The following is a 268,237-nucleotide window of genomic DNA, read 5'->3' on the forward strand; positions in this document are numbered from 1 at the left end:
ATAATTGGACCAAAACCTGAAAAAAAGAACGAAAGTAAATCTACGCATGTGGAGTTTACGTATAATCAGATCGTAGAACCATTAATAATAAGTAATACCAACATTCCATGTTGCAAGACAAATTATAGGTTAGTCTGCAACACTAGTAACATTTTCTCGCTTTATGTATTCTTTATACATTAATAAACACCTAGTAAAATATAGATGGTAAAAATATTCTTTGTTTTTTTATACGAATTTGATTTTTTACTTGAAAAAGTACATACAATTCACGCCTCTACTAATATCTATAAGATGATACCACGAATTATATAAATAATGTATATGCTAATAAAAAAGAAGAATAAAAATGGAACATCCTTCCATCCAATGATCCAATAAATCAAATGTTTTCTTGCTTTGTTTGAAAATATTTTATTCCGTGTTGAGAATATTATGGAAGATGAACGAACAATGATATCACAGTATAAGTATTTTTAACGAATAAAATCCAATTTCAAATAATCCTCTGGAAAATGGTTTTTAAGCTTACTACGACTATACAACTAGGCATCAAGAAGCTATTCATACATAAATGTTAGTAGTTTTTAATTAGTCGTCTTTATTTAATATCACTGATGAATTATTGTTATATTATTTCACATGTAACACGCATTTTAGCTGAAATGTATTTAAACCATTGTAAACAACAGAAATAGATCGATTCGAGCGTTAGCATACTTAGTGCTACAACGTTTCTGGATTTGTTGAGGCTTCCTAGTCGTTCTATAAATATAATATTTACAGTGTTCTAGAAATAACACATTCGGTTCGAAAAATTTATGTTTTTTTAACAATGTCAATGTTAATGTACCAGTTGTCTAGGTCATGGTATTAAGTTTTGCGATTAGATTTTAGAATTTGATGAATTTTGATATTGAAAATTAATTGAATTGGACTGCAAAGCAGCGGTTAACCTATTGAACCTAAGGTTAACCTATATGTTATTCTGTCATATTAAAATTATAAAAAAGAATTAGAGATTAGTACACATATATTTTTTAATGGGTGTTCATTGAGAGTTTAGCGTAAATGATGTGGCTCGGTGAATGGAGGTAAAATTAAATGAAACAGTGGTGTTTACATTATGTGACCGCTATTTATTGGCTATATAAAAAAATGTGAAAAATACAATGAGATAAGACGGATGGCAGCGGTGTTACCTGGTGACGAGGCTTGGGCAGTCGATGGGGGCACGTCTAAACCAAACGAGGGTTGAGCACTTAATGAATCGAAATACCCTTCAAAAACATCCCAGATAAACGTCTCGGGGTTGCCGCCAGCTATTCGTTATCGGGTTCTAGTTGACGCTGCTGGTACCCCGCCCGTGTTCAACATCTGGGATTATATTTCTAGGTATTTTGTAGACCGTTATTCCACGATGTAAAATTCGACATGCCTCAAGGTCGCTACAAGAGGTTCTCTTTTGAGGTGTATTTCCAGAGACGCAAATTTCATTCGATACAACAAACGTATGTGTACCTAAGCTTCATTCGAAAAATCTAAGAAGCAAATGTATATATGGCAACATTGCCAGCAAGAATGTTTATCTCTTGATTATTATTTTTATCTTATGACGTCTAAATATCATTTAAATCAATTTTAATTCATTGATAGATGATGTGATGATAGTGATAGAGATATTAAAAGCTCTATGTTTTCAAAAGATTGTCGAAAAAATATAATTTGGAAGAGAAATTAAAAAAATTAAATGAAATTTTTGAAAGTTCGAGCACTAGAACTAAAATTAATGGGGAACTATCTCATGTAAGTTTGTAATTATTGAATGAAAAAATACTTGGAAAGAAATGTATGGATATTCGAAAAAATACTGTCAGAAAAAATATAACGGTCTCTTAAACTCACGATTTTGTAAAATTATATAGCTCGATGAATGGAGATAGGATAAATCAAACATTGGTTCGGTTTTTCGAACGGTTTTCGTATTTGGATTCAGACAGCCCCCCGCGCCATTATGTTATTGTAATCTTGTTTTTGAAATAATAAAGAATTTGAAAATTTTTTATAATAGACAACGATCAATCGTCAACTCATGGTGAGACTTGTTTACTTGTCCCATCTTTCATTCATAATGTATATAGTGGATTAATAAAAATATACGCGGGTTCATGGTACAACAGATAAAATCTATGTTTAAAATAAACGCTACTCTCTATAAATAAAATATGTTTCGTTAACAAAATAATTAATCAAGCCATTGTATGTCATAACTTTATTGAAGGGAATTTCACGTGTACAACATCAACATTCCTGAAAGGCGAAACTGTCGTGACAGTTGCGGGCTTACGTGGCCGGAATCTCCTTCTCCATCTTCGTCAGTTCGATGTTACGGTCGGTATCCGACTTGGCCTCGCCAGACTGTTCGCGTTTCAGTCTGGCTCGCAGGTCTAAACATCGTATGTCGGTCATCAACGACTGGTTCTTGTTATTCAGATCTCGGTCGATAATCACCTGCTGATCTTCTAGCGCGTTGTACGTCGCTTTCGCACAATTGATCTTGTCTAGCAGGTCTTTCCTCGTCTGTCTGAGCTGCAGCACCTCGTCTTTGAGGCCCTGTTCGGATTCGTCCCTGGCCAGTTCGAATCCTGGTCTGTATGATCTGAATAATAAAATATTCATGTTAATCATCGAACATGATAAAATTGATTTAAATAATAAACGGTTTCGTCTACGTCTATTTATAATAAGTTAAACATATTTATACAGCGATAATGATTTTTTAATTATAAGTAGAATAACAAGCAATTTTAGTTTGCTTTAATTTTGGTAGTATAGAATGTATACTATTGGTACTAAGGTTGTATATTATAGGTAGTATAGTATTGATAGTATAGTATAAGTAGTGTAGTATAATTTGTATATTATAGGTTGTATAATATAGATAGTATAGATTGTATACTATAGGTAATTAGTATATGTTGTATATTATAGATAACTAGCGACCCGCCCCGGCTTCGCACGGGTGCAATGCTGATACTAAATTAAATACACTACAGAAAAAATATGAACGTTGTATATAAAAACATAGCGGCCCGCTCCGACTTTGCACGGGCATAAAATATATATGCCTATGTCACTCAATGAAAACATGATTAAAATCGATCCAGTATTTTTGGTTCATTCATTACTGCCCTTGGCCTGCACGCATTAAATTTGGAGTAAAACAATTCCTCTTCCCCTATACTTACTATGAAGATTTCCTGCTATCTTTGGAATATCTAAATTCATACAATTTTTATTACATTACACATTTTTAAACGCAAATTTTAAATTTGTAATATCTCCGAAAATATTTGTTTAATTTACATGCTGTAAGGAACCATATTGATCTATATTAATTGCACACTGTATTTAAGGTACTTAATTCGATAAGGATTAATGCCGTATTGCTTAAAATAGCTTCGTAAATAAGCCATTTTCTCACGTAAAAAGTAAACAATAAAAATGGTTAATGTGGGTTATCCCTAAAAGATAAACATATACCATCGCGGAATAGTGTGGGTAGTATAGTATAGGTAGTATAGTATAGATAGTATAGTATAGGTAGTATAGTATAGATAGTATAGTATAGGTTGAATAGTATTGGCAGTATAGGTTGTGTAGTATAGATTGTGCAGTATATGTTCTGGTTAATTGGTTGGATTAATGGAGATAAGTTCGGTGACAAAAATTGACGAATTCAATTTTTGTTCTGGAGGATGACTAAATGCTTTATCTTACAGTAACAAAGCTTTTATTCGAAGGTTTTGTTCTATTAAAAAATATTTTATCTACAAATTAAAAACAAATGTAACTCGAAATTTTCTTAAATCATTGTCAGACCTGAGGGACAAAGCGCTTGTCAAAAAACTGGAGGAATATACTGGTTCTGAACCAAGCGGTTTTTTGAACAATCATAATCAACGGTATATTAAAGTTTTTAAATGAACGTGCTTTTCCTATTACAATTAGCTTAATGTTGCATGATACTTTAGCATTAGTATAAGCTAGAAACGTTATTCGTTGTCTCTCTGCCTTCCTGCCCAAACCAGATTTTTCAAATGATGCACTATATTTTTGTTTATTTTTAACAAATTTTTTTCTGGATAGTTTCATTAATTTTGGTTGTCCTGATAATTTTTCACCAGATATAGAGAGCTGTCGTTCAACAGAGTCGTCTAAATAAAGCATGTAGTTAGCAACGTTTAAGATTTCTGTCATCAAGGCGTATAGTGTGCACCATGAAGAAACATGTCCCATGCAACTTGTAACAAAGCAGAATTTTCGTTAAAATCAGTCTAGTCTGGCAACGCAATCAGATCGTAGCGGTACATTCTCATCAGTTCAGTATTCAAGTTCAGAGTGATAGATTTTCACCTAGTATCTCATCAAAAGTTGAGCCTTTCGCAAATCTAGTTTTCAATATTTTGTAATATTTGTAACATAACATTTTTTTGTAACCTATCTTAATCAAACTTATCTTATATATTATTATTTTCTATCTGTAGTTGTAATTTAGGTTGTTTATAAATAAACGTTTTAAAACCAAATACATCTTTAATTAGCGCAAAGGAGAGAAAAATACACAGAAATGCGCATTTTTTAATCCAACGTATGTTCCTGTCCTACACTAACACTTTTCTACATCCTAACCGTTGGGGATATAGTAAATATTGTATCTGCATTCGGAATTGTAGTAAGCAATGCGCAGTTTTTAAAAATGTGATGCAGGTTATGACAAGAAACTGCAACCGAGGTCAACAAGTGACACACTCGCTAACTAAATCAACATAAAGCAAACGAATATTGCACCAGAATTGTTTTGTTTATATCGTTTGAACATTGTGTTACGTGATGAAATGGAACATGTGACGACAACGCAGCAAATTAAGATTGAGAGCAGTGAATAAGCGCTCAAATACTCTTACATTTTCTGCATAGTTTTTTTTTGTAAATTCAGATTATTTTCATTTAATTTGAAGAAATTTCATCTACTCGGAAGAGTACTTTGATGGATGAAAAAATTCAACTCGGATGGAATACTAAATATTAAAAATATTAATAGTGGCGTTACATATTCTCGAAATTTTGGACTGTGAACACCAATCGTGCTTTCTTGACCTTCCGTCTTCGCAACTATCGCAATAGGATTTAATATCGTATAGTACATTTTCTTAGACGGCTATTGTCGAATTCTCGGTCCAATCGGACTCATAGTTTTGTCCTCACAGCGTATGGAAGCGACCCTGTTCGTATTAATAATAACGTATATTGGTCAAATGTATAAAGAACAATCGCGCAGCGAAATCAAGGAACACTTGGCTGCTGTGTACGGTGAAACCTCCCCTTCGATCGCGACCGACAACAATTGATTTAACGAGTTTCAACGTCGCACGTCGGTTTTTGATGAACGAAGCTCAGGTGTCCTGAAAACGGCTACCGCGGAGGATAACATGACAAAAATCCAAGATCTCGGACTGCTAGACCACAGTTTGAAGGTGCGCGTGATAGCTGAAATAGTGGATATCTCAAAAGACCGCGTAGGTCATATCCTGCATGTAATTATGATCATGAGGAAGTTATTGGCGCGATGGATGGAACAAGCGCAACCGTCGATCACTTCAGGGCATTGTTTGACGCTGTTTAAGTGCAATTCGAAGGAGATTCTGCGTTGTTTCATGACCGTCGTCGCCATGTATCATGCTCCGACGAAGGCGAAGACTGTCCTATCGACCAGAAAGGTGATGGAATTTCTGGGATTCTCGAGGAGTGATCTACCTCGATTACCTTGAGAAAGGAAAAATGATCACAGGGCTGTACTACACCGAATTATTGGGACGATTCGACGAGCAAATGCAGAAAAAACGTCGCCATATGTTTTGTTAATCAAAATTTAGAATGTTGATTCATCGGTGCATACCTGTAAATTAATAGAAAGCCTGTAAATAGTTCAACAAAAGTTGTACTGGCTCGATTTCAGTCTACATCAGTCATATTTTGATGTTTTCTAGCCCATTGTAGTCGTTTCTTTTTCTTGCTATCTGTTTATGATTCTATTCAATCAACCGTCTGAGCATTTTCCTCTTCGAAATCTTTACACCTTCGTCGTTTATTGTCGTAGTCAACTAAGCAACGCTCTTTTTACGATTTTCGATGCAGATATTTCTAATTTTCGATCGGTACAAGATGAGGTGATTCTTTTTCTTTTACATTCAAGAGGTTTTTTATTATCAATTTTAATTTTAATTGATTGACGACACGACAGACTTTGAAACTCCAATAATAGCTACGATCCCTCTTTGGAAACGTGTGGAGTGCAGTAACAACGTTTGTCTCTCTCTACATTTTCTTGCTGCAAAACCTCAACCATTCTGAAAAGTTGAAAATTTCAAGTAATCGCATCTAACCATTACTAAAATACAAATTCATAGACAAAACATAGCAAAAGTGTTATTATACGAAGCATTTCTTGCCTTTTGATTGTTTTAGATACAAAAGTCGGTTAAAAGTAACGAAGTTTTAAAATCTAGACAACACAACAACAATACTGCAAAGTGCTCGTTTTAGTGAATAATGACTGAATGAGAACAAACGTTACACAATTGACAATTGACGGGCGTATACTGTGTTGCCACTTCACGAAACCAATAATAATGATACCAGTGCCTATTTAAGATAAAATATTCCTTTAAAAACAGCATAATTTATTCAAAAAAATATAATAAAATATAAAGTACATAAATACGAGTACTGTCCCTAATAGTTTGGCCACACTGCAAATAGAAAACGTACCTGTTCTCCAGACGAGTCTCAGCCAACTTCAGAGCATCGGTTTTTGCTTGGAGAGCCTCCTCCAATGCACGTATCTCTCTCTCCACCTGCAACGAATCGATTAACGAATCAGCTCGAACAATATCTTCCCATAGTCTCCTCTACCTTTTGCATCTCCTCTCGCATCTTCAGCTGTTGCCATTCGATCTCGTTCCTGGCTTTCTGGGTTTGATAGATGCGTTTTCGCAGGATGAAGTCGACGCGGTCGCGCTGCGCCAACATGTCATTACGGGCACGTTCGCGGACTACAAAAAGACCTTCGCGCAATCGCAACGTGTCCGCTAATTCGTTGTCGGCCAGTAGTTTGACGCCGCGGCTGTGGTCCAACCAGGACTCGTAGGGAATTGAGCTGAAAATCGGGCATATTATAGTGCGATATTCAAAAACAAAACCTTTCTTACTTTTTCACTAAACGTAAGGGATCGGTCTTGAAACTGATATTAGCGCAGTTCTTGTCCAAAGTCAACTGATCCGTGTCGATTTCGATAGCTTCGTGCTTGTCATTGATGTCCAGGTTCAATTTAAATCGTACCTCGTTCAGCTTGTTGATTTTCTCCCAAGCATCCTGGCATCTCTCTATCAGCATTTTCTTGACTCCCTCGACAACGCACAGTTCCTGATATAACAAGAAATTCCTTTATTTTGATTAATACACTTTTACTAGATCTTATTAGGTCCGATAACTAGGAAAATTAATTTGGTTTTTAGGGTGGTGATAATTTAATTTAATATTAATCCATCTGGCTTCATGTAGAACTCAGCATTTCATTCAGCTATTTTATTTGTTATTAGGCAAGTTATAGTATGTGAAAAATATTATTTTATTTAAGGGAAAGAAGAGGCGGAAAGAACGTCTCACGTCTTCACCATTCAGGTAGTCAAAAAATAGATGGCCGGACAGTCTAGGCTGCATTACATAACACCTCCTTGGTATAGAAAACGCCACAGGGGTGTATGTGGTAGTTATTCTATCTAGGCGACTTATAATCATTGTAAAATTATGTTTGCGTATCGCCTGTACTTTCGCCCGCTTAGTTTGCCTTTGAAAGTTGTAAAAATGACACTGTTTCTACTCAAAGTTCCATGATATCCCTCTATGGAATGGTTTCCCAATTTTAGTTACCCCATATTTCAATAGTCTACGGCGTAGAAAGTGTGCTACTGCAATGGGCTTTTTGTAGCCATTCACCCTAAACTGAAAGCGTTTGTCCAAATTCCCGTAAATATGTTAATTCACGGAAAGTCAACCAGCCTTTGGTAGCCTTACACTTAGAACTATGATGCATATGACGGGAATCCACGGCCTAGAGGTGTTCTTCAAAGCCTGAATACTTCTTACTTGAAATAGTTTATAGCTAAGGGTTGTTGAGCATCTTCTATCTATCTTTAGTTACCGTCAGTTGCTATATTTTTGCTCGAACTCCACTTAACTACACCAAGCAACGCTTCGAGTCAGTGCGGAACGATTGCCAAGCCAATGTCAACCTGTCCTCTATTCTAGGCAATTAATTTAACTCCGGTTAACTGAAGGAATTCAAAAGATAACAGCCTTATGATATCCTGGAATCGAACTGACTGGGCCAGTTGTAATATGTGAAAAGGTTTAGCAAACAAAACCTATTAATTTACTCGAAAATATTGTTTTATTTAACGGAAAGAAGCAACTTGTTGAACGGCGATACAAAGCGACACTGAGGTAAAACAAAAAAATTCAGGTAGACAAAAAAGAGATGAACGGATAATTTTGGCCGTATTACAGTACAGAGGCGAGTGGGTAGCTCTATATACGAGTACAGATTGAACAAATGTCCTAATGGAAAGAGTTTCGATGATTTTGACTTAGCATTATCGATTTTCCGAGCTTGAATATATCAGCTTTACAAATACTTGGTTAATACTCGAATTCAACATTTTGAAAATCAAACTTTGATGCCACTGTATTTTTGATTGCCTCTCTGCCTCATTGATTTGCACTTCAACGAAACTCCTTTTGCGGGCAGTTCTACATAGCGTTTCAAATTTAAGAAAAATAACTAAAAGCTCTGATGGAGATTTGTTAGAAACAACAATCGTCAACTTAAAAACAGCAGTTTTTGCGTTTTAGCCAAAAACGTTTAAGTGTATTTGTTGTTTGTTAAATTTCAGTGCTCTCTTCTGCTTCAAGATGAAATAAATGTAGAGCTTAAATAGCATCAAACGCTAACGTCTAACGCTTGTCTCGTCCATTCTTCTGTATTGCTCAGAGATTTAGTCACTGTTACAGATTGACCTTTGTAGGCTTCAGGCCTTTCAAAGGCCGTGCTTATGGTACCTCCTACATGTTTCTTGCCGATATCATGTTAGAAATAAGCTCAATCAATTAAGATACGATAATTACTTGTACAATGCAGGAATGAATTCACGAACGCAGATTACAATGGAATGAACATGTCTATCGAATGAAAAGTTTGAAAACAAATTCTTCACATACATCTATAGCGAAATCGATATTTTGGATGGAGGATACAGCAAACAGCTCCGAAAAAATAGGGCCCAAGACTCGTAGTTTTCATCCTATTGAAAAATATATGTTATATATCTTGTACAAACCGAATGGGGACAAGATAAGCAAAAGCAAGGTAAAACAAGTAAAGCATATTAAGACACTTACCTTCTTCAGTTCCGTATCTCCTTCATCATAAGTTAGCTCGGCACCCTGCCTATTATCTCGCATTGAGATACATTCCGATATAATACCTAGTGGAATACCCAGTCCATCAATTTCCTTTTCCGTTTCGTATTTTTCCTCTTTGAGTAGACCAACTTCCTTGTCGATTCTACGAAGACATGCTTCCAGCGTTTCCTGAAAATATATTTTTTTGAAAAACCATAACACAAACCAGAAAGTCTGACGATTATAATTTGACGAAAAACATCGTTTTACTTTCAAATAGATTTTTAGGTTATTGAATCGATGTACTTATAGTTTACTCAAAGTTTATTTTTATTTGCGTCATCAAGATATTTAATGTATTGCCAGCCGAAATTTGTAAATTCGTTTTAGAATCATACAATATTTTCCTTCTCATTTTATTCTAATGAAAAACAGACACACTGATGACTGATTAGTTCGAACATTTAAACGAATGAGCCTGTCAAAGTCGCCCAGTTGCCAGACGTATGCAAAATTCTTGAAAGCAATATTGATAAGATGTTATAATTCTAACCTATTAACTATGTGGCTGTGGCTGTACAACTAACCGTAGTTAAATGTACTATGATGTTAAAATAAATTATATTTGATAGCATTTTTGTTCAATTACTTTATTTAAAATTTTGTTGTATGTTAAAACCAAACTGATCTGAAACTCACAGCTGATGTCATTCGTTTTGACGTCACACATTTCGATGACGCATATACAAATAAACTTTGAATAGACGATATCAAAAAATTCCTACATTTGTATGAAATATACGTCATGGTAAACTACACGGTAAACGTTCACTGGCGAGAAATTATGTTTAATATTTAGTACATTATATATTCTAACCTCGATTTTATAATAAAGGCCGGTAGTTTTAATCAGTAATCAACATTTCTAGTCACAAGTCACAAAATGATTTTCCGACGGCACCCATCTACCACACAAATCAACCCAGAAAAGTCGTGCGGTTGTCGAACGGAAAATATTTTTAATATGGACACGGTCTCTAAAATATCTCAAAAAATGAAAAATATAATCTTGGATTCACTGAAAAGAAACCGTCCTCACACGAAGCAGGTGACGAATCAACATTAGCTTGGTGTTAGCTCTATCAGATATCAAATGTATAAAATCAGTGAGCAGTTTTTTTAATATAATTATTTCAAAGGAAGCCGTTAGCCTGAAAAGTTTATGGATATAGTTTAGATATATGCAGCTCTTTGAGAGATGTAGTTATCTTCGCACACTTTTGGGTAATATAGGATTTAAATGGTGTAAAGATAACCTATGGAGAAGTCTAATGGAACTTCCAGCCATTGCTTTTGGTATAATACAATTTCTAAAAGCATATAATAAAATCAAGGAATATTTATTATTTGTTGAGACATGGATATTTCAGATTAGGATATTGGGTCACTCATAGCAAGATGATAATAAAAATAATGTTAAGACAACAGAACTTGGCGGGAAAAGATAGACGTTGGAATAACAATTAATTATGTTTTATTAGTAATAACATTTTTCAATAGTTCATTGTAGATATATTGTTCTTCATTCTGGAAACAGGAATGGTTAATAACATCTTCGGTTTGGATGAACTCAATGTGTCTAATTGAAGAAGAAATTGGCAAATGATGGAATTATGAATAAATATTAGATAGATTGGAAACTAACAGCTTAGCTATTCACTTGAATGAAACTTTCTGAATGTGGGATTATCGTTCAATGCTGACAATCTTCAAAACAGGATGATGAGAGAGGAAACAACTAAAGGTGGGTATATAATAAATATACGATTACTGTAACTCATTGTATTGTGAACGATTTATGAGTACAGATATCGGAGGATGTTAAAACGTTTTAGTCTACTCGCTTCACGATCATATCGCATATTTAGCTCATTAGCGAGCACACTGGAGTGTATAACACTCATTTAAAGTACTTTACACAAAACATTTAAATTGCACTCATTATGAGCTATAGAAGGATATCACTTCATTAGATACATAGTAAGGAGGATAATACTAGTTGAAATTATGAACATTTTCGTAAATAGATACCCTGTAATGATTTTTTTTTTAATTTCTAGCACATATTCAAGCTTTCCTACTAGACAATTATTCAGAATAGCTGCGAGTTAATAATTACCTTCCAACGATCAAGCTCGGTGATTCGATCTCCTAGCCGCACGTTGTTATGATAAGTATCCCACTCTGTTCGAATGCGTGTCTCGTTCCTGAGCTGGCGTGCTTCATGGCGAAGATTAAAGGCATCCGCTCGTCTTGCATCATTAGTCTGTTGGATCTCCCACTGTTTAGCATACCAATCAGCTAGGCCAATATGAGGAAGGGGCTTCTCGTAAGTCACAACAGACATGTCTCTTTTCTGCAAAACAATGACCTTGTTACGGCAACATTAATCTTCTATATATTAATTGGCTTAGCGAAAATTTTGCTTCCCTTTTTGAGCTTATATCGAGGAACAATTCTTAGGTCTAATATTTTTGTATAATATGCGCTACATATAAATATACTCCAATAAAACGAAAAACGCTCAAATCAAGCAACCGGGAATAGCCGTCAGATTACTGTCCCAACATATATAAAAAAGTATTTTAGGCTCTGGTCGACTCTCTATCAGCTCCAACTCTTATATGGTAGATCATTCGTTTCTGTTGTACGTAAATCGACAACGGACACGCAATTTTAAAATTAAAATCGTTCTTTTTCGTATTTTGAATCTTTAAATTTTACATTTTAAACGATATTAAAACAAAAAGCGAGTGTTTTTAAAACATTATTATCGATGTTATTTAATTTTTTCTGTTACTTTCGGTTGTTCCCCTGCTGTTGAAACTATTAAATAGTTGTGGTAAGTTTGGATGAAATACAATTAAGAATAGCATGGTGACGTAAAGTTATATTTTAGATTTTTTATAGTGAAAACAAATTAATGCGTTCGATTTATTGTTATTATATCGAAAGTTATATACAGCTGTTAAAGAAAAACCCGACGTATGTGAAAATGTCATCTCAACGTAGATTAATAAAATTCGAGAATAACAAGAATCGTCAATTTTCTTTTCCTCGTCTCTTTTTTTTTTGAAATCAGCTTTTGGTTTAATTTGATGTCTGGTGAACAGGGAAGGGCTAAGAAAAAAATGTTTTTGCGCAACGACTGATAGTAATTGATATGGTTCTGGAGACATAGTACCTCATTGTACTAGAGGTAATTGTAAAGGTTGTTAAGATTTTTCTGTAAATTTTAGTGCCAAACTTCTGATTCATTTCAGGTTTCATTAATGAATATACTTCTTAACAAAGAACTAACCGAATATTGAGTTAAAATGGATGTTGCATAGAAAATTACAGTTATAAAATAGTTTCGTGGAATTTCAATTCCTTATTTATTGGTGAGTTGTTAGTTCCCACGCGGGACATAAGACAAAGTATAGAGCTATAGATAAACGAAAATCATAGAAGACAAATTAGTACAAATAGAAGATGAGCTATCTGCAAGAGCGAGATGGAAGTGTGGAGTAAATAAGCAAAAACCAATGCAATTTTATTTAAAAATTTGGGTAAAGGAATTATTCTTTTAATCATTTGACATTATTTATTGTTTTTGCAATATATATTTTAGGTAAGAAATATTGAAAAAGGTAAGGATTATATGAATACATAAATGAAGTAATGAAAATATGCAGCAGTTAAAATGATATTAACTAATAAACTACTAAAACTAACTAAACTAAGACATAGGACAAATAGAACAAATTATGCATTGCTAACAGTTAGAAGAATCTTAAACGCTCCCTGGTTTGTCAGAAATAATCAAATTCATAGGGAAACTGACGCTCCAGAAATCAATCACTTCTCAATCATCCACAAACAACAACTCAGATGTGAAAATGCTGCTCGCTCTCGCTGAAAATGAGCTTGTTCGCGAGCTGGTCGATATGTTTGGAGCTTAGCACCGGGTTACCGCTAACCTCCCCTCTTTTCCAGGCTGAAACGACCTCATTCGTCGCTGCAGTCATAACTTTTGCCCACATACGACAATATCAAGTCGTGTGTTCACTCAAGTTTGCGAATTAATAGAATCGCCCGGTCCTCGTGCCCAATAACCGCTGCCCGATCAGCTGGTGCCATATCCCCAAATTTAATTCAGTAGCAGTAGCGATCCACAGGGGCCAACTGTGAGGCGGTTTCGGTTTAGTGTTTTGGTAAGCCCAGAGGCAGTCCCAGCCGGTCCAACTTATCACTCCAGGGCAAGTCTCCGCGACCACGTATGCGTCATGCATTTCACCGCCTGGTTTTAGACCAGAACAAAAAAAAGTATTGCTAACAGTAATTTAATAATACCAGCTCTGAATAATATAGCATGCGATAAAGATGATATAGAACGATATGATATAGATAAACACTTTGGGTTGAAAAGAGTTATTTTCTCATAAAACCAAACTGATAAGCATGTATTAGATTGTGTTCCTTTCCAATGCTACCAAACACTTTGCATCACCACTATTGACGTCAATCGCACCAGATTGTAAGGTTTGGTGCCGGAACCGTCAATTCAGCATATTTAATAATTCTTTATCATTTATACATTCAAATAACACGCTTATTAATAAAGTTTGTTACAATATTTGTTGAATTGTATAAATTGAATCAATTAACAACAAATTGTATTTGACCGCAATAATAATAACACCGACATATTGCTTGTATTAATTAGCATATCTTTGATTACAAACGTATCGCCACAGGAAGTAGAAATAAAAATGCTACATCACAAACAAATGGATCTCCTCTCGAGCTATATATCAATGATTATAACAAGTTATTATTTAAACATTTCGATAAAGAGTATTTAGTATTAATTCTTCGTAATGAATTATCTCAATTGAATGATATGAATAAGGTTTTATCGAAGTTACCATGTCAGCTTGAAATACTATTATATATCACTCATTGACACATTTCTAGATCTACAAAAAACCATTCAGATATCTCACTGATTTGGAATGAACCATATTAGGTGCTTGCATAAATTTTGATTATTAATATATATTGGAGAAATTTCGATGTATAAATGTAAACAGATGTTGCAGACGGGAAGCATGAGACATATATTGTACCAATATTTGAAGCATTTAACATTTACTTCGAGGTGATCAATTTAACATTTTTTATTTTTTTCTTAACTGTTGTCATATTAGTGTGGGATATATGCATACTGTATAGCTCATAAAAAGGTTTTAAAACTTTAAACAACAGGTTAATTTAAAAGTCTCCTGCCTGACACATAGATGGCTTTTGATAATTGGTTTGTTGGTTAGCCCTAACCCTCAAGAGATGCGTGTATAAATTTGACAGCTGTCGGATCATTAGTTTGTAAATTATAGCATTTTGAGTAAAGCAACTGTTGTTATTGTGAAAAAAAAGCATAAAAAGGAATTTCGCGTGTTGATAAAATATTGCTTTTTGAAGGGAAAAAATACAGTTGAAGCAAAAACTTGGCTTGATACCGAGTTTCCGGACACTGCGCTAAAAAAAACCAACCATCAAGTATTGGTATGCTAAGTTTAGACGTGGCGAAATGAGCACTGAAAACGGTGAACGCAGTGGACGCCCAAAAGACGAAAACATTTAAAAAATCCACTGAGAGTTTTTTCGCGGTAGTTTAACTCGTCAAGGTCTAATGGTTCAAAAAACTGTCCAGTGGGCAATAAGTATTTCTAATGGTAATTATTATATACATGACAAGTAGGAAATCACTTCATTACATTATTTCATGCGTAAAATATTATCTTAATTAATTAATCTCATTCTAAAGTTTATATATGTCCAATAATCAGAATGGCTTTAAGGCTTCTTTTTGCATGTAAAGACGTCTTATCTATTGCAGTGAGTAACCCCGATAACAAAATAAATAACCCCAATCATACCAAACTATATAGAAATAAATAGCTTAGCAATTTATCAGTATACTTCTAACTTTTTCGGTTATTGGCATTTTCATAAATAATTCGTACCGAATTTTTACCAATGAGTTACAATTGAGGAAACGCCTATCAATGATATACATTAGAATGTGTAATTATAACTCAAAACAATTGAAATAATCACCACGAAAGTATCAACATACAAATTGTCAAGTGTTAAAAGAAAGTATCACCACACACACGTCATTACACCTTTAGTATTTTAGCGCATACTTAAAATTATATTATCACCTTCAAAACGTCGACTTTTTATAGAAATACAAGTTATTTTCGATAATATCTCGTCGAGTAGTTTTTTAAAATTACTAATGCTTTGATAATACATTGTTTTTGAACATGTGTCTGATTTAAATCGTCGTTAAAGCCTCATAGAATGCTTTCACCACTTTGTCGCAACATCATTGACTGAATCACCCTGTTGAATAATAAAACATTTCCCATTGAAGAAACCGCTAAAAACCAGGCCGACGCTTACAAATAAAGGAAATTCTTGGAGGGAGTGCTTGCGAACAATTATAGTTCAGGTTAAAATAAAATATTACCTCGGCCGACGCATACGGAGCCATGAATTTCGATCAGTTACATTGTATTCGTTCTACTATTACGCATGTGGAATTTAAATTAAGAAGAATGTTGACCACTTGAATGAATCACTCGGAGATGATAATCGATTTTTTTAGCTTGACCAGCAACCGTTAAATGGAAAGTTCGATTGGGATTATGCAGTAACATCTAGCGATCTATGAGTAAGAAGATGCTATAAATAGAATTTTTATTCCTTGTCTATCTATTGCAAAAGTTAAGAGAGATATTTATTAAAGGAATCGATTACAACATATTAAATACGCTATGGCGTCAAATAATAATCGCCAATAAATAATCACTGGTTCTGTAACTATTAATAGAAAATTAATATAAGGCCTATAAATTCATTTAAAATTATTTACAACAGATGGTCTCATTTGACGATAAATCTTATCGGGAACATTTATAATAAACTTCATGTTGAAGCCTTACTCAGAAAAGTACGAAAAAAACGTGTTCAGTGCATAGAAAATGTCTGAATTTTTGGCGTGTAAATAGCATTTGTTCCGTCGATTTGAACATGTTGATTTGACGTTTTAGTGGTGCGACTTTAACGCCGAAGACAAAGAGCATTCTGGACAGCCAAAAGAAATTGAAAACGAGGATTTGAACACTGCAGTGTGCGAAAAACGGTCGAAATACGAGCAAAGAAACAACACTATAATTCTTAAGTACGACAACGCTCGACTTAACATGACATGTTGCAAAATTGGTGAAAACGTACATGAAAACATTAAAATGGGAAGTGCTACTACACCCACCCTATTCTCCAGGTCTTGCTACGTCTGATTACCCCATCTTTCGACATATGAGGTGTGATTTGTCTGAGCAATGCTTAACTTCTTATGGGAATTTTACATGCATTACACGGTCTACAAAATACCCAGAAATATAATCCCAGATGTTGAACACGGGCTCCCAGCAGCCCCAGCTAGTACACGATGAGGAATATCTGGCAAGTAGGAGACGTTTATCTGGGAGATTATTGAAGGGTATTTTCGATAATTCAATCACTGACCATAGTTCAATTCAGACCTGCCACCATCGACTGCCCTAGCCTCGTCTACAGGTAGATCCAGCGCCGATCCCTTTTATTTATTGTCATTTCTATTATATTATACTATATTATACTATATATTATACTATATTTTTATAACTTCAATAAAGTAACGGTCATAGGATGTAAACATAACAGTTTCATTTCGTTTTACCTCCATTCACCGAGCCAAATAAACAACGCTAAAATACATTGTACAGATTGTTTGCAATAAAGATTGAAATAAAAAATTCCTTGAAACTAATTCATAGGCGTAATAAAAAGATAACATTTTCAAAAGAGAAGGATACTGTTTTATGTTCTAAAACTAAGCGTTTACTTCCGTTATGACTTTTATACTTGAATATCTTATCTCGAAATATTTGCTACAACTACAAAACAAATAATCATAGTACTCATCATTCTGATTCAGAACGATGTCTTAAAATATATTGCACTCAATGTATCCAAATAATGTAAGAATGTTTACTTAAATCGAGATACCGACTGTTACCAGGAAATATCAAACTATTGCAACTCTCGTATGATACTCGAGCAAGCCGCAACCATATGTAATAAACATTATTAATGTAAGTAGTAATCACAAATAGATGGGTTCACCTAAATATAAGTAACGGAATGGAAAAGGGTTTTAAGTACAGAAAAATTATTAATTTACTTGTTGAACGGCGATGAAAGGCGACAATAAATTTATCTATTAAAAAACAGGCAAATCCCTTCTCACTTGTTTATCATTTAGGTATTTTTAAAACAGCCCTTTTTAGACCTTTGCACATGGCTGCTATAGTTAGTGCCGTAACCAGCATTATAAAATTGATTTTGAGTATCATGTGATGCACCACGTAGATATATTTGTTAGCCAACTGCAGGGGAGAAAAATCAAACTTACTGGAAATAAGAGACCATGTCGATAATTTTAAACGCAATCAGTATTATTGAAGTTAGAAACAATATTGATAACATCATTAGTGAAGCATCAAATATAATAAATCATGAGCTACCCCAAAAATAAACGCAACCTCCAGAAAACAGTAAATTTGATGATCGAATTTCTGCTTTAGAGGCGTGTGGTGTTACAATATGTTAAATTGTGCAAAACAACGGTTTCATTTTAAAGAGCATCTACTAGTTGCATTATTTCTTTGTTCGGGATACTTTGGAGAGTATTGCGATAAATTTCCTGAGGATAAACTCATTTCTGTATATTCCTTTTATGCCACACTTCATAAAGAACGATTACGAACTGAACTGTCAGTAATTTATTCAAAAAATGATTGCAGAACATTAAATGATGCATTACCTCTTCAAAATGTGTAATAGCAAACCATCTAGGGGACACATTGAAGAAGTCTAGACAATTGTCAGGAATTGTGGTAACAACTCCCGTAAAATCAGAGGCCAAAAGGTGTTTCTCAACCCTAAAGTGCATCAAAAGGTGTCTCAGAAATCCAGTGGTCGAAGATCGTTTAACAAAAAAAAGGCGACTGGACGGTCCACCTATTGTTGCGATAGTCACGGGTTCGAATCCTGCTGGTGCATGGTAAATTTATGTTTGAATATTTATGATTGTCCTAGACAAGAGGGCAAAATTCGACTAGGAAAATGATCCCAGTCATGCCAGTAACCAGGCTGGGTAAGACCGGATGTCTTCTGGGATGATTTCTAAAGTTGATCACTCCCCAGTCGATAGACTTAATGCCGAGGACCGTGGTTCGGATCCCACGTTAAAGTGTAGGTAGAGTCTAGATAAACCCCTAGTAGGTAAAAGGATACCTTAAAATGTAGAAAAAAAACTCCTTCCATGTTATCTATGGAAAAACAGTTTATCTCTGAAATAGACAATATTAATGACAAAGTGATTACTGAATCTGCGGATAGAAAAAAACGTAGGATAGACTTAATTTATAAAAAATAGTTTTTGCTAAAATTGCAGAACACCTTTTAAGTTTTTATTTTTAACTGGGGCCGCCACCGGGACGAAGCATAAAACTGTTACTATCTCAAGGTCATTACGCTCAGATGAGTACGATTGATATACAAGAACCTTAGACATTAATAAATGCAATGTTCTTATTAAAACCGACGGTTTGTGATGCGTCTCGTTGCTTTCAAATGACATTTTTTTCTCATCGTCCAGTAATATTGTGTAATATTAACTAAAACCAATTATTATACACCGACTTATCAAAAACTCGTGTTTATTATTTCCTGATTAATTTAATATCATGCAACATTGTGAGTCATCAATTGAAATGCCGTTCCCGCCAGACATTCATATTTACATAAAACATGTTTCTTCTCGTTATAATCTGTGATGACCATAGCCGCGCAGCTAGACTGCCGGACGAATGTTGACCTATTTATGTACAGCGATTGACATCATATTCCTCAATACATATAAAATTTTTCCAGTGTTGTCTCCATGGTTTGTTTTCTGTTGTCACTATTTTTACTGTTTAGGGATACCGAAAAAATTTTGTAATCTGATATTTTTAGATATTTTTTCAAAAAAATTAAATATATATCTTAAACATTATGAAATCATTTAACTATTTTTAATAAATTTTTTATTTTGGCACTTTAAAGGTTTATTTTAACTATATATATATATATATATATATATATATATATATATATATATATATATATATATATATATATATATATATATATAGTATGGGAACAATAGAAATGTTATTAGATGTAAAATCAGAATGATGGGAAAGACAGAACAAGACACAAGATAGATAAAGGGAATATGGTAAGCAAAAACAGAGGACGACCTGGGATAAAGTGAACCTGGGATAAATGAATCAGAGTTATACTTCGGAAGATAGTAAAAACACCGACCGAAGACGAAGCAGGGAAAGAATGGAACGAATATTATATCTTGCAGCGTTACTAAGAACCAATTGTTTTAAAACTGAATGATGAACGAGTGAGATAGGTTTGATATATTTTCTGATGGATAAAAACACTTAGTGTCGCTTAGCATGGGCGCTCAACAACCTCTTCCTTCTTCAGATTATTTTTCAATTTTTAGTGAGTTTCCCATTTATTTTTTGAAATCGGTCCAATATTTTTGTTAAAAATATTTTATTTTTCTCTTTTTAGTGTTAGATATTCACTCAATAAATTACGCAATTATTTTATTTAAAATTACAATGGATAGGCCAGTAAAGGTGCTCTTTCATCTGTATTTTATTCTTTGGTTCTGTATTTATCTTTGGTCTGTATGTCGAAAAATAGGAATAAAGAAACAATTATTGAAATTAAGGAACGCTTCAGGTTCCGGGGTTCGCTACCTAGCCTAGGTGATTTGACAAATTTTCTAACGCTACTATAAAAAAAAAAGTTATGGTCTCCGCCGGAAATCCAACCCGGGGCCTCCGTTTGACAGCTAAATGCTCTAAACATTACACCATAGAAGCAGTTGTCTATAACAACAAGCAAGTGTCTATAGCATTTCTACGAGTTCTTATATGCTATTAGCGCTTAAAAAGCAAGCTGAATGGCTTTTGTACACCGATCCCCGACCGACTCCCAATTTTCCGTCTATATATATATCTGATTATTTTAGATATATAAAAATTTGTGAAAATTTTGTACGTGCCTTTGAAATTTGAGCAACAAATATTGTTCAAAAATATTGTTGGCAAGCCTCTTAAATTGGTTTGTTTTTAAACTGTAATATTTTTGTTTATTTTGTATAATTTCACAACTGATTAATAATAACTAAACAGTTAATTAACTAAATCAAAATATTTCTAACGGTAACTTTTTTCCATATATTAAGTCCGATATATCAAATCAAACCATTTATACAGACTGTAATTATGAACACGAATCGTGTACACAGATTCTAAATATAGAAAGCTATTATAAAGTAGTTTAGGCGAGACGGTGATCAGATAGTTGGCATTTATCTCGAATTAGAAACGTCTAGGTCACGGTCGTTTGTGTTTACATCTAGTACGTAACAGATATTTCATTGATGCTGGCCGGTATTTTTTAGATTTAAATAGCACATTGTTAGAAGCGATTTCTCGATAGTCATTGTCATTGATGTTTTTTTGAAATCAGATTACGACAGTATTGAAATGTATCGATGTTTTTGTTCACTGAGTCATGAGCGAAAGATATATTTCATTGATGCTGACTGGTCTCTATTTAAATTAAGTAGCCCATATTTACAAACCATTTCGTATAGTCATTGTCATTGATTCTTTTTAAAGCAAATTAAAACAGTACACATCGATGTTTTTGTTATGGGAATTAAATATATCACTGAGTCATGAGCCAGTAAATTACTATAGCCCGTTCAATAAGACAGTGAACTCACGTCATCGAAACAGATACTTCATTGAGGCTGACTGGTCGGTACTTAAATTGAACTAGCCCGTATTAGGAACCATTTTTCTATAGCAAATTATAACAATGTGTCGATGTTTCTGTTATGGGAATAAAATATATCACTGAGTCATTAGCCAGTTAATTCCTGTAGCCCGTTTATTAAAACAGTGGAAGTGCACTGATGTCTTCTAAATTTATGAACGTTGTAATTTTTCCGTATCGACTCTGAGATTTAGTTCATTTTGGCTTTGACATATAACAAAATCCTAATCTAAATAAAATAATGGATGAAAAATATTGTTTACAAGTATAATTTATTTTAACATTATAGTACATCTAATGCCCATATTATCGAAGTACTTAAACTATAGTTAATTATACGGTAACAAGAGTTTGTAAGTAAATGATGTGTTTTATTATATTTACACTGAAGTTGTAGCGACCTTGAGGCAGGCGAATTTTACATCTTATTATTAATTAAGCTTGAAAATAATAATTAAAGAAACAATAAAATTAATTAGCCTGAAAATATTATCCCAGACCACTAAACGATAACGAAGATCTGGCAATCCCGAGACGTGAATTCTGGGATATCATTGAAGAGTATTTTGTGACGATTCAGTCACTGATCATTGTTCAGTTCAGATGGTATAAAACTTTCGTCATTTTCGCAAATTTCACACTACCATTTTTGGAAGGATTTTGCACGAGAAATAAAAACACTAGTTGAAGAAATATTTGTTTATTTCGATATTAAATGATAGATGTGGTCGACGGACAGGATATTGGGTTAAGGTATTAGGTACGGTTGCGATATGGAAATGGTACTGTTACAAGGGGATAGAGAAAAGAAAAGAGAGCGAGACGTCGTCATGGTGGTCTTTTATAGCCGGGAACCGCATGGTACAGATCCATCGGCGTTGCCAACCTTTGAACTTGATGTAGGTGAATGCGTGGTGGCCTAAAAGGTCGTAGCGGTCGCTACAGTACGAATTGTGTCCAAATTCTTGTCCATTTGCCAGATATCGCATCCTATAACTTCTGGCTTTTATAGATAAATTTTTTTCATGAAAGCTACTCAAGTCAATGTATTTTTTTTAATCGCTTGGCAATTGTACTGATTGTCCATTTCCACTAATCTAGTCGCTTTATTTAAATATTTTGTTTTTGTGATTTTATTGATATTTATATATGTTATCCCAATTTTCTCTGTATATATTATCTCAATTAATAATTGCATTAATAAAATACTAAATTAATTAAGTTTGACAGTTATTTAGGTGTAACAAAATTGACAAGATTATGTTAGGTAAGCATCTCCATCAATCTATAGATAGACATAGGTAGTCCCATCCCTGTGATAAGGACGATGTAGTTGTCCGTTTACAGTTGTCCATCCTCTCCAAGACCATCTCGGGAATTATAGCAAATAGCACTGTTAGTTAGTTCTATTTGGAACTTAAATCTAAGGGTGAGTGTGTGTTTTTATGAGTGTAACAAAAATTGACAAGTATGCAAAGATGAATCTGGTTTATTTGTTCGATAAACTGTATTATTTGGCCATTTTCTTAGGAATCAGAAATTGAACTTGGTTAGGGTTTTGAAACAAGAACGAATAATGCTCTCTTTCTACCAATATCGGTATAAAAAATGTTATAAAATGTGTAATCTACAAACTAAAGGGGAATATCTTTTATTTCTTTTAGGATATTTATTGAAGATGAATTGTTTAACACTAGACAGTAGTTTTTGAGTTTACTGCTACCTTAATGTGATGTACCATTTTCAATATTATGCCGATAGATAATTAATAAGGACCTTCCATACCTTTCCATGTCCAAATTATCTGGACATCAAAATATTGAAAACTCTTAATCCAATTCCCTACCATAATTCCGACTTTAATCGGTACTTTATCTCATTAAAGAAGGAAAATTACTAATATTCATATATCCACATTTACGATTTATATAGCAGATGATAATTGTGGATTCTATAGGAAGGAGGTGACTCAATTATTGTTAAGATATTTGTAATTATAATTGTTTTCATAATAACAAGGCTATAGGGATATAAAACATAGAAAAATTATACTTAGAAGATATAATTAACAGTTTATTTTAAGCAGCAATTACGGTAAAGATCATCTAATTAGTAACTAATTAAAAATCTAAGAACGAAACCAATATGTTCCAATAGGATGCATAGTTTTTTAAAGGATATTGATTTAAACCACAAATGGCTTTTAAAAGACAACAATGACAAACAGAAATAAATCTCCAAGTTGGTTACTGGTCAGTCGTTAGGCTTAATACCGAAGACCGAGGTTCGAAGCCGACATTAAACAGTAGGTCCAGTCCAAATAATCTTTAGTTGGTAAAAAGGAGACAATAACAAAAATATCAGTTCAATCAATTCCTTGTTACAAATAATATTGTTTTTTAATTAACGGCATGACTCTACAAAAAATATTGGACCGGATAATACTTCAAGTTAATTACGATTTCCATATATTTAAATGAGTACTTTTTATTTTTTAGATGAATCGACTTATTTGTTTTTATCCTAATAAATTATTTATATATCCATATTATTGTGGTTACGCTATTTCCGATGTTTATTACAACTTTGTAAGTAATATTGTAATGCCATACCAGGAGAATGATAGTCATTTATGGGTTTTTTAACCATTGCACAATACACCACGAACAGATAGTCTGATAAAAAATATTTCCTTTGTGTACTATAAATGTAATGATCTCAATAATTAGTTAATTTATAGGTTCTTGTTTTACCAAATAAGGCGCCAACAATTTTATATTTTTGTAATATGGTATTCTTTGTGTTTAAATATAGATTAATAATTCCCCGAAGTTACTTTTGGTCTACCAAGTCAGACACAAGATTAGTCATCTAGGTTAGTCACCTTTAAAGTCTCAACATAAGGATAGTGAATTCATTGATATATTTTTAAAAATATGTGTATTTGTTTTGTCCCTTTTTTTTACCAACTAAGGTTTATCTGGACTAGACGTACTGATTAACTTGAGTTCTGAACTACGGTCCTTGGCATTAAGCCTATAGAATGGCGAGTGACCAACCTGGAGATCATTCTAGAAGACATCCAGTTTTATCCAGCCTGGTTACTGGCGTGACTGGAATCATTTTCCATGTAGGATTTTATAGTTTTGCCTTTTGAACAATCATAAAGATAAATTTACGATTATGTTCCAACAAGATTCGAACCGGCGACTATCCTGACGCCTCGACCACTATCACAACCTAGCCGGTTGAATTTGAATTCAATGAGTGTTAGAAAAACAGTGCGGTACAGTTTTCCTGCTCTTTTTCGAACATTTTCAAAAAAATTAATATGCTGCTTAATAAGTTATAGCACCAATATAATAATGTACAGCGAATTTAATCCTCCCCATCTAGAACCTTTTCAATTGATCAAGTTATTATCTGCCAATTCTACGATGTGTTGTGTGAAACAATTTCCAGCAGTCTTTCTTCATTTGTTGTTGAAAGATGTATAAAATAATTGAGTTTGCTAGTTGTCGTTGCGAAATATTCATTGTCAATGATTCTCTAGGTTTAAAACACCTGGATTTGTCCTGTCAATCGTTAAAAAAGTTTGAGTTTAAGAAAGTTTCGATCCCTTTACATAAGACTAAACACGAAAAATAGATCAATACTTGAGTTCTACGTGAACGGATTGTGGCAAATTTGATGGGTTGAATATCCAATTGAGAATCGCTGAATTTAAATGAAATCGAGACAATTTAGAAGCGATAGGTTATGCACGATTAAAAGTAGATTACATACGATAATGTAGGAAAGACCAAGCCAGGTGATGCTAAATATTTGTTTAGTTCACGAGGTTCTTTGATTTATAGCAAATATGCTGTTTCCCATCACGACAATGCCAGATCGTATACATCTATAGTCACTCGATACAAATTGGAAGAAATAGGTTCCTACTTCTCCCAATCTCTGGAGAACCATTTTAATGGCATAAGTTTGAGCTCAGACACCTCTGAAGTTCTGTAGCTATTTAGTTAGTGTTGGAAATTTATATCACCTTTGAAGAACATGAAATATCCCAAATTATTTTTCCACAATCCATTATTTTCTACAATTTTTCTTAATTAATTTTCTAATTATTTAGGAAATGTTGGGTTCCTGACAGTGGAGTATTTACACTATTGTCACCCTTCCTGACCTTTGCAATCTCGGTATCCTAGTCCCTATTTAAGTTAATTACATATTTTTATCAATGATATTGCAACTCTATGATTTGTGCTTATTGACCTCATTACATCAGCTTTTTCCAGTTATTAGTTTGATTGTGAAATGGGAGATGGTCGTATCAGTTCCAAGATTATTTTTACAACTCACGATTTAGTGAAGATTACAAAAGAAATAGTATTTGAGTATTATGATTTAAGAAAAGCTCGATCACGTACCACTTATAAATTGTGGTAAGGTATATCTTAAACTACTTACACAATACATCTTCCGCAAAATAATACACGTTTGGTAAAAGTTGTCAAATGTTATTATACTTACAATTTAAGAACTCTAAGAATAATATATTCTATATATTTATAGGCTTAGCGAAAATACAGCTCCCTTTTAGATCGAAACGGGGGCACCTGGAGACCTGAAATTTAGCACGGTTAAAGCTTATATCGATGAAGAATGTTTAGTCAATTAGTTATCTACAAGGAAATCATATTTTGAATTAATGTAATGGACGGTGAACAGACAAAAGCAAAAAAAATTGCTCTTGCTGGGCTAACAGTAATTGATATGGTGCTGGAGACGTATATCATTGTTTTGTAGATAATTCTAAAGGTTATATAAGATTTCTGTATACTATTATTCATTTTTATTTGTAGTTCTTTATAAAATTTTAGGTTTCATAAATAAATGCATTTCTTAACAAAGCTATATAAATTTCTAACTGAATATTGCAAGTAATAAATACGTTAATTTGTACCTCAAGAGATTATTTGCTTTATAGACCTGAGTCCTGAAAATTTTGAAGTAAAGAAGGGTCATATATAATTATATTTGATGCTTGGAAGTTGTTAGAGTTCTGAAAATAGTGACAGAAACATGATTAACGTAATAAATCATGGTAGAATTTCGACCACAGGGCCATCACCAGTCCTTATTCAATTAACTGTTAAAAATCCGGTTGACCATGATAATAAACCCAATAAAGTTATCTGCATTTTATCTCGTTCGAATCTTGAAGGCATTCAGCTTTTTCTGACTTAAGGTAGGTCGTAGATGCTCTCTCACCTGACCAATTTGTTGGCGGTGTAGATCTAACCACATCCAAGTTTGGATAAATGCCTAATGTTTGGATCCTAACTCGAACTCAAGTTTATCGATGAGTACTGACAACGATGACGAAAGTATTATAGTATTATAGTAATAGATTAATTAATAAATGTGTAAAAATTACTGAATTTAATGTGTAATATTGAAACTCTATGGGAATATATTTAACGTACTAATTCATATATAACACTAAAGTATTACAATTGTTATTAAACTTTTGAAACTCGTTTCTTTAAGTCGTTGACAAATATAGAGGGGCAAAATTTACCGCCCCTTATAATCTGCTAAAAATTTCCAATAAATGTTCGCCTAGACGTCGTTTTTAATTATTAAAAAACTATTGATTTACTCTGTATATCTAGAAAATCTCTTGTATGATATTACATAAGTTACGATATCTGTTGTAAATCCCTGAAAATGAATTGACTTTCTTGGTAATTCAGCATGGACGAGGAACTTTTACCACAATGTAATTAAATATTGTAATATGTAATTCTTTGGAACTTTTTTAACGTCAATTTATAGATTAACGATAGATGCCACAATATCCTGTGGATTTTAATATATACTCAGGAAGAATCTTCATTTGGTTCTAATATTACCAGACAGTATGTTGCTATTGCATATAGGATCTAATTTCTCTAGTAAAAGTGATTCACATTATGAATCATTCTGTTAGTACGAAACTATCTCAAAACTGTTATTAAATTAAATATGTGACTAAATATCTTATTCACACGGTCCAGATGTTCCCCAGTTATTCCGATTACTACGTAACGTCAACAAAATGTTATGGCATTTATGCAATCATTTTCTTGAAAAGATTATACTAGGGATATGCTTTTTATAGTAGAAAAAAAATAAATGTTAACAATACGTGGAAAAAATTAATCAGTTATATAATATCAGAAAATGCATGACTAGCAAATAGGATGTCTCATCGGCTTGTTGTCGAGTATTCCGCATAAGGGGGGCGCAGATACCATGACTAGACGAAGCGTGTAAAATTTTTACCTGGTAGAATATCCCTTATGGTGGATATAACCATATACTTCAATAAGGCCCGTTCATGGAATATTTTAACATATTTAAGAATCCATATGTGTGAGAAGTTCCTAGCTGGAAAAGTCTTTCCCTCTCCGAAATCTTGAACGAGAGAGCATGTAACAGCCTCCTCAGTCACCACCAAGTCTCTAGGAGAGGAGCTTCAATGATAAAACACGATACATCGAGAGTGATAATGAGAATTAGCCAAAGAACAGTCAGAATATAAACAAGCATCAGACTTAATAAGAATGAAAAAGTTAACAACAATAAGCAAGACCGGAAACAGAATAAATATTTGTAAAGAAACAGAATCGGATCGCAATTTCCGAGTACAAACTCACATTAAGAAGAATAATAGAATTCTTATTTAGTATATTCAAAGTAGCACTGAACTCACGTCATAAAAATGTGTAATGTGTTGCCTATTGCAGTTTGTATTTGTATTGCCTCATTTGTTTTAATATCAGACAATATTTTCCTTTCCATTTTATTTCAGTTAAAAAGAGATATATGATGCTGTTTGATACGTTCGAACATTTAACTAGCCCATAAAATTCGTCCAGTTGTCAGATGTCTGCAAAAATCGTCAAAACTGTAGTAATAATAAGCGGTGATAAATCGATAAACGCTATTTTGGCGCTTTGTTTGATACATTTCAAATCGCTGCTTAGTATTTTTGATTGCTCTGGTTGAAAATGTCGACTCCACGTCAATGTTCAGTCAAAAACAAATAACTTCGACCAGAAACGTAATGGGGGCTCGTTCTTACCAGCAAAATGCATTAGAGTTAAGCATTGATATTATTAAATATAAAGCAGGGTTTTTTATTGGAAATATTGTTATTGTGTTGCAGCTGTACTGAATATTGGTGCGGTTAGTATAACTAAAATCTCACCCAAATTAAAGAAAAACCATATAATTTTAGATTCACTGAAACGAAAATGTACCTTGATGTTAGCTCTATTCAGAATTAAATGAAATGTTTAAAAAACGATGAACAGTTTTTTTCATTTTAAACATAAATAAGCCATTAGGGATTAAACGTAGGGATCTTTGAGGTATATAACAGGTTAATTGAAAAGTCTCCGACCCGATACGTAGATGGCGCTACTAGAATTAAATCCATATGTTTTTCAGTTAGCCTTAAGCCTCAAAAGATGCGTTTATAAATTTGACAGCTGTCGGATCATTTTATCAGTACTACAAATATGTTTAAAGATTTCCGTATATAGACGAATAAAGACAACACTCAAATCGAAATAAAATCTGCAAAAAATATATCAAGTTTGTTTGTTATTTTAGTTCGGGTAACTATTAGCAGGTAAGATTGCTACTAAAACCGGTCCATCTGTGGCCGAAATGTATATGACTCACTCTCTGTATTCATTATTCCTAGTAAATGTAACAGAATAGTTTGTAAAATATGATCGCATATAATGAACGCACTACAGAGTAATAAGACTTGAAATGGGAAGTTAAGTAGGAGACCTTGAGGCCATGATTTGTGTTTCAGGATCATCACAATAGCCAGAATAGTGTTTATTTATATATTTGAGATTTTGGTTTAATACTAGCGGGGCTTACTAAGCATAGTGGCAGGTTTGCGCACGTTTGCTTCCCTTGATATCACTGTAGCATTATTATTGTTAGTGTTAGGGTATAAGCTGGTAGGTCGTGCGTTACCTTCCCTTCGTACCGTGTGTAACAGGTCAATTGAAAAGTCCCCGGCCTACCATAGTTAAACAAATTTTTTTTGACAAAATTATTATTTTTTATTCAACATAATTCCTTTCAAGGGTGATACGCTGATTATAGCGACCCTCCAACTTTTTGATACCATTTTTGTAGTACGATTTGTCCTTTGCTTCAAAATAGGCCTCAGTTTCGGCGATCACCTCTTCATTCGACGAAAATTTCTTCCCAGCAAATATTCTTTTGAGATCCGAGAACAGGAAATAGGAGTAAATAGGAGTCGTTAAGGGCCAAATCTGGAGAATATGATGGATGAGGAAGCAATTCGAGGCCCATCGTTTTCACTGACTTGTGATACGGTATATTGTCTTGTTAAAGCAGCACTTTCTTTTTTTTAAATGCGGCCGTTTTTTGAGGATTTCGTCTTTGAAACGGTCCAATAAAGCTACGTAATAGTCTCTGTTGGTGGTCCTTCCTTTTTCAACGTAATCAATGAAAATTATTCCATGCGTATCCCAAAATGCGGACGCCATAACCTTGCCAGGACTGTTGCGTTTTCCCACGCTTTGGAGCGGGTTGATCGTGTGCAGTCCACTCGGATGACTGTCGATTGGAATTCGGAGTGAAATGATGGAGCCGTGTTTCATCTATTGTCACATATCGTCGCAAAGACTCGCATTTATTATGCTTGATCATTTTTAAACACCGCTCCGAATCATCAACTCGTCGTTGTTTTTGGTCAAAAGTGAGCTCGCGCGGTACCCACTTTGCACAGAGCTTTCTCATACCCAATATTCGTGAATGATATGATGTACACGTTCAGTTGACGCCTTTGGAGTCTCTGCTATTTCATTCTATTTTAATGTACGGGCTTTCCAAATCATTTTGTGGATTTTTTAAATGTTTTCGTCGGTAACACCCTCTTTTCTCTAACAGGGCGTCCACTGCGTTCACCGACTTCGGTGCTCATTTCACCACGTCCAAACTTAGCATACCAATCCTTAATGGTTGATTTTCCAGGGGCAGCCTTTGCCTTTGCCTTTGCTTCAACTGTATTTTGTCCTTTCAGAAAGCAATATTTTATCAACACGCGAAATTCCTTTTTATCCATTTTCTTCACAGTCACAAAAGTTGCTTCAATCAAAATGCTATCATTCACAAACTAATGATCCGACAGCTGTCAAATTTATACACGCATCTTTTGAGGGTTAGTGCTAAACATATGGATTTAATTCTAGAAGCGTCATCTATGTATCAGGCCGGGGACTTTTTAATTAACCTGTTATTCCTATAAATGAACTTAAAAACTTTAGGTTCAACAAGATTTGCTCAGAAGATCAGTTCCACCTCTTCGAAATCTTATTTACATATAGAATAGGATGCATTTTAATAAGCAGTGTTAATTTATTACTAATATTTATGTACAGGCATATTTTATATAACATTCCATTAGAGTTTATATGTTAGAATATAACGACGTCTTGACTAATCATATTGTCAATTTACATTAATTAATAAGAATCGATATATGGACCATTCTATTGTTTATTTTCTCTCACAGGATATTGGTTTAAAAAGATATTGTTATTTTCTTAGAACGATTATTTGCAAATACAATAATCATACTTGCTTTAGAGCCGATTGCATATTGCAAAATAATTCAAATATTAATATTATTGATAACAAATATCAATGCACCCAGAATTCCCAGACCAAATTTCAAAATCAACGACAAATAATATGTGCCTTTTCCTTGAATTTTTTTTACTAATGTATCTTTATTGTTGTAGCAGTGTTGCTACAAATATGCTTATTTAGTTATTGAATCATTGACTGAATATTTTTTAAATACCAAGTACCAAGTATTTGCCGAATTTGAAGAAGAGAACCTACCAAATGTTGCAGCAAATAAAAAATATGATAGGAAGAAGATAAAATATAAAAACTAAAAGTTATGTTAAGTCAAGTGTTTATAGATTATTATTTGGATTTTAGTGAAACACATTTTTTGGCAAAATTTGTTTCTTTTATTCAACATAACTCCCTTCAAGGGTGATACACTGATTATACGAAATAGTCGCTAGGGTCCAGATCTGGAAAATAAGGTGGATGAGGTAGCAATTCGAAGACCAATTCATGGATTTTTGACATCGTTTTCATTGACTTGTGATACGGTGCATTGTTTTGGTGAAGCAGCACCTTCTTTTTCTATAAATGCGGCCGTTTTTCGGCGATTTCGTCATTGAAACGGTCGAATACCGCTACGTAATAGTCGCTGTTGATGGTCCTTCTTTTTTCAATGTAGTCAATGAAAATTATTCTATGCGCATACCAAAATACAGACGCCATAACCTTTTTACGCTTTGAAAGCATGTTCATCGTGTGCAGTCCACTCGGATAACTGTCGATTGGACTTCGGACTGAAATGATGTTTCATCTTTCACATATCGACGCAAAAACTCGGGTTTATGATGCTAGATCATCTTCAAATACCGCTCCGAATTATCACCCCGTCGTTGTTTTTGGTCAAAAATGAGCTCGCGCGGCACCCACTTTGCACCGAGCTTTCTCATACCCAAATATTCGTGAATAATATGATGTACACGTTCAGTTGATATCTTTAGAGTGTCTGCTATTTTATTCAATTTAAATTTACGGTCATTCAAAATCATTTTGTGAATTTTTTTAATGTTTTCGTCGGTAACAATCACTTTTGGGCGTCCACTGTGTTCACCGTCTTCGGTGCTCATTTCGCCACGTCTAAACTTAGAATACCAATCCTGGATGATTGATTTTCCTGCGGCAGTGTCCGGAAACTCGGCATCAAGCCAAGTTTTTGTTTCAACTGTATTTTTTCCTTTCGAACAGCAATATTTTATCAATACGCGAAATTCCTTTTTATCAATTTTTTTCACAACAAGAAAAGTTGTTTCACTCAAAGTGCTATAATTCACAAACTAATGATCCAACACTTGTCAAATTTATTCATTAAATTTATTAATCAATTTATTAATAAATAATAAATAATAAATATATTAAATTTATTAATCATCAAATTTATTAATTATCAAGAAGCGAGTGCAGCGAAATTGGAGAATCTTCATGGCAAAAGTCACCTGTAATACTGGTATAAGCAAATTATATAAGCGTCGGTTCATCGAACAGCCAGAAAAGAGCTCAATCTCAAGGCAGAGCTCAACCTCATGACAGCACACACTCAAATATGAGGGAAAGCGGGTACGGCTCGAAAGATGTCGTGAACTGAAGCGTCGAGTCCCTACTTAGCGATGGGAGTCACATCTTTATGGGTGACAGCAAGCGCACAACCACCAAAATGACAAAATCTCCAGTCCGTCATGGCCAATTTCAGTATTTTCTTATCGAAAAATCGTATTACAAAATTGGTAGATAATATTTTTACTTTCGCAAGCCAGTTTGTACGAAATTCGGGACTGAAATGTATAAAATTCAATTTATTATTAGGTCCTATGATGGTTTAATTCGGTATGAATTATCACTTCTACGCCTTTATACATTTTTGAGATTCCACTACCTTTCTTTGCCTTGACGACGCCTTCGTAATTGGTGAGCTTTTGAAATATCTCCTAGTAACTTGCTTTACTGAAGACGACGCTACCATAGGCTTCTGAAACGTCTCACTATAGATTCTTATCAAAATAAAAAACTTACCGATAAAATACCCTTATTGGGCTGAAAATGCGAATGGAAGCAAATGAAAAATACGTGGTGCTCATACAAAATCGCTTATAGTTGAAGGTTATGTTATTGACATACATTTCCAATATTATATAATGTTTCAAATTAGACAATGCTATGTCACTTAACCGACGATGTCTTGATTTGTAGAACGGAAGATGCTTTATTTATGGAATATTTATTGCACTTAATTTAAAGTATCATGAATCACGCGGAAATGTAGTTTTAAAAACACATAATGCATCAGTCGCGGGAATAATAAAAAAGATAGATCGATTAACATGCGTCGCTCCAGGCATTTCTGCGAAAAGTTTAGCATATATTTTTGAAATATAGGACCGGATATACCATATTCTTATAGGATATAACTATTATTAAATTAATTGGGCTGCTGGACATATATTCATTCAGGCCAAACAAACTCTCATTCATAATTACACTTAGTTCAATCTTAATTTACAAATTTATATTATTAATATTTTAATAATTTTTTATTATTACTCTGTTGAACTTATACGAATACACAAGTAAGAAAAAATGGAGACTACATCAGTATGTATTTCCCATATTAATACTAAATTAAACTACCCAAGCTAAGTTAAGAGTAGCATTTATAAACTGTCCAATTTTATGTTGTTTAGTTATATGTCACGTTGCTGTGGTTTGATAACCTTATTTCATGTTATAAGATTGTTTGATTGTTTCATACTATAAGACTTCAGCAATTGACAATAGTCCTAAATGTCATTTCTCTGTCAAATGCTTGTGAGGAATTTTCAGGGTAGTATAACAGAAAATATTTATTTAAGTTTCAACGTAGTTTCTGAGGAAAATATACAAGGAATGCTGTTTTTCTTCTTTTTAATATATTTACTCGTAAGGAATTATAAGAAAATACGGAACAGGATTTTTGACTTGGTGAACACATGCCATGAAGAAGATTAGTAAATGTTATTCAAAAGTTCGTGGTAATAACGGGCAGTGTATAGTTAATGTACATTGACAATGTTGATGTGATGTTAACGGTGATCATATGAAATACATGTGTGGAATTCTAGTATCAAGATATTTTTGAAAAGAAATGGATAATTATTTGAATATTCTGAAAACTTTAACTGGATTGATGAAAAATGATAAAGTTATTTTGAAAAAAAGAACAATAATTCTCTCGATTTCTTGAAATGTAAAAGATAATATTCGTTTGATATGAAGTATTTTTACTTATTGATACTAGATATTGGGTTGCTCATCGTCTATTGATGTTTGGTTTAAATGTGAATAGAAAAAGAATACTAACTATTTCGCAGATATAGCAAATGCATTATGGAAAATGTATTGATTGAATCACTACGATAAAACTATCAAGAAAGATGTATACAGGTAGTATAGAATAAGCTGAGGAGGGAGGAAATACCAATGATACAAAAGTGACTTTACAAAACAAGACTGTACCGAAGAAAAGAAGAAACAAGCGTATAAGGTAACTATACACTCCATGAAAATTACTTGGATATAGATTTGTTAAATAGGTGGATTAAACCTTCGGGGGATACACTACTACATACAAACTACATAAAACTACATAAAAAACGCGCCTAGAACATAGAATATATATATATATATATATATATATATATATATATATATATATATATATATATATATATATATATATATATATATATATATACATATCTTAATTTATATTAATGATGTGATGAATGTGGCATCTACATTTTAAAAATTTGGTTTACATTAGAGTCAGCGTTGCCAATTTGTGGGAAATTTCTCAATTTGCGGGGAATCTCAAGTTGCTTGTTCATTAATTGCAGATTCACAATATAGTGAGAAAATGCGGAAATTTTGATATCTCATGGTAAATATAATATCAATAGCCCGGGTTGGAATACTTACATACTACAAGAACTCCAAATACCTACATAATTATATAAACAGATTTACAGAAAGAAGTAACGAAAATTTGAAAAAAGAAAAAAATGTACCTTTGCAGAGTTCTATAGGACATGTAAAGTATTTTCTATCCGCTGAAAATTCATCAGAAGCTACAACTTAAATCACTGCTGGTGCAACCAATATTTAATAAACTTCAGACAAAACAAAAAGTAGTTTTTTAAGTTTATTTAATATAATGTTACTATTCATTACCGACTAACCTACAATTCATCCTTCTCTCAGTCATATTTTCGCAAATTGTGCAATATGTGGCTAAGCATTCTTATGTTGTTTGTCACTTGTCTGATTGTACAGCGTCATATGCAGTTTGTAAACATCATTTCAATCCATAGTGGTCTCCAGATAATATTACGTAACTCCTTGCAATAGATACACAATAGATACTAATTTAGACTTATGGTTATTGGCATGTATCCATTTTTTGATAAGGAGTCACGAAATACTGTGAAAAAGGTATTTTTCATCGTCAAATTTTTCTGTATACTGGTACAGGTACTTTCGGTATATATTGTTCCACAAGTTTCAATAGAAATTGTAGGTGTTTAAACTATATATTCTTGTTAGATGATCATGAAAGTAGCAGTAATAATATTGAGCATAAACTTAATTTTTAATAAAACTAATTTATTTTACTCAAAAAGTGAAGCACAAAGCGATAATCAGGTTATACATATATTTTGACATATACGCAACGCAATGGTTAAAGCGAAACTGAGCTAAACGTCACATAACCAAGATGGCGAGCAATCAAATTGGTAGCGGTACATCGCCCAAATCAAATCTAATTTATTAAATTCACCAACAATCCAACAAGTCAAACTGGCCAAATTAGGGAGAAAAATTTGCAAATTCTCCTCAAAATTATTTCCATTCCCATGTGAGTCTTTGATTTTGTGTAGTGTAGTGTAGTGAGGAGCAGTTAATAGAAAAACTGCAGTGTTAATACATACGTTAAATATTATTAGACTAGTCTCTCGTTAGGACCGATGTGCCCTTCTAGATATATAACCAACATTAGGCTCTTGTAAAGCCAAATTGTAGATTAGTAACAATTTAATAAATGAATTATGCCTTTTACATCAAAAAAATAAAATGGTACAAGAACAATTTTAGCTAAAGGTGCTTTGAATGCGTCTAGCGAGGTATTTCCACTTTATAACATCTCGTAAACAATATTGAAAAAATCACACCTTAGAGTATGATGGTTGTATATGCTTTTGCTTTAACATGTGGTACCCATTTGTCAAAACGATTAAATTTTCATATTAGGCAATTGTTGTTACCTGTCGTAATAAATTCCCATAGAAAAAAAATCTTATAAAACATTTTTTAAAAATATTTATTTGATGAATTTGTTATATTATAATATGGATTTACATTATTATAAGCTCTCTGTTGTTTTTTTTTATTATCTATAGTAAATATAAGGTTCATGTATATTGTAATCAACGTATATTGTTATTATTCCTTATAATTGGCATTTCCACGTCTGTGATGTATAACAGAAACGGGATTTCCATGAATAGCATTACACCTTAACCATAATGAATTCCACTATTCCGCAGTGGAATTTCTATCAAAACAGGTTGATGACAACTTTATTGTTAAATTCCTTGATATCTAGCTGAAAACTGCATAAAATAAATATATAAGCTTTTATTTATATATGAATTAACACACGCGTCTACTAAGCAATTTTATTTCAAGAATAGTGGTTGTTGGATCCACCGCAAAATTGGGTTGTCGGCCTTTGCTTACTCTATTGTTTATTTATTACTCAGTCACCGATGGCAAATCGTCTCGAATCCGAAAGGAAGTGCATCAAAATAAAAAAAAATTATTAATAAAGTAAATATTCCACCGCAAAAATCCCTTTCAATGACGAAGGAAATTTGTGACTATATTAATATGTATAATCACTATATATAGGACTGTTTGTTAGTTATTCATGAAATTGTTATCCCATGAAAGATTAGCGTTGAAAAACGATAATAATCAGTTTCATTTGACATTTGATCCTTGCAAAATAGCTCTAGATGCTATATATCAAATGCCACGATGTATATTTTGAATGTATGTTTCGCAGAGGTAATTTTCTTATTTCTCCGCTTGAGTGCAAAATCAGACAAAGAAAATGATCCCAATCGGATGATCTCTAGGGTTGACCACTCGTTAGTCGGTAGGCTTAACATCGAATAGGTCCAGTCCAGATGAAATCTAGTTGGTAAAAAGAACTCTAAATATAACAACATTTTGGTTTTTCAAATTCCTTTTTTTTGCGGGGTTTTCTGCCGTAGGTTTAAACCGATAACGACGACATAATTACTTAGATTCGCCGAATATCAATATTCACTCAGCTTGCCCAATTCTAGTTCTATATCTATCTTCCCCTGTGTTAAAAAATTAACTGTAAAGGGTGGAAAGAACTAAACTATTTTCGTAATTCTTCAGCATTTGAAAAACGTATACCAACCAAGCTAGGTTGCATCGATTTGGACAATTTGTATTCAGAAGGCATTATGTCTGGTGACTATGCTGGGTATGACATAATCTGCAAGTGTATCCTTCACGACTTCTGCAATACGGGGCCGAGTATTGCCATGCAAGCATAACTTTATGTTTATGTTTATTACCGCCATTGTTGCTCTTTTTGGCAATAACACGTCGTTGAATTTGTTCAACTTGAATTGGTGGACTATTGATTTCAATAATTATTATTACTAATTGACCATACGCACAACAAAATTCCGCTTCGTTGTCGATGTGGATGATTCTCCTAGACTAGCCCATGAATTTGTACCTTTGTATATTTTGATTGTCGTAAATGATCTACTTTTCACAGTCATTACATTTGACATTAGTCACAACATGACAAGGAAAACTCTTTCTTTTCTATCTGACAAGCAATGAAACCGCTAAGTTGAAACGATTCGAAAAGGCATTTTCAGTAAATTCATTTAGTAGTAATGCTTCAATTTAGATCCCTTCCACGGCACGACATCTCGAAATAGTTGATTCAACAACTGCTAAGCTGTCTGAGCTATTAGATCGTGAAACCAAAAGCGACTGCCTCTGGCAATAAGAAGGAAAGTAATAGACATTAAAAAAATTAAACGTTTCACGATGATGTTCATGAATGTGATGATGATATTTCATGAATGTTACGCAGAATATTATGTAGAAACATGATAAAACCATCGAATGTAATAGTTAGGTTATGTTGTTTAATAGTTATTTACATTTATACTTCGCATTTTTACCAATAGAGCCTATCCAATATTCTAAATATATTAAAATAATAACCGATTAAGAAACGTCAAGCAACTAATTGTCAATATTTTCGGCATTTTGACAGTTGTAAATAGATAAAACATCCGGAAAATCCAGATATTTATAAATACTTTTAATGTGTTTTGAAAAATTTCTGATGGAATAGTAAGTTTCTGATAATATATCATTACCAAGAAATGTTATAATATAAGGGATACCTTTGGTTTTTACATACAATCATATTTATAACCTATTCAAAGTTTTTTTGTACATACGTCATTAAGATATTTAATGTATTGCCTGCCGCAATTTGTAAATTCGTTTTATAATCAGACAATATTTTCCTTCTCATTTTATTCTAGTCAAATAGAGACAGAAAGCTGTCTGATTAGTTCGAACACCTAAGCGAATGAGGCTGTTAAAGTTCTCCGGTTGTCAGACGTATGCAAAATTTTTGAAATCAATAGTGATAAGAGGTATTAACTCTAACATATAAATTATTGTGGCCACATAATTAACTGTACTTTTTAGGTGTACTATAATGTTAAAATAAATTATATTTGGTAACATTTTTGTTCAATCAGATTTTTATGACAACAAATTTAAGTGACGTATGTTCAAAATAACTTTGAACAGATTATATGTACTCGGCTTTTTATACTGTTCTCTATAATCTTAATCAATATCTTTTCACAGATGAATTTTTGCTCTCTTTTTCTTGACTAACATATTAAAATTAATGTGTCTTTGTACCTGTTCTTCAACTTCTCGTTATACCGCCCTTTTATTGATTATTTTTTGCGAAAAACATGTCGAATTTATAAAACGATAGAGCCCAGCGGTATCAAAATTTTGAAGCCCTATTGAGAGACAAGGGTTTGACTGATTTGGTATTTTATTGTCAACGTTCAATGTTGTTTTTAAAATATATTTTAAAGTCTCCTTTTACCAACTATGAGTTTATCTGGGCTGGGCCTAAAGTTTAACGTGGGCTCCGAACCACGGCCATCAGAATTAAGCCTACCGATTGGCGAGTGACCAACTTTAGAAATAATCCCAGAAGACATCCGCTCTTACCCAGCCTGGTTACTGGCGTGACTGGGATTATTTTCCTTGTCGGATTTTACACTCTTGCCTAGAACATTCACAAATTTTAAACAATCATAAACATAAATTTACGACCATGCCCAGCAGACCGTCCCATCGCCTTTACCACTGCACCACCAAGCCGACAACGTTCAATGTCAATATTTATTTTCCTTTATAGGGGTATGCTAGTCTAGATATCTGAAAGAAGTACATTATTTTGTTCATGTTTTCAAAGCTTAACCTCTTAAGAATATACCAATAAGAGAATATTTCAAGATTTAAGTTATTTTTGGAGATATATTTAATTTAGTGACATCTAGAAATTAAATTTTAAATTTTTTTCCTCGAAACTTCTTTTTTGAGAGGATTGACGTAATATCTCCAGTACTACTAAACAACATTGCTTGCAATTTGGCTTGTGATTTCTCTATAGAATTGCCTATAGTATGCGCACCTTTGTATCATTGTTAACTATCCAGAAATTCTTAAAAATGGTAACAAATTTCTAGTTTTTTTTCGAACAACCAACAAGTTTTGTATGACGACAGTACTTCTTTTGGTTAGGAATTTTATTATTTCTTGCTTCACATTACTAAGAAGGTTACAGTCGTATCAGCAAAGGCGCATCATTGTTTTGAGGGCCGCCACCTCATCAGCTTGTAGCTTTTTGAATTTCTTTTCTATAACTTTTCACTTTTTTATTCTTTAAACATTAATAAATATCTGGTGAAAAATTAATAATAAAAAGTCTCGTTACCAACGATGGTCTATCTGGATCTACTGTTTAACATGGGTTCTGCCAATTTCATTGACAAATCATTGTTTTGTGTTAATTTTTTGTATTAAATAATAAATAATTATATTACCTCAATAAACTTTTGTAAACATAAAATTAACCTAAACATTACATCCTAACCACAACTCTCGTAAACAACAACCCATGGATATGAAATCTGTCAAGCTGGTTTGGAGTAACTGAACATGGCCAGTTCTGAACAATCCACAAGCACGTCGGAGACATTTTACTGCCGTCTGAGATGGAGGGGTCTGTTTTCTAATAGATGAGAAGCCTCACTGTCGCTTTGTATCGCCGTTTCACAACGTCTTCTTCCCATTAAAACAAATCAGTTTTTAAGTAAAATAATATTTTTTATTTTCTAAACCCTTTGCTATTCTAGAATTCGTTCGTAACTGAATAAGATTATCTTTAAACTTTTTCAATAAATCAAGCAATGTCTGTTAAATATCAATAAATATATTAACATTAAGCATATTCTCTAAAGAAGCAAAATCTTCAACCAGGTATTAGTAAAATAACATATAACAAAAATTAAGCCTAAGATAAGGCTCTGGCTTATTCTCTGACAGAATCTTTACACTATATCATGTTATATAATAAAAGTTGCGTTATCTAGTATGAACACTTCAAAATGACTTTCCAATTTTAATAAAAATAATTGTTTTCATTTGGTCTAATAAATTGATATAAAATATTGACACTTGTGAGAAAAGTGGCTTGTTGAGTTAAACACAGTATGTTATAAATAAAACAGTATCTTATTGTCATATCCCAGTTATGTACTTTGGAAAATATACATCTTACATAAGTATTGAATTGTTATTCTTATCGTGTTAGATAATGTATTACAATTAAATAAGCGGCTTAAATATTCTGGATACGGTCACATTTATCTTCGTAGCAACAATTAAAAGTGGACTGAGTATGTTTAAATATGCTTTTCAAAATTTATAATGCAACGTTGCCGAACCAAATTTAATGTTTCCTTTATAAATCAATAATTATAAAATATTTGCAGACAACCTCGAGAGAATATTTCATTCGCATACTGCGGAACGTTATTCACATATCGTTACCATACTCTATTGAAAAGAAAAAAAATAAAAAATAGTATTAGCATAAAAAGGCTGCTGGTTTTTACCGTATTACCAGGAAAATATTAAAAGCACTTCCAAGAAAAGCACCAATTAAGATCATTAACGTAATAAAGCTTCATTCCGACTATAATATGTACCACAACTGTCGACATTATGGTGGCTGAAGTAATTAATATTCTTAACCAAGAAAATCCACCTACAACATAGCTATACCGGCTAATATCACTATTGCCGGCAATGTCCAAGTTGTTTGAAAACGTCTATTGTAAAGGATAGAACCAATCATTGTGGAAAAGCATGTTATTCTATATGTATAACATATATAATTTGATTTCAGGAAATATACCGCAATTGATCAGATACACACAATCACTAACGTCATCACTAAAAACGAAAAATCACTAAAATAATATAAAACTCGTTCTGCTTTATTTTTAGATGTAGCTTTCGATAAAGTTAGGTATGAGGATTTATAATATAAGATAAATACTTCTCCCTGACCAATATTCAAATATTTTTGGGTCATATATAACAGACCGATACTTTTTAGAGTCGAACAAGAAGATGCCTATTCAGACTTTGAATGAAACTACAACCAGGCATACCACAGGGAAGGGTATTGGGATTAATTATTTATCTGCTGTACACTGACACTGGACACTGCAATCCTGGCCATTGGATATAACAACACTAAATCAAGCGAAAAATTTCAAACAGAAAAATGGCATATCAAAATAAATCAGTGCATATTGATTTTACCAACAAAAGAATCAAGCACAATCCAATATATACAAATCAACAAAGAGTTCTATATGGAAATAACATATAGCCAAATGTCTAACATAAGCCACATGTTAAGGGTAGATATTCAGTCCTGTAACTATATAACAAGCTTTTACTTTACTTACAAGTAAGAAACGAAAGAAGTTCTTATTCAACTGCGGTTATACTGGCCAAAGCAATAGAAATATCATACAAATATTCCAGAACAAGGTATTGCGTTGATGATACTTTATTGTTTTATATTGTTGATATACGGTTGTTTCACAGTCAGACAATATATTCCTTCTCATTTTATTCTATTTAAAAAAGGGACGGAATGCTCTTAGGGAAGTTCGAACATGTAACCGAATGAGCCTGCAAAAGTTTTCCATTTGTCTGCAAAATTCTTCAAAATATAATTACGGGGTATAAACCGGCAAACGTTGTTTGTTGTTTTAATGTCTTGTTTTAATAAATTTTAAATCGCCGCTTGTCATTACTCTGGTTTAAAATGCCGAAGCCGTTACACAGTCAGAATCAAAAGCTGGTTGCTTCTGTAAATCAGTTAATTCGAACAGGAACGAGATAATAACAATTAGAATTTTGTTATATGGGTATAAGTCAAAATCGACAAAAACCTACAGTTGATGCGGTAACATTGCGACATTTTGACATCATCAGTTCAGATCACGTGGGTTCACTGCTGTTTTGAATAGACAACAGTGTAGTGAAGTTCTAAGTAAAACTCAGTGCGCGTTAAAAACGGTGACATAGATGTTAAGCACAGTCAGCAAATGTGTATCGTAGAATAAGTACTTAACTTTTAAAATCGCAAAAAATCAGGATTAAAAAATAGCTTATTAATGTTAATTTACTAGGTTGTTATTTTAGTTATTTTAGTCCAGAAGTCTCAAAAGATCCATAGAGATGGTTTTATATAGGAATGCGATAAAATATCAACAATCAAGACGCCAGATATATCATTGACTAGTCCTTGAGGTTTATACAACAAATTCAGATTGAAAAATATACTTTAAAAAACGAGATCACTTTCTCTCCCACTCACTAAATTAAATAGATAGCATGTAACTTTTATGGATATGTGATACTTTGGCCCTGTCGGCAGACTTCATCTCATCTTAAATTATTTATAAGGTTTGATAACATTATTTACTTATATTATATAATCATATAAAATTCCAAAATAAAGTTATTTTGCTAAATCATACATCATCTTAATTGGATCGCAGTTGTTTCAAGTACATGATGCAACGTCAGGCAAAATTGTAAAGAATAACTCAAGAGGTTCCTCTAAACTGTTTTTGTTCTTTTGTCTTAGGCAGATACTCAATTAAGATGTGAATATTATTATCTCCACACACTTGAACTTTTTCTCAATAGTTTGTGTTGGATGGATTTCCATGTTCCTTTTAAGATAAACTTACTTTCCATTAAACAATATTTCCCTTCTCCTTTCACTCCATCTAAAAAAAGATACAATGCTATCCGATACGTTCGAATATGTAACCGAATCAGCCTGCAAGAGGTTATAAGCAGACAAACCTCTCCAATGTAATCTCATTACTTCTATCAGGAACGAGGTAATGGCCCCTTCTTGTCAGTAAAATTGCTTACTGAGCTGAGCATCCTTATTGTTATATATTAAATTGTTGGAATTTTTATTGAAAATATTTTTAGCGTGTAGCAGCTGCACTAAATATATATATATATATATATATATATATATATATATATATATATATATATATATATAGAGTATGGGCATGGTCACTGAAATATCTCAAAAAATTAAAAATGTAATCTTCAATTCACCGAAAAGAAACCATCTTCATACGAAGCGGGTGATGAATCAACATCAGCTTGATGTTAGCTCTATTAGAGATCAAATATATGAAATGAATAAAAACAGTCAATAATTTTTTCAATATAAACATAATTTAATACAATTATTTCATAGGACACTGTTAGTCTGAAAAGTATTCATAAAAAGCTTACACATATGCAGCTCTTTGAGGAATGTAGATCATTCCTTCATTCATTCTTAATATAGGATTTAAATAGTTTAAACATAACCCACAAAGAGGTCTAATGGGACTTCCAGATATTGTCTTTAAAAGAATACACTTTCAAATTCAAAGCAAATAAAAAAATGAAGGAAGATTTATTATTTCAATTTGTGTATTTAGAAATGACATGGATATTACAGAATGTAACTGTTAATATACTCAATGGTCACTCATGGCAAGATGAAAAATAGTGTTGAGACAATAAATGTTGGCAAAGGTAAACGTTGGAACAAAAATTGATTAGGGTTTATTAGTCATAACATTTATTAACAATAACAACTTCGAACACATTCAAAATGAAAATGAATGAAGAACTTGAAGAACAAATGTTAGATAAATTGGAAATGAACAACTTAGATACCTATTTGAATGGATCTTTCTGAATATGGGATTATGATTCAATGCTGACAATTTCCGAGATAAGCTGATGAGAGAGGAAGTAATTAAAGGTGAGTATATCATTAATATACCAGATCACAGGATGTAGTAAAACATATTGTAGAGTCAAATATTTATTTGCATACATATGTGTGTAATTGTTCAGAATATACATGAGCATTTGGTTAAAATGAGTAAGGAGAGAAAGAATATTAACTGTTTTACAGATATAGCAAATGCATTAGGAAGAATTGAATGGGAGGATGCAATAGGATTAAGGAGAATGCAGTGATTAAATCAATTTTTATTAAGAAAAAAATATACAGGTAGTAACAGAACAAACTAAGGAAAAATACAGCGATATCAAAATTAGTTTAAAATTAATGAATTCTTTAATGAAAGTAATATATATTATTTGGATATATAATTGTTAATTAGGTGGATTAGACCTCCAGAAAATACCACAACATCAAAAAAACCCCTTAAAACTCTAACTCATAGGTGGTATAGGAAAGAGTTCATATATATTAGGTCTACCACAATGTTAAAATAAAGTATATTTGTTAATAGTATTTTTGTTTATTTAATTATTTTTATAGATTAGACTTTGTTGTTGTAACAGGTCAATTGAAACGTCCCCGGCCTACCACAGTGAAACACATTCTTTTAGTAAAATTATTATTTTTTATTCAATATAATTCGCTTCAAAGGTGATACACTGATTATAGCGACCCTCCAACTTTTCGATACCATTTTTGTAGTACGATTTGTCCTTTGCTTCAAAATAGGCCTCAGTTTCATCGATCACCATTTCATTCGACTAAAATTTCTTCTCAGCGAGCATTCTTTTGAGATCTGCGAACAGGAAATAGTCGCTGGGGGTCAGATCTGGAGAATACGGAGGATGCGGAAGCAATTCGAAACCCAATTCATGAATATTTGCCATCGGTTTCACTGGCTTATGACATGGTGTAGACAATACACATGCAGCACTCTCTTTTTCTTCAAATGCGGCCGTTTTGCGGCGATTTCGTCTTTCAAACGGTCCAACAACGCTATGTAATAGTCGCTGTTGATGGTCCTTTTTCAAGGTAGTCAATGAAAATTATTCCATGCGCATCCTAAAATACAGACGCCATAACCATGCCAGCCAACTGTTGTGTTTTCCCACTCTTCGGAGCGTGTTCATCGTGTGCAGTCCACTCGGATGACTGTCGATTGGACTTCGGAAAGAAATGATAGAGCCATGTTTCATCCATTTTCAGATATCGACGCAAAAATTAGGGTTTATTACGCTTGATCATTCTTCAAACGCTGCTCCGAATCATCAACACGTCGTTGTTTTTGGTCAAAACTGAGCTCGCACAGCACTCGCTTTGCATAGAGCTTTCTCATACCCAAATATTCGTGAATGATAAGATGTACACGTTCAGTTGATATCTTTAGAGTGTTTGCTTTTCATTCAATTTCAATTCACGGTCATTCAAAATCATTTTGTGGATTTTGTAAATGTTCTCGTCGGTAACGACCTCTTTTGGGCGTCCTCTACGTTCACCGTCTTCGGTGCCTATTTCACCACGTCTAAACTTAGCATAGCAATCCTTGATGGTTTTCCTGGGACAGTGTCCAGAAACTCGGCATCAAATCAAGTTTTTGTTTCAACCGTATTTTTTCCTTTCAAAAAGCAATATTTTATCAACACGCGAAATTCATTTTATCCATTTTTTCACGATAAGAAAAGTTGTTTCACTCAAAATGGTATAATTCATAAACTAACGATCCGAGAGCTGTCAAATTTATTCACGCGTCTTTTGAGGGTTAGGGCCAACTAAAACATATATGGATTTAATTCTTGTAGCGCCATCTATGTGTCATGCCGGGGCCTTTTTAATTGACGTATTATATCAAAGCCAATATAAACTAATACCTAGAGTTTATGCGGCAACATTGCGACACTTTGACGTCATACATTTAAATGACGTGAGTACACTGTTTTTTCAACTGTATATATCAACATGTCTAGTACTTAGATACGTTACAAATGATAGGAAATTATAAAACAGTTCGTATAATGATAGTTGTAACAAACCCTAACTAGTCTTTAGAGGCTGACGGGCCGACATATATAATAAATAAAAATTTGTTTAATTAAAAGAGTAATTTACATTCATATATTCACCCACAAGCAGGTACAATCGAAAGGAGTAACTGTAAAATAGATAAAATGTGAGTAACACAGAAACACATCAGTTTGCGGTTGGATCTTCCGCTGTTAAGCGGATCTATAAAAATACATACACACAATTGCGTGTTCGCATTTTACTATTACGGAATATTAGCAAAAAAAAGTCTATTTAAGGACATGGAATTTTGCGGTATATATTAAGAAGAATCTCATATTGTATGTATAAGATCGTTCATGCTAATATAAGGTCTTTTCTTAGATTGGGTTATAAAGTTATTACGTTATTATTTCCATATTTATGTGGTTTAAAATGTCTGGAAATTCAATTAAATTGCATAATTTTATAATGCATGTGTTCTAATTGTTTCTTCGCCTTAAAAAAACTATTTGTTGAGAAAAGTTGGTACATTATTTCTTAATCAAAATATTTTCCATCAATTTTTAAAACATCTGCAATATTCCTGGCTACGTAGCAATACAGCATCGAAAAAATACTGTCAAACTGTCCGATTGTAAGCTTTGTCATGTCTTGCGTAATTTTGTGTCTGTTACTCAGCATTTCATTTCGGGTATTTTTTACAACAATGCGTAATTTATATTATAAAAAAAATTTTTAAAACATCTTTATTAGATACGCTTAGTACAATCTTAATTATTATTATTATTATTACAATTAATTTATTACTACTTTTCCTATGTGCTTGGATTAATTAACAAGCAAAACGAGTGCGAAAAAATACATCAGTATGTATTCCTCAATTATAAAATTACAATTATTTATTAATTATTAACTTATAGCTATAGTTTACACTAATATACAAGTTCGTATGGTTTTGTTCGTTTCAATCTCCTGACATCCTGTGCGCTGTCCAGCAGTTGTATTGCTTCCACGTTAGAATGATTTAGTAATCTTCTTTCGTGTTTCAAGGCGAAACCCTGCACAACTTCGCAAATCCATTTGATTTCCAGGTCATTGTGCAGATCTTCATTGGTTACATAGCGATAGGCATTAGTAATCAATCGAAGAATCTTGTTTTGACAGCGCTGTATGACTAACTGATTTGAATTTTTAGTGCAACCCCATATTTGCACCCCATAGGTCCAAATTGGCTTTATAATTGTATTATAGATCAACCTCTTTGATTTTAGATCAAGTTGAGAGTATCTTTCGACTAACCAGTATAGTTGTTTTATTTTGGTTCTAATGTGTTTCAAGACCTGTGTGTACCGTCAAGATGGATTCCAAGGTATTTTGCTGATTCTGCTTGAGGAATCGGGCATCCATTGAGTGATATAATTAAGTTTTTATTATTTCGCCTTAATGCAAAATTAACGTGGACAGATTTGGAGCTATTAAGTTGAATTTTCCAATCTTTTGTCCATTTGTAGATTTTGTTGACTGCCACTTGCACTTTTTCTATTGCCCTAGGCAGAGATATATCTTTTGCCATAATAACTGTGTCATCAGCAAAGGTTCCAAGAAGTGTTTTTTTATTGTTGGAATGTCAGTAGTGTAGAGCAGATACAGGAGAGGTCCTAAGACGCTACCTTGTGGAACTCCAGCCGAGATATTTTTAAATGTCGAGAACGCCATTTCGTGCCATACTCTAAATTTTCTTCCGAATAAATATGACTCCAGCAATTGGCAATAGTTACGCGGTAACAATTTGCTCATCTTACAGATTAATCTCAAATGCCAAACCCGATCAAAAGCTTGTGAGACATCCAGGAATATTGCAGGGCAGTATTTCTTTTCTTCAAACGCTCTTTCAATAGCCGCAGTTACTCTATGCACTTGATCGATAGTTGAATGGTGATTTCGAAAACCAAACTGGATATTATTAAAATGACAAAATATATGTTTAACTATTTTTCCACTTTTTGTATCTTTCCCATCGCATGCAAGTATTTGAAATTAGTTGATTCACGAACTGCTAAGCTGAGCAACCTTATGCTGAGTTTTCTTAAAATAAATCTTATAATTCAGTGTCTTCGAATAGTCTTTAATCCTTCAGGTTTTTATTTGTTATTAACATAAATGTCGGTACTTTTAAATTATTGAAATCAAAATCAACAAGTGAGCAGCATCATCAAAAGTTTCTAAAAGAATTTGATGAGCTTCGGCAGTAGAAAAGTAATGAATGTTGAGAATACTATACGACAATATTTGAGCATTCCATTATTAGTGGATAGGATAATTAGCTGAAGATCAAGGTTGTTCCGGATGTAATAATGGAAGGAAAACAAGAATATTTTGCATGATACAGGTTGGTCAGCTAGAACCGATTGGTTTTTGACTGATGTTGCTTTGGGTTAAGAGTAAATATATTTGCGGGTGTATAAAATAACCTCAAAACTGCAAAACTTACGTTCCGCCAAAATAACTGCGTTATTAATTTATAATTGTTCGTAAATTGTCAAGTTTTTTTAAAGAAAAAAATCTGTCGGAGCTGCCATTTGCTGGTAAGCACATGCTTACAGTGAATATGCTTCAACCACAGGAACATGGTTTCTATAATTCAAATATGGTGATTTCAACGATCATGAGAGAGATCGTCATGATAGGCAGAACACGCTTGAAGATGTGGAATTGCAGGAGTTATTGGATGATGATCCAACGCAGACGCAACAACAGTTGGCACAAAAGTTGAGCATGAGCCGAGTCGCAATTTGTGAATAAGTACAAGCGATGAGGAAGATTAAAATCATGGGTGGCAAATTAATTTAGTGTTAGGCAAAAAATTGTCAGTGAAATGCTGCTTCTAAGGTATAAAAGTCATTTCTGCATCAAATAGACGAAGCCAGTCCATCGACCGCAAGGCCAAACTCGGCCAACAAACTGATGGGATCAGGTTGGTGTAGTATTATGAACTGTTCAAACCTGGAAAAATTATTATTACTGATGCTTGCCGACAATCAATAATCAATTTAAATTGCGCATTGATCGAAAATCAGCAAAACCAGACAACGGAGGTTTAGAGTCGCTTAGTTGGAAAGTTTTATAGCATTCGCCGCATTCTTCAGACCTGATAGCATCCGACTATTAACTTTTCGCATGGTTGAGACACTGTTTCTCATCATAATATTAGACTCGCACAGTTTAACTTATTCCTCAAAACTAAAACCCTAAAAATATGTTCCGAAAACTAAAGATACTTCGCGAACATCATTTTGGATCAACTGAAGCGATCGAAACAGAACTGAAGAACATTTTTAAGGTCGTTCCAGGGATTATTTCAGAAAACAACAGCTTTAAATACACAAATCAACTCAACGAAGATTACAGAGTAGAGAAAGAATTGGCCCCAATATACTTCCTAGTTATATACCTGCTACAGATACTTTTAATATAGAGCAGGTTTCCTCTTGTTTGACTCTAAATATTCTGGCCATAATGTAAAAGTTTAATAGTTCAGTTTGTTGTTTCGGTAACATTAGCTGTAGCTTATGAACAAGGTCATCATGCTATACCTTGTCAAAGGCTTGTGCCCCCTCTAAGAATATAACTGAACACACTTTTTTACTTTCACAGATTTTTAGAGTTATATTTGTAATTCTTTGAACCTGGTCAATAGTAGAATGTTTGTAATAAACCCAAACTGATGCATCAGTATTAAGTTTTTCTCTCTATAATTATATTACATTGATTATTATATAGTTATTAATAAAATGCATATATATTCTTTTCAATATTTAAACTGATATAAAAGTTAATCAGACCAGTTCACTTATTTTGGTTGATGATTTTGTTTAATGCTCTTAGATAAATATTCAAAGAGTTCAAAGATCATCACAGTAGTATATTAAAATATAGTTAATAATAAAATATGTATCAACACTATTCAGTATTTAAATTGATATAAAAGTTAATTAGTTAAAATCGGTTTATTTTAATGGACGGTTTTGTTTAATACTTTTTTATAAACATTCAAATAGTTCATAAGGTCAATATATAATTGGACATTGTATTGAATTTAATGGCATCGTTTGAGATATAATGGCAGTAATAAACTAGAGAAAATGCTACCAAAACAACATACCGAACTATTAAAATCATACATTACAACCAGAATGTTTAGAGTCAAGCAAGAAGAAGCTTACTCTACAATAAAAGAAGCTAAAGCAGGTGTACCACAAGGAAGTGTACTGGGACCAATGCTTTATCTACTTTACACTTGTGATATACCACAAATGAAAAATATCACGATGGCTACATTTGCTGATGATACTGCGATTATAGCTGTCGGAGACAATAGTGAAAAAGCCTCACGAAAATTACAACAGGCAAGTGACAATATAAATAATTGGACACAAGCTTGGAAAATAAGAATTAATAAAAGTAAATCTGTACATGTGCAGTTCACCTATAAGCAGACCGTACAAGCACCAATAACATTAAATAACACTATCATTCCATATAGCAACAACGCTAAATATCTCGGAATGAATCTCGATGCAAAACTTCGCTGGAAGAAATATATAAAGAAGAAAAAGAAAGGAACTGGAATTGAAATATAGGAAAATGTACTGGCTAATTGGAAGAAAATCACAATTATCAGTACATAATAAATTGCTATTATATAAGCAAATATTGAAACCTATATGGACATACGGAGTTCAATTATGGGGATGTTCTGCAAAGAGTAACATTAATAAAATACAAATTTTTCAGAACAACGTCTTGAGAGGTATTGTGGGTGCACCCAAATACTATAGGACTGATTACCTACATCGAGACCTTCAGATACCCACAGTCAGTCAAGAAATCAAGAAAATTGCAAGGGGCATGAGGAAAGACTCCATTCTCATACTAATATTGAAATATTGCAACTTTTGGATACCACCAGAACAGGACACAGACTCGAAAGAATCAAACCATCTGATCTTGTGTAGTGTTGGGTAGTGAGGTGCATATATTAAAAAATTCAGCAGTGACATGTATAAACATTATTTCACCAGAGACTGAGTTAGGGCCGATGGGTCCTCCTAGTTATATACCTAGATTTAAGTTAGCATAAAGACAAATTGTAGGTTAGGCGGAAACGACTAGTAACAATATATTAATTAAATAATAATAAAAAAATTATGTTAGTGTGTAACAGGTGACTGAAACTTCTTCTTCTTTTCTTAGAGAAGTACTATGGGAATATGCATATAATTATTGTAATTCATAATATCATCGAATGTACAAATTATATTCACCAAGTATTTTGTTTAAGGTGTAAGATTTTTACAGCGGATTACGACCAACTAATGCTAGTGACAAGATTTAGATTAAAATATCGTATGAGCAGACTGGTGCTTAAGTCAAATTTTAACGGTACTTGTAATTTAATATACTATTTTGTTGAAACTACAAGAGTTGGATGAAGACCCAACGAAAATTCAATAGAAATTGACAGAAGCATTAAATGTGACCCAAGAAACGATTGGCGACCGATTGAAAGCTGGGTGCCACATCAATTAAATGTCAGGCAAATGGAAAATCAAAAAATCATCTGTGAAATGTTTCAATAGTATGATCGCAAGTCATACTGCATCAAATAGTGACGGGTGATGAAGAGTGGGTTTATTTTTAAATACCTAAGAGTAAAAAGCATGGTTATCACCTGGCGAAGCCGACGACTAGATTACAAGGCCAAATCCTTTTGGTCAACAATATATGGTATATGCTCGGTATATGGTGAGACCAGAGGGGCGTGGTGTATTACGAACTATTGAAACCTGATGAAACAGTAAATCGTGAAGGCTGTCGATAACAAATGATCTGCCATTGGCAATAAAACAAACCATTTAAACTGCTTAAAACAAAACGAATAATTGGGATATAACCATAAGTATATCACCATAAGTTTCAATAAATGCTTGCTGGTCTTTGGCAATAAATACCCTCAGGCCAAATAATAAATGTAATTAAGATCGAACAACCTAATTAGACTATATAGTCTAATTAACAATTATTATTAATTAACTTATATAAGTTTCTTAATATTTTGTTTTATGTTATCGTGATATTTAAAGACTAAAATATTTCATGCATCTATATGTTTTATAAACATAATTCAAATAACATCACGTTAGACAAAAAGGTGAATACATTAGAACCAACTGTACTGGTTAGTCGGAAGATACTCCCAACTTGATCTAAAATCAAAGAAGTTCATCTATAATACAATTATAGAGCCAATTTGGACCTATGAGGTGCAAATATGGGGTTGCAGTAAAAATTCAAATGAACTAGTCATACAACGCTGTCAAAATAAGGTTCTTCGATTGATTACCAATGCCTATCGCTATGTAACCAACGAAAAACTGCACGATGAGCTGAAAATCAAATGGATTTGCGAAGTTATCCAAGATTTCGCCTTGAAACACGAAAGAAGGTTACTAAATCATACTAACGTGGAAGCAATACAACTGCTGGACAGCGCGCAGGATGTCAGGAGATTGAAGCGAACAAAACCATACGAACTTAAATAAATATACCTTTAGTGTATATCTTTAGTGTATACTTAAGTGTATACCTTTTAAACTATGGCTATAATTTATTATAATTTTATAATTGAAGAATACATATTGATGTATTTTCTCGCACTCGTCGTGCTTATGAATTAATCCAAGTATACAGGAAAAGTAGTAATTAATTAATTCTAAATTAAGATTGTACTGAGCGTATCTAATAAAGATGTTATAAAAAAAATAGTTCAAATAAAAAGGTTAAAGGTGGACCTTAAAATAAAAATAGATTAACTTCAAATGGAACAAATTCTTGAATTTAGAAAATTAAACTCAAATTTAAATCAATACTGTCGTTATATAATAACAGTATAAGTTTTTACTAAATGAATTAGCGACATATTTTGAACGAAGAAATATAAAATACAACCTTGACATTTAGAATACACTTCTTAGAACAAATGACATTATTAAAATAGAATTTTAACTATGCACTGAATATAGACTTACATTTAGCCAGTTTCAATTACTGTAAATTATTTTTTTATTACTTTTATTAGTTCCACAATCTGGACAGAGGACAATAAGTATTTGTTATGTTTATATTATATTATAGATACATATATATATATATATATATATATATATATATATATATATATATATATATACATGGCATGATGGCATATAGAAGATTACTGCATTAAGTGATATCTCGTAATTATTATTAAATTAATAAAATATTATTTTAATTGATTATTATGAAATTAAAATAAGAGTAATAAATTCATATTTATATTAAAAATATAATACTAAAACAAATAATTTAGTTAGAGCTTATTCAAAACTCTATATATGTTCTATAATCAGAACTCTATAGGCGTCTTAGTCTACGCACTGCACCGTCACTTCTCATATTTAGCTGATTAGCGAGTTAATTCGCATGCACTGACAATCATTCGAAGTTCTTCACACAAACACGTTGAATTATTCGTTATTGGTCCTAGAGAAATATCGCGTTCTGTCACTTCATTTCAAACATAGTACGGAGTATCGACAAAGGCACGCAACACTTTATTTTGGAACCGTTGTATGGTGCTATATTAGACTTGCTAAAGGTTCCCCATAGTTGGATTCTATATGATCAAATAGGTTGGAGTATAGATCTACACAGAAATATCTTGTTATGTAATGATAACTTGGATTTGCTCCCGATAAGTCAATATATTTGGTAGAATTTAAGTACAAGTTGTTTTCGTTTGGCGAGTATGTGCTTCTTCCAAGTTAGGCATCGATCTAGGTGCAGACCAAGATATCGCATCCTCTGCTTGCGGGAGTTGGGAGTTATTGATAAAGACTGGTGCACATGTTCTTCTATGGAGCGTAAAAGTTATATTCAAATGAAAAATAATTAAATAGATGAAAGCTATTTCATATAGAACGCATATAATCCATATTAGCTGTAAAATCTTGTTTCTCTTATACAATGAACATCTACATACGAATAGTTTATGCATAATTGTTACGTAATATAGTTACAATCACAGAATCATATTGTCTTTAATAAAAAAATAGATTATCGGTTATGAAGAACGCGTTAAAAACAATAGGAAAATACTGGAATATTCTGTGAAAAAAACCCGTCGTATTAATGGACATTTCTTAAATTGGACAATGCAAACAAGCTACAAACGTAAACAAGCTCATATGTTCCAAAATTAATCTTAAAAGCCAAATTACTGAATGGCCTTCGACTGTTTGCAGATACAGTAAATATTAGAATTATAAATTATGGAATTTTCAGTTTCATTGAATTGCACGTATTTTTTTGTGCTAATTTTGAAATATTTTAATACGAAATATTATTTTAAAAATCTCGCTGTTACAAAATTATGATTCAAGAGGATGGCCACTTCAGATGGTTTACAAGGTAAATATCGCGCACCCAATAATTGAGAATCACTTGAGATATTTTAGGATTGTTGCTAATAAGTTTGATATTTGGGTTTCAAAATTATTGGCGGCGATATCGTTTTGAAGAAACAATGAATCAAAACAAATGAATCTGAACTTAAACATAATCTACAAACGAGTGCAAGAATGTTCTCAACAAGATTAGTTACACAAGTTATATATATCGAAGTTAGTTATATATAGAAAAATATATCAATAAAAACAATTATAAGGCACGCAACTTAGTTAATACAACATTCCGATTAAAATATGTCCAGGATGTTTGGAAAATTGCTGAAATTATTATAATTCCGGTAAAAAACCTGGTAAACCACCAAATGAAGTAAAATATTATCGAGTAATTTTGCTGCGATTAGTATTACTCAAAGTACAGCTTGGTGTTATGAGCAAATACTGACAGGGTACATAAAGTCACAGACGTTATTGAAAAAGCCTAAGAATAGAGGAAAAGTTGCTATATTCTTGGACGCAGCGTAACCCTTCTATAACAAAGTATTACCGAAGCAATTTATTAAATATCTTCATAGACAACCGTCTTTAAACATTGGACTCTATCTTTTTAATAACTTACTTCACTTAAATTAAAATGATTTAACTTCGAAATATTTAAAATAAAACTAATGAGGCAAAGACAAGTCATAGAGAATAATGCGTATGAGAAAAGTATGAGAGGTTAGTAAAGAGCTTCTCATGCATGAAAAAATCTCAACACTAACAGGAACAAAATAAATGTCGAAATAAAATATAAGATTAAAGTGTAAAGGTAGATATCCTTTAAGACGAAAAATAAGGGAGAGTCATCCAAAAATTTTTGTTTATTAATTAATTATCACATTGTTACTTGTCGTTTCCGACTAACCTACGATTTGTCTTTATGATAACTTAAATCTTCCCCATAATTAAACTCCATATAGGTTTCAGTATTTGCTTATATAATAGCAATTTACTAAGTACCGATAATTGTGATTATCTTCCAATTAGTCAATACATTTTCCTATATTTCAGTTCCAGTTCTTTTCTTTTCTTCTTTATATGTCCCTTCCAGCGAAGTTCTGTATCAAGATTCATTCCGAGATATTTAGCCTTGTTGCTACATAGAATGATAATATTATTTATTGTTATTGGTGCTTGTACGGTCTGATTGTAGGTGCATATGCACAGATTTACTTTCATTCATTTTATTTTCCAAGCTTTTATCCAATTATTTATAGTGTCACTTGGCTTGCTTCTTCACTATTTGTGGTATATCACAAGTGTAGAATAGGTAAAGCATTGGCCCCAATACACTTCCTTGTGGTATACCTGCATTAGCTTCTTTTATTGTAGAGTAAGCTTGTTCTTGTTTAGCTCTAAACATTCTGCTTGTAATGTATAATATAAGTAGTTCGTTGTGTTGTTTTGGTAACATATTCTGTAGTTTATGAACAAGGCCTTCATGCCAAATGTTATCGAAGCCTTGTGCTACATCTCAGAATATAGCTGATCATCCTTTTTTTCTTCGTAGGCTTTTTCAATAACATCCGTTAGTTATCAATTGTTGAATGCTTGTTAATAAACCCAAACTGGCGTGTTGGTATTAGGTTTTTTCTCTCTATGATCGGTTTTATTCTTTTCAACACGAGTTTTTCAAAAACCTTAGATATTACTGGTAGTAGTGATATAGGTCTATAGACTTTTATTTTATTTAACTCTTCAGGTTTTGGGATCATTATAATTTCCGCCATCTTCCAAATGCCTGGGACATCCAAAAATAATTGAAATTATAATATATCTAAAAGAATCAAAAAGAAATCCAATTTAGGGAATACACGATAGCAGATGTTTGGGAAACGATAATAAATGAAGAAGTATGGAAATTGGAAGGAATAGAGAGAAATATTGATGAAAGGAATGGAGGAGATAAAGCGTTCGGAATAGTTGGATTTTAGTTCCTGTAGCTTCCCCAATTCGATTTATTATTTTCGGATTAGATGCCACTTCTTTCCTTGTATTATTGACCCCAAGTACTCGAACTCCTGCACTTACTGTAAGTGGATGCCATTGATATTTACAATTGCAAGTAAACTAGGGAATGATCATAGCAGTTGTCGATACTTGGGTGTTTTCTTAATTAATCCTAGGACAACACAACTCTGCCTGTTCTGCCTGTAAAGTCTCATTTTTTCCAACAAAGTTTTGCATTCCAAGGTACTTGGAACATGTTATTTGTAGGTGACTTCAAAATGCACTAATTTACTCTCGTTAACTTCATGTCTATGTCCATAGTAACATTTTCTATTTTCTTTCACATGTATAAAGCAGGTAAAGAACAAGTCACAAAACACTGCCTGGTGGCATACCTAGTTTTGTTGCTTTCATTGGTAACTAAGCTTCTTCTTGTTTCACTATAAAAACCCTGATTGAGATGTAGGAGTTTAAAAGTTTAATGTGTTGTTTCGGCAATATTTTATGGAGCTTATACATGAGTCCATTATGTCAGCTTGGAAGAAAACAACCTTTATTTCGTAGGTTTTTTAATAGTGTCTGTCATTTACCTGGTACCTAATCAACTTTTGATTATTTGCTCATAACGTCAAACTAATATGGTATTAGATGTTATATCTATGATTATTTTTAACTTTTCTATATCTATATGAATATTTTATTTCATTCGGTATTTTTCCAGGTATGGGAATCAAAATAACTTCAGCTATTTTAGAAATATCCGGGACATGTTATAATCACATAGTTGCATTAGTCAAATTAATGAGTTTTATAACTGCCTTTCTAGATGGATTTTCCAGCACTTGTCCAGTTATTATGTCACAGTCCGGAATTTTCTTTGGATTGATGTAAATTTTTATAACTGTGGTGACTTATTATGGTATAATAAATTTAATCAAAAGATGGTCACACTCGCTGATCAATAGATTATGTTCAATCCCAGTATCATTTGGATTGAAGATTCTTTCTGAATGATCAGCTTTTTATTGATTTTTACGTGTCCAATTTCCCTCTAATACGGCGGTAAAAGGGGCCATATTTGTAAACCATATAGAGGCCTACTGGATTTGATCTGACCATGACCAAGTCGAAGGAATGTCACTTTTTATAGCCAGGGTATAGGAATTTCATTAAGATAATCGAAATCTCAACATAAATGATTTTAAACGCACCAAAGTTTAATCTCGATTAAATTAACGGTTTTAGAATATGTGAATACGGTGAGTACAAACAATTTATATTTATTTATAGAAATAACTAACAGAATTCTAATTACATTTATTGTTAAGTTGATTGCCGAAACCTATAATATGTTTCTTGCGAAAAATTGGTTTACAATTATATATTACATTATTATCAACAGATCATTTTATTATATAACTGCCTGGATAGATGCCTCTTATAAAATAGAATTTGGAGAATATAAACCCAAAATAATCCGTAAGATTTTTGTGTATACGTGTAATATTTCCTAGAAAATTGCGAGGAAACATGACAAATGATGATGATAAGTAAAATGGATAACACAAACTGGGATTATCGATTCCTGAGTTGATAATGCACTATTATAACACATTATATCGCAATAAACTGAGAAGCTGAGACAATTTCCTTTAATGGTAATAAACAATGAAATCAATAATTTTTTGACATATATGGACATATCACAGTTTTGTATTAATTTCGTATATTTTTGTTTATGAATTATTACATTTTACAACAGTCCTTTTGAAATTCATTTATAGTATTTATAGTAAAAAACTAGTGCTAAAATAACGTAAGTGAAAAATGAAGTGCGTGAAATAAACAATGTATTTATTTTATTTTTTTTTATCATCTGGAAGTAAATAAAATAAAATATTAAAATATTAAAAAATGGCAAACCACAGCGATTCAACCAAATCACCTGCGCACTTTGATATAAGATTAGAACAAACAGCAATAACGCAAACTCCACCATCAGAATGGACTACAGTCATTAATAAAAAACGATTGAGAAGTCCAGAAGAAGAAATCGCGAGGAAACAAACAAGAATCAGTGACTATTGGTTGCAGAAACCGATAGAGACAAAAAACAGTTTTAGCAACCTGTCGGAAGAAATTGAAGAGAACATACAACCAAGCCCTGAAAAAGTTGTTCCCAAACCACCACCAATAACAGTCTATAAGGTAGGAATAATAAAAAACATCCATGACTTATTGAAAACCATTACTACGAACTACACAATTAAAACAGTGAGCTATGAAACAATTAAAATCCAATTGTTCGAAGCGGATCACTTTAAAGTTCTTATAAAAGAATTAGATGAAAGAAACACCCAATACCATACATTCAGGCCAAAATCCGAGAGAACATTTAAATTCGTATTAAAAGGATTACATCACGGGACAGACTTTAACACCATCAAGGTAGCACTAGCTGAAAAAGGCCACGAGGTCGTAAATATTCACAATATACGACATCACACGACAAAAAAACCTCTGCCTATGTTTTATATAGACATAAAACCTAATGGAAATAATAAGGCGGTGTATGAAATCACCAAATTGGAAAATAATATTATTAAATGCGAACCACCACATATAAAAAGAATTATACCACAATGCACAAGATGTCAAGCGCACGGGCACACAAAGACTTACTGTCGCAAATCATATAGATGCGTAAAATGTGCAGGAGAACATAAGACAGGAGATTGTACTCGTAAAGTTCGCGATGAAAAAGTGAAATGTGTCAACTGTAACGGAAATCATCCAGCGAACTACAAGGGTTGCGCAGTTCACAAGCAACTACAGCAGAAACTCTATCCTGCCTTAAGGGAAAAAAGGCATCAACAAAAACAATCCACTACTACTAATCTACCACTACCCACCAGAACAAGTCAACCAGACATAACTTATGCCCAAATAGTTGAAAATGGTTCAGCACAAAAACGAGAGACAATATCTCAACCTACTGAAACTAGCAACATCTCAAGATTAGAAAATATGATGGCCAAACTAATGGATCAAATGAGTACGATGCTTGGTCTACTCACAACCGTCGTAAGCAAACTTGCCTAATGCCTGAAACCAATAGCTACAAAATCGCCGTCTGGAATGCCAATGGGCTTCAACAACACGCCAGGGAACTAAAAATGTTCGTAAATGAACAAAATATTGACATTATGATGGTTTCCGAAACACACTTTACGGACAAGAATTATCTGAAAGTTCCTAAATATAAGATTTATCATACAAATCACCCTGATGATAAAGCACATGGAGGTACAGCCATAATAATTCGAGATGATATAAAGCATTTCGAAAAAGAAAAATTCCGCAAAGACTACCTGCAAGCCACCAGTATAACCATAGAGGAAGCCCATGGACCATTAACAATTTCTGCGATTTATTGCCCACCCAAACATAACAACAAGGCAGAACAATTTCAAGAATTCTTCAGTACGCTAGGTAATAGATTTATAGCAGGAGGAGATTATAATGCAAAACATTTAATGTGGGGCTCAAGAATAATAACCTCAAAAGGTAGAGAACTGCTCAAAGCCATAAGGAAAGATAACTTACAACATATCTCTACTGGTGAACCAACATATTGGCCTTCAGACATAAATAAAAAACCAGATACAATAGATTTCTGTATTACAAAAAATATTGATCCAAAAAAGTGTCAGGCAGAATCATGTTTCGACCTGTCTTCTGATCATTCACCAATAATAGTAACAATTTCTTCAAAAATTACCATCAAAGATAAACCCCCTTCTCTGTGCAATAATAGAACTAACTGGCCCTCATTTAGAGAAAACTTAGACCAAAATATCTCTCTAAACTTACCGTTACAAACTGAAATGGATATAGAAATAGCAGCAATAAATCTTACAAAAAATATACAGGAGGCAGCATATTCCGCGACTCCCAACATTGAAACATTTCCAAGAAAAAATACACATATATCATGTACAATACAGAAAAAGATAGCAGAAAAAAGAAAGTTACGACGAAATTGGCAACAGCAAAGGACTGAAGAGAATAAAAGAAAATTTAATAGAGCCATAAAAGAGCTGAGAGATCTAATTCAAATTGAACAAAACCAAGGCATTCAAGAATACCTAGAAAACTTGACATCAACTGAGGCTACAGACTATTCGTTGTGGAAAGCAACAAAAAAGCTTAGGAGATCCCAGCAGCATAACCCACCTATTAAAACAAGCGAAAATAATTGGGCGAGAAGCAATAAAGAGAAGGCCGACATTTTCTCAAAACACTTAAAAAATGTTTTTAAACCTTTCCAGTCTCAGCTACATAAAGATGACGAAAATAAAATTACTAGCTTTCTAGATTCGCCATTTCAAATGGATTTACCGCACGAGAAATTAACGGTCAAAAAAGTTAAACATACAATAATGAGAGAGATTAATATTAAAAAAGCTCCTGGTTATGACTTAATTACTGGCAAAATTTTAAAAGAACTATCAGAAAAGGCTATAAAACTATTAACATATATATTTAATGCTATGCTACGAATTAATTATTTCCCTAGTATCTGGAAAGTAGCTAAAATATTAATGATACTTAAACCAGGAAAAATACCAGAAGATGTGACCTCCTACCGACCTATAAGTTTATTACCAATAATCTCGAAAGTTTTCGAGAAATTATACATAAAAAAATTAAACTATATAATAGAAAAAAGAAAAATTATTCCAGAACATCAGTTTGGCTTTCGCAATAAGCATGGGACTATAGAACAAGTGCATAGACTTGTAAACCAAATAAACGCTGACCTAAATGCCAAAAGATATTGTTCGGCTGCTTTCCTAGACATATCCCAGGCTTTTGACAAAGTATGGTATACGGGCTTGCAGGTTAAACTAAAGAAACTTCTCCCTCATCCGGACTATCAGCTATTAAAATCGTATCTCACTGACAGACATTTTATTGTAAATCAAGGCGATGAACATACCGAATTAAATCCCATATATTCAGGAGTTCCGCAAGGTAGTGTACTGGGTCCAGTACTGTATCTTCTGTATACGGCTGATCTGCCCACCACAAAAATAACTACTGTGGCAACATATGCAGACGATACAGCAATCTTAGCATCCCATGAAGATCCAGTCACAGCATCAATAAACCTACAAACCCACCTGGATCAAATACAATTATGGTTGAAGACATGGCGCATTAAAGCCAATGAATCAAAATCCACGCATATAACGTTTACCCTGCGTAGAAGAACATGTCCACCAGTAAATATCAATCATCGTCAACTCCCCCAAGCAGAGCATGTTAAATATCTTGGTATGCATTTAGATCGACGCCTAACCTGGAAGAAGCACATACTCTCTAAACGGAAACAACTAGGACTAAAATTATATCAAATGTATTGGCTCATTGGGCGCAAATCCAAGTTATCATTAGATAACAAGGTATTGCTGTATGAGTCTATACTCAGGCCCATTTGGACATATGGAATTCAACTATGGGGTACCGCTAGCAAATCTAATATATCCATCATTCAACGGTTCCAAAATAAGGTGTTGCGTGCCATTGTTGATGCTCCGTACTATATTTCAAATAAAGTGATACAACGCGATATTCCTCTAGAACCTATAACGAGTGTAATCCAACGTGTATGTGTGAAGTACTTCGAAAGAGTGTCAGTGCATCCCAATGTACTCGCTAATCAGCTAAATATGCGACGTGTTAGTGAAGTGCGTAGACTAAAACGTTTAACACCACCTGATCTGATTACTGGACATATGTAGAGTTTAGAATAAGCATTAGAATAAGTCTAATTAATTAAGATAATATTTTATACAGAAGATTGCTTATTGAAGTGATTTTCTACATGCCATGTATATATAATATAAACAGAAGAAATACTTATTGCCAATAGGGCAGATTGTGGACTCACGAAGAGTAATAAAAAAAAAAAAAAAAAAAAAAAAAAAATGAATTATTACCTAACAACCTACTTCTTAACCTCAATAATTTTGATATTTCTATAGGTAAAATAACTTTCCTCATTTAGTATTTTTGAGACTTTAATTATTTTCATTGTTTGATTTGAAACAATTTGCTGCCGAAGCTCATCAAACATTTTTCGAAACGTATGGTGATTTTACATATTAAACGGTTTAAAAATATAAATTTTGATGTCAATGACGAAAAATAATAATAAATAATAAATATAAATAAGCTTGGAAAGGAAGGAAGAAGTTATATTGATTCGAATTTTCGTTTTAACATTTTATTTATATGGTGTTTGTATATGTCCTATGATGTACTACTTCTTTTCCTTTATTTATTGCAATAAAATTTGTTCTATGATATAATATTTCAATATGTCTGCATTATTGATCGACTCCTGGAATTTATATAAACCGAAAGAAATAATAAATCGCAAACCACTCCATTCCCTTTCTATTAATTACCTATTATATTTACGGTGTCCTGAAAACTTATAGCATTTATTAACAACACCTTTTCACATAAACATCTAGCATTTATTAAACTTTTGAAATATTTGCAAGATTAGAAGGTCATAAGTATAATAACAAATAAACAAAATACGTATGCGAATATCAGTATGTTTCATTCGTACCTTTACTATAATCTTCAAACAAATTCTGTTTTTATATTATTTAACATAAATAACATGCCAATTGAAAGGTCCCCGGCCTGACACATAGATGGCGCAACTAGAAATAAATCCATATGTTTTTTAGTTAGCCCTAACCATCAGAAGATGCGTGTATAAATTTCACAGCTGTCGGATCATTAGTTTGTGAATTATAGCATTTTGAATGAAGCAACTTTTGCTATTGTGAAAAAATTGATAAAAAGGAATTTCGCGTGTTGACAAAATATTACTTTTTGAAGGAAAAAATACAGTTGAAGCAAAAACTTGGCTTGATGCCGAGTTTTCGAACACTGCCCAGGAAAATCAACCATCAAGTATTGGTATACTAAGTTTAGACGTGGTGAAATGAGCACCAAAGACGGTGAACGCAGTGGACGCCCAAAAGAGGTTGTTACCGAGGAAACATTTTTAAAAAATCCACAAAATGATTTTTAATAACGTAAAATGAAATTGAATGAAATAGCAGACACTCTAAAGATATCAACTGAACGTGTACATCATATCATTCACCAATATTTGGGAATGAAAAAGCTCTGTGCAAAGTGGGTGCCGCGCGAGCTCACTTTTGACCAAAAACAAAGACGAGTTGATGATACGGAGCAGTGTTTGAAGATGATCAAACGTAATAAACCCGAGTTTTTGCGCCGACATGTGACAATGGATGAAACATGGCTCCATCATTTCACTCCGAAATCCAATCGGCAATCATCCGAGTAGACTGCACACGATGAATCCGCTCCAAAGCGTGGAAAAACGCAACAGTCGGCTGAAAAGTTTATGGCGTCTGTATTTCGGGATGCGCATGGAACAATTTTCATTGGCAATCTTGAAAAAGAAAGGACCATCAACAGCGACTATTACATAGCGTTATTGGACCGTTTGAAGGACGAAATCCCTGAAAAACGGCCGCATTTGAAGAAAAATAAAGTGCTGCCCCACCAAGACTATGCAGCGTGTCACAAGTCAGTGAAAACGATGGCAAAAATCCATGAATTTGGCTTCGAATTGCTTCCTCATCCACCGTATTCTCCAGATTTGGCCTCCAGAGACTCTTTCCTGTTCTCAGATCTCAAAAGAATGCTTGCTAAGAAAAAATGTAAATGAAGAGTTTATCGCCGAAACTGAGGTCTATTTTGAAGCAAAGGACAAATCGTACTACAAAAATGGTATCGAAAAGTTGTAGGGTCGCTATAATCAGTGTATCACTCTTGAAGGGAATTATGTTGAATAAAAAAACTAATTTTGCCAAAAAATGTGTTTTTCTATGGTAAGCTGGGGACTTTTCAATTGACCTGTTATACTCTTGTTCCATAGCAAAATTCATGTTACAAAACTATACCATTTCACTAAAAATTCATACCGAATACACTTTTTTCGTATTGACTTCTGCTAATTTTCTCTATTATATATTTATATGCCCTCAACAAATTTTTATATACATAAAATTAACCTAAAAATTACTTTCTAACCTCAACTCTCGTAAACAACAATTCATGGCTGTAAAACCTGTTAAGCTAGTTTAGAGTAAATGCGCATGAGCACTTCTAGCCTATCCACATGCACGCCAGTTATTTTTACTGTCGCCTGAAGGAAAGACCAAAGCATTAACAAATAATGGATTTTCTACTATTGTAAATCTCAACGGGTTGCAATTACAAGAAGTGCTAAAGTTCAAGTACTTCAATAATATAGGAGAAAAAAATCGGCACCTGTGAAAGAGAGGGAGTATTTCAATGAACAGTGAAATCCGCCCTTTTCAAATACTTATCTTATCAATCAAACCGTTATTGGGAAACTTCGGTGGTGTCTGCCTGATTATGCGACGTTGTCATTTACAAGAAATCAACAAGTTGAATCCAACGTACAACAACAGCCAATTTGGATTTGGCCTTGGCGTTTGTAGGAGGTCTGTTTTGTAAGGTCAAACATTTTAAATAGTTTATTTGTTCTTGTACTATGTGATTACCCATTCAGTTTTTATCTTTTTAAGTTTGGTTCGCTTGAAGAATTTTAAGATTGGGGATTCTTATTTCGATACCTCTAAATTTGATCAGCAATTCATAAGAGTTGGAGGTGAATGTTATGAAAATCCATATGATGCCATATTGGATGAAATACGAGCTAGTTTAAGTATTGGCAATTACTGCATTTATTGACTCATAAAAATTTATATAATAATTAGCAAACAAGCCAATTAAATTGCACAGGTTCAAAACATAAAAATGACGCTACGAGTGTTGGGACACGGTTAAATGAGATCAAAGATACAAGATCTGTGTTACATAAGCCACGATGTAAGTTTCTGAGTTCTAGTAGGGTACTACTATAAATAAAGAAAATTGTATGTTAATCATAATAAATGAAGGACAATATAAAATGGTAAAGAATATAAGAATATAAGGTTAAATAACTTAATAATATAAAAGCATAGACTTATAGATAGTAAGCTTAGATTAAATAGAACTTGAATTTCAAGTGAGATTTTATGTTAATTTGTGAATTCCAGAATATATTTATTATACCCTTCAAGTATACGAATAATTTGCAAGAACTATAGCTTTGGATTGTTATTGAAAAGATAATGTGTTGATAAATAATTACATGTTGTTTTATTTTCCTCTTTTTTCCTTTCAAAATTATTCTAAAATAAAAAATGTTTGTAAAAGGTCATATTACACTTTTTATATTATAGGGGACGAAAAACCTGTGAATTCAAGATAATTTATTATATTTATATTATATTCTTCAAATATGGGAATAATTTTCAACAACTGGCAACGTTGCAAACTCGACCTCTTGTGCGAATGCGGGGATTCTCCAGAACTAGACTCTTGGAATTGTGCACATTTTTCAGTCTGTCATCATTATGTTATTGTCCGTAAGCATGTCACCAAATCCATGTACATGTTTCTCTTCGAGATCATATTAGAAACAGAGTCAGATGACATTGACGTGGACATGTCTGCCGACTGAAAGGTGTATGAATTTCTCCCACGCTTCTCTTGCGAAATCGACCTTTCGTGTAGAATATGCAGCGAACAGATATGAATAAGACATACATCATCAGAAATGACCAGGAAAGAAGACGGAACAGCGCGAGCACTGCCTGATGATGAATTAATGATGATAATTCTGAAATATAATATTAGTTGTAATGTTCCATCGCTATTAGGTACTTAAAAATATTTAATGTAATTATATATCATTCAAATTGTTTGTATTAGATCTGGTTCTATATTACTCAGCGGTAACTTATCTACATGACTCTTTAAGCACAGTTTTTTAATTGCAACTTTCGCATGTTTCATGGCCGCTCTGATTTAAATCATCCATTTAGCTATTTAAATAAAAGATATCTTCCAACTTGAGTCACCATTTCTAAATTGCACACAATCAATATTTCTAAATTGTAATCGAAAAAGGTTCTTCATCTTTCATTTCAATAAACATGTTTGATATGAACGGATAAGCGCCTTTTGAACAACTCTTGTATATACAATAAATATTACATATGATATAGTAAATACGGCGTTATTTTGACGTAACAGGATATCTTGACGCAATGAAACTGTTTATGTTATTTTACCTTTGCTGGAAACGACAAATTCGAATTTATCCATCCAATATCATCATATCTCATATATCAATATATCATAATATTAATCAATAATATTATGATTAATTATTATATTTTTTAAGAGTATTGCGCAGATATATTCCTGAAATATATATACAATGTACAAAAGTTGGCAACGCGGCACTTAGGACGAATGTCATGATTCACTTTAAATAGACTCACAAAACATTGAAATCTGTATATTTTATGAATAGACTTTAGTGGAATAAATTCTAACCCAAACTAATCTTTCTTTCAGCGCATTTTCGCATTCCGGTATTCGAAAAATATTCTTGGTAATAAGTAATGTATAACGTATTTTCTTTTATAAATATCCCGATAGAAATTAATTTTTTTTCTATAAGAATCCAAAAAAAAAACTTTTATTATATTAAGCATTAAAAACAAGCTAAAGTATTTGCTATTATACGTAAAGACTTACCTATATTCAATATACTTTAACACATAAAAAACATTGACAAAACTTGACTGGATGAAATAGTATTTATTTGGTTTCCATGGAATTAAAATGTATGTCTAACAAGAATATCATAGTTTATATTAGGTTGAATAATACAAGTTTGTCTATATGCTTTTTGTTGTTGCTGTTTGTTTTGTCTTTTTATTTTTTGAAATTGTAGCATATATTTTTAGAATATATATTATGAAATTTTAAATATGTATTTTGATTAATTTGTTTACACACAAAAGGGTCAACCTTAGGGGAAGTACTTCGATTTATGATGCTTGGAATAAAAATAGTTAAATTATTTTTTAAACTTATAGGCAACCGAAAATATAAAGGCTTTATGTATACAAATATATCAACAAAGTTTTTATTTTAATTCTTTTATTACCTTGATGGACAGGTGTTCTTTCTTGTTAATGTTGGACATAATCATAATCTATAAAGTTTAGTAGTTTGAAATAATCGAATATATTTCTCTTATTTCGTTTACTATTAAAATGTTAATCCTAACATTAAAAAAGAACTAATCAAATCTATTACTATTATCCAGATACTCAAGTGTAAATATAAAATATATGAATGAACTGACATTACTAATCTGAATATAGACAACCCAAAATGATCTTTATTTGGTAAATAACCTCATATTCCTTCGGAATAACCTACTTAATATATTAAAAGATGTTCAGTTTTAATAGAAATATTTTTAGATTACAAACACACATTAAGTTTTTAGTATGTTTTTAGCTTGTTTTAAATGTATTATTATTTTGTCTCTTTTTTAGATAAGACATTTTACTAGTAGTAGTGCTAATAGTTTCTCATCAGTTGAAACTACATTTGAAGAAAATTGTGACAAAATTCTGCATATATTGAATACTTCGACCCCTGAAACTCTATTAAGGTTTGTAGTATATCATTATCTTGGCATTATAATTTTAATTATTTTATGTTTTAGATTGGAGGTTTCACACGCTCATGTTAAAGATATTATTAAATGCAGAACTGAAAGGGGATCTTTTAAATCTTTAGTTGATGTGTTACAAGTCAATGGTATGGGAGATAATATATTAAAGAAAATTTGTGATAAAATAATAAAACAGGATTATGCTAGATTACAGACAACTGCTAAGAAACAAATAAAGAATATTATCACACCTGACATTAAAGCTAGTATGATTTTTGTTAGTTTGTTTCTGCTTTATGAACTGTATTAGATCAAATAAGTATTTGTCAGATTTTAGAATCTTCAAAGTGCTGTGGCAATACATGTTGATACAATTGGTGTAAGTTGGGCTAGGTTATCGAAAACTGACAACACCTTAACAGATTGGCATTATGAACACTTCAGAAATATACCAGAAAAGTTATCTCCTGCTGGAATATTTGAACTTGTAAATATAATTTTAGTGAGAGTGTGACAGTTGATTTTTAAGTTTTACATTTTTTCAGGCACTTCATGTAGTAGAAAAAACACCTTCAGCAGATGTTTATGTTTTTGAAACACTCCCTGTCTTAAATATGCAGAACAAAAGTAAACCGTCCACTGTATATAGTCACAATCAACAAACAGAAATTTTATCAATGCTGTTAGCTTTGTTAAATACTAGTAAGGTCCATAATAAAGACTTGTGTGTGGGCACATCAGAAGATTCACGGCCTAAAATTGAGAATAAAGTATTTTACATAAGGTCTTATATACCCGCAAGGTACTCTACACTTCTATGGGTGTATACATACATTATATTGCAATAATTTTGTTTAAGATTATTTAAAACATTTATTGGCTCAGAAAAAGTATCCTCAACAGTCACTGTTAGTGAATTTTTAATACCAACATTTACAAGATCTGTAAATTTATGTTGCACCCCAGTTACTTTAACTAGTGACTTGAAGGAAATGTATATGAAACAAGGATCAGTGGGGAAGGAATTATTGTCTCAAGCAGTGATGTTGGGTTGTGCATTTATGGATTTGTGCATCTATAAGAATCAAGATACTCTAAAGGCTTTACAAGGAGGCAAGAAAAAAACCAAATAATGTTGAATTTGTGGAATTATGTATAAATATTCTCATGGAATACTGTTATGAAAATATATTTATTTTTAGAAATTACTTTGTTTTGGTTTTAATAAAATTATCAAAAACAAATAATTTGATGGTGCATTAAATTAAATATTTATACAGTGAAGCATTTAAACACGGACTATTTTCTACATTTTCAGTTATTAATACATCAGATTTGGTGTCCTATTTATATTTCACCAGTATTATAATACATATTGGAGATTTTCTCATCTAAATGTACATACTATCTAATCCAATTGTATATATTTTTTTTGCTAAATCGTTCAGCAATGTCTAATCACATTATTTAATATATTTGGTCTTAAAGAAGAAAATATCAGTTTTAATAATATTTGAAAACTAGTTGATTATTTAAAAAATATTAACGAAATCTGCAAATGCACAACATTCTTTTGTACCTTTACCAGAGCCTTTTTCAATAAAAATACCACTTTATTTATCATTAATCATGAATTGCCTGTAATTAATTTTTTAAAAATAAATTTAGTATTTGCCCCAGACGCCAGTTGGTAGGTTTAAGGTTGAGGACCATAATTAAGCAGTAGAATGAGTCCATAAAAACCCTAATTATTAAAAATCAGAAAATATAAGAACTAAAATGTCAGGTTCTAATGGTAATATAATACGGGTTTAATGCTTTAAACTGAACGTGACACGTTTGAAGGTTAAGACTAACAGGTTAGATTTAGGAAGGTTCTTGGTACCTAGTTGTAATGAACGCGATGTTGCCTATATAGTCTATTCAACGTTTTTTTGGGCCTACGTCATCAAGACGTTTAATGAGTTGCTTGTAGCAATTTCTACATTCGTTTTAGGATCAAACAATATTTTCCTTCTTATTTTATGCTAGTTAAAAAGAGACACAATGCTTTCTGATTAGTTCGATCATGTAAACAAATTAGTCTGTCAAAGTGGGCCGGTTGTCAGACGTATGCAAAATTATTGAAAGCAATAGTGATAAGAGGCTATAACCTATAAACAATTGTGGCTGTATAATTAACTGTAGTTTCTAGATGTACTATAATGTTAAAATAAATTATATATGATAACTTTTTTGTTTAATTATTTTATTTAGATTAGAATTTTGTTGTATGTCTAAACCAAATTGAACTAAAATTGACAGTTGATGCGGCAACATTGTTACGTTTTAACGTCATAAATATAGATGACGTATCTACAAAATAACTGAACAGGTTATTTAATTAATTAAGAGAGGTCATATAGATATAGAGAAGACATATTGCGATCTGAACCTTTTCATGCTGCATCTACTTTGATTCCTAATGATATTGGCATAATATTTGTTATATATTGATAAAAATACAAAGTGGGTAATAACAATTTTATTTGGTAACGATAAGTATAATAGCAAATAGTGGATACATATTTGATACAAATGAAAATGTATTATTATATTAAAGATACCCAAATTATTACAGAGAATAAATAATCACACAAAATTTATTTAATTTTATTTGTAATGTATACAAAATTACGTTACATTAACAATAAAATTATAAACAATACAGTATTATTTTCGGCGTGATATCTTACACAGTCTTAAAAATATTCTAAAGCTAAATCTACAATAGAACAAAGACTGTTCTTTATTATATGTGATTGCTTATAAAGTGGAGGTATATAGTCATAAGCATAAAAAGAGTAGTGAGGTTTCTGATTACGTGTCTATAATATTAGCTGTAGTTAGAAATGTAATCATAACATTGTTAGGTTATGTCATGTAATTTTGACAATGCATAACATGATTGTAATATAAACAGGCACTATTCTTATAGTACGATGATTGTAAGGACGGTTTATTCTAAAGTGAATGGTGAATTTGTATTGGGATATGTTTTTTTAGGTGCCGAAATTCGGTTAGTGTATCAATCAGCGTAATTAAAACGATACTGTTAACACTTTGGCCATTCAGAATGCTTTATTCACAGCCAGTAGAATTACTTATATTTTATCTAACATATACAGAGTGCGTATCTATTTCGTATTATTAACAATACAAAATATAAAATTTAAAAATGTTGGGGAAAATTTTAACATTTAACACTTTTAACAGTCTGTATGCAGTACTCTGTATACTTGACCCATTTAATATTGATTTTATGATGTATTTACCAGTTTTGGGTTGGGTTTGGTTAAAGCCCTAACTAGGAATGTTAAATAATCGAGTATAAAAGGTTCACGCTCGATTTTATCTTAATTTTAATAAACAACTCGGTTCTCACTAATAATTTTCCTTCTTAATCAGTGCGATAAGTTTCTTTGGTGAATGAATTGCTAGAAAAACTGCAGTTATCATTAAAGATCTTTGAAACGTTCAACAATATCTATAAAAAAATACCACAGGACATTTTTTGGCATAAAATGTGGAATGGATAGTTTTTTTTTTCGGTTTAGGTACTACAGTGTCGAACTGGGCGTCACTAGAAATTTAACACTCTTCGGTGAACGCGTCAGTCGTCAGAAGAACGGCCTGGGGACGTTATCGACAAATTGCCCGACAAAGTTACCCCTGGGATGATAATTGCATACGACGTACGTTTGACCTCTCTTGTTTTTTGCGATGCCGACTCCCAGTTCAGTCGAGTTCCTCCAAATGATCTGAGTGAAGTGGAGGCTACCTGCAGGTACCTTCTCCACGCCGAATACGTGTTTCTTGATTTCCTCGTACCATTCTTTGACGGCGTCTCGTGCTGTCGGTATGTGGCTGTAGTCTGACGAGTACATCGAGAATATGTTCTCGCCGTACTTGTTGTTCGCCCGGTGCTGTAAACTGGAGGTTCTGGAGCAGGTTTCAGCCCAGTCTTGAGCGTATTTACAAATCTAAAAGAAAATAAAATCATCTTATTTATTTTATATCTTATTTTTATATATCTATAGTTTATTAAAAGGTTTTTTGTACATACATCATCAAGATGCTTAATGCCGTATTGTGTAAATTCCTTTGAGAATCAGACAATATTTTCCTTCTAATTCTATTCTAGTTAAAAAGAGGCACTATTCTGTCTCATTTCGTCAGATGTATGTAAAATTTTTGAAAGCACTAGTGATAAGAGGTTAGAACTCTAACCTATAAACTATTGTGGCTGTATAATTAACTGAAGTTTTTAAATGTACTGTTAAAATAAATTATATTTGATAAAATTTTGTTCAATTATTTATTATATTATTTATGTACTATTTATTTAGATTAGAACTATGTTGTGTGTCAAAAGCAAACTGAACTAAAACATAGAGTTGATGCGGCAACATTGCGACGTTTTGACGTCACAAATTTAGATGGCGTATGTACAAAATAACTTTGAATAAACTATAAATATTAATGGCCTTAGTGAAAGTTTTGTGTCTCTTTGAGGAAAACGAGCATTCTTAGAGGCGTAGAAATTGTGTATTGGTTTTTGTGTAACATGAGATACAAATAAATAAAATTCACTTAAACGAAATATAAGTTAATAAATAAATATTTTAGGCTCTTGTCGACGCGTTGCCAGCTCTAACTCTTATACGGCCGTTTATTCGATGTTTCTGTTGTACGTAAATCAATTACGGACGCGTACTTTTTAAAATCGAAATCTAGCAACATTGCACCGTAAAATGCCGGCAGGCAATGTTGAATCGGGAGATAAATAACTAAATTTTACGTTTGACTCGATATGAAAACGGAAACTGAGTGTGTGTTAAAACATAATTAAAGGAAGATAATTTATTTTGAGCAGTATTAATTAAAATTTTGTGTTACTTTCGGTTATTCCTGTATTGTTAAAACTAATAAAGAGTTATGACAAGTTTAAGACTAGAGTGATCCAGTAAAGTTATATTTTACATTTTTTGTAGAGACAATAAATTAATGTGTCCGCTTTATCGGAAGGTATATGCAACAGTGAAAGAAAAAGTCGACATCTGCGAAAATTTCATCCCAATTTGCTCAAGGACTGATTATTATTTATACGGTTCTGGATACGGGTTTTAACACACTATTTTAAAAAATATGTCATTGTCTACAGGCGAGAGTGTCAAATACGATTAGGATCCATCAACCCAACTAGATAAAATGGATTTAGTTTAGGATTGTCTACAGTTAATCACCAATTTGTAGGTATAGTTTGTAGTTAGCGGTTTGCAGTCTACGTTAAGCAGTGGATATTATAGCAGGCTATAAGAGGATTTTTCAATATTTAAATTATTTTCGATGTTTTATCTGTTTTAGTGATGTGACCTCTAAAGCGGAGCTTTAAACGCTTTTCTCTCAAAACTACTTTTTCGAGACGCTTGACATGCTATCTCAAGTTTTAATGGACGGATTTATTTGAAATTTGGCGTGAGCCTTCTACATATAGATCTATAAATTCGTTTTTAAATCGGTTCAATGTATTTTATTAAAAGTATTGTCCATCGATATCCGCTACTTTTCCCATGGTTCAGACAGTTTACGGATTCTATCTTGAAAGAATGATGCACTTTTTGGGGCTATCCACTATCGGCCTAGGAGGAGCAAGATCTGAAGAATACGGCAGATGGGGTAGCCCTTCCCAATATATTCTCTCTGTAGAAATTCAGACATTTTCATTGCACTGAAATTTTTTTTATTAATGCTTCGACGAAATGACAAATATTGGAAAATGAAGCTTGTGATTGAGGATTTACCATGAAGTTGGTTACTAATGTACTTGATACGATTTTGTAGCGACCGCTACAATCCTTTAGGCTAGCACTATTATATCTACTTTAATTTCAAAGGTTGGCAACCCTAGTGGGTTGGTACCATGCGGTTTCCGTACTTCCTTAACCTAACCTAATATCCTGTCCATCCTCCCACCAAACACATGTAGTATTTAACACATCAAATAAACAAGTTTTTATTCAACCAATGTTTTCTGTTTCCGTGTACATTCCTTCCACAAAAATGGTAGTGGGTGTTCGGACAAACAATCGCATCGACAGCCACACATTCCACAATGAATATTCCCACAATTGGTAACCCTGACGTGATCGAAGTGCCTAACGGATAAACCAGTTCAACAGGATCCACTCGGTAGGTGCTCGACACGTTCACGGAAGGATTGCGCGAGGAACCCATCATCATCACATGGTCGACGATATCCCATGAGACTAACGCGATGGACGAAGACCACAGAAGCCCATCATGCATGACGTCAACGCATGAACACCCAAGCACCACGAAATGGGACATGTAAGGCGCCACACCTATAGGTACCTTCAAGCAAATCAGAACGTCCAAAGATGAACTACGTCCTACTGCTCCTACGATGGCTGCCGATCCCGAAAAACACCTGACTAAGATTGGATCCCCATCTCATAAGCTGTCCCTGGGCGATTGATTGCGTGATTGCGGGTGCACTCAGGAATCTGCACCATATGGAAGTACGTTCCACGGCAGCTCCACTAGGAGGGGAGTGATGTAGCGGGCGCTACAACCCTTTAGGTCGCCACGTATTCACCTACACTAAGATCAAAGGTTAGCAACGTTGGTGGATTGGTGCCATGCGGTTGACGGCTACAAAAGACCACCACGACGGTGTCTCGCTCTCTTTTCTTTTCTCTACCCCCTTGTAACAGTATCACTTCCACAGCGCTACCGCAGTTTTACCTAACTTAATATCCTGTCCATTCTCCCGTCGATCACATGTATCATTTAACATTTAAGTAAACAAGTTTTTATTTAGCCAGTGTTTTCAGTTCCCGTGGGAATTCATTCCACAAAAATAGTAGTGAGTGTTCCAATAAACAATCGCGTCGACAGCAACACATTCCCGCCGACAAGATGAACATTCCTACAATTTATTACACATTAGCCCAATCTGTTGTAAATCTTTTAAAATTAGATGTATAGGCCCATATATTCTTCTATTGTATCAAAGTAAAACTATAATAAAATTTTACTAAAAAAATTGTTTGACTCTTGTTGACAATAACGGCACTTCCGTAGACTAAGATTTTTTTTTGGTTTCGCAGATTAATAGAAAAATCACAATATTGTCAACAAGTGCACGCCATGTTTTGACAAGCTGTAAGCCACTTCATCAGCCTGTAACTGTTACGATTTTTTTCCAAATTTCTATTACGTATTTTATAAACATTAATAAATGTGTAATAAAAAATATATAGTAAACATATTGTTCGTTTCTTTCGAATTATACCTGTAAAAATATCAATAAAAATATTTTACCAAAATTTATGCATTTAACTATTTCTTTGTAATATTTTTACACGGGTAAGAATTGCGACTTGAGACAATATAAAATATCGTATTGTTTGAATGTCTGGTGAAGCTAGACCAATATGTGAAAGGCACCGAGCAAACATAAAACACTGGCTAGCAAAAAAGATGTCTCATCGGCTCGTTGTATAGTGTTCCGGATAATGGGTGTGTAGGTACCGTGACTAGACCAAACGTGTAAGAAGTTAGATCTGGTAGAAAACCCATTATGGTGGCTATAACCATTAACTTCAAGAAAGCTCGAGATCGTGGAACTTTCGAACGTTTCTTAAGAATCCGTAAAGCATGTGTTCCATCCACTCTGATAATTTGAACGAATCGGGATGCAGAAAAGGGTTTCTTGAACCAACCGTTTCAGTCACCACAAGAAACCAATGGAGGAACTATAAAACACCACGCACGTCCACAGCGAACATGAAGAATTAGCAAAACAACCAAGAACAGAACATAGAACAGAGTTAGAAAAAGAACAGCCAGAATCTAACCAAGCATCAGAATTAAGAATCAGATAAAAACAACAATAATCAAAAAACAAAAACAGATTAGTTAAGGGTAAAGAACAGTACAGTTCTTATATGTCGTGTATAATCATCAGTTGGGTCCGATGACATACATATGACAATATGACATAAGATTTAGGGAGTCATTTTAATTCACTTCATAATTCTTCTCTCCATTACGTATCGATTTATAATTTTTCATTATATATGTTTTTACATTATTAATTTAAATAAACAAACTTGTCTTTGAGCATTAACTTACGCAAAGAATAAAGAAAATAAATTGTACTCAAAACATTGTTTTCTCTTCTTAACAATTCAACAGGTCAATTGAAAAGTCCCCCGCCTGACACATAGATGGTGCTACTGGAATTAACTCCATTTTTTTTTAGTTAGTCCTAAACCTCAAAAGTTGCGCTTATAAATTTGAGAGCTGTCGGATCATTAGTTTGTGAATTATAGTATTTTGAGTGAAACAACTTTTGTTATTGTGAAATAAACGGATAAAAAGGAATTTGGCGTGTTGATAAAATATTGCTTTTTGAAGGGAAAAAATACAGTTGAAGCAAAATCTTGGTTTGATGTCGAGTTTCCGGACACTGCCCCAGAAAAATCAACCATCAAAGATTGGTGTGCTATGTTTAGACGCGGCGAATTGAGCACCGAAGACAGTGAACGCAGTGGACACCCAAAAGAGGTTGTTACCGACGAAAACATAAAAAAAAACACAAAATGATTTTGAATGGCCGTAAATTGAAATTGAATGAAATATCAGACAGTCTAAAGATATCAACTGAACATGTACATCATATCATTCACGAATATTTGGGTATGAGAAAGCTCTGTGCAAAATGGGTGCCGCACGAGCTCACTTTTGACCAAAAACAATGACGAGTTGATGATTCGGAGCAGTGTTTGAAGATGATCAAGCGTAATAAACCCGAGTTTTTGCGTCGATATGTGACAATGGATGAAACATGGATCCATCAATTCACTCCGAAGTCCAATCGACAGTCATCCCAGTGGACTGCACACGATGAACCCGCTTCCAACCGTGGGAAAACGCAACAGTTGGCTGGCAAGGTTATGGCGTCTGTATTTTGGGATGCGCATGGAATAATTTTCATTGACTACCTTAAAAAAGGAAGGACCATCAACAGCAACTGTTACATAACATTATTGTACCGTTTGAAGGATGAAATAGCCGAAAAACGGGCGCATTTGAAGAAAAAGAAAGTGCTGCTTTACCAAGACAATGCACCGTGTCACACGTCAGTGAAAACGATGGCAACAATCCATGAATTGGGCTTCGAATGTTTCCTCATCCACCGTATTCTCCAGATCTGGCCCAGAGCGACTATATTCTGTTCTCAGATCTCAAAAGAATGCTCGCTGGGAAGAATTTTTCGTCGAATGAAGAGGTGATGGACGATGACCTGACGGACGTGATACCTGAATGAAGAGGACGAAACTGACGCCTATTTTGAAGCAAAGGACAAATTGTACTACAAAAATGGTATAGAAAAGTTGAAGGGTCGCTATAATCAGTGTATCACCCTTAAAGGAAATTATGTTGAATTAAAAAAACTAATTTTGCCAAAAAAAAGTGTTTTACTATGTTAGGCCGGGGACTTTTCAATTGACCTATTACATTGTAACAAAATATCACTAATTACCTCGTCATTTAATATTAACTCAGGCACACCATGTTTTCGCCTGTATTCGTTATGAATGTTCAAAGCATCTCTACAAAATGCTTCCACATCAATCGAATCCGACCTCCTGGGTGCTGCATAATCTCCATTAGTCATGGCTATGGGTTTAGTCACACTGGAGCATCCGTCGTAATACATGGGCTTCAACGGAGGACAGTTTTCAATGTAATGACCAACGAAGTTCCCAGCAGGTGAGTAGTTTGCCACCACGTATATACTACCTTGACTGGACTTGGCCACGCCAACGCCAAGATACTCGCTCGACTTCCATATAACCTGAGTGAAATGTCCCGACTTCAGATTGCTGGGCTCGCGGCCGAACGGGTGGTCCTTGATTTCGTCGTACCACGTATCGACGGGCGTGTTGCCGTTGATGGTGAACGTGGGGTCGGACGAGTACAGGCAGTAGATGTTTTCGCCGTAGTTGCTCTCCGGTCGGTGTTCCAAGATGTTCCTGGAGGCGAGGTGTCGGGCCCATTCCTCCGCGCACTTGCATAGTTCCTTGTCCAGCTTTAGTGGCGGTACCCCGTGCCGTCTTCGGTACTTATTGTGAGCGTCTAGGAAATCCTCATCGAAATTGTCTTCTGTTATTTTCCTCAGCTCTCTGTTGGAGCATCGACTACTCAGAGACAGTCTGCTCATGTGACCTGGAATGATAATATTGCGAAATTAGTATTTTAGTGTCTATCGGGTTTAGTAAAAATGTTGGTATTAAATTTATCTATAAAATTGTATAACCAAAGTATCCCACAAAGAGAACAGACTAAATAATTGGGTTTTTACTCGGATAGGACGTTAAATTTGCAGAAGCACATAGGGACTCAGTGTGAACAACTTGACAGCAAACTCTGCAGTGTGTATTGGTTAACAGGTCGCCACTCACACTTCCAGGTGTACAATAAAGTTATAGCAGTTTTTTTTCGAAAAAAATACTATAAAAAATATCATTTTTAAGAAAATGGATTAAATTATTTGATTCTATACATTTTGCCCATCTTTCAGGCAATTCAAGGATGCCATCCCAAAAAAACTGTTTATCCTTTGAGCAAAACTTTTCACCGAGCCATTTTCTAACTACTTCGATATTGGCGAAGTGATGCTTTGCCAGTACATGTCCTATTGATGCTAAAAGTTGATGGTCGGACGAGGCAAGGTCTGGACAGTACGGCGGGTGCGATAATATGTTCCATTCAAGTGTTTTCAACGCTTCCTTGGTAGGTTTTGATTTATGGAACGGCGCTCATGCTGTAAAATCGCTTTATCGTGTCTTCAGGGCAATTCTTTTATTTAATGTAAAGAAAAGTAAAAAGCATCGAATTTAAAAGGTTGTTACGTTGATGCTTCGCATTTACACCAATCGCTGATGAACATTCCTTTGAGACATCCCACAAAAAGGAAAACAGAATAGAAATGGTAATCTTAATATATGCAGATTAAAGTACAAGTTTAATTAAAAAACTGTTCCTATGATCACATAATGATTAGATCGCCAGAAGTTGCAAAATATTTACAATAATCCAGCCAACTGGCAAGAATAAAAAAGTGTCATAACCATTGATTTTAATTTGGCTGCTTTCTCTTTCATGGTTGTCTACATTTATACTTCGCATTTTCGCCAATAGGTTCGCTGATTAAAGTATATTCAAGCACCTATAATAGAAATATAGAAAACAAGAACTTACTGTAAAATCCTACTTCGTTATTATTGTTCACCAGGAACCCACCAGGCGGCGGTACATTCTCGCTGAAGCTTCCTATGACATTTCCTGGAGGATAATAATTCGTTACCACCACTGCCTTTCCCTGGTGAGTGGCGACAGCGACACCTAATTGCCTTGATCCTTTCCACACGACCTGAGTGAAGTGTCCAGAAGCCAAACTACTTGGTTCTCCCCCGAACTGATGTACTTTAATTTCTTCGTACCTAAATGAAACCATCATATAACTGCTAATAGCATCATAATGTCCGAACTTACCAGCTATCAACCGCCTTCCTGCCAGAAAGAGTGAAATTGGGATTCGATGACTGCATCATGAACAAATTCTCTCCATACTCCCGATTGTTGCTATGAACCAGAACACCTCGTCGTATCAATGAATCGGCCCACTTCTGACTGATCCTGCATATTTCTCTACTGAGCGTGAGTGGTGGTACTCCGTGTTTTCTACGGTACTCGTTGTGAGCTTTTAGGCATTCATTTTCAAAGTCCATCTTTCCGTTTGGCCGTTTCTATAAAGAAAAGTTAAGTTTTAAAAGATAATTTTCACTGTACTGTCCAGTCCAACATTTAATGTAACCCGTTTTGTTTACGGAGTGCGAAAAAACGGTCGTTACTAATAGTGCGGATGTGCATATGCGTCCTTGTAACATTTTAGCTTAAATATTTCATAAAAAAAATTGAAGATGTTCCTCTCAATTAACCTTATGAATACTCGAAATACGAGAGGCGCGTCTAAAGTTTCTTTTTTCGATTGTTACAGATGAATGTAATAATAACATCCTACAGATATACACCTACAGAAACCCTTAAAATATATGAAATATGATACTGAGAGAATATGAAATGATAAGTCATAGTATTGGAAGGGCATTTCAGTATATGGATAAATTAATCGATAGCAATGGAAGCCAGGAGATGGAAATGCCAGAATTGGAAAGACCATAAATTCCGTAAGTACTTCGCTTTAAAAGAAAAATTTATTTATTAAAAGGTGATATCAAGCAATAGCAGAATGGAAGTGTACAAAGCATTTTACAGGCTAAAATTAACATTCGGCTGCAAGATGTCTGGACATGGGCTGAAATGTTCCGGACCTAACATATACATGGCGCTAGTTTTATTGCATACACCTCTTTTTCAGTTAGTACTAACCTTCAAACGAAAGCTGTTAAAATTTCATAATATTCTACTCATAACTTTGTGAGTTATTATCCTAAGAGTGGCACTATTTTTGTTATTTTCAAAACAATGACTTGAAAAGTGTTATAAGGACTCCGCTCTATCAGAAACAGAAATGAAACATTGGTTTGTTGACTTCGAACGTGGTCGTAGAGACACCGATGATGCAGAACCTAGTGGACGTCTAAATAAGGTGGTAACACCAGAAAACAAAAGAAATCCACAAAGTCGTTTTGAATGATCGAAAAGTGAAGTTGTGTGTGTTTGCTAATATCGTAAAGATATTAAAAGAATATGTTGGTTTTATATTCCATGAGCATTTGACTATAAGAAGCTTTGTTCAATGTGGGTTTGTTTGCCCTGTTTGCTCACTGTGGACCAAAAAACAAGAACATGTTGATGATTCTGAGCAGTGTTTGGCCATGTTTAAACGCAACAAATAGGAATTTTTACGATGATATGAGACAATGGATAAATCGTTCACTCTGTAACCAAAACCATCGTCATCTGAGTGGACAGCAACCGGTGAACCTCGTCCATAGCTTCCGAAAGTATAACAATTGGCTGAAAAGGTTATGGCCTCGGTAGTGTGGAATGTGCGTGGTGTAATATTTATAGAATATCTTGGGAAGGGAAATACCATCAAGAGTAAATATTATATATATTGGATCGTTTGCAGGAAGAAATTGTAAAGAAATAGAAACGACCGCATATGGTAAAGAAAAAAATGTTGTTTTATCAATACAGCGCACCGTGTCACAATTCAATCATAACAATGGCAAAACTACATGAATTGAACTTGCATGAAACGAATTGCTCCCACATCCACCGTATTCGCTAGATTTGGCTCCCAGCGACTACTGGCAGTTTATGACTACTGAAATTTCGCTGGAATTAAGAGGGTATCTAAGGTGAATTTTGGGACAAAAGATAAATCGTTCTAGAAAAGCGGCATTGAAATGATATAGATTATATTTACTTGATATAGATTACGTTTATGAAAAAAAAACGCGTTTTCTTTGTTACTCCCGGGACTTTAGTGTTAGTCTAATAAAGTTAGTGTTAGTACGACTATTGTATTTATTAATGTTAATAAGATTAATCTTCATAATATTAGTCCTTTATGTTTTAATTAAAAAAAACTTATATACGTGTTTATAACATCACCAACTTGATCAATTTGACAATTTTGACTAAAACATATCCCAGGAGCTTGAAGCGGAAGTTGGCTGAAATGATCACGATTCCGAAACCTAGAAAATCCTCAAATGAAGTAAAAGCATATATATATATATACCTATTTCCCTGCTATCCGTATACCTAAGGTATTTAAAAAACCGTGTTGAAAAGATTAAGGATTATAAAGAATAGAAACTAATACGGATAAGCCAGTTTGGGTTTGTTAACAAACATTCAACAATTGATCAGATGCAGAGAATAAGAGATGGTATTGAAAAAGCCTATTAATAGAAAGAAGTATGTTAAATTATATTCTTAGATGTAGTACAAACCTTCGATAAGGTTTGACACGACGTCCTTGTTTATAAACTACAGAAAATGTCAGAAAAAAAATTCAAATATTACATCACAGCGAGAATCTAAAGTCAAAAGTGTATTAGCTGATTCTTTATTTACTTTACACAAATGGATATACAAATATCACGATGGTGAAAAGTGCTGATGATATTGCCATTCTTGCTATCGGAAACAATAGTGAAGAAGCAACTTGGAAGAAGTAATCGTGGTAAGTGGCAATATAAATAAAAACAAAACAAAAAAAAACTGTGTATATTTAGTGCACCTGTCATCAAACCGTACAAACATCAATAACAATAAATAACACTATGTAGTAACAAAGTTAGATACAATGTTTTCTGAATGAGTGTTGATGCAAAATTTCCCGGAAAGGAATATATTTCGCGGAAAGAGACATAGTAAATGCGCTCAGATACTAGATATATACTATACACAGATACAGTATTAGATACCGACTCACTCACGAAATCAAGAGAATCTCAACGAGATATAATAATTAATCTAAATTAAAAAAAATATCTTTTAAATTTACCTTGGTACTAGGCCTTTTGATATCATGCGTTGCTTTCTTAGCTAGAGCTTCGATTATATCGGGTGGACAGTGGTCCTCGAAGTCCTTCTTCTCGGTAGTTACCTTGCACTCTGTCCTTTGTCCTCGAAACGTTTCTATGGTTTCACGAGTTATCGTTTCCAACGTAGGTTCCTAAAGGAAACGAAGAGCTGATATTAAAAATGGACTGTTGTTCCTATTTAATGCGATGTCCTATATAACATACGCTGACTTATCGCCTAAATATCAGTAGATAAGAAGAGATACCTGATGCGACTAAATACACTATGATTGTGAGTCACTTTTTTTATAGGAATAAGCGTGGAAATTCATGTTTATGTATTTATTATATAGGGTAATTAGTCATTGTTTGAAACCGTATTGTTTGTTTAAAGCCAAATTCCATATGTTGGGACAAAGAAATATATATTTATTGAATTTCATATAGTAATGAATTAGGGATTATATATAATCGTTTATTAAAAATTATAGAAAATATTGGGAAGCCCCGTATATAAATGTAATTCCAAACGTATTTAATACACATTTACACAAAACACATTTTTACACTACTTTTTTAGCTGGAGACACTGATAGAAAGAATCAGTTACTCAGTTAATCATCAAGCAGGATATGAGTATAATACCAAAAATATTTCATGCAATAAATCATTAAGGTAAAAACCAAAAAAAAAAAGTTCTTTTATTAATAACTTTAGTATCTTGTTTAGATTGAATAATATATTTATCTATTCCGTATGTATGTACTCTGTGCTAATTTTGAGCGGATAAAAAGTAATCAAGGTTCGGTTATATCTGTAAATTGTGGGGCATTCATAATAATTCGCGAAAACATAAAACATTACGAAAGAGAGAATTTCAATGTGGATTAATTACAAGCCACCAGTGTAACTATTGAGGATGGCTATTATTCACCTAAACACAAAAACAAGGCAGACTGATGATGATTAATAAAATGACGGTAATACTAAAATAATATATTTGATCTAAATTGGTTAAAAATTTGGGTAATAAAAGAAGACACTAAAGGTAAACAGATACCGAGAAAAAGCAGAAAGCACTGAAGAAAATGAGACAACTTTATGTCAAAGGTATAACTAGTACGTGTCAAAAGATAATTGAATTTGTCCAGTAACAAATATTTATTAGTATTTACATTGATAAATTCCTTAAAAGCAAAATCATGTATCTGCTAATGAATCAACCACGTATTCCCTAAACTAAATCCTTGTATATGTGACAAAACGACAAGTATGATAAGCAAAGTCTTCAAGAAATAATAAACAGTTTCGATATCGAAAACAGGAACAAAACAGGATGAAGTATACTCTAAACTATATCCAATATTTAATAGATGACTTTCTAAACTCAAGATCCACTACTGTGGCAACATATGCTGACGATATGGAGATTCTATCATCTCACGAGGCTCCAATATCAGCCCCAAGGAACCTCCGACTTCATTTCAACAAATCAACAAATATCTCGCAGTAAAAATTAATAATCATAAACACCTGTAAGCAGATAATGTTGAATATCTGAGAAGGCATTTGCAAGTTGCGTACAAGTATTGGCTTGTAGGGCGGACATCTAAATTTTGCTTGCAAAATTTAAATATAAAATGCTTACTACCATCTGATCTGATTAAAAGAAAAACAGAATAGCTTTTGGAATAAGCCATAATAGTAATTAAATTAATTTCTAGCTTTAGTTCTACAGAAGAAAATCTCTAAATATCAAGTATTTTTTACGTACGTGTCCATTTTTAATGGATGCAAATGTCCTCTGGTCCGTTTTCCTAACCATGACGATCCTACTGGATCCGTCATGACCATGTGCAGTTTTCCTAAATCGGTGAAGGTCTGTTAAAGACCCCGGGAAAGTGGGCTTTCTCCTAAAACAGAAAAAAACAATTTATAAGGTTACGGTAACTTTATCATTATTTCAGCCATCTTCGTTTTGAACATATCTACATATTTTCCGCGATATTTATTAAATACGTCTCCCAAATATTGATATTTACCTAGCAAATATTGATTAATACATTAAAGATTTTGAAATTTTTTCTCTAAGTTGTACTGAAAAATATATCAATCAATATTTGAACTAATACCTTTCTTTTCATTGTCAAACGCAAAAGGTATGCCTATTTTTGGATACGAAATCCCACGTTAGAACTGAATAAATCGATTCGGCCTGTTTCTGTGGTATTTTTCGTTCATCAAATTATTTGATTGTATAACGAATATGAAAACAAACCACTCGAAGTTACTGTGTTAAACATTTCGTTTATGACAATATATTGGTAGAGGAATAAGAAATTAAGCAATGCTTTATCAAAAATCTTTAATTAATGCGTTTAATATTTGTTTGATTATAATTTTTATTTGGTATAAATCGTCATATAATTAGAATTGTTTTACTTGTGAATAAATAAACGTAAGAAACAATTTTGAAGAAATATTGGGAACAAAACTCATCACTCAAAGCTCAAGCGAGCTGACTTTTTACATTAAAATCAAAGATACAACATGGATAACAAGCAAAGCAAAGAATCAGTTCCACAGAAATCTAATACTGCTTCACCTGTTTGCTAAATTATTACTTTAATAACTTGAAGAAATGAAAAAACAATAGCACCATGAAAATAATTCTCATCTCAGTGTCTACAATCAATATATTTTTGGACACATTCTTCAAAGTTACTATTTTTGTTTTTATTTACTGAAAATAACATTCAATAACAACAAATTAACTAAAAGGAACTTTTCTGTAGTTTCTTCTAACGGGAATGTATAAAATAATGAAATGAAAAAATCTAATGAAAAATGCATAATCCCAAGTACAAAAATAATACGCTAAAAGATCCATCCACATGTACACTGAAGCAGAATATTCCCGCTGTGACTGTGGTGGGATTTAGCAAGGTGTAAAGTATAGATTACAAACTGCTAAACCGAATAAAACTGTTACTGCAGGTGTCTATGAAATTCAAGATAATTATTCAATGTAATAATTCAATAATTCAATGTTTCCAAATGCTAATCAAGTGCGAAACTTATTCGACGATTGGATCGCTGTAAAACCAGCATTTTTTTAAACATATTTTAGAGTCTTTTATAAAAATCACATTGAAAACCTTTTTTTATATTTTAAAGTCTTCTTTTTATCAACGAGAGTTTATCTTGACGGGACCTACTGTTTAATGTGAACTCCGAACCACGGTCTTCGGCATTAAGCCTACTGACTAGCCAGTGACCAACTTAGAAATTATCCCAGAAAGTGGTTACAGATAATTATGAAAATTTGTTACTCTGCTTGACTAATGAACTAAAATAGCACTATTCAAATAATTGTTATACAATGTCTAGAAACAATACATCTTTGGAAATATTCTCCAGATTTACTACCATTCGATTACTTTTTATTTCTAAACTATTTAATAATACATTTATCATAGATTGAGGGTTATAGTGAGAAGTTTGATACTGTTGATTAATAAATTTTAATACATAATTATTAGCTATAAATAACTGTTAAATAACATAGCCACACTGTTAAGTTGGATGATGACAGTTTAGCAATTTATAAAACAACTATTTCCTGATGTTTTCACGTAACGAGTAAGATCCAGAGGTGGGAAAAACGATTGTTACCCGAATTTACTGAAAATGACATTTCAAAATGTTTCGTCATCGCGTTTTGATCGCATATCATGCAATAAAGAAAAGTTTTCTGTAATTTGTTCTAACGGGAAATAAAAAGTGTCTAATCCCAAGTACAAAAAGTTATGGGTTAGTCTAGAAGAACCATCCACATTTACACTGAAGCAGATTACTCCTGCTGTGCATGGGGTGAGATTAGTTATGTTTGGTATTACAAGCTGCTAAAACTGTATAAAACTGTTAATGCAGACGACTACGAACTTCAAGACGATCTGGACTGCACCTACTGTTTATCGTGGACTCCGAACCACGGTCCTCGGCATTAAGCCTACGGACTAGCGAGTGAACAACTTGGATAATATCTCAGAATACATCCGGTCTTACCCAGCCTGGTTATTGGCGTGACTTGGTTCATTTTCCTTGTCGGATTTTGCACTATTGCCCAAGGACAATCACAAACATAACGACCGTGTCCCAGCAGGATTCGAACCCGTGACTATCGCAAAAGCAGGAGGACCGTCCTGTCATCTTTATCACTGCGCCAACCAAGCTGGCGCTAAAACTAACATTGTTTTTTAACATTGTATAACCAAGTTTATAGGAAGATTGAGAATAGTTGTAGAAAATGAATATACATATTTTTATTAACATATATTGTTCCAACTATTCTCAATAAATGGCTTTTTAACGAGAAAATAATACAAGTTGTAAAATAATACAATACAAATACAAGTCGACTAACAACATAAAATATAATAAATTAAAATTATTTAGAATTTTTAGTGGAATACCAAAAAGTTGGAACGCCCTTTGTGAAGTCTTTAAATTTGATTTATGGGAAATTTTACAAGAAATAATATAAGAAATAGTTATTATTTCTATGAGTCGGAATTTTTTGTTGTATTGTATAAATTTTTTGTTGTAAAGAAGAAAAAAGTAATATTTGAATTGAGCTTAGTAATTCCAAAAAAAAACGAAATAATTTTACTAAGTTGTGTTAAGGGAAAACCCTATATCGTTTGGGTAACATTTATAAAATCAAATATTTGTCCGCTATTGTAGCAATGCCTTGACTCACAAAGTATGGAATTCACGTTGTATGAACAGAAAAACATTATTAATTAACAAATGTAATATAATAACAAGTAATCCAAGTAAATAAACCAACAAATTGTAAAGTAACAGGATATCAATGAACACAGGGTACCTAGCACGGAGATCTTTTGCCATTTCGTGACCTAACTTATTAAATTATGTTTATTATACAAAAGTCTCGCGATATACGAGTTTCTGTTTATTTCTTTAGCTCATAAATAACAATAGCATTATGAATTTTGGTTGTGATAAAAATACAAGTGAACTAGCACTAGAATCAGCAAAACCCTTAAAGGGAACCATGATAGATACTTTTAGGTTTTTTATTATATCAGTATTATTATAATATTAATAATATTATATAACTTTTTTCCTATGTTTTAGAGTCTTCTTTACACCAACTAGGGTTTATCTGGACTGAACCCGTTGTTTAACTTGGGCTTCGAACCACGATTCTCGGCAATAAGTCTTTTGACTGATGACTAACCAACTGAGAGATCATCCTAAAAGAGATCCGGTCCTACCCAGCCTGGTTACTCGCGTAGCTGGGATGATTTTCCTTGTCGAATTTTGCATTTTTCCCTTACGGATAATCACAATTATAAACAATCACAAACAACATTTTAATGGCGTGACCCAGCAGGATTCGAACCCAGGACTACCGCAGCAGTAGGAGGATCGTCCTGGTGCCTTGAGTACTGCATCAATCAAGTCGGCAATACTATAACTTTAATATAAAATGTAAAAATGAAACAACAATTACTTAAGTGATTATTACTAAAACCTCATAGATAGTGAGAAGTATTAAATTATGAATGCGTGAATAAATTATGAATTATGAATATTATTTCATTATGAATGAAAATAATGTAAAAAATCATTGCAATATTGACAATTATCTATTGAATTTTTTTATTGATATTAGTTTATATGCGCGAAAGGTAGTAATTTTAAGAAAGAAGAATGGTGTTTTAGATTGTCATAAAAAGTGTTGGATGAAGATTCGTGCTAAATGTATATGAATGTGTTAGAAGAATACATAAAACAAGGCTAAGACTTGCAATTAAACAACTGTGTTTGTTTACATATAAAGACGCATTTATTATAAATGATTTACACGTCGATGGGAAATATTTCTTTTTTCAATGGCTAAGATAATTCGGATGTCCTCGACGTGATTAGTTGTAGTGTTTGACATTTGTAAGAAGTTAGGTTAAGTTAGAATATAAGCGAAAAAACAGAAAGTATTGTAAGATAGATCAAGAATGTAATCGTTTAAGGTAACACATGTAGTCTGTACAAATTAAAAAAAAACTTGAATAAAGTCAGTAAGTAGTTCAAAATATAGTTTATTATTTGGTGAACCGAAATCGCGGGTTAATCGCCCCAACAGTACTGATTTTTAGAAGATATTGTCAGCTTGAGTTAAGAAAATTTGCCCTATCTAACACAATTATGCACAATTTAGCTCTTTCTGACTTCTGGCTGCTTAACTCAAAATAAACGCATAAATATCCAGCTTCATTGAATAAAGATTGTTAGCCATAAAGTCGAACAGATCAGACACAAAATTCAAACAACTGTTCCGGTTGGTCAGAAGATACTCCCAACTTGACAACAAAAAGTTCTTGGATTAATTACTAATGCTTGCAGTTATGTAACTAACGAAGAACTATAAGGCGAGCTCAAAATTAAATGATTCAACGAGATCCAAAATTTCTAGTTAAAACATAGAATTAGTAATCTTCTAAATCATAGCAACTCGGTAGCAATAGAGCAACTGGACGATGCGCAGGAAATTAGAAGATTAATTTAATTTGGCAAATATACACTAATGTATTCATCCCTATTTTGTCTTGCTTTTGTATTGATGCAAATAAACCAGAAAAACTGGTAATAAATTAATGTGTAAATTAAGATTGTACCAAGTGTGTCTAGTACAAGATTTAACAAAACGAAACTGATCAAAAATGTAATAGTTGTCATGAAAAATTGTCTTATTGAAAGACAAAACCTACCACTACGAACCTACTTCGTTGTTTTAGGATTTTTTTATATTGACAAGCCAAATGTCCCATGATAGTCTACATGCAATTCCTGAAGGTATTGTTTTGTTTGAACTAGGTAGTATTTCCATTTTTAAATAAAAATGGGTTATATGAGTCGATTTTTGGAGCTCCAATAAATACGAATATAAAATAATTTGATTAGTTTTTGAAAATGTAAAAAACGAAGAACGTGGATACTATAATAAAATTTAACTATTAGTCAATTTATTTTAATTTTTAAATACTGAAAAATAACCGAACCTACAGAAATATAATGACAACTGTTAATTATACTGTAAAAAATTATAATAATTAAAAAAAAAATAAAAATACTAACATAACCACCAAGTAATCACCACACATATTTAGTATCACCAAACGTAAACATCCACCTCACAATATGAGAATTACGAAAAAAGCGACGGACTCAAAAAGGCCAACTGACTTGCCCGTGGTTTGGTTTAAAACTGCAAAAAGACAGTGTGCCTTTCCATTCGTTGTTCCAAGTTACCAACCAAGTGTAACCAAATAACCGGTAGATACTACCTGTGGTGGTCGGGTTCACCTAGTTCACCAGGCTAGTTTTGTTTTGTTATTATTTTTCTTCTTTTTACCTGTTGTTAATTGTCGCCGCTTCGTGGGCTTCTATTATTGCAGCAGGATTGATGATTCGCCGCGTTTTAGTCATGCTAAGCTTATGCAATTTTATTTCCCATTGATATATATATATATATATATATATATATATATATATATATATATATATTCAGGATGTATACAACTTCTAAACTTATTCGAATTTATCGATCGCATTAGTTTCACCAAATTCTGATCAGATCCAGTACTTAATTCTAATAGCATGAATATTTAATAAATATAGTCGTATCAATTATTTTTCTTAAACAACTTAAGCCAGAGGGACTATTGAAAATAACAGATATTTGCTAACATTTTCGTTATCAAGAGGGACATTCTTTAATTTCGGTTTTCTATATTAAAAGGTTCAATTAAAAAAAACTAAAACACAGAATATTACATTGGTGCGACAAAATATTATTTAATCAAGACTAGATACATTCGTCGATAGGCTAATGCCGAGGACCGTGGTTCGGAGCCCACGTTAAAGAATAGGGCCAATCCAGATAAACCCATAGTTGGTAAAAGGAAACTTTAAAATATGTAAAATAAATAAATAAATAAAATAACAATAATTTCCATTGAAGTTCTTATACCTGTCTTAATAGCCCTTCCAAGTAGGGGTTGAATATTTCTGGGAAGGTTAATAGTCCTCAGGGTGGACCTTTGGCAATAAAACATGGTGCGGCGTTTCGACCAGAGGAGTACCTGGGCAGGCTGTCAGTTTTTATTGGGTTAAGATTTCATGATGTTTTAATCCATATCAATAATTAGTTAATATATATATATATATCTTTATTTTTAAAATAATTATATCGCATGCTATAGAAGCAAAAACTATGAATGTATGAGTAAACCAAATACTTCGATGTACTTGAAAAGATCTGTACAAGTCAGTTTTTAAATAACATAAGAGAATAATCGTCTAAAGTAGATTGCAGAATAGCCTTATAATTGCAATGAATAACAATCAATCATTTTTGAAAATACTATTTCTAATAATATATTTTTTGGCGTAAATGCATAATGGAACATAATTATAAACCGTCACGAATTTATATTTGTGCAACTACTTGTATGTGTAAAATATATTTTAAATTGCAACATGTTTTTATGTCGTTTTTGTATGTTCTTTAAAAAATATAATTACGCCTTAAAAATATAATTAGCTTAATTTGAACCACATACTTAAATTTTATTTTTAGTATGTTTTATTGTCAGAATAACGTCTCACCTGTTCAATTGTTTCCTAGATTAGTAGATAGTGAGTAATCTGGATTAAATGTGACGAATATGATAGATGTGATAGTAATTCCCATTCAACTATATTAATAATTTAACTATCAACAACATCCAATAACCCAACTGAAATTCAATTTTAACAGTCTCATTTACTTTATAACAATAATAAACGTATATACTCTTGGATAAATGTAAATGTACAGTTATTTTTTATATGAAAATCAAAACAAGATTTGTAATATTTCAAATAAAATATAATAGAGAGCCGGCCAAAACAGGTAGCTTTTTCATTTCTTTTGATAAAAGTATTATAGTTCAAGTGAGCAAAGAACGTCTTTGTACCCTGCATTTCAAAATAATGATATAGAATAGTAAATTGATGTGTAAGTTGAGTAATTGTAAAATGAGTTATTATTTAAAAATAGTTTTTTTCAAAAATCTCCGGGGTTGTAAATTATGGAGCTATTAATCGATCTGGTAAAACTATTATCTATAGCTTAATGTTAAGGTTTGAAAATTACGTTTTGGCACGAATACTAAAGTAAAATTATCAAGAACTGGGATAACTTATTAAATAGCTTATTTCGTCTAATTTTGCAGGGTCATTCTATCTCTCAATATGTCAGAAAATGATTTTTTTAGCTTTAGATCAACAGAAAAAGTACAAGAAATATAGTAATTATTAATATCACTCCAAATAAAGTAGAAAAGGTGTCCTACCAAAACGCCATTTTCTTTAAGATAAATTTTTTATCAGCTTAAAGTTCTAATAAGATGTATAAATGTTTAAAATTATATATTACAAGAAAATCATTAAAACTTACTAATCCCATAAGTTATGAAAATCAACACTAGTGCAGATAAATTGTTTCACTATACATCTTTAAACCTATATGGACATATGGCATCCAAATATGGGATTCTGCCAAAAAGAGCAATTTGCTAAATAACAAAAGAGTAATATTTACAAATTATTGAAACCTTGTAGATCCGAATAAAAACAATTTTTGTTTTTTTTTATTTGTAGCAATTTAGGACTGAACAATATTGAATCAAGTCAAAAACAATCATTCACAAAATAGGAACTTCGTACAAAACTAGTGTATTGTAGTAAATTATTTAAAAAATTTAATAAGGTGCGTCAATTCAGATGTTTTCTTTAATAATGGTAATTATCGCGCGCAGTGAAAGCAGAAAATTCACGCGTTCTGATCTCGGGAAAATTCATATTTGGCAATTAGAACGATTAAAAAGCATTTTCGTTTTTGTTTCGTCGGCTAAAGATCACATCGAATGGTGCCACGTAATTGTTTCATAAAACTTTATACCGTATCTCATTATCAGTCGTACCCACGTGGGGTACAATGCTTCTAATAGTCATTTTCATTAATTACGTTTCGGTAACGCAATGTTCGTTCTAATTTAAACTTGTTTCATTAAACTTTCAATAACAATTTGACTATCTATAAACAAACGTAAATCGAATTGCAGAATCAGAGAACAATGAATATATATGTCAAGTAATTCCTTCATATTAAGTGGGTAGTTTTACTTTTTTATTGGTTTTTTACTGATTCAGCGCGATATCCCCTTAGAACACATAACGGTGTGATTCAAAGTGTTAGTGTGAAGTACCCTGAAAGACTATTTTTTTTAAATATATTTTAAAGTCTCCTTTTACCAACTATGGGTTTATCTGCACTGGGCCTAAAGTTTAACGTGGGCTCCGAACTACGGTCCTCAGCATTAAGCCTACCGATTGGCGAGTGACTAACTTTAGAAATCAAGACATCCGGTCTTACCCAGCCTGGTTACTGGCGTGACTGGGATCATTTTCCTTGTCGGATTTTACACTCTTGCCTACAACATTCACAAATTTTAAACAATCACAAATATACATTTACGACCATGCCCCAGCAGGATTCGAACCCGCGGCTCTCGCAACAGTAGGAGGACCGTCCCATCGTCTTTACCACTGCGCCACTAAGCCGGCCTGAAAGACTATTAGTGCATCCCGATGCACTTGCCAAATAGTTAAATGTGCGCGATGACAATGTAGTGCATAGGCTCAAACGCAAACTACCATACGAATTGATTAATAGACACATAGTATGAGATTTAATTATCTCTAGAATAAGTTAGAATGGTCTTGAGAATAAGTTAGGATAGACTTTAAAATAAGTTAGAATAGTATCTAGAATGAGATTTAGATTATAAGTTGTATAGCAGATCACTTACTGAAATGATCTACATGTTAGGATGGTGACATGAGCTGACGTTGACCAAATATTACAAAATATAATTGTAATTAGTTTTAATGATGATTTTGATTATTTCTGTCAGTATCTTAATTTGATGTTATTTGAAGAGTTGGCTCATTTTCACGCTTCTTTATTACAAAAACCACCACTATATAAAATTTACATACAATTTGTAGAAATAATATTGGAGGAATGATTTCAGTAGTGAAATATACCAATTAAGGGCTTGTAAAAACATTTTAATGATACTGTAACATGTAGAGTAGGGTTATCAACTGGTAAAATTGTCTTGTTCAGTCTCCGTTTGTATAACAACCGTTTTTGCTGTTCATTATTAATTTGTTTAATATTAAGTTCATAATAAAAAATAATTTAGTTAATTACATTTTTGAATAATTCCTAATGCTTAGAATTTGGTAGAAATACCTAGAACAATTTTTAACGAGTTTGCAGGTTTATCAACGTATTCAATGTATTTAATTAATTCTTTAATGTCTCAAATCCTCAATGAATTTATGCCCAATCCAATTGCTGCGTTCTAGGGTTGATATTTAGCACATATTTTGAGCCTTGGTAATACTACGTGTTGTTAGGCTTCAACTGACGTTACCAATTGGAAGGCATCCTATAACCATTTTCAGAAAGTTTTGTATTTTGTATAGAATTTATGTTGCTCACAGTGAGTTGAAAATGTCTCACTGATCACGATGGGAGTGTATCGATGAACTTACGTCAACTTATGTTAGTCTTTTGTGTTCAATTGTTGTGTTAAAACATTGATGCCTTTCAAGATTGCCATGCGACTTATTCTGAGATTGATTCATCTTTGGGTATTAATACGGTGACAATCAATAAGATATTGTACGAACATTTACCTGGTAACAAGATTTGTCCACGATAGATCCCATGTAATTTGACAAAAGCTAAAGAAGAAGCTTGTATCAATTGGTAAAAGGAAACGGTGCAATGCAAGGAGTCGTGTGCTAAACACTGTTTACCAGAACTGTTTTGTGAAATACCAAGAAAAAAGTGGGAATGAATGACCATCATTCATCATGATAATGCAGGCTTTTGACATCGACTGAAAAATGCACCTATTTAACTGGCAAAAGGTCGAACTGATAGGTCATCCTCCGTACAGTCCTGATTTTGCACCAACTCATATTTTTTATTCCCGCATATCTAGAATAAGTTTATAAATCAAGCATTCAAAAACATGATATGACGTATTTATTATTTTCTTTATTAGGCTTCAAATATAAATATCAGACCCCCTTTTGGTTTGACAGTTCAATACATTTCAGTATGAATTATTTGTGCTTCAGTTGCTGATTCTGTTAAATATTGTAAAAAAGCAATCATTGAAGAATGTTGTTTTGGTAAATCTTGAAAATTTGTGGCAATTGTATTATTTTGGCAAATTTTGTGTAACCTGTTGTTTATTATTCAGATGCTAATGCCAAAATAAACACATCTACCTATACAATTGTGCATTGGGAGATATTTATTATGAATATGAGTGTTTATGGTACCCTAATTTTGGTCAAAAGCAATTTAGCAACAAGAGGCATTTTTTAAATAAATATTACGTTAAAAGTATATTTGGCATATAATTGACGTGAGAGTTACTGCTCGGCGTTGATTGCCTAGTTGGTCTTTTTCCTGTCAGTTGCTAATATCGTAGAACGAACGAATTGACTCCTAAATATATTCTCTTCATACCTATTAAGTCAATAAATCTTCATCACTCAATTTTGCAGAATTTTTGTGAAAATTAATTTCGAAAGAACTCACAAAGTTTACTTAAACAAAATTATATTCAATATACTTCAAATAAATCAAAAGTATTTCGTTAGTACATTGCGCATAATTTGTTTTAATCCATCATCCGAAAAACTCTATACTAATACCATTAATACGTTGCCTTTGTAAACTACATATACCCAGTCCTGATACCGACATCCGTTGGATAGATCGATAAATTATTCAAGGTTTCAATAATATCTATTAAATGAAATACGAGAAATAAATATTATATATAACATTATAACAATATGATTTAGGTCACTGATTTATAATCATGACCAGTACCGAACTATTAAAAATGGCGTAATTATTTAAAATTGTTTATTATTTTAAATAAACGATTTTATAACATGACATATTTAGTTTTAAAACTATTCCAAACAATATTATATAATTATTTATGCATATTTATTGTTTAACAGAATTGTTCATTGGAGGGTAAAGGAATTTTAACCTAATCAGTCTTTATTAAGAAATAAAAATCAACTGTTATATATAACATATCAGACATGCCTTTAAATGTTAAGCTTGCAAGTAAACGTGAAGAAGAAACGTGACCAAATTCCAAAACCTGTGTATAGATACTAGTATCTAGCCTTGAAATGGCACTAATACCAAAGTTAAAGTTATTCGGATATTTTTCAAAAGTAGAACTAAAAATATGATGCTATTTTAATTTAATCAAAATTTTTTGAATAAGTTATAATTATTTCATTGGCTTATTATGAAACAAAGATATATTTCAGTCAGATTTAAAAATAATCAGTGATATGGACATGATTAATCCATGAACTTTTGCCACTAATAATATAACAGGTCAATTGAAAAGTCCTCTACCATAGTAAAACACAATTTTTTGGCAAAATTAGTTTTTTTATTCAACATAATTCCCTTCAAAGGTGATACTCTGATTATAGCGACCCTACAAATTTTCGATACCATTTTTGTAGTACGATTTGTCCTTTGCTTCAAAATAGGCCTCAGTTTCATCCACTTCATTCAGGTATTACGTCCGTCAGGTCATCGTCCATCACCTCTTCATTCGACGAAAATTTCTTCCCAGGGAGCATTCTTTTGAGATCTGAGAACAGAAAATAGTCGCTGGGGCCAGATCTGCAGAATACGGTGGATGAGGAATCAATTCGAAGCCCAATTCATGGATTTTTGCCATCTTTTTCACTGACTTGTAACACGGTGTATAGTCTTCGTGAAGCAGCACTCTCTTTTTCTTCAAATTGGGCCGTTTTCCGGCAATTACGTCCTTCAAGCGGTCCAAAACGCTATATAATAGTCGCTGTTGATGGTCCTTCCTTTTTCAAGGTAGTCAAATGCGCATCCCAAAAACAGACGCCATAACCTTGCCAGCCGACTGTTGCGTTTTCTCACGCTTTGGAGTGGATTAATCGGTTGCAGTCCACTCGGATGTCTGTTGATTGGACTTCGGAGTGGAAATGATTGGAGCCATGTTTCATACATTGTCACATATCGACACAAAAACTCGGGTTTATTACGCTTGGTCATCTTACGTCTTATTACGTTTGGTCAAAAGTCAGCTCGCGCGGCACCCACTTTGCACAGAGCTTTCTCATACCCAAATATTCGTGAATAATATAATGTACATGTTCAGTTGATATCTTTAGAGTGTCTGCTATTTCGTTCAATTTCAATTTATTGGATTCATTTTGTGGATGTTTTAAATGTTTTTGTCGGTAACAACCTCTTTTAGGCGTCCGCTGCATTCACCGTCTTCGGTGCTCAGTTCACCACGTCTAAACTTAGCATACGAATCCTTGATGGTTGATTTTCCTGGGGCAGTGTTCGGAAAATCGACATCAAGCCAGGTTTTTGTTTCAAGTGTATTTTTTCCCTTCAAAAAGTAATATTTTATCAACACGCGAAATTCCTTTTTATCAATTTTTTTCAAAATAACAAATCTAGCTTCACTCAAAATGCTATAATTCACAAACTAATGATCCTACAGCTGCCAAATTTGTACTCGCATCTTTTGAGAGTTAGGGCTAAAGGTTCTATGCCGAGGTCATTCCAGTGTTTCTCATCCTGTCCATCCTTGCCCTTCTGAGATATTTTATTTCCGCTCACTGGCTTCAGTTTTCTTCTCTAATATACGGATATTCTTTTTTTATTAATGAATTTGCTAGTTATTCTAAAATATAAATTCATAGCTTTTCGAATCATTTTCTTGACATTCATTACTTTCAATTTCTATTCCCAGATACTTCAGTGATTTCACTTATTCTATTGTTAAATATAATTAGCTAAAATTAGCATATTCATTTCTTCTGGATCTCTCATCACTCTAATTTTCATTTGGTTTTTGTTGAAAATCATTATATATTCCCTTATTAAAATGTTGTCCATATAGTTATGTTTTTTTTTTGTAGGTAGCTTGAATTGTCATTTGTAATCAGTACATCATCAGCAAAAACTCCATACAATATTTCACATTTTAATACCCTATGCGAATTTCTGTTTTTTTTTTCGATACGATTTGCCTTTATTATTTCATCCATAAATGTTACGAGGAATGTCAAAATTATCGAGAAGCAGACAAATATATTTATCAATGAATGAACTTAAAATAGAATTTTATTAAACTACAGTTTTAGCCATTTTAAATTCTAAGATCGTTTAACAATTGTTTGTTAAGGCATGCAGCGTTAAAATGGACCTTAATTAAACGATAGTTATTTGTTAATTAAATTTGTCGTTCGTTAGAGGTCACAATTAATGAATCAGTACGTTTTAATTACATTAATGTCATTAATAATGAGTCAATAATAGTATTAACATATTTCTTTTCAAGGTTTTTTCAATTTCTTTTACGAAACTATTTAGTAGTTACCAAATAGTTTAACAAGAGATTTAATTTGTTGAATGTACTGTAAAAACTAATTACTACTATGCAAGACTTATTTCGCTACGATTTTACTATATATTTTGTCTATTTTCGAACCGTGATATCACGTTTTAACAATATAATAAACTGTCACAAGATAGCTCTTAAACAGAAGAACTTAATTGGCCATAAAGGTTAATTAAATTGTGTACGACTTGAAGGTTGTGTGTGCTTTGTAATTTACAGTTACAACAATGTAGATATTTTTATGGCTATCATAAAAAGTGTAACTAACAATGTGTAATATGCGGTCCATTTAAAGAGATCTAATTTTACCACAAAATTTATTTTGTTCTCTTCACAGGATTATATTAATCAGTAAGATAAGAGAGTTGTTAATGTCATGTATATGTGTCCACAACTACAGGCAATGAACTGCATAAAGCAGTTGCTGAACTAAGATGTCGTTACATGTGAACTGGAAAACCAATTTATTGGCCGACTGATCAAGAGAAAACCCCAGACCTGTTACTTTTTCATAGTAAGAAACATGACATCCAACTATATAAAAGTCGAAGAAAATTTTGAGCTAATTTCAGATCATACGCCAGTGATTCTGACTTTGAGCAAAAATATAATAAGAAAAGAAAGAAACCCAACGTTAACAAACAAAAGAGCAGATTGGGAAAGATTTGCTGAAGAACTGAACAAAATAATTCAACTAAATGTATCCCTCAAGACAACTGAACAATTAAATTTTGAAGCAGAAAAATTCGTAGTAGATATTCAACAAGCTGCTTGGAATAATATTCCAGAAATTAAGAGTACAAGTAAAGGAATTAATTATCCAAAAAAGTGAAGGAAATGGTAGCTGAAAAACGTAAATTGCGAAAAAAATGGCAACAAAACAGAACACCTGAATATAAAAATAGTTTAAATAATATAACCCAAAGACTGAAAAGGGAAATACTGGAAGTTAAAAACAAAACCATAAATGACTATCTGAGAAATTCAACAGATGATAAAGAAACTAATTACTCACTCTGGAAAGCCACAAAATATCTAAAGCGCTCATGTCTACACAGTCCACCTATAAGAGACCTATGTGGGAAATGGGCACGTGACAATCACCAAAAAGCAGAAGCATTTTCTGAATATCTAGAAAAAACTTCAAACCAAACGAAACTGATATTGAACATAATTTGCCGGATATAAAAGCTGAAAATTCTATGATTGGATTAGTCACTCCGAAAGAGCTAACCAAGCTATTAAAATTGACATTAACCACAGGAAATCACCAGGCTACGATTTAATAACCGGAAAATTACTGCAAAAGCTACCAAGAAAGGGAATTATAAAACTCACCAATTTGATCAATATAGCATTTAGATTAAAATAGGTCCCACACATTTGGAAGATAATGGAAATTATAATGATCTCAAAACCTGGGAAGTCACCAAACGAAATAAAAGCCTATAGACCTAGACCACTGCTGCCAGTAATATCTAAGATTTTTGAAAAACTCCTGTTGAAAAGAATGAAACCGATCGTAGAGATTAAAAACTTAATAATAACACACCAGCTTGGGTTTATTACCAAGCACTAAACAATTGACCAGGTCCACAGAATAAAAGATGTTATTGAAAAAGCCTACGAAACTAAAAAAGTATGCTCAGCTATATTCTTAGATGTAGCACAAGCTTTCGATAAGGTTTGGCATGAAAGTCTTGTTCATAAACTACAAAAAAATGCTACCAAAACAACACACCGAACTATTAAAATCATACATCACAACCAGAATATTTAGAGCCAAACAAGAAGAAGCTAATATAATAAAAAATATAATAATAATAAAAAAATGTATATGTGTCCAGATGTTTGACAATTAAAATACTAAATTTTGGTGATAAAATTAGTTTCTAAATATTTAATAAAGTCTATTGAACTTTATTTGATCAATGATATCTTACTGTTTATTATTGTTAACAACTTATTGTAACTGTTTGCAGGAAAATTCTTAAAATCTCAAAGAACTTTTGGACAGTTAAGCAGTTGATTAATCAATAACTTCCAGACGTTTATATGCGAAGGGCATATTCCTAATCCGATAATCACTGATGAGTATTATGTTATAATACCTTCTGAAACTATTATGTTTATTAAGCAATTTAATTTAAAAAATACTGGCTGATTAAGGCAGAATAAAAGTTACAATGACAATTTACTGAACATACTAATAATACAACTGTAAGAAAAATATCTGAAAAATATCATCGCTTATTAACCACAGAACAGTTGGTTAATAAGATACAAAAAGAGTAAATATATTGTTCACTACAACGCGTTTCATTACAAAGAATCTACTAGCGTTTTGAGTCGACATTTTCTCCATTGATTAGTTTGCAAATAAAGATCTAAGTCGAATACGGAATATTATAGATATAATTTATGTTTTCTATAGAACAAATATTTAAATTATACGCTTTATGACCATGTTAATAACCACGAAGATTAAAGTTAATAGTTATATCAGCAATTATCTATAATGAACTGAACGTTTGCCAATAAAATGGAACGTTTTACTCTTGAAAACCAGAGCGATTTTTCACAAAAATACATAGATTTATTATGATAATTATGTTAAACTAATAACTATTTTCTTTTTATTTAAGTTAAATATCTGTTGTAATTCTGTTTAAATGGCGAAGAATATAGTGCAGACATTATACAGGACATAACTCTTTCAGTTATGGGAAGTTTTAGAGAATATTAGTAGATTCCATTGAAGCAACTGATGGACGTACAAAATATACAAGAATGGGAAATATTCTCTTGGAATCTATTTAGATACTCTACGAACCTGTTGATCAATAAGTACATAAGTACATTAAAAGGCAAAAAAATACTTGATTTCTTTAGATTATTTTGACACGCAATGTTTGCCGGCCAATTTACCAGTTTGTTCAGTTTGTTCTTTTTTACTGTTATATGTTTGCTGTTATTTCTTGGTTCCAAGAATATGCATTTCTACGCTTACCTTTTTGGAATTTGTGATTTTTTTGAAACTTTATCAGAGGAGGTTTAATTTATTTTATTTTTTTGTATACTGGGAACGAAACGTTTGTAGTCAGTGAATTTTAATTTATCAGTTTGAGTTAAATTCCAATTTTAATATCATTATCAACACCTTCGGTTGCCAGCATCATCGTTAGACCTCAACATAATTCAGCCGTGTTGGGAAGATTGAGAGCAGAGAGTGAAGAGTAGATTTCATTGAAGCAACTGACTGATGTCTTGGTATAAGAATGGGAAATATTCCTTGGAATCTACGAATCTATTCCGTGAGATATTGCAGCTGTTTTAAAATAAAATAGTGGTTCAATACCTTATTATCAAATAAATATTGTGGATATGTCAGGTGTTCATATTCTGTTTTCCATCGCCTGTAGATCAATAAGTACCTAGCTATAATTATGCGATTTTGGGTTAAAAGGCAAACAAAATATTTCTGAAATTCCTGCTTCTTCATGCATTTTATATGGCGTATTTATCATTAGTGTTTATTATGCTTTGTTTAGTTTTTTCTTCTTAAACTCGATGAAATGAATTTGTTCTAAAACAAAAGCGATTTTCCTAATTGTTATCAAAATATTGTATCAACAAAAATCTTAATTAATAAGAATCTATATGTTATTTTGTTGTTGTATTAATGATGAGTAGTAATTATAGAGAGTGTTTCTATAAATGATTTTGACATGTAATGTTTGCCGGGCAATTTACCAGGTTGTTCAATTTTTTTTACTGTTATATGTTTGAATTTATTCCCTGGTTACAAGAAAATAAATTTATACGCATATATTTTGGATATTCGTGATGTTTTTGGAGTTTTATCAGAGGAGGTTTGTTAACAACAATTTTTTTTGGAAAGTGGGAACGAAACGTTTATAGTCAGTGTATATTACTTTATCAGTTTGAGACAAATTCCAATTTCTTAGCCGTATTCTCATTTTAACTTCTTTTGAAGCTTATGGTGTTAAATCAAAGTCTTATCCAATAAATCCTAGCTTTATCAAAGTTTTACTTATCCCGAGTTTCCCGAGTTGTTTTCGTTCTTCAATACGTATATGTTTTTTAGAAGTTAATGAATTCAGATAATTGATATAGGTCCTATGAATTACTTTAGATATTATAGACGTGCAACTGCGTGATTGTATGTAACATATTATTGATTAATTATAAGTAGACGAATATCTACCAATGTATTGGCTGATAAATATAACAATATTTATATCTATGTTATGACGAAAAAAGCTATTTATCATACTTGAAAATAAATAGATACTGTAATTTATTATAATTATTTAATTATTATTTCGACAGAAACATTTATAAATAGTTCGCAAAAATAAGCAAGGTGGTGTTTATTGTTATATCTCATTTTTTAGTAGATTCAGTTTGATGTTAATTGTCAATTATTTTTACTAGATGGTACTTTGAAAGTTTTTCATTGACATAGCTGACGTAAAGTTAAAGCTCTTAAAGCTAAAGTTGCAGTTAAATATTTAGGAGTAGTTTTGTATGAAGAAAATTAACGAATAATTGAAAAAACAAAGACTTGTCATTTCGATTTGCAATATAAAAAATGACTACGGTACTTGATAAAATTTATCACTGAATTGGATCAGTTGCTTAATGAAGGCTTGTAATTCAAGTAGCACTTCAAAGTACTTCAAGAATAATTTAAATTATCACGAGTTATATACAGAATATTATATTATATATATATATATATATATATATATATATATATATATATATATATATATATATATATATTACATATAAACCGAATAAAGAGAGAATATAAAAGAATATGTTTATTGGGTTATTATCGATGATGGAAAATATATCACAATAATCTCATGCAACTCTGAAGCCAAAGAAAAACGAACTAAATACTTCCACCCAATAAAATAATTTTTGAATAACATGGTGTTTCTGCAAATATCTCAAAATTGGGAACAATCAAATAGGAATGGAGATCCTACCTATTCATTTACTACTTTCGACTACCACTTATATCGATGAATTTGAATCATCTTATCAGCATGACTTCCGAAATGATAGGAATTTATTTGTAATGAAAATTAAAATAAATGATTAGAAGACAATACTTGTAATAATTCTTATTTCTTTCTTTCTTTTATTAATGTTATAATATAATATATATATATATATATATATATATATATATATATATATATATATATATATATACGAAAATTACAACAGGCAAGTGACAATATAAATAATTCGACACAAGCTTGGAAAATAAAAATTAAAGAAAGTAAATCTGTGCATGTGCACTTCACCTACAATCAGACCGTACAAGCGCCAATAACATCAAATAATACTATCATTTCATACAGCAACAACGCTAAATTTATCGGAATGAATCTTGATGCAAACTTGGCTGGAAGGAACATATAAAGAAGAAAAAAAAATAACTAGAATTGAAATGTAGCAAAAGGTATTGGCTAATTAGAAGAAAATCACAATTATCAGTACGTAATAAATTGCTATTATATAAGCAAATACTGAAACCTATATGGACATACGGAATTCAATTATGGGGATTTTCTGCAAAGAATAACATAAACAAAATACAAATATTTAAGAACAAAGTCCTGAGAAGTATTGTGGGCGGACCCAAATACTATAGGACTGATTACTTACATCGAGGCCTTCAGATACCCATACTCAGTCAAGAAATCAAGATAATTGCAAAGGGGCATGAGGAAAGACTCCGTTCTCATGAGAATATTGAAGTAATGCAGCTTTTGGACAAGAAGAGGACACAGACTCAAAAGAATCAAATCATCTGCTCTTGTGTAGTATTGTGTAGTGTGGTGTATATAATAAAAAATACAGCAGTGACATATATAAACATTATTTCACCAGAGAGTGAGATAGGGCCCCTGGTTCCTCCTAGTTATATACCTAGATTTATGTTATCATAAAGACAAATTGTAGGTTAGTCGGAAACGACTAGTAATAATGTAATAATTAAATAATAAATAATATCTATAACATATATAATAATAATATATATGCCATATATATTATTATTATTATTACTACATGATTTATATCTAAGCATTTGATAAATATAATTATTTAAGAAACCACTACTAAAACTTGTTAAACCACTTTCTAGATTTCCAGTTTCGAATTCCAAATCACCGTTCGACCACTTGTTAATGTTTAGGAGTGACTCTCAAGATAAGCACATTATTACCGTGAAGCTATTATCAATTGCTGAAGTCATATATTTTGGAAAGAACCTTTACAGTTCCTCATGAAGAAACATACATAATATTTAAACCTTAAACAATTCTTTATTCTATACAACTGATATTCCAATAACAAAATAAACAGTAATTCATCATTCATGGTCATTATGGCAAACGACATATATATACCTAGGATTGCAGAAAAATTACAAGTAGCACCCAACATATATATATATATATATATATATATATATATATATATATATATATACGACAACAAATAAAATAAAATATCTTAAAAGAATTGAACGACACACCAGAGAGGGAAAATCTATCGTTCAATATCTGCAATAAAATCAATTTCATTGCAGGTAATATAAATCGGGTTGGATTGACAACGCGGAAATTAAAAACACTCGATTCGGTTTCACCCAAAACTTTCGATTAATTCGCGACAAAATTCTCTCGAAATATATAACAGGATATCTGTTTTTTGCTTTACTAAATGCACCGATATTCGTAACGTTCTAATTTAATAGTGACATTGCCATTTTCCGCGATCCCATTTCGGCTAGGAATCATTTTTAAATCGCAGAAAATGAAAACCGTGACGTTTTTTTAACATCGATATGCCTCGAGATGTTAAACTCTCTGGTCTCGAACGGAATATTCTCACAGAAATTCGAGCATCGAATCGTCGCTCTTGTAAACGTATACAGGGAAAACCATTCGATATGCTAAATCGTTTCTTTCTTTTGCTTAGAAAGCGTGAGAGTCCCACCGATTTTTGTTGTATTTTTAGCCTTCCGATATTTCAGATGAAGTGTTTTCGAATAGGAAAATAATAGATGGGAAACAGTTACTGTTTTTTCTGGCGTTCTTCAATAGCATTTCGATCGTAATTGGTTTCCTTTGTTAATATAATTTAGAGATTTGATTTAATGGTTTGGTAGTTTTTTCGGGTTCGGTTATATCCGAGTTTGTTTTTATAAAATCTTAAATCATCTATAATCGTTTAAAATTTTTAAAATACATGTATCTTTTTTAATTATTACATTTTATAGTAGATAACAGGTTAATTGAAAAGTCCCGGGCCTACCATAATAAAAGATATTTTTTTGACAAAATTAGTTGTTTTAATCAACATAATTCCCTTCAAGGGTAATACACTGATTATAGCGACATTCCAACTCTTCGATACCATTTTTGTAGTACGATTTGTCATTTGCTTCAAAAACCTGAAGACAGGAAATAGTCTCTGGGGACCAGACTTCGATAATTTGGTAGATGAGGAAGCAATTCGACAAATACGGCAGTTTTTCGGCGATTTCGTCTTTCAAACGGTCTAATAACGCAATGTAATAGTCGCTGTTGATGGTCCTTGAAACCAATGTAAATTAGTCCATGCGCATCCCAAAATATAAACGCCATAACCTTGCCAGCCAACTGTTGCGTTTTCCCATGCTTTGGAGCGGGTTCATCATGTGCAGTCCACTCGGATGACTGTCGATTGAACTTCGAAGTGAAATGATGGAACCATGTGTCATTACCATGAACCATTGTCACATATCGACACAAAAACTCGGGATTATTACGCTTGATCATCTTCAAACATTGCTCTGAATCATCAATTCGTCGTTGTTTTTGATCAAAAGTGAGCTCCCGCGGCATCAACGAGGCAAAGCGGTATTTAATGCCCCAGACTCCAACAAAATTTTTATCATACTGTTAGTAGGTCTATGAATTATGTTTTATCTGATCCTGCTATATTGTCACGTCGATAATATAACACATTTGTTGTCAGGTATGCGAAAAGTTAATTTTAAATTTTTTAATGGTACGCCATATACCAACGTCCCTAAAGATAACAAAACCCAGCTCATTGCTCAAAATCAGCCGCATCCGTGTAGTTGTCATTAAAAATTGGACCACTTGGATCTGTGCCATTAGGAGAGAATGCGGCAGACATTTGAACGATGTTATCTTCTTGTTAAATTTCATTAGTTAATGCGACATCCAAAAATTGTTATTTAAAATGCCCTATATAATGAATATAGTCAAGAAATATTTATATTTTGTTAATAATATTGAAACAGCGATCCACACGTACTAATCAACTGAAAAAATAACGCTAAAATTAGCATGACAAATCGATGTATTATGGTAATCATAAACCATCGTAAATTGTAGGCTGGTGTCATCGAAATACTCAGAAGCGACCATCAATAATCGCTAATTGGGAAAAAGTAATTGTCTGTCATGACAGCGCGTGAATACAGGGAAACTTTACGACGACCTATAAAAGGCACAAAGAGAAAAGAGCCATAAGCTCTCTCTAAGTGCGCGGGTATTCTATTCATGTAGGACAATATTCATGTTCAGCAAAATCCCTTTTGCCTTTATTTCATTATTTTCTTTTATTGATTAATGACGTAATTATGTATTAACTAGAGTCATAAGAAACATCACGAAAATTACAACAGGCAAGTGACAAACTTAGAAAATAAAAATTAATGAAAGTAAATCTGTACATGTGCAGTTCACTTATAAACAGACCATACAAGCACTATTAACATTAAATAATACTATCATTTTATATAGCAACAACGCTGAATATCCCGGAATGAATCTTAATGTAAAACTTCGTTGGCTATACTGACTAATCGGAAGAAAATCACAATTATCAGTACATAATAAATTGCTATTATATATGCAAATACTGAAACCTATATGGAGATACGGAGTTCAATTATGGAGATGTTATACAAAGAGTAACATAAATAAAATACTAATTTTTCAGAACAAAGTCCTGAGAGATATTGTGGGCGCACCCAAAATACTAAAGGATTGATTGTCTACATCGAAACCTTCAGATACCCACAGTTACTCAAGAAATCAAGAGAATTGCAAAGGGGCATGAGGAAAGACAGAAGTATTGCAGCTTTTGGATACCACCAGAACAGGACACAGACTAAAAAGAATCAAGCCATCTGATCTTGTGTAGTATTGTGTAGTGAGGTGCATATAATAAAAAATACAGCAGTGGCATGTATAAACATTATTTCAACAGAGACTGAGATAGAGCCGATGGGTCCTCCTAGTTATATATTTAGATTTATGTTATCATAAAGACAAATTGTAGGTTAGTGGGAAACGACTAGTAACAATGCAATAATTAAATAATAATAAAAAAAATCGAACAATTAAAAACTATTCGAATATCACCAATTGTATTAAACAGAAACTTGTGATTAAAGTTCATGTAAATGTTGGAGTAGTATTCCGGGTTTCTACCCCGTTTGGTTCTGAAAATAACCTTCAATATTTTGAAGAAGTTTAGGCAGAATCTCATCTGACATCTTCAAATCTTGCTTCCTTGTGTTTTACTTCTCGATTAATAGTTCAGTTCCTATAATTGTTGTACACAAATTTTTCGGTTTTTGGTTAATCTTCTTGTTTCGGTCGGGATTTTTCCTCTCTTCTGAAGTATTTTTCTTATATATACATCAGTAATACGCTTAAGTCGCCTTTTGATTTCTCATCTTTGTTTTTTACACCAATTCTGTATACAATTACTCGAAATGAAAGCCAGAGGGTGGAAATGAATGCTAACATTTGAAAAATTTTTAATTTGTACTTTGCTATAAATAGCAAATTTATTAATAAAAAAGAAAATATCAAGCAAAACTTTTGGTCTGAAAGTTAGGTATTCTAAAAGGAAGATAAAAGTAAGATACGGACAGTAGAAATAAAATTCCTCAATATTGAATAAGTGCGAAAAAGTATATAGAAAAAAGACAACTTAATTGGTGAGGACACTTTCAAGAATAAAGTGCAGAGGCTGTTATATATAATAACACAAATTGAACAGAAAAATAAAAATAAAAAATACTTTCCAATTATAGGTTATTGTGGTGCAAATAAAATAAACCAAAGAAAATTTAAAAACTAAACCGAAACGAAATTGCTTAATAAAACTATTTAACATACTATAAGTTATTAATTAAATTTTATTATGAAAATGTTCTGTATTGTACGAACTAATAACTGAAATAGATTTTACTAATATATAATAACAAAAATAACTTTACACTTTACACTTTTAGCGTTTAATTATCCAAGAAAAAGAAATATGAATTTGGACGGCTTGTGTATAACAAATAGATTTCTTATACATTATAAATATACTAACAATGTTTTTGAGTTACTAATGCACAGAAATTAGATTTTTTCGGCATTACTACTTGATATAATGTCATATTTAATTCCGATGAATCAAAGAAAATATGAAACATGTCTCACATATATTCATGTTCTCAGTAACTAAAATCTAACAGATAATAGTAAGCATGAAAAGTTAGAGTTATATAATGAATAATACAGGCAGACTGTTAGGAATAATGAGTTAAATATTTCAATGCTTACATATCCTACTACAGACTCTTATTCTGAAAATGTTAAAATAAATGATCTTTAAAATAGACTAGAAACCAAAGATGTTAACAAAATTATCTAAAATTGAATAGGCATAATTTTGCTTTATGTACGACCTTCTATGAAGTAATTCGCATCTTTAATGTTTTAATGTTTCATATGATTAATAATTGAGATAAACTTTACTACAATAATAAATTTCTATTATGTAGTTTCGGCATTTAATTATCCAAGAAAAAAATTTGTTGATTTGTACACAACAAATATAATTTTTACATATTAAAAAGAAACTGGAATACCCTTTAAAATCCTGGCTTATACTTAAATTATTAATAACTCGGAAATTAGACATTTATCGGTACTATTACTCGACGTAATATCCAAGAAAAATCCAAATACTGGAAATGTAATTCCTCTGAGTCAGCTGAGTCAAGGAAATATAAAACATGTTTCATATACATACATGTTCTCAATAAAATATACCAGGTAATAGTAAGCATGAAAAGTTAGAGTTATATAATGAATAATACAGGCAGACTGTTAGGAATAATGAGTTAAATATTTCAATGCTTACATATCCTACTACAGATTCTTATTCTGAAAATATTAAAATAAATGATATTTAAAATAAACTAGAAACCAAATAGGTTAACAAAATTATCTAAAATTGAATAGGCATAATTTTGCTTTATATACGACCTGCTATGAAGTAATTCGCATCTTTAATGTTTTAATGTTTCATATGATTAATAATTGAGATAAACTTTACTACAATAATAAATTTCTATTATGTAGTTTCGGCATTTAATTATCCAAGAAAAAAAATTGGTTGATTTGTATACAACAAATATAATTTTTACATATTATAAAGAAATTGGCATGCCTTTTAAAATCCTGGCTTATACTTAAATTATTAATAACTCGGAAATTGGACATTTAACGGTACTATTACTCGACGTAATATCCAAGAAAAATCCAGAAAAAGGGTCATTTATTACTGGAAATTCCTCCGAGTCAGCTCATATACATCCATGTTCTCAATAAAATCTACCAGATAATAGTAAGCACGAAAGACGCTCTATCAGCAAGAGAAGAGTTGAACAATGAACAATACAATTATACTATTACTAATGATGAGTTAAATATATCAATGTTTGCATAAACTAGACAGCTAGTAGTATCCTACTGCAGATTCTGCTTATTCTGCAAATGTTGAAATAAATGATATTTAAAATGAACCAGAGGTCGAGTACCTTAACAAAATTATCTAAAATAGAATACGCATAATTTTGCTTTGTATACCAGAGCTATGAATTAATTTGCATTTTTAAGGACGTTATATGTTTCATAAAATTAAAACTTTATAATCTTTAATAAAATAATACATTTGTATTATAGAATTTTGATATTTAATATCCAAGAAAAAAATAATATGGGAGATTTTTGTACCACAAATAGCATTTTTATATATTATAAATCAACTGGCAAGTCCTTAAAAACTCCCTTATACTTATATTATTAATAACTCGGAAATTAGATGTTCATCAGTACTATTACTCGACGTAGTATCCAAGAAACATCCCGAAAAAAGGTCATTTAATACTGAAAATTTAATTTCAGAAAGTCAATGAAAATATAAAACCATGTCTCGAGTACATCCGTGTTCTCAATAAGTAAAATCTAACAGATTATAGTAGGAATGAAAGACTATAATAGTAAGCGTAGAGTTGAATAATGAATAATACAATCAGGCTAATAAGAATGATGAGTTAAAGATTTCAATGTTTGCATAACATAGACAGCAGACAATATCCTACTGCAGGTTCTTATGATGCTAACAAAATTATCTAAATCAGAATAGACATAAGTTTGCTTTACACATCATCAACTATCAACTAATTCGTATTATTAGGACACTCTGTATTTTATAAAATTAATAACTAAGATATATTATAGAGATAGAGCTTTGGCATGTAATTATCTAAGAAAAATAAATATCAATTTGGGTGATTTGTGTGCAAGAAATAGAATTCTTACACATTATAAATCATTCCCTTTAAAAACCCCGCTTAAATTATTAATTACTCAGAAATTAGACGTAAGGTCTACAAAAAATCTCGAAAAAGGGTCATGACATCAAATTATATAATAATACGATCAATCAGTGAGCATCGACCAATTTCGATCAATTTTCACATGCTTTTTACCGGCAAATTACTACGGCCCATCCGCCAAACATAACCTACAAACTAAAATCGAGCCGGCTAATAAAAAAAAACAAAAGGGAGCTTTTGCATTACCTTGGCGTGTTGGAGGCGGACAGCGACATGGCAGGAAATGCGTTGCAGTGGATATCGATTTATGGGTTTCTCTTGTTCTTATCATGGAAAGATTTCGATGCACTTCGGACGGGCACGGGGGTTCGTAAGGTTTGCGATTTCAGGAATTTCAACACGTTGATACTGGGGGGATGGTAACCGTCGGCGAAGCCGCTAACGAGCGTTAGGCATGCGCGGACGGTGTTTTGGGTGGATGTTATAGTCAGGGTGCATATACCACTAGAGTTTTCACGGGGTATGTAAGTACCTTTTAGTTCGATATTCCAATAGATCTTGAATTTTTTTTGTATATTTAATTATTACATTGTTACTAGTCGTTTTCGACTAACCTACAATTAGTCACTATGATAACTTAAATCTAGGTATATAACTAGTAGGACCCATCGGCCCTATTTCAGTCTCTAGTGAAATAAAATGTATACATGTCACTGCTGTATTTTTTATTATATGCACCTCACTACATAAGATCAGACGGTTTGATTCTTTAGAGTCTGTGTCCTGTTCTGGTGGTATCTGCTGCAAAAGCTGCAATATTTCAATATTCTCATGAGAGCATGATGAAAGACTCCATGTCTTTCTTCTTTGCATCATCCCCATAACTGAACTCCGTATGTTCATATAGGTTTCAGTATTTGCTTATATAATAGCTATTTATTACGTACTGCTAATGATGATTTTCTTCCAATTAGCCAATACATTTTGCTATATTTCAATTCCAGTTCTTTTCTTTTCTTCTTTATATGTTCCTTCCAGCAAATTTTTGCAACAAGATTCATTTCGAGATATTTAGCGTTGTTGCTATATGGAATGATAGTATTATTTAATGTTATTGGTGCTTGTACAATCTGTTTATAGGTGAACTGTACATGCACAGATTTACTTTCACTAATTTTTATTTTCCAAGCTTGTGTCCAATTATTTATATTGTCACTTGCCTGTAATTTTTGTGAGGCTTCTTCACTACTCTCTCCGACAGCTATAATCGCAGTACCATCAGCAAATGTAGCCATCGTCATATTCTTTATTTGTGATGTATCATTTGTGGTAGAGTAGGTAAAGCATTGGTTCCAGTACACTTCCTTGTGGTAGGCCTGCTTTAGCTTCTTTTTATTGTAGAGTAAGTAGAGCTCTTCTTGTTTAATTCCAAACATTCTGGCTGTAATGTACGATTTTAGTAGTTCGGTGTGATGAAAATGTGTCTAAAAGAGTAATTCATCTGTACTATATCTGATTTATGGTAATATAGTCCTATGTTTTGTTTGAATGTCTGTTTTATTTTATATTGTTTCGTTGATGTTTTTGAATTGATGTTGACCAAAAACCAAACAATTACATTTTACATTAGATGTGTTTGCTAAAATTTTAATGTACAAACTAATATATTACTACTGTTGTGTTGCATCAATAAACAAACAAGGCTAATTTAATATTAAATTAAATTACTTCAATTAAAATTAAGTGTAATAGTCTACGCCATTAAAGTTCGTGTGGTTTGGCCAACTTCAATCTTCTTCCAATTTCATTTTCTGCGTGTTTTCCAGTATCTGTATTTCTTTCACTTTGCTGTGATTTAGTAACCTTATTTCATGCTTTAAGACGAAATCTTGGATACCTTAATAAATCCATTTGGTTTCGAGGTCATCGTACAGTTCCTGGTTGGTTACGTGGAGATAATCATTGCCAATTAATCATAGTACTTTGTTTTGACAGCGTTAGATGACTAGTTGATTTGAATTTTTAGTGCAACCTCATATTTGCACCCCATATGTCTAAATTGACTTTATGATTGACTGATAATTTTGAAATACATTAGCTACCAATATTAATTTACATTTTTAAACGTTGTATTTAAGAGGATATATATTACTGTTTTGAGAATTTTTTTAGAGCAATTATTTGTCTATATATTTAAATGATAATAGTAATTCATTGTTATTAAGTTCATAGTTATGTACTGATATTCGTGATATAATTTGAGTTCAGTATTATCCAATATTGATCTTATTAAAAGTAACATACGTTGTGAATTATGTACACAATACCGTTGTTTATTATCGACCAAAATGGTAATTAAACTCGATCAAAATTCGAAAGTCGAGAAAAACGACAATTAAAAAAAACGTATTACGGCCCAACCTAAATCAACAATCAATAAATTTACATAATAACTAATTACATCGATAACTTTTAAAAAGTGAATTGTGAATAGTGTCAGTGGGTTACAAAAAATATTAATTATATTTTGTAGGATTATTTTTACATAACTACCGTGGCACGCTCGAAAAATTCACGACAAAAAATCTCCGATAAAAAAAAAATAGTACGTGCATAAAGATACTGGCCCTAAGTTTCGTGTATAAGATATCATTGAAAAATGAATGTTCCAACACTATCGAATTGTTCGTTACGAGCTCCGTGAGTGAACAGAGAGACTCGTGCTACGAAAACCATCTAACTGTGAAAAACTGACCCCTGGCAATGTGTTCGTTTAACACCTGCCTAAGGGAATAAAAGTGGTCACTTTGTGTCGGAATTAAGTCTGCCCATTAACTTTTATGAACATGTTGGAATAGAATGAGTTATGTCGTTATTTCTTTCCTTCCCTGAATATTTAATTTCCATTTTCATTTTCCTTTTTATATACAGGGTACGTACAGAATAATATGAACACGATGCAATATTGTATAAGTCAATACTTAGGCCTATTTGGACCTATGGAACTGTGGGGTACTACCAGCAAATCTAACAAAGCTATCCTTCGGAGGCTCCAGAATAAAGTGTTGCGGGTCATCGTCGATGCCCCTTATTAAGTCTTCAGTTAACTAATTCATCGCAATATCCCCTTAGAACCTATAACGAGTGTGATTCAAAGTGTTAGTGCAAAGTACACCGAAAGACGGTTACTGTATCTCAATGTACTCGCCAAATAGTTAATTGTTGAGGATGACAGCGAAGTGCGTAGGCTCAAACGCATATTACCATAGGTTCTGATTAATAGACACATAGAGTGAGATATAATAATCTCTAGAATAAGTTATAAATATTTAAATTAAGTTAGGATGGACTTTAGAATAAGCTAGAATAACCTCTAGAATAAGATTTAGATTATAAGTTTGTACAGCAGATCACTTACAGTTATATTGTATAATAGAAATAAAAAAAAACTTATTGACCACGGGCAGATTGTTTCAAGAGATTAATAAAAAAGAGGACGATGCGATATATAGTATTTCCAATAAAACAGCCAATGAACGTCATCAACATCGTCGAACGTATTGCCAAATTCAGTTTGTAAGAACGTAAAATTCATTTTATACTCGGAGCTGATTTTTCCTTCTTATTTTACTAATTATCACTGCTCTACAACAGTCTGACAGTTTGATGCATCCGAAAATGTAATTTAATTGGTGTATAAAATTCGATTTGTGATGGTACTGGTCGACACCGTCATATGTCTGCAAAATTACTCAAAACATTAATGGTAATAATCAGTTAAGTTATATATCGGCAAATATTCTTTTGGCGCTTGTTTTATTAAATTTCTAACTCTTGTTTAAAATTTGTTATAATTCTGATTAAAAATACCAAAGCTATTCAATGGCCAGGATCAGGAACTGATTGCGTCTCTAAGCAGTTACTGCGAGCACAAAACGAGATAATGGTGGCCCCCTCTTACAAGTAAAATACGTTATAGAGACAACTGCCTATAGAACTAAATTGATTCAGTTATATTGGAAATATTTTTACGGTGTTGGAGCTATACTTAATATTAAAATTAATATTGAGAGCGGGTAAATACAAAGAGGGACATAAAGCAAAGCAGGTAACACATCAGATTCATTAATGTTAGTGCTATTCGAGATTAAATTTATGAAATGTATAAAAACAGTAGTTTTTCGAATATTATTTAAAACGATTATTTCAAAGAAGATTATTATTAGATTATTAGTCTAGGAAGTATCCATAGATAACTTAGGGATATGCGGCCCTTTGGGGCATGGAAGTTATCCCTTCATATACTATTATGAAACATAACAAACTTTAATAAAGAGTGTAAAGACAACCAATGTTGATGGAAAAAGGTAAAAGTTAAAATAAGATAGGTTCCTTATTTATCACGTTTTGGAGCAGAGTTAGAAATTGAGTGTTTTTGTTTTATATAATTTACTTTTTAAAAAACAGGCTTAAAAACATACACTGTCGACAGAAATATTGTCTACAATAACACCTTCCTTTTACATAAACTCCATTAGACAGAAAAATATATTGACAGTACACCATCTGTTACATCGTTAACAAGTATTCGATAGATTAATAATTAACTATTTGGTAATTGAACAGTGATTCTGATAATCAAAGAGACTGAATGAAATTTTTTTGTTGTGTCTTTATGGATCAATGCTGGTAATTATCATCATATGATAAGATGAGCGGAAACATTCAGCTGGTCCTCTCATACTTATTACTGGTAAGATAGCCGCCAAATATCGCTATATTCCAAAGACGATAATGTGTCCACACATAGAGCTAAAAAATCCAGTCTTAGCTTGATGAACATCAGAATATCATCGATCATTTTACTAGGTCAACATAATCAACTTCAACATAACTGAAGCAATTTTAGCAGATGTTTTGATACAAGAATGAGATAACATTGCGTTGGAAACTATTCACTCTACGAATCCATTCCACGAAGAAATGCTGAGGTTTTAAAAGCAAATTTGAACATCTTATTAATAAATAAATATTATGTATATATCAGGTGTTCATATGGCAAAATATCCATTCCCTATAATGTATAGTCGTTGAATATTTCTTGATAGTTTTATTATTTGTTCATTGTTATTTTATTCTAAGGGTAATACATATTTGTAAATGTAATGCAAAAAGCACTAATTTCTATTTTTAGAAGATGTAGCATGAAAACAAATAATAATGTTATAGCAAATATGCATCAGCTATTCAAAAATCCTGATCCTGAGAATAACTAACAAGCTCTTATTTACAAGTCAGATTATTTTTTAAGAATTTCTCTTCGTAAACATTACACGTCAGATTTCAGTCAAAACAACTGTTTGTACATTAAAAACTAACTTTATTCGTTTGTCACTCAATATAATATACGTACTGGTTGAAAATATTGCAAAATTTCTGTATTGATTCATTGATACTGAGGTTAAAAAAAGCAAAAAATGCAACAAGGTTTATAGATTTTGACGGCAGATGAAAGAAAACAAAATAGCAGATAAAGAAAAAAACTGCAAAGAACAAAATATGGCATAGAATTATATAAATTGAAAACTCCTCAATACCTGAATGTTTGGTCTACTATTCCGTCTATTCCATATTAAAATATTTGACTTGACTGACTATTCTTTTTCTTCTAATAAAAAAAAAATTAAAATATACCTTAAATGTTTTTATATGCTATAAGAGTATTATTTTCAGGTATATATTAAAAATATAAACTTAAGAGCAATGTTACTATTTTTTCCTACAGTCAATGAATAGGAAAAGTACGAAAGGATAGCAGTCTATATAACATATACACTTGGAGGAATGTGATTGTATTAGCATACTTATTAATATTAAACTGTAAATCAATTATTTGCGAAATCGTTTCTAGAATAATAAGTTGCGTTATAGAAATAATATTTTTTGTGATCGATAAATATTTCAGTTGTTTAATAAGCTACGGAGTGAAGGTCATAGGGAAATGCATGGAACAAACTCGAGTCGAATTTTGATAAATGATTTGTATTACCTTTTGTTTTTCGGGATTTTATTTCTTGGTTCTTAGGCATAAATTTAATATTGAAATATTAAATAATTTGTTATAGAGCTAGAAATAAGTCACAAATTAATTGAAATTATTTAATTAGTTTAAAAAATTTAATGTAATTTGTTGTTGCATTTACTACTAATCAGTATTATTGAGTATATTATTTAATATAGGTTTTCAATTGAAATTTCTCCTATATGTTTCTAAAATTCTAAATGTATTACTAAAATTGATATGAACAATTCAAGAGATTAATGGTGAAAATGAAAAGTATGGCCTTAACCAGAGGAAGCTTAGCTTATAAAAAAATCCAAACTAACTGTGCTTTCAGAAAATAACGCACTGAAGGACAAAATATTTTGGAAGTAATCTAAAGGATCTCATAACTCTTAAGAGGTTACAGTTGGAAGTAAAAAGTCGTCTGCCCCTTCTCAGTTATTTCATAATTTATATTATTTTTTATAATCTGCATAATTAACACCTGACATATACAAAATACTTAATTGCTTTTAAAATAGCTACTATTGTTTGTAGAATAGAATCATTGAGAATGAGTCTCAATAGTAGAATAGAATACTGTCCCATTTTTGCACCAAAACATCCGCCAATTGCGTCAGTGATGTTACAGATGGAAATATACTCCTCATTATTGTTCTAAAATTCCCCATAATGGTTTAATTATTTTAAAGTGTGGCGGTTGTACTGTCAAGTGAAGATATTTGATGATGTTTTTATGTAGGATCACATATACGTCGCATTATTTAAACAATCAGTGTTGCTAGCATGTAACGAAATGAATGATTGAACGAATGAAATGAATGAATGAATGACATGTAAGAATGAATGAATGAATGAATGAATGAATGAAATGAATATTTCATGACGGTCATATTTATTATCTAGCTCTTGCTTGTAGTTTACATTTAAGTTGTTTCTAATTTGTAATTTTGTGCTTTTTTCAGGTTAAGCATCAATACAAATACATATCGAGATGACTTCAACTTCCTCTAGAGGCAATTATTAATATTTACTAGTGGATGTTTTATCTTATTAAATTTAGTGCCTTATGTTTTCAGTTGCAGTTCGATTTTCTTAAGCGCTTTTGAAGGTTTTGTGGTTGATATTTGATCCTTTTTGCCATAATATTTATTTTTGATATATAGTAGTGTATGTCAAATACAGGCAAGTAGCACGATTCATTATATTGTCAATGAGTATTGGTATATAAGAAACACTGACCTTTATTAATATATTGAGATTGACATGGTAAAACAGAACATAAAGGTATACAAACCTATGAAGAATCACCTTTAAAGAAAGTAAACTGTATTAAATTATTGATGAAGACGATCTTCCATTCAATTATTTTTATTGTTACTGGTCTATTGTAATTTTCGTGTTGTATCTCCGTTATTGTCTCTGACAGCAAGAATCGCATATCATTAAAAATGAAGCCATCGTGAAACTTCCCATTTGTGATATATTATGTGTAAAGTAGTAATTATTGGCCCCAATGCACTTCCTTGTGGTTTAGTCTCTTATTGTACATTTCCTCTTGTTTGATTCTAAATTTACTGGCTGTGATGAACGATTTTATTTAATAGTTCGGTCTGTTGCTTTCGTAACATTTTCTGTAACTTATGAACGAAGCCATCGTGCCAAATTTTATTGAAGGCTTCTGCTACATCTAAGAATAAACCTCTTCATATTTCATACTTTTTCGATGATATCTGTTATTCTAAGCACCTCATAAATTGTTTCAGGTTTTTCAAATACCTTAGTTATTATCTGTAGCAGTGGATAGGTCTATAGGCTTTTGCTTCATTTAATGATTGTCCAAGTGTTGGCATCATGATAATTTCAGTCAAATTTCATCATTTTTCATCAAACGTTCAGCAAATGCTTCCTTTTTTTTAGTGTTAGGTCACAATTTTCATGTATGTTTCTGATAGATGGACTGTATAGACAGGATATCTTTATATTTATCATCTGTTAGATTCCGTGCATAGTTTCTTATGGATTTAGTTTTAATTTCCAGTATGTCCTTTTTGATCAATTGCGTTATATTGTTTTGAATATTTTTATTTTCATGTGTTCTGTTTAGTTGTTATTTAGTCATCATTTTATTTAATTCCTTTAATTGTAATCTTAATTTCTTGAGGGTTAAAGGAAATATCCACAACACATTTTCAGCTTCAAGGAATTCGTAATAAATAACACAATATTGAGCCAGTTTGATTGGCGCAGCGGTAAAAGCGACAGGACGGTCTTCCTACTGTTGCGATAGTCGCGGGTTAGAATCCCGCTAAGATATGGTCGTAAATGTGTGAAGAGAGAAGTAATGATCCCAGTCACGCCATTAACCAGGTTGGGTAAGACCAGAACCACGTGAAACTGTAGGTCCGGTCCAGATAAACTCTCGATGGTAAAAGGAGACTTTAAAATATACAGAAACTAAAGACTGTTTTTTATTACAGTTTTAGGTATCCTATTAAAATTTTCAGACCCATTAATCCAGCAGCAGTGAAAATATAATTGTTAAATATCTCATATATATATATATATATATATATATATATATATATATATATATATATATATATCTATAAATATAATTGTTTAAGTAATACTTATTCTCATGCGCATATCATTGTTAGTAAATAATATAAATGGCGCACAGCGATGGCAAAAAATTACAAAACAGAAAAAAAAACGGGGAAAAACGCTGGAGCTCGATGTAGGTCATGAAATCGAGAGAAAATAAAAACACCGCCATTCAATAGTAAATACTGCATTACCTCATTTCGTAACCGCAACGATTATTTGACAAATTCCGGTCTTCGCGGACGTTTCGGTTTTGTTTTCTTTTCACTACACTTCACAATTCACTTAGTCACACGCCGCTAGTTCATATTAAATGTTGAAAACTAATAATGCAGTATTATTTATTGCTAGGTTTCTTTTACGTCGACCATATGTATAAATAAATAACTGACCGCTTTGGCTTGTCCTAAAAAAAACGAAATAGGAGCCAGAACAGTTTCTTTTTTTTATTGTCGTATTCTTATTCGGTTCATCCATTTCACGATACACATTATTTTATTCATTCACGGTTGGCGACTATCATGTAGAAATGAACCATTACATCTTTTTGCTGTGGTTTGGAAACCAGGTTTTAAAGAACTTGAAGGAACCATCAATTATTGTTTTGGATAATGTATATGATGATATGATAATATCATATCATTGCGTACTGGTGGAAAACATTACAATAAACAGAACTGGAATTTGTACTTGATTTCCAGGTCATCGTGTAGTTCTTCGTTGGTTACGTAGCTATAGGCATTAGTAATTAATCGAAGAATTTTGTTTTGACAGCGTTGGATGACTAGTTGATTTGAATTTTTAATGCAACCCAATATTTACACCCCACTAGTCCAAATTGGCTTTATGATTGTCCGATAAAGCAACCTCTTTGATTTTAGATCAAATTCAGAGTATCTTATGACTAACTAGTATAATTGTTTTATTTTGTCTAACATGATGTTTGCAATTCAATCTACTCTTAACATGGATGCGTGTTAACATGGAGGTGTGTAAAGTACTTGATGAAGTATTGTAGTTGAATATGATTATAAGATTGTGAGTCTAATAATATTAGTTATGATCTTCAGAATGTGTGTATTTTACTTACCCAAATATTCCAAGGTAATTTAATACAATACAGAGCGGCTAAAAGTTTTAAAAAATCAAAGGTACTATATAAAAGGAATGTTTTGCTAACCTTAAATTATCATAATAGAATTTTTCAGTAGGTTTGCGATAGTTACAGTTTTGATTTGTTTTAGTAAATATGACACTTGATCTAGTATTCATAGGGCAAAAGTTCTAGTATTCTTTTAAAATTATTATTTCAATTTCAGTTACACAGTACAGCCATTGTCGGCGAATCGATTGTAGGCAAATTTAGGTTATTTGCCTTGATAAATCCTGGTTCAATTTTATAATTTCTTTTTTCTCTCTGTTGGTTGCACGAAACCAATTTTTTAACTCTGTCAAATGTAAGTTAAATAACCCAAATAAAATCGAAGCGCGCTAAAAGCTCACATGTTGGAATGCGGAAATGACGGTTAGGAAACGGTAAGTGACGTTAACGTTTCGTAGAGTTTCTAATGGTTGTTTGTCTTAAATGGCGAATTTTGATATTTTGCGTCTTTATTTCTAGGAAAATCTTAGTAATTTAACTTTTAATTTTAAAATAAATATACTTCCAATCACTCTATAGTATATTATTATTATAAATCAATATATTTATGATTCTTTCTTTCAGTCATGTAGCCTATTATTGAACATTGTTATATTTAGTCAATATGTGGTAGCCTCAGATATTGGCAGCATACAATAATCTTCACCAATTCCATATCCTTTCGCATTCTCAAATATTTTCAAATTTCTTGTATTCCTGCCTATCATTTCAGAACCAGTGGTTAGGTGGTATTTTTGAACAACATGAAACAACATGAAGACACTGAGCAATATGACGTAGTTTCAATAATGCGATTTGCGAAAAGGATTGCCTAGTAGGGCACTACTACAAATACAAAATATGTTTAAATTTATATAATTGCTAGTGCCCTGAGAATAATATCAAAGGTATAGCGTGAAAACACATTCATGTTGCCTGAATGCTTTTTTTATAATAAAATCAGTCCTATCACAGCTGTAACAGCAAAAAAGTGAGTAGAATTGGTGAAGATTACTGTATAATGATATTTGCGGGTTCGAATACCGTTAGGCAAAGACGCGCATCTTTTATTTCTTGATATTTTGAATGTTCGTATTAAACAGTTCAATTTCGGCAAGATACAACCAGGCTGGTTAAGACCAGATGTCACAAAGCATTCGATAGACTTAACACTAAATACCGTGAATCGGATCCACCATATACATTCCATCATAGTTTTGTCTGGTTTACCATCTGTTAAAACCTATATTCATTACTTTGAATTAACCAGAAACATTTCCTACAAGTGAGCTAATAAGAAATGTTTCTTATTTAATACAGTTTGTTGTATCTATAAAAAGAATAAGTTTGTTCAACGCAATGGGGACATATTAACGGGAGATTCATATTGAATCATAAAATCGATTTATACACCGTACCAAATACAAATGGAAGGCAATTATTTTTATTTAATTATGTTTTTGTAATGGCTAATTTTTTATTTATAAAAATATTATATACTTAGTTTGATAATAACTGTAAAACTAATCAAAGCATGTGTACAGTTCTTTAATAACTAATAAATCTCTCTCACTTTACTTATAATATATATACTTTTAGCCCATTGCTGTTATTGTTGTTGTGCTTTTACTAGTTTTTTTTCAGAAGTAATCAATTATAAAGTTTAGTGATAACAAAATTAATGTTATTTCTTTTAAAATTTAAGTAGTACATAGTTATTTAGTAAAAACAGTCTCTTTTTACGTATTTGGTCCTTTCAGAGTTTACTTACAACAATGTAAATGATGAAAATTTTAAAAATTTTTAACTATTTACAATTGTGAAATATTATGTATATCGCAGTGTTTTTATATTAAATTTAATTTAAATGTAAATTAAATGTTTAGAGAGTTTAGTTATTACAAAGCGAATGATAATAACTCTCGAATTGTTCATAATAGTTGTTTTAACATATTTTCTGGTTGGTTTTGTTGCAATTTTTTTAAAATTATGATATCTAAGTGCTGTGTTATCTTTACAGTAATATTAACTGTTTGTAGAGTTTATTTATAACAAATGTAATGTTCAAAATATTTATAAATGTTAAAACATTGATAAGAGAACAGTTACAACAAATTAAATGTTCTTGTTTTTTAAAAATAAGTTATTTACTTTATGACACATACAATTTTAATATATTTTGTATTATTATACATTTCTAGTTATATTAATAACATATAAACTATTAATATAACAGTCCAACTGTTCATAATAGTTTTGCACTATTGCTGTTGCACTAGTATCTTGTAACTTACTGGTTTTGTACAATTAATTTTTAGGGTATATTAATAACAAAATAAATATGGTTGTCTTTAAGAAAGACTGAATGTAAATAAACAGTTTTTCACATTATAGTAATTATTGCTGAGATTCAATTAATTGTTTAAAGAATTTAGATGTTAGTCACATGTGAATCTTAATCATAAATGAATATTAATTTTATTAAAAATATTTTTTTTTTATATTTAGAGCTATTTACTTACTCTGCCTATTTGTAACAGTAATTGTTTTACAGCATAATAGTATTATTCTAATTTACTAGTACCTCTTGCAGTTGAATAAAATTGATTATGAATTGTAATTCCAACAAAACATGTGTTGCTAATTTTAAAATTGGCGTTTAGTATTGGTATTGGTATTACTATTTTCAGATTTTACCATATTACCAATTAACATTTTATTAGTAACAGCAGTTGTGTTCATATCACATAGGATTTGACACATTCATATTTATGTTCTAACTACCCATGTTAAATAATGTTGCATACTTCTCGATGATATATTCCTTATTTTATTAGTTTTAATATCTAATACTCAAATTAATTATATAAAACTAAACGAATACTATTCGTTTAGTACTAAGTTTTATACACAAGTAATTTTTTATAAGACCTAGGTTGGTGGTTGATGGTTTACAACCACAGTAGGTAATTTAAAATACAAATAAATTTGAAGGTTAGGAATTCCTAAAGATTGTTTTGTTGTATTTATATAGAAAATATTTATGAAAGAAATATGAAATGTTGAAATAAGCATAGGGCCCATAAAATTTCCTATATTTACAATGTATAGGTAAATATTCCAAGGAATCATTCTAAACTACATTGTTCCCTTTATTGCAGTATTTTATATACATACTCATTGACTCACTTGCACTAAACTCTTTATCTATTTTGTGCCTTAGGTCCGATCTGCCCAGTGGTTCATTACTGAGGTACAGTAGTACAGTAGTAGCTATTACTAGCCTCAGCTGATATATTTCGCCCACTGTATAAAACTACACATTTGCTCATAAGAAAATGATGATGTTATATGTAAATAAAATCATCTACTTTAAATCATTTCTGATCAGGGTAAATAATCTATTATATCATATATGAAAATGAACCAAAAATCGTGAACATTTTTTTGAAATCCCATAATTTTCCGCTATTATTGTATTATAAAGAAATGAAACACGTATTTCTGACTAATAAACCATAAGTTTTTTAATAGAAAGTAAAAACAGTTATATATATTGTTTCAATGTTTCACTTTTTATGAATATTTTGTCAGATATTATCGTTGATTTTTAATACTATAGTTAAGGTAATTTCGATTATGTCGGTTCGAGTATACAGTCTTAATTTCGTTAATTGTAGACCATTATTATTATAAGGAATATTTTTAAATATTCTAATTTAAATATGAACTTGTCTACTTTCATACCCTTGTGCTTTCTAGTACTGTTTCTATATGTTAAGGTACTTTGTTTTTTATTCTTATATAAGACATGTCATATATATCATGTTCTCTAGCATTTTATAAAAATAATTGTTTCACATGTCGTATATACGCTTAAAAGGCGTGGAAGTCTACTTTCTATAGTAATTAACGAAGTATTTTGACAATATATGATTGTTTAGAAATGTATAGAGACAAACGTTTTTAAAATAAAAACTCTGATGTAACAGAAAAAAGTATTGCTTAATAATCCACTCAACATGATATTTATCAGTTTCAAAAATTAAATATATAGAAACGGTTTTTATATACATCTTAATAATCATAACTGCTGGAATATACTTTAATGGTTGTGTTTCAGATTTGAATGTTATCTATATAAAATTAGTAATGGTTGAATTATATTACGTTAGCTACCAGGTGTATCGAAAAGTCATTACTATGTTACGATTTGATACATACCTTATTTTATTGTACGAATATCAACCTTCAAAGATATACACGTTAAATTTTGCCAAAGTAATACGGTCATAGATTGATATTTCTTTGCAAATGTTAAGCTTCGTGCCTGAAAACGTGCATTTGACGCATCAATTGCTTTTCTTATTTAATGGTAAGTCGAAACTTGGCATACTCTAACTTTAAAAACATACGAGGCGTGGTTCGAAAATTTAAAAGTGTTTTTTTCGATGTGCGAAACAAATACTGTTTTGGTAGACCGAAAAAGTTTGAAACTGCAGCAATTATTGAAAGAAGACCCAACCCAAGCTCAAAAACAATTGACAGAAGCGTTAAAGGTGACCTAAGAAAAGATTAGCAACAATAGTGATCGCTATTGACAATAAATGACTAAATTAAAAAATGCATTGACCGAAAAACTTCTAGAGTGGACCCGAAGATATGGTAAAATGATTTTACAGCATGCTAATGCGCACTCTCTCTGAAAGATGGGCAAGATTTATAAAATAAAATGACCAATGCTTTAAATAAATAAATTTTAAAAAAAAACGATAAAAACTTTCCGGTACTCCTGGTATATTAAGATTTTTGAATATATTGATTTGCTCGCTATTATATATTCACCGTGTTACCTTGAATCTTATTTTTATTCTATTTTACTCATATAATTTCTATTTTAAATTTGTTTGATTTGATTTTGATTACTTATTGTATAGAAAGAGAACTTTTATTTCTTTTGAATATAATATAACTTACTTTTATTATGAAATAGAAGCTAAAACATATTAATATTCCTGTAATTCATTCAATTAATTAATATAATTATTGTCAATTTATGACAATTATAACATTGATAAATTTGTGTAATGTTCAATTTTGCACGGTTATATAGTTTATGTAACTGGGGTCGTCTTTAAAAAATACAACTTAAATTCATTGTATTTGTCATATATCTTATTCGCAGCATGATAAGAAGTAACAGATTAATATTTCTTGAAAACATTTCAATTTTATATCATTATTATATAATTTAATAGTTTTTCCCACATGCCTTTTTAGTATTTTTAGTATTTTCAGGTTGGATAAACGAGATTCTCTAGGTAACATAGTCAAACTGTATATTTTTACTTTTCTGGCGGGTGGCATTATTCTACACTTTCTTTGGACTTTCTACACTGAAATTAGGACACATGATACTGTGCAAAATATTTCATCTTCTGGTAATGAAGTATTTGTTGCTGACTGTTGCTGTTACATTCCTAAAAATTGAAAAGTAGTCCCAGTATTTTGTTACTGTTGTATAAATGATTTATAGCAGTTTTTCAATTAGCTATCTTCAAGCTTTTTTGAAGTGCCACAGTATTTTTACACCACAATTTTCCACACTATAACTGCCAATGTGTAACAACTATTATTTTAAAGAGTTAGTCAATATTGAAAATTTCCTTTAAAAATGTTCAGAAATGTTATGTACGGCATATCGGATATTCGAAATTGCATTTTCGACAGTAGCTTCAGAAAGTGGTTTCATGATATGCCTGGCAGTACAAGAAGATTTGTGTGGCTTATTGAGACAGGCGATCAAAATTAGATCTGCCGGCCATAGAACTGTTAAAACCAAATAAAACTGTTACTGCAGATATTTACCGTTATCAATTAAACAAACTAAAAGACGTATTTTTGCAAGAAAATCTACCTATAGCCATTAAATTTATATTGCACCAATGTTCCCAATAAAATCATGTTTAAATAGAAAACATTATTAGAATACATGCAAGAACCTACTATAATTTTAAATACACGTAGACGTGTGTTATGTTTTACTTTACGATTGATAACGTATGTACTACACGTGTATTCATGAAAATTACTACGGTGTTATTCATATTTTTAGTATGAGTATCTTAAATACAATGTTAACCACAGAAATAACCACGATATCAATGTTTTGGCACAAAACTTAAGTCCACATAAATTTATCGAACAGAATTGTTTTGAAATTTTGAGACTGGAGACAAGTAAGACTCATATAATATAACAAGTTATTACTTAAAATATTTCAGTAAGTTCTACAATATTTACACTTTATCACTTATTAGTTTATATTTATACTATTATTTAAAAAATAATAAGTAGGTGTCATAACGATAAAGCAGATGGAAGATATTATCTTCTTCCATTATAATAAATAATAAAATCAATGTAGTTGAAAAGCTTTCAGGGACCATATTTAGTTCAGAAGCAGAATACAGAAAGCGATTACAGGGCATACCTGATAAATACATTGATTAAGCTGTTAAACATTATATTGCAATGGTTTTTTAGTGAAATAATAAACCGTTTGTGTATCAGTATCTACTATTTTAATTACCGTTTTACAATATAGCTAAAACTTTAATTAATATAAACTAGGTAGCAATCAATACTTACGTTTCAGTCATTGTAGCATGTTACAATAAAATGTTACAGATGTAATTCATAGCTACACACATACAATCACATCTTGTTACTGCTATTTGTAACTGATTATTTTCAGGTCGTATGTATTTCTTTTGATATTATTCAATTAGTCATATAGACATCAGAATCACAAAAATAAAATGTTTTCTCAATGATCACTTATTTGCTTGAAGTCGTTCCATGTATTGATATCTGATGTAAGTATATCGTCTTGTGTGTCATTTTTCTTTTTTCTGTATGTGTTTATGAAACAAGCTGTGAGTGTATTTACATTGCGTTTGTTGTATTTGTAGTTTTATTTTATATCAGGTAGAGTATCGCCTTCTACTCTGTCATATTCACCAGACGATAACCTTATCCTGTTCTAATGATCTGATTGAATTTTGCTTTGTTGAATAATTATTCTAATACTTTTGAAAACATCAGGAAATGAAACATTTTCGCATTATAGTAATTAACCTTGAAATTAAATTAATTGTTCATAGAATTTGAATGTGACTAAGTGAATACTAATTTTATTAAAAATATTCTTTTATATTTAGAGCTATTTACTTATTCTGCCTAGTTGAAACAGTAATTGTTTTACAGCATTAGGATATTATTCTAATTTACTAGTACCTCTTGCAGTTGAATTGAATATTTATAGAATGTAATTCCAACAAAACACGTATTGCTAATTTTAAAATTGGTGTTTACCATATTTTCAGATTTTACCATATTACGAATTGTTTTTTTATTACTAACAGCAGTTATGTTCATATTCGCATAGGATACATTCACATTTATATTCTAACTACTCATGTTAAATAATGTTGCATACTTTTCAATAACATATTCTTTATTCTATTAATTTTGGTATATAGTATTTAAATGAATTATATAGAACTAAAAGAATACTATACGTTTGGGACGTGACAATTTCTCTGGCTTGAATTCCTAGTAAAACTTTTAAAGTTTTATTGTTATCAGACGAATTGCATGGTAAATTATTTTATTATTAAACTATTTTTAAACAAAATTTAATAGGGCCTGCTAACTTTCATGCACAGGCAATTTTCTATAAGACCTAAGTTAATGGTTTACAAGCATAATAGGCGAATTAATTTGAATTCCCAAAGATTGTTTTTTGTCCAAAGAAAATATTTATGAGAGAAATTTGTAATGTTGAAATAAACATAAGACCCATAAAATTTCTTATTAAATATATAATGTATCGGTAAATATTCCAAGAAATCTCTCTAAACTACATTGTTCTCCTTATTGCAATATTTTATATACATACTCATTAACTCACTTGCAATAAACTCTTTATCTATTTTGGGTTTTAGGTTTCACCTGCCCAGTTGGTGGTTCATTACTGAGGTATAGTAGCCTCAGCTGATGGTTTTAGATAACTAACAGGTAGAAGGCCAAATGTGGTTGACATAAATTAATTACAATGTGTATGTGCATATTAATATATTACTATGTTATTTAGAAAGCTTGGTACATTTTTAATAAGTAAACGGGTTTTCGTATATTCATAGTATATTCATCTAAAATGTTTCTTAAAATTTATAAAACTACATATTTATGAAGTCTGTAGTTTTACAAACTTCTAACTACACACCTTCATAAGAAAATGATGCTGTTGTATATAAATAAAATCATCTACTTTACATAATATCTGATGTAATTGAATGATCTATTATATAATATAAGATAATGAACCAGAAATCGTGAACATTTTTTAGAAATCCCATACTGTTCCACTATTATTGTAGTATAAAGAAATGAAACACGTATTGCTGACTAATAAACCATAACTTTTTTTAATAGAAAGTAAAAACAGTTATATATTGTTTCAATGTTTCACTTTTTACGAATTTTTGGTCAAACATTATCATTGATTTCTAATACTGTAGCTAAGGTAATCTCAGTTAAGTCGGTTCGAGTATACAGTCTTAATTTCGTTAATTTTAGACCATCATCATTATAAGTACTTTAAGGAATATTTTTAAATATTCTAATTTAAATATATACTTGTCTACTTTCATACCCTTGTGCTTTCAATTACTCTTTCTTTATGTTCAAGTCCGTTGTTTTTTATTCTATTATATAAGACATGTCATATACATAATGTTTTCCCGCATTTTATAGTAATAATTGTTTCACATGTCGAGTATGCTTAAAAGGCGTGCAAGTTTTCTTAACAACAACATTGTATATAATTATTATTTCTAAAACATAGTGCTTCCGAATGTATTGATCGTTTTTTATACTTTAGATAAGGAATAATAACAAAATATTCTAATCCTATTCAAAAACAATGGCTTCTGTAAAAAAAGTAAACACTAACCAATCGATTTTTTTAATTCGTTTTAGTGACTAATCGTTTATAACTTTATATTTACTAGAAAGTTATAGCTTTTATTTTCCAGTGATTTAGTTTTGTATATCCTTCAATATATCTTAGCATTTTTAAAAAAATTAAGTTAGCTGAAATATTTACAGAGGTATCTGAAATTACATTGAGGAACAAAAACGACCAAGTGTAATTTTTTTAAAATTTAAATACATATACTAAACTTGATCTAATTTTGGAAGATAATTATGTTATTATAGCGGTAATATAATAATTATCAGCACAATACATTACCGGAATAGAGATAAAGTATTACTATACAGCCCACATATATCCCCATATATTAAGTTATAAAATAATGATAAGAAAATACTACTTTTTAAGTGTCTATTAATTGATAATAGTTGTCTTCATATTATACCATTAATGTTACTTGATATGTAAGTAAAATGAGAGCTGTGAATTAAACTATCACTAATTTTTACTCATTAAATAATTATTAACGACTTAAAGAATTTTTTATGTATTTTCTTTTCGCTTGTAAAAGATAAAATATTTTTAAAAATCGTATAACATATGGCGCCTATTAACTGGATTACAATTTCATGTAATGTTTTAAAGCAAATTTATTTTTATCTGGACATTACAAAAGCGAATGAAATAATATTTAGTTTCAATGGCGATACAAATAGAGCATTTTGATGTTATCTGGTTGTAAAATTATGTACTTTTGAACTCATTGTTGTTTTATTTATATCTATCTGAAATCATTATATTGTATAAAAGTCTTTTTGAAGAGTTTGGAAAAAAGGTTTGAGAGATTATGAGATAAACTAATACAATTAAAAATGTATAAAGCATATTTGTTTTCGGTGAAAGAAATGAGACAATATGAACCTTATAATATAAATTGAAAATAAAATATCTATTTATAAATATAAATATAATATAATAATATCTATTTTATAAATATAATATTTTATAAATGTGTAAAAAACAAAACAATTCTGTGTTAAAGTATATATTTTTTGCAATCGTATAATGTGTATCAGAAGAATGTTTCAGTTTTTAAGGGATAGAGATTTTTTATTTAAGCTGCAATGCAATGAATTGATCGCGCTTTTATTTCTATAATACAAAGTATTGGATAATTAGTGAGCATTGTTATTGTTAGGTGTTCAATCTTGCTCTATGTCCTTTTGAGAGACACTATTTGAACAGTTTGAAGTTCCAAGTGAGTTTACAAATTAATTAATTCATTATTTGTCATAATTTTGGTAGAACAGTGCATCTTTTGACAGAACGACAATGCCTTGAAAAAAAATATCCATTAAATGTTCTTATCATATTTAAAATTAAAGAAATAATTCACTTAGAATTTATTTACTCCCGAAGCCGAAGCTGAAGCGTCCGAATACTTTGAGTATTTTCAATTAAATCACTATAGAACACTATAAGACCTGTGCTAAAGATTATTAATATTAACACTACTGTTTTTTTCTATTGTAAGAAAATACAGAAGACCTGTTTTGTTGAGTTCAATATTTTGAGCTAAATTACTACAAAACTTTAATAGAAATTTTGTCAAAGAGCATCTATGTTAATTTTTTTTCATAGGCCTTGTTAATACGCCTTTAAACTTCTATATCTCAGCTTAATGCTTAGAGTTAAACAAGAAAGAGCTTATCAAACAATGAAGAAAATAAAAGCAGCGCTCTAGGTCGCGTTCTTTACCTACATCATATATTAGCTATGTCGAAATTTGCTGAGGAAGCTATCATACTTCCTAATTGAGACAATACTGAAGAAGCAACTATAAAACTGCAACATGCATCATAAATAAGTGTACCCAGGCATGGAGAATAAAAGTCAACGAGAGTCATTCAGTGTATATTGAGTTCATCTACAATAAAACTGTTTATATACCAATATATATGAATAATGCTATTATCCCATACAGTAGCAATGCTAAGGTACCTTGGATACCTTGATGCAAAACTTCGTTGGGAGGGGTATACCAAAACGGAAACTCGAATTAAAATTTTTAAAAAATGTATTCGTTATTTGAATTACTGAATATTATTTAAATACTAAAACCTATATCGACCTATAGAATTCAGTTATAGAGATGTTCTATGATAAGTATTATGGATGAACCCTGGATTATGGCAACAATTAATTACATTCAGATCTTCGGTTCCAAGTGTTATAGAGGAAATTAAGAAATTCGCAACAAGACATGAGGGAAGACTCTACATCGGTGTTAACTTCGAAATGTTGCAACTACGGATGTCGACCGCGGACAAAAATGTTCGTATATCGATATGGCGTTATTTTAAAAAATATCGATATATCGATTTATGAATTTCAAAAATAATTGATATATTGAAAAAAATATGTTTTTGCAAAATATCGATAATTTTAAGAAAAAAAGTAAAATATTGATAGTGATATTTTTTAAACATTTTAAAAGTAGCGATACTTTCGATGAAGGATTTTAAATTTTAAATATCTTTTTTTTTTTGAAAAATTATCGTCTAACAAAAATATGGATATATCAGTCAAAAAAATATTGATATTTTTCTAATCCAGTCAACTGTACTAAATGGTATAATTTTTATTTTATTAGAAACTAAGTAAAGGCCACGGATCTTCTCGAATAAGTAGCTGGTTTTAGGCCACCGTAGAGACAAATTGTAATTCAGTAAAAAAGATGTAAGAAAAATATAAAAATATACTCCAATTATATTACTACAAAACTTGAATTGACACTTTTATCCATGAATATTAACATTATAAACTTTATTTCAATTTTATTAAAAAAAAACTGTTGATCAGTTTTTCACACAATATAATATGGAATCAGTTTTATTATTAAGTGATTCAACATTTGATATAATTCATATGTGATTGGAATCCTACATAATATTTAATTACAACTTCGTATGGTAAATCAGAATGATTGATTTATTATATAAGATTAGCTGTTAAGATAAAATCATAATTGTATTCCACGAAATCCAACAAATTTAACTGGTATTAAACGTATTAATAAATTTATTGCATGGGATGTAGATGTACTCACATTTCGCTCATAGTAGCACAATAAAAATATTACAATTGTACTCCAAAACTACACCGCATTTAATGATAACGACAACGGTTCGACGGCATATACCGCACCACAAAAACAGAATTGTACACACGCACACTACCACAGTAAGCACTCCGATGAAGAACGTTCAATTAGTAATTGTATTTTTACGAATGTCTGGTACAATTTATAATGTGTAAGTTTAGAGGTCGCGTACGCGAACCATAGGCGTATTATTGAACCATCGCTTCTGAATTGATTTTTCCGTTTGTGCGTTTTTGTTTTAAGGAAAATTCACCGTGACATCGAAAGTGTCTTTATAAAAATCGACGAAATGCATTGTCGTGAATATTTTAATCCTTATCAATGGCATTTTTTCCTTGATTTATATAAACAGCGATGCGGTTTTTGAATGTTAAATACTACGCGAACTTTTATTGTTTCCTTAAACAAAGCGGAATGTTTATTTAAACACTTAATTAAGCTCGTTCAACATTGACATTTATTTTATATTGTCTCGCTGCCCTACGCTACCAATTTTTGCCAATAGCACCCTAACATAATTAGACATTGTTAAAGTAATACAATTGCTGAAGATCAGAAAGAGGTGTGCGATTTAAAATACCAACTGCAAAATAAGGAAGATCGTTGATCAGTTCTTATTAAACTTACGCATTTTTGTCCAATACTGATACACAGTTGCTATTTTATATCTCTTTAGTTAGACGAGTATGCAATTTTTATAATTTCTCGATTAGTAGTGTGTAAGAGACTTTTTTCTCTCAAACTTGTACTCCTCACTTGTTCCCATCATGGTTCATCAATTTTTTTCTTGTTCTATTCATTTTACAAATGCTATCTCGTAATTTATCTTCAATTTCTTCTAAAAGCTTTTACACCAATATTATCTTGGTTTTTATATTTTAGAGTGCCCTTTTTACCAACTAGGATTTATCTGGACTGGACCTACTGTTTAACGTGGGCTTCGAACCACGGTCCTCGGTATTAACTCTGGCGAGTGACCAGCTTAGAAGCCATTCCAGAAGATATCCGGTTTTTTTAAATAATATTTTTTTTTTAAATACATTTTAAGAGACTTTTTGCTTTCGTCATTGTTCATCAATTATTTTTTCTTGTTCTATTTGCTTTCTAATACAATCTTCAAATTTTCCTTCAGTTTCTGCTAAAAGCGTTAACACTAATTATTTGGTTATTTTATGTTATATTTTAGTGACTCCTTTTTGCCAACTCCAGTTTATCTCTACTGTATCTATTGCTTAACGTGGGCCCCAAACCACAGTCCTTGTTATTAAGCTTACCAACTGATGAATGACAGAACCATTGCGTTTGAATAAATTTTTCCGTTTGTGCGTTTCTGTTTTAAGGAAATCTCGCCGTGACATCGAAAATGTCTTTATAAAAGTCGGTAAAATGCATTGTAAATATTTAAAATTCAATCAATGGCATTTTTTCTTTGATTTATATAAACGGCGATGCGGTTTTTGAATGTTAAATACTACACGAACTTGTATTGTTTCCTGTAACTCAACGGAATGTTTATTTAAACACTTAATTAAGTTCGTTCAACATTGATATTTATTTTATATTGTCTCGCAGCCCTGCGCTGCCAATTTTCGTCAATTAGCACCCTAATTATACATTATTAAAGTAATAAAATTGTTGAAAGTAAAAAAGAAGTATGCGTAATAAGGAAGAAACAAATGTTTGGATCAGATACGAATCTAAAGAAGATTTCCAAACCATTTTGGATCAGTGGCTGATCAATTCTTATTTTATTTACACATTTTTCTCTAGTATTGAAACACTGTTATTATATTATGTCTCTTATTAACAAGAGTATTTTTAAAATATTTCGATTGATAGTATTTAAGATATTTTTTCTGTTTGTCTCTTCGTTATTTCGCATTTTTTTCCACTGCTCATCAATTATTTCTCTTTTGTTTTATTCGTTTTATTTATAGATGTATTCTATTAGAATTTTTCTTCAATTTCTGCTTAAATCTTTTATACTAATATTACCTTGGTTATTTTTTTGTTATATTTTAAACTCCCCTGTTATATCTTGACTAAAAGGTGTCTTTTCCTTATCGGATTTTGCATGCTTGCTATTTGAACGATTTGAAATTGTAAAGAATCACAAATGTAAATTTACGACCATGCCACAACAGGATACGAAACCGCGACTATTAGTAGCGACAAGTATCTTGTACTCTTTCGATTGTATAGTGTATTCTATAAGTGCTTCTTGTTTTTATTGATTTTTACTTTCATATTGTTATTTTCATTAATTTCTTAGTTTTTTTTCATCGTTGGATCCTTCTCTTATCTTTTAGTCTCCACTTATTTGTTCTCTTATACTTTAAATTGATTATTCTTATCAGAATTTATTCTAATACCTCCAGCTCTGGTTTCCCTTTTTTGTTTTTGTATCATTTATTTTATCTGTTCTATTTTATTATTCTATTTTCACAATGGATAGTTCATGTTATTATTATATTTTAGATGTTTAAATAGTCCTTTGCTTAATCTCTTAATGTATGAAACAGTTCTGTTTTGCATTTTTATTTTTCCCATTGTTCCTTTTATTTTTATTATGGCAATATGTTCAATATATCTTGAGTTCTTTTTCTAGTTGTTTTTAATTTGATCTTCGTCTTGATATTGCTGTTAATTCTATTCTTCTTCATATCCTCATTTTCATTTTATATTCAAGAATTATTCAATACACTAAATTAGCTTTGACTAACTCTAATTAACAACTTTAAAAGACTGACACAAGTGACTGACAACAGTAATTTACAATATTATAAAATTAATGTATATAGTAATAAATAAACATAAACTTATGAAATAAAAACGATCTATTATTAGTAGGGTATTAAAAATTCAATCTTCTCATAAAACTCCGTGTAATTCACACATGATCATATTTCGCATTTAGTCTGCACAATTTACTGTTACCCTTCCTTGTCCACTACCCCAATTTTTCCTCTTGGACCTTCACTGCCATCTTCATACACGTATTTTTATGTCAATTTTATAAAAGGGAACATTGTCCACACATTATTCTCCATTTTTACTCTGGCCGCCAGCACATATATGCTCAAAATCTCGCAGCGGGCTGCCAGTGTATTTGTGATGGACAATCTGGCATTTCGTTTTCCTGAACAGGGTTCAGTATTGACCGCTGAACTCTTCGCGATATTCAAAGCTTTTTTCCTACACCACAACACAATCCTTCAAAGAATGGATATCGCTGACCGACTCCCGAAATGCTCCCAAATGTTTCCTGGAACAGAAGTTCCAGTCTGAATGGATTCAGAGTAAGTTTGCTATGAATCCCTTTTCACGTTGGTATACCGAGAAATGAGCGCGCGGATAGTTCGGCTAAATCGGCTGCCTCATCTCCCCTCCCCATTACGGATGTTTGTGTCCATACTAAACTTATCCCATTCGTTTCTTGTTTCACCAATAACGTCGCTTTTTCACCATACCGTAACTTTGAATCGACTGATACTGGGCCTGTGTCGTCTCTCGCATGGTCACTTGATGACTTCGAGCCCTCCTGCTCACTATGCTGCTATTTCAGTCTACCATATACTGAACGATTGTCCATGGCTCACCCAGATTAGCACTAAGTATGGTCTGCAAAATTTTAGAAATGCCTTAACAGGAGAAAATACAGACAGACTCCTCGGATTTCTACGATTTTCTCCATAGAATATACATAACCTATGCTAAGTTTAGTGTTACTGACACGATAACCATTACCCCTTCGGTATGGGTGCTGATGCGTGCTGTCTGGATAGAACTACTACTTCATTATTATTGTGTTTGTAGTCCTGCATTTGTGTTCACTTTAAAATTGTATATACACTAATTATACTTTTAGCCCCCCTATTTGTGTTATTAATTTTATTTATTTATTAATTTATTATTATTATTTTTATATATTTTAAGGTCCCCTTTTACATGGGCTCTGAACCACGGTCTTCGGCATTAAGCCTACCGACTGGCGAGTGACCAACTTAGAAATTATCCCAGAAGACATCCGGTCTTACCCTGCCTTGGTTACTGGCGCGACTGGGATCATTTTCCTTGTCGAATTTTGTACTCTTGCCTAGGAACAATCACAAATGTTAAATAATTACAAACATAAATTTACGACCATGCCCCAGCAGGATTCGAACCCGTGGCTATCGCAACAGTAGGAGGACCGTCCTGGTGCCTTTACCACTGCGCCGCCAAGCCGGCAATTTATTATTTTATATACACACTTTTTCGCGAAGTGACGAAACCCGTCAAAGCAACAAAAAAATCACTGTCGCTTTTTTATACGGCCTTTAATGTTTATTTAATTTAAGAAATGAAAATTAAATTTATTTTGTTCGTAGATATGTATATAGATTCATTACCCCTTAAATATCTAGTTAGGTTCACACCTATAATTATCAGTAGCTGTAGTAAGTTGAACGTCTAAGATATTGACAAGATGTTGATACTGAAGACTGGTATTTCGCCAATTCGAAGCCGATGATCTTTATCATAAAACGATAATAAATACCAGAGGCTTTTCCTTTATGTGCTATTAACAGGGTAATTAAATTTATTAACGAAGTGAACAACAAATGAAAGTAAGAAATTAGAAATTAAAATGCAATATCTCTGAATGTGAGAGATTCATGATGTTTGTGCATCACGAATGTGCATTTAACTACCGTAGAAAACGTATATCAAGCAAATTCACTAGCTATTTATAGAAATAATTATGTAAAAATAACGTAACACATAATTAGATATAATCAAACGTTAAATCAACGATGGCCTTGTTTTTTTTTTAATTTCTACAATAATAAAATAGAGGATGTTTATTTTCATGCTAGAATTGCCAAGCTGCCAGAGCAGCTACGAAGAATTCCCCGACGTTTTTAACATTTTAGAGACTGGCTAGAACGCAATTATATTTTTTGTTAATTCATTAATTATTTATGTATACACTTGTCGACTCTTTATAACAATTACATAGTGACTGGGCATTATCGCTATCCATACACATATAGAATAGTTCACCGAATTTGTTGTATGCATTACAATAAACATTAATTTATTCATTTAATTTAATGTTAATTAAAACGAATTAAAGAATGCCAATAAAAATTAAATTGTTCATATAATATTCTCATCAAGTACCAATACGGAGTACACCGACATGAGAAGCTTTTGGTTTATAAATAGATTCTGCGGCTATTAAGATAACTTATCTCGTTACAACGGATGTCTTGTGTTCGGTCTTGGTTAACATTGTTTAATTAAGTATTTTACTACAGAGCTTTGCAAGAATTTTTTGAATTCAATGCACATTATTTAATTTAAATTGATTTTTTAATTGAATTTTTATTAGTTATTGCCGACTGACCTACAATTTTTCTTTACAATAGCTTAAATCGGTCCTAAGTCTCCAATATCTTCTGCTCTCTTGGTACTACATCGTATACCGTATTTTTGGTCTCCAAGCTCTTTATTTTCATATTGTTATTTTCTTTTATTGCTTCCTCTTTTTTTACACCTTAGGATCTTTCTTTCCTCTTATCCGTTTTTTGTTCTCTTCTGATATCTCTGGGTTTCTTATATATAGTATGTTCAAAAAAATTTTGTGTACTTTCGTCATCAAGACGTTTAACGTATTGCTAGTCGCAATTTGCTAGAATTCTTATTTCAATTCTTATTAGAATCAGACAACCTTTTCATTTTCATTTTAGCCTGGTTAAAAAGAGACAAAATGCTGTCTGATTAGTTCGAACACGTAAACGAATGAGCCTGTCAAAGTCGTCCGGTTGTCAGACGTATGCAAAACTCTTGGAAGCAACAGTGATAAGAGGTTACAACTCTAACCTATAAACTATTGTGGCTATATAATTAGTCAATGTTATGTTATTATTGGCACCAGATCAGTTGTGGAAATCCATTTTAGCGTGGAGTATATAGCGTATGTTGACTATTATCTAGTTCTTTATGCAGATTTTATGAAACTGTTTCTTTCTAGACCTACCATTAAAATCCAATGCTTATCAAGTTAATGATAAACAATATTAAATGAATTCCATATTCCATATTTTATATAAATAATTTTTTATTAAAAATGTATATATCATTCTGCTACACTTAATCATTCTATTTAAAAATTGCTGTTCATTGCCTGGTTCAATGACATTTATTATTTTTACAACTATATTAGTTGGCATTGCTTATCAATGTTTAAATAAGTGATAAAACAATATATATCTCATTCCATTATTAAATTGCTTCATTTGAAAATAATGACTCGTCTCTATTTCAATATGTTTCCTTAAGGATTAAAATAGTATTAGGTGTTGAATAATTAAATGTTTTTTTAGAAAATTGACGTATTCTTTTTTGGAGAGTGAAGATTTTTGCGCAAACATTATGTTTTGTAATCTTCTTGAACACTCTCTGTTCAATTTTTTCTTATATTGAAAACTACTAGATAATCTGTTATAAGAAGTATTTTAATTTTTATCAAAAGATTACCACGCGATTGTTGTACTGATATCTTAATAACTACTAGACCAGTTTGGATCTATTTTTAATGAATAACTGCTGAAGCCAAAGATATTCAACAGAATCTTCGTAAAAAATATTTTGAATCCAAAATTACTCAATGTTAAATATCACTATTCCTGGTATCTTCTTCTCATAAAGCTATATTTTCCCTATAGAATCATATGATACATATTTTGTACTTAACTATAGAAGACAAATTAATATTAATTAAATAGTACCGGTTTTATCTGTCTCTATCGGCTTAGTTTGCGAAATTCAGCTGAATAGTAGTTAATTTTTAATAACAAACTCTAAATAACATCTTTTACCGAAAAAATTAATAGGTCTTGAAGAATTTTTGAAAATGTGTGAATAAACATATGTATATGGAAAATGAGGTGGCGTTTTGGTCATAAAAAGTTCACCATTATTACTACTTTAGAGCTACTTTAGATATTTGAAAAAATCGATTGTTTTTTATTAATTTTCTAGCTTTTAATACGATAGAAATTTGTATGAAGAAGGCCTTCACCAAATTTTAAGCAAATTGGTTTAGACACTGCGTCGCTAAAACAGTTATATCTTAAGACTAAGTTTTGAAAAATTGATGTTTCTGACACCGCCTTAGGTAAGTAGCATTTGTATCTTTAGACGAACTATTCTGTCTCGCTTGCCCATAACAGAAGTAATCATGTGCCATCATGATACTACATTGTCTCATATAGCAGCGCTAATTCTTCAGCATTTATTTGAAAACGAAATCATAATTATAGAAGATTTCCTCACTCGCCAGTTTTGGGTTCTTTTGAATTAGGTTCCGCTCTGAAAACTTCCCTATTATTCTTTGTTCTTGGTCTTCGTTTTGAATTCACTATTATAGACTTCATTAATGAATTTGTAAATTTTTAATAGTGGGTGTTCTTACTACTATATAACGTATAATCTCTCGTAATAGCCATGTTAAAACCCGGTTTCGCGAAATTCTCTAGCGATATTCTTATTAAGAAGTTCTTGAGTTATACCGACTGGCTATCTCTTGATAAACCGGCATCGTGTTAGTCTGGATACTCAGATACTTGAGAATTAATTGGTTGATAAACTCGCCAAAGATGCTGTTATAAATGGTCAACAAATTATAAATGCATTATATTCAAAAGATATTTCCCATTTGTTGATCGTAAGATTGCTGGATAAATCTGGAGGAAGAAAACAAGTTGTTGCTAATTAAAAAGGATTTCTTCACTCCTGCTGTTTATTTAGAAAGAAAAGCATATAGATAAAATTGGGCAGTTTCGTTCTTGCCTAATTGATCGAACTGAAAGGTCTCTGGGTCTCAACTGTCAGCAGACTCGTATTGTGTCTGTCCCCCATATTTTAACAAAATGCAGATATTTATTAGTTATTAGAAGAAGTTATGGCTTGTCTGACTCATCGAGGCATGTGTTCTTGCCTCAAACCCTGACCAATTTAATTGAGTTCCTTAATGAAATCGGTATTTATTTTTGGGTATGAGAAAGCTCTGTGCAAAGTGGGTGCCGCGCGAGCTCACTTTTGACCAAAAACAGCGACGAGTTGGTGAAACATGGCTCCATCCTTTCACTCCGAAGTCCAATCGGTAGTCATCCGATTGGACTGCACATGGTTAAGGTTATAGCTTCTGTATTTTGGGATGCGCATGGAATAATTTTCATTGACTACCTTGAAAAAGGAAGGACCATTAACAGCGACAATTACATAGCGTTATTGGAGCATTAGAAATCGCCGAAAAACTGCCGCATTTGAAGGAAAAGAAAGTACTGCTTCACCAAGACAATGTACCGTGTCACAAGTCAGTGAAAGCGATAGAAAAAATCCATGAATTGGGTTTCGAATTGCTTCCTCATCCACCGTATTCACCAGATCTGGCCCCCAGCGACTATTTACTGTTCTCAGATCTCAAAAGAATGCTCGTTGGGAAGAAATTTTCCTCGAATGAAAAGGTGATCGCCGCAACTGAGGCCAGTACAAATCGTACCAAAAAGTGGTATCGATAAGTTGGAGGGTCGCTATAATCAGTGTATCACCCTTGAAGGAAATTGTGTTGAATAAAAAAAAACTAATTTTGTCAAAAAAATTTTGTAAGTGTAAGTGTAAGTCCCCGGCCTGTTATTTTTCCAATCAATTGACCTGTTATTTTTTCAGTTGTTTGAAGATTGAAGTTTGAGGTTACCAAAAATCGCGATGGAAAGACTATAAAGCAATAATATCAATCAGAAACTATATTAGAAGGCTCTTGTGTTTCACAAGGGAAGATAGTTATCAGTCACATATTGTTTATGGTGACTTTATCTTGAAATCGATTGCTTGCGAGTTCGTTTAAATATCTCTTGTACGATAATAATTATAAGGCTACATTAAAAAGTTAAAAGACCCATTTAATTTCTTAAAAAAGCGATCGTTATGATGTTGGCTACGCAAAAATGATCCAGTTTTTCATATTATCACCGGACCGACTGAATAATATTTCGATAATCGTTTACGAGCTGCGGCTTTTTTTCCCCGAGTAACCTTCGTCGATTTTTTTCGCCACAATAAACGTTTGTTCTTTTTTCCGAATCGTTTATTGTGGTGGAATTCGTATCGGTGGGAAGGTATCGGTATTGTCGTCGGGACAAAATGCTAAACGGGTGTTAGGTCAGGCACGAGTTAACGAATCTGTCTGACGTTTCGGTCTGGGGAGGTCGAAATACTAAAATGCACTCAATAATATGTCGGTCTCGTCGTTCATTTTAAAGCTTTTGTTTTAATATAGTAGATTTGGTGTAATGTAGTGGCCTATAAATTAATTTCATTGAATTTACAACAGATGGTTTTACTGTGTATTAAGTGGCATCGAATATATTTGCTGAAGCCTCACCGACTCACACTTTTCACTATTTCCTCCAAGTGTGAACAAAAAATGTTTCTAGTGCGTTGAAAAATGTCTGAATATATATAGTAACACAATAAACAATATTTAATCGCTCGAAGAACATGGAACATGCTTAAATGATCCAAAAGTTTCTATATGTTGTGCTGTATGAATTGAAGCCAAGAGACATTGAAAGGCGTTTGATCATATGTCATATGCTTTTTCAACGACGAAATTGATGGTAAAAGTGGTGCATCAATGGCAAAATCGAATATCCATGGCTCCAAGTTAAGTCCTAATGAAACCGAATGAAACTACCAATGGCTACCGAATACAATTGATGCGATTGAGCCAAGAATTACGCGAAATCGACCAGAATACGAACAGATGACAGTAAAAGGACGTCAGTGTGTGTGTTGATTGGTCAGAACCACTCATGAGTATTTACTCTAAACTAGCTTCACATATTTCACATCTACACAATAATGTTCTTCAGCATGACAAAGCTTGAGCAAATGCTGTAAAACCGGTGAAAATTAACTTGAAATCATTAAAATTTGAAGTGCTACCTCTATCGCGGTATGCTCCAGACCTTCCTCCTTTTGATTACTATTTGTTCCGGTATATGAGTAGTGATATGTCTGAGTGGGACTTCAGTTCTTATGTACTAATACTTTGAATAAAATACATTCTATTAATGCGGCAATAAGGCTTCAAATTAAAATAAACCTTTGAAACTAATTTATATGCCTACATTTAGAAATTATTGTAAATTAATTTGGATAATTCTACTAAACAAAAATGGTTATAGCTTCTGTTAATGAAAACACGTTATTTTCAATGAATAGTTAAAGTGTATTTATTCCAAGTACTGGACATTTGAACCAATACATTTCATTGTCCACCTCTCGGCCAATTTATGGATGCCACTATGTTCTTTGAACGTTGAAATCACCATATTTGAACTATCGAAACCATGTTTCACATATTTGTATGGTTGAAGCATGCTGACCATAATTGTTTGCCGGCAAATGATGCATTTTAGCGGCTTTATTTTAATGAAACAAAAAAAATTCAGAAAAGTACATTGTTATTGTGGCAGAATGTAACTTGCAGTTTTTAGGTTACTATCAATATCATATGAACTATGTATCTATTCATAACATTGTATATTTGTGGCTAGTGAAATATATTACAAAAAACGACATACCAATTTTTTATTTATATTAAATGTAACTCAAAATGGACTCTCAACTTATTACTTTATAATGGCATAGTTTCCAGATCTAACAAGGAAGTAAAAGCAGGGAGACAAACAAATGAGCAACATTTTTATTTAATATGGTTATATATGATGTTATTATTATTTATAGGCTCAAATGCTATAGATAATTAAATTTAATTTACTGTATCGTTTCCACTACTATTTAAGGTAGTTCTTTTTGAAATACAATTTATCATAATATGATTATAATAATTAATATTTTAAGATAATGAATGGCTAGATTTTTCAATTAATTTTTTACTAATGTTATATAGTATGCTATTATCAATTGGTCTATTATCAATAAAAAATCTAGTGCGTTCAATGTGTAATTCCATAATCTATTCTATTTAATCTATCTAACTAACAATTTTCCGTTATTTTATTACATGCAATTTTTAAATGAATTTAATATTTTACAATAATTAAGAAGAACTGAGATACAATTTCATATATAAATTATATTATATCATTTATTTCTTTAAATTATTTAAAAATTAGTAACAATATATAACAAATAAATTGTCTTTAGGTGCCAGAAAGACTTTTAATCAAATGGGTAAATTCTATTCCAAAGTTTATATCAGTTATTTTATTAATATTCTATCAATATTGAGAATGATAGAATTACTCGATTTTATTTTAAATATATTGTTGTTCAATATTGATCTGTTCTGTAAAACTATGTGGCTAATTACAATAAAGCTTCAGGTATATGTTTTATGATAGATATACATTGACTTATAATTGAATTATGTATTATATGATGACACTATTATCTATGAAAGGTTACTTAAAACCCATATAATATTATTTACTAGAGGATAATTATAATAAAGTTTTACGTGTATGTTTGATGACAATTATACATTAAACGATATATAACTATAATAAAAACAATTTGGTGAAATCGTTAATTGAAATACAAGCATGTAATTTTTTTATGAAAGATGACAACTATTTGTAATATTTATTTAGAATAATTTCGATAAAAAATATTAAAAATGAAACAATCAAACCAATCACCAATAAATTAAAACAAAGCAACACATTTCTAATAGTGATTTTCTTAGGTTCTTTACTCGCCCGATGAATATCCGAGTTGAACAATAATTCGTCCCAATGCTGTCGTAAACCAGCTTCAACGACTCCCTGAATTATCCTGGTTAATCTATCTGTCAGCGGGGATCCTTTCATTACCTTAAACGCTAGAATATTGGACGTTAAAACTTGTTCTAAGTGGTAAAAACAATTCGCACTGTGACTTCGTATTTTCTTCAGTTTGATACGATAAACCGGATACATATAGTCGGTGACAATGAAGGCTGCATTGCTAGGACAGGGAGCTGCTTTTTTCAAATAATCATCAATAGGCAAAAATGTGTTTCTGGCCTTAATTTCTTTCATAGATTTTGAATCAGGCCCATCCATATTTGAAATAGGATACCATAAGAACTCATCGCTATAAAAAACCAAGTCCGACTCGGCTAACTCCTTGAGGGTCCTCAGCTCTGTTTTTCCTTTGGGGATACTCAGGACGCTAGTTAATTTCGATTGAAAATATGTATTCATTATGTAGCAATAGAAGATGGCAGCTGCTATAATCATTCGATATTTTCTTATCGGAGTTCGTATCGTTACCCAAGCCAGCAGACGAATATTAATTAAAATAGTTAGCCCCCAAGTTATTTTACCATAAAACTTGAGAAACAATGAAAATATTGTCAAAAAAATCATGGTAAATATCCATAGATTCCTTGGTATCACTGAGAACAGATTTGTTATCAATGGTTCAGCGATTGGCAGAAGAATTCTGTAATCATCATAGTCATGAGGGTATGTATAGTCCACCTAAAAAAGTTTTGAAAATAATATTCTGATTAGAAAATGTATCTGATTCTAAGAATTTCCATTTCATAATATTCAAGAAATCTCATTTTCTATATACATAGTGAGCATTGAAGAGCACTCTAATTGTTATGGGGTTTTCCTATTTCTATGGTTCTAGTATTGAAAGATTATATTAATGTTGTCAATATAACAGGTCAATTGAAAAGTCCCCGGCCTACCATAGTAAAACATATTTTTTTCCAAAATTAATTTTTTTATTCAACGTAATTCCCTTCAAGGGTGATACACTGATTATAGCGACCCTCCAACTTTTTGAAACTATTTTTGTAGTACGATTTGTCCTTTGCTTCAAACCGGGCCTCAGTTTCAGCGATCACCTCTTCATTCGACGAAAATTTCTTACTAGCGAGCATTTTTTTGAGATCTGAGGACAGGAAATAGTCGCCGGGTGACAGATCTGGAGAATAAGGTGGATAAGGAAGCAATTCGAAGCCCAATTCTGCTTTTAGCCCAGTTATTACTTTTTGACAGAAATGAGTAAATTGAAATTGAATGAATTAGCAGAGACTCTGAAGATATCAACTGAACATGTACATCATATCATTCACGAATATTTGGATATAAGAAAGCTCTGTGTAAAGTGGGTGCCGCGCGAGCTCACTTTTGACCAAAAACAACGACCACTTGATGATTCGGAGCAGTGTTTGAAGATGATCAAGCATAACAAACCCGAGTTTTATTGTCGATATGTGACAATGGATGAACCATGGCTTCATCATTTCACTCTGAAGTCCAATCGACAGACATCTGAGTGGACTGCACACGATGAACCCGCTCCACAGCGTGGGAAAACGCAACAGTAGGTTGGCAAGGTTATGGCGTCTGTATTTTGGGCTGCGCATGGAATAATTTTAATTGCTTACCTTGAAAAAGGAAGGACGATAGACAGCAACTATTACATAGCATTATTGGGCCGTTTGAAGGACGAAATTGCTGAAAACGGCTGCATTTGTAGAAAAAGAAAGTGTTGTTTCACCAAGACAACGAACCGTGTCACAAGTCAGTGAAAACGATGCCAAAAATCCATGAATTGGGATTCGAATTGCTTCCTCATCTACCTTATTCTCCAGATCTGACTATTTCCTGTTCTCACACCCCAAAAGAATCCCAATTTTGAAGAAAAGGACAAATCGTACTACAAAAATGGTATCGAAAATTAGGAGATTCGCTATAATCAGTGTATCACCCTTGAAGGGAACTATGTTGAAAAAAAATTTTTTTGGCAAAAAATGTGTTTTACTATGGTAGGCCAGGGACTTTTCAATTGACGTTCATATTGTTTTGTTTATACCCACGTATATCATCAGAAGAGGTACTTAATCAAAGATGAGTTGACTGAGAAATGATAGATTGCGAACACTTATTTTGGAAAAATTTAATTGTTTTCAATTGATTGACTTAAACCACTGTATTTCCTACCTTTACATACAAACAAATTATGTAGAGTTATACCTAAATATGATTTATTTCAAGTATATATTCAAACTATTCATTTTATGCTACTATTTCTTACATACTTCATTATACACTACGACATCTAAAACTACTTTCTTGTGACTCTAATACTTACAAGGTCATAATAAACCAACTCAATGGGTCCAGTATTAAGACTAACATGTACTGAACGATCCAAAATTTGCTTCAATTGTCCAGTTACCGTACCATTTCCCAAAATAAACCCATGGGTTTCGTCATTCGGTGGCCGGATATATTTGACAGTAGCATTCAGATGTCTGATAACCTCAAGTGCCACATATCCGTCGCGACCCTCGAAGTGATCTTGAACCCATGTAGCGGTGTAGTAGGGAAATATCGATAATTTTAATTCATATCCATGTAAATCCTTACATATATCTTCAAAAATGATCTCGATATCATTACTTGATTGAAGAATGTTTCTCTTGAAAGGGTTATAACGAGTTATATGTTGAATATCATTTTTTGAGTGTATAAATGATACATTGACAATGAAATACTTCTGGAACAACATGTTTGTATATTGTTGTACATCATGGTCTGACATATTTTCGACGAAAATCAGATAATGATGCCTGGGTCTAAAAATATGAGACTCGAGAAGCTTTTCAAATGATTCATCCCAAATAGTATCCTCAGCGAAAATACATAAAAATATATTATTAAAACTAATCAATTCGTTGTATGGATTCCTGATGTAAAGCTCGTTATCTTCATTGATATTAATCACATAATAAGTAGTTTTCATCTTCTTACAAACATGGAAATATGGTTCAATTATGGCGTTGTTCTTAGAAATAATCACTAATGATCGAATGTGTTTTAGAGATAACAATTTTTCAAGCAATATGTCTTTTGTTGCAAAACACTGACAAGAAGAACTGAAAATTAGTAAGAAGAAAAAGTGAAACAAGAACATCGTACATCGTTTTTCTAACAGTCTTTCAGACATATTAAGTTTGGACACTAATAAAAGTTTAATCCAGTTTATTGGATAAGAATATTCGTTTGATTCTATTAGTTTCCTGATATTTTCTCTCTATTACAGGTTGTCACTAGTTCAAACAATGTTAAGAAAATTGGTTTTTATATAATTTCGTTGATTTGTTTTGCTTGGTGTATTAATTAATTTCATTTTGTCTTGAATTAAATAATAAATATTCGAACTTTTATGAGAATGAAAGCTGATTTTTAAGGAAGTTCTTAAATACATTTTGGAAGTTACTAAATTTTGTTCGTTATCAATTAGGCGTTATTGTAATTTTATTTCGTTACTAGTCATAGCCAACGAAAAATGTGTGATAATATATTTTTAAATCCACTAAATATTTATCTAAAACATCTCACTGGATTTTGTTGAGTCTCTACCGCAATATTTTGTTTACATATTAAATATTACTCTTATGTGCTTTTGATATCAAATATATTATGTTAAACAACTATAAAATACAAAATCAAATTTTTTGATTATTTTCAATGTGCCAGTATATTTTCAGTGTTATCCAAGAACTATACATATATATATATATATATATATATATATATATATATATATATATATATACATATATATATATATATATATATATATATATATATATATACATATATATATATATATATATATATATATATATATATATATATATATATATATATACATATATATATATATATATATATATATATATATATATATATATATATATATATATATATATATATATATATATATATATACATTCGACTCTATCTTTGTCTGGTCTCGATCCCTCTAAGATCCTTGGAAGGAAGGCACCCAATACTACTAATGATGTTGTTACCAACATTCAAAAACAAAAAAATATTTTTCAGGCTTACAAGTTTGAATAACCTGCTTCATTGAAAGAATATCGTTCAGATAAAGGATCTAGTAAGATACTCGTGGATGCCAAATAATTAGCATCTTAAAGTAAGAAAAATAAACAAAACAATTTTCCTACGAAAGCGAAGACGCCATCTGAAAATTCGACTAGAAAAACTAGTGAAGTAATATTTAAAGTGAATTATTCCTTTTGCAATGATAAATTCGTCTTTAATTTGTTAAAGAGATATGTGAGCTATTGTCCTTCCTTTCTAGGAAGGAAAATCGTTGAAAAAATACCTTCATTGCTTCCTTTCGGAATCTGTTCGATATGTAAAAACAACATGGAAAAATGTAAAATTACAATTTTATGATTCTAGACATACAAGATACATTTAAGACATATAGGTGGTTTGTAAAATCAAGCGCAAAGGATATTCATCAGTAATATTTAAATATACATAACTGAATATATCGATACTATTACTTTGACATTGAAATACATCGAAACCATATTTGACAACAATTTTGTTTGCTTTTTCCGTTAATGCCTTCACATCCCATCTTAAAAGCATTTATTTATATTATTTCAAGTTATTTAATACAGCCGATCAATTACTGAAGTATACTGCGGTATAACATGTTAAGTTTCCAGACACTGACCCAGAAAAACCAACAATCAAGGATTGGTATGCTAAGCTTAGACGTGGTGAAATGAGCACCGAAGACGGTGAACGCAGTGGATGCCCAAAAGAGGTTGTTACCGACGAAAACATTTAAAAATCCAGAAAATGATTTTAAGTGACCATAAATTGAAATTCACTGAAATAGCAGACAAAGATATTAACTGAACGTGTACATCATATCATTCACGGATATTTGGATATGAGAAAGCTCCGTGCTAAGTGGGTGCCGCGCGAGCTTGCTTTTGACCAAAAGCAACGACGAGTTGATACTACGGAGCAGTGTTTGAAGATGATCAAACGTAACAAACGCGAGTTTTTGTATCGATATGTGACAATGGATGAAACATGGCTCCATTATTTCACTCTGAAGTCCAATCGACAGTCATCCAAGTGGACTGCACACGATGAAACCGCTCCAAAGAGTGTGAAAACGCAACAGTCGGTTGGCAAGTTTATGGCGTCTGTATTTTGAGATGCGCATGGAATAATTTTCATTGACTACCCCGAAAAAGGAAGGACCATCAACAGCCACTGTTACATAGCGTTATTGGACCGTTTGAAGGATGAAATCGCTGAAAAACGGCCGCATTTGAAGGAAAAGAAAGTGGTGCTTCACCAAGACAATGCACCATGTCACAAGTCAGTGAAAACAATGGCAAAATCCCTGAATTGGGGTTCGAATTGCTTCCTCATCCACCGTATTTTCCAGATCTGGCCCCCAGCGACTATTTCCTGTTCTCAGATCTCAAAAGAATGCTCACTGGAAAGAAATTATTGTCGAATGAAGAGGTGGTCGCCGAAACTGAGGCCTATTTTGAATCAAATGACAAATCGTGCTACAAAAATGGTATCGAAAAGTACGAGGGTCGCTATAATCATTGCATCACCCTTGAAAGGAATTATGTGGAATAAAAATACTAATTTTGCCAAAAAAATGTGTTTTACTATGGTAGGCCGGGGACTTTTCTAATGACCTGTTAATTAACTATAGTTTTTAGATGTACTATAATGTTAAAATATTTTATTTAGATTAGAATTTTGTTCTATATCAAAGCCATACTGAACTAAAACTCAGAGTTGATGCGGCAACATGGCAACGTTTTAACGTCACAAATTTCGATGGCCTATATACAAATAAACTTTGAATAGACCATAGATATATTTTCATTTCATTGGTATCATTTATAGGCCATACCGAGAAGTTAACTGATACTTTAAATATATTTTAATGGATCATATAAATTTATATAGTTCTACACTGCTATTAACTCAAATCTTAAAATATATCATAACAAAAACAACTTTGTTAATTTAAAATTGTTACCGATTATAGGTTTATTTTCAAGACAATAATATAACAGCAATTAGGACGAATTATATAGTTTCGATATGTTCAAAACGAGCGAAATATTCGCAACAAACAACCATTAATTCGCAAACTAATCTCCTCTCTATGCAAACAAATAAAAACCGGATATCCTTTCCCGCGAATGAATTCGATTGAAATCCACATTTACCGGATCGGCGCGAAAAAAAAGTGCTTTACAAGTCCAAGGCCGTACGTGTCAAGGTTATGCTCGTGCCGCCATCGAACCTCGGCCATTAAAATAATCATTTGGGTCACGCAATTAGGACCTCCAAGGGATCCCAGAGAGCTCACCCACTCAGCCCTTTGGACGAGGACGCGTTACATTATGAGGAAGGACGCAGTATTTAATTCGTAATTATTCTCGATGTTATGTACAAGGAATACTCCAATAAAAACATTGCTCATATGGATTTTTGTCGATATTTAAATATGTTGTATCTCATAATTAATTATATTGTGACGATTTACTTCTTAGAAGGGATATTGTAAACTAGAGCTATAATATATATAGTTTATGAAAGTTGTGTTTAGGTATTACTTTTTAGGTTGTTTTATGTTTAAAAGCGTAATATAATTATTTATTATTTAATGGAAACAACTACCAGCAAATAGCGCTAAAATAATGTCGTAAGTTCTCTAGGAGATAATGTAGTGACTAAATCGCAATACAAAGAACAAATTTGAAGAATTTTACAAGAAATATATATACAGGGACTAATAGAAGAGCCAAATAAGTAACATTGTTAACAGAATAGAGAGTATATATTAAGGTTTGAAATCAGTCGATCAAGAATCTCAACTCTAAATCGTTAATAACATAGAAATATTAGCTTAATACCTACCTAAACCTATTTATCTGATTACTATATTATTTTAACTACTACCAACTGATCAATTTGAACTCGGTGTTGTGACATAAACAAAAAATTTAATTACAAATGAAACAAATCTAAATTGATATAACTGTTTGGGTTCGGCACTGACTTCAATGTAGTTAGTTGGTAGTAGTTAAGATAATATTATAATTAGATAAATAGGTTTAGGTAGGCATTAAGCTAATGCTTCTATGTTATTAACGATTTCGATTTGAAATTCTTGGGTATAAAGCTAAGTTATGTTTATATAGTAGAAAAAAATGCGTGTAGTAAATAGGTTAAATAAGGTTTTTGATTATTTTTATTTACCTATTACAACGATTTTACGTACTTATACAATTTTAAAACGTTTTTTGTGTTAAAAATCAAAGTTTGATTATTTTTTAATTTCGTAATATTTTTCGCCACATTACGGCTGTTTGAAAAAACGAAACACATTTTTGACATTTCCAAATATTTTAAAAATAGCAAAAATTAAAATTCTGTTGCAGTTTTACTTTGATACAATTATAGAACCACTTAAATTTTGAAAAATGAACCTGGCTCTCAAAGAAAATTTAATAATCATCGCCCGGGCTGATAACAGTCCCTGCCTGTAGAGGACGAAAATATTTCTCATCGCAAAGCTATAAAAAATGTTGTCCCCTCCTATCATTCAGGATTCAATATATCTTATACTTGAACCAGCATGGCAAAAATTTAATTGTTTTCAAATGCTTAACTTAAACCACTGTATTTCCTACCTTTTCATACAAACAAATTATGTAGAGTTATACCTAAATATGATTTATTTGAAGTATATATTCAAAACTATTCATTTTATGCTACTATTTCTTACATACTTCATTATACAATACGACATCTAAAACTGCTTTCTTGTCACTCTAATACTTACAAGATCATAATAAACCGACTGAATGGGTCCTCAATGGTCGTTTAAATTTTGAAAAATGAGCCTGGCTCTCAAAGAAAATTTAAGAATCATTGCCCGGGCTGGCAACAGTCCCTGCCTGTAGAGGACGAAAATATTTCTCATTACAAAGCCATAAAAATTGTTGTCACCTCCTATCATTCAGGATTCAATATATCTTACACTTGAACCGGCATGGACTTTGCCCATCATCAAAATAAATTGGATATTAGCGTCATATAATAAACAAAATGTACTTTTACTAATATTTCAGAAATTATACCTTCAAATTCTTTCCGAGTAGCTCACATTTACTGATACGAATGACTTTAAGTCAGCAATACATAATAGATTTCAAAATACACTTTTTAGTATACCGTCTATTTTCATTATTCTTACAGCTAAAATGTTGGCAATAACGTATATCCTAAACGTTATAGTCACTTAATAACCATGCTGAAACCTGGCTTATACGTTCCGAGTCATGAAACAAACTTCAAATTAGTAGTCAGTAGTCAGTAATCAGTAGTTAACAAATTAGATATAATTTATATTACAAAGATCTTTTCCCATTTATAAACTGTAGGATAGATAGTATGGTGCAGCTTGAGTGGGACCTGCTGGAGGAGAAACACAAACCTTGGTCTGTTAAAAGGGACTTCTTCTGCCCTCCTACCTCTTTAGGAAGGAAAAATTTGAGTAAAATTAAAAAATTAAACATTCCTTCCTAATGGATAGAATAGTGAGACCTCTGTGTCCGAATTGTGAGGATGTATTAGCTGTCATTGAGGGATGTGTTCTTGCCTCAAAATCTGACCAAATTATTAAATTTCATCAAGGAAATCGGACTTTTCCTTCAAGTCACATTTTAACCTGTATATAGCTGAATGTTACAGATGACTATTACATATTCACAATTTTATTATTTATTTATTTGTCTAAATATTTGTTTTCTTTCGATATTTATGGTGTAGGCTTCGATACTGATATAAGTATGTACTGTACTCTACTTTATACCAATAATATCAATCAATCACTTTGATACCATGGAAGAATATATAGAGAAAGCTCATAGCAAATTTCAAGAAAATCGTCTCGAAAAAAGTAAGTTAGAGGATACCGATTTTAAAGGTTCAGGTAAAGTTACGTTTTACAATGGTACTCTATATTTTTTTCAATCTGCAATTCCTGTTCCATACATTGGACCTTTTTCTACTTCAAAAAAAAAAACATTTTCCGAACTCCTTTCTGTCGATCAAGCTTTTCTTTCAGACAGCATCTTGGATAAAATCCTTGGATCTATTCGATTTCGAAGTCATCATGCAGCTCTTCATCAGTTAAGCAGTGACAAGCAAAAGTAATAAAACCAGTAAAACTTTGTTTTGACAGCGTTCAATAGGTTTTATGATTGACTGATAAACCAATCTCTTTGATTCTTAAGTCAATAGATAGCAAAACAAACAAATTATTATAACAAATTAAAAAAAAATCAATCGGTATGAAACATTGATAATAGATAATTAGTAATAGTTTCATTTCAAGAATCTTACTATTTTTCACATTAGTATACTGATTACTATAAAACAACGAAGAATTTGTCTCATATTCATTTAATTATCACTTATTTAAAGGACTAATATTTTTAGGATAAATTCTGGTAAGCTTTAATCAAAAGTTAGATTTAATCTAACTTTTCATGGAACAGTCGTGTCAGTTTGCTAAATTATTCATTCAAATGAATAAGTTAATGGAGGATAGGAATGGCAATAATGGAGAACTTTTCCATTATAAACGCTTCTCTGAAGAGACATCTACATCAACTTAACAATTAAAATTGCCTACATTAATTTTTTTTCATTATGTCGATTTCGTTATAACTAATTAACAATAATTAGGTAAGATTTTTTATTTTTAATATATGATATTAATTAAGTACGTAAAATCAGGTACTAAACTAAGAATAATAATTGTATATTTTATATATTGTACGAAATTTAATAGGAATGACTTACTTTATGGTTGTCGTATTTAAAACTACATACACTGACAGTACACGAATCACTAAAAGGGAAAAGAACTGTTAAACATTGAGCATAATAAGCTCTAGTAGGTGTACCCATTATGTCGACTGTCTTCCTGAGTTTGATTGATTGACATATTTAAGACCTCTTCAGGGTTCATTCAGTAAACAAGTTGATCACAGATCAGATTTAATCATAATTTTATTAAACAATACATTCTAATCCTTTATAGAAAGATTATTCAAGTTCAATATAAGAAACTACTAGCTAGATTTTGTTAGAAGGTTATAAATACATTAAAATTATTTGTTATTATTATTAAATTATAAAAACTCAAGTTTCAAACCGATTTTATTTTAGATATTATTAGTTCTAATTTAATTTATAACTAACTATAATAAAAACGTATGATAGTGCCATCTACACAACATATTAGGATCTAAACATAGAGATGGTAAATACTTACAGTTATCTATAATATTGTTACATACAGGAAGTTAAGTACTACATAACAGATAAAGAAATCTGTAGAACATATGATAATCTGGATATAGCATTAGAATCGGTAAATATTTACAGTTATCTATAGTAGTAACTCTAGAACATAGTAGATAAAGAAAACTATATTTTAGTCTCAATATTAGAATTCTGTTTTAAAAATAATGGACATGTTAAAGAAACCTGTTGTGCGATGGTGTGTTTCGTTGTAGCTCGTGTAGATGTCGCACGCTATATAGTTGATATATTTAACTTTAATATAATTGGCCAACAAAAAAAAGTGTAAATTAAAAAAATCTTCGACATCTTGAACCAGTCTATATTCAAATAGGGTTAAGAATATGTAAGCCAAAGATTAATATTATAATATGCCATAGTCAATACTTCAAAAATAGTATTAATAGTTAATTAAATTAGTTTCATGGGACTTTTTTTTGAAGTTCTTGCATGCAACTTACGTATTCCCTCTGGAAAGAACGATGTATTTTTTGAAGCTATCGACGAATGGAGATATTCTTGTTATCTTTGTAAGAGTTGAAGAGCTGCTCAGACAGCTCGCAACTTATATGTCGGGAAAAGTATTAATCAACGGGAGCAAGGTCGGAAGAATATGGCGGGTGGGGCATCACTTCCCATTTTAATGTATTCAAATATGTTTTTACCAGTTTTGCAAAATGTGATCCAGCGTTGTAATGCTGAAGTATAACACTGTTGTGTCTTTGCTGGTGTTTCGGCAGTTTTCCCTCAATGCTTTCCTTAAATGCATCAATTGTAGTCGATAATGATCTCCATTGACAGTTTCATGCAGTTATTACTTCAAATCCTCGCATTTAAATGTTTCTGGCTACCCATAACGCTCTTTGTTTTCGTTGTCACCACTTTCAAAACATCGAAATCAATGGATCATTGTTGCGAAAGCTTTACAAAGTATTGGATGACATTCAAACACATTTTTCTGAAAATTACTTGATGTGAATTATTACACTGTAACACCATATGTTATAAATTATTTAAAGTTAATTTATAATCCTGATAATTATATATATATTATTATCATTAATATCAAACGAAAAACGAAATTGCTTTTCTTCCTTAAATGGGTAGGAGTTCTTTGCGCTTGTAGATCCTGCAGAAGATTCCATTCGCAAATCCTTCACCATCCGATTTTTTTGTACATTGTTTAACTTTTACATTTCTAGCTCATATTTTTGGTGGAACTGGAAGAAAAGTAGATCTGAATGTGGAATGTGAAGATCGAAGAATAGAAGATTCGGGTTTCTTGTAGACTATCCTGCTTGGGTAAATATGTCAAAAATAAGCCTCGTGTATACGGTATGGTTTGATAGGTTCTCTCCAAACCACAGGATCAAAGATAAACTCTATTCGTTTTTTATCATTCACATAACCTACAACATATACTCCTCACAAACGGCACCAAATTATGTTTCAGTGAGGAAAATGTTATAATATCACAGATGTATCTAGATATTTCGATAGCAAAAAAAAAGATATTTAGCTCCAATTGCAACAATAAACTCATGAAATTCATTATTAATGTATTAATATAATCGTTTGTAACCTTCAAACAAATATATTATTCAGAATTTGATAATTAACAGCTGTAATAATATAGAAAAATGAATTTCATATAAATTGGAGAAAAATATAAGATATATCATTTATGTCTGTGAAATTACAGCTGAAGGTTATTGAGTAGTAATTTTTTGAGTCTCAACGTTTAATTGGTTGCAGAGTTCATTGCATATCTAATTATAGATTAGTTTGAAAGTTTCAAGATATTCATAAAATTAGAATCTATTTTTAAAATGTGGTAAAAGATATAACAATTAAATGTGAAAAAGGGTTGGGATTAATTGTCTTGTTCGAAGTTATTATAGGTCCAATTTTTATGGTATCATGAGCCGAGTATACAAAGTGATTTTTCTTTACACGTCAAAGGAATAAAGGACCCTTCAGGTTTGAAGATTTTTATATAATACTCTTTCTATGAAAAATCCTCACTATACCGTTTTCAACGAGTTTATTGTAACAGGAAGAATACATTAGGTTTTGCAGTTTTTGTATATTTGTTTTTTAACTGGTATATCATCATATTTATAATGATAAATTGGGGAAGCTAAAGGTTTGGATGTAGCGAAATTTTAATTTAATTTTTTAGCCGTCGGTGTTATTTAAATATGAGTTTTCTATATTGTTGTGCATACTCTTCTTCTACGAACTCCTTGGATTTAATTCAAAAAGGTAGGCGAGGAGCCTTGATTGACGTGAGCTGAAGAACATGTCAATCATGTCGACAAATAATTTTATTTCATTGAGGGGCTTTTTTCTCTACGTATTTCAGTTTTCGAACAGGACAAAACGCGTTAGTGGATGTTAATGTGACGGAAAATCGAAAAAGAATTTGGACGTCAGCCGTGACTGATACGAATAAAATGTTTTTGTTTGTCTTTTTCCATTTTTTTTTCGTTCGTCCAACCTGTTCTGTGGAGTGGCTTTTAAATGACGAGAAAAATGTAAAGCGCTCTGTAAGGTAACGTACGATGGGTCTGACACTTTTTCATTCACAATGTCTCCAATAGATTAATATATGTAAATCTGCCAGAGACAAAAAATATGGCCTCGCCTTTTATTTTCATTATCATTCAACGTTATCGAACTGATTGACGCGTCGTTGGTTTGAATAGGTTTGAATTCGCAATTATTATTTTGTTTAAGACTTTAGAGATTCATAGCCTACTAGTCATTAGAAGCTAGTTTTTTATTATAGTTTATTATTTATTAGTTGCATTGTAATATTAGGTATGCTAAGTAAAATCTTAATTTACAAATTAATTTATTACTACTATTCTATTGTAACACGAGGGGCAAAAGTCCCGCTACCATTTTGATTGCGCGCGAATTTGGTTATGTGACGTTTAGCTCAGTTTCGCTTTAACCATTGTGTTGTGTAGACGACAAAATTTTATTGTGGATGATTATACGCCACAAGAACTAGCAGAAATAGTGACAATATTTATAATAATGACAAAAATATCCTAATTGTTCAGTACCTCACAAAACCACAATTTATCGTTTATATACGAATATTCGACAATACGGTATGACAGTAGACTGGTATCGTTCTTCAAGACAACGGATGTCTCGTAACGTTGAAAATGTGGCTCTGTTGCGCGATAATGTTGCAGAGTCTCCAGAAACATCAATTCGGAGACGTGGTGCCCGGTTACACATTTCTATACGCAGTTTAAGGCGAATTTTGAAAACTGATTTGAAAATGTTCCCGTACAAAATTCATTTAGTCCAAAAATTGCTACCGGGAGATCCTCATTAACGAGTTGAGTACAGAAATGAAATTAAACATTTTTCGTCTAAATTGATAATTGAAACTTTCAGGGTTCACAGAGTAAGCAATTAATTCATGAAACATCATCGCATCCACTAAAAACAACTGTATAGTGTAGTATTCATGCTTGAAACGACATTGGTCTCTATTTTTTTTTAATGACCAAGGTGTTGTAGTTACTGTTATTGCTGAACGGTACCAAAACATGATTCGAAATTTTCTTGTGCTTGAAATGAAAGAGCAAGGACTGAGGATATGTGGTTTCAGCAAGATGGGGCCGCAGCACACACAGCTCGTTCAACAATTCAATTATTGAATGACGTTTTTCCACGAAGACTAATGCCGCGGAGTGGCAATTTAGCATGGCCAGCTTCAGATATTACAGGATGTCATGAAAAATGTCTTAAAAAGGGCCGAAAGTTGCATAGCGAATAGTGGTCATCATTTAGCCGATATAATTTTCCAATTATAACGAAAAAAAATGGAATTTAGCATACGCTGATAAGTCATAATATAATGTTTTTCTACTTTTCCATCGAAGCATGGATGTAGTTTATGTTTATGATTATAATTATGGTTACTCAGTCAAAACTGTCTGAGTTATTTCATTTCTGCTATATTTATTTGTCCTTGTTAATACCTAAGTCTCGCAACCGAATGTCTGTCAATTGCTTAATACAGTTCCATTTCTGTTTTGCTGGATATTTTCTTTTTATTAATAAATTTGGTACTTATATCAACAAGTATACATTCATGGTTTTTCTAATTGTGGTATTCATTTTGATCTCCTGGCTTCCGCTACTTTAGAGTTCTATATCTAGATACTTTTATTTAGTACTTTTGGCTCTCTAAACACTAAAACTTTCGTTTTGTTTTTCGTCGTTATTATGCCTCATCCTCTTAGTTCCCATATCGCATCTATTTCTTCATCATATTTTCTCTGGATGTCCTGGTTTATCAGTTATTATTTTTATGAAAATATCTTACATTATATATTAATATTAAGTTCTCATTTTAAGTAAAATTCATTTTATTAAATTAAGATATATTTGACTTACATATTGCTGGAAAATATTTACCGATCTGCAGCTGATATAATATTAATTTCGTTGATATATTCAGGATGTTGACTTGGCATTACAAATTGGAAGTTGCATTATAACAACAATTAATTATGAAGAGAGTAAGGTATTTGGAAATGGAAAGGTATAAATGATGTATGGTGATGTATGATGAAGGAATATACCTAATTGCCTATTTTGAAATGAACTAATATTTTGTCAATAGAGTAATATTGAATGAAGAAATAATGACTTACATAAGTTAACATTTAATGTCTTAAAGAATAAAACATACAGTATATTCCTGTTTAAAATTATGAGTCATTTCTAGTCATTCTTTGCTTAGAGAAATCAAATACTAGCTTCAGATAAGGATATATTTTCATGCCAATAATATTACGGAAGAAACAAAGTCTTTTCATCTACCAATAAAAATGGCTGAGTAGTTTTGAAGAAAAAGAATGACCTGATAATAATGATATTTTGGAATAAATTAATACTAAAACTACTATTTCGAAATAATTCGTGACTAATTTATATGTAGATACATCTCATAACTTGTTTGTTAGTTTCACGTCCATTTTCTTGGAATTTTTATTGACTTTTACAATATATAGATTAATCTTTAGTAATGCGCGAAGCCTAACGACTCAAATCATCTTTTAAAATATAATGAAAATTGTGCAAAAACCAGCAATCTTTCAGGTGTAATCACAAACAAATGACGGACATAGAATCATATCACATGACAAAGATTTTATATAAGTTTCCAATAGATTCCCAGGCGCCGTTCGAAATTGGATAATAATAGATAATAATAATACGGTGGAAGCTCTTGGATAGTTGAAAGCCTTCATTGTGGAACCCCCCCGAACGTTTCAGTAAGTATTCATTGGCCGATCGAGTTTCATAACACGTATAATACGTCGGGTTATGAAATTTAAGACAGGTAAGACTGTTTACGGGGTCGTGGCCAACGTGATACTGATATGGGAACGATGCGGTGCAAGAGACAACGGAAATCGATCAGTAGTGTGAAGTGGAAGCGTTATAAGGGGGTAATTCGTTATTTGGATTGACGATCGAAAAGTTTATTTACAGCAGATTCGTTAGAAATATACATATTAAAATATACTGAGTTTTAGTTTCAGTTTGGCTTTCACGTAAAACAAAAATTCTAATCTAAATAAAATAATTGAACTAAAATGTTATCAAACATATTTAGGTTATTTTAACATAAGAACACAGGTATAATAGTTTGTAGGTTAGAGTTGTTTTATTATATTTACATTGAACTGTTTTCCACCCGACACATGAGGTAGAGTTATAGGCTTTTTTTTTGTAGTGGTATCCTCCTGGAGGCCTAATCTACCTAATTAACAATTACATATCAAAATAATGTATTTTACTGTCGATCGAGAGCATATTTACCTTTTTACGTTTAGTTCTTGTTTCCTTCGATGGCGTGTTTATTTGTTAAAGTCATCTTGATATCACTGTATTTTTATTTCTTCTGCTACTACCTGTGTACATCATTCTTGATAAAATTGATCACTGAATTCTGCCCAATGCATTTACCACATCAACAAAACAGTTAGTATTCGTTCTCCTTCATACATTCTAACCAAATGCTCATGTTTAATTCTGAACAATTACAATCATATAGGTGCACACAAATCTTTCACGCCCTACAATACCCATTTCCTACAGTTATATTCTAGTAATTATGTGCATGCCTTTAGTTGTTTCCACTCTCATCACTCAGGAATTTCCAGCATTATCACATATCCTGAGAGTTTTCTTTAGTCACTTTCACTTTCCGAGTCACTGTCCAAGTCAATCACTAAACTGTTAATTTCCAGTCTGTCTAAATACCGAAATATATCACGACCAGAACCAATATATTATTCCCAAACAATTATTTATTATATAAAATCAAAATCATTATATTAAACTTAATATTAAAACTTAATTATTTTAATAATTTAATTAATATTTAATCTTTATATTAATCATTAATATTAAAAATACATTATGTTTGTTTGGTTTAAACTCATTTAATTAATTAAAATATTTTTATGTAAATTAATGCAGATATTAAAAAATGTAATTTGTCTGTTTTTCGCTCATAAATATAATTTAAATATCTTAATGGTAACTATTAACTATAATATATTAACTGAGAAGTTATTTGATCTTTCGTTGGATTTTCTAATAAGAATTTGTTTAATATTTTAAATAATCCTCCATATTTTTCTCAATAGGATTCTGTACCTTTGCTGGACTAATTCTTTTGGATCTAGTATTAGGACTAGGTTTGGATCTAATACTAGCTAGTATTAGAATTTGACTTTTTTGCATTCGCAGGAATTGGAATATATCGTATATGTTAGAAAGCTTGTATATGTCAGACTGTAACAGTGTTCAAGTCTCCGAGCAATATACCATCCTGGAGAAGCATAAGCTCCTGCAGCTACTCCTGCACTTACTTCTCCTTCTTCTGCACTTTCTCTTAACATTCTGTAAAAATAACTCTGACATATAGACAGAATAAATATATAAATTCCGACAGTCATTTGTTCTGGCTTTTGTTGAAGATTTTTCTCTCTTAATTACATTTTTTTGAATAAATTCGTTTTGAGAAACATGATGCAACCAAAATTACCATCCAATTTAATCGGTATTTTAGCACACTAATATAAATATTGTGTTTTTTATTGTGTAGGTATTGTCCCTCCCTCACTCCCTTGTAATATCAGTTAAGTTAAAATAAACAAGTATTTTTTCAACCAGTGTTTTCAGTTCTCGTGCAAATTTTTTCTTAAAATAGTAGTGAGTCTTCGGACGAGCAATCGCAACTATAGCCGACCCCACGAATATTTCTAAAGTTGATGACCCCGACGTGATCAAAAGTCGTAACATCAGCATCACATGGTCGACGACATCCCACGGGACTAGCCTGATGGACGAAAACCACAGAAGCCCATCATGTATACCAGCAACACATGAACACCCTCGCATCACGAAACGGGACACGTAAGGCACCACACTTATAGGTACCCTCAAACAAGTCAAAACGCCCCAAGACAAACGACGTCCTGCTACAACTTCGATAGCAGCTGATCCCGTAAAACTCCTCGCTCATGTTGAGATCCCCATCTCATCAGCAGTCTCTGTGCATTTGTTTGCGTGATTGCGGGTGCATTCCGGAACCTGCATCATATATAGGTACGTTCCACGGCAGTTCCACTAGGAGGAGGGTCATGTGGCGACCGCCACGAGCCTTTAGGCCACCACGTATGCAGCTACAATAACAAGTATTTTTTCAACCAGTGTTTTCAGTTTTTGTGCAAAACTAGTGGAGAGTGTTCGGACAAGCAATGGCATCGATAGCCACATGTACCGACCCGATGAACATTCCTATAATTATTATAAAATATAAGTTTTAATAAAAATAAGAACCAGCCTAAAATAGTATATATATTAGAGTACTACTTGTATGAATATTTGCTATCAAGAATATATATGGTGGGAAGTGCGCAATTATATTGTTTAGACATCATTAAAAAGTTATGTTTCATCGATACATAACTAATATAATCGACAATGATTGTCACATTAATAAATGTAAAATTAGCATCATTATTGACAGCTGCGCTTATGGTTTATTTGAATTTGGTCCTACTGTCTTCGAATAAAGTCTGGCTAGTGATCCAATTTGAGACCATCTCGTTGAGAGTGCCGTATCTGAGATGGTTATACCTTGTCGGGTATTATCATCTTGCCTATGGATAATGCCATAATTTGGTGGTATTCGAATGAGCAACTATCATAACAGTAGAAGGACCGTCCTATTACCTTGACAACTATGGTAACTTCTGTTGTTTTCTTTGCTAATACAGCTAAAAGTATTCCATTTTTTCGCACTGATAAATGTGTTTAATTTATCAAAACTGTTATATTTACACAATAATTCTAATAGCGATATTCTTATATTGGTATTATATTATAATATTTTTTCGAATAGGTACTAATAGACATTTTTAGGGTAAGTGATGTGACTCGGTGAATGGAGGTAAAACGAAATGAAACAGTGTTGTTTACATTTTGTGACCGTTATTTATTGGCTATATATAAAAAATATGAAAAATACAATTGGATAAAACGGATGGCAACGGTGTTACCTGGAGACGAGGCTTGGGTGGCACGTCTAAACCAAACGATGGTTGAACACTGAATCAATCGAAATACCCTTCAATATCATCCCAGATAAAAACGTCTCGGGGTTGCCGCCAGCTATTCGTTATCGGGTTCTAGTTGGCATTGCTGACACCCCTCCCGTGTTCAACATTTGGAATTATATTTCTGGGTATTTTGTAGACCGTTATTCCATGAAGTAAAATTCGACATGCCTCAAGGTCGTTACACATTTAATATGTAGTACCTAGAGGTATATTATTTAAAGCAATATATTTGTTTTATATTTTGTGACAACTTGGTCTACAATTGGGTGTATTCTTAAAAATATATCTCAGTCTGTCTATTCGTTTTCAAATAACCTAGTGTGGAAGGCCATTTTAACATAAATTAAACTGTTTGACTGTTGGCTGCACCAGTAGTAGCATATTGGTTAGACTATTTACGCTCATTGATCTCTGGCTAGTAAGAGTGCACCAAGTTATAGTAGCTTTTGATCATCGGGCTCCTCTGAAATCATATATGGCCATTATCTTTGGAATAAGGACCACAAAATATAAAGAATATGTCTTAGTGAGCACCATTGAAGAAGAATATTGTAATATCCTCATTCATAAATAGTAAGTGAATGCAAAATGATGTTTTTTTGACCATTTATACCATAGAAGAGAGCATTTTTTTAGAATGAGGTACATCTGAAGAAAGGTTACTCTAAATTTAATTATTCCCTTTTGTTAAATAATGAATTCCGGTTACCTTGACCGCTGTGGTTACCAAGCTATATTGGGTGTATTCTTAAAAAATATATCTCAGTCTATTTATTCGTTTTCAAATAACCTAGTGTGGAAGGTCATTTTAACATAAATTACACTGTTTGAGTGTTGGCTGTACCAGTAGTAACATATTGGTCAGAGTATTTACGCTCATTGATCTCTGGCTAGTAAGAGTGCACCAAGTTATAGTAGCTTTTAATCATCGGGCTCCTCTGAAATCATATATGACCATTATCTTTGGAATAAGGACCACAAAATATAAAGAATATGTCTCAGTGAGCACCATTGAAGAAGAATATTGTAATATCCTCATTCATAAATAGTAAGTTAATGCAAAATGATACTTTCTTGAGCATTTATACTATAGAATAGAGCATTTTTTTAGAATGAGGTATATCTGAAGAAAGGTTACACTAATTTTAATTATTCCCTTTTGTTAAATAATGAATTCCGGTTACCTTGACCGCTGTGGTTTCCAAGCTGTATTGGGTGTATACTTAAAAAATATATCTCAGTCTATTTATTCGTTTTCAAATAACCTAGTGTGGAAGGTCATTTTAACATAAATTACACTGTTTGACTGTTGGCTGCACCAGTAGTAACATATTGGTCAGAGTATTTACGCTCATTGATCTCTGGCTAGTAAGAGTGCACCAAGTTATAGTAGCTTTTGATCATCGGGCTCCTCTGAAATCACATATGGCCATTATCTTTGGAATAAGGACCACAAAATATAAAGAATATGTCTCAGTCACCACTATTGAAGAAGAATATTGTAATATCCTCATTCATAAATAGTAAGGGAATGCAAAATGATGCTTTCTTGAGCATTTATACCATAGAATAGAGCGATTTTTTTATAATGAAGTACATCTGAAGAAAGGTTACATTAATTTTAATTATTCTCTTTAATTAAATAATAAATTCCGGTTACCTTGACCCCTGTGGTTACCAAGCTGACAATATGTTTTTGTATTATAAAAAATATATTAAAGCAGCTTTGGTAAAAGATCTTCTCAACGAAATTAAAACGCGCTGATGAAAATTGAAGGGGGGAAACGTATCAGCTCCCTAATTTCTACTTAATTTCGGGAAGAATCACCATTTTCTCTATCCCCGTCGCGAAATCAAACGCCCGTAAAGCGACGGCAATTATTTATTTCGTTGTTCGCGATTCGTGTTCGGCTCCTAATCCGCGTCTGGCTTTTTCCAGGTTATTTTTCTTTCATCGCTCCTCCGAAATTAATTACGAACGAAAAACAAACAACAGATACTCCTCGGCCTGCCCGTATTTCACTTCCACCTCGCGAAACTTTCGCCCGCCGGAGCGCGCCACCTCCCCCCTCCCTCTCGACGCCCCCTGCCCACGAACAGTCCCGGTCGGCACCCTCAATCGACGTAAAAATACGACTCGGTCCTAACCCGTTCCTTTTGTTGCGTTCAGTCGAAACGGCGGCCGAGAAAAAACAAAAGACAAACTTCTGACAACGCGTCCGTACCTTCATTTTATTATGTTGTGAATAATTTAAAAGGCCTTTTCCTAAATATAGCCATAAAATTAAGTAAAGGACGGCGATGGGAGCCCCCTTGCGGTAGTGGGGAAAAGAGGGAATAGCGCGCGGCGAAGGTATCAAGATACATTTAATAATTTATTTCTGAAAAGGCCTGAAAAAAAGAGGATAAAAAAGCGGGGAGAGGTGACCCTGTCTCCGCCCTCCCGGCGAACCGGCGTCGAATAAAAAAACGCGATCTCCGCCCATCCGCGCCCGGCGAGCCAATGACGGAGGGAGTGCGGCCGCCATCTTGGCGTAGGGGAGCAGCGGCGAATACAGCGCTTCGTTCGGAAAAAAACCGAATTAAGCCAGAGTGTTCGGTCGACGTCGCGTCGAGTATGTGAGTGGAGAGCGATTCCTGCCAAAAATTACGCAAATCGATCTCGAAAATCGATAGGAAATTTTAGTTTTGGGACTAACGGACCGCGTAACGGTCGCTCTATCAGAGTTCGTCGATTTTCGCGTGGCATCAGCCCGATCTTGGCGTCGATCGCTCGCTTTCGATATCGAGAGGGACTCTGTCGGTGTCTCAGAGGCTTTTTCTAAGTAACGTCGGACCTTTCGCCTCGACGACGGTTGGTTTATGAATGACTGATAAGCACATTGGAAAGTTTTGACATAACAGTGACATTTGAATTGATAAAAACTAAGTCGGGTAAGTTTTGAAGCCCTTTTAAGAAACGACAAATCAACGTTAACATGCAGTTAATAATTAATGATGAAAAAATGTCCATGCCACCGTAGTGTATTAAATTCAGTCATTAATAAAGACAAGTATGTCAAATAATTTTTGTTTACATTTGCACGAATGAAAAAGTTATCGCTAAATTCAAATAAATACAATTATATATTATTTTATAGTTTTTAATTCACTTTATCAATATTGAAACAGAGCATACACAGCAACAACAAAAAGATAAATATTTGGCTACTCTACCATATATTATTAATTTTTTTCATAACTTTTTAATTAGATATAAGACTACACTAAAATTTAGAATTACTTCACAAAACTGGATGGCTTTTTATTGTTACGTTCGTTATTGTCAGGACAATAATTGTACAAAAAAAGCGTACAGAAAAGTTTTTCTACATTTAAATTTTACTATATGCAGAGAGTGACACCGAAGGTACTTGACAAAACATTGGAACTGGTTTAAATCAAAATAATGACGAACATGAGTAAATAAATTAATGTATTCAATCAACAGCAAAAAAAAACAGAAGAAAAAGATTCAGAAGTGCAGTTGTAAATAAACAGTTAAAAGAAGCAAATTACTATGAAAATTACACTGAAGATCCTACGGAACCTACTAGATAATACACCCTGTAGAGTCATCATTAAGTACATTAAGAAGCTCTTAGAAAATATAGTCAAAGTCATCCTAAACTACAGAGAAAAATTATTGACTATTGAAATGATAAAATTGTAAGTATAGGAATTCGGTTGCCCTGTACTAAGTGTCGTGATATAAAATCCAAAGACGAACACTTAGAAATGCACTATAGTGGCGTTGAAGCTCCTATTATTGAGCGGTACCCTGAAGTTTTGGGTTGTCTCCTTATCCATCAGTATCTACTCCCAGACCATCGATAAATATAATGAATGCTTTCGATATTTACTACTACGTTCTCACTCTTGGTTGGACTCTGCCAGTGTTTCAGCGGCTTTTTCTAAGTAACGTCGGACTTTTCGCCTCAACCAGTGTTGGTTTGGAATAAGTGATAAGCACATTGGAAAGTTTTGACATAACAGTGACATTAGAATTGATAAAAAACTAAGTCCGGTAAGTTTTGAAGCCCTTTAAAGAAACACTGATGACAAATCGGCCAAATATTTTTTTGCATTTACATGAAGGAAGAACTTATCGATAAATCAAAATAAATATCATTTGGTTTTATTGTGTAGCTTTTAATCGGTTCAATTGTTTTTGTATTAAAAAAAAACTAAAAAATATGTTTCTATTCCCTTATCTTTAACAATCTAAATAGTTTCTCACTTTACTAATATCGAAAGAGAACATATACAACAATAAAAAGATAAATATTTACCTAGTTTATCATAGAGTATTAACTTATTTTCACAACTTACATCAGAAATAAGACTACGCCAAAATAAAAAATATTAAAAATTAATGATAACGGTGTTAAAGGACATTTAATAATTTAAAATTATTTCAGTAATTATCGTAAGTTACAGAGAAACAGTTTAGTACTGAGGCTAAAGAGTGAAACAAAAAATAATACTATAATAATAATACACTTCACTAAACTAGATAGTTCTTTTTTATTGTAGCGTTTGTTGTTACCATTATTTACATTTAAATATCATAATTTAAAAAGTGTGGTGCAGAAGACAGTTGACAAGACATCGACAGAATTGGTTTAAATCAAAATAACGACGAACATGAACAAATTAATTAATATATTCAGTCAAGAGTAAAATAAAAGAAGGAAGATTTTAGAGGTGCAGTTGTGAATATATACTAGAATAGAATGATAAAACTACACTGAAGAACTTGAGAGAATCTTCTAGAAAATGTACCCTATAGAATCATCATGAAGTACATAGAGAAGCTCTTAGAAGGCATCGTCAAAGTCGTCCTAAACTAAATAGAAAAGTTATTGATTCTTGAAATGATAAAATTACAAGTATAGGAAATCGGTTGCCTTATACTTAATATCGTGATTTAAAATAGAAGGACGAGCATTTAGAATTGTACTGTGGTGGCGCTCAAGCTCATTCTATTGAGCCGTACCTTGAAGCTTTGGCTGGTTGGCTCCTTATCTATCAAGACCTACTCAGAATATTTCCTATAAACGGTTTGTAAATACAATGCATGTATTTAATGACTCTCTGAGCAGAAGAAGTAAATACTCTACATTTCAAGTTCGAAACTAAGAGTAATACTTTATACCAAGCCAAACAGGCATCAGTTACATTATATGCAATCATTACACACAAATTTGTTTTTATTATTGTTTTGAAATTAAGAATTTTGCTTATATTTTACATCTAGACTTCACAATCAATTGATATCAGCTAACATATTAATATTAATATTGCTATATTAATAGGTGTTTCAATATAATAATAACTAACTTAATATGAATCTATGTCACATACACCATAGATACTTATTTTGAAATTGTTTAGGAGTAAATTTTATTAACTGTTTTGAATTCCAATTTCACTTTTGGAAAAATAAAAAATTAATTTAGAAAAATCAAAAACAAATAATTACAAATAATGTAAGTAAGTAATAGTATAACGTCTAGAATAAACTTAATATACTAAAATATTTACTAAATTGCGGTAGAGTTTTTTGTTGTGAACTAAACACTTTCTATTTTCTAGAGAAATATATCATGCTTATATCTCTCATTATCAGAAGAAACCGTTCGGTTTACCCTTTTACTCATTGATTAATTTCATCAACAAGAAATCACTAACCGATAATTAAAAATTACCGTTCTTCAACATTTGTGTTTTATTCCACTCTATAAACAACAATCTAAATCTGAACTTCCCGGTTAAAAGTATGATGCTTGAAGCCACTAATCAGAAGCAATTAATGCAAACGCTCAGACTGTATTTTAATAGTGAATATTAAAACCTGTCCCGTGTTAGTTTGAAATATGTTGCAAAGCGAAAATTGCCGTGCGCTTTTTACTCGAATAATCATCTTAAATAATTAGTAAACTGTAGTTGATTTTTTCCAAGGTGTTGATTTACAGGTTGGTCGTCATATATTAGACAGTTGAATGATATTTCGTGAAATCTACATATGTTTTTGAGATAATTTATATGTTATATTAATTTCTGTTAAAATATTTTCAATATGTAATAATTAGTGTTATTATATGATTATATGTCAATAGTTGTCCAATGAGGGTTAGTTGATATTGGCAGTCAATGTTATCAATGTTGTTGAAGCTGCTGTTTATTGTCCAGCTACTTTTGCCTAATCATCTTGGAAGTACATAATATCGAACTGCATATCCGTTTTACTAAAGTTAAAAATAATCTTAGATATGCTTAGTACAATCTTAATTTACAAATTCGTTCATTATTATTTTTTTAAATTATATTTTAAAGTCTCCTTTTACTAACTATGAGTTTATCTGAACTGGACCTAAAGTTTAACGTGGGCTGCGAACCACGGTCCTCAGCATTAAGCCTACCGACTGGCGAGTGACCAACTTTAGAAATCATCCCAGAAGACATCCGGTCTTACCCAGCCTGGTTACTGGAGTGACTGGGATCATTTTCCTTGTCGGATTTTACACTCTTGTCTAGACATTCACAAATTTTAAACAACCACAAATATAAATTTACGACCATGCCCCAGCAGGATTCGAACCCTCGGCTATCGCATCAGTAGGAGGACCGTCCCATCGCCTTTACCACTGCGCTACCAAGCCGGCTCTTTCATTATTATTGTTCTGTTGTACATGCATCAATAAACAAATAAAAGGAGTGCGGGATACAGTAGCATATATTTTTCGAAATAAAATTAAATTAGACTACTAAATAAACTCAAGATAAGAGTAACACTAATATACTTTATAATTTCGTATAGTTTGCATCCGTTCAATATTTTAATTTGCCGTGTGCTACATCCAATAGTTAGTCCAGTAGCTACATCGCTTCCACGTTGCTGTAACTTAATAACTTTATTTCATGTTTTAAGGCGAATTCGTAGATCCGTTGTATTTCGAGATTATCGTGCAGATTTTCTTTAATTAATCAACGAACTTTGTATTGGCAACATCTTATTACTAGTCTATTTAATATTTTAGTGCAACTCCATAGTTGCTCCCCATAAACCCAAATAGGCTTTATAATTAAACCAATCCTTTTGATTTTAGGTCATGATATCATTTTGTTATCAATATGAATGTAAGATCTCAATATTGGTAAAAAGAACATTGTTATTGCTATTCACTAACGAATAATTTATTTCCATTCAACAGGAATGATGAAAACGAATTTCATTTGGCCCGAATTAAACGCCCAAATGAATGTGGGATGACATTCTGTTCGATAGGAGACACTATCATAGATATTCTAGATAAACGATGTGAAGGTATGGATATCATTTGCAATTGTAGCGTGAATTGGCCACCAATATCATGCGATTTTATTTCGCCGAAATTTCGTTGTAGTGTTTTCTGTATTTCCAGATTTTTGCCAATAAGTCGTAATGAGCCTTTATCATAACCCAAACCATTGCTCCAATTCAAACGGATTTACGCGATAGAGTCACCGAATATTGGGCCACTTAGACGTACGCCTTTATTGCTTGCCTTCATTGTTTCCTCAGAATGGATGATGCTTTAATGAACAATCCATGATTCTAAATGCAAACAAGAGCCCAAAAAATGGCGAGAAGCCATTACTTCGAGTCCTAAGTGAGTTAGCATCGGTTTTTAGCATGCGATAGATCGTTATATATTCGCAGCTGAATATAAGAATTCACAAGAAGAGACTTGATTTATAGAAAGAAGAATAATGTTTGATCCTTTCACAGAAATATATTTAAAATATATATTTACTTAAATTCGAATTCAATGATGTACTCACTTATACTCTTACTACATGAAACTTACGTTTCTTTGCTTATAGTCTTCAACATTCAATATTTAATATATTTTTGTCGGATGACTAAAACATCAGAGTAACATTTCTCGCCTATGTTGCTTTGTTGACATATAGTTATGCGTGTATGGGTTTAATATTAACTCTTCAAATACTATCACCAATTTATAACAATGTTGAAGCTTATTAATAATGATATTCAAAGTGCATAAATAATCTTATTTCTAGTGATGATTCAATCTTTCAACACATTAAAAATAAAAAAACTATTCATTCATTCATTCAAGAAAATAACTAACTTTTACCGTATACTATGGTACGATGAACGGTATTGTTATTTAACATTAACATTTGTATTAATTCTTGTTCTGTAATATAAAATACATGAAATTTTTTGTTTTAAATTAAACAGTATATGTTGTTTTAGTTGTTTTTCCTTTAATGATATTGCATTACAAATTCGTGAAAAACTTCCATCCAGCCACTTGATTTACAAGGAATAGATTGGTGGTGCATGAGACTGTGTTGTCTCTTCCCTTGTACGTAATATCTTGAATATCCCTACACTCAAATTGGCAGTAATCCACAAGCATTGCTTCATCTCAGTGGTATCTTCGTCCCATCTTAGAAATATCATGATTGGACCTTTATTCATGTCCGTCACTGACATCCCCACGATTAGACAAAATGAATTTTGAAGGACGTACATTTGAGTTGATGGTATTTTTATAGAAATGCTGTTGCCATTAAAATGTGGTTATTATATATTTTGTTTTTTAAATATTCGTTTATAACTCCCTTGAGATCTTCCTCTTTTTTTCTTTTCATTCCAAGAAATATTACTTGGTTCTTCTATATTCTACAAGTTTTCATAAAATGTCTCAAATTGCTTTTTTGTACGTGTGTAATAAAATACATATATTGTTTTCACATTTTTGGGAATAATTTTTTAAAGAATTTACATATCCTTATGCCACGTTCATCTAACAGATTTTATTCTTTAAATACCATATATCCTACCCTAATTGCAACAAAAGTACTATTAAAATTCAGCGATAGAATGATAATATCAACATTTATAACTTTCATTAACACTAAAATCTGCTTTTTCAGTGCTGTTCATATTGCTAATCCTTGCATAGGGCTTATGTGGGCACTGTCACAAACTAATATTTATTAGTCTGATATCTTTCAAATGCGACGGTTGAAGAAAATTCTGCCTATTTCCTTCAGCAATCGTATTAGTCATTATAAATTATTCGGTTAAAATGCGACAGTGCACAGTTGAAGAACAAATTCAGAGGCGTAGATGATAATAGTTTGAACATGTCTGTCGAATAAAAAATGAACGACTTTTTCACATAATTCTGTTGACAAATGGATTATTTATGTGGAAGACGTAGTAATTAGAAGCGATCTGAACTTAGCTGATAGATCTGAGCTCTATAAATCTAAATATATTTTATAATTGACTTTTTTTTTATAACATCTTTATTAGATACGCTTAGTACAATCTTAATTATTATTATTATTACAATTAATTTATTACTACTTTTCCTATGTGCTTGGATTAATTAGCAAGCAAGACGAGTACGAGAAAATACATCAGTATGTATTCCTCAATTATAAAATTATAATTATTTATTAATTATTAACTTATAGCTATAGTTTACACTAATAATACACACTAAATGTTCACACAAGTTCGTATGGTTTTGTTCGTTTCAGTCTCCTGACATCCTGTGCGCTGTCCAGCAGTTGTATTGCTTCCACGTTAGAATGATTTAGTAATCTTCTTTCGTGTTTCAAGGCGAAATCCTGCACAACTTCGCAAATTCATTTGATTTCCAGGTCATCGTGCAGTTCTTCATTGGTTACATAGCGATAGGCATTGGTAATCAATCGAAGAATCTTGTCTTGACAGCGCTGTATGACTGATTTGAATATTTAGTGCAACCCCATATTTGCACCCCATAGGTCCAAATTGGCTTTATAATTGTATTATAGATCAACCTCTTTGATTTTAGATCAAGTTGGGAGTATCTTCCGACTAACCAGTATAGTTGTTTTATTTTGGTTCTAATGTGTTTTGCTTTTTGTCTAACGTGATGCTTCCAATTTAATCTACCGTCAAGATGGATTCCAAGGTATTTTGCTGATTCTGCTTGAGGAATCGGGCATCCATTGAGTGATATAATTAAGTTTTTATTATTTCGCCTTAATGCAAAATTAACGTGGACAGATTTGGAGCTATTAAGTTGAATTTTCCAATATTTTGTCCATTTGTAGATTTTGTTGACTGCCACTTACACTTTTTCTATTGCCCTAGGCAGAGATATATCTTTTGCCATAATAACTGTGTCATCAGCAAAGGTTCCAAGAAGTGTTTCTTTTGTTGTTGGAATGTCAGCAATGTAGAGCAGATACAGGAGAGGTCCTAAGACGCTACCTTGTGGAACTCCAGCCGAGATATTTTTAAATGTCGAGAACGTCTTTTCGTGCGATACTCTAAATTTTCTTCCGAATAAATATGACTCCAGCAATTGATAATAGTTACGCGGTAACAATTTGCTCATCTTACAGATTAATCTCAAATGCCAAACCCGATCAAAAGCTTGTGAGACATCCAGGAATATTGCAGGGCAGTATTTCTTTTCTTCAAACGCTCTTTCAATAGCCGCAGTTACTCTGTGCACTTGATCGATAGTTGGATGGTGATTTCGAAAACCAAACTGGAAATCTGGTATTGTTACTAAATGAAACTAAATACATAATTTACCTAGATGGAACACAACTTTACAAATAGAACAATTAATGGAATAAAATATATAATTATTTGACAGTTTATTCTTTGAATCATTTATCAATTATTTTAGTTATTTAGGTTATAGACGATTATAGATATTATTTACTATGTAGATTTACTTTATTTATTTTATAGGTTTTGAGAAGTCAATAGTTCATTTAATGATTATAAATATATTACTTTAATATAAATCGTAAGTTTTAAAAAAGTAAGTGCCTTATTGTGTCTGTTATTGTTTTAATTAATATACAAATATGTATTATTTATATATACTTATATTTGATGCTCTGAAGTTATTGCAATTCTGAAAATAATCTTAAAGTCATTAAACTTTGTAATGTTGAGTGATGTAGTAAGTTAAATTTTTTAATATATAGAGTAAATTATATGGCTCAGTGAATGGAGGTAAAACGAAATGAAACAGTTGTGTTTACATTATGTGACTGTTATTTATTAAAGTTATATAACAAAGTGGAAAATACAAATATAAAAAACGGATGGCAGCAGTGTTACCTGATGTCGAGACTTGTCCAGTCGATGGTGGCACGTCTGAACTGAACCATGGTCAGAATGCTTGAAAGTACCCTTCAATAACCTCCCAAATAAATGTCTAGGGCTTGCCAGATATTCAACATCTGGGATTATATTTCTGGGTATTTTGTAGACCGTTATACCATGATGTAAAAGTCGACATACCACAAAAATATTTTGCTTATTGGACCCTATATTAAATTAAATGGCCTTTAAAAAAGGCTAGTGAGTGTTATTTCTTGAAATAGTTTATATGTATTTCAATATACAGACATTTGTTACTGTAATTAACGTTACATGTCAAATATATTCTTGATCTTATATGAAAATACTCGGCAAATAGTTAAATGTGCACGATGACAGTGAAGTGCGTAGGCTCAAACGCAAACCACTATACGGACTAATTAATAGACACATAGAGTGAGATTTAATAGTCTCTAGAATAAGTTAGAATAGTCTTTAGAATAAGTTAGGATAGACTTTAAAATAAGATAGAATAGTATCTAGAATAAGATTTAGATTGTTGTACAGTAGATCACTTGCTGAAGTGATCTTCTATCTGTTAGGATGGTTATATTATATAATGGAAATCATACAATAATACTTATTGCCCACGGGCAGATTGTTAACATTCTAAGAGATTAATAAAAAAAAAGAAAAGATGTGAAAATAATAATATATTATTTTAAAGTTATTTCATTTACTCCATTATCAGAAGAACAACATTAACTTTATAAATTGTGGTGGAATTTCGATTATTATTATTACAAATAGATTATTTTTGAGACCAAAAAAATGGATCCTGATGAAATGGTTTATTTTTCGCTGGCAGCACTTTCATTACCTAATTGGTCGATTTTATTGTACGTTTACCACCGACTTGGAGTGAGATATCAGTCGTTGATCGGCAGGGTGTCATTCCACGGGCCTCGACATTTTTGTCACCTCGACTGGTCCCGTCCCTCCGCGACGTTAAAGGCCGATAACGAAGACGTCAACCGAGTCGTTCCGACCGTCCGACACATGACACCCAAATGAAAACCAAGCATAATTAACATAATGTCCCAAAACATAACATCGGTTTTATTAGGAATTCCAGGACGCATGATGTGACCGCGAAGTAGGAAATCCTCGTCAAAAATGAAGGACTTTATCGACGGTATCAATCGGGTTTCGGGTTGGGACGTCTTCGCTAGACACCACGATACCATCTGGCTTTTTTAAATCCCATTTATATTATTAGTCCAGTCATCTTTGTTTTGATGATGGACGTGGTGGCTGGTACTAGTACATTTTTTTTCTGTCGTCTGTGTTAGAGAGTGACATTCAAAATCTACATTTGGGAAATCTTAATTTTCTAACAATTTTGACTCTTGTCCTCAACGTTATTTTATGGTGGCACAATAATTTGTATATCTCTTTTTGAATTTAATTTATTATTAAAATATATATATATATATATATATATATATATATATATATATATATATATATATATATATATATATATATATATTAAAATCAATATATATATACTATTTATTATATAAATATAAAATTATTTATGTGTTTTACCACATGGGCTGAAAAGCTCTTGGCCTAATATATACATGGCGTTTGTTTTATTGCATTCACCATTTTTTCATTTAGTACTAAACTTCAAAAGAGAGCTGTTAAAATTTCACGATATTCTACTCATAAGTTTGTGAGTTATTGTGCTAAGAGTAACACTACGTGTTATTTTCGAAACGATTGATGAAAAGCAAATTCGAGTTTCTATTGTATAACTCTTCTTGGTGGAAAGAATGCCATTCAAATGAAGCAATGACGTGAAAAGTATTATAACGACGCCGCTTCATTAGAAACAATAAAATAGGTTAGTTTGCTGACTTCAAACGTGGTCGTAAAGACACCGATGATGCAGAACGTAGATGATATGGTAACACCGGAAAACATAAAAAAACACAAAATTGTTTTGAACGGTCGAAAAGTGAAATTGCGTGAGTTAGCTAACATCGTAGAGATATCAAAAGGATGTGTCGGTTTTATATTGCATGAGCATTTAACTAGGAGTAAGCTCTATTCAAAATGGGTAACGTATTTGTTTACTGTTGACCAAAAACAAGAACGTTTTAATGATTCTGAACAGTGTTTTTGCGTGGACATGAACCAAAGGATGAAACATTGATCCATCACTTTACTCTGGAATCAAAACAGTCATCTGAGTAGATAGCAACTGGTGACAGGCCAATTTTGAGGCAAAAGATAAATCGTTCTACAAACGTACTATTAAAATATTAGAGCGGCGCTGGAATGTTCATGTGACTCTTGATGCGGATTACGTTGATGAATAAAGCCAATTTTAAACAAAAAAACACGGTTTCTTTGTTACGCCAGGGACAATTCAGGCCATGTGTTATCTCTCTTATTTCGCAGCATCTAATTGCTTGCTTTTAATCTAGTACTTATTAACAATGTAATATCATCATGATTAACTAGACATTCATTAGGAGATGGGATTAATACATGTCTGAAGGAAGGGAAATTACAACCAATAGTGTTAATATATTGTTATTTCTTCTTGAACGGCGATACAAAGCGACAATGAGGTTCCTATCTATTAGAAAACAGAAAAACACGTCTCACTCGTTCACCACTCACATAATTTTAAAACAGCTTATCAGAACAGAGATAACAGATTATCGAAACCTTTTCTAAACTTTTCGATATTTTCACTGTTTGCCAGCAATGTCTTGAAGTATCAAACCGAATAAATGGCAATTAGAAGGCTGTTGAGTTGCTTGTCTGGTGAGTACGCTGGATACTTCTGGCATGTACTGGCAAAACTTCCCATTCGAGCTGCAACGGTTTATCCTTCAAACTTTTTCATAACTTGTAGCTGAGAACTGTCATGCAACAACACACATTTGATCATTTGACGTTGGTAGATATTTGCAGTATCATTTTGATTCTGTTTTAGCAGCTAGTACATTAATACATTATACCTTGCTAATATAACCACATGCACAGGAACATTTTTTGGGCTTTGCTGTCGATATGAATGGTCTTCCTGAAAACTCATGTTTTTGCCCTTGGGATTCTTCAAGAGATCAATTTTTCATCGCCAATCACAATATGTCATTAAAACATTTTACATAAAATTATTCTGTTTTACGGCGATGTTGAAATTCTTCTAAATAAATGGTATTTTTAAAAAAATCCTGGTATACCCCATTTTCCCTGCTTTGGATCTTTACCATCGCGTATAAATGTAAATATTTGATTCACCAAGCTAAGCTATTTGACAATTCTGACAGTACTTATTCCAGTGTATTCGAACTTTTCTGGTCTTTCAGGTCGCTCTTTGTCATTGACATCAATATCATCAAAACTGACAAAGTGTTTGATGGGCTTCTGTAGCAAATTTCTTCAAATAAGACTACAAATATATTTAGCATTAGGTGCATAAGCATTATATATATATATATATATATATATATATATATATATATATATATTCCATTGCAAATTTCGGTATTGTAGAAATAAAATTAATTAATTTAATTTTCTAAGGGCCTATATTGTTTTTATGTGAACAATTGTAATTTACAAGAATATGTTCTAATATGAAGAAATTTATGATGATATTTTAGGACTGATATGTTTGTCTCGAGTTTTGAAAGATGTAATTTTCCTTCAGGGACACAAAATTAAGTGAATTTGTAAAACAATGATGTTTGATTACGTGTTGTGTAACCTTTAAACACATCAATTGACATGTTTAAATGTGACGATCAACTATATTTGTCATATTCGTGGAACAATGGTATATTTAATGTATTTTTCAGCAAGAAAACTTATGAAAACCAGGGTAGCATCTGATAGATGAAGATAATAATAATTGGGTCTAAAAGATAAATCGATTTTCCGTCGTGATAACTGTGTTGTTCGAAATATAAGTGTCCAACAATTTACAAAATTTGGAATAAAACATCAGGTTTTTTTATGATAAATACTTATTTCACCGGTTTGGTTGGCACAGCGGTCAAGGCGGCAGGGCGGTCCTTTTACTGTAGCGATAGTAGCGGGTGTTAATTCTGCCGGGATATGGTTAACCTAGTATAAGGATGGTTAGACAAGAAGTTGTCTGGTATGATATCTAAGTTGATTAGTCACTAGTCCGTAGGCTTAATGCCGAAGACAATGGTTCGGTGACCACATTATACAGTAGTTCAAATAAATTCTATTAGGGATGTCGGCCGTGGAGGAGAACATAGGTATTTAAAAGATATCGATAACTGTTTTTGACTATATCGTTATTTCTTTGTCACAGTCAGTTTTTTAGAACAATTTTTGGAATAATTTTGAATATACATTCTATTTAAAAATATAGGTATTTTGTTGAATTGTTTTTAAAAACATACCGACCAAGAAATATAGATCTTTTTTGAGCACCTTCAAACTCTAGCTGATAAAAGGAAGTCTCAATTCCCGATGACATTCAATTCCTGACAAAAAGTTACAAAACAAAAGTTATAAAGCGCTTATTCTAATCTAGACATGTTGGGCTTAATATTTTTGTCACTGTTTGTTTTTTTTATATTATAAAGCCTCCTTTTACTGACGAGGGTTTATCTGGACTGGACCTACAGTTTAACAGTTTAACCAACCACGGTCTTCGGCATTAAATCTACCGACTGGCAAGTGCCAACTTAGAATTCATTCCAGAAGACATCCGTCTTACCCAGCCTGGCGTGACTGGGATCATTTTCCTTATCGGATTTTGTATTCTTTCAAGGATAATCACAAATGTTAAACAATTACAAACATAAATTTACCACCATGGCTCAACATGATTTGAACCCGCGACTATCGCAACAGTAGGTGGACCGTCTTGTCGCTTTTATTACTGCACCAACCAAGCCGGCATATATTTTATTTAAATATGCCTTACATTTTAAGTAAGTATTTCATTAATATATATAATTATACTTAACATTTTGATACAATAGTGTGATAACTGATTTCATATTGTTATATTCGTACAATTTTTAATATGCACTAGTTTTATTGATAACTTCATTGAACTAGATTTAATGGCTTTAGTATGTTTTATCTTCTAACTAAGCCATCATTATCTAGGAACTGGAGAAGCTGAATATTGATAGACTCTCGGTTCATGTCTTTTTGCATAGATTTAACAACGTTAAAATATGAAGAACTCAAGTTAAAGTACAGAAGAATGTACGGTTAATGGGTAGATATTTAGTCCTGTCAGTATATAATAAACTTTTACTTAATCAGCATGTCGTGAAACCACTGTGAGCTTATGGTGTTCAACTCTGGGATTGTAACAATCAAAGCAATAGGAATATCAAAAAAAGATTCCAACACAAGGTACATGGTACATTCGTAACGATAATATGCATTCTATCTGAAGGTAGAAACTGCCAATAATATGACAAATAATTAATATTACGTTTATTGTGTATTAAACTGATATTTTCGAATTATCTAAGAACAAAAGGTTAAATCTATAGTATATTTCCATTGCTAATTAAAAATGAATTAATATTCCGAATCGTGTGTTTTTACAAAATACCCGACGTTATATTAAATCATTGATTAGGGCGCCGTTTATACTCAATTACTTATGATAATTAATTAATATTTGAAATTTTAATATTAATATTGTTAAATGTTAATATTATATTACAATTGTGGCATTTATGTTAATTATCGGCCGGAGGGGATATCGGCCGGCAATATGCGACAAAAACCGGTAAATGCAATTGATTTTTATACATTTTGACGTATGATGAATATGGAATTTTAATGAGAATGATTGACGCGTTACTTTATTCGTAGCGATTGTTATTAAGGGTTCCCTGATAAGAGAAAGTCGAATATTTTATGTTAGCTCTATAGTTATCCAGTTATCAATGTTTCTGATCATAAAATATTAATTAGAATATAAGTTTATTATATTATTTCTTCTTTTATTTCATAAACAATTATCCATTCAGTATAAATATTAGTAATATTTAATACTGTATCCTAAATGTCCATTCTACCACCATTAATAGCGACATTATTAATCTCATTTAATACGTTTGATTCACTATAATGTCATATTTTCTATCAGTATGTCATGTGTATTTTCTTTATCAAATATTTTTCGTAATTTATTAGGTTGGTACCAATTTTAGTAGTTGATAGCTTATTAATATTAATCTAATAATTGTTTTCAAACTGACATCCATGACTGAAGCAATTTTCATCGAATGAAAAGGTGATCGCCGAAATTGAACAAAATTGCGAAAAAAATGGTATCAAAAAGTTGGAGGGTCGCTATAATCAGTGTATCACCCTTGAAGGGAATTATGTTGAATAAAAAAAAACTAATTTTGCCAAAAAAATGTGTTTTATCATGATAGACCGGAGACTTTTCAATTGACCTGTTAGTATAACATATCAGGCTGAACCCAGCATATACAGATCATTAGCTTCGAGCCAAACTTTGTCGTTGATGTTGATGTATGACCAGCTGCATCACTGATTTTTTTCGCTTTATATGATCGTAATAGGCATACATTTTATCACTAATAACAATACGATGCAAAAAACCTTTCCGAATTTGTCGTAGAAGTAGTATTTTACATATGACCAAATGTCTTTCAAAGTATATTAGCTTCAATTCATAGGATATCCAAGGTTTTGGAACATTCCCATGTTCCTCAAGCTATTGGAAATTTTCTTATGTTATTCCCAATAATTCTGTACATTCTTTTTGACATTTGTATGGATCATCATCGAGCTTTCAAATACGTGTGTTTTGGCTATCCAGAACGCTCTTTGTCCTGGGTGTCTACATCACTACTTTTAAAACATCCAAATTAGTATATACATGTTGAAATTAATAGAAAATGGTTGCCATTTTGACGTATGATGAATATGGAATTTTAATGAGAACGATTGACGCGTTACTTTATTCGTAGCGATTGTTATTAAGGGTTCCCTGATAAGAGACAGTCGAATATTTTATGTTAACTCTATAGTTATCCAGTTATCAATGTTTCTGATCATAAAATATTAATTAGAATATAAGTTTATTATATTATTTCTTCTTTTATTTGTAATAAATAATTACCCATTCACTATAAAAATTAGTAATATTTAATACTGCGTCCTAAATGTCCATTCTACCACCATTGATAGCGATATTATTAATCTGGTTTAATACGTTTACTTCACTGTAATGTCATATTTTCTATGTCAGTATGTCACGTGTATTTTCTTTATCAAACATTCTTCGTTATTTATTAGGTCGGTACCAATTTTAGTAGTTGATTGCTTATTAATATCAATCTAATAATTCTTTTGAAACTAACATGCATTACTGTTTCTCATTTCAAGTTGAGGGAAACTTATCCTAATCAGTTGTTCGAATAATCTGTTCAGTTTTTTATATTTTTTGCTTCACTCTCTAGCTGTTGATCGCAAAATATAAAAAAATATGATAAAAAACTTCTTTTAGTGGATATTGTACAAATATAATTTTATTTTAAAAAACGAAAGTATAATCAACCGTCAATACATGAAATTACTTATTTCTAGTATCCTAAAAATAAGAAAAGCGATTTTACCAAAATGGTAAGTGACTTGAGGTTATGTCACGTATCATTTCAATGTTGGTACTCTAAACAGCATATGAAACTTTATTTCTCTGGTGCAGAATCTTCATTAAACTAAATTGATTTTGAATTGAATTAATTTTGATGCAAAACATCGCTGGACGGAACATGTAAAAAAGAAAAAGAAGGAATGGGAATTAAAATACAAGACAATGTATTGGTAAACATACTGTATTGGTTACATAATGAATTGCTATTTTACAAGCAACTGTTGGAACCCATATAGATATACCGATTTAGTAATGGAAATGTTCCGCGAAAAGTAACATAAATGCAATACAAGTCCTGAGAAGTACTATGGTTGCAACCAGATACTACAGCACTGATTATTAACACTGATACCTTCAGATAACAACTCTCATTCAGGAAATCAAGATAATTATCAATATCAATATCGAAGTAATATAACTCATAGATAACACTAGAAAGGGACACAGATTCAAAAGTATCAAACCATTTAATCTTTTGTAGAATAGTGTATTTAATAGAGAAAAAGTAGTGTTAATACATAAGTATTATTACACCAGATATTCTATATATATATATATATATATATATATATATATATATATATATATATATATATATATATATATATATATATATACCTAAAGTTAAGTTACTGCATAAACATATTAAAGGTTAGTCGGCAACGATTAGTAACAGTGTTATAAATAATAATGGGTGATTTGATATAATATGAAATCCATATATTCCTTAAGATTTGGTATGATTGTAGAGTATGATAATAATACTATATTTATCTTGACATGATCCCAGTATAAGAAGCGATTGAGTGAGTTATTCTTTGTTAAATATAGTTTCACATTGATATGATACAACAATTTAACTGTCAAAATATTATTGAAATCTTTATTTTATATTTTAAAAGACCCAAGAGTCATGGGACAAAATTGAAAAGACATAATCAATTTAATTAGGTTAATATAATACCACGAAACTAATACCAACGGAATATCTCAGACGTGTTTTCTTTTGAGAAATATGGTAAACGCTAAACATTCTTCATTTAAGTTTAAAAGCGATAATTCCATTTACAAGCAGATAAGAGAAATGATTCAGAAACGAATGTTGTGGCATCGAAAGGTGATGAAGCATTAACATTAGCATAATTATTCGAGGCTGTAACGGTCCACGCCCAAATTAAGAACTGTTATCTAACAGGCCAGCTGATCCTGACCGACAGAGTTCGACGAAATTGGCGGTTGACTTCGGCAAACGTCGATTTAAATGCATGACGGCGTCGATCAGATCACCCGCAAAATCAATCGATTCAACCCCACGCAGATTTCGTTCCGTTCTAGTTTGATCGCTCGTAATTTGATGTTATCTTACTGCGATGTGGTGTCGCTCGCACACCTTTTTTCGTTGTTGGCCGAATTATTTCTTCATTCTGATATTTTGATTTTGTCAATGTTATTAGGTTTCAATATAGTGCCAATAGATTATGTGTCTATGGATCGTTATTTAATTTAAAACTTTATTGTAAAAAATCGGCACAATACAAGTACTTTTTTTAACCATTTTAATGTTCTTTAGAATTTCTTCATAGATTTTGCAAACATGCGGTCGAGCATTGTCATGCTGAAGACTAACATTGTTGTATATTTGCTCGTATTTCGGCCTTTTTCGCGCAGTGCTCGGCTTGAATATTTCATTAGGCTTTAATGGCTTATAATAGGTCAATTGAAAAGTCCCCGGCCTAACCTATAAATGGCGCTACTAGAATTAAATCCATAGGTTAGCATTTTTAGTTAGCCCTAACCCTCAAAAGATGAGTGTATAAATTTAACAGCTGTCGGATCATTAGTTTGTGAATTAAAGCATTTTGAGTGAAGCAACTTTTGTTATTGTGAAAAAAAAATGGATAAAAAGGAATTTCGCGTGTTGCTAAAATATTGCTTTTGAAGGGAAAAAATACAGTTGAAGCAAAAATCCGGCTTGACGTCGAGTTTCCGGACACTGCCCCAGCAAAATCAACCATTAAGGATTGGAATTCTAAGTTTAGACGTGGTGAAATGAGCACCAAAGACGGTGAACGCAGTGGACGCCCAAAAGAGATTGCTCCATCATTTCACTCCGAAGTCCAATTGATAGTTATATGAGTGGACTGCCCACGATGAAGCCGCTCCAAAGCGTGGGAAAACGCAACAGTCGGCTGGCAAGGTTATGACATCTGTATTTTGGGATGCGCATGGAAGACTAGCTTGAAAAAGGAAGGAACATTAACAGCAACTATAATATAGCGTTATTGGACTGTTTGAAGGACGAAATCACCGAAAAACGGCTGCATTTGAAGAAAAAGGAAGTGCTGCTTTACCAAGACAATGCACCGTGTCATAAGTCAGTGAGAACGATGGCAAAAATACATGGATTGGGCTTCGAATTGCTTCCTCATCCACTCTATTCTCCGGATCTGGCCCCCAAAGACTATTTTCTGTTCTCGGATCTCACAAGAATGCTCGCTGGGAAGAAATTTTCATCGAAAAATGGTATCAAAAAGTTGGATGGTCGCTATAATCAGTGTATCACCCTTGAAGGGAATTATGTTGAATAAAGAAAACTAATTTTGAAAAAAAAAAAAATATGTTTTACCATGATAGGCCGAAGACTTTTCAATTGACCTGTTAGTATAACATGGCTAAAACCAGCATATACAGATCATTAGCTTCGAGCCAAACTTTGTCGTTGATGTTGATGTATGACCAGCTGCACCTCTGATTTTTTTCGCTTTGTATGATCGTAATAGGCATACATTTTATCACTAATAATAATACGATGCAAAAAAACCTCTCCGAATTTGTCGTTGAAGTAGTATTTTACCAATGACCAAATACCTTTCAAAGTATATTAGCTTCAATTCATAAGGTATCCAAGCTTTTAGAACATTCCCATGTTCCTCAAGCTATTGGAAATTTTCTTGTGTTATTCCCAATAATTCTGTACATTCTTTTTGACATTTGTATGGATCATCATCGAGTAATGCCTTCAAATACGTGTGTTTTAGCTATCCAGAACGCTCTTTGTCCTAGGTATCTACATCACTAGTTTTAAAACATCCAAATTAGTATTTACATGTTGAAATTGATAGAAAATGGTTGCCATAAACTGCAAACAGCATTCGATGACCCATTTCTTTAAATTGAAGTAAAAAGTAAAACATTCCCCATATATGCAATATACTCGACATTTTACAAAGTCAGACATTTCAGCGTTCCGAAAAATGTTTTTATTCACAATTCAACAAAATGATACGCGATGCGATAATACATAATATAGTAACACCAAGTTTTGTAAATTCTGTAAAATTAATTTAAAAGCCGGGCATTTTAAAAGTTAATTACATCGATACTACTTTTTCTCATTATTATTTGATAATGTTTATATTAATTTGCTTAATTTTTGAGGAAAATGTTCAGATTATTCACGAATTGAATTTAAAAGTTACGAAGAAAAAGATCTATTTTTTCAATTCTAGGAAACATGTTGCACACATATTAAAACTGGTTCATTGTGTAGCAATTTTTTCTTAATATACTTCCTAAAGCCCAAATCTAAGATTTCGTGACCACATACTAGCGTTTGATGGTTGTACTCCCAATCATAGAGTTCGGAGGAGAAACTATCTACTTGGTTTTAAAATACACTTTCCATGCATAATTTAACTAAATAAGTTCAATGGGTTTTTACCTCTTCAACCTCCGAATAAGTCCTTTATTGTTGACTAGTTGTAGTAACTTTTTTAAGTTCACGCAATCTTACTTTATTCGCTAATTGTAAGTGCCAGGTCTTTAATTAATAAAACATAAATAAATTTGTTTTGGTAAATTTGGATCATATAGATATTAAATTTCTTGGAGAAACCTCACTGGCCACACTTCAAAATTTGTTTTATATATATATATAAATTAATTTTAGGTCTCCATACTTAAAACTTACTTGAAACATACTTTAAATGTTAACTTAGGCTTAGGCTCAATTAATGAATAGTTATACGAAGTTTCTGGAACTAAGGGGACTTATTAAAGAACATTTGTTATGGATGCTTCTTTTTTTTCAATTGAAGCGTCTTGGTAATTATTCTACCGAGATATTCAGATTTTAATGGAATTTCAAGTTAAGTTTTTAAATTACAATACCATTGTTATACATAATGTTCTTGATGTGTTTACTTATATTTTTCTTTTTTTTTATATAAGGTTTAGCTTGCCATAGAATTCTTGTTTACTTTATTTTTAAGGAGTTTCACACGCCATTGTCTCTTCTTTATAATTGCCAGGGTCGAATGTATGTAGGTATACTCTAATTTATATAATTTTTTTAGCTTGTAGTACACTCATTTGCCAATCTTCAGATATCTTTGTCAATAATAATACATTTCTTGACATAATTTTGCGTTAATTCACATGTCTCTTAGTCTTAGTTATGGTTCTTTTATATATATAGTCTATTATTTTGAACTAAATGTTGTTTTTGTATTACCTGCCGAATTTATACATTCGTTTTAGAATCAGACAATATTGTGCTTCTCATTTTATTCTAGTTAAAACTCTTTTTAAACACAATGTTGTCTGATTAGTTCGAACGCCTTAAATATAGTCATATTTACTATTTCGAGTATATACCTCTTTGATTTCTCCTTGAGCTTTTCAGACTTTCCTAGTTGGAACGCGTAAACCAATGAGCATATCAAAGTCGTCCGGTTGTCAGACGTATGCAAAATTCTTGAAAGTAATAGAGATAAGAGGTTATAACTCTAACCTATAAACTATTGTGGCTGTATAATTAACTGTAGTTTTTAGATGTACTATAATGTTAAAATAATTTATATTTGATAATATTTTTGTTCAATTAATTTATTTACATTGGAATATTCTTGTATGTCGAAGCCAACCTGAACTAAAACTCAGAGTTGATGCGGCAACATTGCGACGTTTTGTGGTAACAAGTTTAAATGACGTATGTACAAAATAACTTTGTTAACATAACTATTTATTAATATATATACATACAGTACAGTTTGATTTTTATTCTTATTACTGTTGAATGGAAAAATCTATAATACAACTTGTAATATGTCTAAAGTAATTACTGTTTTTGTTAGCTTTGTCAATAAATATTTTGCTAAACAATTATAATAACTTCAGCACCATTTGTCAGCCGTAAGAGAAATGATAACGAGAGAAAATATTCGCGAGTACATAAAACTGAACGATTTGAATACGAATTGTACTAATGATTTCAAGTAAACGTTCGCTCAATGTCTCCATTACGCCATAATGAGACCTGCATGCCATCTAAGTGATATTAAAAAAATGCATTCGCTTATGCATAAGTAACAGCGATTATACGCATCCGTATCGCTAATATATGCGGTGTCGTCAGAGCGCTATAGCAATTTAGCAATTAACTGTCGATAATGTAGGGGGAAAATTACGTCGTGGACTTCTTGGCTGTACGCTCGGCAAGAAATCGAAAAAAAACCTATAAATATAAATAATGTGGGCAGCTATAGATCAAGTACAATTAACAATGGCGTCCACTGATGCGTGTGTTAAGAAAAGATCGTTATATCAGTTTTATTCGCATTATTTTGTTTATAATGGCTAGAAATTAATTGAAAATATTAGTTATAAATGTTTGATTACCCAACACATTTTTTTAATAGATGATAAAAATATGATTGTACCATATATTAATTGTGAAAAAGTTTATAGTTATTTTAATATCAATTTACTAAAAGGCTATAATAACAAAAATAGCAATAAAATATTTTTAATACAATAAAAATACATTTTAAGTCTCCTTTTGCCAACTAGGGGTTTATCTGGACTAAACCTACAGTTTAACGTGGGCTCCGAACCACGGTCTTCGGCTTTAAGCCTACAGACTGGAACTTAGAACTAATCCCAGAAGTCATCCGGTCTTACCCAGCTTGGTTACTGGCATGACTGGGATCATTTTCTCTCTCGGATTTTACACTCTCGCCTAGAACAATCACAAATATTAAACAGTCACAAACATAAATTCACGATCATGCCCCAGCAGGATTCGAACCCGTGACTATCACAACAGTAGGTGGACCATCCTGTCGCCTTTACCACTGCGCTAACCAAACCGGCATATATTTCATTTAAATATGCCTCACATTCTAAGTAAGTTTTTCATATATATATATATATATATATATATATATATATATATATATATATATATATATATATATATATATATATATAAACCAAAGCCAACATATTGCTTCATTCACTAATAAATTAACTATCGACTGCTGAGTAATTGACTACTTTTTACTATCGACTGTTTAAAACAGTATTTTTGGTTCGACTGATTTTATTACATTTTACCGCTATTACATTTTGACGCTATTTTAAGTCGCTATTTTCGATCCGACTAATATTGTTACCATTTACTATCAACTGTTTCAATCGTGTACTTTTAGTTACTAGTTTTGGTTCTACTAGTTTCATTCGACTGATTTTTAACGTTCTGGCTCTGTCGTCCTAGCCGCGACATTTACAAAAATGTGCTTAATTTATGCTTATATAGATTTATACGTAATATATATAGTTTTATAATTTTTTTGGTAGTGTGCATGTATACAATAATATATTGTATATTAATATAGCAGCATTTTGGAATGTTATTTTTCAAAATTATTAATATAATAGTAAATGATAAATAGTAAAATAGTTTTGACTGTTTTAGGGCAATAATAGGTAATATTTAGACTAATCTCTAAATAAAGTATTTACTTTATTTAAAAAAGCTTTAGTATTTATTGTGCGATCATTTTTAATTATGTCAAGAATTAGTTTTTTTTCTGATTAGGTATATGTTTAATTTTTATTTAGTATTTATGGTTATTGTATATCTTTATGTGCATCTCCGTCTCGCTTATACTACCGTTGGACAATATAAGCACATATAATATTTACTGCTCCAAGTAATTATCTCTGTCCTTCCCTCTCTCACAATTTATACAGGAAATGGTTCGTACGTCTTTGTCTGACATCACGAATTAAACAAAACAGTCGGACCGTGCATTTGACTGGAAATAGTAATTACTCTTTTCAGTCGCTAGTTGTTTGACTATCGACTGTTTCGACTGTGTTCAGTCGATAGTTGCCAACGCTAGTCAATATCAATCCGGTCTCATTTGTCAATGAGAAATGATGAATTGATGAATTGAGAATTGATGAGAATGTGTTGAATTGCCTCGAGTATTTCTAAAGAAGCTGTAATTAAACACATGTTTTCTTATTTCTGTTCAATTTAATCTATTACAATTAAGTGGCTAGTGGCTTTTTCTACAGATTCCCTTTTTACTGATGCGTGCAGATGCCAATGTTGCACTTGTACCCATATTTTAATTTCTGATTGGTATTTCAAAGGATCCGTAAAAAAGACATGCTAAGTATTTAAAATCAGTTATATACATTTACCACAATGAAGGAATTACTATATAAATTACGAGTAGAAACTTCATTTTTGCCTTTCACATTTGGTTTTATAGGTAGGCTACCTATAATGTCGACTACAAACCTATTTGCGTTTATTTAAGGCTTTAAGATTTTTCTAAGTTAGAGCAGGATATCTTGGAAAATAATGTATTCTAAGAAATGGCACAGAAAATATTTAAACATTTTAGAAAATAATATAAAAATATCAAATTAACAACATTTTTCAAATAGCCTGTATTTCGTCACTTGGAAAATGATTGTCATTCATGCAGAATTCACATGCGTCCGTTTAAGATCGCCTTCATTATTGAGTTATTTATCTAATATGTAACTGTTAACGTCAGCAATCACATATAAATCATATATCGGTTCTATATAAATATATCCATCAAAATAACACACACCACCTGAGTATACAAAAAGTAAGAATGCGAAATAATATTCGGACAATACGGTTATGAAATTTTGTACAATAACCGACAGCATCTATGACAAATCAATTACAAACTCTCTATACAAATGCCACATCGGTTTGTTTGCTTTGCTTGCAGTTCTGTGGGTACGATGGTATTGTCAGGGTCCCAGTTGGGGATATAATGGTCGATCATGACTCAATGGGTACAAAGGATAAGAAATACGGTTTGTTTACTGACATAAGGTAAATAATGTTATTCGCCCTAAAATTTGGGGAGGTTTATTGCATATGAAACGTTTTTAAGGTAGTTTTTAGAGAGCTTAATATTATTCACAATTGTCACGATTAATTATTAAATTTCATTGCAAATCATAGACACTAAAAGAGCAATGTTTAACTCGTCGGTACTCTACTGTAGAATAATTTTCTTCCTTGCAGCTTCTTATTTTAGTGCATTCTACAAAGAGCCAGTAGCTGCGGAGGTTTTATCTAGAGAGTATGAAGTGTGGGAAAACTGTTCGAATCATAATTCAGTTAATTTAAATATCGTTATTATCTATCATTGACACATTTCATTTTATTCCACATTCCATTTTAAAATTTAAAATTATGTTTTGATGATTTATCTTTAAAGCGGGCTGCTGAAGTATAATATTAATATGTAACTTCTATTTTCCTCTAATGGTACGTAGAGAGAAAAAACCTAATACCAACACATCAGTTTGGGTTTATTAACAATCATTCAACAATTGACCAGGTTCACAGAATAACAGATGTTATTTAAAAAGCCTACGAAAGTAAAAAGTATGCTCGGCCATGTTCTTAGATGAAGCCCAAGCCTTCGATAAGATTTAGCATAAAGGCCTTGTTCATAAACTACAGAAAATATTACCGAATCAACACACCGAACTACTAAAATCGTACATTACAGCCAGAATGTTTAGAGTTAAACAAGAAGAAGCTTACTCTACAATAAAAGAATCTAAAGCAGGTATACCACAAGGAAGTGTACAATGCGTGTACAAGTGTACATGGGCCAATGCTTCATCTACTCTACGCTTGTGATATATCACAAATGGAGAATATTACGATGGCTACTTTTGCTGATGATACTGCGATTATAGCTGTCGGAGACAATAGTGAAGAAGCCACCGGAATTACAATTACAACAGGTAAGTGACAATAGAAATAATTGGACACGAGCTTGGAAAATTAAAATTAACGAAAGTAAATCGGTGCACGTGTAGTTCGCCTACAATCAAACCGTACAAGCACCAATAGCATTAAATAGTACTATCATTCCATATAGCAATAACGCTAAATATCTCGGAATGAATCTTGATGCAGAACTTCACAGGAAGGAACACATAAAGAAGAAAAGAATAGAACTGGAATTGAAATATAGGAAAATGTATTGGCTAATTGGAAGAAAATCACAATTACCAGTACATAATAAATTGCTATTATATAAGCAAATACTAAAACCTATATGGGCATATGGAGTTCAATTATGGGGATGTTCTGCAAAGAGTAACATAAACACAATACAAATTTTTCAGAACAAAGTTCTGAGAAGTATTGTGGGCGCACCGAAATACTACAGGACTGACTACCTGCATCGGGATCTTCAGATACCCACAGTCAGTCAAGAAATAAAGAGAATTGCAAGAGGGTATGAGAAAAGACACCATTTTCATGAGAATATTGAAGTATTGCAACTTTTGGTTACCACCAAAGCAGGACACAGACCCTCTGATGTTGTGTAGTGTTGTGTAGTGAGGTGTGAGTGAGTGAGGTTCTAGTTATATACCTAGATTTAAGTTATCATAAAGTCAAATTGTAGGTTAGTCGGAAATAAGAATGTAATAATTAAATAATAAAAATAATCTAATGGTACGGATGAAAATGATCAGAATATGTGCACTTAATCTATATGCAGCTGTTTTGACTTCTGACAATGTTAGTCTCCTATTTTTCAGACCGTTCTCCATAACATTGATCCATGGCTTTAACGGAGTGACGTCCTCCTCGGGGGCAAAGATATAGAATTTGCCTTAAGAATCGCATTTGACAGAACTAAAGCCTACAGATATCGATCTCTAACAGTGTTCTTGGAGTCAGAAGGAGAATTTTGAATTTGGTTGTTAAAAGCTCCTGTAGCTGGGCGGATTCGACTTATTATTTCGGAGTTAGAGCTACAATATTCGACTGTGTTACTGATCCTAAGTACTTAAACTACTACACTTGACCTAACTGGATCCAGTTGAGATTAATGGCGGCAGGCGATCTCTCTATATTAGTCTCATTATCTCAATATATATATATATATTTTTTTTTTTTCATTAATTTTCAATGTAAAGATATAAAAGAGTGCGAAAATCATAAAGTATACTAGAAACACCAACATCTCTATCAGCGAATATCTTTAGCTGTCATTAGTGAACACAAGAGCGCTGACGGAAATTGTGGCATCATATTAAACTTCATGTCTGTTTCTACTACTATGATTGAAATCATTCATCTCCATGGAGTAAGATTCCTGGCGAAGTAGAATAATTTTTAGGGGAATTTAGAGGAAGACACAAGCAGACCGAAAATCAATAAAAACGACAATATTATGCTTTCTACACCTATTACGAATGTGAAAATTATTACAATATATAACATTCTATATTAAATAACTGTTGCCTAAACACATATTGTCTTAATGGTGTTCCTCACACGACGCCAGTTTGAACTCTTCGCTGTTATTTCTTGATTTCTACATTATTAGTTTTTACTTCATCGTAATCTAACGGAGAAAAATAAATAAAATACTATATGTTTTATATATAAAATTCTATATGCGTATAATATACGAATGGCCAATTTTTTATTTGAAATCAGAAATGTTTTTTGGATATCAGCCATCCCCAGGTTTTTAAAAGCTATATTTCGGGTAGTTTGTGTCATTAGACTATCAATTTTCTAAATATAGCTGATTTTTCTGATATAAAGCCTATATAAATATTACCAAGCTAAAGTTTGCCTTCAGCTGTCCTTTTAGCCACACGAAATTATTTTTAATCGTTGTTTCAGTAAAGCTACTGTAATTTGTAGAGAAACACTACAAGAAACAAGAGTTAATCACATTGATTTGGCGCTCGAATAAATATAAGTCCTTTATAAAGAATAGTATGTGAACTGGACCTAGAAGTGTATAATATGTGTTATAGAATACTAGCTAAAACCCGGAAGAAAATATCAGAGAGTCTTAACGTTACAAAGTTTTTGTAACATGTAAAAAAATACTGAGTGTATATTTCGACACTAAAACAACCAGACTACGTATTTCGTTCTGTACTAGCTAGAAGAACGTACGGGTGGATAAACATTTAAAAATATTTCGACATACAAAGTTCAATAACGTTAAAATCGGACATGGATGCCAATTAATACTATATTCTCAGATTAAAAAAAAACACGGGAAAAAAAACAGGTATGTTTATGAATATGAATATGAAGGTCCAGCGAATGACAGCAAAAGGTCATCGAGTAACAAAAACACTATATTATTGATTGTTATTTATTCTTCGTTCAAGATATATGTCCCAAATATAAATTATGGATAAAGTTCAACGTTCAATTTAGTACAGAAGTGGACTGCAGTTTATAATAAATAGAAATTACGCATCTATTTATAGTAGTTTATTTTTACTAGATAAAATTTATAGTCTGGTATGCAAAAAAATTATTTCGTATAAAAGTATCTGAGAAGATTTATTTTTACGACTTACGAAAGTAGACAATGAACATTTTTCAATTAATCAATAAGCTGTCATGAACGGACATTAATTATGTGTTAACGATCATTAAAGCTAGTGTAAAATTAGTACAGTATGAGTTGCTTTCCATTGTAAATATAAAGATGATGTTTCAATTTGAATTTGAAAAGGCCTATAAATATTTATATAATCATTTCTTGAATTTTATCGAAATCTCTGTATAAAATCAGTTTCAGTACTTTTATACAAGTAATATATTCTTATTGCGGTTACAGAAACATATTTATTGACTAATTGATAATTTTATTATAAATAATCTGTAACTGTGCCCTTGTTTATCATCCTGATGAGTATATCAATAATTTGAGCAGCGTGATATCAGGAATGCTAGAATGGTGAATGCCCATGGGCAACAAGTATTAATATATGATTTCGGTTATATAATATAACTATCTTGACATGTAGTAGATCACTTCAGTAAGTGATCTACTGTACAACTTATTATCTAAATCTTATTCTAGATACTATTCTAACTTTTTTTAAAGTCTATCCTAACTTATTCTAAAAACTATTCTAGCTTATTCTAGAGATTATTAAAACTCACTCTATGTGTATATTAATCAGTTCGTATAGCAGTTTGCGTTTGACCCTACGCACTTCATTTTCATCGCGCACTTTTAACTGTTTGGCGAGTGCATTAGGGTGCACTAATAGCCTTTCAGAGTACTTCGCACTAACACTCCGAATCACATTCGTTATGCGTTCTATGGGGTTATCACGCTGAATCAGTTTGTTGGACACATAATATGGAGCATCGACGATGTCTTGCAACACTTTATTCTGGAACTTATCGAGGATATCTATGTTAGATTTGCTAGTAGTACCCCACAGTTCAATACCATAGGTCCAAATGGGCTTAAGTATTGACTTATACAGCAAAATCTTATATTCTAATGATAATTTAGATTTACGCCCTATCAGCCAATCCCCGTGTGATGATAAACCACTGTATCGGCAGCATATGTTGCAACAGTAGTGTTCCTTGAGGTTGGTAGGTCAGCTGTATACATAAGATATAACAATGGGTCAAGAACACTGACGAATACACCCGAATATATTGGGTGTAGGTCATAATAGAGTAGTTATGAATAAATAATATTTATTAGTAATAGTCTATTAAACATTTTTTTGTAGATACGTCATCAAGATTCTTAATGTATTGCCTTCCGCAATTTGTAAATTCGTTTTAGAACCAGACATTATATTCCTTCACATTTTATTCTAGTAAAAAAGAGACACAATGCTGTCTGATTAGTTCGAACACGTAATCCAATGAGCCTGTCAAAGTCATCCGGCTGTCAGGCGTATGCAAAATTCTTGAAAGCTATAGTAATAAGAGGTTATAATACTAACTTATAAACTATAATGTTAAAATAAATTATGTTTTATAAAATTTTTGTTCAATTATTTTATTTAGATTAGAATTTTGTTGTATATTAAAGCCAAACTGAACTAAAACTGAGTCAATGCGGCAACATTGCGACGTTTTGATGTCACAAATTTAAATGACGTATGTATAAAATAATTTTGAACAGACTATAACTCGTTTTTTCTCAATTATCACATTTTTATCACATCCTTATGTTTAATATAGTTTCCTTTAAAGCAAAACATTTTTGTTGTTAATATACAGCATTCTGCAAATTGTTTTCTGATTTTCAATGGTTGCTTTAGACATTTTTGAGACATTTATTTATTACAAGGAACGACAACCTTAGTTTTTTTAGAATGACCGTGTTAAAAATATTTTCACTATTTATTCTAGGTTATATTTCATTTCTACCGTAACATTTAATATTATTGTTATGCTAATTAATAAAAATATAATGAAATAATAAAAAATGGAAACAGTAGAATTATATACGTTTATTTTATAAAGGGCTGTCTTATATTTGTACACCTAATATATAACAATATTTACATAAATTTCACTTTAAGTGTCAGAGAAGAAAAACAATTAATATTAGATAGTAATTATTATTGTTCTTTTACACATTCAAAAATTACAGTCATTCCTTACTAACTTATAACTAATATCCCTTATTGTTTTAGAAGCAATAACGAAGGAAGAAAATCATTACTACTAGTTAGGATTTTCATTTAATGGAAATTTTAAATAAACATTTAAATAATATTTCAAAAGAAATAAAAGGAATTAACAATTACCGTTGCCTTTATTAAACCTATACACTAATCATTTACTAACAATTAAACATTGTTACTGTAAAAACTATGTAAAGATCAAATAAGACTAAGAAAATCTTATTGAATTTAAAAAATATATATAGCTTTAGTGTAAAACGATTTTACCATTATATTTATTTCGCCTAATAAATTTAGTAATGATTTAACTGAACGAAAACTAATGCTTTAAAAGGCTTAACATTAAATGCTTTAACTTTAATTCATTGTCTAAGAATTGTAAGTTAGTTTTTTAGAAATATTGCGTGCATTGTATTAAAAGCAGTTGTTGGTAAACTAGCAATTTGTTCGTACGAGAATTGTAGCTATTCAACGACACTACGAACCGAATAAAATTAATGTCGAATAATTTTTTAAATCGCGATCTAAATACGTTGAGATTTCACGATAAGAGAACCAGCGTAAAAAATCGATATTTCAGCCAATTAAGACTACAAACTCAAACAGTAGTAATAGTCGTGGTTTCCACACTGTTCTCCTAGACGATAATTTAAATAAATGACTCAATTTAACCCATTTACGGTACCCTACGGTTACCGGCCACGATTTATAATTGAATAACACTCGACTGGGACCGGTGGAAGGAAAAAAAACGGTAATTACGGGTTCCGAGAAGATTTCTAAGGCTCATAAAGCAACCAACAACAACAACAATCATTTTTTCAATTAATCAACACGCTGACAGAGACCAACTACTGACTTACGTGTGAGTAGTTAACAAGACCCTTTTGCCGTCAGGTCTCGAACGCCGATATGTCATTGCCTTCGGCCTGGGCCTTTTTCTTCCTCCTTGCTCTCTCACTCTTTCGCGCACTCTTCTTCTTCCTCCTTTGGTTCGTCTTCTTCGATTTTTTTTGCCTTGGTGCTTTTTGTGTAAGGTACGGTATTAGGCGCCGATGAAAAGACTTTTGTTTTGGGACGGGTCAGCTTTTTTTATGGGTACGATTGTTATTGGATAATTATTGTGTTCTAAGGTTTTGTTTGGATTTTAATGAGAATGTACAATTTTTATAGTTATTTTTAAGTTGATTAGTCATTTATTTCATTAGGAACTATTAGTTTGAAAAAATATTACGTTTATTCTGTACTGTTTATATAGATTTTTTAAATAATTGGTATAATTAGTTTGTTTACGAATATGTTAGTTGAAATTAGGAGTTTAGCGTTTTGTATTTTGCCAATTATCTTGTAGAATTTTGTTTTTTTTTGTCACTAATTATTTTAATGTATAAAATTGAGATTGATGTTGTCAGAATTTTCAGAAGTTTACTATATTTAATTTTTATAAAACAATTTTTAGTTTATATGAATATTTAACTACAATCAAACCAAGACAGTCCAAATAACTTCGTAAGCATTATATGTTATTTCAAAAATTTAAAATATGCTGTATTCAGTTTTGGGATGAAATGTGGAGATAAAGGAAAAGTCGGGCGGCAATATCGTGATATTTAGATGGTACCTCAGGATCACTGCGAATGTATATCTCGGCGTCCTTATTGACGAAGTTCTGACTATGACTAGTGTATTGCTGCCAAATATTGTCAGGCTCGAAGATGACAATGCAATGCCAAAAAGGTGCCAGGCTTGGTTTGAGGAGCATCAGAATAACATCAAGCATCTTCCTTGGTTAGCAGGTTACTTTTCGAGTATAGAGTGAAAGTAGAATATCGTTGAAACAATTGGAGGATGTTTTGGAACAAGAATGGAGCAACATTCCGTTGGAAACTGTTCAGGCACTCTGCGGATCTGTTCCACCAAGAATTGCTGATGGTTAAAAATTAAGGTGGCCCAACAGTTTATTAAAGCAACCAAATAAATATGCGTATACCAAGTACAAAGCTGTTTTTATATTAAATTATAATATTAAATCGCACTTATAGAGTTATATTCAATGAACAATCTAGTTTTAAACATTTTAGGTACCTTATGAGCTTTTTTCAAAATTATATATTTTAATTTTCTCTAATAAGTTTTATTCTGGATACTGGATAAAATATTTTATATATTTACTAGGCACACGTTTTACATTTGAAATTAAAAATATGCTCAAAATAAGATATAATAAACTGTCCTTTGAATATCAACTAGTGTAAGAATTTTAACAGAATATCTTTTATTAACAGGAATATTTGATGTTCTCTAGTTCTTTAGCGAATATAAAATTTACTTCCCTTAGGGATTCCTAGATAATGTATCTAGGAAGTTTTCATCATATGGTTTTGTAGGATTTGATTTTATATTTTCAGAGTCAGGATTTGTAATTTATGGTTATTTATAGATTACGAATCATGATTTTTATTGATTTTTCTATATTTGGGTTCTCTATATATTTTCCTACGATTATCCTTGGCTAATAATCGTTATAATAAATATATTAATTTAGATTTTTTTTGCTAGAAAAAGATAGAATAATTTTTTCTTAAATATACTTATTATAAAACATATTTAACAAAAAAAAATTAACCGTTATAATAAATATATTAATTTAGATTTGTTTTGTTGGTAATTTATTTTGTATATGTCACAAAATTATATATTTTTTGTATTGTTTGGGCTCGGCCCCGACTTCAAATTGATCAGTTGGTAGTAGTTAAAATAATATTGTAAATAGATAAATAGGCTTAAGCAGGTATTAAGCTAAATTGTGTGTATATAGTAGAATATAAAATACGTGTAGTAGGTAGGTTTTGATATGATTTTTGTTTATTTTTTTTTAGTTTTTTTATTTAGTATACTTATTTTATTTAGTTTGATTGTTTTTTACTTTTTGGTGAGCTCCTTATTTATTTTATTAACAATGTTTTTGTCTCTTTTTAGTGTTAGATATTTATTCAGTAAATTACGCCGTTATTTTATATAATATTACAATGGGTAGGCCAAGTAAAGGTGTCGTCCTTATGAGGAAAAATAGGAATAAAGAAACAATGATTGAAAATAATGAGCGCTTCAGGCCCCTGGGTCTGCTACCTAGCCTAGGGGATTTGACAAATGTTCTAACTAAACAACAAGTAAAAGTTCTTGTCTCCGCCGGGAATAGAATCCGCGACCTCGGTTTGGAAGCTAAACGCTTTAACCATTACACCATAGAAGCAGTTGTTTACAGTATTTCTACGGGGTTTTATATGCTATAGTTAGTGATTAATAAGCAAACTGAATGGATTTTGCACTAAACGACTTCCAATATTCCGTCATATCAGCTCAGCAATAACATTATACACAAATACCTGATTATTTTAGATAAAAAATTTGTGAAAACTTTATACGTGCCTTTGAAATTTTAAAGTTTCCCTCGATTTAGCACCTCCTCCATCATCATACAGCCGGACATAGAACCTCCTCTCCTTTTCCAAAGTCGGTTAAAAACTACTATTAGTATATAACTAATAATTAAACTGACTCTAATCTGACTGAACTTGCTAACAAACAACTACAACTAAGCTATTTTCCATCGAATCACTTAGTGTTCAAGGATTTGCAAGATTGCAGTGAAGGGTTTTATTTTTGCGTTTGATACGTCTAATTACATTATGTACATTTAGAAGTCTAGACGTCCGTTTTAACGTAGTTCTGAAGACTTCTTTGATGGGAATCGGCAAATCTTCTGGAGCGCGTACATACGAAGGCGTATGTATATAATACACCTCATAATCTTATTTTGGAACCTCTGAATCACTTGGACATGGGAGTCACTGGCGCAGCCCCAGAGCTGAATTCCATAGATCCACACTGGTCTCAGTAAGCTCTTTTAATAAAGACACATTGTGACGTGATCCTCTTATTTGTGAATTCAATTTGTGTAGATTTTGCTTCATTTAATTTGGTTCTCTTTGATTTCTTAGTTCAGATAGCAACTTTATCAAGAGAATATTGGAGTTTCCGGATTGGGATCTCTACAGTTTTGTATCTTTTTTATTTTAATATATTCATAAAGAATTAATTATAATTCCATATCGAATATGAAATGATGTACTTCAAATTATAATATTCCTACTAATACCAGAATTATAATGAGTTTTTTGTGGAGATGTTGTTTTTTTTCTATAACATTTAAGTAATTTATTGAAAACTATATATGTAAGCTTTTATAAATGGTTTTCTAATTTGTTTGACTATAAAGTATGCTTATAAATTTGTTTAGGCGAATAATATAAAAAAATATATGGTATACGTTCCCTCGTATAAGTGATAGTGATTTTAATATATCCTTCTTGTAATCAAATTTCTAAGAAATAGGAAATGTCAGGTTGTATAACTTGTTTTGAATTATTTATCATACGGATAAGTATGCAAAAATTTGCTAATGAAAGGCATCTGTTTTTCTCGCTTTTCTACTTTTATGAAAACCTGCAGTCGCTAATAATCAGCCTGTTGAGAAATACTTTCTTTTTACAACTGAATGTAAACAGGCTGATGTACAAGCTTTGTTTTATCAAAACCAAGTCAATGTTTACAGCACCTATAACTTCTATATTTTGGTAGTTTAGTAGGACCATACAATATAATAAGAAATACTACTATGGCTAAAAAAGATTGCTTTTGAAATAAGACACAAACTGCTAGTTTTTATTTAAATTTATTTGGTTCTATGTTTCAGTTTCAGTTTTCAAAGCAGTTGCTGAGTTAGGTTAGTTGAGTGTTATCACTTAATAAACTAATTTCGTTGTTAAATGAACTCGTTGATATATAAAAATCCGGATATAACAGTCAATTGCTCCATCTAGTTTTATCAATTGTTTCGCTTGGTTTGGCTCGCTTCAATCTCCTGACTTCCTGTGTATTGTCCAGTATCTGCATCGCTTTCACGTTGCTGTGATTTAGCAACCTCATTTCATGTTTTAAGGCGAAATCTTGAGTTACTTTGTAAATTCATTTAATTTCGAGGTTATTGTGCAGCATTGGTAATTAATTGTAGATCTTTGTTTTGGCTGCGTTAGATTACTAGTTGGTTTGATGCTGCAACTCCATATTTTCACCCTATAGGTTCAAATTGGCTTTATGATTGACTGATTAACCAATCTCTTTGATTTTAGGGTAAGTTGAGAACATCTTACTACTAACCAGTACAGTGGCTTGATTTTGAGTCTAATCTATTCAGCTTTTTGTCTAATACGATATCGAGATGCATGCTTATCACTTGCTGGTTGGAAATTTAAAAGTTTGCCAAAGCGATGCACTGATCTCTTAAATTTATACGTCTGAGTTAGAATGTTTCAAGCAAAAAACAACCTACTCAAAACATAGATGTCAATCATTAATATCATTAATATCATAACAATTGATCTTGAAAATACTTTATGTCATCTTCCCAATGTTGACATATTATCACTGCATTATTTTTGGATTAGTTAATAAAATTATGATAATATATATTTAATATACAACAGCCGCTCGATAATATAAAAACTAAAATATTGCGTTAATGTAAACACAAAATGCGTACCAAAAACAATAAATAGATTTTCGAACCTCTACTAATGTAAATGTTTCACACAATTTTTCTTGTTATTTAATTATTACATTGTTATTAGTCGTTTCTGACTAACCTACAATTTGTCTTTAGGATAACTTAATCTAGCTATATATGAGATGAGCCCATCGGCCCTATCTGAGTCTCTAGTGAAATAATGTTTATATATGTCACTGCTGTATTTTTTTTTATTATATGCACCTCACTACACAACACTACACAAGATGAGATGGTTTGATACTTTTGAGTCTGTGTCCTGTTCTGGTGGTATCCAAAATCTGTAATTTATAAACTTTAATATTCTCATGAGAATGGAGTCTTTCCTCATGCCCCATTGCAATTCTCTTGATTTCTTGACTGACTGTGTGTATCTGAAGGTCTCGATGTAGGTAGTCAGTCCTGTAGTATTTGGGTGCGCCCACAATACCTCTCAGGACTTTGTTCTGACAAATTTGTATTTTGCTTATGGTACTCTTTGCAGAATATCCCCATAATTGAACTCGGTATGTCCATATAGGTTTCAGTATTTGCTTATATAATAGCAATATATTATGTACTGATAATTATGATTTTCTTCCAATTAGCCAGTACATTTTCCTATATTCCAATTCCAGATCTTTTCTTTTCTTCTCTATATGTTCTTCTATATGTTCTCTATATGTTGTTGTTATATGGAATAATAGTATTATTTAATGTTATTGGTTAATTATGTTATGTTATTGATTATCGTTAATTTTTATTTTTCAAGCTTGTGTCCAATTATTTATATTGTCAGTTGCCTGTTATAATTTTCGTGAGGCTTCTTCGCTTTTGTCTCCGGCAGATAATAATCGCAGTATCATCAGCAAATGTAGCCATCGTAATATTCTCCATTTGTGGTATATCATAAGTGTAGAGTAGATAAAGCATTGTCTCCAGTACACTTCCTTGTGGTATACCTGTTTTAGCTTCTTTTATTGTAGAGTAAGTTTCTTCTTGTTTGACTCTAAACAATCTGGTTGTAATGTACTATTTTAATATTTCGGTATGTTGTTTTGGTAACATTCTCTGTAGTTTTTGAACAAGGCCTCCATGCCAAACCTTATCGAAGGCTTGTGCTACATCTAAGAATATAGCTGAGTATACTTTTTACTCTCGTAGGCTTTTCAATGACATCTGTTATTCTGTGGACCTGATCAATTGTTGAATGCTTGTTAATAAACCCAAACTGGTGTGTTGGTATTAGGTTTTTCTCTCTATAATCGGTTTTCTTATTTTCAACAGGAGTTTTTTTAAAAACCTTAGCTATTACTGGCAGCAGGTCTATATATAGGTTTATAGGCTTTTATTTCGTTATAATGACTTCCCAGGTTTTGAGATCATTATAGTTCCGCAATCTTCAAAATGTCTGGGACATGTCTTAATCTAAATGCAGTATTGATCAAGTTGGTGAGTTTTATAATTCCCTTTCTTGGTAGTTTTTGCAGTAATTCTCCTGTTATTAAATCGTAGCCTGGTGATTTCCTGGGTTTAATGTCAGTTTTAATAATTTTGATTAGCTCTTGCGGCGTGACTAATTCAATCATCGAATTTTCAGCTTCTATGTCCGGAAAATTATATTCAATATCAGTTTCGTTTGGCTTAAAAGTTTTTTCTAGATTCACATAAAATCGACTAATTTGAAAACTTTAATATCTCAGTTGAATATGATTGTTCAAAAATCTCTTTGACAACAAGCAGTATATTCCTGAAGTGGTTTGATAAGTACTTTGTTCTTCAGGTATGGGAAATGTAAAGATAGATATGTATTTAATTTGTGCGAGAACTTCAAATGAGGAGGGATGATGAGATTTTTTTTTCATGTTTCTGCTACGGAACGTAATTCAATTGATCTAACCAATGTACCAGTATATAATGAGACCTACTAAATCAGGACAATTCAAACAATGCTTTGAAAACAGGTGATACTACGAGAATGTGTTTAAATGTTGCATAATTCATGGCAAGTTCTTAACCAAGAAATTATTCAAAAATTTTGGAATAACGTTTTTTGTAAGTTTTGGTGATTCAGTGTTATTATAAAAGATGAAGAATTGGAAGATGATTTGAAGATGAAACGTACCTTTCCGTTCATATTTATCGGAAATAAGTATCTGTAAAGACATCTAAACTAAAATAATATTCCCCCTTTGGCGGACCAACCCGGTCATATATCTTGCAACAAAGTTGAACGAAACCAACCAAATCGCGATAATGCAGAAACTACGTCCACTTCTTGTAAAAGTTAATATATTTCTCGCGTGCCATTCTGTTAATCCGCGGCACTTTGATGGACTGGAAGCGATGGCGATAGCGGTAGCGGTTTCGAACCACAGCAAATTCCGAAAAGTCCGCATCTCCGCTTTATTCTCGATTGCCGTTCGTTTCTTTCCCCATTTCCGGTTTATCGTTCAGAAAAAATCGGCCCAAATAAATTACCTCGTAAAAAATATTGTTCAACGACTTCATTAATCTTATTTTAATGTGGTAGAACTAATCTTTACTACTACGGTGAACGTATTAATTATTTTTTGTAACTTAATTTTTACAAAATTATATATATATATATATATATATATATATATATATATATATATATATGTACTTGTTCCATATGAGTCGTTACTTGTCTAAGCAGCTCTGCACTTTTTATGAAGATACCGAAAAATATATCGATTCGAGGGTACCCTCAAAATGGAATACGCAAATTAGCTAGGAAGATGGGAAAGCTATCAGAAAGTAAGATACTAAGGCTAAAAGGATAAAAAGGCTAAAAGTATCAGAGAACACCTTTTCTACCACTAAGTGGATCCATTAAGTTGTTATGTTAAGAGAGTAGAGAAATGTTCATTAAGAGTAAAAAACAAGTATTCTGTTATCCCTATTCATTCTTCTTACCCCAGTGTTGAAATCTCCCAGAAAATATAATTTTCCTTCAGCTTCATCAATTATTTGTGTTGGACTCTGCCAGCACTTTTTTTGTTGACCTTATTATAATTATTAATATATTATTATATGTTTTGTTCCACTTTTGGATTTTTATTAGTAAAATTATTTTTGAAAACGTTGTCCATTTTCTTGTGCCAGTTTCTTATTTATATGCTGCCTTCTTTTGTCGATGCCCTCCTTCTCTTATCTGGTTGACCATAGGTAAACTATGCCCGTATGTATTACTCAGTATCAAACTGTGTTTTGCCTTCATTTTTCTTTCTATTACTGCTAGTATACCAATCCAACGTGTTTAAATTCGTCCTTCAGCTCTTTTTACTTACTCTTCGGCCTTTCTATGATTCCGGTTACCATTTACCAGATATTTCAATTTATAGTGTTTTCCCTTCTTTACTCTATGAACTTTGTTAAGCTTTTTTTTAAATTTCTGTTCTTTTTATTCTCTATTTTTAATTTGTCATGTTCTTCGCTCTTATGGTCATCGTCTTTTAGTCTCCTCAACTCAATATATACCGAACAAGACATTTTTAATTACTTTCGTCCTATAGTCTCTTTCCAAATCTTTTTTTTTCTAGGTTTCATGTCCACATCAGGTTAATTTTAATTTTTAATATCTCATTTACTGTTTTACCCTTTTTTATGCTTGTCCTCATTTATATATATATATATATATATATATATATATATATATATATATATATATATATATATATATATATATACATATATATATATATATATATATATATATATATATATATATATATGTAGATATATATATATAGATAGAAGATATATATATATATATATATATATATATATGTAGATATATATATATAGATAGAAGATATATATATATATATATATATATATATAAATCATATTATAGATATATATCATATTCCGTTTTTAATTTGGCCAGTTTATTTATTTCTTTACCATTATGAAGTTCTAGTTCAATTGTACACATATTTTTCCCCCAATTTCTTTGCCTTTTTTAATGCTAATTCTATATCCAATTTGCTTTTTATGAAAATCTGTATATACATTTTTAATTCACTCTCTATTTCTGCATTTCCATTCAATTTCTAATTTTCTTAATTTTCAACATAATTTTTTAATTCGCATTATTGGAGAATGTAAATTAAAATTCTGATTTTTTTAAATATATTTTTTTTTAATAGCCAATGCCATAAATACTCATCTCCTTTTATTTGATGCGGATGAAAAATAAGGGTTATTAGAAGGACCACCACCTAATCATACCACAAAATATACACACACACAGTCACAGCATCAATAAACCTACAAACCCACCTGGATCAAATATAATTATGGTTGAAGGAATGGTGCATTAAATTCAATGAAATAAAATCCACCCATGCGTAGAAGAACATGTCCACCAGTGAATATAAATCATCGTCAGCTCCTCCAGGCAGAGCAAGTTAAATATTGCACTGCTTGGTATGCACTTAGATCGACGCCTAACCTGGAAGAAGCACATACTCTATAAACGAAAACAACTTCGTTTGAAATTATATCAAATGTATTGGCGCATCGGGCGCAAATCCAAGTTATCATTAGATAACAAGGTGTTGATGTATGAATCTATACTCAAGCCTATTTGGTCATATGGAATCCAACTATGGAGTACCGCTAGCAAATCTATGTTGCCTGCTATTGTTGATGCTTCTTACTATATTTCAAATAAAGTGATACAACGCGATATTCCTCTTGAACCTATAACGAGTATAATTCAACGTGTTTGTGTGAAGTACTTCGAAAGAGTGTCAGTGCATCCCAACATACTCGCTAACCAGCTAAATATGCGACGTAATAGTGAAGTGCGTAGACTAAAACCTTCAACACCACCTGATCTGATTACTGGTCATATATAGACTTTAGAATAAGCTTTAGAATAAGATTAAATAATTAAGATAATATTTTATACAGGAGATCGCTTAATGAAGTGATTTTCTACATGCCATGTATATATAATATAGACATAAGAAATACTTATTGCCTGTAGGGCAGATTACAAGAAATCACAAAGAGTAATAAAAATTACTTTTGAATTTAATTTTCTAATCCATCGGACATTTTTACTGATTATAATGAATTAGTTTTTAATAATGAATATTTTTGAAAATGAGTTGAGAAACAAACCACGTTATTATAAAAAATCCATTACATATATCATATTTCATAGAATTTTTTAATATTCATTTAAAACATATTGCTAATAATAACCTTTCAAAACACTTCAGTTTAATTTTAAGGAGACTCGTGTGGGACGAATGCTTTTAACAATATAAAGAATATTAAAATAAACGTGAATTGTTTAAAACAATACCGGAGATCAGTTTAAATCAGACTGAAATCAGTTTTGATTCCCAGCATATTTAATTGATTTAAATGCTAGCGTTCCGTGTTTTAAACAAGAACTAGTTTTTTGTAGATAACGTTCAGATCTGGCCATCTGGATCTGTGTAATCGTTTAGTGTGTTTTTATTTCGAAATTCCTGCCTTATAATTACCAGCAGAATAATTCTATCTGCAATATGTCGTTGGCATTTTCTAAATGTTGCTACAGGATAATTTCACGGATATATGGGGTACATGTTTAGAGATCTTATAGCGACTTTTCCTTACAACTCTTTTTTATACAGTCTGTTTGATTTAATTCGTTTATTTTTTTATTACTTAATTAGGTAATATTTTCAAAATGTGCTGTTTAAGTGAAAGTAGAGGATTAATGCATATTTATTATTTGTGGTAATATACTATCATTTGTAAAATTTAATAAATATGATTAAAAACAATTTATAACAATGACGTTAAATAATTCTTCTTATATTCAATTCTTCCACATTGGTGGATTTCCATGTAGTTTCTGACATTAGAATATTTATTAATAATTATTTAGTTATACTTCTGATATCAGTGTTTATTCTTTTCAACGTAGAACATTAGAAAACTGTTTAAGGGCATTTATGTTTAGTGTTTAAAAGTTACTTCAAAGTATATTTTACCTTAATTTTATCGATTTTCAATAATCAATGACGCATTGTGATTGTATTCCTAAGAGATACTATTTGATATATGAGAGTTGATTCTGATATTAACTTTAAAAACTAATGAACATTTTTCCTGAACACCTTCTTGTAGAAAATTTTCTCTCTACTGCTTATTTACACATTTTTAATGGGTTAATAATCAATGGGCTTTAGTATCAATCGAGTCTTCAACATCCCATATTTTAATCATCATTACTCATTAAAAACGATTCTACTTTTAACTTCTTAATGTCCTATCTTGTTATCCTATCTTTTCTATTTATAATCAGTTGTTTCGTTTATATGTTTTTAAACATTTTGCTGAAGCCAATTTACTTATATTTGATTTTTGTTGTTGCTTTAGCTTTAGTATTTTTAATTTTTAGGCTCAACTAATATATATATATATATATATATATATATATATATATATATATATATATATAAAATAAAATAATATTTAATACAACATAATATATGATGGAATGGATGGAATTCCTACAACCTACAACTAAGCAACTAAACATGTTATATCTCAATATATTATCTCCAATATATTCAACCAATACATGTTTAAATTAATTAAGTGCATCTGCAAGAAGTGATGACATGGTGGCTTTTTGAAGCTGTAAGCTAGGTCTAGATATATCTATGCCAAAGTTCGAGCAAGATTTACTGCTTAGAACCTGACCTCCCTTCTTCCTGAAAAATCTGCACGTTCATTTCAATATTAGTTAGCTATTGAGAGCTTATACCCAAAAATCAGAATGGTAATACAAGAATAATTCTTCGAAGAGGGTGGACGATATTTTCATAGATGGATTTGTGGGTGGAAAACTTGAAATAAAATAATAAATGAAAAATTATCAATAAAAGGTTACATGTCGAATTAAAATAGACGTGTATTAAGAATAACATATATTAAGAATTGTATCTTAAGGACAATGTTCACTACCTGTTAAGATCTGTTTCAAAAAGAGACGATTTAGTTTAGCTCAAAGTATATTTTATTGTAATGTTAGAAAAAATTGAAATAATTCAAACAAAAGGGTCACCTAATAACCAATCATCTAATATTATTATTATAATAATGTTATTGTTTATCAATTGTTGTAAAAGAGAATATTGAACCAGATGTACGTCACAAAATAACCTACATTTTCTGTACCATTTTTATGACGATATCAGAAAAAGGTGTATAGTATTGAATAACATAAAAGATTTTGCTAATTTTTGACTAGGAATTAAAATTGTTTACATTGGACTTGCAATAAAATACTAATAAAACATAAATAATTCCACCTAACCACTACTCCCATAAGTAACAACGTATGGATACTAGGCACTGAAATAATAGGCAGGAATACAGGACATTTGGAAATATTTGAGAATGCGCAATAATATGGAATCGGTGAAGATTACTGTGGGCTATTTTCTGTACCATTTTTATGACGATATCTGAAAAAGGACTTTAGTATTGAATAACATAAAAAACCTGGCATTTTTAAATTAAAATGTTTTACAATTTTTTTCATAATAAAAACATAAAACATAAAAAGTACATTTCGAAATGAATTCGCTAGTCTTCATATATATTTGTTTAAGCTTCATTAGTTTCCATTGCTGCATACCGACCCTACAGAATGAAATGATTTTTAATGAAATGTGCAATGATTCTTAACGGAAATCAGGCCTGATGGAGTCGAGGGTCGTATTCCAGTCCTTCGGGTTTCGAAGTGGGTGTTTTTAACCGACACCTACGCCCACGTGTTTGATGGTAATTTCCGTTTCGTTTCTTTGGAAATTTACGTATCGCCGATTTTGAATGCGGCCAATTTTAAGGGTACTAGACAACATGTTTGCCTGTACGTTTTGTGACGCGGCCTTAACCTTGCCGCTACCCGACCTTTATTGGTTCGCAAATTGGTAAAACTAGCCGACGAACAATTGGGATTAAATGTTTGCGAGGGAAGATCCTAGAAGGCCTGGGGTGGTCGGTATTATTTTGGTCTAATACCTTAAAGGAGATGTTTTGAATGTAATATTAGTTGATAGTTGGTAGTTTGCATTGTCACAACTAAATATTTTAGGCTGAATAGTTATAGGTACAAACACACCGACATTAGCAATTTTAGTTCGACTGGTTGTTAATATTTTATATAATTTTTTATTAACTGAATCTTACATTAGTTGTTTTAATTTACAAATGAATTGATTACTACTGTTATGTTGTAATTATTGTATATAATGAATTATCTTTTTTTTACACATAATAAATACACGTGTAAGTATTTTTAATTTAATAACGTGTGATTTATCCAATATATTAAGTTTTGTATATTTTTTGGTGTACGATATCTATTGGTGAAAGTGTGAAGTATAAATATACAAGGTGTACTGGAAAGTCAGGTTTTTCTCTAAAAAGTCTACATAATTTTCAAAAAAAAATGAAAAAATGTATTTACTCAAAGTATTGGCTACTTGAGTATACACATTTTGTCTATAATTCAGGCTATTTATGGATGCCATTCAAAAAACTGTATTTTCTTTGACGAAAACAATTCATTGAGCTATTTCTAACTACTCGAAATTAATAAAGTGCTGCTCCGCAAGCGAATATCCCATTGCTACCATCTGTTAGGAATGTAATGACTTTCTGGTATACCTGATAAATATTTGTTATATTCCATAATTCTGATATTTGTCTACATAAAATAATACTTTTCCTTTTAGTACTGTTGATTTATTCAGGATACAAAGCTCCTAATCACGGATCGCCTAAAAATGCCTTTTCGTCATTCACTACTTTGTTATCTGACTTGAATAAATCCATTGGCACAACGCGTCCACTAGGTTCACCGTCTTCGATGCTCATTTCACCACGTCTAAACTTAGTATATCAATCTTTGATAGTTGATTTTCCTGGGATAGTGCCCAGAAACTTGGCATCAAGTTAAGTTTTTGCTTCAACTGTATTTTTCCCTTCAAATAGCAATATTCTATCAACACGTGAAATTCCTTTTTATCCATTTTTTTCACAATAACAAAAGTTGCTTCACTCAAAATACTATAATTCACAAACTAATGATCCGACAGCTGCTAAATTTATACACGCATCTTTTGAAGCTTAGGGCTAACTAATAATTTAATTATAGTAGCGCCATCTATGTGTCAGGCCGGGGACTTTTCAATTCACTTGTTATACTGGAAATTTTTTTAGCAGTGGATGTAAAAATATAAAAATGAATGCATATAGTAATGCATTTTAGCTACTATAGATATAACCTATAGTATCTAATATAATTTAAAATACAGCTTAACTTGATTTTCAAACCACGGTCTGCATTAAGCCTACTGACTGGCGAGGCGCCTATTCGAACCCGCGACTTTAGCAGTGATTGACCATGTCGCCTTGACCACTGCGCTACCAAACCTCTATAAGATCATGTGTTTGAAGACATGTTGAGTAGTTGTTAGGATACGGTGTTAACGACAATTTTGACGCAATAATTCAATTTAAGATAATTTCTAAACTATTTCTATTTATAATGTGTTTAGTACGTTTTATGATTGTTTCAGTAATCAAAATGCAATGAGAGTGAGATATGCAAATATTGGATTTGCAAGTATTAATGGTTTTTCTGCAAATGCCAAGAGATCAATTTATATACGGAACTGCTGTTCTATATTTAGGACTTGATTTTAAGAAAAAACATATAGGTTTAGTTAGTAATTAAAAAGTTAAAGTAAAAACGCAATTGCTGAATTATTTATTTTATTTCATTGGTAAAATTGTGTTACATAAAACTACACAAATCATATATAATAAATAAATAATCAAATTATTAAGTAATTTAATCTCGTTTGCAAACTATTAGACATTTTTAATAAAATATTGAGTTTTGTTAAATTTCAAATCAATAAAGTGTTTACATCAGCCTGAATAAGTTTTATTCTAACTATAATTGATTTTATATTGTAGTTATAGTCATTAATTTGCTGCTGTTCACTGAATGCTACTGGAATAGATTGTTAGAATATATTTTCGACACTGATAACATAACAACTCTAACATTTAATAGATATGATAGGAAAGATAATCATATTAAAGAATTTAAGAAAAGTTTGTGTTTCTGAACCATAAAAATATCTGAGAAGCATGAAAGTTTAAATCATATAGGTTTGGCTTGATCTATTATGATTTTCTGTTCTTGTACCCTATTAATAATCTTGACAATTATAACACATGTTATACATTCAATACATCAAGTTCCATAGCTAATGAAATATTTACCTCACTAAAATAAATTATTACAGCAAACAATATATACTTTTTTCTTGTTTTTATAGAAGCTTTCTCGGATTTATCATGTTTATTTCTTAAGTAGTCTTGCTACCGGTGGTACCGGAAATGCTCTGAGTGCCTTCCCAAAAAATGTTGGCCATTCAAGGTTTTTAGGCAGGTCTGTCTCCTTGGCATTGCAAATAATTTGAAGAAAGAGAAGTAAATTATAGCGCACTATATTTGTGACTAAATAATAGCAAATGTGAAATAAATTTGCAGTCACTACATATTTAAATATTACTCTTTTAAAATATTTAGTTTTTTTAGCTTTTTAAATCATTTTATATTATAATTCCTTTATTTATAAACTATTTTATAATTAGTTTAATATTTAGATAATTTTCATAAGCATTCAACATTTTTATAACGAACCAATAATGGATTGCTCCAAGCTTTTTACGTTGGTCAAGAGCGTGATGGATGTGTGCGGCCAGATGGGTAGCCTGATGGACTGATGAGTGGTGAGCGCAAAAGTCGAATTGTTCATTAGGAATGATGTTGAATTCCTTTGTGAGAGCGTAGAGTATTGCCCTCTCGGCAAGCTTCGAAATGGTACTGAGAAGGCTGATGGACCTGTGTCAGATGGAGATGATTTTGCTCCATTCTTAGAAATAACCGCTATATGTGCGTGTTTCCAAGACGTCGGGAAATGTTGCTGCTTCAAGGTGGAGTTAATAATGTTTGCATTATTTTTACTATCGTCATTGCAATTATTCCATATTTTATCACTATATAGAACTTTCCTGAATTTCCACTATATAGAACTTTCCTGAATTTCCACAAAGGTTTCAAAACCAACAACGACAAATCGGTCAAGCCGTTCTTCAGTTTCTGCAAGACTAACGAATAGCGATTTATTTTTTTATATACATATATAGTTGAAATCTACTGAACCATATATATGTTTAACTGAATAAGAAAATATCACTACCCTACGGTGAAAAGTTGTCCTACGAAACTGTGCAGTACCAATATTAATACAATTATAATATCAGGAACAGTAAAATGAGTGAAACTTAACAAAAAATGATATTCACAATAATATTTTAACTTAATTATTTCTTGATTGAACTGCCATTCGTCCTGCATTTTGACATGTTTTTTGACGATAATAATTCCAAAAGGATTTTCTAAGTGAGCCTTATTAATATTTTTGTAAATACAATGTATACATATTTCTTCGTTATAAGAACGCACGTACGAGGACAGTGATCTTTCTAAGAACCCGTGTCCCAAGGGAGAGGACAAGCCGAACAAAGGTTCAGGTAAAGACCTGCGGAGCGCTATTAAAAATCTTCATAATTTGATAATGACCGCTAGCTGCTGCCGAATACGAAATTGGCAAAAGCCAACAGGTTTCCCTGCAGCCGATGTTTCCCTTATAAGCGACTATATAACCGGCGACCGCTCCGAAGCCAGTTTTGCTATAATTGTGCGAAAATAATTTATTGGAAGGCTAACCGAGTGGGACAGACGACAGTTTGCGCTTCTGGCTCTGAAAATTAACTACCTACCGGCGCATTTTTACAATCGCCACTCCGGAGAAAGCCTCGCCGGTTCGGTTCGCCTCGTTCCGATACCATACGTCCGTCTGGCCAGAAGAATGAACGCCGTACCTTTAAACTTTATTTATATCTGATTCCTGTGCGGGGAATTGTCATTGACGCGACGTATGCACATTTCGCCGATCTATTTCGCGTAAATGGCAACGCACAAATCAATTTGACACTCAAACAAGCTGTTCGCCATGGTTGACATAATACGGGGCAATAATAGAGATAAAACAGTAGTGGAGAACGTTTATTTATGTTGACAGTGTAATATATAGTCTGGTATTTAATCGTACTTGTTCCAATAAGTGATACAATGCGTTTAAAATTCATGAAAACATATTTTTATATTATTTACTTTTATTCATAACATCATGTTGGTTAAGAAGCCAAACACATTAGAAACTAAATAAAACAACTGTACTGGTTAGTCGGAAGATACTCTCATTTTTAGATCAAGTTCAAAGAGATTGATTTATCAGACAATCGTGAAGCCAAGACCTATGGGGTGCAAATATGGGGCCGCACTAAAAATTCTAATCAACTACTCATCCAAAGCTGTTAAAACAAAATTCTATCGCTACGTAACCAACGAAGAACTGCACGATGACCTGGAAATCAAATGGATTTGCGCAGTTATCCAAGATTTTGCCTTGACCACGAAACAAGATTACTAAATCGTACTAACGTGGAAGCAATACAACTACTGGACAACGGGCAGGATATCAGAAAATTGAAGCGCACCAAACCATACGAATTTATATAAAATGTATACCTTTAGTGTATAGTTAGCTTAAGTTATTATAATTTTATAATTGAGGAATACATATTGATGTATTTTCTCTCACTCGTCTTGCTTGTGAATTAATCTAAGTACAAATGAAATGTAGTAATAAATTAATTTATAATTAAGATTGTACTAAAAATATCTAATAAAGATATTATCAAAAAAAAAGTAAGTTCATGTTAGTACGAAGGCATTAAATACCCTAAGATGCAGACATTTTTGGAAAAAAAGTATTTATGTTAAAATATGCCTGTTTGTCCCTATAAATTACAACACATGTAATATATACGAATTACAATAGTTCACTGTTTTTTCTTCACTGTTTCATTGCAAACCGTTGAATGATTTGTAATATTATCTCAATTAGTGTTATGTGGCCAACTTAGAACCATCCCAGAAGACACCCGGTCTTATCCAGCCTGGTTTCTGGCGTGAATGGGATCATTTTCCTTGTCGTATTTTGCACTCTTGCATAAGGCCAATCCATTTTCCATTTTCAGATGATATATAATCATTTATACTAGCACATACCTCCAAATAAACTTAAATAACGTACAACTGTAGATAAAAAGATGGTGAATCAAATCCAATAAAACAAAATCTACCAATTCAACTTTTGCTCTACGTGGAAGAACATGTGAGTGGATGAACATAGTAAATATAAATAATTCTCCCATGAATGCTCTAAAAACCTTGGCAAGCATCTAGACTGATACCCAACTTGAAAGAAGCACACAACAAAAACAAATTGAAGTTAGCTATAGCAAATGTATAGGCTCATCAGGAACAAATCCGAGTTATCATCAGATACCAATATATTGAATACGAATCGATATTTACGAATCAATATTTAAACATATTGGGTCATATAGAATCCAACTATGGGGTACTGCTAGCAAGTTTAATGAAGCCATGATACAACGGTCTCAAAATAAAGCGTTGCCTGCCACTCTAATAAAGTAATGTGTTATATCACTATTGAACCGAGAAGGCGTACATTTCAGTGTATTTGTGTACTTCGAGTACACAAATAGTACCTCAAATGAGTGCTAGTGCACTCTAATGTGCTTACTAATTAGGTAAATCTGTGACTCTCATAGTAAAGTGATTAATGGACTTATATATACTTTAGACTAATATTTTACACAGGAAATCTTTTAATGAGAATTATACATGTCACGTATCTAACAGTTATCATAGGTAGTACTTATTGATCACCGGTTCATGATTGGAAAACACGATATCAACGATAGAAGTCTGCAAAATTACCTCAGACTTCTATTTCTTATATCATTCTTGAATTATAAACTTTGAATAATCTTGTAGTGGCTAGTCTTTTCAGCTTTCAGATATAAGTAAATCACTTTTCAATCACATTCATGTCTCACTCTCATCGGCTTTCTATAGGAAAATATTCATCAATATTTGTATGATATTATGGTAAAAATTGAGGCTATATATCTCTAACTAGATATAAACATATGCTATATTATGAATAGATAATACAATATTTAAGAAAACAGATTATATATAATGTTTTGTTATAATGTAATCAAATGCTGGTAGATAAAATGATTAGTAAGTACCATTATTACATATAAAATATATATAATAGTAAAATTGAATGATTTAAAACACGAATAGAGTATAATAAAATCGTTAAAAATTTCTTTTAAATCGTTATTTCAGGTTAACTTTAGTTTTATTGTTATTACCTAATGAGACTATTTGATGTCTACTGAAGATCATTTAAATACATTAAGAGACGTAAAAGAACCATTCTTGCTTTATATGGCGTTTATTGAAGAATCTTGAAATATCTTATGAAACTTTACATATATATTATGTATATATAGTTACTTTCGATATTTCTCCTATAGTAAGAAATTTTAATTTATTAGTGAGCTCATCTCAAATGTGATGAGAAAATAAACTGCTGTGGTAAGTTATAGTTACTGTAGTTAATCGGCAACTAATTTTCAATAGACGATGGGATTTAGAAAAGATCCAGGAAATGAAATGAACTGTAGAATTTTCAATATCGATGAGTAGAAATTAAAAAACACAAAATTATATACATTGAGGGGACGAATATCGAAAAATTACAATTTCAATGATCAAAAATTGTGGACCAAGGCATGGTTGGTTATTATACTATAAATCTATAAATTTGCCACTGAAATCTGGTTATCAGTACGAAATATTTGGACTTACCATAAATATATTATGTTATATTTGTTTTAAGCTCTCTCTGTAAACAAATACATATGTCATATACCTAAGATTTCAGTCAATGTAACAGTTTCCTTTAATTATTATTATACAAATTTATTAAATAGCGTCTATCTCGATGCAGTCTTTGTTAACATTTTCTGAAACAACCTTCAGATTGAATGTGATAAAAACTTGAAAATAAAAATCTATTTAAATTATTTCCTTTATTTAGGATATTTAATTTTATTGTTATTGAATCTTATGTTTACTGAAAACGATTTAAATATTCTAGGTAATTAAGATGTAAAAGTCCCATTCTTCTCGATGTTTCTAACAGTTCCTAATATGTCGTTTACCGAAGAACACATCCCAAAATGCTTCGCCGTCCTTAATGATCGTCATAGTAAAAAAGAAGAATCGTTTATCGTAATGATGAGAAACTAACGAGGACGAATGTATTTAAATGGACGATTTTATCGCAATAATAGCCAAGGAATCGAGTGACTAGACCCACGACTCGTATACGCTTATTCGTAATTAAATTAAGATTTCCTTTTTTAAGGGGTTATTCAACAGTCTAGAGGTATGGATATTAGTGACAAGTTACTTATTAATGTCTAGAGAATACATAAAAGAAAAAAAATATCCAAAAAGTTTCAGGCTGATGAAATGGGTGGAGGTTTCTCAGAAAAATTACGCGACCTCTTTGACATGATTATAACATTCCTGGTAATCTGAGACCAAGAATAAGAAGGGAATCCTCAATCTAGTGCTTCTGTTGTATAAAAGTCAAATAATTAGGACTTTCTGAAAGAATGCGACATTTTTCAGCATTTTCTATTCCTCCGATTTTTTTTAAAAATGATAAAAATCCAAATGTTGTTACAGTTATGCTTTGATATTGTAGGAGATGAGATATTGTGTCAACCGTGTCGAAAAAAATTGTTTCGAGAAAAACATGTTTAAAATTTGGAGTAATATTACGGGCTATCTAAGCCTTACAAAAGGTAATTTATAGGTTAAATTTTTTTTATCTCTGATTTCTGGTCGATGTATCGGTATCCTTACTCTACTTCAAGAATAGCATTTTCCGAGTTTCTTTCTTTTATGAGCGGTTTACATTTTGAAAAATCCTATTTAGAGCATATTTTAAAATACTTTTAAAAAATTTATTTTTTTTATTATTTATTATAGAAATCCACTAAATTGGCACTAATAAACTATTTGTTTTTATCCTAATTTGTGGCAGTTTTAAAATCACAAAGTACATATTCTTGTGAGTTTTACTTATAATACTGAACTAGATCAAATGGTTTAACTCTATACCTTCTAACTAAGCAATCTAGGAGCTGGAGAACCTCAACATTGATGTGTTTAGAGAGCCTCTGTTCATATCCTTGATAACGTTATTGACAGTTTATACTTTCAGATCCCTATGCAGATTATCATTTCGAATGTACCGTGGAGCATCAATAATATCTCGCAGTGTTTTGTTTGGGATTCTTGGTATAATATTTTTATTACTTTGACTGATACAACTCCAGAGTTGGACACCATAACTTCCCACTGGTTTCAATACTTGTTGGTGAGGTAACAGCTTAATATATTCTAACAAGGTTTACTGTACTGATTTATTTTGAATCGTTTTGATACGTCTTTTTTTGTCTAGCATTGTATTTGTTTAATAATTGTTTGTAACTTTTCGGTGGATACACTGTTGTTATCTCCAATGTGCCATGTGCAAATATAGCAACATATTATCAATAAATGCAGGCAAGTCCCCAGCGTACAGTGGATAAAGGACTGGGCCCAATGTACTTCTCTGTAGCACACTAGCTAGGATAAGCATCTTTGTAGATTATCAATATGTTTATAGTTTTAGAATATTGATTACACAAAAGCTTTTTAATCTTATTCTTTAAATCCATCTCCGAATATTGTAGAACACATTTTATTTTCTTCTAGTGATTTTTTTATCACATCGGTGATTCTGTGAACCTGATCAATCGCGTAATATTATTTCATGAAACCAGATTGGTGATACGGAATGAGATACGTTTCCTCAATGATTATTTTAACTCTTTTAAATAGAAGTTTTTCAAATCATTCACATTGTCGGACATTGTCGGCGATACCGATATTGGCCGATATGATGCTGCTTCATGAGGTGGCTTTCCTAGTTTAGGAATTATAATTCTTCTTCTAATCTTAATTAGTGCTTTTCTTCGAAGTTCGTTTAATAATTTCTCAATAATAATGTCAAAACCAGAAAACTTTTTGCGCTAATCCAATTTTTTATTTCTTTCTTTTCGTTGTTTCCTGTATAATAGCGCAGGATATTGATTTAGCAGCAAACACTCTATGGGGTTGAAATACTCTTACGAGGTGCTTTGCAAATCTTATAGCCTTTTCCTGACTATCCTTTGGCATTTGTGGATAGATCCTTTTAAGTTACTGGTAGCTCTCCATAGAATCATGTCCATGGTATCATTTTTAATAGTCTTATCTCTCAGCTTAGTTTTATCTTGCTGAGACTTGGAATAATGCCATTCGTTTCTCGGTCTTCTTTTTTCTGATATTAGTTCCAGCAATCATACATTTCATAAGAGACATAATGAAGATTTATATTTGACGAAAAGGGAATTCGAGGGTATCATTGAACCACTAAAGACAGGAGACATGAAGTGACTCCAGAATGCGATTCCGAGACGTGCCCAGTTGAGGGGAAGGAAGTTATTTAGGGGTATCCCCACGAATCGTGGATCTAGTCCCATTCAATGGCTATAAGAACTTTTTTCACCTACAACTTCATTTCTACTACAACAACTATAGCCTCTAAGATAATTTAAATATCGAAAAATGCTATTGTGGATATATTGGAGAACGTTAAGCTCTGAAATTATGAAGAAAAATAAATTTTTCAAAATTCTAACCTAGAATACCCCCTTAAAGCGACTGGTTATTCTTCTATCTCTCTCGCGCTCACGCTCATTGTCGGTCTCTGTCTCGTTCCGACCGTCTCTCCCTGTCTCGCTCGCTCTCACCTCCAATCCACTATTTAAATTGGGCAAGCGTCGTATAAAATATAATTAGGAATAATTGCTCCGCATGTGTGCATAAAACCCGCATTACTCAAATCAGTTATTCAGATCGGCCAGATAAATTCCGCTGTTTTGCATCAATTTGTTGTGGCGGCCGAACGTCGTCCGAACAGCTCGTTACTGTTCCCGAATGGACGTGTCCATTCTCTTTATGGAATTCCACTTATTTCGCCGCGGGACGACGGGAAATTTGATGTTTGTATCGGACGCCGCCGTCCGGAGACATAATCGACGAATAAAATCGCTCATTTCGGTCACTGTCTTTGGTTCGGTTCATCAATGAAACTTATTGTGGCGATATCTCCTCATTTGTTGTCCCTAACATGCCCTGTTCGATATTTTTGATAGAAAAAAGTAAACCTGTTAACTGATAAACAAGTTTTCTTCTGAAGAGAATATCTTACTTTATATCTTGTTTATGTTCTTAATTGTTCTCCTTTATGTCCATATATATATAAATAACCCTGTGATTGACTGATTGAAATAAATGTTGAACATATAAACAAGTGCATAATTTTTCTGAAGCTTTGTTTTGAACAAAATTTCTCACTTTCTGAGAAAAACCATCAATTCTTACAATATTTGGTCTCTGTGCCATGACCTTTTTGATTTTCTAATGCAGCAAAATAAACCTGTTAACTGATAAATAAATGTTGGGCGCACAAACAAATGTATATTTTTTCTGAATCTTTATCCTGAAGAAAATGTCTCGCTTTCTAAAGGAAACTTTCTTGACTTGAACTTATTTGGTCTCCCTGTCATGCTCTTTTTGATTTTTTAACGTAGAAAAATAAACCTATTAAAATAAACAATGTAATAAATAAATGTTGGGCGTCCAAATTAGTGCATGGTTTTCCTGATGCTTCATTATGAAGAAAATAATTTCTATCATGCCCTTTTTGATGTTTTAATATAGAAAATAAACTTTTTAACTGATAAATACATGTTAGACGTCCAAATAAGTGTATAGTTTTGTTACATCTTTATGCTGTAGAATGTAGCACGTTTTCTGAAGGATTCCAAGAATTTTATATTATTATCTCCAGAGAGTCAACAATTTTTCGAGTACGCAATTAGTAATATTTATGATAACTATTTTATACTTGACTTCTAGAATATCACTTCACTAAATGATCTGTGTAAAATATCTTATTCTGAAGCTTACTCTGTATAGGTGTTATATCGCGCAACTAATACGGTTCTGCTTGCGGAGATTGTGTGAGAATATATTAAAACATCAATTTCGTTTTGTGTCACCGTTCAACAAGTCGGCACTTTTTTCCATAAAATAGAGTATTTGTGTAACAGAATAAGTCAATAATAATAAATTGAAAATCGGTCGCTGCGTCACATCCTAGTGGAGCTGCCGTAGAACGTACCTCCATGTGGTGCAGGTTCCTGAGTACACCCGCAATCACGCAATCAATCGTCCAGAGACTGCTTATGAGATGGGGGTCCAAATTTAGTTAGGAGTTTTTCGGGATTAGCTGCCATCGAAAGACTAACAGGAAGTTGTTCGTCCTGGCGTTCCGATTTGTTTTAAAGTACCTATAAGTACCTTACGTGTCCCATTTCGTGGTGCAACGGTGTTCATGTGCTGATGTCATGCATGATGAGCCTCTGTGGTCTTTGTCCATCGCACTAGTGTCGTGGGATAACGTCGACTCTGTGATGATGATGGCTCCTCGCGCTATCCATCCATGAACGTATCAAGCACCTCTCGAGTGGATCCTGTTGAGTTGATTTATCCGTTAGGCACTTCGATCATGTCGGGGTCAGCAACTGTAGGAATGTTTGTTCTGTCGGTTAGAATGTGTGTCGACGAGATTGTATATCGGAACACTCACTACAATTTTTGTGGAAGAAATTCGTATGGGAACAGAAAACACTGGCTGAATTTTTTTTAATTTCATATGTTAAATACTACATATGTTCGACGGGAGGATGGACATGATATTAGGTTAGTTTAAGGAAGTACGGAAGCGCTATGGAAGTTGTACTGCTACAAGGAGTAGAGAAAAGAAATGTCGTCATGGTGGTCTTTTATACCCGGGAACTGCATGGTACCAATCCACCAGCATTCTCAACCTTTGAACTTAATTCAGATGGAATAGTGATGGATACTTTGTATTTTCAAGAATATATATCGCTGATCAAAATGCATGCAAGCACTTCATATTATATATCTTTTTTATTTTAACTGATTATTACCACATAATAGTATGATCATTTAAAGACACTTCGGGTTTCAAAATGCAACGATTAATATTGTTTTTTCTCGTATCCTCGGATTGATTGATACAATACCGCAGTATCACCTTTCACAAACGAAAACCTCTTAAGCGCTTAATCGCATAATCTTTCACATTTCGCGTGCGTAATGATGGAATCGTCAATCGGATGAATCACGTCTCTAGCGGCGTTTCGTGCCGCTGAAATCGCAAATAAAATATACCGGAATGGTTCGGGATTGATGTTGATCGATGTCCGGTGGAACGATCATTCGAGATGCGGCAGAGGCTACTTTCACTCGTCGGACACGTCCAACGTCGGAGACAAAAGAGAAAAAGGTAAGCGGTCGGCGCCTTGCCGTGCCAGATTGATCGTTCGTATTAAACGTTTACAGTTCTCTTCAAACAGAAGCCAAAATCAACATAATGCCGACATTAACCCATAGCGAATACTTCGGCCCGACGGAGCCTGTGAGGCTTCGTTAAAAAAATATGCCAATTAATCTTGGCACGGACCACTTACTTCTTAATTCATGCAAGAGAAAATGGACAGGAGCTGGAAGATTCGTCAGTTCGACCAGTGACGTTGCGTTCGATTTTTTAACATGTTAAAATACATATATATTACTAATTATTGATTTATTAAATAAATATATATTATTCTATTATTTCTATTCTTTTATTTTTTTATATATATATGCCTATGAACTAGTTTTGAAAGTTTTTTTTTTTAATTTGAAGTTTTGCAAAATTTCAACACAATATTTTTATTAATTTTTTTTTGTTCTGGCCTAAAACCAGGCGTTGGGATGCATGATGCATACTAGAGTGACAAGCTGGACCGGGTTATGTGGGACTACCTCTGGATTTACCAATACACTAAACCGAAACTGTGCTCGAGGATCCGGCGAAAAAACAGAGAGTGAAACTAACTATAAATTCAAGAACTTGAATTAACACACGATTGGGCGCTGTCGTATGGGGGCAAAAATTACGACTGCAGCGACGGATGAGATCGTTTCATCCAGGAAAAGGGGAGGTTGGCGATGACCCGGTGCTTATCTCCCAGCATGTCCACTAGCTCGCGAACAAGCGCCTTTTCACAAGAACTTGAGCTGAGTTGTTGTTTGTCGAAGAACTGAAATAAAGTGTTTGATTTCTGGAGTGTAAGTTTCCCTGCGAATTTAATTTAATTCTGACAAACCATGGAGCGTTTAAGATTCTCCTGAGGAGCTTATTTTGGAAAACTTGAAGCCGTTTTACCTGTATGGGTTTTTGTTCAAAATTTTGTCCGTCACTAGGCGCTATTTTTTCCTATATTTCAGGCAATTTATGGATTCCATCTCGAAAGAATGAAGCAACCTTTGGGGCTATTCACGAATTGACCCATTTGTTGGTATCTTCAACAACCTTTCCTATTTTACTATGAGTAAGTATCAGTATTTCACACATGACCAAACGCCTTTGAATGTCTCTTGGCTTCAATCCATACAGCACAAAATATCCAAGATTTTGGATCATTTAAGTAATTGAAAATGGCTTCTTGTGCTATTCTCAATAAATTCGTATATTCTTCTTGTATTTTAAATGGATCGAATAATACCTTCAAATCCTCGTCTTCATTTTTCTTGGATTATTTTTCATCTTTGGTGTCAAAATCAGCACTTTTAAAATGTTGAAAACAGTATTCACACCTTGAAATCGATATAATATAATCGCTATAAGCTTCATACTGTATTCGATGATCAGCAGCATTTTTCTTCAAAATGAAGTAAAAAATAAAACTTCACGCAAATTTGCGATTTACTCGGTACAAATTCAGACATTTTCAACGCAGTGAAACATTTTTTGTTTACACTGTCAGTGAGGTATATACATGGAGTAGGTTAAAAATATACAAGATACGATGTAGTATACAGTAATATCATCTTTGTTAAAATTCGTAAATAAATTAATAAAATAAATAGACCGAAAATTATTAGATAGAACCGAATAGAGAATTTAATTTTTAATATATTTTACTTGCACTTGGGTCACTTCATAAGTAAGACGAGTGTGAGATGAATACATCCGTATATATTTTCCAAGTTTAAATTAAATTAGACTAATTTAAGCTAAAATTATTAGTAGCGCATAAAACTTTGTATAAGTTCGTGTAATTTGGTTCAATCTGCACCCACGTTGCTTTGACTTTAAATCTTCCTTCAAATGTTAAGGCGAAATATTGAATAATTGATTCGTTGATTACGTGGCGGTGAACATTGTTAATTAATCGGAGAACTTCGATTTGACAGTGTAATTATTACTTTATTGAAATGTTATTGTTACAACTTATATTCTAATATGCACAAATCAATATATCTTAGTTCAAGTTAGGGGTATATACAGCCCAAACAATATTCAATGGATCATTGAGAAGAATACCAAGATATATCGCTGGTTCTGGTTGTGGATTTCGGCATCTTTCAAGTAATACAATCAGATTTCTGTCTTTTCTCCTACAACACCAAAGTCACATGGACAATTTTTGCGCAATTAGGCTTTATGTCCCAGTCCCAGTCTCTCATGTCTTGTTGAATACTTGTAACTCGTAGTTTTTCTATAGCTCTATTTAAAGTATTGTTTCTTACTGATACTATAAGATACTATCCTGCAGAACTCCAGTCGAAGGTTTGAATATTGAGAATTTCCCTTCATAAATTCTAAGATACGAGGGTCACTATTTATATTTTGGGAATAGGAAAAAGAAACGATGATGACATAATGATCGATACACTTTCGCATACGCTTAAACCAATTTTCAAAGCATTTATTCCATTCCGAATGAGGTATATTGAAAACATGATTTTTGAACTCTTCACTAGCTCCTTCGGGCGATGAAAATCGTTAACTATGCAGTTTATTCTTCACGGATGGGAACAGAAAGAAGTTATTGGGTGCCTAGTCAGGGCTGTACGGCGGATGACCCATCAATTCGATGTTTTGAGTACTCTAATAGTCTCTTGTTTGAGCCGATGTGTGAGAGCTCGCATTGTCATGATGAAGAACAATCCGGCGTCTCTTGTTTCTTTTCCTTATTTCACCGAACACTTCTGGAAAACAAATGGAATTTACTGATCTACGATTCTCTAGAGGCCCTGTTGCAATATGACCGGTTTTCCCGACGAAATAGGCAACCAGTTTCTTTGAAGTGCTTTGTGTGCGAATAACTTTTGTTGGATTTGATAGGATTGTTGATCTTGGAACACCCATACAGTCAACTGCTGCTTACTTTTGAACTTCTACGAATATATCTATGATTCGTCACTGGTCACGATTTTATAAACGTCTTTCGTAGCACCGTGATCGAATTTCTTAAGCATTTCTTTGCACTAATCGACACGAGCCTTTTTTGAGCGATTGTCAAGTTGTGTGGGATCCAACGCGAACATAACTTTCGCAAAGCTAAGTTTTCATGTAAAATCGCATATATGCTGGTGGAATTAATGCTTAGATATGCCTCAATCTTATAATAGGTGACGATCTTGTGTAGTTATTTCGCACACAGCATCGATGTTTTCTATCACAACAGCCGAATTTGGACGACTTTCACGAAATTCGTCGGAGAGCAAACTGCGACCACGATTGAACTCACTAAACCAGCGATACCCGGTGGCTTTTGATGCAGCTTCATCGCCAAAAGTCAAATTAAGTTGATTGATGCACTCTTGTTGTGATACTCCACGTCGAAAATCGTAAAAAATCATCGCACGAAAATGTTCACGATTCAGTTCCATTTTTTTGCCAAGACGAAACTTTCAACTAAATATAAAATAAACAAATAACGTCCGTGGGACAAAATGTTCTGAGTACGTATGTCGTCAAAAATGTCAAACTTTACGGTGGAACCGTCAGATGAACTCACATGACATCAGTTGCCGATTCCTGAAATATAAATAGTGACCCTCGTATTTAATTCTAATTAATAGATTCTCTTGTAGATCATTAAAGTGATTTAAAATAATAAGTGCAAAATACTTAAATAACATGGTTATATTGTCAAAAAATTACAAGTAACTTATGTATGGTGATTATATAATATATTAAAGGAATGAAAATGTCGATATGTCGATATTTTTTTTTATATTTAATTTCTTTGACTATATATTAGAAATCAGATGAAAAACGCCATAATTTTCACTCCAACTTCCTTTTATACAATCATAGCACACAAATATTTTTGGCAAGCGACATACAAAGCTTCTTTATATATGATCGGTAACCTAGGTATATTATATCTATTTATTATTTATTATTATATTCAACTAAATATAAATACAGTTTAGAATCTTCAAATTAGACTTAATTTAGAAATAAAGTTTGAAGTTTTTCATACAACATATTATAAACTTTATTAGAAACTTAATGACGTATTTATAGATAATTTTCGATAACTATTTAGATAAATAACTAGATATTTTTCAGACTCATTAACGAGGAAAATTGCAAAAAAATAACGAAAAATAATTATTATTTAAGTAAAAAATTCACCGATCAATCGTACTTAACTGTTAACAAAAATTGTAAAACATAAATAATGTTATTTACTTTTCTAGTATTTATACGGTTATTAATTCCGCAATTAATAAGTCAATTGCTGGATTATATTATCCCGAAATATAAAATACAACCCCATGAGTCATTTCGGCAGGCTAAATAATGAAATCCAATATTAATAGTTAAATAATGTATCACTATTGGGCATATAATAAGACTTTAGACGTTCTTCTTCTTTTTCGTTCAAGCGATTTTGTACATCCAATAAAATACAAAGATATGCTGCACTAAAATATGAAATAATGATGGCTCGTAATAGAAAAAACATTACAAGTACCCACAGCTTCGCTACTTAAATCCGAAAATAATGAGAGTCAGTTGATAATACCGTTAATTGATTTAGCTACGATGAAATCCAACTAGGAATAAGAAAAATCTTATTATTAATTTGTATCGAGATTATATCGGATAATGAAGCACATCTTGATTAAATTTTAATTATATAATGATGCGGCTGAAAATGAGAACATGTTGTGTTTATCGTCGAACTAGATGGTTGTATCATTTAATCAGTGTATCAGTGAGCATGTAATGATTTTTATATTGGGATATAATAGATTTAAAATTATATGCGTTTATTATCTCAGAACTTTTTTAAATAAATCTAGTTTCTAATAAGTATATACAGTCTTAACATATTAGTAAGCAAATATAATCAAACTTTATTTTCTATGCACACTTATTTTTTATATATTCATTATATTGAAAATATACTCCTTAATCTACTTCTTAATATAGTATCTAATCCCTAGTTTTATATGAATAATAAACTGTTATCTAGGTACTCAAATTTTGAGTAAAACTTAATTGGATAATATTAATTAACATTGATTTGCAGATTCTATATTACTTATTGCCTTCATCAGACATTTTCAGTTTAGTATTATTCTTGTTTAACTAAAAGTATCCAAAAATTAGACCGATTCTTGGATCTACCAGAAAAACGAGAAAAGTTTTTGCTAAGATATTGGGAATGGTTTCAAAGGTCTGTCCTTATATTTTTATTAACTAGAGCCTTAATTTGAAAAAAAATTGGGAAAACAATTTGTTTATTATTCTAAAATTTAGAGAAATAAGCTAGTTTGGTGTTGCTTTGTCTCTTTATATTTACAACTAACTATGTTAAATTATTTGATATTTCAACAAATCTGTAACTTGACGTTATAACATATGACGAAATATATGAAAAAAAAATATGACAAATGAGAACGAGAAATTTAACTATTTTAACACATTAAAATAAACTTTCTTGATAAGGTTATTATATTTATTTAGTATATAATAATTAAGATAACCAATATGTGATCAAATTCAAGTTTTCATTATCATCTCGATTCGTTTTTCTTAATTAATTAGCCATTCTAACAAAGCTGATGATGATGAATGAGCATATAAAAAAAATGGCGAGATTTTATTAACATAAAAGTATTCATTCAACTGAGAGGTCGTGCTCTCTATTTTTAGATCAAAGTCGCCTTAACTTTTGATCATCAGCTAATTGGATAATATTAATTAACATTATACCGGTTAATGGTTATTATATGATTTAATTTTTTTTTGCTATTGATTTCAGTATTGGTTTTGCCAAATATATGGATTTAAATAGTTCTTTAAATTTAAATATACTTAACTTCCTAATTAAGAGACATTTTAACTGAATAAAAATAAAAATATTATTAAAAATATCTTATAGTAGAATATAAAGAAAAGGTATGTAACAGAATAGTGTCAAAAGATAAATTTAATAACACTTAAAGAGGATTTATCAGTGCATGTAATAAAGAAGAAATGCATTACTTATGTGCGAATCTCTCTCAGAGTATGGGTACTGTATTTTAACAGACCTCGAAAAAGGAAGAGGTTCCAGGTTCGGCTGTATATTTTTTTAATGTATGTTCGCTGATTTTCAAAATTCTTTTTTTTTATTCGAAAGAATGCACTTCCATTGGAACCAAATATGTTGATCATCCCCATGATCTGTTGAGGAAAGGGGGGGAAATCGAAGGAAACGCTCAAATTTCAAAGGCATGTACAAAGTTTTCACATATTTTTATGTAAAATAATCAGATATTTTGTGTATTATGTTACTGCTGAGCTGAAGTGACGGAAAATCGGTCGTCGGAAGTCGTTCAGTGCAAAAGCCATTCAGTTTACTTTTTAAGCACTAACCGTAATATATAAGATCTCGTGGAATTATTGTAGACAACAAACCCATTTACTCGTCCACCAGTTTCTTACTACCTGAGTTATAAAAACAGATATTCAGAAAGGAATATGTTCTTGGTGGATTTAAACTTAGTAATGTTTACTCACTTATATATCACATTGTATCTAACATTTAAAATAATGTTAAGGCATTCTGGACAAATATTTTGCTTTGACATATCAAATTTCCATTATGAGATTCCATTTTCCATTCTCCAATGTGCCATTCTTTCGTAAAATGGTGTACTCATAATATAGAACATCGAAATTCTTATGTTATGATTATGGATTACGATTCGAATCACATTTCAAAAATTAGAAACAAGATTATTTTGAAATTTTGGAAGAAAGAAGAAAATTACCTTCTGTAAATTTAAAGTATTTTTTTTAGTATTAAATTAAAACTAAAAATAATCTGGATAATATTAATATATTAATTTAAGATGTGGGCTTAAAGTTAACCGGACGCCACTGGTCGAATACTTTCTTATCAATATATGTAGATTAGCCGCCTGTTTTTTGGAGTAGTTGATAAAGAGCAAAAGACACCGAAAAAGATAAGGAACCATTTTGGTGTCACTGTCGTGGCCGCTCGTCAAAAGACGTACCTCATCAGCGTCAAGCTTTTGATTGTTCGGTCAGTACTCCTTCTTCTGGTTACGGTAGCTTTAGCGTCCCAAGTCTATATTATTACGAAACCCGCCAGATAATTTATTATGAAGAATTGTTTTTGTTTTTCTTTTTTCGTTTATTAATATATCAAATGTTAAAACGCGTCTGCCGGAGACATTTCGTGACTATGGAGGTAAATTATGTTTATTAGCGTAATAAAATTGATTTATTAGTAAAAGTTCAATTCAGAATCGATTCGTTTTACTAGAGTTACGATGAATAAATGAATTTTTTTGTATACCGTAAGGTCAATTCAAAATATGTCTTCTCTATAATATATTATGGTTTTAATTGCATGTAGTTATTCATTAAATTTTATAAATATATGATGGTACTCTTTAAAAAAATTATAAACGATGATGGTCCGGTATATTTTACACTAATTTTACATTGAGGTATTTTGTTATTTTTAAACTCTTATCCATCTTATACCTTTAACACTTCTAAGAGCTACTGCTGTATCTTACTTTTATATCTGTTTCACAATACTGACAAACGTCAGCAAGCTGCAAGCTGCAGCTAAACAGCAAGCGATAGTAAGAGTTGTTATAAGTTGCTGTGTAAGTTCCATTTTAGTCTTGATCAATATTTCCTTTTCATGAATTAATTGTTTACAGCGAAGAATAAATTCATGGTTTGTCCATTTCAGGCAATAATTTTTTATATTTAAGTGTATTGTCTTGTTCTATTTTTATACCATCAATTTGAATATTTATTACTTCCGCTCTCCCATCATCATGGCTTTCGTTTTGCTTTCAATCGTTATCATTCACTACTCCTTTAGTATCATATTCCATTTGTTTAACATTTTTTGTTGGTATTTTGGGCTATTAATTGCTATTATTACATCAATTCAAGAGCTTCTACTAATTGTTTCATATTAAATATATATTTGTTTCATTCGAATTCCACTTTGGCGATGATGATTTATACTGATTTTACACTAGACTACAATTTTCTCCTACATTTACTACGTTCTTTGCTCATAATTATCATTAGAGTTTATTCTTGTCAATGATAAATCAATTTCTTTGGCCTTAGGTCAAGATGGAATTATCTTCGGACCAACTAGTACACTAATTGATTAAGTTACTTGAGTTACTAAAAAATAACATAACAATGTAATGTTAGATGACAACTGTTAACAGATGCTAAAATAATATTTAACATTACATATCAAAGTTGTCAACATGAATGTCGAAGGACATGAAAAATCTTGAAGAAAAATCACAGGAAATATTCAAAAGTGAGAAAATATTACGACGTGCCACCTTCTGATGACTTCGGAATGCGGCTAGAGGCAAAGGTGATGAATATATTCGTTTGAAAGAATATTTAGATAGTGTCACAGGAACATATATTTTAAATTATACTTATTAGTCATAAGTCCGAAATGAATAAAGATTTTTTCTTGGGCTGTCTCGCGGAGACGCCATACAGAGGCGTGTTCGGGAATGGGCATTTTCTAATCTTAAAATAGATGGACGTAATTTTCCAATCACTCGGTTATAAACATTAAATTATGGTGACGATGTGAATTCGGATAGTTTGGAATTTTTAGTAACAGCATCGTTAATATCTGAAATAGTTTCTATTGGCTGAAATAAATTTTAACAGTTATCTAAATCGAGGAAAAACATAATATATAAAAAATTCTTTATGTATTGTTAAAAATTATTTTTAGATAGTTTCTCTTCAAAGTGGCCTTCTCTATTTTAAAAAATTACATTTTACATTAGATAAGCTTAATAAAATTTTAATTTATAAATGCCATTAATTATTATTGTTCTGTTGTATTTGCATTAATATATGTTATAATCCGGACGAGTGTTGAATAAATATATTAGAATGTATATCCCAAATTAAAATAAAATTAGACTACTTAAACTAATGTTAACATCAAATGCTTATGTATTACATAGGAACCTATGGTTTGTTTCGCTTCAATGTTCTAATTGTCTGCTTTTTGTCCAGGAACTGTATTTCTTCTATGTTGTAATTTAGTAACCTTATTTAATATTTTGATCTGCTCTGCTTTTTATATGACATGATGATTTCTATAAATAACAGTATTTCTTCGGCAATAATTCAATTATGTGTATACATTTGACTTGATAATATTGATCCTAAATAATCTAACTAACTATTAAAATAGTACAAATATCTCCAAAATGTATTTTCAAGGCATATCAAATGGTTATGAAACGAATATCAGTTTTTAATTATGCGTGAAAAAGAACGTGAATATCTGCAGCTTATTATTTCTTTTTGTTTTTTCCTAGAACTTATTTGAAAGAAAAGAACTGAGAAGTTAATTGATCTCAATTATCCTAATATAAAGAGTTGCTGGTGGACAGTTAGGATTGCCCCCATATTCTATAAAAATGACTTATATTAAGACCTTCATATAGTGAATCTTGGATAACACTCCATACATGACATACATGACACAGACTCGCAAGAATAAAACAATTTGTTCTTGTAGTATAAGTGAAGTGTGATTAAGAAAGAAAAAAAAACAGCAGTGGAAATTAATACATTAACATTTTTATTATGGGTACTAAGGACCGATTGGCTCTCCTTAAGATATATGCCAGGTTTTTGAGTTATAAAAACAAATTGTAGTTTGGAAATGACTATTAACAATGAATTTAAAATAAAAACAGTGTTTCCTGTTCAACTAGAAGGATACGTTTTTTGTTTGTTTGTTAATATTATATATAATGTTTCTTTAAAGAAATTGGTTATTTTATATTCCAAATAATTAAAAAATTGAATTTATCGCGTTAATCCACATAAAAATATCAGATTTCTTATTAGAACTTCTAAATCACCATTCAGCAATATACCGACCATATAGAGCAACTGAGTTCCTCAAGTTGGTATTTGGTACCACTCCTATATCCAAACAACAAAAGAAACAACGCTTCAAAAATTTTGTGACGACGCAGCATTACTTCTGCTTAGAGCGGAGAAAAAGTAGAAGCGGAAATCATTGAGATCTCTGATGATTATAGCTCCAAATCACTCTATCTTAATTTTGCGTTACGGTGAAATTACAAAAACCTAATTACATCACTTGAGGGATGTACAATACCTTAAGCAAAATCAGCAAAATACCTCGACATCTATTTCGACACGCTGGGTAAAAAACTGAGCTGATCAGAGTCAAAATGAAGACATTTTATTGATTAGTTGGAGGATACTTCCAATCTGGTTTAAACGATCAAACGAATGATTATAACATTAAATCCAACAATGCCAAGATAAAGTTCGTTGACTAATTATCAATGTTTATGGGTACGTAACTAACAAAGAACTGCTCGATGTCCCCGAAATGCAACTTTTTTAATTTTGTTCCGGACTAAAACCAGGCGGTGGAGTGCATGACGCATACCTGGTCGCGGAGACTTGCCCTGGACTGACAAGTTGGACCGGCTTATGTGGGACTGCCTCTGGGCTTACCAATAAACTAAACGGAAATCACCTCACAGTTGACCCCTGTGGGTCGCTACTGCTACTGCATTAGATTTGAGTGTAGATGTAAAAACAGATAGTTAAACTAACTATAGATTGGCGAACTTGAGTTAAAACACGACTGGATACTGTCACATGGGGGCAAAAGTTATGATTGCAGCGACGGATGAAGCAGAAGAACTTGAGCTGAGTTGTTGTTTGTGGAAGGATTGAGATATGAAGTGCTTGCTTTTTGGAGTGTCAGTTTCCCTGTGAATTTAATTATTTCTGATAAACCGTGGAGCGTCTAAGATTCTCCGGAAGAGCTTATTTTGGAAAACTTGAAGCCGTGTCACCTGGTTGGGTGTAACAAACATGAACTAAACATTAGATCCGTTAGGAGTTCGGACCGAATTAACATCTTGTAAAATAAGCATTTGATGGAGACGGGAAGTCTGCTAGAAGAGACGGGAAGTTTGACGATCATGGTCTGTAGAGACTTTGGAGATACGAGATGGTTGAGAAGAGAGCCTGGGGTGACTGGTCTTTTGATGGAGTTGGATTCGTTGAAGAAAGTGTCGTTGTCTTTGGGTTTGGTGTTTTCTACGAAAGGGAGGCATTTTATCTGGGCCTCGTAGGTCTCGATAATTGGCAAATCAAATGTAAGATGTAAGATGAATACATAGTGGGTTGACAAAAATTTCGGTTTTATAAATTTTAGTTCCTGTTATTATTAGTTTATTCAACCTTAACATGTTATATCATAGTATTTTCTAATAAATTGTTCATCAAGTGAACATGTAAAATATCTTAATAAATAGGTTCATCGTTGACACATAAATTTCCACGTTTTATCGATGATATTTTGATTAGTTCGGTTATTTTCGAGGAGCTAAAAAGCGATACGGCCCATTTTATTATTCAATAAGACGTAAAAATTCTTCGATTTTAATAATCCGAAGGAGTCGGATCGTAGCCGCGATCGTCACGTCCCCTGTCCAATTCAGGTTTAATTGTGTCCGCCGCGAGATGGACCCAAAGGTTACGGATATTAACTTACGGGCCGTATTTTCAAATTAAGCGCGCAGCAATGACACATTTTATATAAAACCAGTAGTCGGACCGAAATAAAAACGAAACGGCTTCGGCAGCCCCAGGTAGTACAGGTGGGATATATTTTCGAGTTTTACGGCCTTTTTATTCGTGTTTTCGGTAACATCAAATGGGCCTTTATGCAATACGTTATCTAAGGCTGAATACGGACTTAATTGGTTTTGTTTAACACTCATCACGGCGACCGTTTACCGTGATTGCCTCTCCGTTTTTGTGTTTATAGTAATTTTATATGAGTAACTTCACTTGCTCACGTATAAAATCGAGTATACTGGTTTTTCTCGAAAACTTACTACTAAATTTTATATATTACCATGTTACGGTCTTTTTAAAAATATTTTTTATAGTTTCCTTTTCACCAACTTTCTTGATGATATATTTGGATCGCCTTATGACTTGAGAATTAATGAAGAAACGACCAAAATTTTGATAACTGACCAATCGCCTGTTATTATAAATCTGTACAGTATCCAGCTAGATCAACTAATTTAGAGATGTAGATTACATTGGTTTGAACATTGTCTGTCGAATGAATGGTGAAGGAATTCTTCATGACTTACTAGGGTGGAAGACTCAGTGAACAACTCCGAAAAAGGTACAGACAAATTAAACATAGGAGATTTGTATTACCCGAGGCCAGAATAGATACGGCCGACCAGCAATACCATCATTAGCGAGATCCTACAATAAAAGAAGCTAAATCAGGTGTACCACAAGGAAGTGCACTGGGACCAATGCTTTAACTACTTTACACTGGTGATATACCACAAATGGAGAATATTACGATGGCTATATTTGCTGATGATACTGCGATTATAGCTGTCGGAGACAATAGAGAAGAAGCCTCATGAAAATTATAACAGGAGAGTGAAAATATAAATAATTGGACACAAGCTTGGAAAATAAAAAATAATGAAAGTAAATCTGTGCATGTGCAGTTTACCTACAATCAGACCGTACAAGCACCAATAACATTAAATAATACTATCATTCAATATAGCAACAGCGCTAAATATCTCGGAATGAATATTGATGCAAAACTTCCCTGGAAGAAACATATAAACAAGGAAAGAAAAGAACTGGAATTGAAATATGGGAAAATGTTCCGGCTAATAGGAAAAAAATCACAATTATCATTACATACAAGTGCTGTTATATAAGCAAATACTGAAACCTATATCGACATACGGAATTCAATTATGGAGATACTCTGCAAAGAGTAACATGAAATACAAATTTTTCAGAACAAAGTCCTGAAAGGTATTGTGGGCGTACCCAAATACTATAGGACTGTTTACCTACATCTAGACCTTAAGATACCCACAGTCAGTTAAGTTCAAGAGAATTGCAAGGGGGTATGAGGAAAGACTCCATTCTCATGAGAATATTGAAGTATTGCAACTTTTGGATACACGAGAACAGTAGTGTTGTGTAGTGAGGTGCATATATTAAAAAATACAGCAGTGACATGTAAGCATTATTTTGCCAGAGTTTGAGATAATGCTGATGGGTCTTCCTAGTTATATACTTATAATTAGATTTAAGTTATCATAAAGTCAAATTGTAGGTTAGTCGGAAACGACTAGTAACAATGTAATAATTAAATAATAAGAAAATTAGCGAGAATTAGTTAAGAATGTCCGAAGTCTGGCGGCACTAACAGCAGCATACTGACTGAGAAATAGACGAGAGAATCTGGATTTAACCCACTGTCTAATGTGGGTACCGAACCACCGAATTCAGAAATCATCCTAGAAGATATCTGTCTTACCCAGCCTGGTTACTGGCGTGACTGGGATCATTATCCTTGTTGGGCTTTCCAATCATGCCTTATAAACAATCATAATTAGAAACAGTCACAAACATACATTTACAACCACGCCCCGTCAGTAGGAGAACCGTTCTGTCATTTTAATCACAACACCAACCAAGTTTAAATAAAATGTAAATAGCATTTCAGAGTTGTAATAGTGATTCAAATATTCAGATTTGAAGAATAAGTAAGCTGCTGAATATTATTTGAGTGTTTTTGTGAAGTTTGTCGGAATTCAAAAAAAATTCGCTTGATTTTTGCATCATTAGTTTTGTCAAACTTTCTTATCAAGCTATTATCATTCTGGAATAACCCTATTCTTCTGTTATTCCATTAAGGTTTTAAAGGCCATTCCAGAAATCTAAACTAATAATAAATTAATAAACATTATTTCACCAAAGACTGAGATAAGGCTGATGGGTCCTCCTAGTTATATACCTAGATTTAATTTATCATAAAGACAAATTGTAGGTTAGTCGGAAACGTCTAATAACAACGTCAAAAGTTAGAAAACATCATTCTCATAAATCGTATTTAATGTTAATATATATATATATATATATATATATATATATATATATATATATATATATATATATATTATAATGTTAGTAACTACTATAACTACAATTGGCTTCTCCTAAAACATTAGCTATATACAGCCAGTTGTATTATAAGTAAATTGATATAATGGTAAATGCCCGTTTAACTTAACTTAAACTTTATGATAGTGAACTACTAGAAATATTAATCTACATCATTGACAAATTTAATTAATTGTTTAATTCCTTAACTCACTAATATGAATAAGGTTTTAACTGCTCAAGTTCGTGGCGTGTAAATGATTAATTAACACCCATAGGTTAAAGAACTTTAGTTGTTTAGATTTTATTATTATTTAATAGTTCACTCAGGTAGTTGCGATATAGTGATACATTTATTTTTAGATTTTTGGATTTGTTGTTTGAGTTTCATGTGGCACTGTTTAGTCTATTTCTTATCTCTTGAGAATCTTGTTTGCTGCCATATTTTTCTGGCCATTCTGCTTCTGGCAATTTGTGAAATAACACTGGGTAATAAGTTTGTTAGATAGGTTGCTGAATGTTGTTAACAAAAGTCTGATATTAATTTTTTTGCTGACATGGTAATATAATGTTTGATACAAGTTGTAGTTTGAAATCTTGCTAATTAGCTTGTCTATGGTCGATTTTGGGGGCATCTCTTTATTTCATAATACTCAGACATCACTCAAGGTAATAATTACCTTTCAAATCCCAAGCCTCCTCCAACGTTTATATAATTTAGAGGGACATTTCGTGCTATGATGCATCATTTAGATTTAGAAAATATTTAATTGAACAATTTCAATGCAGATTAGAATGGTTTGGGTATTTCTGTTGAATGGAAGGCGAATAAATTCGTCACAAACTGTATCGAATTCAATCTTTTGGATTAAGATCATCGAAAACCATCTGAAATATAAGATACTGAAATTGTTCGAGGCCAGAACTGCTACGCTATTTGTGGCGAGATTTAGTGAAGAATATTCGAGGTCCTGCGGCAGCAAAAGCAGCGTATTGGCTGAAAAATGGACAATTCCCGATCGTCAGCTATGGATTGATGATGAATTAAACTTGGTACTTTATTTGTATAAATATGTAGGGAATTTCACTTGGTTTTTGGGAAATACTGATGCATTAATCCCGTACTCGCCTTGCTTGTGTATTATTGTGTACAACAGAAGACTAGTAATAAATTAATTGGTAAATTAATATTGTACTAAGCATATTTAATGTAAGGTGAAATTAATGAAAACATTTATAACTTGTTTAACTGTTAGTTTCTAAGTAACCTTGATTACCTCCAAAAATTGTGTTGCATCAAATGAAAACCGGCTTTAAATAGTTCCTTAGTTATCCATAATTAAAGAAAAATGTTTGGAAATTCGGTATTTTTTCACCAATACTCTCTGGAATTTTTAATGAAAAAAAAATGTTAAAAAAGCTCTTTTTGGTAACTGAGACACGGTACCATTATTTACTATATTTATCTATGGCTTTCCCCGCAACCTACAAGTCTAGTTTTTTATGTATGAGAATCAGATCTAAATGGTAGCTCCTAATCAATAAATTAATTTTATCTGAGACACCCGGTTGATTTATTTAAACGGTCAATAAACGCGAACCGGCGATATATTTTCGTTTACGTGTGAAACAGCCCTAACAATGAAAGGCAGAGGCCGTCAAAGTCCTTCGGCAGAGAGGAATCCTGCGCGACGACTACACACCTATTGTACGGGCGGATTGAAGAGGAAATAAAAAAGTAGAAAAAAAAGTCTTAGAGAATCATATTTTTATACCGAAATAACAAAAGTTTGATGAATAAGGGTCCCGGATTCACAGGTGTCGGGGGCCACGACGATATTTCGACGATTCTCTTTTATTTTCTTTCGGCTTTCTGATGGGGAAGAGACCGCCGTCGGAGACGACGGCGACACCGTCTCGGAGGAGGTGCCTCCTGAATGGTGAAGTTCAACCGGTGATGAGAGGCTATTTTCTACGCATTGACGGATAAATAATAGAAAACCGTGAAAGGAAACGGAAGCTGTCTTCACTTTAAGCTATAGAATATTATAAATTTAGGTGTAAAATCACATGCATTCAAGAAAATCGTATTAAACTAAATGATTTTCTACTTCTAAACAATCATGTTATTTTTTGATGAGAATTTTGAGCTATATTTAATATAACCTCGTAAATGCTAATCAAATAATCCATTTATGGCTTTTAAGTCATTGATCAAAAAACCATCAACCAAAATAGATATTTAAAGCTAATCATTTTGAAAATTGTAATATATTTCATAAATAAAAGTTTTTTTTTAATTTAATTCATATATTGTTACTAGTCGTTTCCGTCTAAGTTACAATTTGTCCTAATAGTAACTTAAATCTAGGTATATAAATAGGAATACCCATCGGCCCTAACTCAGTCTCTGGTGAAATAATGTTTATAGATGTCACTGCTGAATTTTTTAATATATGCACCTCACTACACAACACTACACAAGATCAGATGGTTTGATTCTTTTGAGTCTGTGTCCTGTTCTGGTGGTATCCAAAAGTTGCAATATTTCATTATTCGTATGAGAATGGAGTCTTTCCTCATGCCCCTTGCAATTCTCTTGATTACTTGACTGACTGTGGGTATCTGAAGGTCTCGATGTAGGTAATCAGTCCTATAGTATATGGTGCACCCACAATATCTCTCAAGACTTTGTTCTGAAAATTTTGTATTTTATTTATGTTACTCTTTGCAGAACATCCCCATAATTGAACTCCTTATGTATATATAGGTTTCAATATTTGCTTATATAATAGCAATTTATTATATACTGATAATTTTCAATTCCAGTTCTTTCCTTTTCTTCTTTATATGTTCTTTTCTGCGAAGTTTTGCATCGATATTCATTCCGAGATATTTAGCGTTGTTGCTATATGAAATGATAGTGTTATTTAATGTTATTGGTGCTTGTACGGTTTGTTTATAGGTGAACTACACATGTACAGATTTACTTTTATTAATTCTTATTTTCCAAGCTTGTGTTCAATTATTTATATTATCACTTGCCTGTTATAATTTTCGTGAGGCTTCTTAACTATTGTCTCCGACAGCTATAATCGCAGTATCATCAGCAAATGTAGCCATCATGATATTTTCCATTTGTGGCACGTGTAAGTGTAGAGTAGAAAAGCATTGTTCCCAATACACTTCCTTATGGTAAACCTGCTTTAGCTTCTTTTGTTGTGGAGTAAGCTTCTTCTTGTTTGACTCTAAACATTCTGGTTGTAATGTATGATTTTAATAGTTAGGTGTGTTATTTTGGTAGCATTTTCTGTAGTTTATGAATAAGGCCTTCATGCCAAACTTTATCGAAAGCTTGTGCTACATCTAAGAATATAGCTGAGCATACTTTTTGACTTTCGTAGGCTTTTTCAATCTATTTTATTCTGTGGACCTGATCAATTGTTGAGTGCTTGTTAATAAACCCAAACTGGTGTGTTGGTATTAGGTTTTTTCTCTCTATGATCGGTTTTATTCTTTTCAACAGAAGTTTTTCAAAAACCTTAGATTTTACTAGCAGCAGTGATATAGGTCTATAGGATTTCCGCCATCTTCCAAATGTCTGAGGCATATTTTAATCTAAATGCTGTATTGATCAAGTTGATGAGTTTTATAATTCCCTTTCTTGGTAGTTTTTGCAGTGATTCTCCTGTTATTAAATCGTAGCCTGGTGATTTCCTGGGGTTAATACCAGTTTTAATAACTTTGGTTAACTCTTTCGGTGTGACTAATTCAATCATCGAATTTTCAGCTTCTATATCCGGTAAAATATGTTCAATATTAGTTTCGTTTGGTTTGAAAGTTTTTTTATAGATATTCAGCAGATGCTTCTGCTTTTTGGCCAATGTCACGTGCCCAATTCCCACATTGGTCTGTTATAGGTGGACTGTGTAGACATGTGCGCTTTAGATAAATAAAATTAATGCAATTATTTTAATTATTGTCGTATTGCTTATTTAAAGATACCTCATAATTCCAATTGTAATTTTTTTAATGATATTTGATGATATTGATATGGTTGATATGTGAATTATTGTATATCTTAAATTTTATCAAATGTATTATCTCATCGGGCGCAAATCCAAGTTATCATTAGATAACAAGATATTGCTGTATGAGTCTATACTTAAGCCAATTTGGTCATATGGAATCCAACTATGGGATACCGTTAGCAAATCAATATGTCCATCATCCAACGGTTCCAAAATAAGGTGTTGCGTGCCATTGTTGATGCTCCGTACTATATTTCAAATAAAGTGATACAACGCGATATTCCTCTAGAACCTATAACGAGTGAAGTTCAACGTGGTTGTATGAAGTACTTCGAAAGAGTGTCAGTGCATCTTAATGTACTCGCTAATCACGTAAATATGCGATGTGATAGTGAAGTGCTTAAATTAAAACGTTTAACACCATCTGATCTGATTACTGGACATATGTAAACTTTAGAATTAGACTAATTAATTAAGATAATATTTTATACAGAAGATTGTTTAATGAAGTGATTTTCTACGTGCCATATATATATATATATATATATATATATATATATATATATATATATATATATATAATATAGACATAAGAAATACTTATTGGCAATAGGGCAGATTGTGGAATCACAAAGAGTAATAAAAAAACTATTGTATATATGATATGTAGAAAATCACTTAATGAAGCATAAAATATCTCATGCTGAATCTTAATTTAAGTTTACATGTCAGTTAATCAGATTGGAAGTTCTTTTCGCATTGCGCTTTAGAACATTATTCATATTCGTGTAAAATTTTATTCATTCAAGAACTTTATACTTTTAAACAACTATATTATATTGAACAAGAATTCTAAGTGTATTAATCTTCCTAGCTATATTTATAACCTCGGTAAATGCCAATCAAATAATCAATTTATAAAGTAATATTGGATTCCAGTGTTACGATATAACCATATCTTTTGTAAGCAAATTTATTTTGTTGAAAGGAAGACACAGTTGTAGTTATTTATATCTTACACATACATACATTCTAATCTAAATAAAGTAATTGAACAAAAATGTTATCAAATATAATTTATTTTAATATTATAGTGCATGTAAAAACTACAGTTAATTATACAGCCAGAATAGTTTACAGATTAGAGTTATAAACTCTTATCACTATAGCTTGCAAGAATTTTGCATACGTCTGACAACCGGACATCCATTTATCTTTCGGATTTTATATTCTTGCCTTATAGTGAAACACAATTAGAAACAATCCTAAATATAAATTTACAGTCGTGCCCCAGCAGGATTTTAAATTAATTTTATTGGAATACTCAATGTTTTTTACTTGTTTTTGATAAAGAACATGAACGTGGCTAGTAGATAATGATATAAAAATTTGCGGATAGCGGATATTATCTTTACAGTATTTTACATTTTAAATTAAAACTGAGCCTGTTTATATTAGATCGTCAAATAAAATACAATTAGTAAAAAATAACCTTTAACTTTTACATTGGATTCACCAAGAGATACGTTAAATTAAAAAATATAAATTAATTTATTTAAATTTCATTGGATGATTGATAATCCTTTTTAAACTCTAGAAAGGATTAATGAGGCACTCTATTTTATTAGCTGTTAATTACGTTTTGTAATTATACAGATAACGATGTTTGCCACATAATAGCTTTTATTATATCTTCTCTGTTTGATTTATGATAGATAAAATGTATAGGAATTATGCAAAAGATGAGTATAAAAAACACTCTAAGTATTAAGTAAAATAAATTTATTTAGTATTTTGAGATAAAATTATTCGTTTTTTAAATCAATTTAAATATTTTCAAATGTATCGAGCGAAGGTACAAAATATCAATTGATTTTTCAAACTTTTGTGTATTTCAAAATATAATTATATCTGGGATTCTCTGGTAGGAAATTGTTATTTTATATAAATTCTGGAACATAATTTTCCTAAAAAGTTTTTCTAGAGAGTTTTTTAAGAGTCCAATAAATGTTATAAAGTTAAAATGTTGTCATGTAGTAACGCAATATATAAAACGAAATTGAACGAATGAAAATGAATAAATCAAGGAAATATTACAATTTTACAACAGCCAGTTCTAATTCAGATATTAAAGATATATCAAGAAGCAAAAACTAGTCGAAGATTATGATAACTATCAAATTTTTTATGTACATTCTATTGGGTGCTTGATAGCTCTTTTTATATTCAAACATGCATATTTACTTATTAACGACCGAAGTCTGACTATTTTATTAGTCATTAATTATATAAGCATATATCTACATATACATATCAGAATATCTCTTCAATCAACAAAAGTGGTGACATATATTTTTTGTGTATTAATTTTTGTGTCGTGAACATATTGATTTTTGATAAAACTAAATATCTCGTTCACTTCCAATTAACACTAATCTCTATTTATTTCCAAAAAAAATTGAATCATGTGATGTGTTGAAGAAATCATGATCTTCGATGATCTTGTTTTGGTTTGGTCTTCTTATCAGCTATTATGATTTCGGATCCTAAATGTGTATTGTTCATGTGAAATGAGATAATATTTCTACTGTAGCAAGTGTGGTCGACTGCTTTAACCAATAAATAATCAAATCTCTAAACCTCTTGCATATTTAGTCGGATGATAAAAGTAACAGAGAGGAAATATTTGCAATTTTCTCTAACTGCATCTGATCATTATCTTTTTCTATTAAATATCTTCCTATCTGTTGAAGGAAACAAGGCAGAGTAATACTTTTAAAATACTCCGAAACTATTTGAATTACCCTTTTGTATAGATTTGATTATATCATTATTATGAGTTTTGTAGAGGGACTGACATATTTTGCACGATGATAATATATCTTTACATAGTTATAATTCGAAAATATTTCTAAGCAGATTGAAGCAATATTTTGACTGATGCTTTCAGTTCCATTTAACTTTACTCAACCAATAAATGCTACATTCGCTGGAACATTCGGTTAATTTAAAAACTATTTTATTATTCATTTCATTAATATGAATCTAAATGTTAATATTAATAACTATGTATTAATATCAGTCTATCTAGAACATATCTACCAGCCTGATCTTGAGTAAAAATAAGAGTCAGGGATATCAATTGTCAATACATTTTGGTGCAAAACTTTTAGGATACTATTTTCTGGTAAAATACACACAAAAAGGGTTATTCCATTATATTATTACCATTTAAATGCAAAAATTTGTAAATAGAATCTTATTCACAAAAGTTTAATATTTTCCATCAATACTATAAACTGTTCTACGTTGCCATCCTTTTTGCGAAATATGTAAAGTATCTTTTCAATGCTTCTTTTTTATAAAATGAATTTGTTGCTGTTCTATTATACTTGCATCAACAATACACAAGCAAGACCAATAATTAAATTAGAGTGCTTAAGTTAAGTAGTCAGTAATCACACAATATACACAATAAAAGTTTATGTGGTTTAGTTCGATTTTGTTGTTGCGGTCGACGTTTCTGTGATTTAGTAATCATAGTTTAGTTCACAACTTGGTAAATAAAGTGGACGTATTTTTAGTTCTAATGTTTGAAGTGAAACCCCCTATTTGCACTCCGTATGTCGAAATAGGCTACATAATTGAGTTATAAAATAATATTATATATCTCCTTGATTTTATTTCTTTGATTTTGTTTGAAGAATTTCGCCAAGTGATATAATTAGATTTTCATCATCTTGCTGTGAAGTCAGATCGACACGGACCGATGCGAAACATGAGAAATGTTTTTTTTCTCGCAGTTGATATATAAAAAATATGTATAAAATGTGCGACTAAAATTCAGAAGAGATTTTATTGTTTTCTAAGATATATTTATAATGTACGTAAAATGTGTTTTAAATCCTAAAATCAGATATATTTTGACTAGTGACAAGCCTTATTAATAATCCTGTATATTAATTAAAGTATGGACATTTTTGACTTGATATATTGGGAATATCCACGGTTATTTACTCGCTCTCATTACTCCATGTCTTGTATAGAATGTTTTAAAAAATTAATAATAATTACAGAAATATAAAAACTAATGACTATCGATAACATCGGAATTCCTACAAAAACTCCAACCATTTAAAACTACATAAACAATCAATTACACAGTCCTTAATAGGCAAAAGTAACGAACAGGATTTAAAAATGAACCAACCCGGTTATATGGTGCAGCTAAGACAAACCAATTAGCTCGTTATCTGCGTCACCAATATAATTCGTTATAGATTCAGCGAGTCTACCTCTTTACCAAACGTAAATAATCAAGAGAGACCGGCTTATTTATTCTTGGAGAGACCAAAGGACGAGTGAAATAAAAAAAAAACAGAGACACACACACGATTCCGATCCCAAAATTATATCGAGATAATGGCAATAATTATTTAATATTAATATGGACCAACATTAGTCTCGGTCGCTGAGGCACGAACCAGTTGGTGCCTTTTTTTTGTTGTTGTCCCGCTAAAAAGCGATATTTTTTTACGGCCAGAGGATGTTTAAATTGAAATTACGTTAATTAGGGATGTGGTTATCTAGTGCGGAAGAGAAATGTCTTAGGAGGGTTTTTTTAGGTGCAGTGGTAACTCGCTCTGCGACATATACCGGAAAGTGTTCAATCTTGCGATAACCTGTTGGTTTGATAGAAATTGCTTGTAGCAGGTAATATACAGGAGTTGTTCGAAGATATCTTGTTGAATTAATGTTAATGTTATTTTTTTAATTGTTAATATCATCATTTATTGAATTTGAAATTGCTTCAATATAGTTTATCTTTGATAACATCTTTATTAGATACGCTTAGTACAATCTTAATTTTTTAATACTTAATTATTACATTGTTATCAGTCACTCCCGTCTAATCAAAAATTTGTCTTTATTATAACTTAAATCTAGGTATATAACTAGGAGGACCCATCGACCCTATCCAGTCCCTGGTGAAATAATGTTTATTCATGTCACTGCTGTATTTTTTATTATATGCACCTCACTATACAACACTACACAAGATCAGATGGCTTGATTCTTTTGAGTCTGTGTTCTGTTCTGGTGGCATTCTAAAGCTGCAATACTTCAATATTCTCATGAAAATTGATTCTTTGCTCATGCCCCTTTGCAATTGTCTTGATTTCTTGACTGACTGTGGGTATCTGACGGTCTCGATGCAGATAATCAATCCTATAGTATTTGGGTGCATTCACAATACCTCTCAGGACTTTGTTCTGAAAAATTTGTATTTTATTAATGTTACTCTTTGCAGAACATCCCCATAATTGAACTCCGTATATCGTCCGTATAGGTTTCAGTATTTGCTTATATAATATCAATTTATTATGTACTGATAATTGCGATTTTCTTCCAAATAGCCAGTACATTTTCCTATATTTCAATTCCAGTTCATTTCTTTTCTTCTTTATAAGTATCTTGATTATGAATTAATTTATTACTACATTTCATTTGTACTTGGATTAATTCACAAGCAAGACGAGTGAGAGAAAATACATCAATATGTATTCCTCAATTATAAAATTATAATAACTTGTTGTTGTTAAGCTATAGTTTACACTAATGATATACACTTTATATAAGTACGTATGGTTTGGCTCGCTTCAATCTTCTGACAGCGTCCAGCAGTTGTATTGCTTCCACGTTAGTATGATTTAGTAATCTTCTTTCGTGTTTCAAGGAGAAATCTTGGATAACTTCGAATATCCATTTGATTTCCAGGTGATCGTGCAATTCTTCGTTGGTTACGTAGAGATAGGCATTGATAATCAATCGAAGAACCGTGCTTTGACAGAGTTGGATGACTAGTTGATTTTAATTTTGAGTGCAACCCCATATTTGCACCCTATAGGTCCAAATTGGTTTTATGATTTTCTTATAAATCAACCTCTTTAATTTTAGATCAAGTTGACAGTTTTCTGGGAGCATTGCAACACCGTATCTATAGAACGATGTATGTTTGACAAAAATCGGATTACCGATGTATTTTCGCACTTTTTCAGCAATTTGAAACCATGTACCAGTGAAGTTATATTACATCTGATCTAAACTGATCTGAATTTTGATGAATTTTCATTTACTTAGATTAGAAACTTATGACTTGCTATGACTTCTGATTACTGTCACCGCCCTTTGGTTCTTGTCATAGATTCCACACAGTTTACAGTCGCTTATCGCTGATTTTTCCTCCAATATACACCTCTGAGGATTGATTTCCTCCATGGCGACTGTCGCGGGTGGCTGTCTACATCTGGCAGGCAGCATATATATCTGTGATGTCGGAAGAAAACTTCAGGCTCCCGTTTCATCGAGCGTATTGACGACTGAACTGTTTGCCATATATATGGCCCTGTTCTCAGTATAAGATGTCCAAGACAAACGATTAGTTATCGCTTCCGATTCAATCAGCTTCTTAAAGTGCCTCCGAACTATCTACCTCTACACCCGCTAGGAGTGCTTATCCATGGACTAACCTCTAAATTGGAAAGGAGCGGCATAACTATCACCTTTATGTGGCTCTCTTTTTACTCTGGGATTATTAAAAATGAAAAAGCGTATTACTTAGCCAAGAAGAGAGGGGGATCACTTACGGAAAATTTCCTCCTCTGGAGTAGAGATATGAAACACAACTCTACTAGAATCTTTAGATATCTAGACCAACTCAGATGTCGATCTAACAGAAAACAACAAGTTTTGGGAGGTGAAAAAAGAGTATTATCAGGACGTTAATACCACTAACATCAGCAGGCGCAACTTAAGCTTATTCACGCGTCTCAGAATTGGTCACTGCAAACTGACCCATGAGATTCTCATTAATTCGAATGCCGAGGATAAAACTCGCAAAGACGGTTGGTCAATCTGGGAGAAACGATGGACCTGTGTCTTAGGCTGGAGAACCTGGGCAAGCTGTGTAGTTTTTTTCCTGTAACTAACTAACGTAAGGATTACTACTAAAATATAATAGTGTACCTATGTAATATCACATCTTCATCTACATTTTTTGTATCTTGTATTCTTATCACTGTCATGGGTTGTGCGACCATTGTTCTATAGCATTCATATATTCATGATCTGTATGCTTTTAGATATTTTACTTGTCATCTTGGAATATGTAGTCTTTATCCTACACATTTAACACCAGTTTTTATATTCCGACCTTATATTTATATTGTTCTTTGCAGTTTGCGATCTAAACTTGCAATAACATTGTATACTTTAACTGATGTAAATGTGCTGTATATTATATATCTGTAAGCAGACCCTAAATAGTCCAGGAGGCTGATGGGTCTATAATATATACATAAATAAAATGTCACCACCACCTATAGTCATTTATATTGAAGATTTTCATATAATACAATACAACATCTAATTCTAAGCAACTACTTATTATTTGAACTCAGTATTTGAAGAAATATTCAGTCTGCTGATCCATTTTTCGCAGTTTTGAGCTATATTTGCGAATGTTTGTGATGCAAAACACGTTTATATTAGAGAACATCGGCAAGCACTTTTAATTTGAACTTAAACTGTTTGTGTTTCATCACATAATGTTTGAAAAGGAAATGAAAAATTGCCCGTTATTATATACAAAGTTAAACAGACCCAAAATAACAACAAAATTTTCATTATTTACAACCAATATTGCTAAAAATATTTGCTCTTAGACGTTTTAAAGGTTTTTTAAAATCCTCGTAAAGAATAGCATGAAATACATTATTTCCGCTACAATATGCCACAGTTTTAGGTCATTATTATATAATTTGCTATAATTTATTATATTATAGAGGAAAATCATGGTAAAATGGTTATATCAACAGAAAAAAATGTAATAGTGGAGTATTTTTACACTTTGTAAAAATAAATACAATAATACATATGAGACACAATAAACTGATACTACTCAAAATATACACAAAATAGCTCTTCTCTATCTATGCGTTGTCTTTGATACTTTGGTAAGGAATTGACGTAAATATGCTGGCTTATTCTAATACATGTTTTTTCTTCTGAAACGTATTCAATTTGTTTACAAATAAGGAGCACTTAAATGAATATATTTTATCGTATGTTAGAGACGCAATACGGTTGTTGAAAATAATATTCCTTCATTCAAATTTTATATTTATTAAAAGGTCTTGTAATGTAGGTGGTAGATAATAGCAGGCTAAAAATAGTTCCCTGAAACAATGGGAAATATACGTGAGAGATCTTCCATCTCCAAATTTAGACAGTTTAACTAAGAGGCTTTCATCCTACGTAAGACGAACTCATTTAATAAATACGTTAATTATTTTAATGGAAAATTATATTCGATATAAGAAGAATTATATAAGAAAGTCACAAATTATTTTATAATAAATTATATAAGACCTAAATTATCAACATACTTTTTTTATATGAAAAAGTCTCTAAATAATTTACTTATTTTTGTTTTATGAGTTTCAAAAAAGTTTTAACCCAATTTATAAATAAGAATTGCTAAATTTAACAACTTATTTTTAAATAGTATATTTGTAAATAAAACCACACTAATATTGAATATTTTTAAAAGCTTTCTTGTCCTAAATTTATTTGAATTTTGTAAATTAGTATCTAGGTTAGCAATTATTAAGTTTTTTTACAACGAACATATTGTATATTTGTTTAATTATAATTATAAAGATATAAAGCTGATTGTTATTTTTTTACAACAATGATGTATCGTCCTTTCAGCACAGTCAGTCGAAATCTCTTTTAATTTTTCTATTATATTGAAGTTGTAAACTTATATTTAGTTACTGGATATAATTAATTTTAAAGGATTTTTAGTACTTTTTTGCCTGATTATTGCTTTTAGAATATTAGTCTGGTTTTGGTAGTCTATTAAGGTCTCCAATCGAACTTGATATTACGAAAATGACAGAAAGGCTGACTGGAAAGTAAATTCGTCGAAATATGCCAGATTTGTGGAAAGAAATTTCTTTGAATTTACAACACAATTCCGCGGACAAACTTACAGGGCGATATTTGGGGGTGAATTGGTGGTGAAAACTTAAGATGTACCGTCAACCACCTTGTGCGTTTACCTGCTGTGATCAACCGACTTTAGGGATATGAAAATTATTAAAAGTGTTTAATGGACTTCGAAAGCAGTGTTTGTCAAATTAAATAACAAAGGTTATGAATATTGAAAATGCAATTTTGAGCTTTCCATGATTAGCGATTTTATACTCCAATGAAAATTGTCGATTTTCACATCTAGGTTAGGTTTTATAACAGCTATTATTTTTCATTGCTATTTTCCATTTTCACCACACCTAATATCACCTGTCCTTAATCTTACCAGGGGGATACACCTAAGAATGACTGAAGGGCACTCTACTGCTTTATTGTAGAAATGTATTGATTTTTATTGCTTCTTGATTGTGGGGTGAGGTAGTAACTAACAAGGGATAATAGCAAAAATGTTACCAAAGGCAATTCTTGTCAACAGTTTTGAATTAAGAAAAACCTGTTTAACTACTCTCCCCAATCTCTAATACATATGCACTTGAAAACCCGTTCATTTTTATTTAATATTTCATTAAAAATGATGGACCAATTACTCTTTCAAATAAAATTAACTATATTTTTACTCGTAGTACATACATAATGAAGTCTAGAAGATGAGAACTAATTTTTGAATTCTATTCTAAAGATAAACAACGTACACACGCACCCATAAAAAACAAACACAAGCTGGATTCAGTTTTTTCGTTGGATAGCAACAGAGAGAAAAAAAAACATTAGAATAAATTTAGTAAAAACATTAGAAAGTGAGAATCTTAATGGTACAACCGTAGATAAAAGTGGTATCGAGGCCTGTCAATAGAGGCCGTAATATATGCCGGCGTCGCCAGCTTTTATTATTTATTCAAATGGGATTTTTCTAATGGTTTACCGATCGATAAATCCGCGTAAAATCGAATACTTTATTAGCATTTTTAATTCATCTTATCGTCGGGTTATTCGGGGGGAAGAGACCGCGCGGAGGTTTTTGTTGTTGTTTTGTTGTTCTACACACGTTTCGTGATGTGGGCGAGTGTGAACGCGCGTCGGATCTGGTACGATTTCACGAATCTTCCGGTAAGTAGACGGGCTGAAATTGGTTGCAGGTATTTTGGGTTGGGTTCTAATCGCTACAAATTAGGAATCGCCGTTTGCCCGATATGGAGTTTGTCGTTTTTTTTTTACTTGCTGCCGTCGCTTTTCACCGGTAATTGGTTCGGTTAATATGTGTATATAGGACATAAACAAAGTTAAAGTATATACGTGTAGACTAAGGTTATCTGGTGTTAGCTAAAGTTACGCTAAAATTTATTATGTAATAAGTTTGTGGCATTTTCATGTATATTTTTAATAATAATAGATTTGCTAGGGAATAGTTTAATGTATTGGGACTACATATAAGTCTGTCATTTTCAATGAAATATAGCGACCCTCCAACTTTTCTATATGATTTTTGTAGTACTATTTGTCCTTTGCTTCAAAATAGGTCTCAGTTTCGTTGACCACCTCTTCATTCGACGAAAATTTCTTCTTCGAGCATTATTTTGAGATCTTAGAACAGGAAATTGTCGCTGGGGCCAGATCTGGAGAATACGGTAGATGGGGAAGCAATTCGAAGCCCAATTTACGAATTTTTGCCATAATTTTCACTGACTTGTGACACGGTGCATTGCTTGGTGAAGCAGCACATTCTTTTTCTTAAAATGCGGCCGTCTTTTGGCGATTTTGTCTTTCAAACGGTCCAATAACGCTATGTTTAGAGTGTCTGCTGTTTCATTCAATTTCAATTTACAGTCTTTCAAAAGCATTTTTAAAAGCAAACACATTTATCATAACTTCCTTACGACCTTTACGTATATGTATACATAATAAACATTATAAGTGAAAAATCATATACTAATAACATAATTTCTCAAAGTATTCTTTAAAGGAGGTCAATTTTTGAATATGCCAAATTAGTTACAACCAATTAGTGACCGACCAACTTAGAAATCATCCCAGAAGATATCCAGTATTACACGGCCTGGCTACTGGCGTGACTGGGATCATTTTCCTTGTCGGATTTTTACTCTTGCCTAGGACCATCACAACTATTAAACAATCACAAACATAAATTTACGACCATGCCCCAGCAGGATTCGAACCCGCGACTATCGCAACAGTATGTGAACCGTCCTGTTGCTTTTACCACTGCGCCACCAAGCCGGCTGATAGTGTTCTAACTACTAATTAATATAATATCAATATATATGATTTATTGAAAAATATTTTTTTTAAAAGATGAAACATATAAAGGTCTATTTTAGAATATTTGTGAAACACCAGAAATTTTGTATAATTGTATCATAAAATCGATATGTGTTAATGTTTTATAGTTATTTCTAGACATAGAGGATGATATTAAAATAAGGGCTATTAATGTAAAACTATTTCTATACGTACACTTCGGGGAAAAACCTTCAATTAATATAATTTACTTTTTAATATATATTTTATATACTCACTACTGCTTATCTTTATAGTAAAAATAATAAACATTAACTTAGTAATTAAAAGAGTTAAGATAAGGACTAATGACTTAATTACTAAAGCTCTACTAAAATTACCGTTGAAGAAAGCTGCTCTATAAAATTGGTAATGTCTCACTCCGCTGTATTCCTGGAACGTAGGATGTGGTATACGTCGATCAAAGATCTTTATGCTGTCCCATAAAAGTTCTTAGTGAAAACGATTATTGCAAATGAAACAAAAATTGCAATTTTTTAAATTAAATTAACGGAAGAAGGATTTTGTTAAAATCAGTAACAAGAACTATTAATAGGGATAAGTAATGTTGGGATTTCTTATGTGAATTGTTTAATATAAAAAAGAACAGAAATCCATTTATTCTAATACTCAAGATAATGTAGAAATTATATTGATATGACACTGAATACCCTCAAGTTTTTTGAGCATTTTGGCAAACAAATGAAAGTTCTTCTATGTTATTTGATCAATGCCATGGATCAAATTATTTCAAGACTTGCAAACATTTTCAAGGAGGAGCTACGAATAACTATTTTGGGAGCATATGCTTATTGAGGTAATAAATAATCTAAACCACTCACACAAACCAACACATAGTTGGACAAAATATCAATGTGAAAGATGAAATACTCTGTTATATTCCTTCTTGAAATTGAATTGAATTATCATATTTAATAACTGGCGCAATAAGTAGGATTTTCGGGAGATTATTACGCTGTTCGCTTTTCGAATTCATTCAATTAACCGGAATAAAATTATTTATCAAGGGAAGAAGACAGGTTGACGTTGGATAGGGAATCATTCCTCAGTTACTTGAACCATTCAGTGGTGTAGTTAAGTGGAGTTTAGGCAAAAGTATCACAGCAGAAGCTTTAATACATGCTTTGAAAAACACCCCTAATTCCTGGATAACTTGTACAACTATCACAGAACAGTATGTTTGGATTCCAAATGAAAAATACCCCTAATCCATAGATAACTTGTACAACTATCACAGAACAGTACGTTTGGCTACCAAATGAGAACAACCAAATGAGGTCTGAAGTTGCTGTGAACCAATATAGTCTACTACAATTTGGATAGAAAATTGAGGTAATAGATAAAAACCCTGAATGTCATTTTATATTGCCGTTCAACAAGTCGCATATTATTTCCATAAAATCAAACAGGATATTAAAGTAGGTTAAAATATTTTGTGTTTTGTTTTAAAAATAGTAAGACTTTTTAAAGAAAAAGCTAACGGTTCTTATTTTGAATATATTTAAAGTTTAATATTGAAGCAAGACGATTTTCTGATATAGTTAAATCAGGAAAATAGAGCTATTATGTAATTATATGACTCCATTTTAAAATAACAAGTTCGTGTGAGTTGATATTGTGCGAAAAAATGTGTCATTGACAAAATCTAAGTGCAATTGGTTCTAAAAATAGGGCTTTTTGAAACGCATAGCCTTATTCAAGTGACATATATCATACTTAAATAATACGTTTGAACTGGTTATGGATTGTCGGACGGAATTAAAAATTAATAAAAGCAGAATTTTCACCTGTTTCTATTTTTGATCACTTGACTGCAAACAGAATTATATTTTTTAATTATGGATAAGCAAGAATTACATTAATTAAATTATTTTATAGATTTCAGCATTAAAGAAACATTCTTCGCGCTTTTGATGACTCCCATTACAAATTGTCTTTGCAATAACTTAAATTTGGGTAAATATCCAAGCAGGCTCATCGACCCTCTCTTAATCTCTGGTGTAATGCTATTTATGTATTAACACTGATGTTGTTCTATTAAATGCTACACACTATACAAGATCAAGTGGTTTAATTCATTTGAGTCAGTGTCCTGTTTTGGTCTTCTCCAATAATTGAAATATTGCGATGTTAACATGAGTTAACAAAGTTAACCAAGTCTCTCCCCATATCTCATTGCAACTCTCTTGATATCCTGAGTTACAGTAGGTATCTGAAGGTCTTGGTGTAAGTAATCAGTCCTGTAGTATCTGAGCGAACCTACAACACTCCTCAGGACTATTTTTCTAGGAAACCTGTACTGCATTATACTTTTCATGCATTATCCTTTTGAATACATTACTTTTGGCGGTACATCCCCATAACTGTATGTTACATGTCCATAAAGGTTTATATTCTAGCTTGTATAATAACTTATTATGCAGTGATAATTGCGATTTTTAACTCAAAGCCAATTAACGAATACATTATCCTATTTTTAAATTCCAATTCTTTGCTTTTCTTCAAGTTTCTTCGAGCGAAATTTTGCATCAAGATTCAGTTCGAGCTACTTAACATATTTGCTATGCGGAACGATAGTGTTATTTATTGTTCTTGGTGCTTGTCAGTGTGATCATACGTGAACAATACACGCACGGATTTACTTTAGTTGATTTTTATTTTCCAGTTTTGGGTCCAATAATTAATATTGTCTTTTGCTTTTTGTAATTTTCACGAGACGCAATATCACCAATAAATGTAACCATTGTGATATTTTCTATTTGTGGTACATTACACGTGTAGAGTAGGTAAGGTATTAGCCCCAATATATTTCTTTATGGTACACTTTCTTTAGCTTTTTTATCGTAGGATAGGCAGAGGATATCGTATACTCTTGTTTGATTCTAAATCTTATGAATGTAATGTAAAATCTTATCGATGGCTTGTGCTACATCAAAGAGTACAGCTCAACATACAATTTCATTTTCATATGATTTTTCAGTCCGATCTGTTACCCTATGCACCTAATCAATTGAACACTTATTAATAAACCTAAACCAGTATGTAACTATTAGGTCGTTTCTCTCCATACTCATCACATATAAATGTTAGCGTCTTCTATAAATTCCTGTTAATTATCCAATTGAATGTACGGTGCTGTTGTGGAAGAAAAAATCGGAATGATATCAAAGTGATCGGGCCCAAGGCGTTCTCATATTGTCGTCGGACCAGCGCGGGGATCGACGACCTATGTAAATAGCCGAACGCAGTGGAAGAACAAAAAACCGACGACCGCATCGGCTCTTTTCCGAGCAGAAGGACCAAACCGTAGGTACCAATAAATTCAGATTAGGCCCGATTTAATCCATACAGTAGTCGGTCGGTGAGACTGTGACCGACGCGGTGAGGTTACCAGTTTGAAATATGGCCCTAATTGTTATTTCCCATCTCGATTTTCGATATGCGCGCTGATTTACCTTTAATAAACGAACTGTCCGTGATTGCTATCGAATTGGAACCAGTTTTCACATGAAATGAGCTCCCACGCGACGAGTGAAATCTAATTGGAGGATATGTAAATCGCAATCATTTATTCGCGCACCTGATTTTGCCATATTAAAGGTTTAATGGATGAATTATCGTTTATTGAATAGCTATTGTTAATATATATGCGCGCGTTATGTATTATTTTCTGTTAATCTTCCTTATTGCTTCCGGGGATTTTTCTTGTCTTCTGAATTAATTTTTTTGATAACAGATCAATTGAAAGGTCCCCGGCCTGGCACATAGATGGCGCCACTACAATTAAATTCGAACGTTTTTTAGTTAGCCCTAACCCTCAAAAGATGCGTGTATAAATTTGACAGCTGCCGGATCATTAGTTTCTGAATTATAGCATTTTGAGTGAATCAACTTTTGTTATTATAAAAAAAATGGATAAAAAAGAATTTCACGTGTTGATAAAGTATTGTTTATGAGGGGAAAAAATACAGTGGGGGCAAAAACTTGGCTTGATTTATATATAAGTTTAGACGTGGTGAAATGAGAACTGTGAACGCAGTGGACGCCCAAAAGAGGTTATTACCGACGAAAACATTAAAAAAATCCACAAAATGATTTTGAATGACCATAAATTGAAACTGAATGAAATAGCAGGCACTCTAAAGATATCAACTGAACGTGTACATCATATCATTCGCGAACATTTGGGTACGAAAAAGCTCTGTGCAAAGTGGGTGCCGCGCGAGCTCACTTTTGACCAACGACGAATTGATGATTCGGAGCAGTGTTTCAAGATGATCGAGCGTAATAAACCCGAGTTTTTGCGTCGATATGTGACAATAGATGAAAAGTGACCATCATTTCACTCCGAAGTCCAATCAACAGTCATCCGAGTGGACTGCACACGATGAACTCGCTCCAATGCGTGGGAAAACAGAACAGTCTTCAGTAAGATCTGCACCATGCACCGTGTTACAAGTCAGTGAAAACGATAGCAAAAATCCATGAAATGGGCTTCGAATTACTTCCTTATCCACCGTATTCTCCAGATCTGGCCCCCAGCGACTATATCCTGATCTCAGATCTCAAAAGAATTCTCCCTGGGAAGAAATTTTCGTAGAGTGAAGAGGTGATCGACGAAACTGAGGCCTATTTTGAAGCAAAGGACAAATCATACTACAAAAACGGCATCGAAATGTTGGAAGGTCAGTGTACTCTTGAGGGGAATTATATAATAAATAATAAAGAAATTCCCAAAACAATTTGTTTTACTATGGTAGGCCGAGGACATTTCAATTATTCAATTTTACTAACGGACATGTTCTTCTACAAAGGGTGAATGTTACATAGGTAAATTTTGTCTCATTTCGCCACGTTTTCAACCACATTTCGACTTTGTTAAGATGAAGTTGAAGATTTTTTGTGGCTGATATTGGATCCTCGTTTGATGATAAAACCGCTGTGTTGTCAGCATATGTTGCAACAGTAGTATTTCTTGAGATCAGTAGGTCAGCTATATACAATAGATATAACAATGGGCCAAGAGCACTGCCCTGCAAAGCACCCGAATATATTGGGTGTAGGTCAGTGTATTCGTGACCCTGTTTGACAATAAAATGTCTGTTTGTGAGGTACGATTTCAGCAGTTGAAAGTGCGTATGGGGCAAAAGCCTTTTCAATTTAACATGCAGTGCAGTGTGCCACATCTTGTCGAAGGCCTGAGAATGCATTTTCTGAATTATGGAGTACTGTATAGTTCTCTAAAATGTTCACACTGTTGGATTTTGTGTGCTTCAATAATCACCATGTCTTGGTTATTCCTCGCACTTTATATTAAATATATATTTCATTATCCACACATCCAATAACTACCATTATCGTGCTATTTCTGTAGGTGGGTTGACTTTAATAAATTCTTTAGACACTCTATTGTCATGTTCGTATTTACACCTGCATCTTTATATCTTCCACATCTTTTAAGTAGAACCTAAAAAAACCGTAAATATACAGTGTATTCCCATTATGACTATACGTACTTCGTTATGAAACTTATACATACCAGCTTATTGAAGCTTCATAATATGTGAATTAACTAATTAGGCAAAATTCAATATTTAAATCTTCGTTATAATACTTCTAGTTTTTTTTTTATAAAACTAATAAATATTAATTAAAAAAAACCGCCTACAACATGATTCTAATCAAACGAGTAATCCAATCATGTTCCATCACGTGTTTGTTCTGTCAATTATTCTCGTTCTTATAGATTTTCACAAATTTCGTAAGTGCGCATGCTCAATGTTAACCAATAGGAATCTTGCAAGGCCGAATTTTCGTGTCATATAAAAAGAATGAGAAAAATTTAAGAAAATTTAACAAGAATGAGAATTAAGTAATTAAAAATAAATACATTTAACGAAATGTTTAGCTCAATAATAATTTATCTGTTTTATTGTCGTTTTTCTTAATTGCCTTGTTATTGTTTCTGAGCCTTTGAACGGTAGTGTATACAGCAGTTGTTTTTCAACGAATATTAAATAGTCGAATAAAAACAGCAATTTAATTGCAAAATAGTCAAAATCTCGACGCTCAAAGCTATCGGCGAGCTCATCGTGTTCGGGGACGGGACGATTTACGATTATTGTCGAATTCCTCGGCTCGGAATTCGCGTCGGCCTAATCAAATTTATTCAAATAAACGTCGGAAAACTATTCCGAACGTTATACGCCTTCACCCACACTTTCACCGTTACGGTTTTTTAATCGGCCAGAGAAGCGCTCCGCTCTATCGGGACACGTAAAGTAGTCACTTTTGACGTTTAACGACGCGGCGACTCAGATCGAGAAGGAACAAAAAAAAACAACAACAACAGTTCGTAAAATTACGATAGCTGCTAATAAACTGTTATAGAAAATTACGGATTATCTTTATGAGGGTTTCAAATGCATGTCGGATGACTAGGGAATTGTTTACTAGCCGCCGTATCGGAACACTTTTGTGGTGCCGAGAAACACTACCTTCGCGTTGACAGGATGCGTTAGGGATGCCGAAAAAATATAAAAAGAAATTAAATATATTTCTTAAACATTATAAAAAAACCATTTAAGTATTTTTTCTAAATACTAATTTTTACATAATCTTAAAGGTACTTAATTGTAAGTGTTTATTATACCAATATATATTGTAAAGGAACATCGATACATATATTTTCTCCGTTATATCAATAATTTTCCCGGTGGCTGTCCCTCTAGGATGTCTATTTTCCTTTCTTCGAATTTTGCTTTTAATTATAATATTAATTTCAGGACCGTATTACAGAATATTGTTGCTAATACTACATGAAACATTTTATTTATTCTATTTACGTATATACTATTTTTTAATACTATTTATACTATCCGTTTATGTATGCAATTATTTGTAAAAAGTACTTTTATTTCTTGTTAAAGAAAATACTGACAATCAAAATTCATTATAATACGGTAACATTCTACAAGGGATGGTAAAAATAATAATATATTCATAATATTTCTTGATTAATAAAATATTGAACCTCTATTTTCTTTTTAAGCAACTGCAGATCTTCACGGAATAGTTTTACGTAGTATCTGAATAGTTTCCAACGGAATGTTGTCCCATTTTTATACCAAACAATCAACCCCCATAATGGTTCATTTACATTTACGTCTTTCGATAGTGCTGGCCAGGGAACATGTTTGATGTTTTTGATGGTACTCTAATGCCCCTCAAACCAAGACTGAACCTTTCTGGCTACGCGTATGCACTTTATCATCTTGGAATATGGCAGTGTTTGGTAGAAATATGCTTTTATAGAGGTCATTAACGATACGAGATCTACATTCGCTGTAAGCCAGTGATGCAAATGAGAGTTGTTTATTGTGATATTGCCGTCCAAATCATAACTGACTGTAGGACGGCTTCTTTTGGGGTTCTCAATTTATAAATCAGGCCGTTTGCAGGAAATAATGTAAACAATGGTTAATCAAACTATACCACATTATTCTATTTATCAGGTGTCCTGGTTTTATGATCAGCATACCATTTCTTTCACAGCTTACTGTTCTTCCATTAAAAAGAGTTGCTGAAGTAAGTGTTAAGTTCAGCTGTCACTTTTGCACAAGAAGTTTTATGTTGTTTAGCCACAATCCTTTTTAATGTTCGTCTGTATCTCTCAATTAACTTTATATATAGCCCACTATTCCTCCAAGTTGATGTTTGATAATTGATTGCTATTACCATAGATGTTGTTGCTTGTGAAACGTTGAAAAACTCAGGTCTTCTCTTCACAGATGCTCCTGCCATGACCACCATGTTTGAAAGGTCATAGATTTAACCGATTGCTTCTACTAGTCGTCGAAGAATAAAGCGTATTATAAATTTTAAAAAAAGTCACCTACAAGGCGTGTTACCAACATGCAAAAAGAGACACTATATTAGATGGTGTTCACGTTACACAATCATCTATTGATCTTACAAATAATTGATCTTGAAATATAGTGTACAATAACTTCAATTAAATTATTTTAGATGTAAGGCTGTATGCATCACAAGAATATTCTATGCTTTGTTCAATTAATCATGGGTATAATGTCTTAAACTGCAATCGAGCTATGAAACGACAATAACAAGAAATAAATTGTCACGTTATAACAGTTGCATAAAAGTTGCGACGATAAGAATTAATAGGCCCCTACATTCCAATTACTTTCCCCATGTAAATAGTAAATTATCTCAAGGCGCCAGAAGCGTGTTTGCTTTCGATAGGTGAGCTCTCGGCCATAAATCGAGCCAGTTTGATAGCGTGAACATAATTCTACTCATACGATACGTCATACAGTTTCTACAAGATATTTCTCTAATTGATTGCACGCCGGGGTATCGTGAAATATGTCTTGGAATCTATTTTCTTAGTTATGCGCTTGTATTTTGCAACACTATATAGTGCCATAAATGTTACTGGGATATTTCTGTAGGGTTGTACGTGTTGAATGAAGTGTGACTGAGGTCATGCGTGAATAATGTTCAATGCAGATTTATTGTTTTATTAATTCCTGATTGTGTACTTACTACACGAAGAAGATGGTTTATTTAAAGTTGTTAAAAATATGGTTCTAGTTTTTGTTTTTTGACTTGATTTTGAGTTCTATGGCTATATTATTTCATATCTGTATTTCGAAACTTTGATGGGAAAAATATGCTATTATTACTTTTGTTAATATTCTCCAAGAAGATATTGCCTACCTACAGCTTTTCAACACAGTACTAGCACCATGTATTAGTTGAATTTTCATCTAAAATAATAAGCACATTTCTTTAAAAATTTCTGTATTTGGCGACTTTGACGTCATTTTATAGATTACTTCATTGTTGTAACGTTTCAGTTAGCACAATTTCTGCGGCTGGTCATCTTTTCCATTTAAACTGGTATCATGGATTGTTGAATACTTGTTGAGATTTTTTTTCTTCCCATTTGTCTTCATACATTTTTCCATGTGTTTTTATTTGGTACTTCGAACTATTGGGAAGGGGGGGGTGGCTGTCAACAGCTTCCAAACTCTCTGAAGGCGTAACATGTCGAATAAAAGATGGAAACTATTCTAAGAAAATCTTTGAATTATGGCTGGTGATTTATTTTAAGTTACTAAAGTGTGTTCATCAATTAAGTTTAGAAGTGTTAGAATTCCCCATAGTTGAATTTCGTATGATCAATAAATGTTAGTATTTATTTATATACCAATACATTTATTTGCACCAACAAGGCAATACGTCTACTTAGCTTTTTGTGTTTTAATTTGTTTTCATTTAATAAATATTTGTTTTCTCCAATTTTTTTTATTAATTATTTACATTGTTATCGTTACTTACTATATTACACATTATTATATTACGTTATCTTACATTAGATAAGTATATCGAGAGTAAAAAATTAATTTAGAAATTAATTTATCACTACTGTCGTGTTGTACTTTCCTTAACAGACAAGCACGGGTTTCATTCGGGTGTACGGTATACATCAATATATTTTTACCACTAGAAATCTCCGTTTTCTCTAAATGAGAACTTTGTTTAGATACATTCCAATACTATTAATGATGTGATGGCTTGGTATGTTCTTCTACGCAAGACAGAAGTCAAATTAAACATGACAAGTAAAATGAAATCAAAGAAAGATAGATAAAATTACTAACAACAGGTTATCTCAGTAGAATCAAGTTACTTTAATTGTTTAACTACGTGAAATCATATCTAGGGAGAACAAAATGACTGATATTCAATTTCCTCACACGTTTGTATATATTTTTGATATTTTTGATGCTTGTTGCAATTGAGATAAAGACATCTCTTCTTTAAATATGACCAAAACAATACTTGATATACAATAAAAACAGACATTTTAGTAGAGGGAAATAAAATATAAATAATGAAGAATGAATTTTATATGTATGAAGACAAATGGGAAGAAAAAGAAAGCCAACAATTCTTCCAACAATCCATGGCACTGGTTTAAAAGGAAAAGATGACCAGCTACAGAAATTGAGGTAGCTGGAACATTACATCCATGAAGTATTCTATAAAAGGATGGCAGAATCACAAAAATACAGAAAATTTTAAATGTTTACAGAATGTTTACAGAAGTAATAATACCATATTTCCCCATCAAACACGTCCGCTGCGATTTGGTAGAGATTATCCTTGCTCTAATTTTGATTGCTCATCAAGAAATAAAGTTTCTATATGCAGATATGAAATAATATGGCCATAGAACTCAAAATCAAGACAAAGAACAAAAACTAGAACCATGTTTTTAACAATTAAACAAAACATCTTCCTCGTGTAGTGAGTACACCATCAGGAAATAATAAAACAATAAATCAGCATTGAACATTATTCACGTATGACCTCAGTCACACTTCATTCAGCACGTACAACCCTGCAGAAATATCCCAGTAACATTTATGGCACTATATAGTGTTGCAAAACACAAGCGCATAACTAAGAAAATAGATTCCAAGACATATTTGACGATACTCCGGTGTTCAGTCAATCAAAATCATGTATATAAATATGTATATATATATATATATATATATATATATATATATATTCCCATAGTTTCCCATATTCGTTTATTATTTTTCTAACTTAATATATATATATATATATATATATATATATATATATATATATATATATATATATATATATATATATATATATATATATTCCCATAGTTTGCCATATTCGTTTATTATTTTTCTAACTTTTGTCAATTTAAATATATATTTGTGAATATTTGTATACAAGAGTGTAAAATCCGCAAAGAATAAATTGGTAAAAACGAAACTCCGAAAAATTCCGATACAAAAAATGTTTTAAACATTTTCTGACAGTTCTTATTGCAAATTGGTTTTCGGTTGTTGTCCCGCAAGACAACAAAACAATCACGCTGCATCGTTAATGATATTCAATTGTATGCATAAGTATATGAAACAGCTCCCATATATCCACATTAAACCGTGAAAATATATCATTCTATCAGCTTCTTAAACGTCTCGCTATCCCGAGGTTCCATGTCACTTTTTATTCCCCGCGGTAAAATTACCATATTTTGACGTCGCTTAATTAAAATGCAATAAATTTAACTAGATATATCTCGGAATATTAAAATATTTGTCGGTCCCTTTCGTCCACCATTATTCTTCCTTTTTATACGGTCAGTGTAGTGAGATATATAATCAGACATTTACGATTTTTTTAAAAATCAGATCTGTTCTAAATGGTGTGTTACTGAATATTTACTATTTGAGTAAGTCTTTATTGCTGAAATCTACCGACAAACTTTCTGTGTTTATTGTTAACATCATCAGTTTGCTCGTTTTGTCTCTATAGTGCTATTACCAAATATCCAAGCACTTGGTGACCGTTTACCCTGAACTGGAATCTTCTGTCGAAATTTCAGTAGACTATATTAATTCATAGCAACTTCAGTTAGTAGTCTTGCACACCTCTAATTCACCTTTTGTGATCTTAAAATTACATTTCCGTTACCTTTGCCCAAACTATACCTTAGAATTATATCGACTGCATCAGTTATGAAAGACATTGATAGATATTCAATTAAAAAGGTTATATACTTTATTCTTATTGTAGATTGTTTTCTAAAGATAACATTCTATCTTAAGATATAATATAATCAGAGTTTTAATTTTCCTAGCGATCTGGCAATTCATCTTATTTTAGAGATTTCTTCAAATATTAGACTTAACAGATATGATACTGCTGTGTAAATACGAGTGTAGTTATATTTAATAACACCACGATAATATATAAAGTTAAGGTACAATTAGCGTTTTCAATATGCTAAAACACGGGAACAATTATGAGGAGATTGAAAAAGTAATACTGTGATGAAAGGCACTAGACATAAGCGCAATTTTTCTGTATTAATTATATCTTACATTGATAAGCTTAGTACAATCTTGATATACAAATTAATTTATTACTGCTGTTCTGTTGTACTTGCATTAATACACAAAGAAGGCGAGTACGGGATTAATATATGAGTATATATTTCCCAAACTGAAATAAAACTAAACTACTTAAGAAGTTAAAGTTAAGAATATACTTGTGCACTAAAGAAATTCGTGTGGTTTGGTTCGCCTTAAACTTCTGATTTCCTACGTGTTGTCCAGTAGATGTTATCGCTTTTATGATTAATTGATAAACCAATCTCTTTAATTTTAAGTCAAGTTGAGACTAACTTCCGGCTAACCAGTACAGTTGCTTGACTTTGAGTCTAATCTGCTCTGCTTTTTGTCTAACATGATGTCTCCAATTTAAACTACCATCGAGATATATTCCGAGGTATTTCGTTGATTCTGCTTGAGGGAACGAGCACACGTCAAGTGATGTAATTAGGTTGTTGTCATTTCGCCGAAACGCAAAATTAACACGGATCGATTTGGAGCTAATAAGCTGTATTTTCCAGTTTCTACTCTATTTTTAGATCTTGTTGACCACCACTTGTAATTTTATACAGCCTTGACAGTGATACATATTTTGCAATGATAACTATGTCATCGGCAAATATTCCAAGTGCTGTTTCTTTTGTTGTTGGGATATCAGCAGTTAGGATATAGTAGTATACCCTAGGGCTAGAGAAAAGATTCAATAAAATCCAATCAGTTTATTCAGATTTTTATGTTAATGGTATTAAAAACCTGTTGAAATTATTAATATTATTATTATCAATTAATTGATTAAGGATCTATAGGCATATTTCAGTAGATAACCTAAAACATACTATATATAGTATTGTAAAGAAATAATTACTAGAATCTCTTTTTTTCTTTTGGTAGACACAGTGAGTAATATTTTATATGAATACTTGGGATTTAGAAATTTCTATGCACAAAGTGTAATATTAATTAGCAATGCAACAAAAGTAACTTTGTGTGACTTTAAAAATTATTTAATTGAACTTGTAATGGTGGTTGTTTCAAAGCTAGAGATAGGAACCTAAGTTCACGAACATGATTTTGAATCTAAGCAATATGCTTAAAAAGAATGTGTGTGCAAGAATGCGAGCTTGTGTTTAGAAATGGGACTAAGAATATATTGAGAGGCAGAAGAAATTCTATTCATGAATAATCTTCACACAAACGAAGAAAATAATCCAGAATTATTATAGATCGAAAAATTAATGAAAAGAATCCAATTTACACAGAAAACACATTATTTTTCATCAAGATATCGCATCTGCTAGAAACCATTAATAAGATTAATGAAGCAAAATGGAAATTGTTTCACAATTCTGCTTATTCGCCAGATTTAGCTCAAATCATTTTGTAACTGATAAGAAAACGATTTTTGTTAAACGAATACAATGATTGTGGTGAAACAATTACTTTTCAAACCTGTTGGTTGGAATCGAAATTATATTGTCAAAATAAAACAATAAAATATATTAATTAATCAAACCAATTATGACTTAATACCAAGTAACATTTAAATCAATTTCATGTTCTTTGAGGTAAGAATTAATGTATAAATTATATAAGTCTGTTTCATATAGCCATTTAATTTATTTTTGGTACAGTATACTTTCAATCACGAATTTTGTCGGAAAGGACACCACAAAAAAACAGCTAGATGACATTTTTCTACCGCAAGACCTAACACAGTGACGGTGAACGAAGTGAAATACTAAATGCAAATGATAAAGATCTGACACACACACATATATGTACATGTATCGAAAAAGAAAACGAGTCGCATAATAGTATCCAAGCCGTTGGTAGAATAAGGTCGATTGAACGCTTCGTCAACTTCTTCGCGTCAACCAGTCCGACTTCTTTCACTAGCCCAGATAGCGGGCGCCGTTATCCGACGTCGAAACCTTAAAATTTCGTCAATGGATCTCGGGGAAAAGGCCCTTTTCACTAATGGTGCGGCAAAGGTCGTATAACACTTAATTAAATGTCAACGGTTTGATTTTCGAACAGAAAATTAGAACGCCATAGGATTAAACATTTCTTTATTGTTGTTAATCTTTCGTCGTTCATTAACACGCCATTGTATAAACTTTACTTTCAAATTACAAGCACCTCTTAGAACGAAACATACACTTTTGGTCTTTCTCAATAAGAAGTACTTGGGAGATATATCCAACCATTCTTAATACCAAAACTTAAGTATAACTTAATTACTTTCCCGCTTTTGTAACAGATTTATTTGAGTAGCCTTTTTGCATGTTTTATATTGTTAATACTGGTGGCTAACTAACCTACAATTTGTCTTTACAATAACTTTAATCTAGATATATATCTAAGAGGACTCATGGGCCCTATCTTAGTTTTTGATGTAGTTATGATGTACCAATGTATTAGTACTGCTGTTTATTATTACTAAATGCACCTCACTACACTACACTACACAAGATCAAACGGTTTGATTCTTTTGAGTCTGCATCATGTTCTAACTTTATCCATGAGTCGTACTATTTCGATATTAACATGAAAATGGAGTCTGCCTCATGTTTCCTAAAAATTCTCTTGATTTCCTAAGTGGCAGCCGGTATTTGAAGGTATCGATGTAAGTAATCAGTCCTGTAGTATCTGGGTAAACCAAGAATACTTCTCAGGATATAGTTCTTGAAAACTTGTATTATATTTATATTACTTTTCGTGAAATATCCCTATAATTGAGTTCCGTATGTATAACAACAAGTTATTATATACAAATTATTGTAATTTTCTTCCAATTAAACCATATATTTTCCTAT

General features: G+C 31.9%; 3 protein-coding genes across 7 annotated transcripts; 1 reads left to right on the forward strand and 2 right to left on the reverse strand.

Annotated features, from left to right (window-relative positions):
* Nucleotides 1–2,261: 2,261 nt before the first annotated feature.
* On the reverse strand, nucleotides 2,262–68,213 carry LOC143198656 (tektin-2). Its single transcript, XM_076407998.1, has 7 exons — nucleotides 68,126–68,213; nucleotides 11,703–11,939; nucleotides 9,521–9,712; nucleotides 7,272–7,486; nucleotides 6,976–7,219; nucleotides 6,832–6,917; nucleotides 2,262–2,659 (listed from the first exon to the last, which is right to left on the reverse strand). Exons 2-7 carry the CDS (start codon nucleotides 11,928–11,930, stop codon nucleotides 2,344–2,346), a joined length of 1,281 nt encoding a protein of 426 aa, XP_076264113.1. The 5' UTR covers nucleotides 11,931–11,939; nucleotides 68,126–68,213; the 3' UTR covers nucleotides 2,262–2,343.
* A 559-nt stretch (nucleotides 68,214–68,772) lies between these two features.
* Nucleotides 68,773–70,267, forward strand: LOC143198657 (uncharacterized). The gene is made up of 6 exons (XM_076408000.1): nucleotides 68,773–68,887; nucleotides 68,938–69,056; nucleotides 69,111–69,336; nucleotides 69,397–69,546; nucleotides 69,605–69,861; nucleotides 69,919–70,267. Exons 1-6 carry the CDS (start codon nucleotides 68,834–68,836, stop codon nucleotides 70,190–70,192), a joined length of 1,080 nt encoding a protein of 359 aa, XP_076264115.1. The 5' UTR covers nucleotides 68,773–68,833; the 3' UTR covers nucleotides 70,193–70,267.
* A 1,301-nt stretch (nucleotides 70,268–71,568) lies between these two features.
* Nucleotides 71,569–155,962, reverse strand: LOC143198658 (uncharacterized). Of its 5 annotated transcripts, none has more exons than XM_076408004.1 (7): nucleotides 155,858–155,962; nucleotides 85,473–85,611; nucleotides 83,680–83,850; nucleotides 80,688–80,941; nucleotides 80,394–80,635; nucleotides 78,673–79,358; nucleotides 71,569–73,081 (listed from the first exon to the last, which is right to left on the reverse strand). In XM_076408004.1, the coding sequence occupies exons 2-7, from the start codon at nucleotides 85,521–85,523 to the stop codon at nucleotides 72,719–72,721; spliced, it is 1,767 nt and encodes a 588-aa protein (XP_076264119.1). In that variant the 5' UTR covers nucleotides 85,524–85,611; nucleotides 155,858–155,962; the 3' UTR covers nucleotides 71,569–72,718. The 5 variants fall into 5 exon arrangements, with proteins under 5 accessions (XP_076264119.1, XP_076264118.1, XP_076264116.1 ...); XM_076408003.1 differs by lacking the exon at nucleotides 155,858–155,962 and adding an exon at nucleotides 134,031–134,200; XM_076408001.1 differs by lacking the exon at nucleotides 155,858–155,962 and adding an exon at nucleotides 112,355–112,481.
* Between the last annotated feature and the right edge of the window lie 112,275 nt (nucleotides 155,963–268,237).

This window comes from Rhynchophorus ferrugineus, unplaced genomic scaffold, assembly GCF_030347505.1.
Source record: "Rhynchophorus ferrugineus isolate W39M unplaced genomic scaffold, kcgeb_rfMv2 rfM6, whole genome shotgun sequence".
In the NCBI taxonomy this organism is placed as follows: Eukaryota; Metazoa; Arthropoda; class Insecta; order Coleoptera; family Curculionidae; genus Rhynchophorus; species Rhynchophorus ferrugineus.

What these genes read in the sequence shown, in the direction of transcription:
- LOC143198656 (XM_076407998.1), bottom strand. Translation starts at nt 11,930, where the DNA reads ATGTCTGTTGTGACTTACGAGAAGCCCCTTCCTCATATTGGCCTAGCT. An exon ending in CCGAGCTTGATCGTTGGAAG is followed by an intron (nt 9,713 to 11,702) that starts GTAATTATTAAC and finishes ATATATTTTCAG; the next exon opens with GAAACGCTGGAAGCATGTCT. An exon ending in GAGATACGGAACTGAAGAAG is followed by an intron (nt 7,487 to 9,520) that starts GTAAGTGTCTTA and finishes TTGTTATATCAG; the next exon opens with GAACTGTGCGTTGTCGAGGG.
- LOC143198657 (XM_076408000.1), top strand. Translation starts at nt 68,834, where the DNA reads ATGTTCAGTTTTAATAGAAATATTTTTAGATTACAAACACACATTAAG. An exon ending in ACCCCTGAAACTCTATTAAG is followed by an intron (nt 69,057 to 69,110) that starts GTTTGTAGTATA and finishes TTTATGTTTTAG; the next exon opens with ATTGGAGGTTTCACACGCTC. An exon ending in CTGCTGGAATATTTGAACTT is followed by an intron (nt 69,547 to 69,604) that starts GTAAATATAATT and finishes ACATTTTTTCAG; the next exon opens with GCACTTCATGTAGTAGAAAA.
- LOC143198658 (XM_076408001.1), bottom strand. Translation starts at nt 112,383, where the DNA reads ATGTCGCTGTCCGCCTCCAACACGCCAAG. An exon ending in TCCGCCTCCAACACGCCAAG is followed by an intron (nt 85,612 to 112,354) that starts GTAATGCAAAAG and finishes TTTCTGTTTTAG; the next exon opens with GAGAAAGCCCACTTTCCCGG. An exon ending in CATCCATTAAAAATGGACAC is followed by an intron (nt 83,851 to 85,472) that starts GTACGTAAAAAA and finishes CGTTTCCTTTAG; the next exon opens with GAACCTACGTTGGAAACGAT.